General features: G+C 42.8%; 3 protein-coding genes across 5 annotated transcripts; 1 reads left to right on the forward strand and 2 right to left on the reverse strand.

The window, feature by feature from the left end:
* Positions 1–4,961: 4,961 nt before the first annotated feature.
* POLR3B (RNA polymerase III subunit B) lies at positions 4,962–128,743 on the reverse strand. 2 transcript variants are annotated; one of them, XM_070370221.1, is made up of 29 exons: positions 128,524–128,681; positions 124,903–124,935; positions 123,614–123,705; positions 122,658–122,714; positions 122,509–122,573; positions 116,494–116,569; positions 114,566–114,666; positions 113,215–113,306; positions 111,125–111,242; positions 109,531–109,639; positions 102,022–102,144; positions 93,730–93,849; positions 91,341–91,475; positions 80,903–81,064; positions 77,961–78,161; positions 75,682–75,844; positions 74,284–74,437; positions 68,422–68,496; positions 67,771–67,869; positions 60,783–60,910; positions 52,429–52,638; positions 49,654–49,812; positions 48,917–49,034; positions 47,281–47,423; positions 26,113–26,216; positions 25,393–25,559; positions 20,552–20,665; positions 18,998–19,171; positions 4,962–13,559 (listed from the first exon to the last, which is right to left on the reverse strand). In XM_070370221.1, exons 2-29 carry the CDS (start codon positions 124,928–124,930, stop codon positions 13,430–13,432), a joined length of 3,417 nt encoding a protein of 1,138 aa, XP_070226322.1. In that variant the 5' UTR covers positions 124,931–124,935; positions 128,524–128,681; the 3' UTR covers positions 4,962–13,429. The 2 variants fall into 2 exon arrangements, with proteins under 2 accessions (XP_070226322.1, XP_005893746.2); XM_005893684.3 differs by lacking the exon at positions 123,614–123,705 and having other exon boundaries at positions 128,524–128,743.
* An 8,319-nt stretch (positions 128,744–137,062) lies between these two features.
* Positions 137,063–177,880, reverse strand: TCP11L2 (t-complex 11 like 2). 2 transcript variants are annotated; one of them, XM_005893683.2, is made up of 10 exons: positions 177,722–177,878; positions 167,408–167,597; positions 163,975–164,110; positions 158,991–159,111; positions 157,302–157,522; positions 155,090–155,226; positions 148,235–148,422; positions 147,837–148,018; positions 145,006–145,178; positions 137,063–139,420 (listed from the first exon to the last, which is right to left on the reverse strand). In XM_005893683.2, exons 2-10 carry the CDS (start codon positions 167,562–167,564, stop codon positions 139,176–139,178), a joined length of 1,560 nt encoding a protein of 519 aa, XP_005893745.1. In that variant the 5' UTR covers positions 167,565–167,597; positions 177,722–177,878; the 3' UTR covers positions 137,063–139,175. The 2 variants fall into 2 exon arrangements, with proteins under 2 accessions (XP_005893745.1, XP_070226323.1); XM_070370222.1 differs by lacking the exon at positions 167,408–167,597 and having other exon boundaries at positions 177,722–177,880.
* Positions 177,881–211,670: 33,790 nt separating this feature from the next.
* On the forward strand, positions 211,671–220,426 carry CKAP4 (cytoskeleton associated protein 4). Its single transcript, XM_005893698.3, has 2 exons — positions 211,671–212,353; positions 217,952–220,426. Exons 1-2 carry the CDS (start codon positions 211,901–211,903, stop codon positions 219,266–219,268), a joined length of 1,770 nt encoding a protein of 589 aa, XP_005893760.2. The 5' UTR covers positions 211,671–211,900; the 3' UTR covers positions 219,269–220,426.
* The last annotated feature ends 67,932 nt before the right edge of the window (positions 220,427–288,358 follow it).

Genomic DNA, 288,358 nt, shown 5'->3' on the forward strand with positions numbered 1-288,358 from the left:
ATTTGCTGGGAAGCCACATGGTGGGAAAGGCTATCAGTCATTCCAAACACTCCAGCTGAGGCTCCAGACATGTGAGTGAGGCCTTCCTGGACCAGACAGAGCTGGACACAGTCTAGAGATGCCTGCTGACATGGCACGGAGCTGAAGAACCACCTGGCTGAGCCATACACACATTCCTGACCCACAGAATCACCCACAGAGAAATAAACTGTTGCTTTAAGCTGCTGAGTTCTGAGGTGGTTCAAGGTGGCAACAGAAACACTTTCCACAATGAATATCAGAACTACCTATCAGAACCACTTATGACTTGTGAGTTAGGATTTTCTAATTGAGTAAAAAGTAATAGTTGAGAAAAAAAAGAAGACTGATGGAAACCCTCACCTAGGTCTCTAGCCATTCATCATCAAGCTGTATATAAAACCTGGGTAAAAAAAAAAAAAATGCAAGTATCATCTCTTTCACAGATTTAAAGTAGAAATAATTTTAAAATATTGTTTTTATTGTTTACAAAATGTGTTGAAACTCTATGTATTATTTGACGTAAAACTGATGGGATGCATATGTGTAGTCGTTAGCTGATGGATCCCGAGAATTACTGTCTTGGGGATCCTCCCACAAAGGTGGTGTGCATCTGACTATATTTCCAAAGCAGGAGGGGAAGGGGGAAGGAGGCATCTCGGGTATTAGGTGATGAAAGGCAGGCTACAAAGTAGTGTGTAATATCTGATCCCACTGACAGAGACCCATTTATTCTATACACTACCATGGAGAGGTCTCAAGGATACAGTGTTAAATGAAAAAAAAATCAAGTTGGAGACGTATATGTAGTTATTTCTGTTTTTCAAGGAGGAGGATATAGGTATACAGTTAAAAATATATACATAGAAGCGTAACATTTAAGTGGCTACCTAGAGAAGGAAGTTCATAAGGTGGAGAAGACAGGGATAGAAACTAGACTTAATATCAGATCAGATCAGATCAGTCACTCAGTCGTGTCCGACTCTTTGCGACCCCATGAGTCGCAGCACGCCAGGCCTCCCTGTCCATCACCAACTCCCGGAGTTCATTCAGACTCATGTCCATCGAGTCAGTGATGCCATCCAGCCATCTCATCCTCTGTCGTCCCCTTCTCCTCCTGCCCCCAATCCCTCCCAGCATCAGAGTCTTTTCCAGTGAGTGAACTCTTCACGTGAGGTGGCCAAAGTACTGGAGTTTCAGCTTTAGCATCATTCCTTCCAAAGAAATCCCAGGGCTAATCTCCTTCAGAATGGACTGGTTGGATCTCCTTGCAGTCCAAGGGACTCTCAAGAGTCTTCTCCAACACCACAGTTCAAAAGCATCAATTCTTGGGCGCTCAGCCTTCTTCACAGTCCAACTATCACATCCATACATGACCACAGGAAAAACCATAGCCTTGACTAGACGAACCTTTGTTGGCAAAGTAATGTCTCTGCTTTTGAATATGCTATCTAGGTTGGTCATAACTTTCCTTCCAAGGAGTAAGTGTCTTTTAATTTCATGGCTGCAGTCACCATCTGTAGTGATTTTGGAGCCCAGAAAAATAAAGTCTGACACTGTTTCCACTGTTTCCCCATCTATTTCCCATGAAGTGATGGGACTGGATGCCATGATCTTCGTTTTCTGAATGTTGAGCTTTAAGCCAACTTTTTCACTCTCCAATATCAGACTTAAAACAAAATTAAATAAAAGTCTTAAAAACCAAATTCCAATGACTCTAACTTTGCACATTGTCAGTGGAAACCTTGATCCCCAGTGACTTCCAGGTCCACCTTGGCAGCCCGGCCTCTCATCTCGGGTAGGGCCGCTGACTCAGATGCTCATTGATAGGCACCCAGCTCAGTACGCTCCCAGTGAAACATATCATCACCCACTTCCCCCACCACTAGCTTTCTGCCAGCCACTCCTCATCCTGGTGGCTCACTACCCAGTTGCCTTTCCAATCCCCTACTCCTGAGTTTCTTGTTGATTCTGTTCTCCTTCTCTCACCTCCTACAACATCAATTCTACTTCCTTATTCTTTCTACCCATCCTCCTCTTCCTCCTCCTCCTCCTCACCTCCAGTCCCAACCCAAACTATCCTTCCATTGGCCAATGTCCATTCACTCATCAAAAATCACTTCTGGGAGTCTCATCCTCTGGGAAACTTTGTTGGGAGATCCCACTTTGTGATGTCACAGGCTGGCTTCCCCCATCTGATGGAGGAACCCAGTCTCACTAGTGAATTAGCTTCTACAGTAAGCATGGAAGAGGGGACAAAAGTCAAAATTACTCCTGAAGACAACATAGACTCCTCAGCATTGGAACAACTGGCTATTTCTTTGGTTGACCACCTAATAAGACAGCATCTTAAATTCAGGGCCCAGAATGTACCAAAAAAAAAAAAAAAGTCACCTACAATTTTAATTCTAGAAACTCACACCAGAGCAGAGATCCACACAGTGAGGGGCACAGGAGATGACAGGTTATGTTTCCTTTAATCTAGATAAGGGGGAGGCAACAGCAGAGTTGTCTGGCTTGTTTCAATACTACCCTTCCCTCTCTTTTCCAGTGCTGAGCACTGTAGTTGAATTTGCCAAAATTATGTATGTAAAGGGCAGCCTCCCGGCTCCTTGTGTTTTAGCTTCTCTGTGCGTGTGAGTGTGCTAAGTCACTTCAGTCGTGTCTGACTCTTTGCGACTTTATGGACTGTAGCCTGCCAGGCTCCTCTCCAGGCAAGAATACTGGAGTGAGTTGCCAAGCCCTCTTCCAGGGGATCTTCCTGACTCAGGGATCAAACCTGCATCTCCTGCGGCTCCTGTATTACAGGCAGATTCTTTGCTGCTGAGCCACTGGAGAAGCCTGTATCTTCACTGTCTTCCCTCCCAGTTTGAGAATCTAACTCAGGACTGTATTCCCAGGACTTAGGAGAAAGCCCTCCACTTAGAAGAAACAGAGAATGGTGGTTGAATGAACTGATGGTTTAACTTCTTGGACCTCTCCAGGGATGCGGAATTCCACAGACAATGAAACAGCCCATGATGTCATCTGAACAAATGAAGTAGATCCACTGGTTCAAGGTCTCTACTGCCTTCCCAGGATTCTAACTGCAATTAATGCTCTGAAGCAGGGTTCCCAAAGAGGAGCAGGATTGAAAGGCAGAGAGGGCTCCAGATCAGCTGATCAGCAGATAACATCTCTCTGAAGCCTCTCTGGTGGCTGGACCAACCCAATGATAGGCTCTGGCCGTGTTCCAGCCGCTGGTCTGCTTGCCCCTCTTTTCCCTAATCCAGGTTTAACAAGATAAGCATCATTAAGAGAGGCAGAGCAGTTATCCTTTAAGTGAGCAAAGTGACTCTTCACAGAAGGACTGATTTTAATAACCCAGTGCAAGACCCCCTTTAAGGTACAGAGTGATTCTGGCACATCAGTTAAGTGTTACACAAAACAGACGTGAGTGTTCAAAATCAAAGGCGGTTTTCATTCATGTGAAAAGGGATCAGCAAGCTGCAAGAAAACTGGGGTGCGTAAAAGTCCCTGGGGCCTCCGTCCACAGCAGGAAAAGCTCAGAGTAGATTGGACCCAGGGGGAAGCAGCCTGGGCCGCCCATAACTCAGAGATAGAAGGCGGCGATCTCCGCACGCGGCCCCTATTTCATGTGCGGGCTCCTGCCTCTGATCTTTGGGCAGCCGCCTAATTGCCAATGACTGTTTCTGTGGACATGAGGGTCTGTTAAATGTGTAAGGCCTGCATTTTTCCAGGGGAGACTTTTTCCTTTGCACGTAAGCCAAAGATTCTTTCAGACACAAATTCTTTCTTACGCAGGTCATCAGATTCTTGCGTGGGGGACATTAATGTGGAGTTCAATGCACACAGCTGAAAATGAATACATATATATGAATATAAATATATAAAACCTAGTAACTGAGGGTTTCAGGATGCTGGATGGGAAGACCAGCACATTATGGGCATGTCCTGAATTTTTTTCACATGCAAAGATGGCGCTCCTAAGCCAGTATTAGGGTTAGGGTTAAAATACTTGAAGCTGTTTGCTTCCAACAGTGGAAACGGCTTTATTTTCAGTCAACCACACCCTCTGACCCAGTCTCCACTGTAACCAAGGCACATATTTGGGAGTGTCTGAATAGAAGTGAGGGGCAATTTAAACTTACCGCTCCAACCAAGATCAAACCCTTGCCTTATCGGTATTATAGGCTGCTGCGTGAAGGTAACAAATCACACAGCTGAACCAGACTTGATTCAGAAAGAGGAGAGATGTTATTATACAGGAAAGGCAAATAGGTTCCATACAGAAGCCACTTTCAATCAATTATAATGAGAGCTGATATTTATTGAGCACTCATTTATGTGGGTCACATAAACTGAGTATTCTTACCTCATTGATAGCGCAGTTGGTAAAGAATCTACCTGCAATGTAGGAGACCCCGGTTCGATTCCTGGGTCAGGAAGATTCACTGGAGAAGGGATAGGCTATCCATTCCAGTATTCTTGGGCTTCCCTTGTGGCTCAACTATAAAGAATCTGCCTGCAATGTGGGAGATCTGGGTTCGATCCCTGGGTTGGGAAGATCCTCTGGAGAAGGGAAAGGCCTACCTGCTCCAGTATTCTGGCCTGGAGAATGTGACCCCTATATAGTCCATGGGGCCACAAAGAGTCGGACACGATTGAGCCACTTTCACTTCATTTTGCAGATGAGGAAATTGAGGCAAAATAATTTGCCCAAGATCATTCAGCTAGTAGGTGGTGAGCCAGGATTTGAAGGTGGGCAGTGTGAATGCAGCATCCTAGCTCCCAACCATGGTCCTGGCCTACCAACTGGTGGGGGCTGGCGGTCTGAGCTCCGTAGGTCTGAGGCCGAATTCAGGTTTAAGCAGGGTGGACTGCCATGATTAATTAGAGAGCTGCCAAAGGGATGCAGACACAGAAAAGAAGCACATGGGTGGTACTGGCATCCCTGATTTTATTGAAAAGAGAAAGGTCTTACAACATCTGTGCAATCAGAACCATGGCTGTCTCAATCTCTGCAAATGTTCACTCCTAGATTTTTGTAACATCTGACACTGAGGAAGGTAATCAGAGTAACTCTCCTGGTAGGGAGAGCAGGTAATAGATCACAAAGAGCCTCGTGTTTCATTTTCTGGCCTGACGTTGATAAATTTCAGTTTCTGAAAGATTGGAGACCTACATGGGACACGCAAGACCCAGAGTAACAATGAAGGAAAATTTCTAGGAATTCAGAAAGACAGCTGCTGCTGCTGAGATTCCAGAGCCCTCGCCCCAGGACTGTCACCTTCCAGTGCAGGCGGGACTCTGGCTTGCTGGGATGGCCAGGACCCCGTTTACTCCCACAGGACTATTCAAAGGAAGGGCAGTCTTTGGCTTTGGAGTAGATGGGGGGCTAAAGAGTCCCTGCCACATGGCAGGCAGATGCAAAGCTGAGGTTTGCCTGGATAAAAGATGAGAATCAGCACCCATCTTTGACAAAAACAAAAAATAGGCGAAATCTAAAACGTCAGGCTGCGGGCAGATGTGAATAGAAATGTAAATTATAACTAATCTTATTTTTTTTAGTATCTGTAACATTATCAGCAGATACATAAAAGCACATTTTACAATAGGAATGAAACAATTAATGACCAACATGATTGACGTGTTTTATCTGATGTCATTTACGACGGGTACATTGGAGACAAGACAAGGGCTTTGTGGTTCGGGTTAACATTTGTTAGTATAGTCACTCCATTTTCCAGAGGCATATGAGCTGCCCGTCTGAGGGCCAAGCCATACAACTGCGGTCTGAAACTGTTTTCGTCTGCTTTGTCATGTAAACCGCTTTCATCTGCCCTGTCTGGAGACATGCTTGATCATCAAGACTAGGGGGAAGCTACTGGCATCTAGTGGGTAGAAGCCCGAGGTGCTGCTCAATGCCCTCCAGGGCACAGGTCAGCACCGCACCCCCCTCCCCACACACAAAATTATTTGGTTCAAAATGTCAGTAGTGCTGAGGTTGAGAAACTGATCTAGTTTGATGTTTACACATATGGGGAGAGGAAAGCTAACCTCTATTGAATGTTTACCGGGGCGGGGTTGGGGGGCGGAGGGATTTCCTTGGTGGCTCAGGAGGTAAAGAATTTGCCCACGATGCAGGAGACCCAGGTTCGATCCTTGGGTCAGGAAGATCTCCAGGAGAAGGGAATGGTTACCCACTCCAGTATTCTTACCTGGAGAATTCCATGGACAGAGAAGCCTGGCGGGCTATACAGTCCATGGGGTCACAGAAAGTAGTAGGACATGACTAAGTGACTAACCCTTTCACTTTCAGGTGCTGTTCACTTGAATTAACCCATCTCACCCCAAACCTGTGCGGTAGCCACTATTCTCACTCCTGAACCAAGCCCAGGTCGGGTGGAGGAGGCAGGCAGGCAGGTAGATTACTCTATGAGACAGATGGGAAGCGCAGGGCAGGGCGTCACCTCTGCTGGGCTCACACGCATAGTGCAGGAAGGGCAGAGTGTTCTGCTTGCTCTCTCCCTCCTTACTGGTAACACCACTGCCGATGCCTGTTCAGGCAGGAGCTCCAAGGTCACTAGTGGCTCTGGTGTTCCCTCACCCAAGCCTACAGGTTCAGCACCTGGAAAGAATAGGAAAATCACAGCTCCAAAATAGCCCTGCGGGGCCCACAGAAGCTGTGGGGCACCCAGCGCATCTCCGCTGACTTTGAGCTTTGCTTTGGGAGAGATGACACTGTGGTACCCCGGGAGCACCTGGACAGTACACTGAAACGCCCAGCAGGAATAGAGACAGAAACTGGAGTATTCTGGAGAGAAAACAGCCACCTTGGACGTGGGTGTGTCTGTGGGGCTGGCAGGCAGATCTGGACTGAGTGGAAAGAAGCTGCAGGAGAAAGGGGAACCTCAGGGCTGGAGAGTCAGAAACCGGTCAGCACAAGAGACAGCAGCATCCTAGGTTGCTCAAGAGTTGTTTTTTCCTGCATAAATCTGGCCTTTAATGAGTAATTTCCTCTCCATCAGCAGGGGGTGGGGGTGGGGCGCAGGAGGGTGTTGGAAGGGAGGGCTGGAGCCCTGTGGGAGGAGTGGCCCCGCCAATCTGCTTCTTAAGGGGAAGTCACATCACAGGAGAGAGAGTGGGGGGCTAGTTTTCAATGTGTGCCTTCTTTGGCACCCCTAAAAATCCAAAGGCTGGTTCTAAGAGAGGATGGAATCCAAACCTCTTCACACAGCTTGCAACAGTGGGTCTCAACGTTTAGACTGCATTGGAACCACCTAGAGGGCTTTTGGGAGAAGGCAATGGCACCCCACTCCAGTACTCTTGCCTGGAAAATCCCATGGATGGAGGAGCCTGGTGGGCTGCAGTCCATGCGGTCGCTAAGAGTCGGACACGACTGAGCGATTTCACTTTCACTTTTAACTTTCATGCATTGGAGAAGGAAATGGCAACCCACTCCAGTGTTCTTGCCTGGAGAATTCCAGGGACGGGGCAGCCTGGTGGGCTGCCGTCTATGGGGTCACACAGAGTTGGACACGACTGAAGCTACTTCGCAGCAGCAGCAGCAGCAGCGGGCTTTTGTTCATCAATCCATAGACTGCTGTGCATGTGTGCTAAGTCGTTTCAGTCATGTCTGACTCCTTGCAACCCCGTGGACTGTAGTCCGCCAGGCTCCTCTGTCTATGGGATTGTCCAGGCAAGAATACTGGAGTGGATTGCCATGCCCTTCTCCAGGGTATCTCCCTGACCCAGGGATCGAACTCGTGTCTCACATCTCCTGTATCAGCAAGCAGGTTCTTTGTCACTAGCCCCACCTGGGAAGCCCCACAGACCTCTGTGTTACACCCAAATTCCTAACAAGTTCCCAGGTGACATTGATGCCTCTACTGGTCCAGGGACCACACTTTGAGTCAGGCTACCTGCCCCACTCCAAACAGCAGTTATCATTACTTAACCATAAATGGTATTATCATTATTATTATTCCAGTGTCTTCAAAGACAGTGTTAATAGGAGTCCCTATTTAACACGCAGTAAATGTCCTAATCTCCAAACAAACTGTATGAAAAATGCAAATGTAAACGTCACCCCAGCATCTCATACAAAAGATTTTGGATCCATCATCTGTTTTAATTTATTCACACTACTCCTTGCCTTCATTAACATGGATGATCGGGAGTTACCAGACCTAAAATTTATTATGTATGGAATGAGATCTATTACCCGGATTTGAAAAACACTTTAAGTCCTCGGACTTTGGTCTGAGATTTTAGACCTGAATAAAGAATGTGAGTTTCAGGTTGTCCTGAGAATGTCTGCCATGATATCCTGATCACAATAAATTTGATTTGCTGCAACAAATCTCTTAATTGCTTCTGGAGCCCATGTCTGAAATCCAAATTGGTAGCTTGGCTTCGATAACAGAGAGTATATATACTTCTGGATTGCCACCGCTGATTTTCTTCCTCCCGTTTGAAATGGCCTCTTTAAAGGCTTGACAGTAATTTCCCACCAACCTTGGCCCCGTGGGGCTGATGTAGTAAAAGTCCAACTTTTAGTCAGCAAATGAAATAAGCTGTTTTCAAGACACATATGGAGTAAATATGGACGGTAAAGAGGTGCTACTTTTACAGTCACTTTTCTGAACATCCGTCTCACAAAGGAATCACTTACAGGCCTCTGGGAACCTGGCTGCTCTATCCTCAGCCGGGCGAGCTGCGGATGGGCTCAGCCACCAGCCCTCCTGTGCTCCCTCTCATGCGACTCATTACCGCAAATGAAGGTGTTGGCCCCAAACGCTCTGAAGCAGCTGAAAACTATCCTAATATATAGCACCCAATCAAGCCCCTCTCCGCCTTGACTAGACTCTCCGCACATGGAAGTGTTTTGAGATCTGGTTCTGTGGGCTCCCACGCCGACGACAGGCCTCACTTTGATGTCAGCGATAAAATGGTTGTTCCATGGAAGTGTGTTCTTTAATCCCACCACCCTCCTTCCCCCTCATCACCGTGAACCAGGGCAGCTTTCACAAACAGCTTTGGTAGAACCCTCCAGTCTCTGCCCTTGGCCCTGGTTCCTATACTCTTTCTTCCAAAGGAAACCAGGGGCTTACTTTTCCTGACCCTTTCCTGATGAGGCCAGTCCTGGCAGCGGTGCAAGTGAGGAGTCTGAACACTCTCACTGTGTGCCTGTCACGCGCCAGGCACTGTGCTGAGTCATTTAGACATATTATCTCATTTAACCTTGAAAAGGGGCCCTGGCTGTCAGTTTTGTTACTTTTTCCCGTTTTGAAAATGGATAAACTAAAGCAAAGATAACATATGATAGTTGGGGTGACAAAGCCATTGGATGAAGAGGCTGAACAACAGGTTTAGAATCTGTGTTCTTTTTAAAAACTTAACTTGTTGAAGTATAACGTGTATTCAGAAAAGTGAAAAATCCTGTGTATGTAGCTCAGTGTATGTTCATAAACACCCATATAACCAACTTAGGTACAAAAAAAAAAAAAAAAAAATACAGCCAGCACCCTAGAAGCCCCTTGTACTACATAGTCACCAGCCACCCCACTCAGCACAGGAACTGTTATCAAGATTTCTTAGATCATACGTTAGTTTTGCTTATTTTTGAATTTAAATGGAATCAATACAGTGTGTATTCTTTTGTATTTAGCTTTTTTTTTAACCCACTATTACCGCTGTGAGATTATCTGTGATCTGTGTGAGGCTTTTCATCACTATATAGTGTTCCACTTGCAAACATGCTATAACAGATCTATTTCATCATTAGTAGTAGTAGTAGTTGTTGCTCAGTCATGTCTGACTCTTTTTGACCCCATGGGCTGTAGCCCGCCAGGCTCCTCTGTCCCTGGGATTTCGCAGGGCAAGTACACTGGAGTGGGCTGTCATTTCCTTCTATATCACATTGTTAATAGGCAGGGGTTATTTATGTCAGGGCTACTACATCAGTGCTATTAGAAGCATTTCTGCTCCTGCCTACTGATAAGACACACACACACTTCTGATGGGCACACACATCCAGGAACGGGACGGCTGAGCATGTTCAGCTTTAAAAGACACTGCGAGCAGGCCAGCCAGTGCTGTTAGGAGCTGGCAAATGCCTTGATGGGTATGATGGACTGAACTGTGCCTCTCCAAAATTCCTGTGTTGAAGCCCCAACTCCCAATGTGGCTTTATTTGCAGACAGGGCCTTTAAGGAAGTAATTAACGTTAAATGACGTCACAGGTGTTCTTTGAAACAGAGGAGACCCAGAGCTCACTCATTCTCCTCACACACACAGAAGAAAGGCCACGTGAGGACACAGTGAGAGGCAGCTGTCTGCAGCCAGGAAGAAACAAGAGTCCGCACCAGAGACCAAACCTGTCAGCACCTTGATCCTGGACTCTGAATCTCCAGAACTGTGAGAAAATAAATGTCTATTGTGTAACCGCCCAGTCTGCGGCATCCAGAGCCGCCTACTACGAGGGGAAAAGTGGTAGAGAAGCTGGGTTCACCTCAGGAAGCTTGCTTTCTATTTGGGATCTTGGCCTTTCTAGGCCTGTCCTCTTGGCCATACTGAGCCCACAGTTTTGTCTCCCCAGCCCTTGGACTCACCAAAGCTCGGGAAAGGGGTGCAGTCTTGCAGTGGCTTTGGCCTGGCTTTTTAGCCTTTCATCCTTGAGCCAATTTCAGCCTGGCAAAGCCCAGAGGGAAAAAGGCACTTTGAGAGTGGCCTGCAAAAGGTTATTTATCATTCCTGGAAATGGAAATCTAAATGGTCATTTTTTAAAATAAGGAACTTACAAAATAAAGCTGTTGCTGCTGCGGCTGCTAAGTTGCGTCAGTCGTGTCTGACTCTGTGGGACCCCATAGACGGCAGCCCACCAGGCTCCCCCGTCCCTGGGATTCTCCAGGCAAGAACACTGGAGTGGGTTGCCATTTCCTTCTCCAATGCAGGAAAGTGAAAAGTGAAAGTGAAGTCGCTCAGTCGTGTCCGACTCTTTGCAGCTCACCAGGCTCCTCCGTCCATGGGATTTTCCAGGCAAGAGTACTGGAGTGGGGTGCCATTGCCTTCTCCGAAATAAAGCTGTAGTGGAGCTCATATCAATTCTGGGTTCTTTTCATCAAAATATTATTCAGTCAACTAGTTATTCAAATGGCGTATCTGCTGGTTTTTGAAATTACCAACCTGACACAATTTTTTGCTCTAAGGAGGTCTCAGTTTGGAACCCATACTTTCTAGATCTTTGTTAACTTGGAGAACTGGGAACTTCCTAGCCAAATTCCCTTCAGAACTGACTGAACTGTTTTTGAAAAAAGAAGTTTAAGAATTCAAATACTCAGTGGCACTTGAATTAAAAAAAAAACAAAAACCTGTCACATTTAGTGACTGAAAAATAGAATCCTGTGGATGATGCTCAGAGTTGCACAATGTGAATGTACTTAGTGCCCCTGAACTGTACAGTTATTGGTTAAAATAGCACATAAAATATAAATAAATAAATAGCACATAAAATAGTATGTGAATTTCACAATAAAAAAATTTCAAAAAAAAACCCCAGAAAAATAAGAATCCTGGATGCAACCCAAAGTGAGCCCTCCAAACCAGGAACCCTGGTCTCCAGGCCCCTACTGTTCCCCATCAGTGGTGGGGTGCAGGGTGAGTCAGCCAGTTGCAGCTTCAGCTTCTTGGGCTGTTTCGGAAACTTCAGAGCACAGCTAACCCTCAGCACTGCTGGGTTAAGCCTCAGCACTGGTTGACGGGCAGTGTCCCATGACTAGTGGCATCTGGTCTCCCCCACTGGGCTCTGAGCCCCTTGGGGCAGCAGTCGTGTCCTGCCCCTTCTATCCTCAGTACAGGGTCTCACAACGGGAATGTGATGAAGCCCCCGTGCCAGCACTCTGCATGCTGGCAGCTCCTCCCAGGGGTCACTGTCATGGCATGCCTCACGGGGCAGGGCTACGGCATCTTTAGCAGAGTTGATAGTGAGTTGTCATGTAGCAGGAAATAGTCAAAAGTTACCGTACAAAGCTCCTTATACGGCCCACGAAATGCAGGACATACACATCCCATCTAGTAGAGTCATCTTCAGGCACCAACACTCTTGAGAACAACAAAGCCAGATGCAAAGAAGGAACCACCAGCTGAAGCAAGAGATCTGGGTGTGCAAACCCCTCTGCCTTTGTAAATCCTACCCGTCCCTGAAGGGAACAGAGACATGTGGAGACAGCTGGAGAAGGTCTGCTCCCCAGCAGTCCATCCTGAGAAACCTCAGGACCTGAGTGAGACTGTTGAGGTTGGCTTCAAATATCAGTGACTAGCCTGGCTCCCTCTCTCAGAGGTCCCAGCACAGTAGCTTGGTAAAGCCTCTGAACAAGTCTGTGGTAGTTTTACGTGGATACACTCTGTTTCTCAACCTTAATTGACACTGGACCTTGATTCTAGAACACCTATTAATATTCCGTGGCACAAGCTGAATGTGACACGCTGGGGACCTGGCCTTAGACCATTACTCAAAGGTTTTCTGACTTACAAATAATCCCTAACACAAATATTTATCTGGCTTCAGGGCAGAGCAATTAAGAACAACCTATTATAGAATCGGATGAAGAGTGCTGTCCGATTAAAAACCAAATGAACAGCTAAACATCCTGGCAGGAATGGAAGGGATGGAAAACTTAACAAAGCATCCATGGAATTATTTTCAGATACTCAACAAATGTTACTGCATATGATCATGGCGGTTCAGAAGAGTAGCAGTTAGTCCTTAAGACAAGGTGACATCCTTGGTAAACTTGAGAGTACCTTAGGAAGACATTTATTAATAGAATTAAAAAGTTGGGTGTATAAAGACAAGATTCAATTGTTGGGAAAATTTATCCCCTCACTGCACCGGACAAGAAAGACCCTGCTTATCCTCTCAGCTTCCTGCTGTTGTTTTCCTATAGACACAGCTCAGAACAGACTCCCAGACAAAGGAGTCAACCAACTCAAACAGATTCTTCCTGTTTCCTAAGAATCTTGAGTTTTCTTTGACCCTAAACATTATTTTCTTAAGGAGGAAGGTCTTTCTAATGAGTAAATTTCAAGATACCAGGCCATAAATAAAACCTTATCCTTTAGTTCACATCCACTTGTGAATCACATTTGGTACATGGACAAGAGACTTCACTAGAGTCTGTATCATTGGCACCTCTCTCGTGGCATGAGGCTCGTTGATGGAGGTTGCTCAGCCAAGTCTCCCAACGTATAAAAAGCCTCTCCATCAATTATGTGGTTTGTTTTTTTTGAGAGAGAGAACAATTCAAAGGATGTTTGAACACCCCAGAGTACAGGTGGTCCTCATCTCTTCCGCTTTCCACTGCGTTGGACATATCGACCGTTCTTTTTAAATAACCATCCGCCATCCTTACTCGTTGTACTTGGACAGTTTCAGTCTGGGGATGATGTTCATGGACTGCAGCTCCTGGAAGAGCAGCTTGCAGGCGTACGGGATGCGCAGGGAGGACACGTGGCAGGACGACTTGCAGAAGTGGCACCTGAAACCAAGTCAGCTGTGTTAGAGGGACAGCAACTCGGGCGGAGGCAGCGCGAAGGAAGGGAAGATGCGCTCTGCCCATTCCACGACCATCCTATTGAATTCCCTCGTTTCCTAGTCCTCGTGTTCATTCACACTATCAAATAACTATGTATGAAAGTGAAAGTGAGTCACTCAGTGGTGTCTGACTCTCTGTGACCCCATGGACTATAGCCCGCCAGGCTCCTCTATCCATCAAATTCTCTGGGCAAGAATACTAGGGTGGGTTGCCATTTCCTTCTTCAAATATGTATGTGTACACCCGTGGAATAAAAAGAAGCATCCAAGGCAGGAAAAGAAAAAAACAAACCAAATACCACTCCCCCAGTTTTAAAAGCACGTACTTTTAATCAGTTGCATCCACACTTCTAGACCTTTCTCTTTAAAATGCAAAATATCTGCCTATACACTTGTTTTGAATGAGGCCCAGAAATCTGAACTATCTGAAAGTAACTCAGATTTAGTCTTTGTTGTTGAAAGAATTTCAAAACAATTTAGTCCCTATCCCTGTAGTTGAAAAGCTACTACTGCTCTATACAATTCTAGACAAGATGCTCAATTTGCTTTCTGTCACTGAAATGCTTGAAGTGTGATGGGCAAGAGAAGACTTTCATACAGGAAGGTGGTGTCAGTCACATGCTACTTATTTTTCCAGTGCTCTTCAAGCATAGATATTTCCCTTAGTCCTGGAGGCCACTGCGCTCACAATGCACTGATTCCTGTGTGTGTTCATGTATTCCCACTTTATCCTCACAACAGCACCTGCTCCGAGCCAACGTATCTGCTCTTTCAATTAGTTTTCTTTTCTCTTCCTTCAGGAAAAGCCAGTGAACTGAACCTAGATCTTAATCAATGGCTACAACGGAAGAAGGGTCCCAGGAGAGCAGCTGAGTTATTCTCTTAGGTTTCAGACCAGAATAGGACCTCACCCTGTATCTCAAGGGTCTGGGGTACCTGGGACAATAGATTTCCAGTATATATCCTGAAACTTAACAGGTAGAAAACTGGATCCTCCCAGCTAACAGGGTGCAAAATGAATGTAGGAGGGACAGCAACCATGGCTTAGAAGAGTCAGTGCTGACTGGGGGCTGGAGGGAGATTCCTTAGTGATGGAGATTCCTTAGTGATGGGCAGAACAGAGCAGTAAGACAACGTGTGTTAAACATGTAGAGGTGTGTGTCATTTCACTGAGTAAGCACAAAAGTGGCACAAGAATGTTCATGGTCAAACTGGTTATAACGGCATAAAGCTAGAACTCACATGTCCAATAAATTACTGGTTCTGTGATTACAGGACATTTATGCAGAAGAACCCTGTGCAGCCAGATCCAGATTAGTGAAATGTAAAGGTGATCAGGACACAGTGTGGAGTGAAAAAGCAGTCTACTCAACAGTGTGATTACATGGGGGGGTTCTCAGATGGGTTTCAGTAAATGTATGAAGCTTTCAAAATCATCTGTAACCAGATTTTCTGGTGTATATAATTTTCTTTTTATGCTATTATCAGAATCTCAAAGGGGTTCATGATTTAAAGTAAAAAAGGGTACAGACTATTGGGAGAAGGAAATGGCAACCCACTCCAGTGTTCTTGCCTAGAGAATCCCATGGACAGAGGAGACTGGTGGGCTACAGTCCATGAGTTGGACATGACTTAGCAACTAAACCACAGAACAACTGGCAAACAGAAATGTCCCCAAAGGGTCACTAAAATGTTGACAGTGGTCATCTGTGGGTGGCAGGAATTTGTATTGTCACAAACGTGACAATTTTTTCTATATATATGTATTTTTTACAAATGAATATAATAAAAATATTCAGGGGTCATTTTTGCCATCAGTAAAATAAAGCTTTATTAATTTTAGAAAAGCATTAAGGCTGAGAATTTGAACAAGATGGTGGGTGACTATGCAGATATGAACTTTACAAGGAGAGGTGGAGGGAAAAAGGACAAGCCACGATGGACCCATGCCCAGGTCCCCACCAGGGGACCTGCAGAGACCTTAACAAGCACTGTGGAGATCTGATTCCATCAACACTAATAATAGGAACATTATGGATGACTTTTTCCTAAAAGACTACCTAAAGACCTCCTTAATGCATTACAGTTTATGAATTATGTTTTTAAATGTGCCTGGGTTGATCTAATTTATTCAGGAATCATGTTCATGCTTTAACTAAACTGGAGAAATGGATTTAACTGGGGGAATGTCTTGCTGATTCTCCTGACCAGTACATTATCCTGTGACTTCAATCCAAGCTCATCTGTTTAAAGTTTCCATATGTGCTGATTCATAATCCAGAAAGTCCACTAATCTTCTCTATTATTAAATATTTCTCATCATTTAAGATGTTCCAGTGCATACATACATGCATAAATATATACAGATAAAACATACACATATATACAGATAAAACACACATAAATAAAAATATATAATGTTTTACCCTATTTCTGAAAGAGTTCCAAAGGAAGAGACTTGACCCAAACAACAAGAAAAGAAACTGATTTTTTAAGGCGAAGGCAGTGGAAGGAGGCTGTGGCTTCACATGAGGAATGACTGTCCAGTAAAATATCCTCTACGAGCTAATTATCCGAATAGGGATTTTCTTTTCTCGGCAGTTTTCCTCTCTTTTGTGACTTACGCCCTCCGTGTCTTCTGCAGAACAACAGTCTTGCTGTAAACATCCCCATAGCAATGCCTTACTAATGTGCAAATCACTGACAAAAGGCCAGTTTCAAGGTTCTGAACTGCTCTAATTACTCAGCCTCCATTGTGCTGTTCATTAAAGAGCGACTTCCTCCAACAAATGCCCCGTGCTCCCTCCCACACAACCCAGCGCGCCTGATCAGGTAAGGACGGGAAAATGACAGCATCATTAGGCCCCTCTGCTAGGAAGCAGCGCAAGGAGGGTGCCAGACTCCCAGAGTGGGTAAGGATTTTATTTTTTTATGTTGGACACAAGGGTTGAGTGGTCTGTAAGCAGGCTACTCAAAATCAGACCTATGCATATCTATGTCTGTTTAATTACAGTAAAGACCCTTAAACTGTATAACCTGAGTTAGTCCTCTTTCAAGGGATTTCAAATACAATACACATTGAACACATGAGCTTCAAAATCAGGCACTGCCATCAAACAAACGATCAGCAGCAAAGGAGATGAGAATTTAACAGAAGAACGAGGATATCAGCCACAGCTTATGTGAGTTTCCCCGAGTATTCAGCGGAAGACAGGGGAAGGTTTTCAAAGTATGTGAATGAAGCTCATCTACTGCTTCCGTTCTTTTTTGCTCTTTCTCTTCCCTGTCACACACACACTCTCTTTCTTCTTTGAGTGGGAGGCACAGGAGGGAATGTGGGGAGAATGGAGAAGAAAAGGAAACTCTGAAGTCTCATGATCCCTGTTCTTAATAAAATGATTCCTCTGCACCATCTTTTCAAAATAAATTACTTTGAGATCCTTGCGCCAGAGGATGGCTGTCTACGAGCCAGGAGGTAGGCCTTCTCCAGACAGCACATCTGCTGATACCTTGATCTTGAACTTCCCTGCCTCCATATATATGAGAAATACGTGCTTGTAGTTTAAGCTTATAAAAAAAAAATCCTTGCACCAAATTAGAAGACTTAAGCATAGTAAAACTAGTTCCAGGCATCTTGCTATTACACATTTTGTTGGTGTGTTACACAGCCAGAACAATAAAAAGCAAACTCAATATGCATTTCAAAAGACAAACAGACATCTCAGAATTGAAACCCCCCTCATGTCACTGATAAAGCAATGCCCAGGCTTATGCTTAGAATACTGTCGCCTCCTCTCTGCCATCGTGTGAAAGGAACAAAGTGCAAACAGCCACCTCTTGTGTTGGGTTTTTAATATGAAATGATTTCTTCACAGATAAGAAGAAACAGACGACTCCTTCTCAACTATTTTACACCAAAAAAAAAAAAAAATCATTAACTGGCTAAAGGGTTTTGTCGTGTAACTAGCAAGGTATATACACTGTGTTCAAAGAAGTTCACTCATTCCAACTCTTGATTTGCTTTCATTCACCAAGAAACTGGCAGCGACAGATGGCAAAAAGTTGGGGTTCTCTCTGGAAGGAGGCTCTGAAGGGGGACTCAGTGGGGGAAGGGGCTCTGCGAGGGTGGGTGAGGGAGTTGAGGCTATTTCCTGTCCCACAGCATCTGCCTTATACCCTGCTAGACCTCATCTCTGGCAGAAGAGTGAGTAAACACCAGGGAACTGCTGGTTCTCCTGCCTGCAGGGGTATTTCAGGGCTCTGGATCATGACTAACCTAAGGAGAGCAGCTGCTCTTCAGTGGTGGAGTAGAACCAGTATAAGGAGGAAAACAAGCACAAACAAAAAATACGGAGTATCATCTTTTAACTGGCCTGTGTACTGAACTCAACACAGAAATTACAAAGTTTATGAATTATGCAATTTATCTATGGATAATCCTAAGCAATTATATTTGATTTAGCATCAAAAAGGTCCCAGGCTGGAGAAGTAGAGGTGGAGTTAGAATGAGCTAGAAGACAAGCTCCCTGTGAGCAGCCATTCATCTGTCCTATTCACCACTATAACTCTGGGGCCTAGAACAGTGTCTGGCATGTAGCTGATTCTTACTCAACGTTTGTTGAGTGAAAAACCGAGACAGACGTGGTCTCTGACTTCAGGGAATTCACAGGCCAAATGTAAAGCAGAGAGGGTACAGACAAGGTCCAGGCTCTGCCACCAATTTGCTATAAGAGCTGGGGCAACATACCTGGTTCTTTGGGTTTGAGGTTAAACAAGGGCATTTGACACGGTCTTCTATTGAAGGATACTAGTTAAAATATGCTATAATTCTGAATCTGCTAGTATTTACAGATGAATAGTATTATAAAAACAGAGAAGGCGATGGCACCCCACTCTAGTACTCTTGCCTGGAAAATCCCATGGATGGAGGATACTGGTGGGCTGTAGTCCATGGGGTCGCTAAGAGTCGGACACCACTGAGCGACTTCATTTTCACTTTCTTGCATTGGAGAAGGAAATGGCAACTCACTCCAGTGTTCTTGCCTATAGAATCGTGGGGACGGGGGAGCCTGGTGGGCTGCCGTCTATGGGGTCGCACAGAGTCGGACACGACTGATTTAGCAGTAGCAGCAGCAGTGTTATAAAAGGTACTTGAGATAACATTAAAAAGAAGACAAAGTCTCCTTGGGAGTTTAAACTGTAGTGGTCGTAGAGAGCAGAACATCAGGCAGACAAACTAAGCATGTACATACAGAATCCTGAATTCCGGAATGCCTGGATAGGGAAGGCTGCAGAATATGTGGGGAAGATGCAGGGTGAAACACTGAGCTGTGATTTAAGAGGCGAGGGATGCGGTGCGAGAGACATGTGGTATCCACTTACCAGCCGGAGTACCCCAGAAGTCCGCATTGCCCACAGACATCAACCTCAAAGGCGTCACTTGAAATCATTAGTCTCTCTAGTAAAAGCATACTGGCTCCATAACCGATTAAACAGTCACGTTCCATTTCTCCAAGACGCAAACCACCATCGCGAGATCGACCTTCAGTGGGTTGCCTTTGGAACAAGTCAGACAAATGTGTTTGTACTAAACAAAGAGGCAGCATCACATGCTGGCTAAAAGCACAGGCTACAGAGCAGGGCTCACCTGGATTCAAACTGCTTCTATTTTTTAAAATTAATTTCCTATTGGTGTATAGTTGCTTTATAGTGTTGTGTTAGTTTCTGCTGTACAGCAAAGTGAATCAGCTATATATATACCTATATCCACTTGTTTTCGGATTTCCTTCCCAGTTAGGTCACTACAGATCACTGAATAGAGATCCTTGTGTGATACAGTAGGTTCTCATTAGTTATCTATTTTATACAATCCCAATCTCCCAATTCATCCCACCCTCTCCTTCCTTGGTATCCATAAATTTGTTCTCTACATCTATGACTCTGTTTCTGCTTTGTAAATAAGCCCATCTATACCATTTTTCTAGATTCCACATGTAAGTGATATTGTATGGTATTTGTCAAACTGCTTGTAGACAGTGACCAAAAGCATGCTGCTCAGCCTCTCAGTCTCATTTGTAAAAATGCATGTAAGACAATCTAGCCCAAAGAGCCTTCAATGAGAACAGACGTAACCCGAGTGGCTGCTAATATTATTATTAGATGGAAATAATAATTACACAAGCTTCTGTGATATAACAGTTAAGTTAAAATATAATCACATAAAACAGCAGTGTTAGCATTACTATCGCCATCACTATCATCATTATCAGCACTGTATAGTCGTCAAATCAGGGGAGAAAGTCTTTTGAGTATTTTCAAAGATGTCTCAGTTCTCTGTTATTTAAAAATAGAAAAACTAAAAAGAAAAAAAAATAAAAATAAAAATAGAAAAACTAAGCAGAACACACTATGGAAGAAACCTGGGTCCCCAATAGCTACTGCCAGGGCTCCAGAGAGGAGCTTTACTACCAAGATATAAATTAAACATGGGAAGAAGCAGAGAGTTTTCTATAAAACTTGGAATAGATCAGGAATCCCCCGGAAGGATGGAGTTCTGAGCCAGATGGGAGGTTCCCCAGAGACTGGGAAGGTTGTGTGTGTCCCACTCAGGCCGTTCCTTCTTGTGTGAGAACTGGCCCCCTAAATGGACTTCCTGTGGTTTACGTATCTGCTGGGCTTGAGAATACTTTAAAAGGTTAGGGACCCAAGCCCCAACTGGTACAGGATAAATGACTTTGTTAGGAGATTACTGGCAAGACCTTCCATGGGTTTGCTTACCTATGAACTGATTTTCAATTGGTGGCTATTTTCTCACTTTAATCAGACATGTGAATTTTGTTGATGCCTACCTAACACCCTAAATTTTGACATCTGCCTACTGCTACATCCAAGAAATGCAACGTGGACTTGACTACATTATAAATGCTCTTCTCTTACCTGGTAAGGACAGCTCGTGGTCCCCGGGCCCGGGCATGCATCTTATCAAGCACCATATGTTTCAGTTTCTGATAGTACACAGGGCCAAAATAGATGTACGCTTCCAAGGGCTCACTGCAAGAAAGGCCAGAGTTTTAGGTTAAGGAACTAAGTCTGGGCTCACAAGAGACAACCTTTTTTAGGAATCATCACTGGCAGGTCCTAATCTGTTTTTTGAATGAGTTTATGACTGAATGAATGGGCAAGAGAGTGACTTTCAGACTGCAGTAAACAAAATGCTAGAACTGAAAATAGAAAAGTACCACAGATGCAATAAAAGATATACTGTTTGATTATAAATAAAAATTTATGAACACTGTGTGCATGTATCTCTTCAAATTAGGGTTTTTGGTTTTTTGGATATACAACCTGGAATGGAATTCCTGAGTCATATGGTAGTTTTTATTTTTTGCTTTTTCAGAAATCTCCATACTGTTTTCACAGTGGCTGCACCAATTTACATTCCCACCAACAGTGTACAAGGGGTCCCTTTTCTCCACATCCTCTCCAACATTTGTTATTTTTGTTCTTTTTGATGATAGCCATTCTGACAGGTGTGAGGTGGTATCTCATTGTGGTTTTGATCTGCATTTCCGATAACTAGCAATGCTGAATATCTTTTCATGTGCCTGTTGGCCATCTGCATGTCCTCTTTGGAGAAAGTCTATTCAGTTCTTCTATCCAGTTCTTAATTAGGTTGTTTTTTTAATGTTGAGCCATATGAGCTGTTTTTATGTATTGGATATTAACCCCATCCACTTTTCAGTCTTATCATTTGCAAATATCTTCTCCCATGCATTAGATTATCTTTTTGTTTTATTGATGTTTCTTTTGCTGTGCAAAAGCTTTTCAGTTTAATTAGGTCCTATTTGCTTATTTTTGCTTTTGTATCCTTTGCTTTAGGAGATGGATAAAAAAAATATTGCTGCAATTTATGTCAAAGAGTATTCTGCCTATGTTTTTTTCTTGAAGTTTTATAGTATCTAGTCCTGCATTTCAGTCTTTCATCCATTTTAAGTTTGTTTTTGTGTATGGTGTTAGAGTTTGTTCTAATTTCATTCTTTTACATGTAGCTGTCCAGTTTTCCCAGCACCACGTATTGAAAAGACTGTCTTTTCTCCACCGTATATTCTTGCCTCCTTTGTCACAGATTAATTAACCATAGTGTGTGGGCTTATTTCTGGGATTTCTATCCTGTTCCATTGATCTGTTTGTTTTTATGCCAGTACCATCCTGTTTTGATTACTATAGCTTTGTAGTACAGTCTGAAGTTAGGGAGAGTGATTCCTCCAGCTCTACTCTTCTTTCTCAAGATTGTTTTGGCTCTTTGGGGTCTTTTGTGTTTCCATACAACATTTAAAAATTATTTACAATCACCAAGGTATGGAAGCAATCTTAAGTGTCCATCAACAGATGAGTGGATAAAGAAGATGTGGTATATCTATATGATGGAACGCTACTCAGGCATAAAGAAGAATGACATTTTGCCGTTTGCAGCAACATAGGTGAACTTGCAGGGCCTTATGCTAAGTGAAAAAGCCAGAGAAAGTCTAATACCATATGATGTCACTTATATGTGGAATCTAAAAATTATAGCAAATTAGTAAATAAAACAAAAAAGAACCAGACTCATAAATAACGAACTACTGGTTACCAGTGGGGAAAGGGAAGCAAAAGGGGCAGTATAGGGGTAGGAGAAAAAGGGTTATTATGGGATTATATGAAACCATGTGGGAAACTTTTGAAAATCATAAAGCACTATAAAATGAAGAGTCTTTCATTCAATTAAAAAGAATAGTGAAAAAAATGTAAACAGGTTGTGAAAGAGTGTATATAGGACAACCCCTCTTTCACGGTTGCCACCCTTGTCAAGTCACCTTCCTTTCTTGCCTGGACCACTGCAGACAATCCTCTGATCTGTCTCTCTGCTTCTACTCTTATCTCTTAACAATCAATATATTCTTTACACAATAAGCCAGAGTGATTCCTTCTAAAACAGAGCTCACAGCAGGTCATTCTTCTGCTCTAAATTCCCAGTGGTTTCCCATTACATTCAGAATCTGTATCACCCAAACTGTGTATCATGGCCACAAGGTCTAACACAAGCTGGTTCCTGTCCACCTGACTCATTTTCTACTCCCTCTCCCCACCATGCAACTCTACTTGAGCAACACTGGCTTCTTCACTGCTCCTCAAATGTAGCATGCCTGTCTGCTTCAGGGCCTTTGCACTCACTGTCCCCTCTGCCTGAAACATTCTTCACCAGGTACTCATGTGGCTCTGTCAAATATGCCACCTCTTCAGAGAGATGCACCCTGATGGGGTCCTCCTTGCACCCCAGCATCACAGTGCCACGGCACTGTCTCAGCTCTCACCTAGGTTATATTTTGTCCAGAGTATTTGTCACTGTTTGGTATTAAAATATACATTTGGTATTTCCCTGATTATCGCCTCTTTTCCCCAGGAGAAGTAAACTCTGCAGGATAAGCACTTCATCTCTTTGTCACTGTGGTCCCTGCACTAATGACTCTGCCTGGCACACAACTGGTACTTGGTCAACATGTGTCACATGGCTGACTCATGAGCCTTTAGAAAAGGTGTACTAAGAGTTTCAAAAGAGAGTGAATATTTAAATGCTTTGACAGTAGAAAGCTTTTTTCTTCAGTTTGGAGCAAGAGCAGCCAGAAAGATGCCTTTAAAAACATGTTTAACTGCCCCAGAACTTCTTCCTCAAAAGAAAGGAAGCATCTAGTATGTTCCATCTAACTCATGACTTAATCCATAACTCAGTCCAGGGAGGGAGAGACTGTCTTCCCTCTGTTTAAGATGAAGAAATAGGCACAGAGGGCTAAATAAGAGCTGGTGAGTGGTACAGTGACTCAAATTCAGGGCTTTCCCTACTAAGTAAATTTTGGGCCACAGCCTGATGCAAGAGTGGAAAGAGCAAAGAAAACAAAAGACACAGCAGAGAGGACACAAAAGCACCTGCCCCTGCTTGCGTGGTACACATCTTACAGTGCTTTCCGCACCACTAGCAAAGACTTTTGCATCTATCAAGCCATTCTGCTGGCTTAAGTACAGCCAGACTCTTGGAAGACACAGTAGAGTGAAAGGCTCAATGGACAGGGTGTCAGGAGACACTATTCTCACCCTAAGCCTGTCACAAAGTAATTGCATGATCTCTCTATCTCAGTTTTCTTATTTGTACAAGGGGGTCACAATGACCCCCTTTCTTTCCAGCTTTTAATAATAAATGATTCTATTTCTCCACTGTATGGCTCTTCATGGTAGAATTTCTGGAACTCTGTCACCTAATGCCATTCTATCATTAACTGAATAAAGCCATATGCAATTTTTCCTCTTAACTATGCTCAGAAATACGACAAGAGATGAAAGCTGGTGGGTGAATATGTTTGTAAGTCCTGTGTGGAACTTTCAACTAACAAGCTAAAACAGTGTTTCTCAAACTTTGCCACTGAGATGAATGGCTTGGCTGGAGGCACTGGAGAAGGTGGTGTAGACATAGTCTACAGTTTTGTTCACAGGAAGCAGGGCACAACCCATTCAAATCTTCCAGTAAAATTATGTTCAGAAGGTCCGCCAAATTGAGTTACCAGTTCTGCACACCTTCTGGTCAACTACTGCGTTATTTCTGGATGAGAAGCAAAGCGTAAAACGATCAGTTGAGCAATGACAACTTTTCTTTTGAAATGGACCTTAGCTATTTCACTGAATCATTTTTGAAATGGACCACCACTTTTTTCCTGTAATGTGATTTTCTATAATATCTCAACCATGATACACCTAAAGAAATTCACATTATTACAGTCTGGGTAGATCATTTGAGAAAGTAATCTCTATCTTTTAATGTCTAGTAACAAATCTCAATGGTCAGATGCACAGGTCAGGGACCATGTCTATTCTGTTCACTGTTATATACTTAGGTGTTTAACACGCTGTTGGAGAATCAATGTGCAAACATTAGGCCTCAGGCTATCTGTCAGAGCACAAAATACCTGAAATTCATCATAGAAGTACAGAGAAAGGTCAACAGTTAAGAGACTTTGTATTATACACAATTGATGTGTTGTTTAAAAGTTGTGTAGTAATCCTAGTAAATAAGATCTTTTCTACTTTTTAAATGAGAACCTCCTCAGCAAAACAGCATTCCTGAATTTACCAGTTTTTTAATTAAAAAAAATTATTTATTTGTTTATATTTTTGGCTGTGCTGGATCTGTGTTGCTATGTAGGCTTTTCTCTAGTTGCAGCAAGCAGGTAGGGGCTACTCTTTCCTGCAGTGGGCAGGCTTCTCTCATTGCAGAGCACAGGCTTCAGTAACTGCGGCGCGAGGGCTCAGCAGCTGCAGCTTCCAGGACCTAGAGCACAGGCTCAATAGTTGTGGCACGTGGGCTTAGTTGCTCCGAGGCATGTGGGGTCTTCCCCGAGCAGGGATCAAATCTGTGTCTCTTGCATTGGCAGGCAAATTCTTTACCACTGAGCCACCCAGGAAGCCCTAGTTTTCTAAATTCAAACTTGTCTTCTCTCCGGTTCCCCAGTTTAACTGAGATATAATTCACATACAACATCAGGAACAGTATACAGAGTGCTGACGTGAGACACACATGTTGTAAAGTCATGACCACCAGAGCTTAGCTGCCACATCCAGCACCAACCTGGATTTTCTTGTTTCAGATTTCTTTAAAAAGTCCAGCTGTATATTTTAAGGGTTCTTAAGTCTTATCAGACTTTTACTTTAATAAAATCATGCTTTTCCTTTAAGATGTGTAAACACACACTCACCCTGTGATGCCAGATGTAACGTAGTCTTTCCCTAAGTAGTTATAACCGTGGCGGACGAGGTCCTCACACACATCTTTCACTTTACTGCCTCCAAACGCGGTGCCATAGTGGAATCTGCCATCTAACACGCCGGCCTTGCCTGCCAACAGCTCGATTAGCTTTCCCACCTGCGTGATGTGAACAGATTTAAGTAAGCACCTTCCTGTGGTGCAGGAATTCTGTTGGTTTATTTAGCTCTGGCCTTCCTTCCCCACAAAGATTATGAGACTATTACGCTTAGTAACAGTGACAAATTAAGAGCAGCAAATATTTACCCTCTCTTACTGTGACCTAAGTTTATGCCTCCAAAACCCCAATGGGATAGATACTATTATCTCCCTCTGTTAGCACACAAGGAAACTGAAGACCAAGGGGTTAAGCGACTTTGAAGTCCCAAGGCTGGTCAGTGGTGGAGCCAGGCTGACCAATGACAACCACGGAGAGGGAGATGCATTAGGTTTGATATGACGGACTCTTTTGCTGGGGAGTAATTTCGTCACTCAGAAGACTGCCATTGAAGAACAGCCCAGGCCTCTCCACCTCCCCTTGTTAGACCAGCCCACCTGGTCAGGAACCTATTTTTGCTCAACGGCCCTTTCTGAAAATCAGTTTCAGGGTCCCGTCTCTTCCAACTGCCTTGCCCTCTTCCTTAAAAGCAACGTCTCTGAAAAACGGACTGACCGTCATTCGAGATGGGAAGCCATGGGGGTTCATGATGATGTCCGGACAGATGCCAGAGTCACAGAATGGCATGTCTTCCTGAGGGACGATCAAGCCGCAGACACCTGGGGGAGAGAAGATTTCGGGCCGCGTACAGCCAGTCGGCAGGAAGGAAGAGCACAGAACTGAACCGGGATCTCCTCATTGCCATTTCTATCTCTGGTGCTCTCAAACCTTCTCCGTGGTCTCTATCAGGAGTTAACAAAAGCAATTTCTAACTGCCCTGCTAGACAAATGGTTCGAAACAACTGTCCCGGCGGGAAGGCCCTGCAGCCTGCGGACTGGCCTGCTGGCACAACACACAGCGTGCCGTCGGCTACCGGCCCAGCCTCTCCAGCCACGGAGAGGGGAGAGCAGTCCTGGCCCCGTCAGGAGCCCTGAAGCTGCAGGTCAGCAGCGGCCTCGCTCTGCGTCACCAGCTCCTGATGTGCCGTACCCAGGTCCCAGGAATGCGAGTTCTCTGACCACCAAACACAGAGAGCTGACTGAGCGAGGGGTGTGTTTAAATTGTGGTTTTAAAACCTGGGACAAGGAGTACTTGTGCGTGGCCGATGTGCTGACGGGTCTACCCACTGGCTGCTGAGCCCTTGGCTTGCGGGGCCGGTTTCTGCCCCGGCTCCCCTGGCTTTCCCTAAGCTGCCCTAAGGAATTGTAATTCCTATAGTTGACAGCGCATCAGAAAAGGGACCTCAGATTGAAGTGTGAAGTTAAACAAGAAAATTAAATGCCAAATTATTCTTGGAAGAAAAGGCTAGAGTTAGACATGAAATTCTAAGCATGAAAACAAAATCCCACCAACTCTCTGCACTCTACTGATAGTCTCTTAAATTGGTTGTACTTTATTAATCCCTAAATATTATTCTAATCTGTAGAGTTAAAAATCTAACTTATAAAATCTTACCACTTAAATAATTTTAAATTCCTCTGACTTCTTTGTTGATAGGAGGAATACAAGAGTACAATTTAGACTGCTAACCACAATCTACAAAATTCAGAATTAGAAAGCTAGTGTACAATGGCATTGGGGCAAGAAAAAGTGCTTTAATATTTCAAAATATGAAATTTATTTTCCTTTGTACACAAAGCTATCAACCATCTGCATCTATTAAAAAGAAACTGTCCTCAAAGAAACGTTTCTTTCCTCAGTTTGGTTTCTACATAATTACTCAAACTATTTCAAAAGAGATTTTTTTTGGGTGACATGTTATAAACACCAAGACCTGAAATCTAAAGAAAAAGAGCACCATTTATCTATTTGACATCAGTTATCAATATTCAGATTTCCAGTCACTGCCAACAATAATGGTAATTAGGTTTATGAAGCTGAATTCTAGAGCATGTAGGTACTTTACTTGGCTTTTTGGTTGAAACTGTATTGTTTATCATAAAGAACATATGCTTTCCTACATCAAGCATAGAAACAGTCAGTTCACTTGACTGCAAATTCAGCTACAGTGTGTTAGAATTTAAATCAAGCAGAGTCTGTGACTCTCTTTTCTTCTCTCCAAAAATCCATCTTGTCTACACTGAAATTATCCGACAAAACACTGGGGCTACTGGGAAATCTACTCTGAAAGAGATCAAATTGTAAATCTAGGTGCAACCGACAACAACATTGTTTAGCAGTGAACAAAATGTTAAAAACAGCAATTCCTGCAGAGGCCAGTCCCAGGATGTGCTTGGGTGAGAATGTCACTTTGGCTGGTGAGGAGGTGAAGGGCTCGGCTACATCCCTTAAAAACAAAACCGAAGAAAAGCTTCAGCACCCCCTTCCACAGCAGTTCACAGGGGGATGCTGGCGTCGGCTCTAGGGGAAGCTGCCTCTTCGCCTGGTAGGAGAAGGTGGGAGTGAGGAGCAGGAGGTGCAGGAACCCCAGGCGGAAGCTGGACACACTCAGATTGGTGGAGGGTAAAGAAATACATGATTTGCATTCTGTATTCCCAGTCTTAGTGGACACGTTTCATCAAGCAAATTTAACTTCATTTTGTGATTAAAATGAAAGCAGTGCTCCCTCCCCTGAAATCTGAATCTCCAACAACTCTGCTTGAGATCTGATTAATATTTGGTAGAGAGCTTCCTTTCTTGGGAAGTTATTTTCTTACCAGCCCTTTTCTGACATTGCAATTTAAAAAAGTATTGGTTATGTAAGTCACTTACAGATTTTTTTTTTTTTTCATTCCGTAATAGGAACTGCTGGGGCCACATCTGAATCAAGGGCACCTGTAAGCCAAAAATTAAATCTTCGCTAACTTAAAATTACTTTAGGCTCTGAAAACCCTTTTATATGCCAAGATGGTTCCCATAGCAGACAGGCCTGTGTTGTTTGTTTTGTGTGAAAGTGAATGATAAAAGATCCATGAAATCGACACAGAAAGCCAGAACAGCAGAAAGAACTGAGGGCTCTCCATCATTGCGGCTTCTACCCTCTGCTGACTTGTGGAACAATGCGCGCTACACATCCAACTGCAGATCCAACACAGCTGTGCATTTCATTAGATGAAGAGCACTAGTGACACAAGTAAATAATTAACTTATTCTGGTCCGCTGACTGTGCTTATGAGACCAGTCATAGCTGACAGATTTTAATACGAGTTAACACAAAGAAACCATAATGAGCTTAGGAGTTAAAACAAAATATTTAGACAGGATTTGATGATCTCGAATCTCAAATGAGACAGATGATTTTTTTAAACTTTGTATTTTACTGAATTCATTAGGCGGTGGGGGAGAGAGTTCTCGATCTTAGAACCAGACTTTTCTTTCTTTTTTTTTTTTTTTAAAGGTATTTCTGTTTCAGAATTATTCAAATCTTTAATCAAAGCAGAAAGGTTTTTTTTTTTTTTCCTCTTATTTTTCAAATGAAAAATTAAAACTTTGGCTTCTCCAGGAACAGAGGCATAAAAATCTCCTCCGATATTTACAACTCTTTAAAGTTACTCTCCTTTAATACTAGTTTAAAAATGTAAATGATATGCAGTACGCTTCAGTGTGTTAACACTCTCCTGGATCCTTGAAAAGAGGATGGACTACAAATAAACCATATCTAATGGAAGCTGTTGTGAAACAATTACTGATTCATACCTTAAATGCTTACGCAGCATTTCAGATTTTAAAATAAAATTTCATCCCCTGGCTCATGCTGGTGTCTCAACCCCATTGTTTATAGCACAACTGCCTGGCAGTGAAATACAAATACACTAGTTTAACAGGCCTGGAACACTTAACACACTCACAGGGGCCAAGTGGGAATTAGACCACAGATGACACTACAGAACTTTTAACAGATGGAAACAGACAAGAGGGAGAAACTGGAACACAGAAAGTTAGAGCAGAAAAAGTCTACAGATACCCAGTCAATAAAATATTATTCCATCACCATCCATCTTAACATCAAGTTGTAAAGGTGAAGAACTTAGGGAGTCTCAAGAAGCTACAAGTCCGACTGCCAAGCCACACGGCAAAGGCAAGTGTGGGGACCCGCTGTCACGGCTCTCTATGTCACGGTCCAGATAGTGGAGGCTCTTACACCAATTTGTTATTTCTATTTCTGTGCCTTGCAGAACACCACATAAATCATTTTAAGAACAGGTTTACCCAGCAAAATTCCAGTTAATCTGACAAATCACTCTTAGAAAGTATTTCTAATTATAAACAGCAACTGAGTTGTTCAAAAGTCATTTGTAGATTAAAAAAAAAAAAAAAACTAGTCTTAATGTAATGGATCCATTTCAATCCAAACGGGGGTGGTGGCAGGGGGGAAAGAAAAGGTAAGAAAGTAAGAAAAAAGATATGGAAAAAATACTAAAGCATTACATTACCACACAGAGACAGAAAAGCAAGTAACAGCTGGCTAAAGACAAAAACTGAAATAACATCTTTAAGTTGCTATTTTTGGTGTGACTTTAACGTGCTGAGAACCAACTAGCAAAGGGTTTTTCTCTTGTTGACAGCCTGGTCTCCCCTTAAGATCATATTCTGCTTCACTTTTTAATTTTTAAAAATTTTATGCAGCAAGTCTACCTTCTAAATATAAATACTTTCGGATTAAATTTACCACTTTCAGGTTGCTACATATTTTTACTCTTTCTTTTCTGAGAAAAAAAGAGAGAATCATTTTCCTCTATTAACAGGCTGTGTGACAAGTGCTGTGATAGAGGTGGGAATATGAAGAGGTTTAAGACTTGGGTCCACTTCAGAGCTGCCCCGAGCAGAGTAGCCCAACTGAATGCTGACCATGAAAATACCTGGACCGGCTCAGCTCACCGCATTCTAATGCTCTAAGTGATGCAGAGCCGATCCTGCTGAAATAACACCGATCAGAGTCTACACTGCCAACTTTTACTCTCTGTGGGTACTGGTTAGACAAGGCTATTTATTCTGCACAGTTTCATACTCTGAGCACTAAGCGAAGGTGAAATGATGCTGCCATGCTTCTCTATTGGTCACAGTGCAGGAAGAGGCTTGGTGTTCGGGGAAGGTGTGATCACTGCCAAGCCCAGTATTAATGAGGTTCAGACATGGGGGCAGGGGGAGTGCCATCTATAAAAGGCTCATCACCCCTTGGACGCTGAGACCTGCGGAGGGCGGGGCATCGAGGAAGCAGGAGATCTTACTTTATCTCTGTGCTATTCAACCGATATTGTTACCTGGGGGGTAAAGCACCGCGTTCCAGGCAGCCTTAGTTGTTTGGTCTTTGGAATGGGAATAATTAGCATCTATCTCAGGAGGAAATTGTATTACAAAAACAGATGAGCTAATGTCTGAGAGGTACTTTCAGGTCCTCAGAGAAAGGCGGCAGCTAAACACAAGGAATTATTATTATATAAGAAACCTAATTACTCTCAGCAGGAAGCAAACTAGCAAGGCAAAGAAGACCAACTTAATGAATGGATGGAAGGGGCAGATGCAGTGGCACTAACTGTGGCTTAAGAGGCTGAAAGGCAGCTCCCTCCACTGGGCCGTGCAGATCATTTCACGCGATCAGGACGGTGTCTCGTAATAACTTAGGACTTCACAGGACCTGGGCTGCGGATTTCCAGGGCAGAGTAGCTTACTGCTGATGAATATGGTGCTAAATGGGGCCGAAGAAGCAGCAGGAATGCTTTCAAGTTCGAACTGTTCGTGTTCAATAAGAAGTGTTTCTACTTTGAACAAACTCATCTCGATAAGCCTTTACATATTCAGAAATGTAAATCTCTAAGTCGAAATGGGAAGGCTAACACAGGTGGTTACTCCTTTCTTCCTCTCCCCCTTTCCAGTTATTGAATTAACCTTCTTTTATTCTCCACACCACCACCTTAAATAATCCTGAGGGGGAGGGGAGGAGAAAAAAAAAACTGTTGAATCATATTAGCTTTGTTCTGTTGTTGAATCGCTTCCAGATCTATCACATCACTTGCCATATCCCGGTTGACATAATTTTAATTCGGCTCTTCCTTACATGTTAACAGATAAATAATGCATAAGAAAACTTGATTAGCTTTCTTATTAAAACATCACTCTCAATGAGAGGAGGCGCTAGAAGACAATACAGTTTTTACACAGCTTTCCCATGAGCAGTTGAATGGTTTGATGTGATAAATTTGCATAGTCTGAAGCACACAAAGGGCTGATTAATTGAAACCCTTACAATGCTTCTGGAAGCAGCTATTGTAAAACAATAACCATAGGAACTTTACAAAATACACATGGCTGAATGTGTTGAGAGCTTAATAAAATGTGTTGAGGCTACACTATTTGGAAACAGAATTGGAGATTTTTATTCTGGGCCATAAAACACTAAAAACCCTAATTTCAAAGCTTTACTTGGATATTTACTAAAAGGTCAGAGGGTTACTGGCTAGCTACCGAAGACCAAAATTTGTTCTTCAAAAAGCAAATTAAATAAAATCTTCCTGAGGTGTCTATGTGGACAAAAATCACCTTGATTTCAAAGGTTAAAGAGTTGCCAGGATTTCTTTTTGGAAGGAAACTCTGAAGGACTGTCTGGTGTCATATACCTTATCTTGGGGCTCACGCTGTTAACTCCATCAGCCCCCTTCTCCCCTCCCACTGGAGTCTTTCATTCAAAAGGATCAAGCAAAGTAGGGAGCCAAAGACATCCAGACTTTGAAGCTTCAGACTAGCAGAGAGGATTTTAGACGGTTTCAAGTGTTACATGAGTACAAGGTATTATTATTATTACTCTAAGTCAAAGCCTTTTCATTCTCTCACTTTTAGAAAACATAAGATAGAAAACTGAAATGACAAGTGAAGGTCTGGAAAAAGCAAAGCTTCGCCCAGCCTTGCTTAACAAACTTTTTCTCTTGGATTTTTTGCCACAAGCAAATTTAAAATTTTTTACTTTCCACTGCCTCTTCATGCTTACTGTATACAGATTCTTTAATGTGTTGGGAAATCAGGGGAGACTTTCTTTTCTTCTAATAGACATTCAGTTAAAATCTAATAAATTAATTTAGCAGGTTGCTGAATAATTTTTATTAATGCAAAATGGAGGCAAGGGACCTTATCATGGAACTTTTGTTGAACAAGAGAGAGTCAAAGATGAATCTTCCAAACAATGTTATCCATAAAGGTGTAATCCCTATGAACCAAAGATAGATAAGCTGAATCAGCCTGTAGAAAAAAACTGCACTTTGATAAGACTGTATTTCTATTTTAAAACAAAGGTTGACTTCACTCCACTTAAACTGGCTGTTTGAGGATTTAGGGGGCGATGCTGAGGAGGGTATGCCATTATCTCAGATTTGCAGTTATTAAAAAGCTTCTGTTTGCCAGGACAAACACTCTTGCTCAAATACAGTTTTTCCTCTCCTTTGGAATACTGTTTGGTGTTGCTGCCGATTCTGTGATCTCCAGGACCTTTGTTGGAGGTGCTAATCCTTTTTCACATGAGAGACTGAGAAATGTTCTCTGAGAGAAGTGATATATTGCTTTTTTCCCCTACATCAAAGGAGTCCACTTTTTCCTCCCTCATTGTGAATGGCAGCAAAAGTCAGAGGAAATCTGGAAATATAATAATTTGGTTTCCTGAGGACTGAAATGAAATTTAACTTGGGAATTCCTTAGGCTGACAGGTAATTTTTGTTAAAGGATTAAACAATAAAACAAGCAAACAAAAACCCAACTGAGCAGGAAATCTGCTCACCCTTCTAATAAATGCACTGACCATCACAGAAAGCAAGGCTCAAGATACAAATGTGTGCCCTTGATGAACCTTGTTCATATAGAACCTATGCCAAAGTTCAAGAGGCTTATACACATTATTTTGACTTTAATAAAAACTCTAGTTCCAAACATGACTCCAACCAGCACTCTATGTGAATGCCCCTTCCTATCTTTGTGTGCTGTGCTTAGTCGCTCAGTCATGTCCAACTCACTGTGACCCTATGGACTGAAGCTCGCCAGGCTCCTCTGTCCATGGGGATTCTCCAGACAAGAATACCAGAGTGGGTTGCCATGCCCTCCCAGGGCATCTTCCCAACCCAGGGATCGGACCCAGGTCTCCCGCATTGCAGGCAGATCCTTTACCATCTGAGCCACCAGGAAGCCCCTTCCTGTCTTTAACTCTTATCTATAAATTTGATCAAGGAAGAATGTGAAGAGAAAACACGAAGAACATTCCAGACCCATGTCTGCTCTACTTTCCCCTGTGGAGCATCATTATGCATCTATTATACAGGTCATAGCTTCACTATGAAGTACCCGGATGTTGAGAACACTTGGGAAAGGAGATCAAGACTTTGGGGTCCTAATATTTTCCCACCACCACCAGAATTTAAAATTAAAGTAAGCTTTCCTTCCTTCATAAACAAACATACAACAAATTCATAACTTTGCTGTACAGGTTATTACTAACTCATCTCACCTTCCCCAATAGTTTGCATATTACTAAAAGGATGAACTGTTCTAGAGATCTCTGACCAAGGGCCAGTTCCTTTGAGGGGGAGCTCATTCACTAAGCATTTACTGATGAGATGCACAATGAACCTCACAAAGACCCAGAGGATGATGTACTTCATTAAAAGTCTTTGCATTTCTCATTGGAAAACTCTATTGGAATTCCCTTATCTAAAAAGTGTGTTGTGTATTTTAGGGGGAGAATAGATACATGTATATGTATGGCCCAGTCCCTTTGCTGTCCACCTGACACTATTACAGCTTTGTTAGTCAGCTATAATCCAATACAAAGTAAAAAGTTTAAAAAGTAAACAAAAAGAGTGTTGTGAGTGAATCCTGGCTGCTTCGCGTTAATTCCCTCTTCTTTATGGAATCCTTTCTCTCTCCTCCACGCTTGGCTCTCTCTGCTTGGTCCTCCTCTGTTGTCCAGGTCACAGGAAGTGCTGCTGCTGACTGGGTCTGCCACATTTTAAACAGCTACTGATCAAATACTTTCACTTCTCCAGCCGGCCTTCTCTGTCCAATCAATTGCATTCAAGCTTTGCTTATCACAGAGCACTTATGTTGAACCCAGCTAGTTAGAACTGATTTTTCTGTCCCAGTTCACCCACGTACTGTGGCCTCTTCGACCTTCTTCTTGAGTTTTTATAACACAGAGCTTGTAACTACCACTGTTTAGCTACCTCTTTAGCTGTGTTTCTTTTAGCTACTAATTATCCCACCACCTTTGAAGTGATCAGGCTGGAGCAGGATAGACACTCATGTTCTGTAAAACTAAATTTTCAAGTCTGTTAGAGAGGATATTTTCAGAGGCATTAGGTACAGAAATGCCATCTACACAGTGTGTGCATACAAAAAAGACTTCCTAATTCCTAATAACAACTTTGTCAAGGTAAACTTTCACCAAAAGACAAAAACGAGGCCATCTGCAGGGCCACATTGCTTTTTAAACACCAAGACTAACAAATTTAATGCTCTAAATGGAGGGGGTGAGAGAGGTGGGCATAAAGATGACCTATGTCAAAACAATCTTTACTTTTTCTCATAGAGAACACACTTGTGTCAGCTTGCAGGAGAGGCTACCAAAAAAAAACTTCCAAAAAAATTCTACATTTCAAGAGTAAAAGCTTAGTTCAACTAAGAGTTCTCTTACGCTGGTGTGCATCTAGACCAATACAGAAAGAAATCATTGTAGGAGACACCACATCACAACACTATGAAATTTTGGTCGGCTCACTTCATGACAGCCACAACAGCATAATGGACATTGTGGACTATTCTCCATTTCATTCACAGTTTATTCTCTCAGGCCTCATCCAGCTCCTCTCTGGGCCCCACGCTGAGGGCTGCGTGGCTTGCAAGGCTCCACGCAGATGCCACCAGCTGTGCCCACTGCACATGAACATTCAAGTCAGCTCCCTCCAGCCCTGTCCAGGTCACTGCCCTCAAGGGCCCTCCTGGCTCTAACCACCACATCGAGCCAGACAAACCAGGAGAGTGGACAAAGGAGAGGACAAAGAGAGTGAACAAAGCAAACAAAAAATCTTCTTTGTCTTCTACATAGGCTGACTCTTGACAGATTTAGAAATTTTAACCAAACACTGTCTTCTGGCCAGGCTACTGGGCCAATGAGTTTTACAATGAGTTGATTTTAGAAAGACAGGAATACCTGGTAACATAGCTCTGTGTCAGAAGTATATCTTAATATGGGGGATCGTCAGGCATTTTGGGAATGAGGTATGTGAGGATAGTATTTCCTTTGGACTGGTGGCTGAGGAGTGCTATGTAAAGCTGCTTGTCCAGGATGAAAGGGAATTTTGCATCTCCTCAAGGAAATACTAGAATTAATAAATAGGTAATATTAAATATAATATTAAGAAAAACTAGAATTTTGTCTCAGGAAAAGGCTGCGTCTTCTTCAAGGGAAAATTCCAGGGAATATAGCAACCTTGGCTTCCCAGGTGTGGTGGTGGCGGTGGCGGTTTAGTGGCTCAGTTGTGTCAGACCCTGTGACCTCACACACGGTGGCCGACCGACCAGGCTCTTCTCTCCATGGGATTTCCCAGGCAAGAATAACGGAGTGGGTTGCCATTTCCTTCTCCAGGGGATCTTCCTGTCCCGGGGATTGAACTCAGAGCTCCTGCATCGCAGGCAGATTCTTTACCACTGTGCCACCTGGGAAGCTGAGGCTTCCCCCGTAGGTCAGCAAGTAAAAGACTGAGCACACACATACACGGCAACCTTGGGGACAGAGTCGTAATGGGATACCAAGAGAGGACACCTTACCTGGTACAGAATGGGCAATGCACTTGGAATCAGAAATCTGGATCTCAACTGACTCTGCCAGCACTAAGCTGTAGGAGGCAGGCCACTCACGACTCTGACCCTCAATTTCCTGATCTGGATAGTAGGAACAATGATCCCAACTAGAACTGTAAAGGTTAAAGGATGGAATATAGATGAAAATGCTCATAAACTATTAATCACAAAAGGTAAGACACTGAAAGTTTGCATGCAGGTGACTCCCAAATTTTATCTCTAGTACCAACCTCCCCCCAGAGCACCAGACTCTATCCAAGTGCCTACTCAACCTTTTCACTTGGGAGTCTAATGTGCTTCTCAGACCAGAGAACCAAATTCAACTCCTGCTGCTGCTAAGTTGCTTCAGTCGTGTTCGACTCTGTAGGACCCCATGGACGGCAGCCTACCAGGCTCCTCTGTCCACGGGGTTTTCCAGACAAGAGTACTGGAGTGGGGTGCCACTGCCTTCTCCGAACTCAACTCCTGCCCCGGCCTAACTCCAAAAAACTGTTCCTTCCCGGTCCTCCCTTTCTTGATAGACCGCCTTGCCAGCGGCTCAGGCCACAGACCTCACCCTCAGTTCCTGTCTTTTCCATCTCCAGCATCTCAGCCATCAGCAAGTCCTGCTGGCTCTAATTCCAGAGCACACCCAGAATGCATCACTTCTCTCCTGTTCTCCACTACTGCCCTTGTTCAAGTCACCGTCCCCTCCTGCCTGGACCACTGCCACCACCTCTGGGCTTCTCTGCCTGCTCCCCTCCAATCTACTCTCCATGGGGAACCCAGGTTGATTTCTTAAAACGGTAATTCCATCTTGTCACTCCTTTGCTTACAGTCGCTACCCAACAGGCCTGCTGGTTCCCAGGATATTAGAATGAAGTCCAAATCCCTTTCTTTTGCCCACATGACCCTGTACGCTGTGCCCCATCCTTTTTCTCTCACTGTCTCAAACTGTGTTCCTGCTCAGGCACATGTCTGGCCAGACTGCCCTTGTGTGTCTTCTCTGATTGTACCAAGCTCACTCATGCCTCAGGGCTGGTGAACTTAACTCTCCCAGACCCTTGCGTCCCTGGCTTCTTTTCATCCTCCAGGTCTCAGTTCAAGTCCGCTTTCTCCAAGAGGCCGACCTTAACCATCAACTACAGGGCAGCCCTCTCTTCCTGAAAACCAGTCACTTTTGCATTAGTCTTCCTGTGTCACACTGATCACTACCTTATTCTGTTTGTATTTTTGTTTACTTTTTTTCTGTTTTCTTCCCCAAGAAAACATAAATCCCAGGAAAGCAGAGACTCTGTCAGTATTTACCACTGTTATTTCTAATATTGAGAACCGGGCCTGGTACATAGTGAGAGCTTGAGAAATGGATCGATTAATAATATAAGCACTTGAGATGATCCTCCATTATATCAAGTTCAATGAGACACAAAGTTGCTTTGTGATTGGTGCCATCCTTTACCAGGCTTAAAACCAGTCACTATGGCCTCCTGACTCTTCTTGGCTCTATTCCTGTAGGTCAACAGGTTTTCACTCTTTACTGCTGCTCCCCATTTTTTCTTTCACAGGAAAAACAAAATCTTCATCACAGCCCTCCAAGTCCAAACCACACCTAGCCTGTCTCCCTTTCCTGCCCAGCCTGCGACAGCAGACCTTCCAGCGGTCACCTCTCCTGACTGTGGCCATGGACCAGGCACTGCCTGTTTCACACACATCATTCTGTTTAATCCTGGTAACAACTCCTAGGAAACCGTCTCTATTTCAAAGGGATAAAACTGGTCACTTGGCACTCAGGACCTTTATCTCTTTACTATACTTTTTCTCAACCTGAAGGCTTTCTTTAAATGCTGAACAGAGGTAACCTCGAAAAAAAGGGGAAAGTGTGCATTCAGTAAGCCCACAGGGCAGGGCAGGGGTACTGGGTGTACATTACAGGCAAGTGCACTCAGGTTCCATATAAGAGAACCGTAGCCTCAGAAAGCTGCAAGAGGCTCCCTTCACAGGTCACAGGCAAAGAGGAACAGCATCTGTAAAATGTAATCTAAAAGAAATTCTTATTCTAGGGAAGATAGATTTGGACCAGACTTCTTAAAAAGTGTTTTCAAATGCTGAGTTTTATCCCTATCTACAACAACCTCACAACTTCCCTATCACGAATGGTCTTCACCATTTAGTTTAGTATGAACTGTATGCAATCCATTGTATTCATCTTTTTGCCAATTACTCAGGAACACTAGCCAAGGGCTGAGTTTCCTTGCTACCTCTCAAAGAGCCAACATGATTTTGAGCCCACGGCAGGGATTTAAATATGACCAAATAGATTTCTCTGGGCTGTCAAGGCAGATTTTTATTGAAGCTCAGGGTGCATCTCCGGGTGGGTATGTGCATTTAGCTATTTTGGTTGAAAAGCTTTAGCAGGCTTCTGTGGTCAGTTAGGGAGAGGGCAATGGCACCCCACTCCAGTACTTTTGCCTAGAAAATCCCATGCACGGAGGAGCCTGGTAGGCTGAAGTCCATGGGGTCGCTAGAGTCGGAAACAACTGAGCGACTTCACTTTCACTTTTCACTTTCATGCATTGGGAAAGGAAATGGCAATCCACTCCAGTGTTCTTGCCTGGAGAATCCCAGAGACGGGGAAGCCTGGTGGGCTGCCGTCCCTTGGGTCACACAGAGTCGGACACGACTGAAGCGACTTAGCAGCAGCAGTGGTCAGTTAGGGCTGGGGAGCTATGAGTCCAGGGTGATGAAAACCCTGGTACCAGTCTGGATAAAAATAGGACATTTCATTTCTGATATTTACTGGGACAAATAAGTTACATTAATTTGGGGAGGGAAGATTTTGGCTTGTTATATTTGTATGTTTGTGATACTTTATTTAATAAACTATTCCACAGACACATTGAACAGATACTGTATAATATGTAAAGTGCTGTGCAGGATGCTGGGTGGGGGTAGTTAAATTAGTAGGGCATGTTTTCCATCCTCAATAAATCTAAAATATACTTAAGTTAGCCCAACAAAGGGTTCTGATGTTTAACAATATATACAAGTGGTTTAACAAAACCATGATTATTTTTGAATCTTTATGATTTTACTATAAATGAAAAAACTTGAAAAAATAGGTTTCTGCCATTGTTGTGTCTCTGGTTTCAGAAGGGGGACATTCACAGAAAGGATAAACATGTCAGACTTTAGTTATAATAATGATCCAGGAAAAAGATATGCTATTCTCAGATAAGAGTTGCCAAACTGTGATGAATACCTTTCTGATAATCATTAGCATTTATGTCATAATTCTGATTATATGAACTTTAAACCTTTTTTAAGTTAGTTTTCAATCTCAGAAATGCTTACATCAGACAACAAAAACAAGGTACCTTGGAGGCAAGGCTCTGATTAGCAGATAAAAGGTGTTCTAAAAACTCTTCTCACCTTTTACTAAAATAACTTTAATTTCAGTTCTATATGCTGCAGTGAAAAAAATTCACACACTTAGCATTCTTGTGTTGAACATTCTTAAATAATAGACACGTGGATTTCCAGGAAACAGGGAAGAAGAAACATGTCTATCTCTACTCCTTCTCTGAACCTCACTAACAAGACAGTTGACAAAATTAAGGTATAAGCCTATAAGGAAAAAGAATGGGCAAGAGAGAACTATACAATTTTGAAAGCTGATGAACAGAGGAAAGAACACTAAGTGACTTAAGAGAAGGAGAAAATTACACCTGAAAAAGGTTTTCATTCCAATCCCAAAGAAAGGCAATGCCAAAGAATGGTCAAACTACCGCACAATTGCACTCATCTCACACGCTAGCAAAGTAATGCTCAAAATTTTTGAAGCCAGGCTTCAACCAGTATGTGAACAGTGAACTTCCAGATGTTCAAGCTGGGTTCAGAAAAGGCAGAGGAACCAGAGATCAAGTTGCCAACATCTGTTGGATCATAGAAAAAGCAAGAGGGCTCCCAAAACACATTTTCTTCTGTTTTATTGACTATGCCAAAGCCTTTGACTGTGTGGATCACAACAAACTGTGGAAAATTCTTAAAGAGATGGGAATACTAGACCACCTTACTTGCCTCCTGAGAAATCTATATACAAGTCAAGAAGCAACAATTAGAGCCGGACATGGAACAAGGAACTGGTTCCAAATTGGGAAAGTAGTCCATCAAGGCTATATATTGTCACCCTGCTTATTTAACTTCTATGCAAAGTACATCATGCGAAATGCTGGGCTGGATGAAGCACAAGCTGGAATTAAGATTGCCAGGAGAAATATCAATAACCTCAGATATGCAGATGACATTCCCCTTATGGCAGAAAGTAAAGAGGAACTGAACAGCCTCTTGATGAAAGTGAAAGAGGAGAGTGAAAAAGCTGGCTTAAAATTCAACATTACAAAAACTAAGATCATGGCATCTGGTCCCATCACTTCATAGCAAATAGATGGGGAAACAACAAGAGACTTTATTTTGGGGGACTCCAACATCGCTGCTGATGGTGACTGCAGCCATGAAATTAAAAGACACTTACTCCTTGGAAGAAAAGTTATGACCAACCTAGACAGCATATTAAAAAGCAGAGACATTACTTTGCTGACAAAGGTCTGTCTAGTCAAAGCTATGGTTTTTTCCAGTAGTCATGTATAGATGTGAGAGTTGGACCTTAAAGAAAGCTGAATGCTGAAGAATTGATGCTTTTGAACTGTGATGTTGGAGAAGACTCTTGAGAGTCCCTTGGACTGCAAGGAGATCCAACCAGTCCATCCTAAAGGAAGTCAGTCCTGAATATTCATTGGAAGGACTGATGCTGAAGCTGAAACTCCAATACTTTGGCCACCTGATGTGAAGAACTGACTCATTGGAAAAGACCCTGATGCTGGGAAAGACTGAAGGAGGGAGAAGAAGGGGACGACAGAGGACTAGATGGTTGGATAGCATCACTGACTTGATGGACATGAGTTTGAGCAAATTCTGGGAGTTGGTGATGGACAGGCCTGGCATGCTATAGTCCATGGGGTTGCAAAGAGTTGGACACAACTGAATGACTGACCTGAACTGAACCTGCACGGAGGCACAAGGAAGGGAACTGCCTCAGACCTCTCCACCGCTCCCGGGAAGGCTCAGGAAACAGACAAAAAGTGCTGTGAAAACAGGGTGAGGGGTGGGCCTAAGGGCAGTAGTACTGACTCATAGGCTCCCTGTCCACCGGCAACCCCGGCGGGCTCTGTATTTAAAATGCACCTCACTCATTGCAACCCCATGGACTGTACCTGCCAGGCTCCTCTGTCCACAGAATTCTCCAGGCAAGAATACTGGAATGGGTCGCCATTTCCTCCTCCAGGGTTCGAACCAGGGATAGAATATGGCAGGAAGATTCTTTACTGTCTAAGCAGTAAGCCCAGCGAAGCCCACCACTTCCCCCACTCACCACCAACTCTCACCTGGGCTGTTACAACTGCCTTTGAACTGGAATCGGGGCTCCCTCACTTGCCCCATACAGCCTGTTTTCATGGGGGCCAAAGGAAGTCCCATCGTATTTCTCGTTTGCTCAGACCCCTCGGGTGGCATCTCTCTCCCTCAGGGTAAAGCTGAAGTTCACAGAGTGACCAGGGAGGCCTCATCTCTGACTGCCTCCGCTCCAGCCCGCACTGGCTCCTGGCTGGGCCTCCACACACCAGGCTGAGCGCAGCCTCAGACCTCCCTTTTTTGGAAGAGGGTTTGCGCCCTTCCTTCTCTCAGGACTATACTCAGTCATCTTCTCAGTAAGGCACTGCTCCTCAACCACTTTACTTACAATGTCATGAATAATCACTCCCCCTTGGCCTGCTTCCTGTTTTGCTCCCCTATCTCTTAGTTTTTTTCATCTCAGCACTTAGCATTATCTCTCTTGCCCACAGGAATGTAAGCTCCAAATGGGCTGGGATCTTGTCTGTTCTGTTCACTGCGTATCAGCAGGACATGGAATAGTACCGGACACTTAAGAGATACATAACTAAGTCTTTGTAGAAATATATGTCTGTATAAGAAATCATCAGAACCTGAGTTTTTATTTTCTACCCTATACAGCCAAGAAACTACCTTCTACCCCCAAAAACCTACCCAAGAAAATGAACCAGAATGACCCATGACCCGGTGTGGGGTGTTGACACAGCAGAGGGTGGGGTAAGGATACAGAGGAATGAAATGAAAGCCTGTGCACTGGGCTCACAGCCTGCTGCCCCCGTCTGGCTTCCAGAAGGTCAGCTGACAGATAAACCTTAAGCACTGCTCCTACCCACATTTCCAACTGCAACCTGAAATTGAACCGAATGGCACTCGCAAGAAATACGATTCACTGCTTGATCACCTACAATGACTTCCACCAGTCAACAGGTTCTATCCCTGGGACACAGACTTGACAACCATTCTTTAGGGTTCCAGGAGGCACTGCACATTAAAGAAAAGCTTCCAACAACAACCAGACTCTAAAACACACACGAGGAAAAGAAAGCTCTCAAGAAACAGAGATTACATTAGAAACAGAAAAAAACCCAAAAAAGAAAACAAAACCAAAAAAGTAAAGCTAAAAACTAAAAGAAAAGTTAAAATATATAAATACATATCTGTTATTATAAAATGAAGAGTACAAATTTAAAATTATAATTGGAAATCAAAAATATAAATAGGTTAAAAGGATCTTGAAAATAAAACTGATCCAATCTCCTAGAAATAAAAATAAGAGAAAAGAATGGAGAGCAGGGAGAGAAAAGATAACAAAGCTAGAATATCAGTCTGGAAGAAATCTAACTAACAGGAAAACCAGAAAGGGCATGGGGAAAATGATGAAAAGGAAATTACCAACAACAAATATATGAAAACGTCCAAGAATTGAAGGAACTTGAACTTCCAGAATAAGAGGGTGTCTGATGTTCAAGGACAAGAAATGAGAAAAGAGTCTATGGAATTTCAGAATTCAAGAAAAGAAAACAGTAAAAGCTTCCAGGGGTGGGCAAAGAGGGAAGGATGGAAGGAGGAAAAGAGAGAGAAAAAGAGCGCACTGACAAAGATCTGAAGAATGATGTTGCAATTCATATAAGTAAGATGGAATCTGGACAATAATGTAGCGATGGGATCAAAATCCTTAGGGAGAGCAATTTTTAAATCTAGAATTCTTTACTCAACCAAACTATATTTCAAGTATGAGGATAGAATATGTTCAGACATACACGAGCTCAAAAAAATGTACTTTACATGCACACTTTCTCAGCAACTTAATAGATGGACTATCCCACTACAGGGGTGGGAGGTGGGGTAGAGAGAGCAGTGACGGGAGAGCCAAGAAACAAGGGCTCAAAGCAGGCTGTCATAAATGATTACCATTCAGCAGGCTTAGAGTGCAGTGCATGGGCTGGGTTGCCCCTAAAATTCATATTACTGATGTTGAAGTTCTGGCCTCTAGAGCTGAGAGACAATAACTTTTCTTGTTTAGGTCACCTAAGTCTGTGGCATTTTATTTTAGCAGTCCAAGCAAACCAATACAGAGTGCTTCCCAACCTTTCTAAGAATGGGCACGCAAGATGAGCTGTAATGGTCTTGGCTTCCCCAGGCTCCGGCCTGCACTCCTCAGAGTTCCAAGGATTAACCTCTCAGTTTGCCTATTACAATTCTTAACACTTTCCTGGGAAGGTCTGGCTCAGAGAAGAACCATCATGGCTTGGAGGAGGACGAGTGGGGACACTATACAAGAAACCATCTGGGGAAAAAATGGTTCTAACAGACCACCGATCATGTGGAAAATTGTGCTGAGAGGCTATTGATGGTATAGAAGAATGGTAATAAAAATAAGGAAAATTAAGCAAAATTCTTAAATGAGATACAGATTAACTTCTGAAAAAATAAAGTTATATAACCAAAGAAATGTACTCAACAATCACTTGGTTTGGAAGCAAATATTTATGGCACCAGATAATGCAATATAATTAAATAACTTAAAATTATGATAAATCTATGCAGGGAATGGAAGTTGGGAATAGGAAATGGAGGTAGCCAAGTGTAGGTCCTCCTACCTATCACAAGGCGAGATCAGCAAGCAATGTCTGCTGGTGAATCCGTCTGCAAATGGATGAATGAACACAGAGCTGCTTAAGAATATTATTTAGAAATACTAAGATGAAATTGAGGTGAAACTGCTTCAGGAAGCAGAATAAGAAGAAAGGAAAGGAAAGAAAACTATGTTTTTTACAAGGCACTCTTTTTTGGTACCATTTGACCTTTTTAAGCCATGTGCATTTATTATTTAATAAAAATTATTTAAATAAAAATTATGTGAATGGTCCTTTTACTCTGATAAAGCTTACATTATCTATTTTTTGTTTGTTTGCTGTTCCCCCCCAATCTTTTCAATAAATCTAATGAAGTTGTAAGAGAAGAGAATATCAAGGGAATCTAGGCTAATCAGAAGGTTTTACCCTTGGATTAAAAGCCATCTGGAAAAAGAAAACTAGCAAGATAAACTCCTCACTACAAGTGAAAGGTCATCTGGACCCAGGAGGACTTCTTTCAGTTTCGTATAGAGATATTCTAGTCAAAGCTCCCTAAGACTGAAGAGATCTCTAAACTCTGCTGCGTTTCAGATCACTGCAAGTTGGAAACCACTTCTGTCAATGAACACTATCTGTAGTTTATTGACAGTTTGAAAAAATGCGAGAGCACAGACTTGATGACATTTTACCTCGAGGTCTGTATTCACAGGTACTTACTAACCAAGCATGGTTTTCATTCAGAAGTACTGCTTTGTTTCTACTGTAACATACACACACTCATATACAATGTACAGATTAAAATCTGGGTAAAAATCAATCCATCAAGAGCGGGGAACCTGTTCCTTTTCATATTCCCTGTACTTTCAATTCATTCATATATTCAACTGTTATCAATTATCTACTAAATATCTACTCTGAGAAAAGCTCTTATGAGAATCTAAGGACATAGTCCCTGTCCTCAAGCTTAGTGAAATGCAAACACAGTGGATAAGTACTGAAATGTACACCAGCCTTCAACTCTTTACACAGTAACTTTGATGGAACAAAGCACAAGGATTTGGGCTTCAACTGTGCACACTGATTCAGAATAGAGATGTCCTCTTATGGTGTGCATGCTTGTAAAACTTTTAGTGCCAACCAACATTTTATAAGAGGAGTATCAAGCTTTGCTCTTGTCCAGGAAATAGGTCAAGTAAAATAGATGCTGTTAACGAGGCTATGGTTACCCCAGAAAGACTTCGGAGTATATCTCAGAAAGTGTCAAGACCAATGGAGAAGGAGAAACAATCTCAATATAGAGAATCTGACTTTCACTGGTAAGCAATAGAAAATAATAGAACCTCAAGATCGGTTTTAAACTCAAAAGTTAAGACTTAGCATCTTACGGAACTGTATGAAGTAGAGGTATCAAATTCACAGTTACAGATGGAACCAATTCTGTTTCATAAAATATTGATAGGCTGAAATAATCTTGTGTCTGTTAACTGAACTAAAAAATGCTTCCAATGAAATAGCACCTTAGTCTGAAAAAGTTCCACTGATGGAATGACAACTAAGGCTGGATTCATTTGACCAAACACATTATAATATGTGATATACTTGCCTGGCAAAGCAATAGTCAGAATCATCAAGAATTTAATGTATAATTATCTTCAAACCAGTCAATTAAAAACAAGAAGATGGGATGGGGTAGGAGATGGGAGAGGGGTTCAGGAGAGAAGGAATAGAACAAACAACAAAAACAGGAAGATACCACACCAGCAATTTATAAGCACAAGTGAGATTCAAAGTTGAAGACTGAATGAGTAATAGCCAGTATTAATGATCACAGCTTTCACTTCTTGAGCACTTACTATGTGTCAGGCACAACCCTAACTGCTTAACAGTCAGGATAGCAAACAGGTTAGTTACAGAGCATGGACTCTGGAGCTAGGCTGCTAGGGCCTAAAAACCAGCTCTGCCACCAACTGGGGATGTGGCAACCTTCTAACCTCTCTGTGCCTTGACTTTCTCACCTATAAAGTGCAGATTGACCTCCCTCCTGGGACTGTGGAAGAAACAGATGAGCAATGTGCCAGGCACACTGAGTGCTACCCAAGTGTTAGCTGCTGTTGTTCTGAATACTACTGCATGGCAGACAGCTAAAACTCAAACACCAGGACAAACTTAAACTCTAGGTATATATTGACTAAAAGAGACTCTGTTGCTAAGTTAATCAGTAGTGACACAGTACCACATGTTCCTTGAAGATAAAAACAAAACAAAACCAACAATGAATGAAAACCCAGCACTGACCATCAGCAGAAATAGGCTTGCCAATGGGATCTGATGGAGAAGGAGCCTCGAGGAGAAGGGTCACTGTGAGGTAGACAAAGCACTGCACTGGAGGCGGGGAAGACCACGGTTCTAACATCCGCTCAGCACCGAGCTGGGCACCTGTGACCGGCTGCTCACCGAGCAGGGCCTGAACTTCCTTTTGTGTTAAACAAAGGGGCAGATGACTCTGAGGTACCTTTTGGTGCTTACATCCTGATACTATGACCCAATAGAACATACAGCATTTTAAATAAACACCTTTCGTAAAAAATAGGTATTACTATTTATTTCTGAACAGCCACTTGTACTTTAGTAGGTACGTCATCTAGAACGTATTTATAATTTTGGGCTGAGCAGTTGCAGAATGAAATACATAGTATAGAGAAGCAACACTATGGTATACTGTCAGATGCTATTAAAATATAAACAGGTTAATCTTGGAAATAAAACAAGAATACTTTTGATAACATGGTTAATACTTTTTGTAACATACTGAATTTTTCTAACGGAGAATTATAAAGTAGTTCTTATATAATGTGGTTAATAAATACTACAGTTTTATTAAAAAAAAAGCTGAGAAACGATACAACTTACCTTTTTGCCCATGACGACTGCTGAATTTGTCTCCAATCTCTGGACGCCTTGTCTGTCTCAGCAGCATTTTGATCAGAAAAGCATCTTCGGCATTTGAAGATATCATCACTTTTTCAATATACGAGTCTGTTGCCCCTTTGTAGCTAATATTAAGAGAAAGTCACTATAGCAGAGCTTTCAAGCCGCCCTTGGTGAACCTATTCTTCCAGGCATATTTCATGTAATACCTATCACAGAATATTCTGACATTCTCATTTCAGGTTCTGAAAAATGACTCTCCTCTTTCAAGAATAAATTAAAATGTGACAATTTCCCTTGGACAGTCCTAGTTTAAAGTGGTTAAACATTTATTATGAGGCAGGCACAATACAATTTAATCATTACCATACATGGTATTCACATACTGTTATTCCTTTATAGGAAATAAGAACTGAGGAAAACTTAGGAAGGTTAAGAACTTGCCCAGGACACATGACTCATACAAAGCAGACCTGGGATTTAAGCTGAAGCCTGTTACTCAACTCCATATTTTTAAATATTACTTTAATCTACTCAGCTTTTCCATTGGGAACTTTTTCACACACTTCATATCATCTGTCCTTCATTCAACAAACATTATTCAGAGTCTACTTGTGTCAGATCCTTACAGGCTCTGTACATACAGAGATTAAGAAGACATAGTTCCTGCCCCAAAGAAACTCACAACCAATGAAGGAAGAGAGAAAGGGAGATACAAGAAAGTTTTCTGGCATGGCGAGAGGGGTAATGAGAAAGGCCTGAGGAGGTGACAGTCAGTCCTGCCAGTGGTTGGTGGCAGGGAGAGGCAAGCTATCAAGGACTGCTTCCTGGAGGAGGAGACCCTAGAGTGGAGACGTGACCAGAGAGAAGGAAATTCCAGGCAGAGGGAGCAGCATGAGTAAATGCACAGAAGTCACATGGAATGTCCGGAGAATAAGAGACAATTTACTAGAAATACGGGGGCTGGTGTGCCAAAGGGTGAGACTAAAGACATGTGCCAAGAGTCATGGATGGCTGTGTATTTATTATATTATCATTTCGTTCAGCCTTTATCCTGCAGGCGACATTGTCATTAGCAGTTTTACTCAATCTACTCAAGTTTTATTCTATTTACTCAAGAGAGTAGCAGATGAATAATTGAGGATAAAAAATAAATCACTCTAGCAGTAACAGAGCCTGAGACGTGTGGGGAGGTGCACGACTGGAGGCAGATGAGCAGGTACCAGGAACGATGAGTCCAGCAGGAGAAGCGGGCCAAACTCAGATAGCCACGCCTGTTACTGGGAAGTGAGAGAACCTCTGAGGAGACAGAACTGACAGCACTGACCGAATTAATGCAAGCAGCAGGTCACGCAAAGGAGTCAGGTGTATGCTGTAGGTGATTGGCTGGATGGCGGCACTACTCACTGAGAAACGGACCCAGAGGAAGCATGTCTGAGGCTGGGGTAGGTGAGGGGAGGATGACGGTTTGGGTCTGGGTTTGGGGACCCCGTTGTCCAAGAGTGGGTATGGAGCTGACATTGGGCAGATGTCTCTCTGGGAGTCACCAGCCAAAGGAGCTAACTTCTAATTTCCTCCATCCCTTCTTTTTAAAAATCTTTCATGTAACAGGACGTACGTGATGGGCACATCTTTGTACTGCGGCTGCTGGGGCACGTTACTTCCTTCCAGGGGAATCTGAGTCACTGTGGGCATGGACTTGTTTACAAGCACTTGCTTGTTTTCTACTTTCTCACCTGAGAGAGAGAGAAGAGCATTAGACAAGTCAGTATCATCCGTGTGGAGGGCAAAGGTTATTGGAGAATAAAACCCCATGATTAGACCTGGTGCATGAAGTTCAGACGTGGAGGTAACAAAAACAGTCCACATGGCTGGAATCAGAGTTCAACAGGGCTTGTGTGAAATTCTGCAAGCCCATCTGAAAATACCACATAGATTAAGATCACAGCACGTATAAAATTAAGACGCTGCTTTAGGGGACCACATGAATGATAGAAAATCCATCCACTTTAAAATATCTCCTAGGGTATCAGAATAGGTTTGGGCCATGTCACAGTGATTTCAGCTAGTAATGAGTCCCCACCAACTTAACTTGGACAATGAGAAAATATAAGCATTTCTTTGATTTTCCTGCTGTCCTCACCTTCGCTTTGCACCTTTTTGCGGTAAGCACAGACACCAGCTACTACACTGCTGTCACTGCACTTGTTTTCCCTGCCATAGCACCTAGGGTGATATGGTTTTATAGGTTGTTATTTTTTTTCTGCCCTGTATACCAAACATTCAGACATACTGCTGAATACTTACCATAATTTAAAAGCATATACATTAAAAAAATGATTTTAAGGCTTTTACCTGGAGAACAAATACCATCTGCATCTAAAATCTCATGTCGCCAGATGGGTTTCCTTGTAGCAGCATCCAGCATGGGCCCCATCACTTTATCAAAAGTCTGATTGGTATATCGTTTCAAGGTGCATTTAGCATTTTTATATACAAGGCAACGCCCAAAACCTAAAATGAAACCAAAGTGGGTTCAGAACCACCAGCAATATGAAACTATGAAGTCACAGATTTGTGTTATTCAACAAGCCACCCCACTCTACCTCCCTTCCCCTCCGAAGTGTCTGTCACTCAGTCGTGTCTAACTCGGTGATTCCATCGACTGTAGCCCACCAGGCTCCTCTGTCCATGGAACTCACCAGGCAAGAATACTAGAGTGGGTTGCCATTCCCTTCTCCAGGGGATCTTCCTGACCCAGGGATCAAACCCAGGTCTCCTGTGTTGCAGGCAGATTCTTTACCGTCTGAGCCACCTGGGAAGCCCACAGAAACACACTCCACGTTTGCTCTACATTTAGATTATGAGAGCAGCCAAGCCAAATAACAATCTGATGACTTGAAGAACTGGCTCAAGATCTCTACCATATAAGCATATAAACACTGGAATCTCTACAATCATTTTCCAGCACAGAATATACCTTGTCAGGTTGGAGGAAGGTGAGAAAAACCTAAGAATATCACTATGATTCTTTAAGAGTGCAGAGCCATAGCATGTGAAAATTGGAAAGGGTCTTAGAGATCACCTGGCTTAATCCCTCTATCTTACAGGGGCCACGAGTGAGGGGCAGAAAAATTAAGTGGCCAAGGGCACTCAGCAACATGGTGGCTGAGTTGAGACAGAGCAAGTTCACTGATTAGCCCTCATTCTTCTCACATATCATTTTGTTGCAAAACGTTTGCTACTCTTCTCTGGAAAGTTTTCTTTTAGCTGATTTTACCATTTAGAGGAAGTCTCAAACAAGCAAACAAAAACATTAATTTTTCTCCAGAGAAAAGAGAGAATAAAAAGAAGCAATCAAATGATATTAATGGGGGAGACAGTTCACCTTTGCCTTGAAGATTAGAGATTACTTTGATTACATTTTTATATTACATTTATCTAGTGGAGGAGGGAAAAGTGCTGGTACCAATTAACAACTTAAACATTAAGAAAAGTAAGCAAAATGAATAGAAAAAGCCTTTAGATGGAGCAAACTCAACCACTGAAAGCCACAGAAGGATTTGTCAGTTGCTCAAAAGAGCTGCCAGTCCTTCCACACTAAGTAACATTTCCTAAGATGCTATGGCTGAATTTCTTTCTTCTTCCCCTTTTGGCCAAGCTGTTATTTTAAATGGGATTCTCCCTCTGATCTCCCCAGGATATACTGAGCCATGTCAGAGTTCACTTAAATAGGAAAATGTCTCCAGATTAAATGCCAGCTATTACTGAAGAAATAAATGCAAGGCTGTAAAATCCTTTGCTTATGATTCTCCACCCAAAGCAGAACTCTTTCAAGAAATCTAAGAATTTGAGTTCAGGAAATTAATCAGGGAAGAGTGGATTTCTAAATAAAATCTCAGTGCTCTAATGTCATTTTTTAAATAGGAAGGTGACCACAGGATGAAACAACACATTTCTACATCTGGACAGTAGATGAAGACATCTGTGTGTCTCTGATAACAGTCTTCGTTGTTATGGCTCCTGGTAAATTGTGTATGGCCATAATAAACTCGCCTCAGAGAGCAAGCTGCTTTGAAAACCTTACATGATCTTGAAATTTCGTACAATGGCCATTAAGTGCAACATGCTGGAGTGCAGTGTGAATCTGAACTGCATGGAATCAGAAGCGTTTTCTTCTAAGTATAAATGGACATTTTATTTACAGGTGGGAGCTTAAAAGCAAGCAGACAGTAAACTCAGATCATTAAATTGTGTTGCGGAGTTTCTGACAGATATCACAAAGTCTTCAGATTTCCACATAAACGTTACCAGTTAATCAGAAAGGAAAACATCTAGCTTTAAAGCATGGCTGTTGTCATTTGGAGGAAAAAAAGAGGCATAAATTAAGTGCAGCCAACATTAACGCCAAAGACACATGTCTAGGAGTACTATTATGGCTGCCTAGCAACTGCAAAGAGTGAAGGCAGGGCGGGTCTGCCAGGGAGAAAGGAGAGAAATGGATGATGAAGACAGAAGTCACCCCGCAGATCAGGTGGTGGCTAACAAGCCCCCAGGTGGGGACGTGCAAAAGTAAGCCATCAAAACACTGGCAAAGAAAAAGGTAAAATGACGAATCAGGGTTTGTGCATGTATACTTTTATCATTTTGCTAACAAAAAGGTATAGCATTATGGAGCTGAGATATACAATAAAAAAAGAAAATAGTCGTTTACACACAACTATTGCCATTGCCCTTTCAACAGGTTTGTAATTAAATATACAACTTGATGTTTTTAAACAAAACAAAACAAAAAAAAAGGTATTTCATTTATTGTAATTCCTGCTAGGAAATAATCAAATTCTTACATTTCAATTTTTGTTTTCTGTTGAACTGTCTCAAGTCACCAATAAATTAAATAACAAAGAAAGAAAAAGGTTCCTTAGTAACAATTATTAATATCTCTATATAATATTCATTTAAAAAATGTCAACACCATACATAACCACTTCCTGGTTGTAGATTATAGAAATCAAATCACTTGAAACTGACATTAACATTCTGACGTCAAGTGACTTTCACATTGATCACACTTGTATCTGAATCTGCACAAAGGTACCTTTGGTGCTTGTGCTTTGAAAATTCACTTACCTCTGTCCAAGGAAGCCTTGTTTAAAACAAGAGCATCTTCGATATCATAGCCACTATAACTCATCACGGCAACTGTCGCATTCTGTCCGGCTGGCAGTTTCTCAAATTCTATCAACTCAATAGTCTTTGTTTTAACCATGGGTTTTTGTGGATATGCTAGGAGATACATGAGAGTATCAATTCTATTCCTCTGGTTGTATCCAATGGTACCTTCATTGGTATTGGAGAAAACAAAATGCAACATTCTATTAGATCAAATAATTAAGCAGCAATGAATATAGAGAGAAACATTCACTTTAATAATTAAAATGAAGAAAATCTTCAAATATTTAAAGAGCAATACCTCATAGTGATTAATGACTTTCAAAAACAATTTTTCTTAGTTATGTCAAAAATCCTACAAAGAAGAAAAACCATACTCAAGGTATACTAATCTGAATAATTTCAACTTTTGGATTTATAAAATTGATTCCATTTGGAGAGCTTTTGTCTCTGCTGGTTAATCATACACGTCAGTCAACAATCCTGCATTTGGTTCTACTATGTTCCAGGCCTATTTACAGCTGCAATTAGAAAATACCGCACAGTGCTGACGGCAGAAAGCTTGGACAACAAGACAAATAAGAAACCAGCAATTCCAAATGTTCAACATGAAAAAATAAAAAGGAGGAAAAAATAACTATTCACTTATTAAGCAGTTAATAAACACCTACTTAGGGCCCAGCGCTGGAGATAAAATGGGGAAAGGCAGGGTCCTTTCCCCTAAGGAATCCAGGGCCCTGTCCAGTCAGGGATGGGCTTTTCTCTCCTTAGCAATCAGCCTTTCCACCTGATTGGACCTTGGAAGAGTATCACTGTCAACTGAAAGTGAAGTTAGAATGTGACCTACCCTTCTCCTTTTTCCCCATTGGGTGCATTAAAGTTCAAAGATCGATTCAACAAAAAGGCTTTCGGTCTCCGGGGCTTGTGAACACACAATTGCTCCTACTCAGAGACCTTAAAACTGGGAAATCCACGTTTGCCCTACTGTTGAGCTTGAGTGCAGGTTTCTGGACCTCTTTAACTTTTCCCAAGTATCTCTTCTTTTCCCTGCAGCGGCACGTCTGCAATACCCACACACCTCTAAGCTGCTGACATGTCATTTAATGGAGTTAAGCTTTAATGTGAGCAGATATAACACTCAATTATTTGTTTCCTTTTCCTTTTTCTCTTACTCATCTCATTAAATCAATGGTGATTTCAATATAGAGATGGAAACAACCTATTCAGGCAGCAAAAATGATATAGTACTCCTTGATGGTTGGGCTTTAATGAAATCCGTAGGACACTAAAGAAACAAGTGCCTAGTACATTGCTAGGCTTATTACCAATGCTCAATAAATGTCAAGTAAATGAAATGGAAGAATTTCAATATACTTTTTATGAAGGTACATATTTGTGCTTAAATCTCTAGAAAATTTATCAAGATTCAGCTGAAAACCAATAGCTAAACTAAACTGCATGAACTTTTTCTCAAGTTCACAGTAAAAATCCCCAATTACTGTTATTTTAGTGCCAACTAATAGACTGGGCAGGATACCTGATAATAGATCACTTATGGCCTTACAAATAAAATTGCTGCTGCTCAGACTACAGTAAAATTCATGATAGTAAGTTCATCCTTTTACATGAAATCAATTCAAATTTATGTTGAGATTTCAGCTTCAACTGTATACTTTACCCACCAGAGACAACGGTTCAGGCAAAGTCCCACCAGGCTGCCAAACGTGCCCTCTGAGACCTGAGCCGAGTGTTACCATGCAGCAGAGACGCAGAGCCAGCTGCACTTGTAAACAAGGGTGACAGAGATGGCATCCTGCTATAAACCTGTGCTACTCGGCCCAGAGCGTAACTCTGGGGCATCGCAACCCACTGTGGAACGGAGGAACAGCTAAACGGTTTAGCAAAAGTTTGGGGCTTATGATCTCATCAGAAAATGTTCCTTAAAGACTTTTGAAAGAACTTGTAGGCCGATTCATGTATACACATCTCTAGCAGCACTGGCGATGGGTGCGTAGATTAAAATATGATTTATAAACTATGACTTCTATGTTCTAAAATTCTCAAATGCCACCACACCCCATAATTTTTATACAAATTATGAATGACTGCCTAGCTATTTTTATCAATAAGTAAGTTTTTTGGAGAAAATGTCATGTAGAAATTATAACATTAACCCAGGGTGAAGCATATGCTCAAACTAGGACAGCTCTATCAGTATTTCCAGCTTCCTTAAGAAGGGCACTGCATGTACATAATAACTAATAGAATATCTATAAGCTGAATTCTCCTTCTACTGGCCCATTTTGCTATAAAAACAGTCTCCAATGAATTTATTTGCTCACTACCCAGGACATAATCTTTCTTACAAAGTCTTATTTTCTTGATCAAAACTTTCTTAAGGAGTCACAAATTGGCATAACATGGTATGTATATGTAGGTTAAAAACAGTGAAAACGTTTTTTAAGACAAAAGGAAAAAAAGTAAGGATGAACACAACTTAGAAAAGGTATATTGAGAAAAATAAAGTTGTATATATTTAACTAATTTTTCCATCTTCCTTCACCCAAGCTCTTTTTATTTAATTGTATATATTATGGAATTACAATAAATTTCACCCATTTAAAGTGTACAAGGTGATGAGTTCTGACAGATACATGAATCTGTGAAACCACTACCACAATTAAGATCCAGAACATTTCCAATACTTACAGATGATCCTGTCCCTGGCCTCAGGCAACCAAGGATCTGTTTATCAGTACAGTTTCAGTTTGCATTTTCTATAATTTTATATATAAATGGAATCATATAGTAAATGTACTCCTGAGTTGCTTCTTTCATTTAGCATGATTCTGAGATGCATCCACATGTCTGTGTGTAACAGAATTCATTCTTTTTTATTGCTGAGTACTATTCCAATATACATTTTGTCTATCCATTCACCTGCTGATGGACAGTTGAGATGTTTCCAGTTTTGGGCTACTGTGAATAAAGTTGCTATGAACATTGATGCACACATCTTTGTTACTCATTTCTCTTGGATAAATACACAGGACTGGAGTTTCTGTGTTGTTTGCTGAGAGTATGGTTAACTTTATAGAATAATTTTAGCATTTTCCAAAGTGATTTTACTGTTTTACATTTTCACCAGCAGTGTGTGAGCATTTTGGCTGCTTCACAAATGTCAAATCTTTTTCATCTGCTTCGTTCTAATGAGTGTGCAGTCACATCTTACAGAAATTTACATTTACCTGATGACTAATAACGTTGAACATATTTTCATGAGTGTATTGGTTATTCCTGTTACTCTTTGTGAAATGTCTTGAGTTTTCCCCTGGCCCCCATCTTCTGAGTTGTCTTATTACCCAAGAGTTCTTTGTATGTATTCTGGACACAAATCCTCTATCAGATATACTGAAAATACTTCCTTCCATTCTGTGGCTTAATGTTGTCTTTCATATATATATATATATATATATATTTTTTTTTTTTTTGGTCACATCTAGTAGCATGCATAATCTTCATTCCCAACCAGGGACTGAACCCATGTTCCCTGCAGTGGAAGTGCTAAGTCTTAACCACAGGACCACCAGGGAAGTCCCTGTCTTTCATATTCTTAACAACATCCTTCAAAGAGAAGAAGTATAACTTGAGAAAATCCAATTTACTAAAATTTTCATTTTTTATAGTTTGTCCTTTTTGTGTTCTAAGAACTCTTACATCATTGGAGGTCACAAAGATTTTTGCTTAAGTTTCCTTCTATAAGTTTTACAGTTTCAGCTCTTACATTTAGGGGTGTGATTCATTTTGTATTAACTTTTTGTATGGTATGAGGTAGGAGCTGACATTCATGTTTTTCTATATAGATACTCAGATATTTTATTTTGTTGAAAAGATTTTCCTTTCCTCTGAATTACCCTGATATAGTCATTGAAAATCAATTGCTCATAAAAGTGTGACTCTGTTTCTGGATTCTGTTCCACTGATCTACATGCCTACCCTTATGCCAACATCATGCTGTCTTCCTTACTATGGCTTTATTGTAAGTCTAAGCACTGGGTTGTAAAGTCCTCCAATGTAGTTCTTCATTTCAAAAACTTTTAAAAATCTGCATCTGATTTCTTAACAATTTTAATGTGCTCAAAGATTCATTCATTGTTGAGACATTTATTAAGTAGCTACTAAGCTGGTACTCGGCTAGGCCCCAGAGATGCAGTGATAAATAGCAGACGTAGTCCCTGTCCTCAAGGGAGTTTATAATTTACAGTCTACCTTCATCATGATCCATGGTGAACCAGAAAAGTGAGGAAAGAAGTTAGTTTCAGCTGAGAAAAATTTTAGTAAGTTTTACAAAGATCACTATATAGAAGACATAAAGTAATCTCTTAAGAGTTACTCAACCAAACTGGAATTCAATTTCCTTGTCAGAAACAAAGAGGTATGTATTATATCTGACAGGACTATTATTATTAATATGTTAAATGAAGAAATGTACATAAATCAGTTGGATATTCAATGAGTGGCAACATTCATTATGACTAATATTAACAATACTAGCAGTAAAAATACATACTCATCATCCTGCAAGACTGCCCACTCTACCTCCAACTCTAACCCTACATACGGAACTGTACCTCATTATAAACATTCTAGTCTCAGAACTGTCACACAAGCTTACACCTACAATAGCTACAATGAGTATGTCTTTTTTAACCAACGGAATTCTAAAAGAGAATTACCATGGATAATTTGGTCAAGACATCTTTTCACTTTGTATCCCCAAATGGATTAAAAAAAATTGTCTTAAAAAAAAATTCAAACAGAAAACGAGAGAAGAAGAGATGTAGAATGAAGCCACATTTTATGAGTTTTTATGTGTACATTATGTGTTCCTAGTATTTTTAAATCCTCCAGCCTATTTCTAGTACATGCCATCCTACTGTAAAGTGGGGGATATAAGAGAAGGAACTACCCTCTTAGGAACAGACTCAGTCAAAAACAAAAACAAAAACAGAAGCTGCATTAACGCCGAACTTTAAAAAAGTCCAAGCAGTTTAGAGCTGAAGGAGGAAGGGGCGGTGAGAAGCAGCGGGGGCTGGAGGAGGGATGTGATGCATATTCATTAATTGAGCTGACAGTGACCAAAAGGTCCTTTTAAATGGGAGAAAGGCTTCTACTAGAGGCGTGCCAACTAATAAAATGGGCAGGATATGAAAGCGTGACTCATGTGAACTTGGCGTCGGGTGCCGGGGGGAGCAGACAACGCGGCCCCCTCAGACAGCCTTCACTTGCAGCACTGGGTGACCTGAAGACCCTGCCACCTCCACGCACGCCGACCTGACTTCGCGCTCTGAACCACGTCACAACAGAGCCACAGGCACGGCAGGGAGGCCTCCCAGTAGCTCAGTAACACGCTGTGTGGAGCCCTGAACTTCACGAATAATTTAAAGAGCCTTAGATTTAAGAAACACCCTCTGCTGGTGTTTTAGGCTGCATTCAAGTCAGCCCTGTCTTATATACAAGGTAAGGCTCTCAAGTCTCTGTGGTCTGTGCTGTCTTGGTCTCCTTCTTAGTGACAGAATATGACTTTTATTTTCTCACTGTTGAATGGGAGGGGTTAGTGGTAAATGGCATATAGTCAATTTCCAGGTTGGTTAGAGTATTTAGTGAATTAATTCTGGGATAATGTCTTTCACTTTCCACATGGACTAACAGATGAAGAGCAACTAAAATATTCTGTTATAAAATCCACACAGACACTGGGAGGATATATAAGGAATCACAAAAAGTGACTGTATAATTTTTCATCCGAAAAAAAAAAAAAGAAAATCCACACAGAATTTCTGAACTGTATACAGTGTTAAGCAGTGGCTGATACCTAAAATGGGATAGTTTTATTTTAGTTACTAGCTGTCAAGACAGCATGGAATTAAAATGACTTGAGAAGTCCAACTCAGAGAGCTGGGTTTGCTTCAGAACTGGGTCTCTGCTCTGGTCTCCCTCTGCTGCCCTCTCTCCTTTTGCCAGTTTTCCTATAGACCTCGCTCAATACTTCTGCAGCTATTTCAGTGCCCACAGAGCAAGGTGGCCTTCTCGTGTGCCAACTTTAAATATTACTTTTATCTCATGGCTTTTCTTTCCAGTCAGGTGTTTTATAATAACAAACAGTAACAAAGGCTTTTTTTTTTAAATTATTATTACTTAAGATATTCAGCGGCTTTTGTCTTCCTAGCGTCAGCAGTCACGTCAGAGGATTGTATCCAAGGAGCTAAATGTGCAGGACCCAGGGTCAGAGCAGCTGAATACACCAACCTCAGAAAACACAGACAATGAATTGCAAATGACACTCAAAACAAAACGAAAAAAAAAACCTTCACACAGAAAACTACAAAAGAACTCTACAGACACTGAATTGGCTTTCTGTACACACTGATCCTGCTTAACTGTGTGTGGTAACTGGCCAAACGTTTTAGGTACTCAGGGCTACAAAATAAAGGCTTTTTTTTTTCTTTTTTGGTAGGAAGAGAAGTTACAAAAATAAAAATATTATTTCGTTTGAGTCGCTTATTTACAAAAACAAAAAGATTTGCCAAGTGGTGAGAGATACAGCCCTTTCTGTTTCAATCTTCAAACACACTAAAGAGTGGCATTCGCGATGAAGTGATTAGTCTTCCGTTAATTCTGCTGAAGGTTCTACACAAAAGGTGTATTGTTTCAGCTGGGATTCACATCATGAAACAAAATGGTTTGGTAAACCCAATAGAAGTGATAGCCCTTTCAGGACACACAGGATTCAGTACTGTATATTTCAACTTGTTAGCAAGTCAGAAGCACAAGCGAGAACTCAGCCTACACTGCTGCGGAGGATGAATGGGAAACGCTAAATTGATGAGCCGCTGTTTAGATTTTCCCACTGGGAATTATTCTCAACTGTCCAGGCATTACATCATTCAGGTAAATGGTAGCAGGACAACATGCTTCTTATTTCTTTGTGGCCAACCAAAGGGCAATATAAAAACTCGAAAAGACATGCATACTCTTTATCCATAGCAGAAACAGAATTCCTTAATTGTCAAGCTAATTATCAGTAACTGAGAGGCTAACTGCATTCCAGTTGTTACCCAAAGGCAAAGCAAAAACCTTTTACGGTTTCTTTATGAACCTCCTTGTAGCATACTTTAAATCAGAGATGACAAGTCATATTGATGTCATAGACATGGATGAAAAAAAATTTATTAAACTTATTAGGATTTAAATGAGTTTTAAAAAATATTAAAAAAAAAAAAAAAGGCTTATAAGCAAAACTTTTTTTTTTTTTTTTTTTTTTTTTGCCAGTATCCTCTGTATTCTCTTCAAGACAAAAATCCAAACTCCTACACATAGGGCATCTCTCCAGCATGCCTCTCTGCCCATACTATATAGCAAACACGATACAGAACAGCTGAATCAAAGTATGTACCAAGACTTCCCCACGCACTCATACCTGTGAGAAATACTCAAGAGTCCTCAAGACTCAGTTCAGTTCTAGTCTCCAGAAACAATCCACTCTCTAACCTTAGGTGTTCTTTCTGCTCCTACTCCCTTAGATGCTAGCTATCAGTCTACCACAGCGTTTATCAGAATATATCCAATTCCTGGTATATTTATTGTTCTCTCTTACTAGACTGTGAACTCATTGAGGGCAGAACTCTGTCATCTCTGTATTTTCAGGTTCCAGTACTCCTGTCTGGTTTATTGTTGATGTTCAATAAATGTTATGGATGATAAATAATCAATGAATGAATGAAAGGAAAGAAAAGTAAAAAGAAACACAAATTCAGGAAACCATGTGACACATACTGAATGTTTCAGGAGCTACAGGAGCAACTGTGTGGATATAACGGGCTCAGTGACGGTCATCCAGACAATAACTAAGTACATTCTAATCAATACTATAGCTCTTTATCCCTATTGCTTTCCACTCTCCTCTTTCTACCTCGAGTTTTCACTGCTCTTTCTTCCAGCTCTCCTGGTTAATAACTTACATTGATATAGGGCTTTTCTCTTTATATTTACTACCTTGTTATTCTGTGATAGTTATTATGTATCCTTTTGTTTGGCCAAGGGAACAAGTTCAGAGAGGTTTTCTCCATTTTTGTTTAGGCATTAGACATGACTTGCAAGCGCTGCAGAATTCCACAGCCTCCTGGGTTTGGTAACACTCATGTGTGTCAGCAACATCTGACTCGGCCAAACATGCAATACTAGTGAAACACGAGTAAAGGTATAAGTATTCATCCAAGTATTTAGAACCAAGTTCAAGAAGGAATTCTTACCCATGGCTTGTTTCCCCATGGCACACTGATACGTGTTTCTTGGGGACTGGTTGTGATGAGGGTACGGGATCAGGCCAGCACAGACTCCGAGAAGAGTGAAAGGTTCAATCTCCAGGTGGGTGGTATCTCTATCAAGTTAATTAAGAAGCAGATGTCTCAGGTTCCAAGTACAAAATAATATCTCTTTAAGGGTATAAAAAATATTACTATCCAGGCCCCAGAGGGATCTAGACAATAAAATTTAAGTTTACATAAATATATTTTAAAATCTATATATAAAACATATATAATGAATTTATATAATAATAAAACCTCAATAAAATTTGATGCTAGTAAAGCTGATAGGAAAAAACCCATACATAAATAAAATCTAATAAAGCAAATTATTTTTTTCAGTGAAACTAAAACATGCAACTTTATTATATGAAGCAATACAAGAGAAGGGAGACAATATAGAATGCCTATATAAAAAATAAAACATTATTACATACTAATAATAACTAACACTTTTTAAGAAATGACTATATTAAGCACATAGAAATGCGGTATCAAAAATATCTACATGGCACAACATTGTACATCAACTATACTTCACTTGCAAAAGAAATGGCAACCCATTCTGGAATTCTTGCCTGGAGAATTCCATGGACAGAGGAGCCTGGTGGGCTACAGTCCATAGCGTCACAAAGAGTCGGACACAACTGAGCAACTGACACACATACTTCAATAAGTTTTTTTAAAAATTAAAAAAAAATATATCTACGTGGATGAGTAGCCTGGTTTCTCCCACTTTTCTAACTTATATCAATGAAAAAAGTTGTATTATCATCTTAGAGAGAGGAATATGTCCCCTTTAAGAACAATTACTAAGACGTGAAGTGAAAAGTTAAAGTGTTAGTTACTCAGTAGTCTACGAGTCTTTGCGGCCCCATGGACTGTACCCCCAGCAGGCTCCTCTGACCATGGAATTATCTAGGCAAGAATACTGGAGTGGGCTGCCATGCCCTTCTCCAGGGGATCTTCCTGACTCAGGGATTGAACCTGGGTCTCCTGCACTGCTGGCAGATTCTTCACCATCTGAGCCACCAGGGGATCAATACTGTAACCACTAGCTAAACATGGCTGTTGAGCACTTGAAAGGTTCAAATAGTGTAGCTGAGAAGCTGAATTTTTAATCAGTTATTTTAAATCTTTTAGTTATGCTTGTAATCACTTAAATGTATTAATTTACCTTTTCAATTGTAAATCTTTTGAAATCAGATCAAGTATTTCCAATGAAAATTTAGCCTCCAAATTGTGATATGGATAACTATACACCAGATAAGACTTAGTAGGAAAAAAATGTAAAATATCTCAATATTTTTATAATGATTACATGTTGATATAATCTTTCAGATACACTGGGTTAAATAAAATTATTAAAATTAATTTCATCTGTTTCTGTTTTACTTCTTTAATGCGGCTATGAGAAAACTTAAAAGTTATATGGTGACTTGCATTATATTTTTACTAGACAGCTCAGTTCTAGATACTGGCCACAAAGTAAGACTTTGTCTAGTAAGTGTCAGAATCTTGATTACTTTCATAATATAATTTTGCATAAAGCTCAGTTTTGGTTAAATGATAAGGCAACTGAGATACTGCAATGGGAAAGGGCAGCTAGACTGTTTTTAGGTCTTGATGAAACATCTCACATCCAGGACCTGTGGTCTCCAATGACCCTCTGTCCTTTCCTTGAGTGTTTCTGAAGCACAACCTTAATTGTAATTTCAATAGTTTACAGTACTTCTGAAGAGAAGTGATTTCCAAGATAACCCAACACATCATGGAGAATTAGTTGCAATGTACATGGCAAGGATCTCCCACTTATCCAGTTATCCATCTATTTATTTTTCAAAAAATGTGTACTGAATTTTGTCCCTCGTTTGGTTAGAGAGCATGCTTTCCATGCAGTCTTTGGTTTTGAAGAATACAGTTCTGACCTCACAACCTCGCAGAACCCCAATCCTCTCAGACACTTTAGGTCTTTGTCAGCAGAAAGGAAAATGGCTCTAGGTTTTGTTTTCTTTCTTTTTGTTTTTTTGATAGAAAAACAGCTTATAGAAACATTTTATAACCAAGAATGAAACAGTTTGTTAAAAGGTACTGTTCTGTTTATATTTAATATGATGGCCAATTTGACCAATCCAAAAAACTTTACTTTTTCTGATGGAAAAATTGGGATAAGCTGAAAATGAAGAAGGTAAAGATCTGAGTTTCCTCTTTTTTCATGACAAGAACATATAGAAGATTATATGAAAGTCCAAACATTCAGTCTGGATTTGAATTTTACAAAACAGAAAGGAATTTTATAGGATTGGCCAAAAATTTACTCGGGTTTTTGTGTAACACCTTATCATTCAATATTATTCAAAATTATAACCACTCTAAGCTTCTATCCTAAAGAGGAAACAGGAGATTTACTGTTCACTGTGCATAAGGGCATTAAATTTAGCTCAAATTAAGAATAACTGACCCGTTGCTTGCAATAGTGAAAAAATTAGAAATAGCCTCAGAGATCAGATCAGATCAGTCGCTCAGTCGTGTCCGACTCTTTGCGACCCCATGAATCGCAGCACGCCAGGCCTCCCTGTCCAGAAATAGCCTAAATTGTCATCAATAGTGGAGCAAATTAAATAAGGTACTTATGTACAGACAACATAATCAAAAGCAATTAAAATATTTATATGTATAAATATATACACATACATTCATGTGGAAAAATATCCAGGATGATAATGTTAATAATGTTGAGTTAAAAAATCAAGATGCTGAAAATAATTGTAACCATGTATGTATGTTTGCATTTACCTAAAAAAAATCTAGAAGAGTACATATTAAACCATTAGCACTGGCTACTTCTGGAGGGTGGAGTTTGGTGGGATGGGGAATTACTTTACACACTTCTACATTTTAATAAATATCCTAAGTATGAATTTACACTACTTTTTTTCTTATTTTTAAAGTAAAATTAATTTTATGTATGGGATAACTTGGTGTTGGGTGATACTGATAATCATTTTCCTTTGCAGAGGGAGATTTGTGACACTGAACAGGAGACAGTGATCAAGACCATCCCCAAGAAAAAGAAACGCAAAAGGCAAAATGGTTCTGAGGAGGCCTTACAAACAGCTATGAAAAGAAGAGAAGTCAAAGGCAAAGGAGAAAAGAAAAGATTTGAATGCAGAGTTCCAAAGAATAGCAAGGAGAGATAAGAAAGCCCTCCTCTGGGATCAACGAAAAGAAATAAAGGAAAATAACAGAATAGGAAAGACTAGAGATCTCTTCAAGAAATTAGAGACACCAAGGGAACTTTTCATGCAAAGATGGGCACAATAAAGGACAGAAATGGTATGGACAGAACAGAAGCAGAAGATATTAAGCAGAGGTGGCAAGAATACACAGAAGAACTATACAAAAAAGATCTTCAAGACCCAGGTAATCACGATGGTGTGATCACTCTCCTAGAGCCAGACATCCTGGAATGCAAAGTCAAATGAGCCTTAGGAAGCATCACTATGAACAAAGCTAGTGGAGGTGATGGAATTCCAGTTGAGCTATTTCAAATCCTAAGAGATGATACTGTGAAAGTGCTACACTCAATATGCCAGCAAATTTGGAAAGCTCAGCAGTGGCCACAGGACTGGAAAAGGTCAGTTTTCATTCCAATCCCAAAGAAAGGCAATGCCAAAGAATGCTCAAACTACCACACAATTGCACTCATCTCACACGCTAGTAAAGTACTGCTCAAAATTCTCCAAGCCAGGATTCAACAGTATGTGAACCATGAACTTCTAGATGTTCAAGCTGGATTTAGAAAAGGCAGAGGAACCAGAGATCAAATTGTCAATATCCGTTGGATCACTGAAAAAGCAAGAGACTTCCAGAAAAACATCTATTTCTGTTTTATTGACTACACCAAAGCCTTTGACTGTGTGGATCACAATCAACTGTTGGAAAATTCTTCAAGAGACAGGAATACCAGACCACCTGATCTACCTGCCTCCTAAGAAATCTGTATGCAAGTCAAGAAGCAACAGTTAGAACTAGACAGGGAACAACAGACTGGTTCCATATCGGGAAAGGAGTATGTCAAGGCTGTATACTGTCACCCTGCTTATTTAACTTATATGCAGAGTATATCATGAAAAATGCTGGGCTGGATAAAGCACAAGCTGGAATCAAGATTGAAATATCAATAACCTCACATATGTAAATGACACCACACTTTTGGTAGAAAGCAAAGAACTAAAGAGTCTCTTGATGAAAGTGAAAGAGAAGAGTGAAAAAGTTGGCCTAAAACTCAACATTCAGAAAACTAACATCATGGCATCTGGTCCCATCACTTCAAGGCAAACAGATGGGGAAACAGTGACAGACTTTATTTTTTTCAGCTCCAAAATCACTGCAGATGGTGAGAGCAGCTATGAAATTAAAAGACACTTGCTCCTTGGAAGAAAAGTTATGACCAACCTAGATAGTTTATTAAAAAGCAGAGACATTACTTTGCCGAAAAAGGTCCATCTAGTCAAAGCTATGGTTTTTCTAGTAGTCATGTATGGATGTGAGAGTTGGACTATAAAGAAAGCTGAGTGCTGAAGAACTGATGCTTTTGAACTGTGGTGTTAGAGAAGACTCTTAAGAGTCCTTTGGACTGCAGGGAGATCCAATCAGTCCATGCTAAAGGAAATCATCCTAAAGGAATATCTATTCCAATTAAATGTTCCAACTGATGCTGAAGCTGAAACTCTAATACTTTGGCCACCTGATGTGAAGAACTGACTCATTTGAAAAGACCCTGATGCTGGGAAATATTGAAGGTGGAAGGAGAAAGGGGACGACAGATGATCAGATGGTTGGATGGCATCACCAACTCAATGGACACGAGTTTGAGTAAACTCCAGGAGTTTGTGATGGACAGGGAGGCCTGGCATGCTGCAGTCCACGGGGTCGCAAAGAGTTGGACACGACTAAGCGACTGAATTGAACTGAACTTGTAGCAGTAAACAAAACAGACAAAATCCCTGCCTTCATGAAGCTTCTACTGGAGGGAGATAGACAACACACAGATGCATCAATAAAATGCACATTTTACAGATTTTAAGATTTAAGCACTAGAAAAATAAAGTCGTGAACAGGGGTGGACTGAGGAAGGGTTTCTACTTTAAATAGGGTGGTCAGGAAAACTCGCTGAGAAGGTGGTGCCTGAGTGAAGACCTGGAGAATGTGAAGCAGTGAGCCAGGCATGTAGTTGAGAGCATTCCAGGCAGAGGGCTTGGGGCAGGAACATGAAGACGAGGCCAGCGTGGTCAGAGCAGATCGAGGGAGGAGATGACACAGCGGCACAGGTTCAGTGTAGTAACGTGAAGGCCTCTGCAAGGACTGCAGAGGGACAGGGGAAGCCACTGGGAGGTGGTGGTGGGTTTGGGGGTGGGGGAAGGGGTTGAGAAGAGCAGTCACGAGAGCATTCTGATCCTTGAAGAACAGACTATGTAAGAACAGGTGCAAACCTAGTCAGATGCCTTTTGCAACGGTCCAGACAAGCAATGGCAGTGGCCTCCCATAGGGCAATATGTGAAGGAGAGCTCAAATTCTGAGTATACTTGGAAAGCCCACATAGTGTGTTAAGTGATTAGATGTGGGTGCAGGGCAGAAGAGGAGGCAAAGCTGAAACTGAGGTTTTGGGCTTGAGTAACCATGATGGAGGCTTCCCTGGCAGCTCAGGGGTAAAGAACCTGCCTGCCCATGGAGGAGACATGGGTTTGATCTCTGGGTTAGGAAGACTCCCCTGGAAGAGGAAATGGCAACCCACTCCAGTATTCTTGCCTGGAAAATCTCATGGACAGAGGAGCCTGGTGGGATACAGTCTGTGGGATCGTAAGAGTCAGACATGGCTTAGTGACTAAACCACCTCCACCATATAACAGTTCTCCTTTACACTCAATCTTGAAATGAGGGGTATAAAAATTGTACTTTGAGAAAGCCATATATTTAAGAATGAAAAACTGACTGAAAAGCATTATTTACTAAATTATAGTAAGACAAAAATAAAATGGTACATTTCATCTGGCAGCAGAAAGCAGAAAAGCACTTTTCTGATTGAAGACATAAATAGTTATCAGCTGGCAATATTAACCATTTAACAACATAACTGCAAAAATTCTCATTTTAGGTAAGTAGTACCTTGATGGTTTAGTTTCTAAGTCACATCCAACTCTTGCAACCCCAAGGACTGTAGCTTGCCAGGCTCCTCTGTCCATGGGATTTTCTCAGGCAAGAATACTGGAGTGGATTGCCACTTCCTTCTCCAGGGGATCTTCCCGACCCAGGGATCAAACCCTGGTCTTCTGTATTGAAGGCGGATTCTTTACCTACTAAGCTATCAGGAAAGCCCAAAGTGGTACCTTAGCCACAAGCATCTGACAGCAAGTGACATAAATGTCTTTTAATATATTTCAAATGGAACACAGATATTTCTAAAAATATCACTGTTCTAGAAGAAACACTGTGGACACATTAACATTTCATGTCAATATTATACTTAAGTTTAGAGATATCTTTACAGCAAAACAACATAGGGAATTTCTGCAATGACAACAGGAATTCAGATATCCACTGACAAAATCAACCCTTAGAGATATACACACCATTACATGGCGTGATTCGTTAGTTCAATTTTTGTCAGTAATCGAAGTCAGAGAAGCAATTCCTTTTAAGAAATACACACTATGTGTAAAATGAAATGGAAGGATAATTAAATCTAAAGATTATTTGTTAGCAGTTCTGTGATACTCTTGGGATAAGCAATGGATTATGCTTCATTATAAAACAGAATACTCCTAACAGTTCCTACTAAGAATACACAACAGAACTGAAGATGAAATGTAAAAAGGAGGCTGTGTCTAACATCAGAACAGGTTTAATTATGGCTGTTATGGATCCTACTTACTTATTAATTGTATGTTCATAGAGTGCGATGTTACAGTCATTTTCTTCATTCACATCTAAGTATTCAACCAGACTCTCATGTAAGAAATCTTCAAAATTCCTGAGAAAATATTGGTGAAATGGACACTTAAAAAGCATGTTACTGCCATATTTTATATGCAATAATGGAAGATATGTGCTTTCATTTAGCCTCAAAGCATTCTTCTCTCCCAAAAAGAATACACTGGGATACTTGAAACATATTATTCTTAGACCACAGTTATCACAAATCACCAAAATATTAGAAAAATCTGTGATTCTTGTTAATCTGGTCCCGCTTTTAAAAATACCTTCTGTGATTTAAAAAGTCCTATATGATGAGAGACCCAGTATCTACATCAACATAACTTTCTCCTACTACTTCATCTGTGCTGATTTACACCAACATTCTATAACCTGCATTATCTAAACTGATAAACATTTTTACTATGTCCAAGCAAGCTCACACAGAGAAAAGGTTTTTAACAGGTTGTTATATTTGGTAGAGAGGAATTAAGAGACTAAAACTGAAAATATGCTTTTCGTAAAAGCTCAGCTCAAACACCATTACTTCCGTTTAGATCCCATAAATGAGTCTTAAGGAGACTGAGAAGTTTTGCTTTTGGCTACTTACCTGTACCCCTGAGCCAGCTCTTCCATATGCTTATTTGTGACTGCAGGTTTCTGTTTCTTTACAATTATATAGGGTCTGGAAGAGAAAAGAACAGCTTTACAGCAATAGTTCAACAGAAGAATAAAACCAATAAATTCACTACAGTGAAGTGAGGGAAGCTATAGACATGCTTCTGGGTTGTCTGAGGACACCAGGTATTTTTTACAAGTGTGAGAGCACAGGGGCCTATTTTCTCTTACATATACACCAGCCCATGCACAAGCACGTGTTCACACACACAGTTACTTCGTCCAGGTATCTTTGGAAGTATTTGGTTTTGAATGAGAAAGCATTTGAATGAGAAAGCAATGTGAAATAATACCTGATAAAGTCTAGCAAAAAAAAAAAAACAACTTTAATACCTTAAATATCATATGTTTTTGTAAATGCAGCCATCATACCAAAAATGTCTTCTGATTTCATGCTGGGAATATGGAGAAGTCAGCAGTCAGAGAGAACAGTCACTGAGAAAAACAGTGGCGTTTTTAGTGAAGGTCTGATGACCGCCAGCTGTCTAGAGTGCTTTTGCTTCAGGATAAACAGGATCACGGGACGACACTAGCAGGGTACTTAAAGCTACGTACAACCAAAGAGTGGGTATGAGCTGAAGAGAACAAAGCTTTCTCACTTTGTGATTTTTAGTGATATCATGGGTTTAAGTAAGGCAGAGAGGCTCGGTCCACACGTTCTGATAGATTAACCCGTAACTGCAGTGGGAACCTGCCTTCGAGGGCTCCGCTTCCGCGAGGAAATACCGACACAAAGCACGGCGCGTGGCTTGATCGTCAAGGGCTGTTGCTATTTGGACAAGCGGTTCCTGCAGAGGAGCCAGTGGCCGGCACGCACGTGTGCACCCCACCCTCAGGTCCACGCGCCCTTCGGGACTAACGAGCACCTGGAGACAGTTAAGGGGAGGAGTTGCACGATTACAAAAGGGGGAAACAAGGTGCTGAAGATGACTGGATGCTACCTTGAAGTCCTGGCTGCTCCTCTCATCAGGGAAGCAGGAACCCCACGCTTCCCCAGGTGGGGCTGCAGTTTAGCTCAGGACAAGCGACTGAGAAGCGGTGACAGAGCAGGGATAGGCGAGGGCAGGGACTGCACTAAGCCACCTCAGTTATCTTTCACTTTATTCCAAAAATTCTACTAACTCTTCTTGCCAAATCTATGTTGGGTCATTATAAAATCACTTCTAAAAAAAGAACTAGTTTTCTTTTTAGGCTATGCCATATTATATTGGATGTAGTAAAACACCTTAAAAAAAGAGTAATCGAGAAAATGTCAGTGTTTTCTCCACCCTTAACTGGACCATGTTAGTGGCTATAAGTACCCCGTGTTTGCCTAGCACCCTACAAGGCACTTACCACACCTTGTATCAATCCTAGGAAGGCATTGTTATTTACATCTTTACTGATGAGAAAAATCAAGGCCCAGAGACATAAGTAATAAACTCAAGAGTCACATGAGTCAATAAGTGGAACATCAGGATTCAAACATGGGTATAAGCTTCAATTAGGCCTTTTTGATTGCAGAGAATAGGAACCAATGCAGGCTAATTTAAGCAAAGATGGAATTTACTAAAAACTAAGTAGAAGAAAATTTTAAGGAATTTACTAAAAGGCTCAAAACTTACTAGAAAAATAAGAATGAAATAAAAAGGTACAAGGCTCAGCTTCAGAAAGAAAAGGAGCCAGAACAGTCCCAAAGATCCAGAAAGGCAGGGGGAGTGGGCAGTCTCCTGCATGCACTGCTGCCAAGATGAATCTGTTCTGACCACGTCTTGCTCTCAGTTATTCTCCTTGGGATTCAAGCTCTCCAAAGAGAGTCTGACTGTCCTGGCTTGGGTCATATGCCTGATCTTTGGCTGAGCAAGAGACAGCACCTGACTGACCAACCTAAGAAGACTGCCAGTGGGGAAGGGCAATCCTAAGGAAAACAAGGAGAGCGACTAGAAGGAGAAAGGGAGGCTGGACAGACATAGGCAAAGGCAGTCCAGGTTCCCAGCTGTCAGACTTGGCAGCTCCTGCCACCTCCCCAACCATTGCGAGCTCAGCGACTTGCGCCCTCACACCATCTGAGGCCCTCAAGGAGAGACTCCGGTGAACTGAGTGAAGGCCTGGGAAACAAGGTGACATCCTCAGCCGAGGTCCCTGCATACCCCCAAAGCACCAGACACCATGTCATACTGGTCTCTGTGGCCCTGTCTCTGACACAGCTGAACGAAACAGGCCCTAAACATCTTCCAAGTGATTACAAGGCACCTGCTCTTCTAAGGCTCTAACGTGGTGTCATCTCTTTGTGCTACCACGTTTTCTTTCTTGCCATTCCTGAGCCTTTTTCCTTTAAAGCAACAGTACTCAACCCCCACCTCTTTGTTTCCCCAAAGGACTTGGGCTTTTGTTTATTCTACTTAGGTTTATTTTTAGTTTATTTATTTGGCTGCACTGGGTCCTAAGTTGCAGCATGCAGGATCTAGTCCCTGACCAGGAATCAAACCCAGGCCCCCTGCATTGGGAGCTCAGAGTCTTAGCCACTGGACCACCAGGGAAGTCTGTTCAGTTCAGTTCAGTCGCTCAGTCGTGTCCGACTCTTTGCGACCCCATGAATTGCAGTACTCCAGGCCTCCCTGTCCATCACCAACTCCCAGAGTTCACCCAGACTCACGTCCATCGAGTCAGTGATGCCATCCAGCCATCTCATCCTCCGTCGTCCCCTTCTCCTCCTGCCCCCAATCCCTCCCAGCATCAGAGTCTTTTCTAATGAGTCAACTCTTCGCATGAGGTGGCCAAAGTACTGGAGTTTCAGCTTTAGCATCATTCCTTCCAAAGAACACCCAGGGCTGATCTCCTTCAGAATGGACTGGTTGGATCTCCTGGCAGTCCAAGGGACCCTCAAGAGTCTTCTCCAACACCACAGTTCAAAAGCATCAATTCTTCGGCACTCAGCTTTCTTCACAGTCCTACTCTCACATCCATACATGACCACAGGAAAAACCATAGCCTTGACTAGACGAACCTTTGTGGGCAAAGTAATGTCTCTGCTTTTGAATATGCTATCTAGGTTGGTCATAACTTTCCTTCCAAGGAATAAGTGTCTTTTAATTTCAAGGCTGCAGTCACCATCTGCAGTGATTTTGGAGCCCAAATAAAGTCTGACACTGTTTGCACTGTTTCCCCATCTATTTCCCATGAAGTGACGGGACCGGATGCCGTGATCTTCGTTTTCTGAATGTTGAGCTTTAAGCCAACTTTTTCACTCTCCACTTTCACTCTCAAGAGGCTTTTTAGTTCCTCTTCACTTTCTGCCATAAGGGTGGTGTCATCTGCATATCTGAGGTTATTGATATTTCTCCCGGCAATCTTGATTCTAGCTGACTTTTCTTCAAGTCCAGCGTTTCTCATGATGTACTCTGCATATAAGTTAAATAAGCAGGGTGACAATATACAGCCTTGACGTACTCCTTTTCCTATTTGGAACCAGTCTGTTGTTCCACGTCCAGTTCTAACTGTTGCTTCCTGACCTGCACACAAATTTCTCAAGAGGCAGATCAGGTGGTCTGGTATTCCCATCTCTTGAAGAATTTTCCACAGTTGATTGTGATCCACACAGTCAAAAGCTTTGGCATAGTCAATAAAGCAGAAATAGATGTTTTTCTGGAACTATCTAGCCTTTTTGATGATCCAGCGGATGTTGGCAATTTGATCTCTGGTTCCTCTGCCTTTTCTAAAACCAGTTTGAACATCTGGAAGTTCACGGTTCACATATTGCTGAAGCCTGGCTTGGAGAATTTTGAGCATTACTTTACTAGCGTGTGAGATGAGTCCAACTGTGTGGTAGTTTGAGCATTCTTTGGTATTGCCTTTCTTTAGGATTGGAATGAAAACTGACCTTTTCCAGTCCTGTGGCCACTGCTGAGCTTTCCAAATTTACTGGCATATTGAGTGCAGCACTTTCACAGCATCATCTTTCAGGATTTGAAATAGCTCCACTGGAATTCCATCACCTCCCCTAGCTTTGTTCGTAGTGATGCTTTCTAAGGCCCACTTGACTTCACATTCCAGGATGTTGGCTCTAGGTCAGTGATCACACCATCGTGATTATCTGGGTCATGAAGATCTTTTTTGTATAGTTCTTCTGTGTTTCTTGCCACCTCTTCTTGATATCTTCTGCTTCTGTTAGCTCCATACCATTTCTGTCCTTTATTGAGCCCATCTTTGCAGGAAATGTTCCCTTGGTATCTTTAATCTTGAAGAGATCTCTAGCCTTTCCCATTCTGTTGTTTTCTTCTTTCTTTGCATTGATCGCTGAAGAAGGCTTTCTTATCTCTTCTTTCTATTCTTTGGAACTCTGCATTCAGATGCTTATATCTTTCCTTTTCTCCTTTGCTTTTCGCTTCTCTTCTTTCCACAGCTATTTGTAAGGCCTCCCCAGACAGCCATTTTGCTTTTTTGCATTTCTTTTCCATGGGGATGGTCTTGATCCCTGTCTCCTGTACAACATCACGAACCTCATAGTTCATCAGGCATTCTATCTATCAGATCTAGGCCCTTAAATCTATTTCTCACTTCCACTGTATAATCATAAGGGATTTGATTTAGGTCATACCTGAATGGTCCAGTGGTTTTCCCTACTTTCTTCAATTTAAGTCTGAATTTGGCAATAAGGACTTCAGCATCCTTTAAAGCTCAGATCAGAGCACCAGAATAGAGTGGGTAAAATCAGGATTACTGGAGTAAAATGAATTCTAAGAACTTTCCAGTAAAAAACAGTCTCCACCACCATCTGGCTTTGGGTAATTTAGTCTCACCAAATTCCAGTACCTCATTTGTTAAATGAAAATAATAATCCAACCTCATAGGGTTGAATGTGGTTAAAGCCTTACAAACAGAGCAGAAGGCAATGGCACCCCACTCCAGTACTCTTGCCTGGAAAAGCCCATGGACGGAGGAGCCTGGTGGGCTGCAGTCCATGGGGTCGCACAGAGTCGGACACGACTGAGTGACTTCACTTTCACTTTTCACTTTCATACACTGGAGAAGGAAATGGCAACCCACTCCAGTGTTCTTGCCTGGAGAATCCCAGGGATGGGGGAGCCTGGTGGGCTGCTGTCTATGGGGTCGCACAGAGTCGGACACAACTGAAGCGACTTAGCAGTAGCAGCATAATGGCTAGCACTTACTACTCACATCAGTTCAGTTCAGTCGCTCAGTCGTGTCCAACTCTTTGCGACCCCATGAATCGCAGCACACCAGGCCTCCCTGTCCATCACCAACTCCCGGCGTTCACCCAAACTCATGTCCATCGAGTCAGTGATGCCATCCAGCCACCTCATCCTCTGTCGTCCCCTTCTCCTGCCCCCAATCCCTCCCAGCATCAGGGTCTTTTCCAATGAGTCAACTCTTCGCATGAGGTGGCCAAAGTATTGGAGTCTCAGCTTCAGCATCAGTCCTTCCAATGAACACCCAGGACTGATCTCCTTTAGGATGGACTGGTTGGATCTTGCAGTCCAAGGGACTCTCAAGAGTCTTCTCTAACACCACAGTTCAAAAGCATCAATTCTTTGGCGCTCAGCTCTCTTCACAGTTGGTTGTTATTACTAATGATTTCTGCCTTTCCCAGCAGACTGAGTTCTCTGAGGGCAGAGATTGACTCCCATTAATCTCTGAATCCCCAGTAGCCAATATGCATATTCATGAAGTGTTTGCTAACTGAATTAAATTTATCTTAACAATGAAAAAGGTTAAAGCAACTTTTAAAATAAAAACAAGTCCATTTCCTTCAAAAGTAAATAAAGAGATCTTAACTATTTCCAGCCACACCTACCTGCACAGCCTTCCTCCATCAGAGGAAATATAGACACATCGATCTGTCAGATTTGTTGAGATGGAAACAAACTCATTGATATAGCCTGCTCTTCGCATCAGTCGAAATGTATTCACCAGCTTCTTGTGATCTCGAATGACACCCAGGATGTTACCTAAACAGAAATAAGAATGTTCAAGATTGAAATAAAAAATACATCGAATGGACTTAAAATATCTACTCAATAAAAACAATAACCAGCAGTGAGCAGTCATTTGGAAATACTGTTACTAAGGCTGCAGCCAGTCCACAAGGCTGGAGAAAGCAACAGAGTGGAGGGGTTGAGGGGTCAAGGGCAGTCCAGGGGACTCAAAACCAGAGCTGGCCCTACCACATGCTGAGTGCCTATCGCTGGTGAAGTCAGTCTGTCTCCTTATCTGTCAGCACTGTGCAGGGCCATGAACTTGGGCTCCAGAGCCCTGGAGTTGAACCCTGGCTCTATCATTCCACTGTGTTCATGTGAGGATTAAATGAGCTGATCTCCTGTAAAGTACTTAGAACTGGACACAGCACTGAGTAATTGCTATCATGAAGCTGCTATTGTTGTCATTATCTGAGAGATGAAGAGAACAGACTTGGGCTCCCAGGGTGAGTGGGAGGATTCAGGGAGGTACTGGGTGAATGTGGCGGATAAGGTCACATTCAGTGTGAGCTGCCAGAATTCACTGACCAGGCAGGCAGTGAACGGCCCCGTTTCCTTCCTACCAGCGTAACAGTAAATGGTGAAGCCCTCCCAGAGCAGGAAGGAGGGGGAGAAAATGTGGGGCTTGAGGTGAGGACGAGCACGTGCAGCACCCCAGGCAGGGGACAGACACCCAGGCCACCAAGCCACACCTGCTGCAGCGTCTCTGGGGGACCCTGAGGGGATGGGGAGGGTGTGAGACAGCAGCACATGGAGATGGAGCGGAAGGAAAGGGACCCTCCTGCAGAGCCTGCTGACACTCACTCACTCAGTGGCTGAAGACAAGTCATCTCACTCTAAGGGCTGACCTGATTATTTCTGCAGAACACCTCACATATTTAACTTGAACTTAAGAATATCATGTTGAACCTCGTTCCACTGAGGATACACTGGCAGCTGCCACAGGGTCTCTGCACCTTTACCTTTAGCTCTGACAGCCAAATCATCTCAGAACCTGGGTGACCCAGTCAATGGAAGAAGTGTTTGTTACCATTTTTTCTACCTTTCAGTTAAGGCCAACCTGGATCCAGAACTAAGGTATATTTAGGGAGTAGAGCTCAGTGGCAGAGAATTTGACTGCAGAATTAAAAGTATATTTGTGCTTTAAATACATAGTCAATTCCTTCCCCTTCCCCCACAGATTGTTTAGGATCAACATGTCTCCCCAACAGACTCACCATTGAGGAAGACGAGAAACACATTTGGGTAAGAGAGCTCTTCCCCACACAATAAGTTCACATCTTCTACTCCCAAGTTACTGGCTAATTTGACAATGGGTCCATCTTCCATGTCAGTCGTGATGTGTGTCATAAGGGCCAAGTTTTTAACCAAACCACATGCCTAAAAAACAAAAGATAGTCATGTCTAAGAATGAACACGAACAACACAAAATATGGTCTGTGTCTGAATATAGCTCACCACTCTGCTGGCAACAAGGCACAGAAGTGCAGCCTCACAGGGAACACTTCGGAGGTTCATACAAAGCCTGAAGGAGGCACCTACCCTTTATTTCAGAGGAACTGATACTAAAGTCACAAGCAAGGATATAAATATAGATTTAGCCACAGAAATGCTCAGTACTATTTGAACTGGAAATGATGATCGCATTATAAATGTCCCCTCCCCAAAGAAACTGATTTACCTAAATTTTTATTTCCCAACAATAGTATATCATAGTCATTTAGATGATGTTGTGTAAAAAGAGTAAAGAAAAACACTGATAATTGTGAACACATGAACATAAAACTTCTGGCCTGAAATAAGAGTGAGTCTGCAAAATAACTGGCCAGTACTCTATAAGCTTCTTGGTCTCAAAAAATAAAGAAAGGCTGAACAAACTGCTCCAGATTAAGAGACTAAGGAAACTTGACAACTGAAAGTGCAATCTTGGGATCAGAAAAAACAGGACGATTGGCAAAATCTGAATAAGGTCTAGAGACTACAATACTGTTACCAATGCTAATTTCATGAGGTTGATAAATATAATTACATACTATAGTTACATAAGACATCACATTTAGGGAATCTAGGTGAACGATCATGGAAACTCTCTGCACTACTTTTGGAATTTTTTTGGTATATCTAAAATTATTCCAAAGTAAAAAGGAGATGAAAAAACATTCTTTTAAACTTCTACACAACCCATGAAAAAAATTTAAAGCAAACATAAAGAAGGACTTAATACAAGAAATTAAGAAAAAAAAAAGCCACTTGAGACACATGTGATATTTAAAGATTACATCTTTAATTCTTAAAAACCATCTTTTGTAGTGATACACAAAACAGTTTCTTTATGAGATTAGCTGAAGCAAGCTCTGGGGAACTTGGTGTCCCAAAGCTCAAGATGTATACACTAGGCAAATTTGACAAGCAGCACAATTTTAGCATGACTTTCCATATGGTTTAAAATAAATTAGGAGAAAAATGATAATTTCTAAAAATTATAACCCTGTATAGACTTCTATTTTTCACCTCTCCCAAGTCATAACAAATTCCTATACTTCGAAACATACATCTTTTACTTGTCCTAATTAAGTAATTTATTCATTCAGCATATATTTATGGGACCTCTACTCAGAATGAGGCTCTGGACTGAGGAGCCTGGGATACAATGGTGAACCTAACATGGTTCCTTCCACCAGACGTTTACAAGTTAGAAGGAATAAGATCAAGTGAAACCAATGATAGCTAACACAAAGGAGAAAGAGCCATGACACAGGAAGTAGCTGGTGTCTTGATGTAAACCAATTTAAACTCCTTGGTTTAGTGTTTAGGTAACTGCTTACATTTCCTATATAAGTAAGCAGGAATCCACTTTAAGTCTTGGACTGTATGCTTCTGGATGGCTGCAGCTATGACTTTGATGTCCTCTAAGAAGAGTCAAGGAAAATAAGGAGTTGTTTAAAAAGAGCTCCTCGTGAGCAAAGGTGATGAGTCTCCCAATTTTCCTTCCTATTCTTATCCCTTATTCACTGAGTGGTTTGACTCTTGGGATAAAATAAAACAAGCAAGAAAATTTGGCCCATATGTCTCTTTAGGTGAGAAAAGAAAGTAAAAGTGTTACTCAGTCGTGTCTGAGTCTTTTGCAACCCCTGGACTGTACCCTGCCAGGCTTCTCTGTCCATGGAATTCTCCAGGCAAGAATACTACAGTGGGTGGCCATACCCTTCTCCAGGACACCGTACCAACCCAAGGATTGAACCCAGGTCTCCCGTGTTGCAGGCGGATTCTTTACCTCTGGGCCACCAGGGAATCCCCTCTTTAGGTGAGCTATTAATAGTAAATCAAAGGCTTCTGGAGGTACTGTTTGGGAATGACACTGATGTTCTCACAGGCTGCATCAACACTTCTCTGACAGATAAATGGCTGACCCCAGAGAGGATACAGCCTGGGGGGAACGGGACAGGAGCAGAACAGCCATTACCTCTGACACAGTGGAGACCCTCAGGGACCTTACCTCTCCTTCAGGAGTGTCTGAAGGGCACAGCATGCCCCACTGCGATGGCTGGAGGGATCGAGGACCACTCACTTTTCTTGTTTTCTCGAACTGGGAAGAGATTCTCGTCATCATCCCCAGTGCGGATATATATGACAAGCGAGACAGCACCTGAGTCACACCCTGGCGATCCATTTTAAATCTCTTTAGAGACCAATTGCCCTGAAGAGAGAGGAGAGACATGAGACTACCCCAGACCGCTCGTGCTGCCTGACACCCTGAAGTCATTCTGAGAGGCTCTGCACAGGAACTGCTTATTTGTGAAATTAGAGTCATGATATATATTCAGAAATCAAAAATCACAATTAAAATCTAGCCAAGTTACTCACTGGGGTTTTATAGGAATTTAAGGAATATTACCTATATCTAGCAACCAACCTCAGAATGTTTCAATGGATTGACATTATCACATCAGAGCAGGTATTTCCTAAAGAACTAATTACATTCTGAACAAGCCAGTTCAACCAGAGATTTTCACTGGAAGCAATAAGCTAACTAATAGAATACTACCAATTTGTACACATATTTAAGGTAAAATGAGCCTGAAGCTCAAAGAGATAATTTCATGTTGGAATGTGCCGTTATCTGGATGCCTTCCAAAATTAGTTTTAATTAGAGAAAAATATAGCAAGAGAAAAAAAAAGACTCTAATAGCAGTTATCAGGGAAAATGAATAAGTATAGGCTTCTTAATCAAGGATAAAAATTACACATATTCACATTAATAAATATATCTTCTGTGGTTATCATGTCAATCTTAAAATAGATTTATATGAAATCTTAAGCCTTAAATTTACTTTACTTCAAATGCATTAGAAGTACTGAAATACATTAAATATATTATTTTACAGAAGCATTAATTGTACACATTAAATATTCTCAAGGATAATTTAAAGATCAAGGTTAGGAATCAAATTTTCAACTCATGGTAACATGAATTAACAGAAAACAGTATGCAAAGAAAAAACAAAGTAGAAAATAAAATGTCAAAAAATGATTGATTCAATATTTCTGATTCAAAAGGGAAAAAACTTAAACCTGCTAAATAGTGGTTCTTCGTTTTCCTTTTGATAATCTAATGAAAGCTATGACTGTTCTCTTGAGAAAAATGCACACAGGACCACAAATACAAATTTTTAATTCAATTTCAGGGGCGGATTCCCAGATACCAGATTAAAATCCTTCCCAGTAGAAAAATTCATCTGTCTGAATTTAAATATGTGACTTCAGAGGAGCTCCTCACAAACTAAAGTTTAATCACTATTACAGTGAAGATCTATCACTTCAAAAACTTGAGTTTTGATAGAGTGGAAAAAAGCTAAAACCTAGGAAGAAACAATGCATTACAAAGCAGAGAAACAGAGCAAACACGTTTATCTCACAAGTTAACTCCTCATACTGCTCAGTTAACTCCTTGTATGCTTTGAATGAGAATGAACCTAGTGAACTGACTTATGACCAAGAAGAGCAAGGAAGATACACAAACGTTCAGCAGAGAACTAAGCAGCTGCTGGCAAATAAGAAGTAGATGGGGATGAAGTCAAGACATTCAGCAAGATAATTTGTTCCAATATTCTTTTTTTTAAAAAGGGAGAGAGGAGAAACAAAGGGCTAAAACTGCTCCTCTGAGAAAATTTATTTGTTGAAAATATTCTACATATGACAACACTCACAATTTTTAAGATTTTTTTATGTGGACCACCTTTAAGGCTTTATTGAATTTGTTACAATATTGCTTCTGTTCTATATTTTTTGTTTTTTGGCTACTAGACATGTGGGATCTTAGGTCCCTGACCAGGAGTTGAACTCAGACCCTCTGTCCTGGAAGGTGAAGTCTCAACAATGGAACCCATCTTTTTCCAGTTGCCTACAGATTGGTGTTCACCCACAACAAGGCCCACTACTGATTCTCCTAATAAGCAGTCTGCTCCCAGAGTTAATAAGGTGTCATTGGGGGGCAATACAACTACTCAAAACAGCTATTCTGACCTGAAAATAAAGCGTCAGAAAGCAAGGAAAAGTCACTCTAACAAAGTGTGTTTGAGTGCTCTTTGGAGGCTTCTTTTCAAATATCCAGGAATCTACTTCCAGACAAGTTTGGGCCTCATGACTGTGACGGGCCCAGAGAGGCACAGAGGCCAGGCCGCCTCCAGTCTGGATGGAGCTGTCACAGTGGGGGCTGCTCACACAGACCTGCTGCACATTTCTCAAGTCAGACAGGGCGGCAAGTCAGCTGCTGATATACTCTTCTTTTGTTGGGACCAAATCCCATCCATAAAACTAATTTTATGTCTGGCATACAAAACGTGAACCAGACTTTATCAGATAGACCTATAGATGTTACGCTTTAAGAAAGGGAGCAAAAACCTATCTGATAACCCCTGATGAACAGCCAGAGGCCCTGAATACACAGCAGCTGCTGAGGCCTGAATTCACTGCTCACATGAGAACAGCTGAGAGCCCTTTGAGGACTATGAACCCACAGTGCAATGAAACGTTTTACAATGTTTCGGACAAAAGTTGTCATTAGTAAACCTACTTGCAATATGTCAGCTTTATTACAGAAAAAATGGGGTAAAGTATCCATTGAAAGAATGGTTATTAATGGTTAAACTGAAAGATTTTTTCCTTTATGGAAGAGTGTATCTATTTCCTTATTGCCTCAGTAAATTGTAACAGGAACTATAATTTGGCAATACAGTCATATAGCAGCAAAATTTCTACTGATTTCAACTGCAGATATTTCAAAGAAGAAAATTTGTGACTTGTAGCATCCTCAAATAAATATACATGTATATTATAAATTTTTTTTTCCCCACCTAGATTCTCAAAATACTTTAAATTTCCCACTGAACAGATGTACAAATAAGTTACAAAACTCTGCCCGAGGGATCAAAGACTTACAGTTGAAATGGCATTCACCATGCCATTGGTAATCTGGTCCTGACGCATGTGTTTCACGACATCAAACTGGGCTGCTCTTTGTTTAGGAATCACCTGATCTGCAATCTTCTTCATTTCAGAATTAAATTTTTTGAACAAATCTTCAAAAAGAAGAGATAAAAGCTAAAGAAAAAAAAAAGTATATGGTAAACTTTCAAAATGCATCACTAGCTTATTTACTAAATTTTAGGTCTTTATTAAACTTTGTTTAAAAAAACTGATGGAAAAACTGCTTAAAACTGGGGAAAACACATTTTAAATGTACTTATATATGTACTTATCACTATGCTTGGTGTTGAAAATACAAGCGAAGATGATGACATAATCCCTGCATTCAAAGACATTAGACCAGCCACTCCCAGACTAAGTTTCCACTGACCTAATTTTTAACTTCACAAATAAAGACTATTAAAACCCATAAAAGATCAGGGGAGAAGAATTAATATTAAAAATTCTGCCAGCACCAAGGATGGGTGCCATTTGAACCTTCCTGCATCACTGGTAAAAATGGAACTGGTGTAACTACTAACAACCAGTTTGTAGTTTCTGCCCATCCCTAGGCCCCAAAGTTCCTCTCATAAGGACATCCTCTATAGCCATGGTTCTCAAACTTTAACCTGCATGTAATCACATTGAGGGATTATTAAAACACAAATTGCTGGCCACACCCCTCTGGTATCTGCTTCCATAAGTCTATGGTAGAATCCAAGAATTTTCATTTCTAACAAGTTCTAGGAATGCCACTGTTGCTGGTGGGGGAAGGGTACCCCTGAGAATCACTACCCTACAGAAATGTCTTTATGTGCATCACAGTACATATACAAGATGTTCAAAGCAGCACTATTTGTGTCAGTTAAAAACTGGATACCATAAAAACACTATTTAGTCAGACAAATTGTAGTATATTCATATAACAGAATACTACAGGGCATTGAAAATGGACAAAAAAATTACTGGCCACAAAATCAAGGCTAAATCTTTTTTTTTTTTTTTTTTTACAGCTAAATCTTAAAAATATAATATCGAGTGAAAGAAGCCAGATCCAAAAGAATATATATAATGTGACTCTATATAGGGTTCAAAACCCAGCACAATAATCAGCTATATTGTTTAGGAAGGATAACTAGCAGGCAAAATGAAAAGGAAAGACACAAACACCATAAAAATCAGGTTGGAGATTACACCTTGGAGGGGAAGGGGAAAGCTTAAGAAAGATTTTACAAGTTCTGCTTCCACCTAGAATGCAGAAAGCCACAAGACAACATCCTTCCCACCCTGATAACCTTTTTTAAAAAAGATGAATCTACAAAATCATAAAACTTCTTGACTCTAACCAAGAGGTAAGTTGTAAGGCAACCAGGGGGACTAAACTGCAAAGGCGTCAAGCCTCTCTAAGGAGAGATGGGACACGTGACAGAGCAGGAGTGTGCCGTAAAAGAGGACATCAGCTAAAATGTTCAGGACTGCTACAATGCCAAACGTGAGTTATCCCGAAAGCTTAGAATTCTTCCTCGCTCCAGACACGACAGGATCCATACTTGCAAGTTCATTCCACGAATGCTCAGGAAAGACTGGAAAGAGAAAGAAGACCTGAGAACGACCCCTTTGTTGCAACAAGCAACAAAACTCTATCTACTTCCCTGGACTTCCTCTTACATGAGAAGAAACCCTTAAGTCACTGGAGAAAAGGCAGGAAACCCTTCTGCCGAGGATCCCAGGCAAAGGTAACTCACACTGAGAGAGGCATAGAAGCAAAACCAAAAAAGGTCGTTTTTTCAAAGACAGACAGACACACACAGAATACATACTGAAAAAAAGGAATTTAAGAGACATCAACTGAATGCAGTATGTGAAACATGTTTGGATTCTATTTGAATAATCCTACTTTAAACAACAATATAAAGAAATCAGGGAAATCTGAATATATAATATTCAAATTTGATGAGTGATGATATTGATGCTTAATGACATTAAGCAATTTATTCTTTAAAAATTTTATGTGTGAAAATGATGTTATGATTTTTAAAAATTATATCTTTTAGAGACACATTTTTAAGTACTTACACAATGTGATTTGATTATTTGAAATGCTAAAATGATTTGATGGTTTGGATTTGTTTAAACAACTGAATTTGTGGAATGGGGGGAGTAGGAAAAGAGTTGAAGAGGACATAGATAAAACGAGATTAACTTCTATTGATGATAGCCAAAGATGTGTGATTAAAACATGGAAGCTAATTTTTATATAGGTTTGAGGTTTTTCTTATTAATATTTATATTACAAATATCTACCAAAATAAACCCCTAACATACTAAGGAGTAAGTCTAACAAAAGAGGTGCAAAGCTTTCATGGAGAAAATTACAAATCTTTATTGAAAGACATCAAAGAAAACCTAAACGAAGAAAATATTCATGGATGAGAAGACTATTTTAAGATTACTAGTTTTCCCCAAATTGATTTACAATTCCAGTGCAACTAATCAAAATCCCTAGGTTTTTAATGAAAATGGAGGCTAACTCTAAAATTAATATGGAAAAGCTAAGACTCTAGAGCAGACAGACAATCCTGAAAAAGAAGGCAAGTGAACTGATTAATGTATAGATAAACTTACCAATCAACAGAACAAAAAGTCCAGAAATATAACAACACGTATATTAAAATTCGTTATATGGTAAAGACATTTTATTTTAGCATTTAGCATTTTAGATCTGTAAGGAAATGAAAGACTACAAATAAATGATGCTAGGGAAATCAGTTATTCATTTCATGGATGCTTGGGGCTGGTGCACTGGGACGACCCAGAGGGATGGTATGGGAAGGGAACAGGAAGGAGGGTTCAGGATGGGGAACACATGTATGCCTGCAGCGGATTCATTTTGATATATGGCAGAACCAATACAATATTGTAAAGTTTAAAAATAAAATAAAATTTAAAAATAAAAAAAAATTAAAAAACAAAACAAAACAAAAAAAAACAAATGAAACTCCTTTCCTTACTTCACTCTACACACAAAAATCCATTCCAGATAGACTAAAGAACAAATAACAAAGGCATAAGTTTGAAGTATAAGAAGTACAACTGAAAAGAAGAAAGGACTGACAAAATTGAATGCAATTAAAATTACAAACTTCTATAATTAAAAGATCCCATAATAGTAAAAAAAAATACAAACTGGAAGAAGATACCAGCAACACATGTAACTCATAAAAAACTGGATCCAAAGTACACCCATATAATCTTAAAATTAAGGAAAATACAAACAACCCAAAAGATATTTAAGAAAAAAGTAGAAATGATCAATAAGTACATGAAACATAAAGACTCAACTTCATTAGCAATGAAGGAAATGCAAATTAAGCCCACAAGGAGATAGCACTTTGCATCCACTGCTGCTGCTACTGCTAAGTCGCTTCAGTCATGTCCGACTCTGTGCGACCCCAGAGACGGCAGCCCACCAGGCTCCCCCGTCCCTGGGATTCTCCAGGCAAGAACACTGGAGTGGGTTGCCATTTCCTTCTCCAATGCATGAAAGTGAAAAGTGAAAGTGAAGTTGCTCAGTTGTGTCCAACTCTTAGCAACCCCATGGACTGCAGCCCACCAGGCTCCTCCGTCCATGGGATTTTCCAGGCAAGAGTACTGGAGTGGGGTGCCATTGCCTTCTCCATTGCACCCACTAGACAAAACTAAAATTTTTCAACTTTCACACTAAGTCACGGGATAGAGACCATCAGGTCTTACATACAATGCAATGTACAAATACTTGGGAAACTAGTTTGACACTCTTCAGTTAAGCTGAAGGTTTAACTCGATTCCATGACTGGACAATCCTATTTGCAGAAACTCTTTCATAGAGAAAATATGAATAAGAAGGTTAATTTTTTAAAAAAAGAAAAGTCATACAATAGCCTTGATAAGTAGGATGGATAAAGGGTTATTTATCATTTGTATCATACCTTTACACATTGAATGTGAAGGTGAAATGCAGTGACATGAAACAATATAGATGAATCTTTAAAGCAATGTTAAGTGAAGAAAAAAGTTGCAAAAGAATGTATATGATATGAATCTATTCTTATAAAACTCAAACATACAAAAATAATACTGAGCTCTTAGACTGGAAGAATCAATACTGTTAACAACCATACTACCCAAGGCAAACTATAGATGCAGTGCAATCCCTACCAAATTACGAATGGCAATTTTCAGAGACCCAGAACCAGTAATTTTAAAACTTGTATGGAAACAAGATCCCAAATAGCCAAAACAATCCTAAGGGAACTTCCCTGGTGGTCCAGTGGTTAAGAATTCACCTGAGAATGCAGGGGGCATGGGCTCAATCCCTGGTCCAGAAGATCCCACATGCTGAGGAGCAACCAAGCCCTCATATCTAGACTCCATACTCCACAAGAGAAACCACCATGATGAGAAGCCCATGCACTGCAAGTGGAGAGCAGCCCTACTCACCACAACTAGAGAAAGACTGTGTGCAGCAGAGAGACCCAGTGCAGCCAAAAATAAAAATTTTAAAGAAATCTTTATTTAAAAAATATGGGGCTTCCATTGTAGCTCAGTCAGTAAAGAAGCTGCCTGCAATGGAAGAGACCTGGGTTCAATTCCTGGGTCAGGAAGATCCCAATGAGAAGGAAATGGCAACCTACTCTAGTATTCTTGCCTGGAGAATCCCACGGACAGAGGAACCTGGCAGGCTACAGTCCATGGGGTCACAACAGTCAGACACAACTTAGCAACTAAATCATCACATTTAAAGAGAGAAACTTTTGAACTGTTTTAATAAAAAACAATGTTGAGAAAGAACACAGCTGAAGGGATCAGACGCCCTGAATTCAGACTATACTACAAAGCTACAATAATCAAAACAGTATGGCACTAGCATAAAAAACAGAGATCATTGGAATAGAACAGAAAGCCCAGAAATAAACCCACACGCTTATGGCCAATTAATTTATGACAAAGGAAGCAAGAATACACAATAGGGGAACTTCCCTGGCAGTCCAGTGGTTATGCTTCCAGACTTCCAGTGCAAGGGGTGTGGGTTTGATCCCTGGTGGGTGCACTAAGATCCCACATGTCACGCAGTGCAGCCAAACATATTTAAGAACACACAGTGGAGAAAAAACAGTCTTTTCAATACGTTGTGTTGGGAAAACAGGACAGGTGCATGTAAAAGAATGAAATTAAAACATTCTACACATAAGTGATATCATACGATAGTTGTTTTCTCTGTCCGACTTACTTCACTCAGTATGATACACGTGGAATCTAAAATAATGGTACAAATGAACCTGTTTACAAAATAGAAATACAGTCACAGATGCAGAAAACAAACTTAAGGTTACCAAAAAGGAAAGGGTGGGGAGAGGATAAATTAGGAGCTACGATGAACAGATACAGACTCAATATATAAAACAGATAAACAACAAGGACCTGCTGTATAGCACAGGGAATTACATGCAGTATCTTGTAATAACCTAAAATGGAAAAATAATCTGAGAAGGAATATAAATATAGTATACTCTCACACACACACACATATATAACTGAATCACTTTGCTGTACATCTTAAACACAAGACTAAATAAACTATACTGCAATAAAAAAAAGCAAAACACACTGTAATAAATATTTTAAAATTTTTAAATAAATGATACAATAAAAAAGAAAACAATAAGTACACAAATTCAGGGTAGTAGGAGAAAGAAAAGGACAGAGTACGGAAGAAATATATAAGTAAATGAAATGGCAATTAGTGGTCAATTATTAAGAATTACTTAAACTGATAGTGGATTCGAGGTGATTTAATTTGTCACCTTCATAACTTACATATATGTGACATTTTTACTTTTACTGTTTATGTTAAAAATTAGAAAATAAATGACATTAAACCATGTTAACCATGGAAAACAAATCAGTGGGATGGGGAACGGAAAGTCATGAAAATAGACTAGAATGGTTCTGTTTCAGAATTGATGGGAGTAGCTCCTATGAGACTCATTTGTTGATAAAAATTATAAACTCTGGACAAAATATTAAAACTATTTGACAGCACTGCAGAGTAAATGCAGACAGAAACTGGAGGAAACTTGACAGTTATCAAAAGTGCATTTCCATTTTGAAGGCTTTTCAACTAAGGGTAGAAGACATTAGCAAAAAGGGTCCAGGTGACATTAGAAGCTAAAACTCAGAGAAAGACCCACAGTCTTACTGGATAGAAGGATCAGAGGGAGAAGATACCAGCCACCACAGTAGCTGGAAAGTGAGGGGAAAGTCACAGAAAGGAGATAACCACAAATAAAATTTACATCCTCAAATCCACTACCCACTTAATCTTGGGAGAAAATCTCAAGATAATGTAGATAAATTTTGCCCAAATCTCTGCTTGCTATGTCTCCTACTGCCCCAATTCAGGCAAGGGCTGTGACTGCTTTTTCTCCAATAAAGTTAGTGAAGATGTGACTTTTAAGACGAACTCATTAAGGTCACGCAGATTCTCCTGTGCATGGGAAACCACTTGAGTCCTGAGCCACTCTGATGTCACAGTGCTGCCATGGTCAAGACGGAGCTGAGCCCAGCCTTCCAGGCATCCCGGCACCTCCAGCACAACACTACCAACTGAGCTCCATGTGATACAGAAGAGTTACACAGCTGGATCTTGCCTGAATTCCTGACCCACAAAATCGTGAGATATAACAAAATGGTGGCTGTCTTAAGCCACTTAAGACAGTGGTGGTTGTCTTAAGTTTTGAGATAGATACCATACAATGCAGCAACAGACAAAACCAGAACACCACTTATAGACAGTTCACAAAACTAAGTAAGTGGCTTATGACCAAAAAATAATAGGCATACTTCTTCAATAATCAAATATAAAATTACAACTACTTAAATTCCCCTGAAAAATCAATTACATTTGTTTTTTATTCCTTTATAGAGGAATAAAACAGTTGGATATATATGTAATTTAAGCTACCTAGCACAATAATGTAGTATCGGAGGACATTATATATGCACTCCTTACATAATTCAGGAATTCTGAAGTTCAGGAAAATCTTATAAGCTAAAGATTTTCCAAATTCCACACTATATTCTTGAATGTTTACAACCCACAGGTAGTTTTTTGATTCATAATTTAGAAGACATGAAAGCCAATGAGTCGTCTCTTCCAGCCACTGTGGAAGAAAGCATTTCCTAGGTAGAACGTGAGTTTATACTCTTCTCCCTTAAGATAAAAGACACATCCTTCCACTTTTCTACAAAATCAACTTTGCAGATGGGAAAGCCAGGGTCCTTGATTTACCATGTCAGAAGTGTTCTAAAAAGAAAACTTCCTCCTCTGAGAGCTTAATCTTTTCTTCCACTCAGACCCAGCAGTTTCCTTCATGAAAAAGAATATGGGAATGGAAGCAGGTGCAGGGGAAGAGAGGGATGGACAAGCCCATTTCAGCAACTTCCTGTGGAAACTGGCAAAGGGACTTGAATAAGTATCCTGAACAGAAGCAAATGCCCTTAACCTTTAACCACAAAAGCTCAGCTCTGTTTTAATTAGTCCCTTACACTTAAGACTTTTGTGTCTCAAATTGCAACAAAGTTTTTTTGGGGATCCTAGATGAATTTGTTGTAGCCCCCTGATTCAAGTACAAGGAAATGCTCCAGTACTAAACAAGTAAAGAGTAAGAGCACACTCAACAAAACTACGGCCTCATTAATAAATTTCTCCACCCTTCAAATTTCTTCATAAGAGAAATAATGTGCTCCAGTTCACAGAGCAGTAAGAAGCTACAAGGCCTATTCCCACAATAAGCCACACTATTTAGGTCAAGAGTAAAATGATGAAAAGGGATGGAATGCTGGTGATATTATAATATTCAATACCTCTCACTGTTGGCATGAGGCCTTTCAGCCTGCCTAAGACAGGAGCACTAAAGAGCAAATTATATTTAAGAAAAAATGCTGACAGCTCATCAATTGATTTTCAATGAAAATGCTAAAAAAAAAAATTAATAAAGAAGTTAAGCTGCTGAAATACAGTTTCACCAATTAGCTTAATGTCAGAGAATTCTAATTAGGCGTCTTGAGATTGCTATTTAGTGTTTAAGCCTTCAGAGTGCCAAATTCTCCTTTTCACACAAACTGGTTGCAAAATTAAAGACATTAGGCAGCCTTAATTACATTATCAGAACAGCTGGGATTAGGCAATCTCTGAAGTCAAGACGGCATTCTTTTGTCACCGGGTGGAAATCCCTGGCTTTCCAGGGTGCCGGATTTTGGTGCCATTCCATATCTCACCCATACAAAGCAAGCTGCATTAGAAACAAAAAAATCTGCAGACAAAGAATAGAGTAATGCTCGGCAAATAATGAACACATTACCGAAAGAGAAAAGGTAGGTGCAAAGATTAAGCCTGAAACCGGTAGGTTTTGCTAACACCTCTATTGGCGGCCAGCCGGCCAGCCCTCTGGTGGCAGTGAGACTGAGGGAAGGCTCTGTGAACCTGCCTGGCCAGTGGATACAGCTCTGTTATCTAAAGCTGAAGCACATTCATACTCCCTCATCCCATGGGGTGTGAAATTAGCAGCTATTGTTTTTACACATTTTTGCCAACACAATGCCTTTTATGTTCTTACACTGTTTATAAAGCAATGTTTTCTTGCACATGGGAACCCTCTTTTTAATTCTAATTTTTTAAGCAACAGGGTAGTCTTTTCCTCTCCCCTCTCAACTCCATTCCTTAGTCCTCCAAACAACCAACATTTTTTTTAAAGGACTAGTTGAACATCAAGATTTCTTTTCCAATTATAAAGATCTGTAAAAATTTGGGATTGTTGGCAGCAGGGATACACACAATCAACCCCCTAAACTGCGGTCAATCTGAAGGTGGCCAAGAGCCCACCTGTTAGCCTTAGCCATTGACCAAACAACTTCCCAAGTATGCCAGGTGTTAATTTTTTTCTCAGAAAAAACTGATACAATTATAATTCCAGTTTTTTACATTTTAGACGTGGTAATTAATACCTGCTGTTATGATCCCAGCCACCATCACTCATCTGGAATACTGCCACAGTCTCCTAACCGGACTTTCTTGACAGGTTCATCTCCAAATAAGATCTTTTAAACTGAAATTGATGGTGTCACTTCCCTGATTATAACTCTCTTGTGATTCTCTACTGCAGGAGCAATTAAATCCAAACCCCTTCCCATGGCGTATGGTGCTAGTTCTCCAATGTCCTCTCTCACCACCCCCACACCTCACACTCCAGAAACACTGGTCCTCTTCCAGTTCCTCCAATAAGGCCACTGCCTGAAGACATATGTTGCTCGTGCAGGTCTCTTAACAGAATGCAGTTCCAGAGATTGTGTGAGACTGGATTCTCCTCTCAAGTCTCAGCTGGAATGTCTGAGGGCTCAGCTTAAAATATATATCACTTTTTCAAAGAGATATTTAATTAACTGACTGATTTAATCAAGAGATTGATTCTAAGATGACTGAGTTGTTGGAATGAGACCAGGATTCTAAAACAGCTGTTAAGGTTCAAGGATGTAAATGAAAACATGGTTGTGATGAATAAACAAATAAGAAATCTCAGTAGAGAAACAGAAGCTAAAAGTACCAGAATGAAATTTCTAGAACTGAAAACACAACATCTTAAGTAAAAAATTAATTGGATCAGTGTAGTAAGCATGTTACAGACAACATAAGAAAAATTAGGGAACTTGAAAATAGATCAATAGAAATTATCCAACCTGAAGAAGAGCGCTAAACTGGGGGGAAAAAAAAATTAACAGAGCCTCACTATCAAAGGGTCAAACAAGATAAATTGGAGTTAGAAGGACAAGAGAGAATAATATAAAAAAGATATTTGAAGAAATAGGTTCCAAAAATGTCTCAAAGTTAGTTAGACATAAATTTACAGTCTGAAGAATTTAGTAAACTCTAAGTAGGACACTAACAGAGACCACCACATCAAGGCACTTCTTTTAAGCCCCAAGATAGAAAAGGGACCTTTGTCTGTCTTATTTTTCCTCTATACCCAGCTTGTATAACTATGCCTGGCACATGGGAGAAGTTTAATAGACATCTGTTAACTGAATAAATGATACTACTTAATATCATACATCACTTTCTACATTAAACACGAGAGTAAATAAACATCTCAAAAAAGATACAATATAGGTAACACTACTAACATATTTAAAGAGCTAAGAGTTTTCATAGTTCAAGAAATTCTTAAGTCTAAGAGATAGTAAGTCACGTATGAATGTTTATATTCCAATATACAAACCTATATTCCATTCAACTGTTTCTTCCTCCTATCTAAAATGAATAGTAAATTAACTTTTATTGAGGAAAATAAGATTTGACATAAAATAGTTAAATCACCTGTCCTGCCAACTCCAACCTCTTGTTACCATAATAATCTCTGTCATCAACTTTATTATCTCCTTGGGCCAGAATTACTCTTCTCACCATCACTGCAGTATAGATACATTTGGCTCGGAAATTGAATTCTTTAACCTGTAATTCAGAAATTAGAGAAAAATGTTTAAGACTCTACACATTAAAATTTAAGGTGCCTCAAGAAAATAACCAATGCTATAATATTTAACTAAGAAAAAAATGAATTGTTACGATTCTCCTTATCCAAAAAATTCAACCAGTCTATAAACTTTCTAAAAGCTGAGATGATGACTTTCCATCTTTGTACTCAGTACTTGTGGCAGTTTTTCTTCAAAGATGACCACCATCAACTCCTTCCCTCCCTATATGTTTCACGCCATTCCTTCATGAAGAGGTGGAGTTAATCACCATCTTTGGGTTGGCTTGTAAACTAGCAGCTTCCACTTCTTTCCTTTTAAGAGTCCTGAAGCACCAAATAAGAAGTCTAGGATACTCTGCTGGGGAGAAAAGGGCCACTTGGAAAGGCAGTGAGGAGTCAGAGATGTGACTGACGACACATCTTTGATGTTCAGCCCAGTCAAGCCTTTGGGTGACTCCACCCTCAGCTGCTATCTGTCTGCAACTTCATAAGACTCATGTCAAGAACCTCCTTCCTGGGACCTCCCTGGTGGTCCAGCGGTTAAGAATCCTCCTTCTAATGCAGGGGACACAGGTTCTGTCTCTGGTTGGAGAACTAAGATCCCATATGACATGATGCAGTTGAGCCTGTGAGCTCCAACGACTAGGCCCATGTGCTCTAGAGCTATGTGCCACAACTAAGACCTGATGCCGCTAAATAAGTATTAAAAAAAAAAAGAACCTCCTTCCCCATCACTGAGCCCCTTCAGACCTGAGAATCCTGAGAGAGAGCAATGAACAGTTATCTCAAGCTACTAAGTTTTGGAAATATTTGCTGTGCAGCGATAAATAACAGGAATGGTACTAAAACACTGTCAGAACTCAGCAAGCATCTATGGAATAAATGAACAGATTGATAAGTAAATTGCTGCAAATATTCTTTTCAATTTTCTCTTGTACAACTGAAATCTACATAAATGAATCTGGCCCAATCAGTAAGTTAAATCAAAACTGGCGAAATCATTGCACTGGTTTATTTGGAGAGACAAAAATCTTAGATAAGTAGGTAAATTCTTTCTCTACATTCCAAACAATGAATACTGAGAGTAGTCTAAGTTTCTGTCAGTTCTAAGGAATATTTTATAGGCTTGTTTATAAAGAATTCATATTATAAAATTTGTTTTACTTTCCTAATTCTCTGAATCAGATCAAGGGCACACACAGATTGCAGCAAAAGGGCAAAATCATAGACCCACATTATTTGGCTAACAAGGTGTTTCAAACTAAGAAAGCTGTATCTTCATGTGTTTAGGTGGTCACTGTTCACTTCTACTGTTCCCTCAGCTTTTCATTATTCATCATCAGCCCCTGAAGGTAGAGTGTGCAATTCTTAAATTAGATCATTTGTGAATAATACACATGCTAAAAGTCAACATAAACCAGACTACCAGATAAGTCTGACTAACAATTTTATAACTTAGAAAGAGTACATATGTATTAAGTGAGAGTAGGGGAAGAATGACTTGCCAATATGGCTGAACTCTGTTTAATAGTAAGTTAATAAAAATAAATATTAAGCATTGGTTCAAGAGTCAGAAGATGGGATTCTAGCTCTCTCTCTCTGACCACTAACCAGCTGGGTGACAAGAAAAATCATCCAGCTTTTCTGGACCTGAGCATCTGCCTTCTAAGTGAAGGAGATTGGACAATGTGAGCTCAAGGTCTAAAAGATAAGCCCATCTAATATTTTAATAAGTATCTATGGCAGTGATGGTAACATAACAGTGAGAATGTACATAATCCCACAGAAACATACACATAAAAAGAGTAAATTTTATTTTTTTGTATGTTTTACCACAATTTTTCAAAAAGTTACACATATAGGCAAGGCACTGTAAGCTTGTTTTTAACTTATTTAAAAATATCTAAAACACCATCTCTGACCTTCAGAGATGAAATCTAGCAGCATTGCTAATATATATTTGAATATCAAAGAAAAAACTAAAATTTTGGATTGAAAGAAGAATCAAGACAATAAACATGATCAGATGATGACATAATATAGCAACATTCTCTAAGTATAAATAAACTGTTGATAATGGAAGATTATTTCCTGGCAGTCCATCAGAGAGTCCTCTTTAGGCTTCTCTCTTTTCTTATGGAACTAGACTTTAATTAATGTAAACTTGTACTCAAACAGAAGTTCATGGATACCACAGTGATCAGTATTCACAATTGCAAAGGGTTTACTCACTGGTACGTGGGTCAGAATGGTAGAAGCCAGGAGCTCTCTTGCTTCTTCTATTTTGGTTTTCTTTGGGCCACCTCCCCACATCCTTTGCCTTCTGACTTTGTTCCCTATATATTTTAATGCCTATTAAAAAACAGAATATATTACAATAATGTTTGAATGACATCAGAGAGAATTTATTAAGTAGCTACCCATACATAACACTATAAGCAAAAAAGACAAGGACCTTTATAAAGAAAACTGAATTGGTCCTAGTTTAAAAAAAACAAAAATTTGTCATAAACCAAGGCAATGGCACCCCACTCCAGTACTCTTGCCTAGAGAGTCCCATGGATGGAGGAGACTGGTGGGCTGTAGTCCATGGGGTCCCTAGGAGTCGGACACGACTGAGCAACTTCACTTTCACTTTTCACTTTCATGCACTGGAGAAGGAAATGGCAACCCACTCCAGTGTTCTTGCCTGGAGAATCCCAGGGACGGGGGAGCCTGGTGGGCTGCCGTCTCTGGGGTCACACAGAGTCGGACACGACTGAAGCGACTTAGCAGTAGCAGCAGCAATGACAAAATAGTTCCCTTTTTATAATTCGTTTTTTTACTATAAAATTGATACAGGACAATTACAGGAAGTTTAGAAAATACAAAGGAGATAAGTAGTTTGGCCATCAATCCTCCACCCAAAGAGAATCCTGTCGACAGTTAACACTTTGGGTGAGTATTATTTTGGGGGAAGGGAGAGTACTTTCTCTCCTCAAAAAGGAATCACACCATGTATGACTTCTACCCTGAAATCTACAAAGCATTGCTGTGAGAAGACAAAAGCTAAATAAACTGAGGGTTATGCCATTTTCATTGACTAGAACATTTAATATAGTTAAAGATGGCTTGCTATTAAAATTCTCTCCAGATTGACCAAAAGATGTTTTATTGTTAATTAAACAATTAAAGATGATTTTTATTGTTAATTATACTCCTGACGGGTTTGTTAAAAAACATAAATTGATTGGATTTCAAAATTTCTATGGAAAAGCAGAAGACCTAGAATAGCTGAAAACAGTGTTGAAACAGTCAGAAGATTTACATGATTTCAACTATAAAGGAAGACAGTAAGCACACAAAAATTAGTCAACCTTATTAGTCATCTGGAAAATGCATGATTAAAATCGCAATGAAATACCACCAAAACAAACTGGAACAGCTAAAGTTACAAAGACTAACAACACTGAATGCTGGTGAGGACATGAAGCAACCAGAACTCTCAGGCATGGCTGGGGGGACTGCAAAATGGTACCGTCACATCTGGCAGTTCTGACTTGATAAAAGTTACATACACAACTGATTATTTTTTTAATTTTTTATTTTGGGTTGGGGTTTAGCCAATTAACACTGTTGTGATAGTTTTAGGTGAGGAGTAAACGGACTCAGCCATACATATACACGTAGCCATTCTCCCCCAAACTCCCCTCCCAATCAGACTGCCACGTAATATTAAGCAGAGTTCCACATATTATACAGTAGGACCTTGCTGGTTATCCATTTCAAATGGATATGTACATGTACATGTACATGTCAGTCCCAAACTCCCTAACTATCTCTTACCCGATCCTTCTCCCCATCAGCAACTGTAAGTTTGTTCTCTGAGTCTGTGAGTCTTTGTTTTGTAAGTTCACGCGTATCATTCATTCCTTTTTAGATTCCACATAGAGGGATGCCATACGATATTTCTCCTTCTCTGTCTGACTTACTTCAGTCAGTATGACAATCTCTAGGTCCATCCATATTGCTGCAAATGGCATTATTTCGTTCTTTCTAATGGCTGAGTACTATTCCACACAACTGCATTTTGATCCAGCGATTCTATTCTTAGGTATTTATCCACGAGAAATGCCAAACTGTCTAGGCAGAGACTTAGACAGGAATGCTTATGGCAGTTTTATTCATAACAGCCAAAGAGTGAAACAAACCAAATGTCCATCAACAGGAAAAGATAACAAACTGTGGTATATTCATACAATGGAACACTACTCCACAACTAAAAGGAATGAAGAACATGGATACACAACATAACGGGGAAACACTTGATGAATCTAAGTCAATACGTTCAACAAAAGAAGCTGACAAAACAAGAAGTATACACTGCATAAGTCCTTATTTAAAGTTCTAGAATAGGCAAAACTAATCTATGGTGAAAAAAATAGGAAAAGTGGGGAAAAACGGAGGTGAAAACTGATTAGAAGAGGCATGAGGGACTTTTCAGGGGTCATGGAAATATTCTGTATCTTATAAAAAGTATACAATTAAGACTTGTATATTATGTGTATATACACTTTACCTAAAAAGTGAAATGTTAAAAACTAATCATATGACTGATTTGTGTTGCTGCTCAGCAGGAACCAACACAACACTGTAAAGCAATTTTCCCCCCAAATTAAAATAAATTTAAAAAACGTAACCAAGTAATAGGTGAGGCAGAGACAGAGCTTTAGATGAAACAAGAATAGCAAAGTTTTTCTGTTTTTAATGTTTATTTATTGAGCTCCACCGGGTCTTAGTTACAGTACACGGAATCTTCCATCTTTGTTGTGACATGCAGGATCAAGTTTCCTGAAGAGGGATTAAACCCAGGTCTCCTGCACTGGGAGCATGGAGTCGTAGCCACTGGACCACCAGGGAAGTCCCTGGCAAAGTGTTTTTCATGTTGAAGCTGGGTGACAGGAACATGGGGGCTCACAATACAATTCTGTATACTTTTTATATTTTGAAATTTTTCCATAAAAAAAGTTTGAAAAGATCATGTGGTTCTTATTATTTTGTGAGAGGAATAAGTGCATTAAAAAAATACCAAAACACTGGTTTCCATTTAGTCATAAGAAAGGACTGGTATCCCTGATTCTTTATCCTGGAATTCCTGCTGCCAGTTTCCTGCCTGGGAAAATTTTTTTCCATGCTTCAAAGCCTAGATCAGGTACCACTTCCTCTTCGAAGCCTTTCCTAACGTGCTTCTTTCTCTCTGCTCTTTAATCCCTTACATATGCAGAACTGGGTACTTCCATCTGTGCTCCCGTCACACTGTATTCTGTCTACTTACCTGTATGTCCCGCTTACATTTTGTCATTGTTTTTTTAATTCCTGACAAAATAGTCCCTGAAACTGACTGGAACATCTCTGTTAAGACTGGAGATCAAATCTAGAACCTTCCTGGTTTAAAAAAAAACAAGGCTAGCAGAGGGTAAAACAAACTAAGACCTTTAAAACACAAGCTGCAGTAACAAAGCAAGAAGTAGTAACTGAGTAATTGATTGAAGCAAGTCAGCAGATGGTGGGGAACAAGGAATAGACAGGCGCTTCAGTTTTCCCTAAACTTAGCTGTCTTTATTAAATTTTGGTTTTTCAATTCCCTTGGGAAAGAGGCTAAAGATTCTTCACTTCCCTGAGGAAGAAACAGGAATACAGGGGCGCCTTCTGATGCAGCAGAAAGTCACTTTTCCCTAGAGTAGCTGATAAAGTTGCCAGGGCTGCACAGTGTCAGGGCTGCGTTAAGAGCCCAGTTGGCTTTAAAAACAAGCCAAGATGCTACCCCTGGTGTATCCTCTCCTTCCAAAAAGGTAGTAACTGATTTCTTCTCCATTTTTCAGAGCCCCTGGCAATGATAATGTAAAACATCTGTGACAAATGTAGCAGCAAAAGGGCTTTATGAGCAGAATAAATAGAGGAGTCACTAAAAAGGGAGGCATTAAAACAAAACAAAACAAAACATATATTTTAAACAATCTACTGAAGTGCCATGTCAAAAGTTCTATTATGTAAGATAATACATTTTTATTTAGAATAACATAAAATATTTGTGTTGCCCTAACTGCTAAAGCTGAAACTCCAGTACTTTGGCCACCTCATGCAAAGAGTTGACTCATTGGAAAAGACTCTGATGCTGGGAGGGATTGGGGGCAGGAGAAGGGGACGACAGAGGATGAGATGGCTGGATGGCATCACTGACTCGATGGATGTGAGTCTGAGTGAACTCCGGGAGTTGGTGATGGACAGGGAGGCCTGGCGTGCTGCGATTCATGGGGTCGCAAAGAGTCGGACACAACTGAGCGACTGATCTCATCTGATCTGAACTCATATGTTCAAGTCATCAACCATTTTGGACTACCTGTGCCTCTGTAACCTTTTGTCAGTTGCAAATAATTAATATTTGCTTTAATCCAGCACACAGAGAACAAGCCATCTCAAACTTCTACTTCCTGTTTGTCTCATGTGAGTTACGTTTGTCTTTCTTAGCTAATCACATATTCTCATCTTTTAAAAGAACTTCTCCAGTTCACTTTAGTAACTTTTAGCTAGCCAATATTTTCTGTCAGTATCTATTTAAGAGGAATAAATGAATGATCTTCCAACCCACTGTTTAACTCCTGCTCAAACAGCTTAACAATGATAGAGTTACCTGACCAGCAATGATGATGCTTCCAATAATATGAATACTGGATCTCGCTGAATTATTCTTCCAGACATTACACAGCTTTAAAGCATTGAGTGTATCTCCCTAAATGTAGCCAATTCCTAAGTATTTAACATTTTCTCTTCACATAATTACAATGTAATTTCAGTTTATAATGAAGATGCATGTTCACCAACAGTTCACTTTCAGTGAAGACCAAAAATAGAACAGGGCAAAGGCTAACAGAGTTTTGCCAGGAGAACGCACTGGTCATAGCAAACACCCTCTTCCCAACAACACAAGAGAAGACTCTACACATAGATATCACCAGACGGTCAACACTGAAATCAGACTGATTATATTCTTTGCAGCCAAAGATGCAGAAGCTCTATACAGTCAGCAAAAACAAGACTGGGAGCTGACTGTGACTCAGATCATGAAATGTTTATTGCCAAATTCAGACTTAAATTGAAGAAAGTAGGGAAAACCACTAGACTATTCAGGTATGACCTAAATCAAATCCCTTACAACTACACAATGGAAATGACAAATAGATTCAAGGGATTAGATCTGATAGAGTGCCTGAAAAACTATAGGTGGAGGTTCATGACACTGTACAGGAAACAGGGACCAAGACCATCCCCAAGAAAAAGAAATGCAAAAAGACAAAATAGTTCTCTGAGGAGGCCTTACAAACAGCTATGAAAAGAGAAGTAAACGGCAAAGGAGAAAAGGAAAGATATACCCATTTGAATGCAGAGTTCCCAGAATAGCAAAGAGAGATAAGAGAGCCTTCCTCAATACAAAGAAATAGAGAAATAGAGGAAAACAACAGAATGGGGAAGACTAGAGATCTCCTTAAGAAAATTAGAGATACCAAGGGAACTTTTCATGCAAAGATGGCACAATGACGGACAGAAATGGTATGGACCTAACAGAAACAGAAGATACAAGAAGAGGTGGCAAGAATACACAGAAGAACTATACAAAAAAGATCTTCGTGACCCAGTGAAAAATCACCATGGTGTGCTCACTCACCTAGAGCCAGACATCGTGGAATGTGAAGTCAAGTGGACCTTAGGAAGCATTACTAGGAACAAAGCTAGTGGAGGTGATGGAATTACAGTTGAGCTACTTCAAATCCTAAAAGATGATACTGTGAAAGTGCTGCACTCAATATGCCAGCAAATTTGGAAAACTCAGCAGTGGCTCCAGGACTGGAAAAGGTCAGTTTTCATTTCAATCCCAAAGAAAGGCAATGCCAAAGAATGCTCAAACTACTGCACAACTGCACTCATCTCACATGCTAGCAAAGTAATGCTCCAAGTTCTCCAAGCCAGGCTTCAACAGTACGTGAACCGTGAACTTCTAGATGTTCAAGCTGGATTTATAAAAGGCAGAGGAACCAGAGATCAAATTGCCAACATTCACTGGATCATCGAAAAAGCAAGAGAGTTCCAGAAAACCATCTATTTCTGCTTTATTGACTATGCCAAAGCCTTTCACTGTGTGCATCACAATAAACTGTGGAAAATTCTGAAAGAGATGGGAATACTTGACCACCTGACTTGCTTCCTAAGAAATCTATGCAGGTCAAGAAGCAACAGTTAGAACTGAACATGGAACAACAGACTGGTTCCAAATAGGGAAAAGAGTACATCAAGGCTGTATACTGTCACCCTGCTTATTTAACTTATATGCAGAGTACATCATGAGAAACACTGGGCTGGAAGAAGCACAAGCTGGAATCAAGATTGCCAGGAGAAATATCAATAACCTCAGATATGCAGATGATAACACCCTTATGGCAGAAAGTGAAAAAGAACTAAAGAGCTTCTTGATGAAAGTCAAAGAGGAAAGTGAAAAAGTTGGCTTAAAATTCAACATTCAGAAAACTAAGATTATGGCATCTGGTCCCATCACTTCATGGCAAATAGATGGGGAAACAGTGACAGACTTTATTTTGGGGGGCTCCAAAATCACTGCAGATGGTGACTGCAGCCATGAAATTAAAAGACACTTGCTCCTTGGAAGAAAAATTATGACAAACCTAGATAGCTTATTAAAAAGCAGAGACATTGCCAACCAAGGTACATCTAGTCAAAGCTATGGTTTTTCCAATAGTCACGTACGGATGTGAAAGTTGGACTATAAAGAAAGCTGAGCGCCAAAGAACTGATGCTTTTGAACTGTGGTGTTGGAGAAGACTCTTGAGAATCCATCGGACAGCAAGGAGATCCAACCAGTCCATCCTAAAGGAAATCGGTCCTGAATATTCATTGGAAGGACTGATGCTGAAGCTGAAACTCCAATACTTTGGCCATCTGATGTGAGGAACTGACTCATCTGAGAAGACCCTGATGCTGGGAAAGATTGAAGGTGGGAGAAGGGGATGACAGAGGATGAGATGACTGGATGGCATCACTGACTCAATGGACACGAGTTTGAATAAACTCCAGAAATTGGTGATGGGACAGGGAGGCCTGGTGTGCTGTAGTCCATGGGGTCACAAAGAGTCAGATACGACTGAGTGACTGAACTGAACTGAAATCGAAACAACTTCTCCTGATGCTGCCTGCCTGATAACTAGAGTTGACTGGTTAATTAACTACAGAAAAAGAAGAAGGCAGTGGTAAGAATAATCCTTACTATTTTCTGCTTTGGAATTTATATGTATTTACATATGACAATCAATCTTCCTAAATGTTTGGTTCAGTCTATGAAAATATCAAGACTCATTTCATTTTTCAGAACACATACTAACAGATATAAGGAAAATGCTATCTCTATAAACATCCTGGGTGACAAGAAAAAAGCAGCATGGAATTTATACCTTATGTAAGCAACCTAACAGAATAGACAATGTACACGTGGATAAATAAGAAATGCCCATTGTGCTTCTCTATAGTAGGGAAATCCTACCTACCAGCATGGCCATGAGGAAGGTCACTACTGATTTATGCTTAGCAAAGCACCTTACAAACATGTAACTAAAAATCCTGAGTATGGCCATGAGGGCTACCTGTCACATGGGAAGGGAAGTCTAATTATTTTGATTATGTTTAGGATATATAAAGGGGCTTCCAAAGTGGCTCATTTGTAAAGAATTCACCTGCCAAGAAGGAGATGTTGGTTCGATCCCTGGTTCAGGAAGATCCCCTGGAGAAGGAAATGGCAACCCACTCTAGGATTCTTGCCTGGGAAATCCCACTGACAGAGGAGCCTGGAGGCTACAGTTCATGGTGTTGTAGAGTCGGACAGGACTTAGTGACTAAACAACAATAAAGCACATATACAGTTCCCTGTCTTCATCTTTGGTCCTAAAATCCACAGGTTCCAGCTGGAAGTGCCTAAGACAGGTCAATGAAGGCTCTGCAGTGGCAAACGTGTTCTGAGCCTGGGTCTTTCTTGCTGGAAACATTGAAAATTCAGCAAAAGAGATAGAGACCACATACAACTGGATGCTGAAAGCAACTTGAGGCAGGGAATAAAAAAGAATATTAAAGAGAAAGACATTAAAAAAAAAAAGCTTTCTACACTAGAGGTGCTGTAGTTTAAAAAATTGTGTCACCAGGCAAATACAAAAAAAAAAATACTTGCTATTTATTACATTAGAACAAAAGCTTCTTGGTCCCTCTGCTTCTAAACTGGACACCAAAGCCGATAATTTGTCTAGGCAGACTCCTCCAATCCCTCAAATAATGAGCCAAAGAAGTTCCTTGACCACTACTCCCATCTCCCCAACATCCACCCCAAATCTCTACCCCCAAAAGTCACTGCATCTGATGCTTTAGCGACGAGCAGCATTAAATCTTCAATTAATTCCCTTTCATAGTGAAGGACAACGTGAAAAGACACACCTGCATCTGTGTGAAAATCTGAGCTTTCTGGCACTCTTCCAGACTGGGCCCAAACGCAGCCATCACGTGCTCCTCTGTTCCGATCATCTGCACAATTTCCTGGTCACTCTCAACACCCATGGCCTAGGAAGGGAAGAAAAGATAGAAAGAGTGTGGGCTTTGTGTTAACTCACTGACATTTGCTTATGCTAATTTGGCATTGTTTGTGAGTATTACTTCTAAGCAAAAGCTAGCTCTTTTCTCAGAAACGGTGCCATCTGGCATTGGCAGTCACAGCCCAAGCTGCAGAAGAACCTGAAACAGAAATTTTGATGAGGAAGAGGAAAAACAAACATTCTCAAGCACTTTCTGCATGTGTACTATCTTCTACAATTTATAAGTATCCAAGGAAGTACGACGGTAGAGTGGAGACCCTGGTCACAATTACAAAGGCAAACTGAAAAAAGAGAAAACAGAACAAAACAAAAGGCAAAGAGCAGCAAATCAGAAAATATGCCTGGCTGAAAATAAACAGAACCCTCAAAAAGTTTTGCCACAAGACAAAATTTTCTGAGAACTGTCAAATCATGCACCTTTAGGCTCAAAGAATTTTTCCTAGAGGATGTTTTACCTCACTATTCTAGAGATATCAAGCTCTACTTTATGTAGGTTTTTAATGAGATTTTTATAAAACCAAGAACACCCTTAGGTTTAAAAAACCCATTTATCTTTAAGTGTTTCAAGGTGGCAGCCAGCAACGCAAGTCTTTGTAGATTCCATATGGTCATCCTAAGGCTCACTCCTTCACACATTTGCCTGGCATTCTGCCACATCAAGAAATAGAGCATAATCTCACTAAACCTATCCTGGCAGAAAAGTACTCCACTTCTAAGAAGTTAGGGGAAAAGTTACATTTGTATTCAAATTCTTCCTTTACCTACGCAGAGAAAAGAGAACCAGGGGTACTCGTCTATTAAACTTTGACGATCTAGTTCTTAGCTCTTCTCCACACACGAGACAGGGAAAATCAAATTCTGAGTCTGATGCAGAACACGGACAGCATCACGCTGGGCACAATGGAAGGGGCACCTCTTCAAAGTTGACAGAGAATGTCAACACGCCTGACAACCACTAGTGCACATCACCTCCTCCACCTGCGTTTCTTCATTTCTGTCATGACAGGGCAAACCAGGTCCCTTCCAGCTCCACATTCCACCACTCTACATTTGAATTTTAATAGTCTGTATCATACAAATTCAATTTGGATATCTTAGGATCATATGTAAGCTTACTGAAAGTTTCGAAGCTTGCTAGGACAGTTGCTGTTGTTCAGTAGCTCAGCTGTAGTTCAGCCGACTCTTTGCGACCCCATGGACTGCAACACACCAAGCTTCCCTGTCCTTCACTATCTACCAGAGTTTGCTCAAACTCAGTCGTGATGCCATCCAACCATCTCATCCTCTGTCGTCCCCTTCTCCTCCCACCTTCAATCTTTCCCAGCATCAGAGTCTTTTCCAATGAGTCAGCTCTTTGCATCAGGTGGCCGAAGTATTGAAGCTTCAGCTTCAGCATCAGTCCTTCCAATGAATATTCAGGACTGATTTCCTTTAGGATTGACTGGTTTGATCTCCTTGCAGTTCAACAGACTCTCAAGTGTCTTCTCCAGCACCACAATTTGAAAGCATCAATTCTTTGGTGCTCAGCCTTCTTTATGGTCCAACTCTCACATCCATACACGACTACTGGAAAAATCATAGCTTGGACCATACAGACCTTTGTCAGCAAAGTAATGTCTCTGCTTTTTAATATGCTGTCTAGGTTTGTCATAGTTTTTCTTCCAAGGAGCAAATGTCTTAATTTTGTGGCTGCAGTCACCATCCACAGTGATTATGGAGCCCAAGAAAAGAAAATCTGTCACTGTTTCCACTTCTTCCCCATCTATTTGCCATGAAGTGATGGGACTGGATGCCATGATCTTAGTTTTTTGAATGCTGAGTTTTAAGCCAGCTTTTTTACTCTCCTCTTTCACTCTCATCAAGATGCACCTCTGCTTAGGTGTGGGCTAAACTTAATGACTCACTTCTATAGATAAAAGGTAGGAACCACGGTATGACTCTGGAGTCTTGCTGGCTCCTCTGGGGACCAGTGGCCATGTCATGGAGATACTCCAGCTCCCATGGAAGGAAGGGCCAACAGTGAGGAACCAGGTCTCTTACCCTGAGGGTCAGCCACCTCCAGCTCCAATCCATTCTTCAGATGACTGAGGCCTTAGCTGACATGAATGAAAGGTTTTCACGGCTTCGACTCATGAAAGACCCTGAGCCAGGACTACTCAGTCTAGCAGGGCCCAAACCCCTGACCAACAGAGACTCTGTTGTGATTTGTTACTCAGCACAGATAACTAATAAACCAACTTTGGGAGTTAAATCCACTAAACTTAATATTTTAAGCATACAACTTGTTTTGAAAAATTTTTTTGTTTCATGAACAAAATGAAGAAGTTTTCAGGATACAAATCTTTTTTTTATATGTTAATTTTCACGTCAGTTTTCATGTCTTTTTTATCTCTGATACAATGCATTTATTCAAATGGACACTAGACAGCAACTCTAAACACGACACAAATTCATTAAAACACAGTCTTCCTGGGACTTCCCTAGTGGTCCAGTGGTTAAGAATCCACCTTTCAATGCAGGGGACAAGGGTTTGGTCCCTGGTCAGGGAACTAAGATCCCACATGCAGTGGAGCTACTAAGGCTCCATGAACTAGAGAAGCCTGTGTGCCTCCATGAAGACCTAGCACAGTCAAAAAAAGAAAAACACACAAACGTTTAGTCTTTCATGGATTAAAGAAGAGCAATCCTAAAAAATTATCAGCTCTAATTTAAAAAAAAGAACAACCCTAGATTATCCTTTAACCAAACACAGAGCTGCATTTACTCTGATGGTGATGGCATCTATCTAGTACCATCTATCCCTTGTGGTCTGCCAAGGAGCCACTCAGAAATAACAGACGACAGTTCTTCTCTGTGAAAAGCCAGTTAGAATGTAAGTTAATTTTTACCTGTCAATCTCTCAAAATAATGGGTTTCAATGGAACTAACATATTTTTACAAAAACAACACTAAGGCAATAGTTTGCAGTCATCTTTCTCTAAAATCTCGAACATAAAACTTTGTAACTAAGGAGTCTCACTTCTCAGGGAAAGCCCCAACACTAAAGAAAACAAACAAACAAAAAAAACCACTAAAGGAGATAAGATCTGTGTAGAACAGGTGCCAAACCAAGGAGGCAAAACAATACAGCAGGAAAAGACCTCGCTGAAACAAACAGAATCCTAGAGCTGAAACGGCAGATGCATTCTGGGTCAGCCCCCTTTCGTTCGGCAAGACAACACCTAAACCACATGAAGGTCCGTATGTCACCTTAATACTTTTTAGCTCAGTAATCTCCAAGCAAAAAAAGACAGTGTTCTTGATTGTCTCTTTTGGTGTTTAATAATAACGAAAGAGTCTTCCCTTGAAGCTGCCACTTCAAGTTGCCCTGATGCTGATCTAAGGAGCAAGTCTTTAATTGCACAAAACTCTCGAGCGGCCTAACATGAATCTAAACAGACTGCTTAGGCCTTCCAAATATTTTTCCGCTATGAAACAAAGATATGCCAGAGATACGTCACACAGTAAATGACACCCTATATGCAGAAGAATGATCTGTGCCAAAGCTTAGCTCTAAAAGCCCTAAACTCTTCCTATATCAGATCACTGAAACACGGGGTGATAACTCAGTCAGGTCGTCATCAATAACGCTCCAGCTCCAAAGACGGAAGTGACTTTATGACTATTTAGCCTTCAGAAGTCACAGCTACAAATAAATGACATACTGCTATGGAAACGACAGCAAAATGCCCAACCATTTTGCTCTACAGACATAATTTAGACATCTGAAAACCAGCTTTATATGGAACTCCGTACTCCAGATATCTGAAATCATTTCACCTAACGAATAAGTCAAAAGTGAAGGCTATTTAATAACCGCATGAAAAAATAGCAGAGATAATACATTCCCACGGAAGGTCACCCAGTCTGGCAATCAGCAAAAAGAACAAAAATAAGGGGACGTGCTCTTTAAAAAGTGGCAGGAAGTCTTCTCCTTGGATATCCACTCAGTGTGACTAAAAGTGTGATTTTTAGAGACAGAAAGAAGAATACTAATAAGCAAAAGAGAATGATACACAAGCTAATGGTGATACGTTGCAACATATTATGTGAAGAAGGGAAAAGGGTTAAGTTCTTAAAATATCTAACATTCAGAAGCCAGAGATTTTTCTTTAGACAGAAGTCAACCTATCATTACCAGAAGCAGTCCATGCAGATAACAAAAGAACTGCATTCACTCACTTGAACTCTAATTTTTTTCTCTTTAAAGACCAAAAATTTCAAAATTATGCAATGCCCAGCCCCCTTGATATCTGTCCTCTTTTTCCATAAAAATCTTCAGGCTGCAGATGCCGTCACAGCACAATTGCTGAATACTGAGGGGTACAAAAAATAAAAGTGGGGAAGATTCATGGGCAGGAGAACCTTTGTTGTAATTCAAGTCCATAAATAAGGCTGATCTAGGTCTTAAAAGCTTTATCCGTCATATTCAGACTCAGCATGGAGTCTGGAAACCCTGCTGCTTCTGTCACTTTTAGCCAATTGTTGGCTACAATCAACAACCATCAAGTCCTAATGACTGTCAAGGTCTGTGTTAGGGCCACACAACACAAAAAGAGAAATGATGTGATTTCTCTGGTAGCCTACTTTATTTTCCCGGGCTTCTGACGTTAAATGTGTAAAGAAGACTCACTAAAAAGAAATAGCATTGTCTTTCTATGCAGTCTACTTTGCAAAAAATATATTATCTCATTTGCTCTTCAAAGAAACTTCCCCCGCCCCCCTACTTAGGTAAAATGCTCACTTTAGATGAGTTATCCAAGACTCAGGAAGACTGGGAAATCTATCCAAGGCCACACAGACTAGTAAGTGAAGAGACTGGAAATCAACCTGGATCTGCCTGATGGTAAGACATCCAATATTCATTCTATGCTGCCTCCCAAATGGGAAGGTCTTAACTGTGGTTAATAAGCAAGTTCATTAAAGCAACTCTATAGTGAGAGACCCAAAAAAAGTGACTATGTGTGACCAATGTATTCATTTGACCTAAAAATTTTCAAATATTTATTTTAGTTAGTATACACAGCTGATTAAAATGTAATGAATACATTTAGGGGGAAAATTAAACAACGTGTAAGTGTTTTAAAAAATATATAATCCCACTCCCAGGAATTAAGTCTTACAAAATAATCAGCAATACACACAAACATGTATATATAAAGATGCCCAGCACTGTGCATAAGAGTGAAAATTTAGGGAAAAAAGACACCTACATGTCCCACTATAGGAATTTGCTTAAATAGATATTATATACATGAATTCCATAGAATACCTAGTAAAAATAATGATGTGGATTTTATTTATAGATGAGGAAAGTTACTCAAAATTCATTGCTAACTGAAAAAAGTAAAATAAAATCAATGTGTATATTTCAAAAGCAAAGGAAAAAAGGTCTTAAAAAACTTTATCCAACGTTGTTACACTTTTTAGTGACTTTCTCAATTCAATGTAAGGACTATTTTACAATCAGAAACGGAGAAGCTGGAAATCTCAACTACTGGCTGCATAAAAATGCACATTATTAAGTTACAGCCCCATTCTAGAAAGGATTTAAGTCAGCTATGAATATGTATACATTTACAACATAATATTAAATTTGACAGAAAAAACTGTCTTATCAAACTTTTGTCACCTGCTGCTGCTAAGTCGCTTCAGTCGTGTCCGACTCTGTGCGACCCCACAGACAGCAGCCCACCAGGGTCCGCCATTCCTGGGATCCTCCAGGCAAGAACACTGGAGTGGGTTGCCATTTCCTTCTCCAATACATGCAAGTGAAAAGTGAAAGTGAAGTCGCCTAGTATTTAGAAGTGTTCTGGTTTTAATGCATGCATGTGTCTAATGACCCATTTTCCATATGAGTGACATAACAGTATCTGCATTATAATTAATTTATAATTTCTGGTCTAGGGAAAGCAGTCCTACACATCTTTATAAAGCTCTGAAATTGCCCATAAAAGTCCTTCTCGTGCATGGTAACATACTGCCCTCTGCTGGAGATGTAATTTCACATAGGTAAAATTTATCCACTAAACCTCACTCTGTACACAAGATACTGCGTTGGGCAATGTGGGATTCCCTTCAAGTAAAGACAGAATTACTTTGTCTTTTACAAAAATTATAATTACAAATAACATAAACTTCAAAGAAAGGCAATAAGAAGTAAATTTAAAAATTCACAGCGGACATGAGTTTGAGCAAGCTCCAGGAGATGGTGCCGGACAGGGAAGCCTGCCGTGCTGCATCCATAGGGTTGCAGAGTTGGACACAATTGAGTGACTGAACAGTAAATACCACTTAAACATTATTTCTACAGGAAAATGTCTTTTGGGTTCTAAGTCAACAATTCACAAAGAAGATTTTAAAAATCAGATTTAGCTTAAAGATTCATTATCTATGAAAAAATTCACAGGGATCCCAAAGTCCATAAAAAAGAACAAAAGACTCAGATCATCCTCTGTGACCTAGAAAATTACACTTCTAGAAACTTAGCCTGCAGATATCCTTGCCCTGTATAAAATATTACAGCAGCTTTGAAATAGCAAGAGCTGTGTGTCCACTGATGAGACAATAGTTAAATAAATTACGGTACACCTATAAATGGAACCATTAAAAAAAAAAACAGTAACTGTATATGAACTAATAAAACTCTATCTTCAAGATGTAAGTTACAAAAAAGAAAACAAGCTAAGTGCAAAATAGGGTGCAGTTTATGTAAGTGCAAGTGAAAGAAAGTGAAATCGCTCACTCGTGTCCAACTCTTTGTAACCCCGTGGAACTGTAGCCTACCAGGCTCCTCTGTCCATGGGATTTTCCAGGCAAGAGTACTGGAGTGGGTTGCCATTTCCTTCTCCAATGTAAGTGAAAAACAAAACATAAAAGAAACCTACAACATACTCAGGTGCTGTACACGCACAGACTAGCTCTAGAGGGACGCACCAGAAACCAGTGTTGCTGGGCAGGACAACCACGTTTTTAGGTCCAGGTGGGGGAGAAGCCTACTCATCACTATTCACCCTTTTGTATCTTTGGAATTCCTTATGGTGTTTCCATTTTAAAGAATAGATCACTACTTTTAAAAATACCTGAACCCCAGCCTCACTAGCTTTCAATTTATATTACACGCCTGACAATTTCTCTATGTCACAAATCTTTACATTCCTAGAACTCCTTGTGCTCAATTTTCTACCTATATATGAAAATAAACCATAAAAAATTTATAATTTTCAGAAGATATTTGCAGGCTCAATTTTTCTAACCTATATATAAAAGTATAAAATAATTCTTTATAATTTTCAAACGATACTTGCAGACTCACCTTAAATATGATGACAATGGGTATATCTTCTGACAAAGTATTATGTCTCAAATAAAACCGTCCTTGTTTCACAGCCATATTGGTTCTGCTTTTTTTCTCATGAGTAGAGCTGTAAGAAAACACAGTTGGTTAAACTACATCCCACCTAGTTTCAAACTAGTAACATGCAAAAGCAATAACTACCAATCAGTAAGATTCCAGTGATCAGCAACGATCAGTAAGGTCCTTCTAAACAGGTACCTTTTAAAGACACACAAGTCCTCTCCAGCCTCTTCTGCCACTTCCACAAACACTTTAGAACACTAGAATTGTTTCTTTAGCTGTGAGATTATGACAGAAGTTCTGTGGGTGAATAAGCAACAATCACCAATTCATTTTAACCTCCTTCACTTTGATTCTACCTGAACTGCTTTGTTCTAATATGGGATATATTTCTGATCAATTTTATATGTTTGAAAAGAAAAACTTTAAAATGAGCCTACCCCACAATGGGAAAACCACAAGGAAATGAATGAACACCATGAATTTTTAAAATAAGAATCCAATAAAACATCCTACAGTTTTGGTATACAGTGAAGCCAAAAGAAACTAAGGAATCTCCTATTCATAGCTCAGTTAGCTGAAACTTTCCTGATGGATCTAAAAATATTTCCCAGCTTTCATCCACCACAATAATAACACACACTGATCACCTATTACATACTGTGCACTGTTATTCACTCTATGAACATTAGCTCTAATCTCCTACATACTAACACTTATTTTGCAGTGTTGTCCCTAAATCATGTATGAAAGAAACCAAGGCTTAGAGAAGTTAAATATTGTAACTTCGCCCCCAAGTGCCTCATGGCTAGTAAACAACTGTGGGATTCAAATCCTGATTGCCCTGGCTTCAAAAGCTGCATACAACAGGAAGATGTGGGTTGCAGAATTATTACATCTTGATCCAAATGCTGGCTTCCTCTACTGGTCAATGTCACGCTGCGAGCAAGGCCTGTTACTCACCTAAAAATAACAGCACTTATGTTGGAGGGCAGAGGTGACAAATATATATAACGCACCTAATACACGCTCTGGCTCCTACTAACTGCTCAACAAATGCGCACTACTGTTAGCTGCCTCTTCACCAGAAAGAAAAATTCAGAAACTCTAAGCTGAGCAGTTCATTATAAGTCATCAGAAGAGAAAGTCTATTCCATACTGACATCTTAACCATGCCACGTATTTTTTATTCCCAGAACTGTTTGTTAACTTTTTTTAAAAGTTCCTTTAATGCTTTAATGTTCCTTTAATGTGTATAAGTCACTCAGTGTCCAACTCTTTGCGACCCTATGGACTGGAGCCAAGTTGAACTTGGATAAAATAACTAATGGCCTTTTGAACAATGTCTCACACTTTTCATCACCAAAAATTTTAAATCAGTACTCTCTGACACAGATGTACACAATCAACTGAATGCTAAATAGTTTAGTTTAAATATCACACTCCCTGTTATAGAAGAGAAATAAGGGGCTACTTCTGTATTCAGTGATCGCCATCTGACACCAATGGGATGATCAATATTTCGTAAGAACACCAACTCTGCCATCCATACCTGGTAACTGAAGCACCCACAGTCCCTTTTCTGTCGGCCTCCACAATGATCCTGTTCTTAGACAGTTGCTCTTGGATAAGAATAACTTTTTCTACTCCTTTAACGATGAAGTAGCCCCCTGCCAGAGGGAAACAAGAAAAGCATCACCAGCCATTCTTCCAACAGCATGACTGAGCAATGGCAGCGAGCTCCTAGTCTTTCTATTGGGTTGGCCAAAAGGTTAATTTGTATTTTTCTATAACATCTTACAGGAAAATCCAAATGAACTTATCAGCCAACTCAACACCATGACCTTATGGTGCTGAGAGATAGTAGTCCAGTCGTGTCTGACTCTTTGCGACCCCATGGACTGTAGCCTGTCAGGCTCCTCTGTCCATGGAATTCTCCAGACAAGAATACTGGAGTAGGCTGCCATTTCCTTAATTTAAAGGGGTTTGTCAATATTGTTATACAAATTGTTAACAGTCTTAGCACATGATTTAAACAAATGAGCCACAAGATAAATTTCTGGAGGACAAGGAATGCATCTTATTGGTCTATGGATCATCAGGACTTGACATATGAGAAGTGAATGAAAAAAAAAGCCAAATAAATTAGTCTTCAGATTTTATAAGCATAGAAATAACTGACAATCTTCAATATAAATTAAAATTCGCTCAAGTTTTCTAACAAATCATTGACAATGGCAGATTAAGATCAGGTTTCCAAAATATATTCTATACTTGACAAAACTCATAAAACATTGTTAAGCTTTTCTGCACACAATTCAGAATGGGATAAAGTGAGACTGTTTTACCTTCAGAATATAAGCAAAAACAAGGCAATATATTTGACTTATGGAACATCTTATTACTGCTCTAGTAAAGCCACATTCTGTGTTATCCTCTTTCCAAAACCTTCTCAGATTCTACATAAGTCGCTCAGTCGTGTCCGACTTTTTGTGACCCCATGGTCTATACAGTCCATGGAATTCTCCAGGCCAGAATATTGGAGTGGGTAGTCTTTCCCTTCTCCAGAGGATCTTCCCAACCCAGAGATCGAACCCAGGTCTCCTGCATTGCAGGCAGATTCTTTACCAGCTGAGCCACATGGGAAGCCCAAGAATACTGGAGTGGGTGGCCTACCCCCTCCCCAGTGAATCTTCCCAACCCAGGAATTGAACCAGGGTCTCCTGCATTGCAGGCAGATTCTTTACCAACTGAGCTATCAGGGATGCAATATATGCAACTATAAAGGAACTAGATTAACCATGAACTAAATCAAAGTGAAACATGAATTAAGGAATTAAAAGAACATTCTGTAAACTGCTAAGCACGAAGCTTAAAAAAAAACTGCCTAGAAATAAGTATGAAAATATAACTTAAAAAAATTTAAACAGACTCATTTTTTGCCCAGATATGGCATTCAAAACAGCCGGAAGTGAGCTACTTGTGTCTTTTCAGATGAGACAGACAAAAAACTTAGTGAGATTATTCTTGAATTTTTAAGCATACCAAAAAACACGATCGAGCAAAGAGACAGCCTGATAAACCATAGCAATAAACCAGAACATCCTGGGTGTTCATTGGAAGGACTGATGTTGAAGCTGAAACTCCAATATTTTGGCCACCTGATGCAAAGAGCTGGCTCATTTGAAAAGATCCTGATGTTGGGAAAGATTGAGAACAGGAGGAGAAGGGGACGACAGAGGATGAGATGGTTAGATGACATCACGGACTCAATTGACATGAGTTTGGGTGAACTCCAGGAGTTGGTGATGGACAGGGAGGCCTGGCATGCTGCGGTTCATGGGATCACAAAGAGTCGGACACGACTGAGCGACTGAACTGAACTGAACTGAAGTATTAAAGTTTTGAGCCTGAAATAAAAGAGGAAACAACATACCTTTAAAAATACAGACCAACAGAATAAAGTTGGAACCAAACTGCTGTATGTTTTGCATACAAAATTTTATCCTAATTCACTAAAAGAAGAAAAGCTGATCTTGTTTCTGAGAAAAAAATGCTAAATCAACAGCAAGAGTAAAACAAAAGCAAAAACAACAACAACAAAAAAAGAAGTGGAGGGGAAATCTAAGAAATCACACCTACCTGGATCTAAAGGACATTCATTTAGTTTAGCAAATTCTGCTGGTGTTTTTCCTGTAAGAACACAGTTTGAACTACGTAGCATTATGGGCATTCTGTTTAAAATAAAACAAAAAGAAAATATCATATTCAAATGGTCACTGGAAAAAAGGCTGAACAGAACACAAGCTGGCCAGTGCACACACCATTGAGGGGTCTGCATTCCTGTCAGACATGTGAGGAAAGGCAGAGGGATGGTATTGTGGGAGAGAGCTGAGCGAAACGAAGTTATGTCCTCAGGTACACTGTTTTTCTGGTACAGATACCAAAAACCCAAATCCATGGTTCCCTCCAACTTTGCAGACAAGCCTGAGTGACAGTCAACAAATGGCAGCAAGTCTTCATTCGTGGAAAACAAAGTGACTTGCCTTAGTCACGTAGAAATAGCACTATGAATCAAAGTGTAAGGAACCAGAGACTCTCAGAACTAACCAGGCAATTGGAAAAAAGAACTAAGATTTAACTGGACACAAGTATGGTCCATTTATAAGAGAGAACTTCTTCTCTTTTAACACTGATAAACAGTTGTGCTAAAACAAAGATTAATATTTTTTTTAATATCCCTATTTCTTTTTCTAAGTGAAGAATGAGGAGAATGTAGCCAAGTGAGCAACGTCTTAAGTATCTTCTATTTACCTGATAGAGGTACCAGCACAGCACATGACAGTAACATGTAGCTGGTGCATATTTGATGAACAAATGGATGTTTATTGAGCTCTTGGCTTAATAATAAACAAATGCATGTTTATTAAGTTCTTTTGAGGCAAGGGGCAACACTTGAGTGACAATTATTTGTGTCATGTTTAAAGTCCAACATCATTAGTAAACACACAATATTGTGGATCTGGCCCATTTCTACAGGAGAGTCAATACATTTCCCTAATTAGGAAAAGCAGACAGCAAAAATGCCAGCTGGTGCTATCATTTCCAAACTTGTCCTGGGCAAATAACTTCTCCCCTATATACTGCTATGAACATTCATTCTTCCAAGAAAACTCAAAATATGCAAAAATCCACCAAGAAGACTGGCCCAGGAGAGTTGAAGGAAATGCTATCTTACCTCGTGCTTCCCTAACAGCCTGCAGTTATAGGAGGAAATGGAAGCAGTTTCCTTAACTTCACAATTGAAACACAACAACGTGATGAACACTGCTCCACGTGTTTTACATACACTGACTCATCAGACCCATAAAGCAACCCGGTGAAGGAGGCTCCATTCCCCCACATTTCAGATGAGAGAACGGGGCAAGGCGTGTGTCAGCACTGCTCGGGGGTCACCTCACAGGGCCGCGATGCAGGCCGCGTCAGGCCTCACCTGCCAATGGGTAAGGCATTACGGATGATCCTCTGGCTGCCTCGGGTGTACTCGATATCCACTGTGATGGGAGCGGAGTACGTCATGTCCCGCAATCGGCACTGGAAGAGAATCACACAATCACTGCTCCTCCTCTGGGGAAAGAATGGGTCCCAACAGCCTCGAAGAGCCAATCTCAAGCAGAATAAGGTCCATGCTGGACTCTGACCCCTCCACGGTACCCAGCTGCCCCCATGCTGCCTTAAGGGAACTGGGAGTTATGACCTTACCTTCTCCATGAGGGGACAATGCCACCCACGGATCTAGACATTGCCACAGCAACCCTGCCCCTGCCAGCCCAGAAATGGGACAATAAATCCTGGACTGAGTCTCTACTCCCTGACCTGATGTTATCACCAGTCTCCTTCCACATCTCTGAAGCCGTTAGATCCTTCTTTGCAAACTGGGACCTTGGAAAGTCATCAATGTGGCTGGCCTACTCAAAACAGTTAACAACCAGTTCAGAGACTGAACACACACACATAACTGAAGTGTGTACAAACACAAACTAAAAAAATTAAACTGTATCTCCTTGTCTTCTTCAAATAAACTAAACTGTATCACAAAATTCCTTTGCAAGTGGCATGTCAGAGCACAAATCACTCAACACGTCATTCTAACAGCTTCTGAGTCACTTGCAGAAATTTTGGAATTGATGGTGCAAGCTTTACTTTTACATGGCCATGACTCACTAAGTGATGCCCTCGCCTGGGCCGTGATCGGACACAGGAAACACACCAGCATCTTCCGAAGACTTCTCTATTATATTGAAGGTCATCAGATGGCTTGTGGTCTCAAAAAGAGAATTCCTCTGAACACCAGTCATATAATTCATGATGCTGAATCCTCTCTTGGGCTTTTACTAAACCAAAGACAGATATAAACTTTTTTCTAGCCTAATTGTACCTAGGGTTTTAAAATAGTCACTTCAGTTGTGTCCAATACTTCACGACCCCAGGGACTGTAGCCCACCAGGTTCCTCTATCCATGAAATTCTCCATGCAAGAACACTGGAGTGGGTTGCCATTTCCTTCTCCAGGGGATCTTCCCAACCCAGAGATGGAAACCCAGGTCTCCCACATTGTAGGCAGATTCTCTACCATCTGAGCTACCAGTGAAGCCCTATTATTGACCAGTAAGCATTGCTTACACCATTTATTTAATTAGATCAAGCCTTCTTCAGGCCTGACAGAAAGTAGGCTGGCATGATGGTTAGTGTGGACTCTGGACTGTGTTCAAATCCTGGCTCTACCAATTAAGTTTTAAATAAACTTTCTGTATCTCAGTCATGTGAGTAACTTTAATTCCTAAAAGTATGAATATGTATTTTAGAATGGTGCTGGTACAGAGTACTATATAAATATTATCTTGTTTTCTTTTTTAATAAATCTAAGGTAATACCCATGATAGGCAGATATTCTTGGTATTAACAATCCCTTCAAATGGGAATGAAACTGGACAGGACCCCAAAACGACCTCAGGGACCCTTCTGTCCCCCTCGGATGCTCTCTGCTATCAATAGGAATAGAGTTGTATGGCAGAGCCTGCAGTACCTGCACCCCAAGTCTTACTGTGGGCCCCACGACTGCCCACCCACCTGGCTCTCCCACGCTCTCCATCTCTCCAAGAGTCAAAATCCCTCCAAGAAATCTTTGCGTCCTCTTTCTCTAACTGCAGTAACACCCATGAGTTTTCTTCAATGTCAGGAGGAATTATCATGACAGCTGCAGCCTCAGCCTTCTTGAACTACTTTGAACTCTTTGTCTTCTCCCTTTTCGGAGAATATATTTTTCCCCTATCTTTAAATCATTTTTTAAGAATATATTTTAAGGGCACTGACTCTTCCGATTAAGCCAAACAAATCCAATTAAATTATGGTTGGTAATTACCTCATGAGGGGACACTGGTCTAGTTACGTTGAAGCTTTCTTCAACATCAGGGAGCCCGACATAGATATTAAGATATCTGAAAGGCAAGTTATTCCAGAATCAATTATACTTCTTCAAAGAACATATAAACAATCAAGCTATTTTCCTTCCAAATATGAGATTACACTTTTGACAAATGTTTATCTTGCAGAGGATGGCAAACTAAAAAATTACAATTGGAGATCCTGAAGTCATAGAACACATGGTTTACAAAGGAGAGGAAATACCATCAAGCTGACTTTTTTTTTTTACAAAAAAAAGGTAAATCTCTACAAAAATACTGAAATTATCGCTTCCTAAAATGATACTTAAGGAAAAAAGCAAATGCAAGAGTATCTACAGTTTGCTACCATTCTTATAAGAAAGACAACATACAAATATTAGGAAATTTTATTCTCACAGAGTCATGATTCTGAAACTACTTTCTGTATATCCTAGGACTGAATAAACAATAAGTATAGCTCTGTATACTGAGACTTCAGTACCCAAATCTTGGTGTCTAAAACACTACTCTCCAGAAGAGGAGACTAAGGATGCTTGGAGAAATGACTGATTCCAGGCTGGAACAAGGAAATACTACATGAACCACATCTCATGGTAACAGAAAGTAAAGGAGTGCTCAAAACAGGCGCATGTTAAAAGGTCAACTCGATGGAAGCTTCCTATGGTCAAATCTGGGATTATTTGAGAAATAAAATAATGACAGTACTGGATTATGATGCAAATAATAAAATAACTATCTATGAGTTCATATTGATATAAATAAAATTATAATAGAATAGGAAAGACTAGAGATCTCCTCAACAAAATTAGAGATACCAAGGGAACACTTCAGGCAAAGATGGGCTCGATAAAGGACAGAAATGGTATGGACCTAACAGAAGCAGAAGATATTAAGAAGAGATGGCAAGAATATACAGAAGAACTGTACAAAAAGGATCTTCATGACCCAGATAATCACGATGCTGTGATCACTCACCTAGAGTCAAACATCCAGGAATGCTAAGTCAAGAGAACCTTAGGAAGTATCATTGTGAACAAAGCTAGTGGAGGTGATGGAATTCCAGTTGAGCTATTTCAAATCCTAAAAGATGATGCTGTGAAAGTGCTGCACTCAATATGCCAGCACATTTGGAAAACTCAGCAGTGGCAACAGGACTGGAAAAGGTTAGCTTTCATTCCAATCCCAAAGAAAGGCAATGCCAAAGAATGCTCAAACTACTGCACAATTGCACTCATCTCACACGCTAGTAAAGTAATGCTCAAAATTCTCCAAGCCAGGCTTCAGCAATACATGAACTGTGAATTTCCAGATGTTCAAGCTGAGAACATCCCTCTGAGAAAAGGCAGAGGAACCAGAGATCAAATTGCCAACATCCGCTGGATCATGGAAAAAGCAAGAGAGTTCCAGCAAAATGTCTACGTCTGCTTTATTGATTATGCCAAAGCCTTTGACTATGTGGATCATAATAAACTAGAAAATTCTGAAAGAGATGGGAATACCAGACCACCTGACCTGCCTCTGGAGAAACCTGTATGCAGGTCAGGAAGCAAGAGTTAGAACTGGACATGGAACAACAGACTGGTTCCAAAAAGGAAAAGGAGTACATCAAGGCTGTATATTGTCACCCTGTTTATTTAACTTCTATGCAGAATACATCATGAGAAACGCTGGGCTGAATGAAGCACAACCTGTAATCAAGATTTCCAGGAGAAATATCAATAACCTCAGATATGCAGATAACACCACACTTATGGCAGAAAGTGAAGAAGAACTAAAGAGCCTCTTGATGAAAGTCAAAGAGGAGAGTGAAAAAGCTGGCTTAAAACAACATTCAGAAAACTAAAATCATGGCAGCTGGTCCCATCAATTCAGTTCAGTTCAGTCGCTCGGTCGTGTCCAACTCTGCAACCCCATGAATCACAGCACGCCAGGCCTCCCTGTCCATCACCAACTCCCGGAGTTCACTCAAACTCATGTCCATTGAGTCGGTGATGCCATCCAGCCATCTCATCCTCTGTCGTTCCCTTCTCCTCCTACCCCAATCCCTCCCAGCATCAGGGTCTCTTCCAATGAGTCAGCTCTTCGCATGAGGTGGCCAAAGTATTGGAGTTTCAGCTTTAGCATCATTCCTTCCAAAGAAATCCCAGGGCTGATCTCCTTCAGAATGGACTGGTTGGATCTCCTTGCAGTCCAAGGGACTCTCAAGAGTCTTCTCCAACACCACAGCTCAAAACCATCAATTCTTCGGCGCTCAGCCTTCTTCACAGTCCAACTCTCACATCCATATATGACCACTGGAAAAACCAGTCTTGACTACACGGACCTTTGTTGGCAAAGTAATGTCTTTGCTTTTTAATATGCTATCTAGGTTGGTCATAACTTTGCTTCCAAGGAGTAAGCGTCTTTTAATTTCATGGCTGCAATCACCATCCGCAGTAATTTTGGAGCCCAAAAAAATAAAGTCTGACACTGTTTCCACTCTTTCCCCATCTATTTCCCATGAAGTGATGGGACCAGATGCCATGATCTTCGTTTTCTGAATGTTGAGCTTTAAGCCAACTTTTTCACTCTCCTCTTTCAGTTTCGTCAAGAGGCTCTTCAGTTCCTCTTCACTTTCTGCCCTAAGGGTGGTGTCATCTGCATATCTGAGGTTATTATTTCTCCCGGAAATCTTGATTCCAGCTATGCTTCTTCCAGCCGAGCGTTTCTCATGATGTACTCTGCATAGAAGTTAAATAAACAGGGTGACAATATACAGCCTTGATGTACTCCTTTTCCTTTTTGGAACCAGTCTGTTGTTCCATGTCCAGTTCTAACTCTTGCTTCCTGACCTGCATACAGGTTTCTCCAGAGGCAGGTCAGGTGGTCTGGTATTCCCATCTCTTTCAGAATTTTCTAGTTTATTATGATCCACACTGTCAAAGGCTTTGGCATAGTCAATAAAGCAGATGTAGACGTTTTGCTGGAACTCTCTTGCTTTTTCCATGATCCAGCAGATGTTGGCAATTTGATCTCTGGTTCCTCAGCCTTTTCTAAAACCAGCTTGAACATCTGGAGGTTCACGGTTCATGTATTGCTGAAGCCTGGCTTGGAGAATTTTGAGCATAACTTTACTAGCGTGTGAGATGAGTGCAATTGTGCAGTAGTTTGAGCATTCTTTGGCATTGCCTTTCTTTGGGATTGGAATGAAAGCTGACCTTTTCCAGTCCTGTTGCCACTGCTGAGTTTTCCAAATGTGCTGGCATATTGAGTGCAGCACTTTCACAGCATCATCTTTTAGGATTTGAAATAGCTCAACTGGAATTCCATCACCTCCACTAGCTTTGTTCCTAGTGATGCTTTCTAAGGCCCACTTGACTTCACATTCCAGGATATCTGGCTCTAGGTGAGTGATCCTGCACAGCATCGTGATTATCTGGGTCATGAAGATCCTTTCTGTACAGTTCTGTGTATTCTTGCCATCTCTTCTTAATATCTTCTGCTTCTGTTAGGTCCATACCATTTCTGTCCTTTATCAAGCCCATCTTTGCCTGAAGTGTTCCCTTAGTACCTCTAATTTTCATGAAGAGTTCTCTAGTCTTTCCCATTCTGTTGTTTTCCTTTATTTCTTTGCATTAATCGCTGAGGAAGGCTTTCTTACCTCTCCTCGCTATTCTTTGGAACTCTGCATTCAGATGCTTATATCTTTCCTTTTCTCCTTTGCTTTTCGCTTCTCTTCTTTTCACAGCTATTTGTAAGGCCTCCCAGACAGCCATTTTGCTTTTTTGCATTTCTTTTCCATGGGGATGGTCTTGATCCCTGTCTCCTGTACAATGTCATAAACTTCCGTCCATAGTTCATCAGGCACTCTATCTATCAGGTCTAGTCCCTTAAATCCATTTCTCACTTCCACTGTATAATCATAAGGGTCATACCTGAATGGTCTAGTGGTTTTCCCTACTTTCTTCAATTTAAGTCTGAATTTGACAATAAGGAGTTCATGATCTGAGCCACAGTCAGCTCCCGGTCTTGTTTTTGCTGACTGTATAGAGCTTCTCCAACTTTGGCTGCAAAGAATATAATCAATCTGATTTTGGTGTTGACCATCTGGTGATGTCCATGTGTAGAGTCTTCTCTTGTGTTGTTGGAAGACAGTGTTTGCTATGACCAGTGCGTTCTCTTGGCAAAACTCTATTAGCCTTTGCCCTGCTTCATTCCATACTCCAAGGCCAAATTTGCCTGTTACTCCAGGTGTTTCTTGACTTCCTACTTTTGCATTCCAGTCCCCTATAATGTAAAGGACAACTTTTTTGGGTGTTAGTTCTAAAAGGTCTGGTCCCATCACTTAATGACAAATAGATGGGAGAGCAATGGAACCAGTGACAGATTTTATCTTTTTGGGCTTCAAAATCACTGCAGATGGGGACTACAGCCATAAAATTAAAAGACGCTTGCTCCTTGGAAGAAAAGTTATAACCAACCTAGACAGCTTATTAAAAAGCAGAGACATTACTTTGCCAACAAAGGCCTGTCTAGTCAAAGCTATGGTTTCTCCAGTAGTCATGTGGTGTTGGAGAAGACTCTTGAGAGTCCCTTGGAGTGCAAGGAGGTTCAACCAGTCCATTCTAAAGGAAATCAGGTCCTGACTATACACTAGAAGGACTGATGCTGAAGCTGAAACTCCAATACTTTGGCCACCTGATGTGAAGAACTGACTCATTTGAAAAGACCCTGATGCTAGGAAAGATTGAAGGCGGGAGGAGAAGGGGACAGTAGAGGATGAGATGGTTAGATGGCCTCACTGACTCAATGGACAACAGTTTGAGTAAACTCCGGGAGCTGGTGATGGACAGGGAGGCCTGGCGTGCTGCAGTCCATGGGGTTGCAAAGAGTCAGACATGACAGCGACTGAACTGAACTAAACTGAAGTGAATAGAAAGAAACTGAGGGGAAGAAAAAAGCTCTTCTCACAGTAGAAATCTTACATTAATGTAAAAGGAATGACAGAAAAATATACTGGCCACTAGATAAACACCAAAGTAATTACTTTTTTTTTTAATTTAATTTTATTTTTTAACAAAGTAATTACTTTTAAAGGTAAAAATCACCAATGCATGCTAAAGTAGTGGGTAACATGGTATGACAAATAAGACACTTGCAGTCTCAAAGGATCACCCTGTAAGACCGCGACTGATTACTAAAGGAAAGACAGTAACTTTACTGTGGAGAAACCTGGAAGATCCACCTTAACCAAATGAACAAAGTTAAAATCACCAAGAATAAAACAGACTGACACCTATACCACCTGATATGGTGCAGTGAGAGCAACACAAAGCATCACTTCTGAGGCCAAAAAGGCATAAACCAATGTAGCCATGAGCAAAACACACACACACCCAAATTGAGGACCTTTCACAACACAACTGACCAGAATCCTTCAAAAGTGTCAAGGTCAAAAACATGTCAAGGTCACGTGAAAGACCAAGACTAAGAGAACTTGAGGAACTGCCACAGGTTGGAGAAGACAAAGGAGACCTATGCCACCTGGACCTAATGCAGGTCCTGGATTGAATCCTGGACCAGATAAAGGACATTTGTGGGAAACCTAAGATTAGTTCACAGTATAGTATCAGTGCTGAATTCCCAGTGTGGCTAATTGTGCTATGACTACATAAGATGTTAACATCAGCATAAATTGGGTGAAGGGTAACATGGGAACTCTGTCTTATTTTTGTAATTCTTTAAGTCTAAAATTGTTTTTAAGAAAGGCTTAAACCTAAGTTTCAGTAACTTTTCACTCATAACTACTTGTTATCATTAGCTTACCAATTAAAAATTGAACATTTGATAATTATCTTCCTATTCAAAACAAAAAAGGAGAATTAAAAGAATTTTGATAGCAACTACAATCACCATTAAAAAAAAAGTCAGATAAACACACAAAAATGTTAAACATGATCAAAATAGCAAACTAAGAGTAGTCGGTTCCTTACTTTAAGTACCACATGGGGTCAGCATCACTAGTAACCTTTTCATTGGCTTTCATTATTTTCTTTATCTGCAATGGAAAGAGTAACATGAGGAAAGACTCTAGCTTCCAGTTCATTCGTAATCATATCCTTTCCCAAGATCCGATGCTTACCTCTACATTAATGAAATAGTTAAAGGAATCTATATGCTGTTTCACAAGACCTTTCACCTAAATGAATAAAAAATAAAAGCAGGTTAGCAACAAAATAGCAGATTACACGAGATTACCTGATCTATAAATTTTTCCCAAAACCAAAGTGACCACAAAAAGTCCATAAATTTTACTTAGCAAAACTTTTCTATTTTCATGTCCTCATTCCATTTCTCCTCCATCTTACTAGAACACCCTCAAACTTTCCTCCCTGAAAAACAACCTGATGTTTAGAATTCAAGATATATACCTAATGACTCCCGAGGCAAGAAAAAAAAAAAATCCAAGAAAAAAATATAGCAATCAAGCATCATCTCTCCAACCCTCAAACAATGCCTCTTTTCTTTTTTTCTTGCTCCTATGTAAGCGATTTTATGATTTCCCCGTATCTGGTTTTTCATATCACTTTTAGAAGAATGAGGGGGAAAAATAAGAATCTCTATTAAGGAAACCAAAAATAAATGCATTTAAAATTGAAAGCAAGGTGAATCCTAGGGATCTATGAACAGATCAGCTCCAGTGACTGCCTTTCATCTCAAAAGTCAGTACAGCTACACAGACAGTGCTGTGTGCTGCTATGAAGAACCCTGAAATGCTAAACACAGACTCCAAAGTCTTAAGATTGAAAAGGACTGTAACGTGTTCAACTTTTTACATTAATGTTCAAACACAATTAGTTCAACACTTTTAAAATACACCCAACAGAAAGCATCACAGGGCCTCTGCTTCAATTACACCTCTTTTGAGGGATCTCACTGGCTTACTAAGCAGCTATCCCATTTTGAAATAGTCCAGATTGTCGGGGGGAAAATTCACTCTTATAATGATCTGTAGTCTAACACTCCGCAGTTCCCCGGCTATGGGCTTAATGTCTTTTCTGGAGAAAATGTCTTCTCCACCACAGTCCATTTAGTTACCGTATCTCTTTTACGTCCTCTCTCCCAGGCTGAAGAGGCTCTTCCACTATTTCTCACAGACATGCTTTCCAGACTCTTCAGCAGCTCATGGACTGTAAAAACGGGTAAGAAATCTGGCCTTGACAATTCCCAACCTTATATGCCAGCATGCTCCCTTCTGCCAATAATACAGAACTAAGATGGAAAAAACTTGACTCATTTTTCAACCCTCTATTCTTTCACTGAGCATAATGCTTCAAGATTCATCCACATTGTATTGGCACTTTCTACTGCCAAAAACATTGCATTGTATGGATATATCATATTTCATTTAGCCATCCATCAGTTGGTATTCGAGTTGTTTCTATTTTTGGCTATTATAAATAATGCTGCTATGAACATCTGTGTACAAGGTTTTGCATGGACATATGTTTTTGTTCCTCTTGAGTAAATGCCTAGGAGTAGAATTGCAGGATCATACAGTAACTATATGTTCAACCATCTGATGAACTGCCAGGCTGTTTTCCAAAGCGGCTGCATCTCCATCAGTAGAGTGTGAGGCTTCCAATTGCTCCGCATCCCCATCAACACTTGTTATTGTCTTTCTTTCTTGACTATAGCCATCCTACTGGGTGTCAAGTGGTCTCTCATTGTGGAACCTGCTACTATTTAGCATAAGCTCTTTAAAACTGAAATTCAATAATAGGAACCTTATAATCTGTACTTCCTTTGTCCGAACCACTCATCCACTCCAGCCAAGCAGACTGGACTCTGTTTTCAACAGACCCTGTGGATCCTCCTCTAGAGGACCTTTATTAAGCCATGCTCCCCGCATCCTACCTTTCAGGTTAGGTAATTCCTTTCCTCTTGTTGTTGTTGTTTAGTTGCTAAGTCGTGTCTGACTCTTTTGCAACCCCATGGACTGCACTCTGCCAGGCCACTGAGCCAACTGGGAAGTCCTCCTCTCCTCTGAGGATGTGGTTTATGTCTCACCTCCTTTAGGAGGCCCTTTCTGACCACCTGTGGCATCAATCTTCTGCCAGCAGCACTTTGGTTTGTACCCTTTGGTTTGTATTATTCCTATGCCAAGTGAAAACATAAACTACTTCCTACCTCTAAAATTAGATTACAATCCCCTACCTAGTACTTTATGGACAGGGTTACTGCCTTATAATTTCTCATATTTCTAAAACTTAGAAAAGTGCACAGTTGTACAAAGTCAAAAAATGTTGGTGATAAAAATTTAATTTTAAAAAGGCTTATTTCTTGATTCTTGATTGGAAAAATAACTGTTATTAGATATTAATTACCTTTAAAAATGCTGGAAGCAGCCGCCATTTTTCCTGTGAATCAGAACAATAAAAGTATCAGAACTCTGTGTCAGTGATCACATATTTTCATGAGGTTATTTTAATGTACCAAAAGTGACTGACTTTATCACAGTAAGCAAAAGAAAGTAAGTGGAAACAAAAAGAACAATTTTTACATTGCAACCTTTTTATGGAAATCGTATATGTACTGTACATGTACATGCAAACATATACATACACACAAGCATATATAAACCACAGATTTCTTAAACAGAATATACTTTAATCTCTTTTTGATGACTCAAGATTCCAAGCACTTTTCATCTTTATTTTATTCTCATGACTCTTCCTGAGTAAGCAGGGTTTGCCAGTTTGAGAAAGGCGAAGTATTAGTAAGTTTCAGAGAGTTTGGTTTAAACCCAAAGGGAGTTCTTTCTCCCTCCTATTTTTTTCTCAACTGGCGCCTGGCCAGAGCCCAGGCTGAAGAAAGATATCACCTGGTGTTCACCTATTTAAACAGATGCAAACTGCCACGTTCAACTCTAAGGCCTGCTCTTCACACCTTCCTGGGGTTGTAAACAGCCTACCATGACACAACTCTTCATGAATGGTATCTGATCTGTTCATGGGAAATCTGACAAATGGTTAGAACTGGGTCTAAAGTAAGAAAACACAGTTTCTGAGTAAGAGCCCAAGGATCATGTAAGACCTTGTAAGAAACTGTAAAATTTTTTGACTTTGGGCAACGGAGAAGTGCTAGAAGGTTTTGAGCAAAATAGTGACAAGATGATGTGATCCATTTTAACTGGATCACTCCAGCTGCTGGGGTGAGAAAAGACAAGGTTAGAAGCAGAGGGATCATTTAGGAGTTCCCTGCAATACTCTAGGCTGATAACAATACAGGAAGTGAGAAACTGTCGCCTAGGAAAACACGATGTGAAGTCAGAGTCAACAGGACTTGACAGTAGATGAGATGCAGGAATCTGAGAAAGACGAATTGAGACTGACACCTTAGTGCTGCCATTTCTGGAGACGAGGAGGCAGGGATGCTGCCGGGGAAGCAGGTTTAGTGTGAAGGGGCGACCAGGAGTTTGGCTGGGGGCGTGTTAAGTTTGAGATATCCATTAGACATGCAGTTGGAGATGCCAAATAGACAACAAAGGAGTCTGGAACTTGGGAAGAGTGGCCTGGAGATCTAAGTCAGGGAAAGTCAGCAGACAGACGGCAGTGGAAGTCATGAAACAGGTAAGACCACCTACGGAGTGTAGATGGAGAGGAGCTCCACAAAGTGAGATCAGAAACACTCCAACACTTGGAGCAGCAGAAAGCACACTGAGCAAAGGAGATCGAGGAGTGGCCAGAGAGGGAGGTAGGCCATCTGGAAAATGGAAAAACATTTTTTAAGAAAAGGTAAGTGGGGGCAGGTGTAAATAGAAAATCTCTATACCTTCCTCTCAATTTTGCTCTGAACCTAAAACTACTCTTTAAAAAAAAGTCATCTTTTAAAAAAAAATTTTTTTTTACTTGAAGGACAATTGCTTTTACAGAATTTTATTGGTTTCTACCAAACATCAACACACACACACACAAAAGAAATGAGTCTGGCAAAACTAATCTATGATGACAGAAATCAAATGGTGGTGTAGGGCTTAGACTGAAAAGGGCACTTTCTACAATGATGAAAATGTTCTATATCCTGTATGGGGTGGTAGTTATTTGGGTATACATACCCGTAAAAACTAACGTAAATGAACACGAAGTAAGTACTTCTGCATTTTACTGGATGTAAATCTACAAAGAACGAACGACAGACCAGAACGGACTACATGAGGAGAGTAGAAAGAGCTTGAGGAGTTGGAGTGGAGAGGGGGCAAGTGAGGAGAAACAAGCTAGAGTGGCCAGATTGAGAAAAGTCTTAACAATATGGTAAAGACTAGATTTTTTTTTGCCCTGAGAGCAATGGGCAGATTCAAGAATTTTAACCAATGGAGCAATGTGAACATATCTGCATGTTTAAACTGATGGCCCTGGTGACAGAGCAGAGAATAGACTGGAATGGGACAAGTAAGAAGCCAAGGAAGTAAGAGATGACAGTGGCTGACTTGGAGAACAGTGGGAATGTCAGAATTGAGTACATTTTGTAGTTGGGGCCCTTAAGATGGGATGGTGGACTGGATGCAGAGGGTCAGGAAGAGGAACTCTTATTTTTAAATATGTTTAACGGAAATATGTTACTGGTCCCTTCATGGCTTTGCAAATTCAGAGAAGAAACAGAAATCCTGCAGCTCTCTGGAGAAGCAGTTCAGTCAACAGTTAAAGTCAGGAGCTCTGGAGTCTGACTGCTGAAATCCAAAATCCCCAACAGTCACTTAATGGCCTTCTCACACTGGGTTAGTTACTTAACTTCTCTGGGTCTTAAAAATCTTCATTGGCAAAATGGGGCAAAAATACTACTTGCTTCAGAAGATTAAATAACATAATGCTCATTAGGTTTGAACAGAGCTGGCGCATAATAAGTGCTCAGTAAATGCTGGCTTTTAAATAGCAGTTCAAGAGTTAAAAATTCAAACCAACTATACTCCAATATAAAATAAACAAACAAAAGAAGTTAAAAATCCAGTATTGCCTGATGAAAATCACCATGTACGAAGGCACTCAGAATCTAATAGACTGACTGTAATTCCTCAGAATGTAATTTGCAGAATGATTATAAAGAAATTGATTCATTGATCTTGTTAGTCATTCTCCTGTTTAACCTGTCAATAGCATCCAAGGCCTCCTTCAAATGTCTAACAAAACCTTTCATAACCAGGACCTTTATCTGTCACCTTTAATCTCTCCTCTACTTTTTCACACTCTGATACTACTGGATTTATTTTTATTTCTCAAAAATATCAGATGGCCTTGCCTCCAGGTTTCAAGTGTCTTCTTCCCGCTACGTCAATCTCTCCCTTGACTATTTCTCCATGTCCCCAACCGATGCCAACTAAAATTCTGAGCCCCAGAGAAGTTATATGTACCTTTCCAGAAAATAAAATTATATCAACAGCTGAACTTCATCAGGCAGCTCAGAGTAGGACAGTTATCCTTAACTTCTCAGAAGCTGATGAAAGCTACAGGGGTACTCCCCGAGAAAACACTTAAAATTTGGAGTAAATTTTCTGGGCACTTAAAATACTCTTGCAATCCCAACTTGAGTTCCCGGCGAAAAGGAGAAATTACTAGCCTGGGATTCAGAAGATTTGGTTTTAACACCACAGCCAGCGGTGGGAGCCTAAGCTCCCTGGACCTTGCTTTATAAGAAAGCAAGCAATACGTCCCCCAAGGTGGGTAAGAGTCAGTCCTCCCCTGACAACACACGTACACTAGAATGGGTTCAACCCCGGAGCCGTGGGCGGGGCTGCTAGGCCAGCGTGGCGCCTGCCAGCTCCCCCAGCTCAACCACTGCACGTGGGTCCAGCAGCCGGCTAGGGAGTGAACCCGCTGAGCCCTGAGCCAGCGCTGAGTCCTGAGCATGCGCGGAAGACGCGGCCCGCCCCTCTCCACGGCCAGGACTCTCGGGGCAACGCCTCTCGGGGACGCATCACGGCCCCTTCCGCTCACCATTTGCCCTGCACTCACCTCTACAGTTGGGATCGGCGCAGCCAGCTGCTCCGGGGTCAGGTTCCCAAACTCTTCCGCAAGCAGGTCCATGCTACTCACGATGAAACAGGCACTAAGCAGAATACTCACGTGCGCCTCCCTTGCGTCAAGGTATCCGCTGTACCGGTGGAGAGCGCTGCGTGGTGTCTTAAAGGGTTCGCCGCACAACTTAATAGGAGGAAGAAAGGTTCCGCCTGCTGTCGGTCGGAACCTGCGGTTGAACCCGGATGTGGCTGAGGTGGAGCCGGGAAACTGCGCCCTCTAGTGTCCATCGGAAGTCTCGCGTGGGTAATCTGAAATCCAGGCAGGTTGTTCCTGCGATCTCAGTCAGTCCGACTCTTTAGGACCCCGTGAACTGTAGCCCGCCAGACTCCATTATCCTAGCAAGAATACTAGAAAGTGTTACTTGCTCAGTCGTGTCGACTCTTTGTGACCCTATGGACCGTAGCCCGCAAGGCTCTTCTGTCCATGGGATTTCCTAGGCTCCAGAGGATCTTCCCGGTCTCCGGCATTACAGGCAGATTCTTTACAGTCTGAGCCACCAGGGAAGCCCCAAGAATACTAGAGTAGGTTGCCATTTACTCTCCCAGGGGATCTTCCTGACCCAGGGGTGGAACCCTTGTCCCTTGCTTCTCTTGCACTGACAATTTTTTTTTTTTTAAACACTGTACTGCCTGGGAAGCCCCCAGTTATCCCATAATTGAGGCCAAAAAGCATATTGTTTTAAAAATATTTCACAGAAAAGGGTAAAAGGAGAATTTGCACGACTTGAGCCACGGAAGCATCAGTTCAGTTCAGTTCAGTCGCTCAGTCGTGTCCGACTCTGCGACCCCATGAATTGCAGCACACCAGGCCTCCCTGTCCATCACCCTGTCCAACTCCTGGAGTTCACTCAAACTCACGTCCATAGAGTCGGTGATGCCATCCAGCCATCTCATCCTCTGTTGTCCCCTTCTCCTCCTGCCCCCAATCCCTCCCAGCAGCAGAGTCTTTTCCAATGAGTCAACTCTTCGCATGAGGTGGCCAAAGTACTGGAGTTTCAGCTTTAGCATCATTCCTTCCAAAGAACACCCAGGACTGATCTCCTTTAGAATGGACTGGTTGATCTCCTTGCACAGGAATCATTTAATTTAGCCCCAAACTACACGTATAGTATGAAAAAGTAGGAAATATACCAAATACCTAGTAGGAGGGGATTGGTTTAAAACCTTAAGGTACGTGTGTGGTGGACTACTATACAACCATTAAAACAACCACAAAATGAGGAGGAATTAACTTTACCTAGAGAGTAGAGCATAACAGGACAGCAATAAAGATAGTTATATTCTGAAAGGACTAGGCAGAAGATCCAGGAGTAAACGTCAGCAGAAATTTAGTATGAAAAGATGACATTTTAAATCAGTTGGAAAGATGCTTTTCCAAAAAATGATGTTGGAGCTGCTGATTAGCTGTTTTGAGAGAAAAAAAAAAAAAAATATATATATATATATATATAAATCCTATAAGGATTACATATTTAAACGTTAACAACCTTAGAAGGAAATATAAAGTGAACAAATGCATGACGTTAAATGGTGACTGCCTTCAAGCATGGCAACACAGAAATCATAAAGGAGAATATTCATAGATTGAATCGTAAAATTCTACCCATAGTTTTAGGATTCCATGAAAAATTTTAAATTTTCTGAACAGATGATTAAAAATCTCCATGAATAGGTTTTAAGACACACAAGTTGGCAGGTGAGAAAGGATTGATATTCCTCATTTAAAATGAACTTACATGAATCAATAGGGGAAAAAATCCCACTTGGGGGGAAAAAGGCAAAAGAGAATCAACAGTTGTTTAGTATGTACAAAGTTTCAGTTCAGGAAGATGCAAAAGTCTGGAAATGGATAATGGTCATAGTTTCACATTTGAAATGTGAGTGTACATAAGACCACTGAACTGTGCACTTGAAATGGTAAATTTTAGTATATTTTGCCATAGTAAATTACGAAAATTTATAAATATTCATTTGCCATTCTGAATGTCTAACCCTTGTGGTGATAGTGGTAAAGAATTAGCCTGCCAATGCAGGAGACACCGGTTCAATCCCTGGGTCAGGGAGATCCCCTGAAGGAGGGCACAGCAACCCACTCTAGTACTCTTGCCTGGAGAATCCCATGGACAGAGGAGCCTGGTGGGCTGTGGTTCATAGGGTTGCAAAGAGTCGAAGACGACTACAGCAACTTGGCATGCACGCACGCAACACTAGCACTGGGTTAGTCTGATTGTTTGTTGTTGTTGTTTTGTTTTTTGTTAAAATAAGCATAGTTTTCCGATTTGGTAGGTTTGGGCTGGGGCCTGCAAATTTGCATTTCTAATAAGCTCCCAGGGATGATGCTGATGCTGCTGGCCCAGTGATCACAGTTGAGAATCACTCTGTAATGTAACATGAGATTTATCACTCGATCCCATGGCCTGTTGATGTGTTTACCTCTCCTTCTGACAGGGAACACCTGGAACAGGGACTGTCTTGTTTGTCTTCCTCTTTTCAGGTTCTAACTCATTGTTTGTTCCTAAGTAAAGTTGTGTTGAATAAAAGATTTGGGGGGAAAAAACATGCATTGAGTGATAAGTTCAATTTTTCATGTCATGCTTTTTAAAATTCTGATTTTTTTAAAGTGTCTCTGGAGGAGGATCTGGTAGCAGTGGTCCCAGAGTCCTACGGGAGCCACTGGCTGACACTAAGTGGTGTCCACCCTGTTTACACCTACCTGGTCCCTGAGATAGAGGCATTTGCATCCTGGGGTCAAATCCATTGTCTTTCTGATCGCCTAAGGCAAGGGTTCCCAACCTCCAGGATCTAATGCCTGATGATCTGAGGTATAGCTGATGTAATAACAATAGAAATAAAATGCACAATAAATGTAATGCACTTGAAACATCATGAAACCACCCCCTGCCCCAGTCCATGGAAAAATTGTTTTCCACAAAACTGGTCCCTGGTGCCAAAAAGTCTGGGGACTGCTGCCCTAAGGGGCTGGAGTTTTTAATTCCAAAGGCCAGAAACAGTCTCCTGGTTTCTGCTTTCTGCTGTCCTTTTCCTGAAATATTGGTACAAAAAAGACTTGGTGGTTTGAATAGAGGGCTGGGCAATTAGGGAAAGGAAATCACAGAAAAACGGTTGACATCTTGGAATACTATCCCATCACCTAGGTATGAAGTGTTGTGGTCCCCAGATGGGAAAGTGACCAATGGGAGGAGAACCATGAGCATCAGTTAAAGAAGAGCAAGGGAAAGGGGAAAGCAGAGGTGTCAGAGCTGAGCCCTGGAATGTTAGGGAGTGTTTCTGTTGACTGTTTACTCTTTGCCAGGCATTGGAATAACCACTTTTTGTACATTCTCTGATTTAATAATCAAGGGGGAGAAGTATGATAAGCCCCATTTTGCCAAGTGAGGAGACTTAGGCTCATAAGTTTTGAGAAATTTGCCAAGCATGGTTGGAATTTAAATCCACACTTACCTGACCCCAGAGCCCATGTTTTAAACCACTCTATTGTGACACCGGCTGAATGGATTGGGTAGAAGACATCAAGCAGAGAAAGACAGCTTGAGCAAAATGACATGGGGGCTCTAGAGTACATAATCCTATCAATACGTGTGGCGGCTGAGTGTAGTTCTCCCACAGGGCTTGTTGAGGGACGTGGCTATAGATAACACTAGAAATTGTCATTTATGCCATGTTAAAGAAATTAGAACTTATTTTGAGAGGCTTCAACTTGAAGACACTAGAAAACTAAAGAAAAAGATGACCCTCTCTCCTTGAAAACCTTGGTGCATTCAGACTGGGGGAAAAAAAAGTGATCCTGATTTCTATATTTGAATAAATTTACAGCAGAACTAGAGAAAGCCCAGAACAATGTTGGAGAAGGAATAGGGGTTCTTCAATCTGAAAAGGCAAGGGCAAAGGGGATCCTGGAAGTCTACTGTTTCACAACCAGCAAGGTAAAGAGAAGCTGGGACAGAAGTCTCTACTGTAATCAGAGAACATTTTGCATTTTGAGCAAGACTGGATGGTCCAAAACCTATAGTTACCTGCCAGGCCCATAGGTCTTTATCTGAAAAGCCTTGCTCTGTGTCATGTTACGTCGTCATCCTGTCAAAACCAACAGGGCCAGCAACCAGCTAAAGGCAGCCACCTAAGGCAGGGGGCAGGGAGGGGGCACGGAGCTCCTAATGAGACCCCCCTACCGAAGGCAAGAGAGTCGGGGAAGGGTATCCATAGTGACTAGTGGCAAATAGACCCACTCATTTTCTCTCTTCTGGGAGGTTTTCAATGAAGACCAAAAGGGAAGGACAACAGGAAACAGAGGCAGAGAAGTAAACAGCATTTGGTAGCATTACAACAGTGAACCATGACTGGATGACCTAAGGCAACCAATAGAGCGAGTAGTTAACACGTTCCAGGGTTAGACTCTTTGGCTTCAAGTTGATTATCAGCTCTGTGACCTTAACCTCTCTGTGTCTCTTCTTGCACAAATGGAAATAATGATAGAACCTGCCTTGTAGTGGGTTGTGCAGTTATATGAGACCATTTATATAAAATGCTTAGTCCATGTGGTAAGTAATTATTTTGCTAAATTCTGAAAGAAAAAAATTATATTCAGCTTCTCTATCATGCCTGCAGGTGTAACTGCTGGCAGATTCCCAGCTTTCCTTTCTTCTTCAAGCCTTGCGATCAATCCCTAGGTCCCTTTCCCTCGAAAGCTGAACAAGGCTAACATACCAAGCTTAGACATAAAAAAAGAAAGTTTCACTGGAAAAGTAGAGAACAAGAGGGCACAAGTTGCTGGTACAAATGTACTTTCTAAAAGGTTAGATTAAATCATGGAGGATAAAGTCATACCTGATTTACTAAACGAAACTGGAACATGTTGGGTTGTGTCACTATCCTTTGAAGTCGACATCAAGGACAATAACTGCAGTTTCTACTACCCTTGAGTTTCTCTGCCAATGACAATATTGGGCTTAATGAACCATGGTTGTGATGACAGTTGACAATTTTTGGTCTTATGTACTTAAGTACTCCATCACCACATCTCACAATACTAAAACCTCTTGAAGCTTGAAAGAGATTTAGGACTAATAAATTAGCTTTTGTAATGTATTCTGGCCACATTATGCTTAAGTTTGTAGACAATTTCAAATACATCTCATTTGACTCTCACTGGCACCCCACTCCAGTACTCTTGCCTGGAGAGTCCCATGGACGGAGGAGCCTGGTAGGCTGCAGTCCCTGGGGTCGCTAAGAGTCGAACACGACTGAGCGACTTCACTTTCCCTTTTCACTTTCCTGCATTGGAGAAGGAAATGGCAACCCACTCCAGTGTTCTTGCCTGGAGAATCCCAGGGATGGGGGAGCCTGGTGGGCTGCCGTCTATGGGGTCACACAGAGTCGGACACGACTGAAGTGACTTAGCAGCAGCAGCAGGGCTCTGTGAGGGCTTCCCTGGTGGCTCAGAGATTAAAGCATCTGCCTGGAATGTGGGAGACCCAGGTTCGATCCCTGGGTCAGGAAGATCCCCTGGAGAAGGAAATGGCAGCCCACTCCAGTACTCTTGCCTGGAGAATCCCATGGAGGGAGGAGCCTGGTAGGCTACAGTCCATGGGGTGGCAAAGAGTAGGACATGACTGAGAGACTTCACTTTCACTTTCAGGGCTCTGTGAGGCAGGCAGGTACGGTAGGAAATCGATGTTCAGGGCGAGACTAGAAGGCTGACTTGAGGTCATAATAGCTGTGAAAAATAAGTGAATTCAAACTCAAGTCTCTTGACTCTCAGTCCTGTGCTACTTTTGTAACAAGTGGGAGCTGTTGGTACTTAACATCCCCAGAGGTAGAACAGATTGAATTTTAGTTTTAAGGAGGATTCAAGTGAAAAAATATATGTTGCACAAAATGTGGCAGGCCCCACACTTTGCCAATCAGCCACAGAATTCTTTACTGCTTATCCTGGATTTGGCTTCAAAATCCTCTCAACTCAGTGCTCTGGGGAGCTAATACTAAAAGATCAGAGCAGACACATGACTTTAAACTTATTTTCATAGACAAGAGGATTCATAGAGCTTATTCGAAACTGGCATAGAAACTGAGGTAGAAACTGTAATGATTATCAATACCCAATACCCATGTCCACCTCTTTTCTCCTGGGCACATTTTCCTGACTTGCTTGCACTTGGAGCCAGATGATTTTGAGTTCTGGCCAACGCACTATGAATAGAAATGGGCAATCCATTTATTTCTCCTGTCTTCTGAGTGATTCAGGAGATGCTGAAAGTTTTGAGGACTGCTAAGTTATAAGATGGATGGAAGTTGGGTTTCTGAGTAGCTGGATTAAGGCCCTTGATACATACACCAACCTTCCCTAAACTTGGAACTACAATTTGAGCAATAAGGCTATGCTGAGGCCATGGTGACTTGAGAGCTTTTTGTTCAGCAGTTCATCAATGCACACCAGTAAAGGCTGATTTCACTGACTATGCCCTTCCTGGAATCATCTTACAGTGTCATTCTTAGAGGCAATACTGGATGGGGGGAGGGGGTCTCACACATTTCTCCCATTCGAGTTCAAAAGACCTCATAAACGTAAAGGATAGTGGGTTTGTTTTTCTCTTTCTGCTCCTCAGGACACCTTTCCTATTTGAAAGAAATCACTAGTTGGGTGACCTTGGTGGGAATATGGGAGTCTAAGTGTCAGCCACTATCTCATTCCATCCCATGAAATTAGAGCATTGCCCTTGACAGAGATTCGTCCCACTGAATGTTGATATCTGGGACTTTAAATCTTGAGCAAATGAGGCAAAGCAGCAAGGACAGTTGAGAAATCAGTCTCTGAATCCTGCGTGGCTAAGGCCCTGCCCTTGCATTGCCTTGGTTCCTACCTATTTGCCAAGCTTAATTCCCCAAACAAAATAGATTCTGTGAAGTATGTAAATCTCTCCAATAAACTCTCTTTCTGCCTGTTCGCTAGAGTCCATTTCTACTGCTTGTGCCATGTGTTCAGGTGTGAGGGCGTGTACACATACACACACAACACATAATATTCTAGCACCAATGGCAAGTGTGCTTTGCCACGACAGTCTTTCCAAAACATAATTGTTTGCAACTTTCAAAGGATTCCCTGATTCTTTACCTCTTTCAGAACAAACCCCACACATATGAACATGACATCCCAAGCCTTTTCCCTTGCTTGTTTCTCCTCTCGTCACTTCCCCTCTTCTGGAGGCTGTTCCCTGGGCTCACCATTTCTCCACATGACTGTGCCTCCTGTGCCTTTTGCTTTCTTGGTCTCTTGACAAGTTCCTGCCTATCATTCATGTTTTAGCTCAAGGGTGATCCATGAAAGAGTCCAGTGATTTTTCCTCTAGTACTATGTGTCAGTTCAGTTCAGTTGCTCAGTCATATCCGACTCTTTGCAACCCCATGGACTGCAGCACGCCAGGCTTCCCTGTCCATCACCAACTCCCGGAGCTTGCTCAAACTCATGTCCATTGAGTTGGTGATGCCATCCAACCATCTCATCCTCTATTGTCCACTTCTCCTCCTGCCTTCAATCTTGCCCAGCATCAGGGTCTTTTTTTTTTTTTTTTCAGGGTCTTTTCTAAGGAGTTAGTTCTTCTTCACATCAGGTGCTCAAAGTATTGGAGTTTCAGCTTCAGCATCAGTCCTTCCAATGAATATTCAGGACTGATTTCCTTTAGGATGGACTGGTTTGATCTCCTTGCATTCCAAGGGACTCTCGGGAGTCTTCTCCAACACCACAGTTCAACAGCATCAATTCTTTAGCACTCAGCTTTTTTTATAGTCCAATTCTCACATCCATACATGACTACTGGAAAAACCACAGCTTTGACTAGACAGACCTTTGTTGGCAAAATAATGTCTCTGCTTTGTAATATGCTGTTTAGGTTGGTCATAGCTTTTCTTCCAAAGAGCAGGCGTCTTTTAATTTCATGGCTGCAGTCACCATCTGCAGTGATTTTGGAGCCCCCCAAAAGTAAAGTCTGTCACTGTTTCCATTGTTTCCCCATCTATTTGCTATGAAGTGATGGGACGGATGCCATGATCCTAGTTTTTTGAATATTGCGTTTTAAGCCAACTTTTTCACTCTCCTCTTTCATTTTCATCAAGAAGCTCTTTAGTTCTTCTTTGCTTTCTGTACTATGTGTACTTGTTTTAAAAGCATAGCCCGAATTACACTTTATTGCTATTGTTCACAAGTTTGTCCTTCTTACTAAGTTACAAACTTCTCAGGACAGTGTCTGTCTAGTTATCTGTGTATTAAATACCTAGGATACTTCTTGACACATAGTAGATGCTCAATAGCTATTTGTTGACTAAATGAATGAATGAACACGATTGATGTCTGTGAGGCTTTGACATTAAGTAGAAGATTCCTTCTAGAACCACTGCAATAAAGACTGTGCAATATTCCAGCCCTGAGCTACCCAAAGGTGGTTTAGAAAACAGAGACACCATCTATTTTGAAATAACTTTTAATGTTTTAAAATGTAACTAGTGCGCACAATACATGTTTTAGCAGTAGAAGAATGAAAATGTGTGTATGGTGTTTAGGAAAATTGACATTACAAAACATGACCATCTCAAACGTAGAAGTAAACATTTAAGTAAAAACCAAATAAACAACATGCTAAGGGACAGGATTTAAAAATCCTAATAAATGTACTTGCTTACATCCAGACTTGGGACATTGAGATTTACTTTGCCACTTAAAAAAAAAAATGCAGAATGCCCTTCATTTTAAAATGCATTAAAGTTTGCAGATTGTTTTCCTGCTGGCAACTATAGTATAATCAAGTATATAAGAATACCAGGCAGATTCCAATCTGTTAGTAAAAAAGTATACCACCTGGTCTTCTAGTTAAATGTACAGCTCACTGGGAAAGTGACCAAAAGTCACGCTACACACTACCTTTCAGACCCTCTGGCTATCCAGGCCCCAAAGTGAGCAGTTGAAAACAACTTCAACTTAAGAGAAAATGCAAACAAAAATCTACAGCACCTTATGATCTCTAAGCACAGGAAACAGGCAGAATGGACATACAGGAGGAGGGAAAAAATGGGTAAGACCAATGATATGCTCTTCAGTAAATTCCACTTCTACATAGCTGCTCAATGGACAGAATGGTGATTTATGTATTGGTCACTGGGAGAAAAAAGCTGATGTTCAACATTTCCTCAATTTGGCAGATCCCTCCAAAAGATCAGAGATAAGTTATCCACACAATAATTTCCCAGGCCTTCATCAAATCACTAGGTAGCACCATAATGGTAGAGGTCATGGTGAGGAAGAGGAGGCAAGGAAAAACGAAGCATTAATCTTTTTCTTCCTACTTGCTCTTCTCCACCAGACGGCTAAGGTTCAAGGAGTCCTCAGAAAATCAAACCATCCAAAATGCATTTTATGCAAATAAAGCATTTGCGGTAGTGCTTCCCTCAACACTTCAGAAGCATGTAATCTGAAGACAAGCAGATTTCTCTAGGATCCCGACAAGCAGTGCCAGCGTGGCAAAGTTTAATGCACTAGAGTGGCAAATGATGATGGTACTGAGAAGAGCTTCTTGGTCACAGTGGGGTAAGAATCAAATCCACAGAGAAGGCATTTGCTAGCATGTTATATGCTTAAAGAAGAAAAAGAATCCAAAGTTCATCTGTTTCTTTTTCAGAAGTGAATTTCACTGAGAATGCGGTCTCATTTTATCAACTTTTTCTTACAAGTAAATTCAAGTTACCAATTCAAACCACTCCTGCCTTATGTAAAAATATTAAAATCTTATATAAACCTTACCAATGGCCTGAGAAATGCAAGGACATTCACAAAGAGATGTGTGCAAAAAGTGTTTCTCTCAGAGAGCAGCATAAGTTGCAAGAAGAATCCACCCTCTAGAATGAGATTTTAGAAGGGGTTTGTTTCTATTTCCATTAAATCATCAAGGGAGGTTTTATCTAAAATTTGTATGTAGCATAAAAATGTATTTAATACATTTAAATTCTAAACAAATACTGACCATCGGTATCACCAGATGTGATTAGGTATATTTGTAGAATTTGAGGACTTACTATGTAAGTTTCTATTACATATGAATAAAATTTAATTTGTACATTTTAAATACAATTATCCTTACTTCACATCATTTATTTAGAACATCAGTCCCCTTGGTTATGATCACAACTTTCAACCCTTTAAGAAGCTGTACCAAAGTTAAAAAAAAAAAAATCATTAGATTTGATAGTAACAGGTGAGGAAATACAACTCCTTAAGGGTTGAATGAATAAGCCATATATAAATGCTTAAGAAAACATTTACAAGTATTATATAGGTAATAGAATTAAATACAAATTGCTTTCTGTTTGTTAAAAAGTCTCTTTAGGACTCAAAAATGGTGCACATGTAGGGACATTGTGATGTGCGTGTCTCTGCAACGCTGACATTACTGGGTTACACAACTTCGGGCTAACACTGTGCCTCGCACAGGATCGAGAATGTGCCCCTCTGTAATGCCGCTGGTGGAAACAGACTGGGTACCTAAGTGCTGGGCTTCCAATCTCTTTTCCAATGTCATTTCCTCTTTAGTTAGTAGATGAAGAAGCTTCTGCCTTCCCTGTGGCTTCCTCACCGAACAGCAGCTTTCGGAGTATATTTGCATAAAATGGTCCGTACACTTGTTTGTTGAGATTCACGATGTTTGCGTATTGCAAGCCCAGCGACTCCAGCTCTTGCTGAACGACAGCAAGGCCTCCTGGCACGGGGGGCATGCATCTTGGAGGGCTTGGCAGACAAAGCAGGCTTTTCATGTATAGCTGGATTCGTTTATCTGGGGGAAAAGAAGATATGTTTATCTGTCCTATTATTAAAGCATGTACTTTTTAAACATGAGAATAGTAATTGTGGTAGATGGATTGCAACAACATCCTCAATTCTTTACCCCTTCCCTATACTCATGCCCTTTCCAAGGTAGCCTGGCAGTTCTTCCCATCAGGGCTGGAGTCTGGGTGCCCAGGCCTTGGATCAGGGATGGCCTTCTGACCTGCTTTGGCCCATACAGAATGTGGCTGGAGTGATGGTGTGTATGTTTCATGCTCAAGAGGCATGGTTTGAATCTGCCCTTTCAGCCTACCACCACCATGTAAACAAGCCTGGGCCAGATGAGAGCCCATATCAAGGGAAGCCCAGCTATTCCATCTTAGGCCATCCTAGACCAACCAGTAGCCAACCAAATCCCAAACACTTGAGATAGCCCAGGCGAGACCAGCAGAGCTAACTACCCATGCGGCTGCTTACCATAAATGCATGCATTGAGTCCAGCAAGACCAAATGAACTGCCTAGTTGCCCCACAGACTGGTGAGCAATGACAGATGGAGTCTTAGGGAAATCTGTTACGCAGTAATAGCTAACTAATAAAACATGCACAGCACTTTCAGGGTGGAGTGGGGAATCTTTTATAAAAATTCAAATGTCCATAATTTTAGTTATATATCCTAAAGCTGAGTATGTAAACTGGGACTGCTAGTTTAGCCCAGATAGTGTTTTTCTAAAAAAACAGTAGCTATTTAAAATGAGGGGCTTTCACATAGAAAATCAAATTTTTTGTTCTTCTTGAAAAATCTACAGATCTGGCAAACTTGGGAGCCCAAACTGCCACATGGCAAAGGTGAGCATACATCTGGGTTTTCTCAGGACAGCTGAAGTTGACACTCGCTGTCTTGGTCTTAATAAAAAGAACACTTTCAACAGTGTCCCGGGTTAGAAAATAAATTATATGATCACCCCTCATGTGGGCAAGAATCTGGAGGCATTGAAGAAGGACCACCCCAACTGGCACTGCCACCTTCTCCACTCTTCCTGCTTCGGGGCATCTGCATTTGAGAAGACTTCACAAATACATGCAAATGCTTAAAAAAGGGAAGCTGAGGTGTCCTGGACAAATGGCACTGGACAAGCCAGACCTGGTCCAGCGCAGGCTGCTCCGAGGACATTCTCTGGCTCTGGAAACAGAAATCTCACAAGAACATTTACTAAGGAAAATGAGTGAGTGAGTGAAGTTGCTCAGTCCTGCCTGACTCTTTGCGACACCACAGACTGTAATCCACCAGGCTCCTCTGTCCATGGGGTTTTCCAGGCAAGAATACTGGAGTGGATTGCCATTTAAATACACTCATCTAATACAGACAGCTGTAATATTACTGAAATTCTTATATCCAAACACGTCTACCCCAAATCATACATTTCAGCCAGATCTGACCTAGAACTCAAAGTGCCCAGTGTTCCATGTCCATATCTTAGCCCAGACTATTTCCTGTTACTAGAATGCCCTTCCATCTCACTTCATCTCTGCCAAAGTCGAGAGCACCCATGCTGATATTAAAGTCACCTCCTTTCTGTGGCTTTCCTTACCATCTGTTATACTCTCACCCCTTATTATTGTTACTTGAGAACTTCTCTCTCTCACTTCTCAGATAGTAGGCATTCTGAGGGTGAGGGCTACTTTTTTGGCCTTTATTTTCCTGGTTTGGTAGGCAGCAGGTATGTCATAAATGTTGACTGTAGTGAAGTGAGAATGGAACGAAAAAGGTCTATGAAGATAAACCTCAAACTGAAAACACAAGGAGCCAGAGAGGAATGGGGGCTGAATAAGACCTGAGCCTTATCCATAATTTTTCAACAAGAGGAAATTATTCATGAAGGGATCACTTGTACAGTTGAAAATTACTTTTTAAAAATGTAGGTGGCTATTAGCATGCAAACAATTTCCACAGCAGGTAATCCATAGATCATTTTTATCGTATACATTTGAAAAAATTGGTTTGAAAGAAAACTTGCTTTCTAATTATCTTTTTTAAAGGCGAAGAACATAGTGGGAGTCGTGATTTTATGGTAAATAAATAGCACATCAACTGAGAACAGAAGAAGGCAGACTGTGGGTACCATGAACAACAGAGGAGGAAAGCTAGGGCTAAGCTGGAGCCCTTCTTCTGTCCCAGGGATCCCTCTAAGGTCTAATGTATTCTAGCTCCTCTGTGGGCAGAGAATTCAGAGCAAATGGTCCACTAAACTCCCTGTTAGGCTGGCTGCTCAACTCTCATGAGCCCAGGTCTATTTTTGTCACAGTTATGGTCCGGATACTTTTCTGTGAGACTGTTTAAAGAATGCAGGTCTTTCAAAACTGTTATTATGCTGACAAGTAGTTCTGTCTCTTCTGTGGACGAGTCAGTTTTTAGGCCAAGACTAAAGTGATGGAAGTGTCTGTCCATTTAGGAGCAGCCAAACCCAACCCCTGCCAAAGACATGTCCTTGGCTTCCAGAGCCTAGGGAGAGACGCTCAAGTGAGTCATGCAAGTTGCTAGGCAACAATACTTTGAACAAGGTTACAAAATACTTTCAATTTGCAAAAGAACAGGAAACTTGGAATAGGGAGGGCTGGGTGGAAAAAAGTGGCTTGACTGGATTTTAAGAGGCCTCCTCAGGCTGGGGCATCTCCTGGCCCCCAGCTTCCCCCTCTCTCTCTGGCGCTGCCAGTAGTTCCCTGATCTAAAGCAAGGGCACAGAGAACACCTGAGGCTCTGGCCAGCCTGTCAATGGGCAGCAGGGCTCCAGCTCTGACTGGAGTCACAACAGAGCAGGTGAGAATGTGAGTCAGACAGGAAGACTCCCTACCCTGAGACCCGCTGGTTATATGGCCTCAGGTGAGAGATACTTGACTGCTCCAGTTCTCCATGCATTCATTCATCCACTCCACTGCCGACTTAAAAAAAAATGCACAATGTGAGAGTTGCAAATTGAGTTCTATTTGGGGCAAAATGAGGACTGCAGCCTGGGAGACAGCACCTCAGATAGCTCTGAGAGACAGCACCTGAGATAGCTCTGAGAGACTGTTCCAGAGTCATAGGGGAAAGGGACAGTATATATGTGATTTTGGTGAAGGGGGAATGCTGCTGCTGCTGCTGTTAAGTCGCTTTAGTTGTGTCCGACTCTGTGCGACCCCATAGACAGCAGCCCACCAGGCTCCCCGATCCCTGGGATTTTCCAGGCAAGAGTACTAGAGTGGGGTGCCATTGCCTTCTCCAATGCATGAAAGTGAAAAGTGAAAGTGAAGTCGCTCAGTCGTGTCCGACTCTTAGGGACCCCATGGACTACAGCCTACCAGGCTCCTCCATTCACGGGATTTTCCAGGCAAGAGTACTAGAGTGGGGTGCCATTGCCTTCTCGGAAGGGGGAATACATGCAATCAAAAACATATTTTACAAAAGGTTTCTGCTAGTTTCAGTGAAGCTTCTGCTAGTCACAAGAAACAGTCATCACTATGAAGGATTTTAGTGTTTTTCCAAATATAAGGAGATACGTGAATTGGGCTCATAAAATCAGCTCCAGAGAATATCTAACTACGTGAAGACCTATCCTGCCAGTTTTCCCCTGAGCACAGAGTGCCTCTTTTCTATTCTCCATCCTGAACTCCTTTCAGGGGGTGTTGGAGGAGAGCAGCTGCAGCAGCACATGATTTAATCCTTAGAGAGGTAGATGGCAAGTGCCAATCTGTGATTGACACCTCAGATATCTATTAAAGGTCATCTCTGGGCCCCGCCCTCCATGGTCTGGGGAAATTGCGATGAGCAAAGATGCATCCCATCCTCCTCACGAGACCTGTGCACTAGCGAGGGTCTCCTGGTATGAGGCAGAGATGGCTGACAGCCTGCCCCTCCTCCTCCGAGAAGCACCATGGCCCACGTGCTGGCTGTACAACCGGAGGTGACAGGCTGTGACGTGCTTGTCAGCAGTGAAGGTCATGCAGGCAGGGCTCGGCCACAGGCAGCTGAGGTTATGCTGTGTGTGTTACTGTCCTCACTGCCACCCCTCGAAGCCCACGTGCTGCACACCAGAGCTCTTACGTGGCCTGGGTGGATTAGATCACCAGCATCCCATGTCCCCAGGGATAAGGTTGAAAGACACCCTTTAAGAATCTCAGCTAAATAATAACCAGTGTTTGTGTTCCTAGAGAAGTCAGTGCGGTGCTTTGAAAACTTGCAGATTCCTCCTGGAATGTTTGGATATTCAAATTCCACACTCTTTCCTCCATCTGGTCCTCTCCCACTGCAGCTGACACTTGCTTTGTCTCCCACATCACCCTTGTCCCCTTCTTATGGCCACAGCACCCTGATTCTGTCTGGGGGAAACAACTGCTTCCCTAGTTTCAGATCAGGTGTTCAGGTAAAGCTGACTCACCTTGGCTCCAGGAACTGAACACATGTCTTGGGGTTAAGTTTCTTCCACTCTGGCCACCAAAAATGGGTTGTGACCACCAAGTGGAGCTAATGGGATTCAATTCTGGGGTTATAGTTTGAGCTAAGAGGGGAGGGAAACTGACTTTTTTTTTTTTTTGGCTTGATTTAAATATTGAAACATGCAGGCTGGAGTGGAAGTCATCTTGTTATGCTGGGAAGAGACTATTTTAGAGACAGCCATCCCAGAGGAAGGCAGCGCTGAGGGACCACAAGTGGGAAACAGTGCCAAGACATCATCTGAACTCTGATCAAGCTGTACCAGCAGCCAACCCCCCAACTGCTCTTTTCTGTGATATGAGCAAGTACAGTCCCTTCCTACTTAAGCCACTTTGTTGTTTAGTCACTAAGCCATGTCTGACCCTTTGCAACCCCATGGACTGTAGCCCGTCAGGATCATCTGTCCATGGGATTTCCCAGGCAAGAATACTGGAGTGGATTTCCTTCTCCAGGGAATCTCCCAGAACCAGGGATCAAACCCAGGTCTCCTGCTTGGCAGGCAGATTCTTTACCACTGAGCCACTTGGGAAGCCACTTTAGAGTTTTAAATTATCTATCACAGGTAACAGAAAAAAGTCCTGATACATTCTCCATTTCCCCAACTCACCAACACAATTTGATCCTGAGATATTCATTTTCTTAGCAATCAAGTAGGAAAAAAAAAATCCCCCACTATGCCTCTCAGTTCTATGGCCCTTTTAAATTTTAGTCTTTCTAAGCCTGACCAAGCAAGGGGCCTCAGCTCACACAGGTTAGCTTCTATCAGAGCATGGGTCTACTTTCTGTGAACATACTGCCATCTGGTTTGGATTGCTGTATTGATCTAGGAATTTAAAATGATGGCAGCATGATGTTATTTTCTTCATAAAACTCTATCAGCTGGGTAGTAAGGTAGAAGACCCTGAAACATCCCCCCACTCCACTACATATACACACATAAGCAGCAGTGAGTCCCAAAGCTTTGAAAATATTAATGCTTTCTTCATGTTTTCAATATTTATTCACCAAGAGAAGCAGGTAATCTGTTTAAGACTAAAATTTGACTGATACTTAACATTAGCCAAAGCCAGCATGGTAAAGTATATTGACATCGAAGCAGAAACCAATAAAAATATACAGACTCACCAATTAAAGACCAGATAGGATTGTCTTCTTCTTCGATGCTTGATAATTGGCCTACAAGGTTAGCTTGAACCTCAGCATTTAAAGTTGGTAAACCTCTCTCCATTAGGGTCTTGTTAACCTCAACACAAATCTGAATGCCAATAGAATTCAGAACTTCCTTCAAGTTAAAGGTCCTACAAAATATGAAACAATAATTCCACCAGGGACAGCTTTTATTCATCAGGTTTTTGTTTGTTTAAAAAATATACCAGCTTGTTTCAAATGTATACCAATTTTATCTTATATAGACAAAAATTATCTCTATTAGAATGAGCTTAGAAAATAGGAAACTCCTCCCAACCACCAACCTTTATATGCATCAGACTTTTAAATGCTTAAAACCACCAGTTCTGTAGGAAATACAAAAAGCACAGACAGAAAAATGTGGTCCCTAAAAATAAATCTGCAACCCCATTTTCAGGCAGGGCTATCAGAAAAGGATAGAAAATATTTGTTTAATTTGCAAAATAAACCCTCTGGCCTGAGTGGATTCAGTCATAGATTTTGTTTTTAATGTGCTTAGAAAATAAGATAGAATCAATTCATTTATCCATGCCTGTGCAGGAAACCTTTAACACCAACCAAGAACAAGAAATAAAGATATTCAGAGGCCAACACCATAAAGACAAATTACCTAAACCTCTTGACCTATCATGATGAAAGATAAGAGACTCTTTCCCACTGTTACTTTCAAGTAGCTGATCAATAATTCCAAATATATACAGTCTGGAAAGATGTAAAAAGTAGTTAGTGGTGGTGATTTAATAGGTAATGAAAAAGGTATAATAGGAAGCAGCATTTGCTGTGTCCACACTATTGTAAATGATATTGAAAATTGCATCTCGCTATTCAGAAAGGATCTTTAAGACAACTTTGTGCAAAATGGATTAAAGGATAAGAGAAGGGGGGATGGTGGTGAGAGGAATTAGACAAAACAACAAAACAATCAGATAGGCAGAACAACTATAAAGAAGATGACTTAACAACTAAATAGTTATTAAGAGCTAACATTTATCAAGCACTTACCATGTGCCACACACCTGCACTAAATGCTACACACAAGTCATCTTCAGTTCAGTTCAGTCGCGTCCGACTCTTTCAACCCCATGAACGGTAGGTAGCACACCAGGCCTCCCTGTCCATCACCAACTCCCGGAGTTTACCCAAACTTATGTCCATCGAGTCAGTGATGCCATCCAGCCATCTCATCCTCTGTCGTCCCCTTCTCCTCCTGCCCCCAATTCCTCTCAGCATCAGGGTCATCAAATGGTACATTACAAATGTCATCTTAAGTTGCCATAACTCTAAGGTAGTATCTTTATATCTCTTCTTACAAGTGAGGCCGTGAGACTCAGAGTGACTCAGGATCTTATTCAATGGTACATTACAAGTCAGCAGCACAGCTAGGATTTAAACCCTGGTTTGTCTAATCCAAAAGCCTGTCCTTTTAGTAAGCATTTTGCCATGTGCTTCATATGAATACTTAGGCAGTACTGGAGGGCTTCCCAGGTGGCTCAGTAGTAAAGAATCTGCCTGCCAATACAAGATACACAGAGATGCGGGTTCAGTCCCTGGTTAGGAAGATCTTCTGGAGTAGAAAATGGCAACCTACCCCAGTAATCTTGCCTGGAGAATTCAATGGACAGAGGAGCCTGTTGAGCTATAGTCCATGGGGTTGCAAAGAGTTGGACACGACTGAGCAGCTAACACTAAGCAGTATTTGGGGACTCACTAAAGGCTTTATAACTTAGAATTCCCAGAAAATAATGGTTAACCAGTGTGGGGAAATGCTAAGAGCAGGTTTCTGCAAAATCAGAGCAGGTTTCTTTTCCTTACAGGTCTTGGGTCCTGGAATGTGAAAGAAAAGAGCCTGGCAGGTTAGCACCAGGATCAGTAGAAAGGGCAGGGACTTGACAGTCAGGCTTGGGCTCGGGCTTTGGCTTGGCCTTTTCTTGGTGTACAGCCCAAGGCAAATCCTATTCTCTCTGAGCTTTAGGTCAAAATGAGAACTCTGGATTGCCGGAACCACTTGGGCTAGTTTGGCTTTTAAGATTCTAGGATTTTATCAAGTCACGCATGTGCTCTCTGAATAATAAGCAGGAAGATGGGATGTTGGATGTATTAGGTGTAAAATCCCTGAAAACACCTGAGAGGACAGTCAGCAAGAGAAGCTGACACATAGGAGACCCATGGAAACACCCGGTCATTGGCCAGGATTAGAAATTTTCTGACTTGGACAGGATTCCCAATAATACAAAATTGAAATGAGATTCTAGTACTCAATGATGGTTTGATACTGAGAAATGAATGTGGCAAAGACAAAACTTTCACTGACTTGTAAAATATCTCTGAAGGACAGAGATGTCAGTACTTCTGTAGGCTTCACAGAGGCTGGATCTGTGAGGCTGGTAAACATTTCGTTGCAGAAAAATGATAGTCAGAACAACTGAATCAGAAAGCCTCTCTGAGAGACCCTGAGCATGATGAATTTCTAGGTATTGTTTGTTTTTTCCACAACACTGTCAAAGGAGAGCTTGTACACACATCCGTCCTAAGTGGAAACACTACACTCACCCTGGCACCTGTTATGGAAAAGACCTCTCCCTACCAACGAGGGACATCTAAGCCTTCAGGGATACGAAAAGAAACTCTAGGAAAAGAAGGCATGAGCTAAGCTTCTCTAAAGCACGGTCCTAAATACCACATCCAGATTTTCCAAGGTTATTCATGTTCTCTGAAACACATGCAGAGCTGGAATACAAGGGAGAGCACATAAAAACGCTGGAACTCACTCTTTGTTCATGCCTTCAAGTAGAACAGCTGAAATCCTTTTTAGTCTGACTGCAAGCTCAGGTAGGCCTTCTGTAAGAGCACCCACCATGTTATTGGTGATCAGGGCCAAGCAGGCAATCATTTTCAGTTGATTCAGCTTTTCTGTCAGTTCCTGAAGACGTGCTCCATCTGTCATGAGTGTCTAGCATATTTAAGGTTTAAAAATAGAAAGGGAAGCTCAGTACCATGAACCTGTAAAATCAGCAGTGTTACATCCAAACCCCCATTTTTCATCTGATTCCAGTTAAGGTCATTAAACCACATGCAACACAGACAGACCAGCTGATACACTGTTTGAACTTAAGAATTAGAATATTGAAAACTTGAGGGAGGCCAAAGGGAAAAAAAACTCACTCACCTCTGGTAATTCTTTTTTCTGATAATCCCACTGTAACAGTTTCAAGTAACTATTATTTAGCACCCACGTAGGGCTCAGGCTTGGCTTGGAGTTGTTTTCGGCTCCAGGGGTTAAAGTAGCCTCAGAAAGAGAAAGTAACTCTTCATGGACAGATTCCTTTATCCACTCTGTAGTTTGATTAAGAGCACCTGCGAGGGAAAAGGCCACACACTTGTCCTAGGGCTGACAGACTCCTTCATTTGTGCATTCCACACATGATGAACGGTAAGACGGCCACGACCCTCCAGGAGCTACGGTCCAGATGGGCAGACAGTCATGTGAGCTCGCGATTACAGCAGAAGACAGTGAGTACTAGAAGGCGCAGTAGGGTGGAGGGAGGAGAGGCTGTCTATGGCAGAGTCTAAGAGGAAGAACTCCGTAAGTGACACAAGGTGGATAGAGGAAAGATCTGTCACTCCAGGCTAAGAGAACAGGCCACACAAAGAGACGGAATAATGGGAAAGCATGGCAATTTGGATGCTACAAGCAAATCTGTACTGCTGGTCCATAAAGAAGCGGGGAAGGGAGGGGAGAGTTGCTGCAGATAGCATCAGACGGACAGACAGGCCAGCTTACACATGACCTTGAGTCTTGTGCAGAGAAGTTATCTAGATTAAAAGCAGTGGTGATTAAACATTTTGGGTTCCAGACCCCTTGGAGTGTCTGATCAGAGCTATGCCTTTCCCAACATGCTGGTATGAACACTTTTTTTTTACTTCAGACCCAGTTCTAAGGTTTACGCCTAGAAACAAATTGTTCTTTAGACTACATTTCTTATTAAAAGTATGCATTTGGTAGAATTTATAAGGTGTCGATTGCTTTAAAATGCAGACTGAACACAGGTGCAGATTAAAAAAAAAAAACCCAGAGAATGAAATAAAGAATAGTCACCCTGAAATTCTTCATCAGACCCAGCCCTTAAACAGGGGTAATTTATGAGCAGCTCCATTTGCTATACCACCCCCAGAATTTCACAACTTTACTTCTCTTCAGTTGGCAAATGTTGTTCTTGGTTTTCCCAGTTTTGTTTATAAAGAAGTAAAAGACTTGCAGTCTTTAAAAGACATCCAACAGAGAGAAAGAGTGGAAACATCACGGGTATAATTACAATGTGGTGGTAATAAGCATTTATATACTACAAGTGTAATCATTTACAACTGACACATTTAAAAGCCCATTTAGTTATCTCAAACAAAAGCAACAGTGTAGCACAGAGGTTCTCAATCCTGGCTGATGGTAGAATCACCTTGGGAACTTAAAAAAGATTTTGGGTGTCGGCTCTTGGAGATTTTGATTTAATCAGCCTGAGATGGGCTCAGGCATCTGTGTTTAAACGCTTCAGGTGACCCTTATATGTAACCAGGTGTGAGTACAATTGGTAAAGCAGAAAGAGCAAGAGTTTAGAGGGAAACAAGGATTTTCTCTAAGGGATCTGCTAAGATTTCAGGGGCTTCCCAGGTGGCTCAGCGGTAAAGAAAATCCACCTGCCAATGCAGGAGCAGCAGGAGACATGGGTTCCATCTCTGAATCGAGAAGATCCCCTGGAGGAAGAAATGGCAACCTACTCTAGGATTCTTGCTGGCATAATCCCATGGACAGAGGAGTCTTGTGGGCCCCAGTCCAGGGGTCCCAAAGAGTTGGACACAGCTAAGCACACATGCACGCTGCTGAGATTTCACTCCCATAAGCAAGAATATCGACTGCTCTGAGTGGCTCCAAGAGCAAGGTCAACCCTAAGAGGCATTGGTACTTGATTTTTCATATGAAAAAAAAGCCTCTCCATTAATTTCTTCAAAGGCAACTGAGCACCACTATACACTAGGTACTGTACCTTGCTTTGGAAACTAATCAAACATTTTCCCAGTGGTACTTGTCACTTAGTAGGTTCTCAAAAAGCTTCTGCTCTCTATATCACCTGGCAGGTTTCCTTTTTAATTCACTATCTCTGGAGTTAACCTTGGGCTTAAGGACTGACTCAAATAGTCTCCTTCAGATTGGCAAATTGATTTAGTCCCTGACACCTGAGATATCTTTCCCTTTTCCTGATACACACAGTGCATGCAAATCAAACTAAAAGATATAAGGTGTTTTCTGCAAACTTTCAGAAAGCAAGAGGAGGGAACACTTCCTACTGTACTTATTAGGCCAGCTCTGTGTGTGTGAGCGTGTGTTCAGATGCTCAGTCATGTCCAACTCTTTTGAAATTCCAGAATATTGAAAATAGGGGCTATTTAAAGGTTTGGACAATGCCAGGGACTCCCATTCATGTATTCTACACCATTCTCCTGGTTTACTGAATGATGCCTGTTCAGAATTGCAAAGACCGAGAGCTAGCCTGGCCCCTATTTTCAATATTCCGGAAAATATTCACACAAAATATTCCACTTTTCAGTTAGAAGAATGTAGTCTGCTTATCCGTGACATCCACTCTTTTATGCCTGGCTACACCTCACCTTTCCTTTTGTTGGTACTGATTTTGAGAAATCATTTCCTTCACTCCATGCTTTTTGCAGATGTTAATTAGAGGCCCCATGACCAGGACCAGGCAACCTCCCTACCCAGGGGTTGGCCTGGCTGAGTCGTACACCCCTTAGACTCTTTCCTGGGACTCTGAATGATGATTACAGCGTTCAAGGATGGTCCATGTTGAAGTGCACATTAACCACCTGAGGACGCAGCTGGGAATTCCCCTTGTTTTTTCCTCTCCAGATTCCTGATGCCCTCCTGATTTCTGGCCTTGCGCAGACTCAGGAAGTTTTAGCTTTTCTGTGAACTGCCCTCTCCTTCCATTCACTTCCTTTTCTGCTAAATCAGCCAGTGAGTTTCTGATGCTTCTGATATAACTCAGCTGATACAACACAAAATTGAAAAATCCAAAGAGAAGAATGAAGGCAGCAGCTTGGTTTACTCCTGGCTTGGCCAGGGGAGACTTGGTTTCCAGTCCCAGCTTTGCTATTTCTTGGCTGCATGGCTCTGTCTTTGGGCAGGTTGCTGCTGAGCATCAGCTTGCTCAACTCTAAAATGTTGCATAAATATTTCCCGAATGCCTTGGGTGCCAGGCAAAGATAATCATAATGAAATTTCATTTATTTTTTGAAAAATATTTATGTCCCATGAGGATTTCTGAATCACATGAAATGAAGTTCCTGAGAACATTTTATCAGATATAAGAGATGATCTAAATAAATAAAACCTCTTCTTTCTGAGTATCTGAAAAATTACTTGTGGCCTGGGGGTTATGTGCCATTCTTTCCACAGATAATTTAGTTGTTGGATCTAATGTGGTTATTTTGCTGACATTTAAGACACATACCCAATCACTGCGTAAGCCTTTCTTGGGTGTATTTTAAATAGGGAGATGACAAAAAATCTCTCTGTTGGCAAAATAGAATCTTTTGGGGAGTCAACTAGGAAACCCAGAGTACTTCTAAATATTGATTTTCCAAATAATTATCTTATAAAAATCATGTACACACAAAAATCCAACACTTTTGTACTTCTGTGCAGTACTGTAAGACTCTTATTTTGATAGCAGGGCACAGTGGCCGACTTTTGGCAGCGTGACTTGAGGATATAATTAACAGCTGACATACACTCTGCTTCCTGGACTCCTGATTTCTCTGGGAACATATTTAGAGCTGGGCAATAATGACCTATTTGCACAGCTGGATTCATTCTATTCTTAAATCTCTGGAAATATCCAAGTCAATGTGAAAGGTACGAGTGAAATACAAGTGACTAAGTCTGGATTTCAAGGAGAGAAACAAATCATTTGAGATGAACAAAACTGTAGTTCAACCCTATATTAAGGGATTTATTCAAGATTACAGGCCCATCTTGACTCAAGACATGGAGACATTTGTACACATGTATATGAACACACAGGGACACAAATGAAACCAACCAGTGAGTCTCAGGAAAATGCTGCTAAGAACATGGTTATCATATTAATAATTTAGGTTTCAGATCCAGGGTTGATGTAGGTTTCTATTTCCCATAATCCCTCTCTGGCTTTGAAACCAAAACAATGTAACCCTAAAGTCAAGAGAATTTTTGTTGCAGAAGGCTCCTTAGACATCATCTAGTCATATCTGCCACTCAATGCTAGAACTTTCTCTGCAAATACCCTCAAGATAGTTGGTATACTGTTTGAAGAGAGTCAGTTTTGCATAGTGGTTGAATGCGTATGCTTTGGGGCAGAGACATGGCTGAGTTATCCAGGCTCTTCCACCCACTAGCAATCTCTTACTTTAACCTCAATTTCTTCCTTTATAAACAGTGGGTGATAACAGTCTCATAGGGTGATTTGTGAAGCATGAATAAGCTAATAAATGTAAGGTGTTTGGCACATAATAAGGTCTTGGCACACAATAAGTATGCAAACAAAATGTTAGCTAGCATGGGCTACTATGAGTGACAGGAAGTCCATTCTGAAGTTAAAAGAGCAGCTGGAGCTGCTGGTCTAGGAAGGTCTAGAGCTGGTCTAGGAAGGTCTAAATTGGCTGTTGGCTACTTCCCTCCCATGGGTCCTAGTCTGCCCTTCAGAACTTAACTAAAGCCCTGAATCACTAACCACAGGGCAGGCAGTGCTCATGGCCCACCTGAGCCAGGCACTATGGGCCCAGCTTCACTGACTGTTCCTCATGTCACCCTCAATGGCCCCTGCCCTCTTCCCTGGACAGGCTCCAGCCTGCTGGAATCCCTTTAAAGGAGGCATGTGTTTGGCTCTGTATTCATAAGGCTATCATATTGACTGTCCTGACAGAAGAGCACAGTCCACAAGGGGAAGGTAGCATGGGGGGAATGACCTAACCCAGACTTAGACTGTGGTTGCAACTGAAGCCCAGAGGCTGCTGTCAAGGGTTTGCTAATAAGGGAACCAGTGAGCTAGCCTCTTGCCAGCTGCCCAACATCTGGCATCTCAATTTCCTCACCTGTGGAATGAAGGGAATAACAGCACCTCCCCCACTAAGGAATTGTGAGGATACAGTGAGGTCATACTTTCTCCTCTCTCTGCTTCTGGTCTGGATTTAATGTCCACTAGTCCACTGAAACTGCTCCCATCACAGTTACCGAGGAGCCTCATACGGTCTCATACCACAATAAAGCCTTGGTCTTCATCTTTCTTGACCACTTAGCACTTGTCACAGCTGATCCCTGAACACATTCTTCACTTGTTTTGCAGGACACCACCCTCTCCTGTCTTTCTTCCCCTCTCTGGCTACACAGTCTCTGTTGTTGGATCTTTCTTCTCTTCTTAAGCTCTAGATGTGCAAGAGTCCCAGGTCAGGCCCACTCAATATCTACACTCACTGTCTAAGTAATTTCACCCAGGGTGACCCTGGGATAAGAGCATGGAGTGGACAGGAGTGTGGAGTCAGACTTCTTGGGTGAGTCCCAGCTCTACAACTCTCAAGTTGTATTATGGTGGCAAGTTATTGAGCCTCTCTCTGTCTCAGTTTCCTCATCCATAAATAGGGAGTAATTTCCTAAAATTTTTATAAAGATTAAATCAGTTAAAACAGGTAAAGTGTTTAGAATATGGTAAGCATGTGTCAGCTACTATCCAGTTCCTTGGCTTTAGATGTACACTCCCAGTGCTCACCATTCCCCCAAACTCCAATCTCATTCCTAAATCCCTCCTGGTATCTACATATTGATGTCAAACAAGATCTCAAAGTTCACAGGTCCAAAACTGAACTCTGACTTCATCTCGTCTCCCACCCTCCTTTCCTGGGTCTCTCCCATCTTAGTAATAGGCATCACTATTCATCGAGTTGCTTAGAGTCATCTTCCACTCTCGTTTTTCCCTCATCCAACTTGCAGCAAATCTTGTTACTCCATTTTCAAAATACAACCAGAACCTGATCTCTTCTCACTATCTTCTACCACCACCATTTGGACCATCCACCATCTGTGATACCACCTAATTGGTGTCCCTGTTTTCCTTCTTGCTCCCATATGATTTATTCTCTACCCAGGAGCCAGAGTATGTTTTAAAAATAAAAAGCAAAAATAAATAAATAAATAAATAAAAATAAAAAGTAGATGCTGCTTCCCTCTTCAAGCTCTCCGATGACTCCCCATCACATTTGGACTGAAATCCAAATTCCTCTTATTTCCTAACAAGGCTCTATAGGACCTTCCTCGGTCTACTTCTTGGCCTCAACTGTAACCACTCTTTCCTGCCTGCTCTACTCCAGCCACACTGTCTGCCTTGTGTTTGCGCAAAACACAAGCAAGTTTCCACTGCAAGGCCTTTGTACTTGCAGCTCTCTCTGGCTGGAATGTTCTTCCCTCACATCTTCACACGGCCCTTCCTCATTCCTTTGCAAACTCTGCTCAAATGTTACTTCTCTGAGAGGCCTCTCAGTCCACCTCACCTAAAAAAATCACCTCTTACCCTCACTCCTTCCCCATTACTGTCTGTTTCTTTATCCTACTTTTATTCATAGCACTAAATAACACATCCGACCATATATGCTTGTTTTTTTGTCATGCCTACTCGGCCATCTCCTTGGGAGCTGCAACTTTATTTTTTGTTCACTGTCATATCTACAGCACCCAAGATGTATCTGGGACACAGCAGGTGGTTAATAAATGTTTCTTTCTTTTTTTTTAATGCGTAAAGAGTAGTGCTTAGCACAGTTCCTGGGGTCAAAGTTAACAGCTGTAAGTTTGTGATATTAACCTTAGAAGTCAAAAAAATGTTGAACAGAAATGCCAAAAGCCTTTAGTACTACTATTTAAGATATCAAAAACCAAAATGCCATATTTCACCCCATTTCACTATATATCCACACATATTTTACTTACTTGGAGTTTCTTCTAAAATTTCTTGGAACTTGGTTCTCTCATAATCTACCAACTGACGCTGAAGATGTGGTCTGAGACTCCGAATTGTAAAATTCACCATGTCCATTTTCATGAGGTCCAGGACATGAAATATTTGTCTAAAAATTTCAGAGTTAAAATAGTTAGGTGATCAAGAAAATCATCTGAAATTCATTAACTATTATTTATTTTACAGACTGGAAAAGATAAACATCTCCGAAATGGTTTTGAAATTCCAATCACTTTGACAAGGACACTTTTCATAAAAGGCATTACACATGCATTCCAAATGTATTCTTCCAGAGATCTCAAGAGTATTTGCTTTAGCAAATATACTTCCAACTGATTCATTACATTCAGCCATAGACTGACAGACACTAAGAAGTATAAACAATGAGTCTTAACAATGAGACAAAAAAAGATTCAAGAAGGAATTTTCATTTGAAAGTCCCTGAAATTTTAAGGAGTCTGAATATAGTATACCCTGTATCTATTCCTAAGGAAATAAGAAAAAAAGAAAAAGAAAAGGACAGGGCAGTGAAGCGCCGGGGAAAACACTGCATTTCAGAGTTGGGCAGCCCTGTGTTCAATCAGAGCTTTACAACTGACCAGCTCTGTGGCCAGGAACAAGTTACTCAATCTCTCTGAGCCTCAGTTTCCTCACCTGTGAAAGAAAGGGACAAGATCAACCTTGGAGAAATGTTGTGAAGAGTCAATGAGATAGCGTATTAGAAATGCAGGGACGGTACCAACCACTAGGTGCTCAATATATGAGCAAGATGAACACCACAGATGTGATTATCACACATGGGTAATAAGATCATTCAAAGCAAGGATTCCACAGCTGAAGAATCTCAACCTGCCAAAGCTGAACACAACTCTTAAGGATATTTACAACCCATTTTACAGATGAAGAAAGTGTGACTTGAGAAATTGTCAACTTTCCCAAAGTTAGAAAATAAGGAACTTGCTATATGCAAACCAGTTTCCTCCCCTTCCCTTTCCAATACTATTACATGAAATTTAATTCTCTATGTGGCTGTATTCACACACACACACACACACACACACACACACACACAAAGGAGGGAGAAGAATTTGCCTCAATGGCAAAAAGTACTGTAGACTCCTCTTTCCTCTGGGATCACAGCTAGAGTCCTTATGATCTTACTGTATACATCACTTCCTTAGGGAAGCTGCAGCAGAGTTAGCTAACCAACCACCAAAGGTCCATTTCCCTTTCTACAGTGTGGATGTGTGGCTGGGAAATGTGATTTCACACAGCAATCACATTGCCTAGAACCACTTCAATCTACGTGGGGCCACAGGACTAGGCATAGTCAGTGGAATATGTCACTTCTGGGCTGAGGTGGTTAAACATTTAATATGCCTTCCTCAGGGCTTCCCAGGTGGCTCAGTGGGTTCAATCCTTGGGTTGGGAAGATCACCTAGAGAAGGGAATGGCTACCCACTCCAGTAATCTTGCCTGGAAAATCCCATGGACAAAAGAGCCTGGTGGGCTACAGTTCATGGGGTCACACTGAGCGACTAAGCAGCAGCAGCATGCCTTCCTCGTGATCTCTTCCCCATTCACCAGCTGAGTGTAAAGGACTCCAAAGACCTGGGTGGAGCCAAGGAGAGAAGGAGACTGGATCCCTGTATGGTGCTTGAAAGGCTGCCTGACCAAGAATCCCTGACTCAGACTGTGGTGTGAGTGAGAAACAAACTTTTAGTATTTAAATCACTAAGAATTCAAGGTTTACATGTCAAAGCAGCCCCAATACCCTACCTAATCAAGGCTTCCTGTATCCTTGCCGAGATTAGGTGCCTCTGCTGGGGGCCCTATTAATCCTCTCTATTTCCCCTCCCACAGCGCTTTATCACAACTGTAATTCCTTGTTCAGGGTTGTCTCCCCATTAAATTGTAAACTCCCTGGGGTCAGAGATCATATCTGCCCCTTTCATCACTGCATCTCTAGGGCCCAGCACTGCCAACTAACACCCTCATTTGCTCATTCTATGTGAAAGTTCCACGCACACAATAAATGATTGACCCCTTGCTTAGTCAGTTTTTTCCCTAGGGTTAAGGGTTCCTTTGGGAGACCAGTTACTATTCTGTGCCCCTCAATTCCCACATTTCCCTTCTGAATGCACTCAAAGGTACCTTAAGAAAATGCAAGCAGCCAGCACTAACCTCAGCACCTCCACGATGTTGCTGGTCGCCTTCAGCTCTCGGATGTCGTCGTCTCGCACGGGGGCGCACAGCTTTCCCATGGTACTGATGACGTAGTTGGCCAGGCCTTGGATGTCAACAGCACTGTGCTCAGCCTGCTGCCTAATGAGGTCTGTGTCTAAAACTTCACAAATCTGGTTGCGAAGCCTGTTGCCACCAGGAGTCAGGAAAGAGAGGAGAATCTGCACAGGGAGAATGAACAACATCATTACATGAAGAAAGGCTGTCATTTTTTAAATTTCAGTGTCTAGATGAATACTGCCCTCAGTATTTGAATGCCCTGGATATCATGGAAGTTTGCCCCGACTTGGTGGTGGATCAGAGAAGCATGACAGGGTCCTGTCCTAAAAAGAAAGCTCTATCTTCTGAATGAAAGCCTTCCCCTCCCTCCTGTGGGAAGTTACTAACACCATCATAATGAAAATAACTGGTAGGGAAGCAATAGTATTGAAAGAATTTTAAAAAGTTTACAGAGAAATCATGCAAAGAAAGAAAAAGTTGCAGATCAGGGATCCAAAAGAACCTTTTAAAGAAGGGCAAATAGTAACACCCCCAAGGGCCCCATTAGTATAATACAGTATATTTATATGTGAAATATATATTATGGGCTTCCCAGATGGCACTAGCGGTGAAGAACCCTCCTGACAATGCAGGGAATGTAAGAGACAGGGATTTGACCCTGAGTTGGAAAGATCCCTAGAGGGAGGCATGGCAACCCACTTCTGCATTCTTGCCTGGATAATCTCGTGGACAGAGGAGCCTGGTGGACTACAGTCCATAAGGTTGTAAAGAGTAGGACACAACTAAAGCAACTTAGCATGCATGCACACACATTATATATTATGCGAGCAACCTATTCACGACACAGCAGACACTGTACTTATACACACAGCATGTGGGTAGGAGCATGATCTCTGAGCAGGAGTGCCTCAGTTCAAATACCTTCTGCCCCTCAAAGCTGTGTGACCTTGGATGAGTCAGGGAACTCAGTTTCTTTATATAAAATAGTAACAGGCATAACTACCTCATAGCATTATGGTAAGGAATAAATGAATACTCTAGTGCTTAGCACAGAGCAAGTGTCTTGTGAAATGTTAGCTATGACTGTCATTTGATTTAATTCTTGCAACTACTCAGGAGACTCTGGCTTCCCTTGTGTCTCAGATGGTGAAGACTCTGCCTGCAAGGCAAGAAACCTGAGTTCGATCCCTGGGTTGGGAAGATCCCCTGGAGAAGGGAAAGGCTATCCACTCCAGTATTCTGGCCTAGAAAATTCCACGGGCTGTATAGTTCATGGGGTCGCAAAGAGTCCGACACGACTGAGCGACTTTCACTTTACTCGCTCAGGAGACTGAGACTTAGGAGAAAGCAGAAGCAGATCACTAAAGCTGACCTATCTAACCTGGGCTCTGTGCTCTGAAGTACCACAGCCGCCGCCGTACCAGCTAAGCACGGGCCTGTGTTCCTGTCGTGGGCCTGTTTCCCCGTCTCCATCCTCCTCTCAGAGATGCAGGCAAAAACTCTTTCAGTGATTGAACTGGCTCAGTGTTTCAAAAGAAGCCTCCAATACTCTTTAGAGAGCAGAAAAACAGCCTCTGGGGTGGGGTGGAGTCAGAGGATTACTAACGAATACAGACAACATCAACTTGCCTCTCTGATTTCTTCAAACAGTTTGATGGCGTGTTCATACTCGGGAGGCTCAGCATTCAGTTCTGATTCCAAGACATCCCAGAAGGCCTGATGGACAATGTGCCTCACTCGACCAGCCAAGCTATGGGAATGAAATGAATCACTTTTTTTTTTACATAAGCACTATTTTTCCTAATTATAAAAGAAATATGCACATTGTAGAAATCTTAGGAAATGCAGAAAAACAGAGAATAAAAACTGCTCATAATTCTATTATTAATCTTTTGACATATTTGACATATTTCAATGAATGGTCTTAACACAATTTTTTTAGTAGTGGTCTGTACAATAGTATATACTTATTTCATTGAATATTCTGTCTTAAGTGTCTCCCCTAAATTTTTTTTTAATTTAAATTTTTTTATTTTAATTGGAGGCTAATTACTTTACAATATTGTATTGGTTTTGCCACACATCAACATGAATCCACCACGAATGTACACGTGTTCCCCATCCTGAACCCCCTTCCCACCTCCCTCCCCGTACCATCCCTCTGGGTCATCCCAGTGCACCAGCCCCAAGCATCCTATATCCTGCATCGAACCTGGACTGGCGATTAGTATGAAAACATTTTTAAAATATGACAATAATATTTAAATAGTGACCACCACATCCTTTGCTGGGTTTTAGCTCCTCCCACTTCTGCTCAGTTATTTTTTGCAGCTTTCCTTAAGTTCATCATGAGCCCATATTGGCTGAGCAGACATAATTATCCCCTAAATTTTTTAAGTGCTTCCTTCCTATAGCTTTCAACAAGTTCATAAAATTCTGTCCTAGGACTTCCCTGGTGGCACAGTGGATAAGAATCTGCCTGTCAAGGCAGCAGACACAGGTTTGATCCCTGGTCTGGGAAGATTCCACATGCCATGGAGCAACTAAGCCTGGAGCCACAACTATTGACCTTGTGTGCCACAACTACTGAAGCCTGCATCTAGAGCTTATGCTCCACAATGAGAAGCCCACGCACGGCAACTAGAGAATGCCCATGTAAAAGCAACACCTGGTGCAGCCAAAAACAAAAATAAATAAAATTCTGTCCTAAGGAGATACCTTATTTCACCCATCCACCTTTTTTTTTTTTTTTTTTAATACTTTGGCCCCACTGCACAGTATGTGGGATGTTAATTCCCAGACCAGGAATCAAACCTGTGACTCCTGCATTGGCAGCAGAATCTCAACCACCAGACCACCAGGGAAGTTCCCGCAGCTAGTCTTCTACACAGGTCTTCAGACCTGGTCTAGGTTTTTAGGATGAGGTGCCCAAGTTGTTCTTTCCTTAATAGCGGATGTTTCGTGGCATGGAACAGAACAGATTGGCCCCAAGGAGACATGCATTTGAATGCCTGCCAGCTCCAGCTTAGATGTCCCATTTAAAGTTGGCCAGACCACACTGCTGAAATAGGAGCCTTCCTAGGAAAGCTTCACAATAGAATAGGTGGCCACCTTGCTTTATCCTGTCAATGTCAATGCCCCAAAATAGGTGCACGTTAAAATACACATCCCTACTGAACTCCTATACCATTTTGAAACTGCTTTTAGAAAAGCACATATTTCCCTGAACTGTAATCACTTCAAGTTTCTACCCCTCACGGGGCTATGCACCTCTCTCAGACAGAGGCCACTTCTTCTAGGTACCTGCGACCATGCCTAGCGTAGTGCTTGGTATTTACTGAAGGTTTACTGAATGCATGGTGAATGAATTGATAATTTGACAGTTAAGCATGTCACTTAAATTTTCTTTTTAAAGCTCAAATAGCTAAAATATACAATAATGTTAGATATAAAAACTAGCTTTCTGAGAAGCGTGACTTAAAACTGTTTTTGTAACTGCAAATACTATACTCTACTGAGCCACTTTAAATGTTAAAACTTAGTCTAGTTGCCTGAGTAGATTTATTCAACATAAATGCCATTCCCAATGTCTGAAACGCTGTCAAGCAATTAAAGAACAATTAGAAAGGCAAACATTGCAGGAATGGATGTTTGCTCTTGACTTTACAAGCCTCAGGTACTTGGCTTGAATGGACCAAGCAGGAATGAGCTAACACAACTTTATAGCCCCTTGAAGGATGTCAGAGTTTACGTTTTCCAAACTTCTTAGATTTCTAATTTTGGGTGGGTAGTGATGAGCTCAATCAAATCATTTATAAGCATTCCTACCCAGTATCAGAAATCTGACTTATTTTACCAAGGGTTTCTCCCTAAGAAAATACTTGGTAAAATATGAGAGTCAGCCATTTTTTAAACAGTAAAGGAGACAGTGCTTTGAGAGCAATTGCCTGTCTCCTCATTTATCACAAGTAATAAAGGATGATGCTTTGATGAAAAAAAAAAATAGTATCAACTTGGCCACTGTGGAGAGTCATCTGAAAAATCAACAGCTAATGCTATGCTATTTCACTTTTAAACAAAGGTAATGTGTCCTGATCCTGTGTGCTGTTTCTCTTGCTCACATTTTCTAGCCATGGCAGAAAATGAAGAGAAGGGGAATTCCTATCTCCCACAGTATCAAAATACCCATGTGCAAGGCACTTACATGCCCAGGAGCATGCATTCAGAGTGAGTATTGTAGAGAACGTGAGGCTCAGATACAGTCTCAGCAGAGCCAGGATTCAAACCCTAAGGTCTGTCTGATTCTAAAGGGCCCTCATTCAGTCTGTATTTGCAACTTATGAATTTAAAGCAAATATTCCCAATTTGTCTTTTGCTGCACTTCATAAATCATACTCATTTTAAATTTAAAAATTCATTTTTATTAGTCAATAAATGTTTATTCAAAATTCAATATGTGGTAGGCCCTGTTTCAGGCACTGGGGTGTTTCAAAAAGAATCTGCTCTCAAAAAGCTTATATGTTGGCAGAGACAGAAAGACAAAAAACACATCGACTGTGAGTAAGACAATTTCAGAGCCATGAGGAAGGCAGAGGAAGACCATGTGGTCCACAGTGATGAAGAGGGTGCCCATTTGATGGGGCAGTAGAAGAAAGCTTCTCTAAGACAGTGAGTGACCTTAGAGCCAAGACACGAATGGGGAAAAGAAAGCAGCTGGTAAAGACCTATGGGAAACACATTAAAAAAGAAGGAAGACGGAAAAAATCCTCGGGATAGGATCAAGCTGGTATGCCGCAGGATCAGCAAAGAAGCCAGTGTGGCTGAAGTAAGCAGAAAGGAAGGAATAAGAGGCATGGTTGGTGAAGGAGGGCCTTGCTAGTCATACTATAGAGTTGGAATATTTATTCTAAGTGTGATAGAACCACTGAAGGGTTTTAAGCAGAACCACGATTTAATCTGATTTACCCTCTAGAAAGATCACTGTGGCTGACTGTGTATGTGGAGGATGGACTTCCAGGAGCTAAGGATGAAGACTGGGAAATCAGCAAGGGTAGAAAGAATCCAGGTCAGAGATGATGGTGACTTGGCCTGGGGGTAGAGCAGCAGAGCTGGTAAAAAGGATCGTAGTGAAATGCGGTCACCATAGAAAACCAAACAGATACACCTACTTTGGCCAGTAATCTTAAAAAGTATTCATGATTATTATGAACAACATCCCCAGGAGGAGAACTATGACCCATATTTTTAAACAGGAAAATTACTATATTTACTCTTTTCCTGCTTTAAAACAAAAACTTGCTGAATGGAATCAAATATTATATGTTGTCTTCACTGATGGAGAGAATGCCTCCTGATTTATAAATGGCACTGTGAGCTTTCAGATTCAGTGTGGTTATCCATGGGCCTATTTTGCCTCTAAAGCTTATTTGCCTGCAGTCATGGCTGCAAGCCTTTTCTTCTCTTTGTCCCAGGGACTTGTGAACCACCAAAACTGGAAAGACTGAGGTGGGGTATAAGGACATGGCTCTAACTAGAGATCCCTTGGGCATGACGTTAACCAGGGGTACCTATGCTGTCGTGATTCCTACCTCCAGAGGCTTCTAGATAGACTCATCACTCTGGCAGCTCAGCTGCATTCATTTGTCTTTTACAACCTGAATATCAGTTTTTAATAAGTCAGGCTGAAAATATTTCTTGAGCATGTACTATGTGTCAGGCACTCTGCTGGGCAATAAGAACAGAGCAAACAATATAGACATAGTTTCTCCATTAACAGGGCTTTGGGTCCAGTGGAAAAGACAGACATCGAGCCTAAAATTATAAGACACCTTAACAATTATAAGACACCTTAACAGAGGGAGAGGGGGCTACAGGAGTCTTTAGAAGGTAATTTCATGTAATCTAGTGGGCTCAGGAATGTCAGGAAAAGCTTCGCTCAGGAAGTGACATATAAACTGAATTCTAAAACTCTGTGAGTGACATATACCCTAAAAGAATGGTTTTAAAAACAAATAAAAGACCTTGTTAGAGAACTAAATATAGTAAGTCCCCTATATATGAATGAGTTCCATTCTGAGAGCACATCCATAAGTCTGATTTGTTCGCATGGCAGCCTGCTCCAGTATTCTTGCCTGGAGAATCCCATGGACAGAGGAGCCTGGTGGGCTATAGTCCATGAGACTGCAAAGAGTCAGACATGACTGAAGCGACTTAGCATGCCTGCACCAACAAAGTTAGACTAGGTACCCAACTCACACAATTGGCTATAGTGTACTAGAGTACTATATTGTAATAGTTTTATAATACTTTGCACACAAGTAACACACAAAAAACAAGCACACACAAAAAAGAAAACATTTTTAATCTTACAGTATTGTACCTTTAAAAGTACAGTAGCACAGTCCAACAGCTGGCATACAGGGGCACATTCGTATCTTTGAAAGTCTGCAACTTGAAGGTTCACATGTAGGGGCTTACTGTACTGTTAACTCCCAGTAGACATTATACGAGACTGTCTAGGAATCAGTGTGAATATTTGGGTTTGCAGAACACACACATACACACACACAGAGTCTGCAGCACAGTTCATGCACAACAGATGCCTCCAGGTTACCTGCTCTCGGGGAGGGCATCCTGTTTCAGTTGAAAGTTCTCATTTACAGCTATCTCGTGAGCAAGAGTCATGTTTGACAAGTTCCTTGCTGCAGCCATCACTTCATCAAATGTCACAACCCTGGGAGGGCTCGTTGCTGAAAAGAAAACAAAAACCAGTTAATGCTATGGAAGAGGAGTTGCCAACTAGTGACACGTTCTGATGCACACAAGATTTAAGCTACTCCAGAGTATTATTTTCAAGGTTTTACAAGTAAGAAGAATGAATACTAAAGCGGGTAGATTTCCATGCTTGATACTTACGGCTTCAAAAATTTTTAAATTCCTTTGATAGCTTCAGTTACTGTATTGATAATAAACTGTCAAATGTTTCTTAGAAATTTTTTATTAATATAGGCTATTACAAGTTACTTTTAAAAATTAAATCACTTCATTTTTCAGCACATACTACTATCTGCATCTATTACATGTACTCTACAGGAAATTGATGACTACTTTTTATACTGTAATTCATAACATTAATTTAAACATTAATTTAATATGAACTAACTGATTTTTTAAAACTATAATATCTAAAAGTATATGCAATATAGCACAATTCTAAGTTTTGCTAATTGGTGGTTACCATTTGACCTCACTGAAGCATAACTTAACCTGCTCGAAGGACTGTCCTGAAGTGATTAAACAAGATAATTTAAGTAAGGAACATGGCAAAAATTCCATAAACGCAGATAATTAAAATAAACCTGATAAGTTGATCATCTACTTCTCAGTAGGAAATAGGGAGTAAAGAATTATTTCAGTTATTTGAAAAAGATTATTCAAAAATTACTCTAGTAAGTCATGTCTTTTTGAAATTATTCCTGGAACTCTCAGCTTCTGTTAATTAAAAACCATTGCCTTAAATAATGCTGACTGCCACCAATGCTTTGCTATCTAAAATAATTTCAGAAATAAGAAGCAGACAAGGAGACGGTGGAGAAGAGGGAGATGGAGGAGGAAGAAGAGGAGGAGGAATGAATGGAAGGAATGGTGGTACACAATTAGTAAAATCCTTTTTCAGGACGCTCAGGTGCCTTGCTGGAGACGTCAACCCCGTATATAGTATAAAGAATGAGAAAAAGCACTGAAAGCTGGGTGGCTGCTAACAAATTCTTTTGCCAATTCTCTTCCCCATTAACATTCTCCTTGAAAATGTCTGTACCCTTTAGTCCAGGAATCTAATTATATACAAAGGAATTCCTCGAAAGGCTTTATGCACTGCAATGTTCATAATGCACTATTTGTAAAGCAAAAAAAGAAAAGGAAATGAACTAAATACCCAATGATAAACAGAAGTTAAATAAACTGATGGTACATTCACTTGATAAAGTAAGTCCATGGGGTTGCTGAGGGTTGGACACGACTGAGCGACTTCACTTTCACTTTTCACTTTCCTGCATTGGAGAAGGAAATGGCAACCCACTCCAGTGTTCTTGCCTGGAGAATCCCAGGGACGGGAGAGCCTGGTGGGCTGCTGTCTATGGGGTCGCACAGAGCCGGACATGAATGAAGTGACTTAGCAGCTTAGCAATCATAAAAATGTTTAAAAATACATTATCATGAGTAAATGTTTTAGTTATAATAGTAAGCAAAAAGAGTACATGTGCACATGTATGTCTATGTGAAGAATGAAAATACAACAAAACACTGTCACAGCTGTCATCTTTGAGTGACATTGCTGCTGCTGCTGCTAAGTCCCGTCAGTCGTGTCCGACTCTGTGCGACCCCAGAGATGGCAGCCCACCAGGCTCCCCCATCCCCGGGATTCTCCAGGCAAGAACACTGGAGTGGGTTGCCATTTCCTTCTCTGATGCATGAAAGTGAAAAGTGAAAACGAAGTCGCGCGGTCGTGTCCGACTCTTCGCGACCCCATGGACTGCAGCCTACCAGGGCAATATTTTCTTTTCTATCTACTTTTCCATGTTTTAAAAAATGAGAATGTACTAACTTAAATACAGATGAACAAGCTTTTTCCAAAGGGGGCATTTGATCATATTAAATGTTAGTTGCGTCTCTCTGCATTTGCACTGACAACTTAAGAGGTTATATTTCCTATATAAAATGTCAATTAAAAAGCTAAAAAAATAAATAAATAAAAGACAAATACACTGCTTTGCACATCTCTAGCGTCCACACACAAAAAAGGAAAAAGACGTCTCCATGGCCATCTTTTAACTCTCACATCCCTAGTGTAGTAATTCTCCTCATGGGCACCCCTTTTCTGGGGTGATTTGCACAACAGTTTTTGAAATCAGCAGGAAACCCATTAGATTATTTCACTTCCTGCCTGACCCTTGAATTGGGGCAAGTTTCCTTCCATGTAAATCAGAAAGGACTGATTTGAATTCTTCCTTGAATGTGACTCAAAAAAATATCTTGGGGAGTAGTTTTCCACCAAGTAAGAGAGAAGACAGGGTGGGGTTGGAAGACCTGATTTATAGTCAAACCAAAGATCAGAGACAGTGACGAAAATAAAAACAGACAGACTGTAAACTTCAGTTCAGTTCAGTTGCTTAGTCCTATCTGACTCTGAGACCCTATGGCCTCATAGGGAAGCATGCCAGGCTTCCCTGTCCATCATCAACTCCCAGAGCTTACTCAAACTCATGTCCATTGAGTCAGTGATGCCATCCAACCATCTCATCCTCTGTCATCCCCTTCTCCTGCTGCCTTCAATCTTGCCCAGCATCAGGGTCTTTTCCAATGAGTCTCTTCTTCACATTAGATGGCCAAAGTATTGGAGTTTCAGTTTCAGCATCAGCCCTTCCAATGAATATACAGGACTGATTTCCTTTAGGATTGACTGGTTTGATATCCTTGCAGTTCAAGGGACTCTCAAGAGTCTTCTCCAACACCACAGTTCAAAATCATCAATTCTTTGGTGCTCAGCTTTCTTTATGGTCCAACTCTCACATCCATACATGACTACTGAAAAAACCATAGCTTTCACTAGATGGACCTTTGTTGGCAAAGTAATGTCTCTGCTTTTTAATATTCAGTGGCTATTTATTGCTGAGAGTGTGTACAAGACAGCTGGGATGCCCTTCCAGTGACATTCCAGTATGTCTAGAAAGGAAGGGAAGTCAGGACTTTGCTCTCACTCAAACATGCATCTAGAGACTTCCCTGGTGGTCCAGTGGGTAAGACTCCATGCTCCCAATGCAGGGGGCCTGGGTTCAATCCCAGGCCAGGTCAGGGAACTAGATCCCACATGCCACAACTAAGAGTGCACATGCTGCAACTAAAAATAGGGCCTGCAGGCTGCAACTGAGACCTGGCCAAGCCAGATAAATAAATAAATATTTTTTAAAATATTGATTAAAAGAAAAAACAAACATGTGTGTCTAGAACCATGCACAGTACCCCCCAGGCTGTGCTCCCTGTCGGCTTACAGGCAGGAGAGCTGGATTTGCTGGAGGAGTCACTTGTGAAGCTCTGCCTGGAGCACTCATAGTCACTGAGAGAAGCCATGCTCTCAGAAAACCGGGAAGAGTCGGAATCACTTGGCTGGTCCTCGCTCACACACTGCTTCTCACCATTGAAGGGCATTTTGTGTCGCGGGAGTGTGGGTAGAGACAGCACCTGCACAGACAAACAGACCCTGCGTCAGCCTTCCGCGGTGCTTCCACCAGTGATGCCCGTGCCTCTCCCAGCATAGACAGCCACGTCCTCTGTGTCACAGCCCTGGAAAGGCCCCCAGCAGATGACCTTCTTCCTCCTGTGGCACCCAGGCCAGCCTGTCACTAGGCCTGCAAGACTGCCTTCAGAAAGGGACTTCAGAGGCACAGGTATGAGCTCCCACGGGACACACTCAGTGTGAACATGGAGCAGCTCCCAGCAAGAACAGATCCAAGAACAGATCCTTAAACAGAGCACATACCCTCTCCTCTGAGGGCTGCTGAAGCGTGGGAGGGTAAGGGGTAAGTGTTAAGAGTGTGGGGCTCCAGGTTAGAAGCTGGTTCTGTCTTTTGCCAGGTGACCTTGGAGAAGTCACTCAACTTCTTCCCTCCAGAGTAAAGCTGGGCTGAAAAACTTACCTCATGGGGTTGCTTGAAGATGAAACAGGATTCATCTTATTAAAGTGCTTAGCACAGCATTCACATGTTAGCTATTACTATTCCTCTGTCTTTGTTTTACATAAAATATTTTTGAAATCAGTCTCTTTAGTTGTCGTGAGTCTCCTGGAGAAAGAGGAGCTACTAAGTAACAGCTCTGGCTGGCAAGTCTATAGGTTTTCCTCATCCAGTTTGTGGCAGTGTGGCCACAAACTGCCACACTATACAGCATAAGGCCCAATCTTTGGTTTGTACTTGATAATTTACCAAGTACTCACAGCCACCCAATGAACAAGCAGGCACAAAGATGCTGGTTCACAGGCTGGGGGAGAACAGGCTCTGGGAGACTTGCTGTGCCACAAAGCCAGTCCCTGGACTCCACATCCAGGGCTGTTTCTGGGACCTCAGATTGCTTTCCAGGGCAGGGCAGGGCAGTGGGCCCAGTCACTCCCTGGAAAGGAGACCTGGGGTATGCAGGATGCTCAGGCCAGAACCCAGGATCCTCAGCCACGCCTGTGAAGGAGCTGGCCCTGATACATGAGTGTGTGCTAGTTGACACTGAGGGGAAACCCAGGCGCGAGGAGAAAGGCACCTCAAATCCTGAATAGATAGTAATGACAGTAAGAGTTCATCGAGTGTCTTTAAACCTGAACCAGCAATGAGGTTCTCTGAGGTTTTAAAACTGTCGGAACATGAAACCACAACTACCCATAGAATGCCTGGAAATGCCTGAAGTTCCTTCAGTCAGTCAGTTCAGTCACTCAGTCGTGTCTGACTCTTTGTTACCCCATGAATCCCAGCATGCCAGGCCTCCCTGTCCATCACCAACTCCCAGAGTTTACTCAAACTCATGTCCATTGAGTCGGTGATGCCATCCAGCCATCTCATCCTCTGTCGTCCCCTTCTCCTCCTGCCCCCAATCCCACCCAGCATCAGGGTCTTTTCCAATGAGTCAACTCTTCGCATGAGGTGGCCAAAGTACTGGAGTTTCAGCTTTAGCATCATTCCTTCCAATGAACACCCAGGACTGATCTCCTTTAGAATGGACTGGTTGGATCTCCTTGCAGTCCATGGGACTCTCAAGAGTCTTCCCCAACATCACAGTTCAAAAGCATCAATTCTTTGGCGCTCAGCTTTCTTCACAGTCCAACTCTCACATCACACGACCACTGAAAAAACCATAGCCTTCACTAGACGGACCTTTGTTGGCAAAGTAATGTCTCTGCTTTTTAATATGCTATCTAGGTTGGTCATAACTTTCCTTCCAAGGAGTAAGCGTCTTTTAACTTCATGGCTGCAATCACCATCTGCAGTGATTTTGGAGCCCCCAAAAATAAAGTCTGACACTGCTTCCACTCTTTCCCCATCTATTTTCCATGAAGTGATGAGACCAGATGCCATGATCTTTGTTTTCTGAATGTTGAGCTTTAAGCCAACTTTTTCACTTTCACTTTCATCAAGAGGCTTTTTAGTTCCTCTTTACTTTGTGCCATAAGGGTGGTATCATCTGCATATCTGAGGTTATTGATATTTCTCCCAGCAATCTTGATTCCAGCTTGTGCTTCTTCCAGCCCAGCATTTCTCATGATGTACTCTGCATAGAAGTTAAATAGGCAGGGTGACAATATACAGCCTTGACGTACTCCTTTTCCTATTTGGAACCAGTCTGTTGTTCCATGTCCAGTTCTAACTGTTGCTTCCTGATCTGCATACAGGTTTCTCAAGAAGCAGGTCAGGTGGTCTGGTATTCCCATCTCTTTCAGAATTTTCCACAGTTTATTGTGATCCACACAGTCAAAGGCTTTGGCATAGTCAATAAAGCAGAAATAGATGTTTTTCTGGAACTCTCTTGCTTTTTCGATGATCCAGCGGATATTGGCAATTTGATCTCTGGTTCCTCTGCCTTTTCTAAAACCAGTTTGAACATCTGGAAGTTCACGGTTCACATATTGCTGAAGCCTGGCTTGGAGAATTTTGAGCATTACTTTACTAGTGTGTGAGATAAGTGCAATTGTGTGGTAGTTTGAGCATTCTTTGGCATTGCCTTTCTTTGGAATTGGAGTGAAAACTGACCTTTTCCAGTCCTGGAGCCACTGCTGAGTTTTCCAAATGTGCTGGCATATTGAGTGCAGCACTTTCACAGCATCATCTTTCAGAATTTGAAATAGCTCAACTGGAATTCCATCACCTCCACTAGCTTTGTTCGTAGTGATGCTTTCTAAGGCCCACTTGACTTCACATTCCAGGATGTCTGGCTCTAGGTGAGTGATCACACCATCGTGATTACCTGGGTCATGAAGATCTTTTTTGTATAGTTCTTCTATGTATTCTTGCCACCTCTTCTTAATATCTTCTGCTTCTGTTAGGTCCATACCATTTCTGTCTTTTATCGAATGGTCCCTTTCAAATGTATTAAGCGCCTACTGTGCACCAGCCCAGGGAAAAGTAACAGTGAACAAAATATGCAAGGCCATCCTCTCGTGGCTCTAAAGTCCAGTTACCTAAAGCTGTGTGTCAGATGCTGGAGGACAAGGAAGGGGACACCAAGGCACTGCTGAGGAAGCACCAGAAAGGAGAGGCAGGCTGGGGACCAAGTAGAGGGATTGAGCCTTTGCTGAGAGAAACAGGGCTATTTTTTTTATCCTTTGGGTGATGACAGAAATGGATGGGCCTAAGAGGGACTTACTGAAGGTCAGAAGTCAAGGGCACTTGCCCTTGGCCTCACGCAAGCAGTCTCTACAGTCGTGCCACTTGTAGAAATGCACCCTTGCTCAGCCCTCCACTTTTGCAAACAGAAAATCACCAACTCAGAGGCTGCCTCTGCAGACTGATGGGGAAGGAGTGGGTGGTGCTGGAGCTGCCAGGAAGCTTCCCCATAGAGACACTACTCCCAGAGTCCCAAAACCAAACATCTTGGACACAGGGTACGAAAGGTCTGACCCCTGGCATTCTCAGTGGTGGGCTTACCTACTTTACCCCAGGCAAACTAGCCTTGCACTTTAACTCCCATCTGATAGAAGGACGTGTGGGTGTGGCTGGGGCTAGAGGAAGAAGAAAATGGTCCACTCTAATCTTTTCAATTCCACCAATCCCCAAGTCCCAAAATGCAGTGCTTGCCCTTCCCTCTGGCTTTCTCTCTTTGCCACTATTTTACTTCTCATGGGTGGCATTTCTCGAAAATGCTGGTTTTCAAGGAAAGGAAACCAGGTAAGCCCTCCCTCTACGCCCGGCCAGAGCTAAGGGCATTCTTCTGTGTCCACCTGCAGCACATCTCCGGTATCTGCCCAATAGTACTTAGACTCTGATAGCTATTTTCCTCCCCTGGCTACTTCTGACTCCCCTTACTAAGGCAGGAACTGTCTCGCCCACCATCAGTGTCAAGTGTGTGTGACAAGCATTCATTCGGTGTCAGCTGAATCGGAATCCCCGAATCCCATCTGGTACAATTGCAACCAGAACATTTGCAAACTGATATTCCACATTTACAGACCTGCTGCTGCACAGGTTAAGGCCTGGAACAAAGAACCTACCACCTCTACCTGCCTCATGAGGCTTAGGACTCAATATTCCCTGGTCCTGTCATACTCTTAAACTAGAATACCTTAAGCTCTGCTTCCACTTTATTATTTCTTTCATTCATTCAACTGTGACAACTGTGCCATGATGCTCTGAGATCATTTCTCTTCACTTTGGCTATTTTTCTAGGTAAAAGTGAATAAAAGCTTTTCATCCATTGGAATTTATGAACTAGGTTAATAGCTAAAACTGTCCATTTCATTTTTATACTCCAGCTGAATGGCACACCTCATAGGTTTCTTAATTGTGTTTAACGAGGCAGCTAAGTACAAAGATTTTTAAAAAATGAAAAGCTCCAGGTTGGGAGGTAGAAGTGCCAGGTGTGAGGCCTGACTCTGCTGTTGATTTGCTGCATGACTTCACCCACAATGCATCTGCTCTCTTCACCTCATTTTTCTGAGGGGGTTGGACCAGCTATCAGGTGCCTTTTATGAGGAACTGCTAAAATGCTATATAAACCCAGAGTTCTGTGAAGCATCACATCACTAGAAGTTCTGAGAAATCAAATGTTTCATGGCAGACATGCTCAATAACATGCAACTATGCTTTCTTCCAGGCTCCCCAGCTGGATCAGTGGGTAAAGAATCTGCCTGCAATGCAGGAGACGCAGGAACCAAACGTTCAATCCCTGGGTTGGGAAGATATCCTAGAGGAGGGAACGGCAACCCACTCCAGTATTCTTGCCTGGAAAATCCCATGAACAGAGGAGCCTGGTGGGCTACAGTCCACAGGGTGGCAAAAAGTTGGACACAACTGAAGTGATTGAGCATAGCACATACACAGCTTGCTTTCTTCCAACAATTCACTGGAAGTAGAGTTTCTGGCATAGGGGATGTAAATAAAATGTAAAAGGGTCAAAATGTTCAGAAATCCTGTTTAATTGGTAGAAGCCTCTACAAGACAACTGGGTTTTCATGGATCTGAGCAGAAACTTCTTTGAGGCCAAAAGAAATGGCCTGCATTCTCAAATTAATAATACCTAACTCATAGGGTTGGTGAGAGATTTCATTCAGGCAGTGTATATTGGAACAATGTCTGATACAGAGTAAACAGGATACAGATGTTTGCTGTTGTTAGTATTATTTGCTTCGGTAGTTGTTATTATCATCATTTTAGGCATTAGAAACTCTGGAGGGAAGAACAGTTTCATTCCATGGTGATAAAAGCATGTTCTCCTACAGATAACAAAGACTGGGAGTTGACCTAGGGCAGAACTCTTGCATTTGTTTGAAATACAAAAATCAAAAGCAAATGGCGCATCATGGTATAATCTTCTGCAAGTTCCTTCATACTTGCTCTTACCTTTCTTGGTCTCAGGTGTCCACATAGGTCACCTGGGGACAAAGCTACTTGACTCAAAAGCATTAAGGGTAAGTAGACTGCCTTTAAAGCTGTTTTGGATTCTCTCTTAGAATAGTGACAACAAAAGCAGGTTGTTTCTTTAAGAAATGTAATGCTTCTAATACCGACAAACTAGATCTACTTAACCTTCATGAGTGCAACTCACAAACTAACTGGACAACTTTCCGGAAGCACCACGTCTCATCCCACATGGGAGGATTTACTCAATGGCCAAAGGTAAGGTCAATGTGAAGAGAGGAGGTAACACCAAAACAAAGCCTCCAGCACTATGGTGTATCACTATTCAAAGAGAATAATCACATTTTTCATTGTACTGTTCCACATTTTATAATAATAAAGGCAGTATAATCATTCCTTCCAAGGTCAATGACTGGGAGGCATGAGGCACTTAAATATTTATTGGGGAATGAATAGCTATATGACCACTGGCATTTTAGAGAAGAGGGAACAAGTTACAGAGACCTGAAGGGGCTCATCCTGCATTTCACCACATATAAGGGGGAAATCAATTTTTAATTTGCTAGTGATCCTCAGGCTGCGTCCAGATAACTGACTTTACTTTCTTATTTTCTTTCTGCAGCAAAATCTACCTGCAAATGATCCTGCACCGGTTCAGAACTGCAAAGATCCACCAGTCGCCATGCACATGTCACCAAGGCAGTTAGGACACTGGCTCTGGAGCCAGGAGGACTGGATTCTTTATCTCAACTAGTGAGACTTATAGACTGGAGACAGGGAACTTACCCTTGATGAATTGGGGACAGCAGTATTATCAACCTTATAGAATTGTTGTAATTGAAATAGTCTATGTATTTAAACTCCTACTAAGTGCTTGACAGATATGAAATATTATTTTATTCTTATTAGAAATTATGAATTTTTAAAACACGTCAGTGTCATAAAAAACAAAGAAAGGTTGAGGATAATGAAAGGAGACTTGACAACTGAGGGCAGTAGATGATCCCAGACTGTATCCTGTACCAAATTAAAAAATGCTATAACAAACATTATTGCATCAGTTGACAACACAGTTACAGTACTTGAATCTACTGTCTGTATTATAATGTCAAATTTACTGAAGTTGATAAGTATGCTGTGATTATGCATTGAGGAATAAAGCCCTATGATATATGCAACTTTCTCTCCAATGATTCAAATGAGAGAAAAAGAGAAAACAATGAAGCCTATGGAACAAAATGCTAATAGGTGAATATGAGTAAAAGGTAGACAATAGGGAGTAGTTCTTTGTACTGTTCTTGCAACTTTTTCTGTAAGTTTGAAATGACTGCAAAGTAAAAGGTTAGAAGAAGAAGTACTGTACTAAAAGTTCAAGTCTCATTCAGAACAGTCCAGTCTCCCATAGTTTTATTTATTTTAAATAATAAATAGTTTTATTTATCCCATAGATCCCGTAGATCTTGATTGTTCCCACTGCTATGTTAGCTTAGATAGCACTCTATTATAAAGTCTCTTCTAGACAGTCAAACTTTCCCAATGTCCTTTTTGAACAGTGCCTAGTGAATAAAACAAGAAATTGTCCAGAACCCTTCAGAAAAGGCAAAAGAAATCCCTTTTAAGTGTTCTTCTCCAGGTGGGTCCCCTTTTCCTACAAGGTCTCTTGGCAGTGGTTTATAATCCTTCTGTGATTTGGCCTTTGTCCACTTTATTCTGTTACCATTCTCCCCCTAATTCTTCGTATTCTGAACATAATGGCTTTCTTTGGGTCACTCTGACATGCCAAACTTCCTTCTTTGGAGCACTTGTACCTGCTATTCCCTTCCAGTGGGATGTTCTTTTCCCTGATCTCTGTGTGGTTGGAGCCTTGTTGTCATTCAGACTTGAAAGCAAATGTTACAACTTCAAAGTGACCTTCCTTGAGTTTCCTACTCATTCCATTTATTAGTCATTTTAGAGCTTAGATGCTGCCTGGGATAGAGCAAGAGCTCAGTGAGAATCACTGATCAACAAATTAAGTCACACTATTCACAAGACAACTTGGGTTACCTTTCTACTCTGTCTCAGTCACATTGTTTATATTCCCATTATGTGGTCATGGAAAGATAGTCGTCTACAAATCTGTCTCCCCACTAAATGTTAAACTCCTTTCAGGAAGAAGCTATGTCTTCTTCCTCCAATTTCCAGTGCCTATTTCAACCCATTTCCAAAGCACCAATAATTCAAATTAGCAAAGACTCACAGTCCCAGCGCTTAAGGAAACTTGCACATTGTAACTTTCCACCCTCCTAATGCTAAACTGGTAGCAAAAAATAACAATTGGAGGTAACAGTTATTGAGTACTTACTATGACTCAGCCCCTATAATAAGTGCTTAAAATGTTTTATCTTCTTGAATCTTCATTATAACCTTGTTAGCAAAAGAATCATCATTATTCTCTTTTTAGAGGGAAGAACCTGAGGCTCAGAGAGGTTAAATAATTTGCTCTAGGGTTCACAGCAGTGGCAGAGGCACAACTCTAATCCAGGCAGTGGATCCCTAAAGCTTGTGCTCTTTACCACTCTAGGATGCCTACAGAAAATGCGGAGAACTGTTCATTCTTTCCACTCCCATGCTGCTGAACTGATCTATCCATCACCACATGGAGCCTTGCACATGTGATAACCAGCTGACTTTCCCCCCAGGGTGTCTGCTCAAGTGCCATACCACGAAGGGCATCACTGAAAGAGTTCATTGACCAAAATTATTCTCACCTACCGCACTACAGTGACTGAAAATCCTCCATCAGGGAGCCTTTCTTTATGAACTGCAAAATCCCTCTGTAAAACTCAAATATTATCAAAGGGGTTAATTGCTTATAGCTAGCATGAGTCAGAAGCATTTTGAAGTGAATTACTCAGATTATCCAGCAGGGCCCTGAGGAATGGAACCCAGCCAATTAAGGTTAAGTCATGAAAAAGAGAAAATTTCAAGAAACATCTAGCAGGTATCATCCTTCAAGACCCAATCAAGGTCAGGTGCAAGGACAAGCATTCATATATCTGTCGTAAAGGGTAGGGAGTCACAGGAGTCAGGTTGGACTTTGAAGAAAACCCTGCAGATGATATGGGAAATCTTCATCTTCTGCAAAGTGCTGCTTTAGAACCACTCCTAAACAATTAGCAGTGCTAAAGAGTTATCCACACGCAGCAAAGCAAAAACCATAGAGCAGAGAGGTAGATGCCTGTTTCATTCAGCTACAGAATACTGGTCTTCATCAAATTAGAGCCAACAAAGGGCTAGATAAAGGCCAACAAAGCCAATCATTGTTTTAAAAAAGCAAATGTTCATGCCACCCATAACATTACAGCATCAGGGAAAGATTTCTAGGCACTGTGCACACTTGAAAACACTTCTCCCACCTCTGGTGGACCTGTTTTAGTACCTGTTTCCTCCTTTGGGCCCTCAACCCTCCACAAAAGGGCACTGAAGCTGCTTCATACACGACTGGGTATCTTCAGCCCTGGGTTACTTTAAGTCAGGCAACCTCCAGGGGCTGCCAGGATGATAGATGAAATCCCCGGAGGCAAGAGGAAAAGGCAGGCTGGGCACCCCTAAAGTGGGAACCACTGCCATAGCCTCATTAAATTTGGCAGGTTGGACAGAGCAAAGTTTTTGACTGGGCTGGAGACCATGGGACCACGGGGATCTTGGGGCCCAAGGGGCCCACTGGGGACAAAGACAGCTTCTCTAGTTTCTTCAACGTCAAAGTAACAGGATAACCATCCAAGATGATGTTTCCCAAGACTTAGTCGCTTGACGACCTCTCTTCACGTCTGTTTCCACATCTCAATCCTCACCTGTGCTCTAGCAAACACTTCTCTTTATCTGGACGAGATTTTTGTATTTAAATAGATTTGCTTTGAAAGGAAACTTTCTATCACTGTGAAATCGCTCGGTTTAACAGAACAGTTTTCCTTAACACTAATGAAAACACTTAACCATGTTCGTCCACGTGCCACCCCAAACCATCGCTGTGACCTGGAGTGGCACCATCCAAAGTAGCAGCCTTGGGAAGCACAAACCACCCCGGAGGGCCTCAGGGGTTCGAACCCGGGCTTGACCCGCATGTCCCGCCTCCTCCGGGTAACTGAGGGTACCATCTCGGGAACGCATCTGCACAACCCTCGCCCACGTCCCGTGGGCGCCCCTCCCCTTCAGCAGCACGTTTCCTGTCAAAACAAACCCTTGGGGGAGGGGACAGCGGAGGCCGAGGCGAGTACCGAGGAAACCCCGGCAACAAACCCCAAACACACGATCGGAGCCCCTCCTGGGCCTGACCGCGGCTCGGTTCACCCACAGCCGGGCCAGCGGTCGCGGGCTACAAGGTGCCCCCTCCCGGAGCCCGGATGGTGGGAAGCCGCTCGTGGCGCCGTCGCTGGCAAGGGCCCAGCGGGAGGTAAACAGAGGCCAAGCAGCCACGACCCCGGCCCCTCCAGGGCCCGAAGCCCGCGGCCGCCCCAACACCCGCCGCGGCCACTCGGTGCCCTCGCCCCGCTCCCACGCGGGACGGCGGTTCGAGGTCAAACAAGGAATATGGGGAGGGGGGTGGGGAAGCGAGAAGCCGGGCTCTACCGCCCCTGGCCGCGGGTCCCAGGACGCAGCTCCGAGATGAAGTGGGGGAGGCCGACGGGCAGCTACTGTGGTGACGCGTCCCCCTCTGCCAATCTGGCCCGTCACCTCAGAGCCCGCGACCCCTTCCCCGGGGATGGTACACACCGGCTCCGGCACGAAGACAGGCGGAGGAGAAAGACGACTGAAGGATTCCTCGTCAGGGGTCTTTGAGTGTTCCCTCGCCCAGGACCACACAAACACCTTGGAAACTCACAAGTCCAATAACCCTCAGCCTCCCCGACCCCCCCCACGCGGTATTTAAAGGGCCAGGAGGGACTCTAGAGAGGCAGCCACGGAGTGGCCACCACGTAAGCGGAGAGCGGGGGGAAAACCGCATCAAGGAGAGGGGTAAACCTAGGGCACTTCAGCTTTGATGTCAGAGTTCTGACAGATCTGACCCTTATAGAAAGCATCAGCCTCAACTTCGAATGAAAGAGAGCCAGGAGAGCTTGGATTGGGGGTATTTTGGATGCCAGAGGGAACGGTTCCCCGCCGTGGGCTGCGAGTGGTGCAGTCCGTGTACTGCTAGGGGCGGGGAGAGGAGTGTTTACGGAACTGGGGCAGCCGTGCCTCCCAAGCGCCTGGTGTTGGAGGCGGGGCCTGTTGGGGCTCTGGGGGCGGGGCCAGTCGGGGCGCTGGGGAACTGAGCGGAGCCGGGATTCTGGGGGCGGGGCGGAGCCGCCCGCGGACAGTCCCGTGAAGCCCTGGATTGACCCCACTGGTCTACAGGGCCCCACACCATCGTGAGCAATGCAGCAAGCTGCCTGGCTGCAGGTGGAACTTTTACGACCCAAACACCCCTCATCTAGACCAGGCGATCCAAATTAAGTTCCCACTATCACACGGTCTACACGGAGACAATCTAACCCTCTACTGGGCAAGTGCATTCCCACGCACGTCAGCAACCAAATTGTCACCTATGTTTGTGTCTGCACCTCCACAGAAACAGGAATCCAGATTTGCATATGACTGGACAGGACGATTAGCTCCTGGGAGTCACACCCACCCACGCTCTCTGAAGACGTAAACTTCGTATGCGAGCAAAAGATAAAGCATCTAACTTCCCCTAGGGTTCTTGGCAACACCTATCTCCGAGAAAAGTTTCAGAAGTTTCGACAGTGGTTAATGTAAATAAGCAGTCCCAGAGGAGCTCTGTGCGGTCAGGCCTACAGTTCTGCTCTGTTGTGGGTGTGCTTCCGAGTCTACACCCTTCCCCCAGCTGCACACAGGAAAACTGCATCTTCTGCCAGGTGTAAATTGGGGGTTATTTGAGAGATAGTTTCATGCAAGAATGTAAGTGACTTGTATAGCCTCAAGTACTTCTATTTAGTGCTGAAATCATGTCTGGTTTGGTGGAGGGAAAATTGGTTCTATTAGTAGGAGAAAAAAAAACAGGCAACATTTTAAAGGAGGATGGAGGGGGTGGGGTGCAAAAAATAAATAAATAAAGGAGGATGGACCTAGATGGAATCATTCAGTGTTAAAAAATGGCCCTATCTTGGGTTCAAACCTTCCCTCTGACATTTACTACTATGATATCTTGGTCAGTGAGAAAATATTATCTAACTGGGCTATTGTGAAGATGGAATGAGATAAAGCATGTGAAATGCTTAGGGTTGTACACAGTAAGCACTCAATCAGTGCTAGATGCTGAAACTATTTGGCAAACCACTCTGAACAACCTTAGCTGGTGATCTGAATAAATTTGTATTGTGTCTCCTAATGCCACTCTTTCCTCTCTTCTAAAATACACAACTTGGTACAAATCAAGAGATTAAAGAGAAAATGCTGTTGCCACCCTGGTAATTTCCTATGAACCTAGCTTATGCCGTTTGTTGGAATCAGAAGTCAGGTTGACAGAAGCCTCTAATTTCAATTCTTGCCAAATAACCACCACCACACAACTGCCATCACCACCCTAGAGACTCCACAACAGAAAGAGTAACTAAAAATATCCCCCAAACTTCTGGACACTGTGACAATGACACATGGCAGCTTTGCTTTCTTTGTTAGCTTTGCAGGAGCTTGTTAAGTATTGTTTTGCCATATTACATAATGTGAAGCAGGTAAGCATGAGTCAAGAGAGTTGTTCAATCTACCTGGGTCACCAGCCGCCTGATCCTGGGCATGGCATGTATTTTAAAGCTCAAATATATGATTCTCAAAGCCACAAGGAAGCAATTTTTGTCAAAACAGATGAGTCAAGTTTCAGCATCTGCTGGGGTGAGAACTTTGAGACATAAAAGGTAGGGTAGCATCAGAGACCCATGCCAGAGAGAAAAATCTCCTGGAAAAATAATCTTCTATTACATCAACATTAAATAACTTGCTACCTGGAAACCTCTTGGTCAGTGAACCTCTTGGTCAGGAAACGTCCTGACCAATTGCCCTTAGACTGGCTTGTATATAAAAGCACTTTGGAGAAATATAGTCCTGTAAAATATTAGGCAGCTTCCTTAAAATAAAACAGAGAGCCTTGTATCATATTCTTACCCAAAGAGTCCAGGCAGTCATAAAATAAAATCCTCCTTGCACAGATTAGTTCATGACCTTCCGAAAAAGAAAAAAAAATCTGAAAAGGCAACCTCTTTAGTAAGTAAAACAATTAGCTGTTTATGTGAAGAAGACATATTATCATACTTAATTTTTTTAACTTTTCTTTTTTGAAGCACTTCGAGAACTCATGGTAATGCAGTTTGCTTTCCCTGTAAATTACACAATAGATTGAATTTGATATTGCCTTTGGCAGATGACTCAGGGCAGATCGACATTTTTACTCGGCAAAAAAATTTAAAGACTTCTTTTGACACATCTTAAATCTGAGTTTTAAGTTACAGTGAATCCTTGAATAAATCAGAAGATCCAAAAATGTAATTTTAATGTGGATTTCCAACCTCTTAGCAGCTTAACGTTTATAGTGGGGTTGCATCGTGTGCTGATCTCAGTTCAGTTCAGTCACTCAGTCATGTCCAACTCTGCAACCCCATGGGCTGCAGCACACAAAGCTTTCCTGTCCATCACCAACTCCAGGAAGCTACTTAAACTCATGTCCATCGCGTAGGTGAGGCCATCCAACCATCTCATCCTCTGTCTTCCCCTTCTCCTGCCTTAAATCTTTCCCAGCAACAACGTAATGCAAATTCAACCTGACATCAATGAGATGTGGAGTAGGGAGCACAAAAGCATGGTTGAAACCCCAGCAGTGATGTTAACCCCTTCTTCTCTTTATGAGAGTTGTGAGGCTTCGCTTCCTGAATTGATGTCAGTTTCCAAGTTTCTCATTACTGGTCCAAGCTCCTTATCCAAGGCTAGCTTCTTGGGCATGCAGTGGCTCATGACCCGATGCTTAGAGGAGCCTCATACTTAATTTAAAGCTCTGCTGCTGCCTACTTGAAATCCTCACTCATTTTTGAACAAGGAGCTCTGCATTTTCATTTTGCATGGGACCTTGAAAATGGTGTCACTGGTCCTGACTTCACCATATAGAATATGAGTCTAATGTTTGAAGGTACTTATCTTCCCTTTTAATCCATCCCCAAATACTAGTCAATTATTTTATCTAATGCTCAAGGGAAGAAACATTTATCTGTTTCCAGGAATTCCTGTTGCCCAGTAGTTAGGACTCGTTTTCACTCCCTGGCCAGATCATATTGATTCTGTTGTTGGTGTTTTGGGTTTTTCTGGTTGCACCAAGTGGTTTGTGGGAACCTAGTTCCCTAACCAGAGACCAAACCCGGGTCCCCTGCAGTGGAAGCCCAGAGTCCTAACCACTGGACTTCCAGGGATTCCCTGGGCCCAAGTTGGACACTAGATTAGGGAACTAAGATCCCACAAACCACAAGCGTGGCCAAAAACAAACAAACCAACCCCATAAATCAGTTTCAATTCTGGAGACAAAACAAAACAAAACTAGATGTTTCCTAGGTCTTATGGTCCATTTGAGGAATTTTCAAGGATAACTTTGACTTTACATGATTTTTACCTTATGGTCTCTCTTTAGAACCTAACCCCTCACATAATATATGACTTCAGTGTAAACAGAAAACGTTATTGAATGGAATTCCATCTCTTTTTCTCTCACTTGTCCATCTTAAGGTACTAAGAAGGACTAAAAATCGATAAAGTGGGGAAAAAAGCAATAGAAAGTAGAAGGGAGGGAAATAATTTGGCTAAAATATGAATTAGATGATCAATCACTGCATGTTCAAAATTTAACCACAACTTTTTGACAGATTTTGTCATTATTTATTCTTTTGGTCTTGAATATAAGGCAGACTTAGATCATTGGTTTTGAGAGTGAATCAAAATATCAATTCTTTTTTAAAAATAATTAATTTATTTATTTTAATTAGAGGTAATTACAATATTGTGATGGTTTTTGCCATACCTCAATATGAATCAACCATAGGCATACAAAATGTTGATTCTTGGTCAAGTTTCCAAAACACCAAAACCAGTTTTTCCCCTGACTCCACGGAACTGAGTTGGTGTAAAATTGGAGATTATTTCTCATTCCAATTGCCTCTACCATCATACATAGCATACTAAAAAGAAAACCAGCCTTAATACTCTCCTTTACCCTCTTCCATGAGTCCTTTCCACTTACCTGGGAAACACAGTCCTCTCCTGGAAAACAAAAAAGACTGTGAGGGCCAACAGAGAAGAAGACTCTGGGCAGGAAGTGGGAGGGGCCAAAGGGAGCTGAAGCTCAAAGGAGTATCTGTGAGAGGTCAAAGAGGTGATGGCTCAGAGCTCAGCCAAGACAGACCTGCTCTTCTACTCCACCTCCAGGCCAGCAGGCAGCTGTTTTCTAAATGTCTTCCAGTCCTGTTCAACCATGGATGAAGATTTACGGAGAAACTAACACAACATTGTAAAAAAATTTTTTAATATATTTAAATAAAAAATAGAAAAATAATCAATTGAAGCACCCAGTGGAGTGGGAATACCAGACCACCTGACCTGCCTCTTGAGAAACCTATATGCAGGTCAGGAAGCAACAGTTAGAACTGGATATGGAACAACAGACTGGTTCCAAATAGGAAAAGGAGTACGTCAAGGCTGTATATTGTCACCCTGCTTATTTAACTTCTATGCAGAGTACATCATGAGAAATGCTGGGCTGGAAGAAGCACAAGCTGGAATCAAGATTGCTGGGAGAAATATCAATAACCTCAGATATGCGGATGACACCACCCTTATGGCAGAAAATGAAGAGGAACTGAAAAGCCTCTTGATGAAAGTGAAAGAGGAGAGTGAAAAGTTGCCTTAAAGCTCAACATTCAGAAAACAAAGATCATGGCATCTGGTCCCATCACTTCATGGAAAATAGATGGGGAAAGAGTGGAAGCAGTGTCAGATTTTATTTTTGGGGACTCCAAAATCACTGCAGATGGTGATTTCAGCCATGAAATTAAAAGATGCTTACTCCTTGGAAGGAAAGTTATGACCAACCTAGATAGCATATTCAAAAGCAGAGTCATTACTTTGCCAACAAAGGTCCATCTGGTGAAGGCTATGGTTTTTCCAGTGGTCATGTATGGATGTGAGAGTTGGACTGTGAAGAAGGCTGAGCGCCGAAGACTTGATGCTTTTGAACTGTGGTGTTGGAGAAGACTCTTGAGAGTCCCTTGGACTGCAAGGAGATCCAACCAGTCCATTCTAAAGGAGATCAGCCCTGGGTGTTCTTTGGAAGGACTGATGCTAAAGCTGAAACTCCAGTACTTTGGCCACCTCATGCAAAGACTTGACTCATTGGAAAAGACTCTGATGCTGGGAGGGATTGGGGGCAGGAGGAGAAGGGGACGACGGAGGATGAGATGGCTGGATGGCATCACTGAGTCAATGGACGTGAGTCTGAGTGAACTCCGGGAGTTGGTGATGGACAGGGAGGCCTGGCGTGCTGGGATTCGTGGGGTCGCAAAGAGTCTGACACTACTGAGTGACTGAACTGAACTGAATGGAGTGGGGAAAGGGCTTCTAAAATAGCAGGGGACTTCCCTGGCAGTCCAGTGGTTAAGACTTCACCTTCTAATGCAGGGAGTGTTAGTTCAATCCCTGGTTGGGGAGCTAAAATTCCCACTTGCCTCATGGCCAAAAAACTAAAATGTAAAACAGAAGCAATGCTTGTAACAAATTCAAATTCAAAATTGGTTGTAACAAATTCAAATTCAAAAAAGGTCCATGTCAAAAAAAAATCTTTAAAAATTAAAAAAAAATAAAGGCAAAACCCAGAAGACATAAAGGAAAAGATTAAGAAACATGGCTCTTCAGATAGTGTTCAACATAAAAGCATGAATTATAGAACAGTCACTGTGTTGTGATACCATTTACACTTGATTGAGAGCTGTCAGTAGAAGGCCCCTATAAGTATTTTGTATATATGAAATGCATAGAAATGAGATGAAAAGTTAGCCTCTCAACTGTTTAGGAAGCAAGTTTGGAGATGTTTCTCATTTATTCTACATGCATACAAATGGCTTTTTTTTTTTTAAACAATGAGAATGTATTCATTCATACATTATTAATGTAATTTCACACACCTCACAGTGATACTGCTCTTATCATTGAATGTCCTATCTTATTGATGGAGGGCTATTAACACCACACAGTAATCTTCCCATCTCCTTTGTATTCATATTCTTTAAAGTCATGATAAGAAAAGGAGTTTTTTATGTAAACTATGAAAAGCAATAGATTTGCAAAAGGCCCTTCAGTAAGGTATGTCAAAATTATTTATGCTGTGGGGGTGGAATAATAATATTTATTTCTCAAGTTGTTTCCTTCAGGCCCAATTCTTAGACAGTCAAACTGCAAGGAGTTCATTTTGGCTTTAAAAGATGTTTGCCCCACCAACAACCGCTTAAGGGTTTCTTCCCTTTGATAATAAAGCAAAGTGATATGGAACTTAAATAATTGGATTATTTGTAAGGATAAAAATTTGAGAGTCCTGAACATTTAAGTGTCGGTACAAAAGCTCTTACCCAAGTTCCAGGGGGTTCTAATGGAAAGTATTGTAGGGTTTATGACTGAGCAAAAAGATATTCAGTGACTCACTGAACTGGTCAAGAATAGAAACCAAAACTCATTTCATGGCTTCTCTACACACACACACACACACACGCAGAGTCACATGCAAGGTATTGCCTATTGGCATAATTATCTAACTTCCATAACATGTCAACAAGCATACCAGCACTGTATCAACTAAGTGCCCAAAGTATTTATAATCACAGTCCATTATTCTGGAAGGTTGCTTGGACCAGGTACTGGGGTGGCTGGCTGTGCCTTCCAGATTGCGAAAAGAACAAAATGGTGCCAACTCTCCTAAAATATGAAGCTGTCTATGTGTCTCTCATATGTATATATGAAGCAGTCAGAGAAAGAACAATAAAAATGTAAATTCTGCTACAAGAAGAAGAGCAGCAAAGTGTTTCTGGTTGATTCTCTGATAGAGATTGTTCATGTTACAAGTGTGTGATGGAGTGTCTCTTGCCATGTCTGTAAACAAGAATGTCACAGCCATCCGTGATTCCAGCCCTCCAAATGTGAGGGCCCCCAAAAGGGAGAACAATGGGATGGGGGTAGGGGAGATGTGAAAATGCAGGATACTGGCCCCAGCTGAATGCATATGAAAGGAATGAGTTCAGTGAGCCCAGGCGCTTGCATCTTCCCATACTTAGAGAGCGCTAAATTCCTAAACTTGAGATATTTGGTTTTCTTAATTAACAATAATCTTCGATGTTCAGACTATCTGCCTGGTTTGTTGCAAACTTCTGTATAACCTGACTCCATCCCCTGCCTCCTCAGAGCAGTTTCTCAGGGCTACTTGAAATGCTGCCTCCCAGGCTTGAAGTCCTAAAAATCTCCCACCCAAGAAAACAACTCTCAACTTTCAGGGTTTTAAGTAGATACAAGTATACCTCTAAGTACATAATCAGCAAATCCTAGAAATCTGAGTAAAACATAATCATGGTCAAAAGAATTTCAATGCTCAAGCTGACTTTGCTATTTAAAAGAAGACTATTGTGATAAAGTATAAATTTAAAAAATGATTTCCAAGTGTACGTAGATCAAAGCTTTCAAAGAGCAAATTAGTTCAGGTACAAACTAGCTCTTTATTAAGAACAAATGCATTCTGCTGAAAAGGGGGAATGCCTTGGATTCGCACATACCAGAAGGCTCATCTGTACCACTTATTATATCTTATCTGTCATGGCAGTCCGAACATGGGTTGGAAAAGAATTTCCAGACACAAAGTATTGCAGAAAAGAGTGAGTTAATTAAGAACAAAGAGCAGAGATAATATGGGCACAGCAAGCACACTGGGCCAATACCTCCTGATAGGCCAGGGAGAGTTGGTTAGTAGCCAATCTGGGGGCCTTGCTGGTGCCTCAGTGGGAAAGAATCCATCTGCCAATGCAGGAGACACAGGTTTCATCCCTGGGTTGGGAAGATCCCCTGGAGGAGGAAATGGCAACCCACTCCAGTATTCTTACCTCAATGGGGTTGCAAAAGAGTCGGACGTGACAGAGCGACTAAACAACAACAAGGCATCTGGAGGGGGAGAAATTAGAGGAAATTAAATTACCATAAAAGAGAGTGGGCTTATTAAAATAACTCTAGGTTGGAATCCCAGCCTTACTACCTACTAGCTATGTCATTTTAGGCAAGCAGCTTAAACTGCTTGTCCCTCTTGTTCTCATCCTTCCCATAATTCTTCCACAGGTACCCTCGTATGCTCCTATGGCTTCCCTGACTATTCAGACATTGTGTCTCCCCTGGACTCTCTAAGTTTAACTCTTTCTACGTCTGAATGGATGAGGAGCCACCAGTCACAAAACTTATTTTGACCCCCTCATTTGTAAGGAGTCTGACATCTCTCTTGGGGACATGGAAGTAGTTGTCTGTCACTTTCTTGGGGATGCAGATGAAACTGATGCCATGGCTGTCTCATTAACTATCCTATTAAATCTGTTCCTCGCACTGGAACCCATGCAGCTAAGGGCTGCTTCACTTGTCATGGCTGTCTCTCCAGTGCTGGGTGTAGTGTCTGGCGCATTATTCCCCTCCTCATAAGTATTTTTTGAATGAATGAACTGCCCTAAGGCTGAGTCCAGGAGTGAGTTAGTGTGTTAGCTGCAAGAAGGGAGTCAGTGTTCTGGGTAAGAGGACAGCATGACAAAAGGCACAGAGGGGAGAAATCAGATTGTGTGCAGACTTAAAGAGCAAGGCAGGGACTTCCCTGGTGGTCCAGTGGCCAAGATTCCTTGCTCCCAAGGCAGGGGACACAAGTTTGATCCCTGGTTAGGGAACTAAACAGGGGCTTCCCTGGTGACACAAATGGTAAAGAATCCACCTGCAGTGCACGAGATGTGGGTTCGATGCCTGGGTCAGGAAGATCCCCTGGAGTAGGAAATGGCAACCCACTCCAGTATTCTTGCCTGAAGAATCCCATGGACAGAGGAACCTGGCGGGCTACAGTGCATGGGGTCGAAAAGAGTCGGACACAACTGAGCAACTAACACTTTCACTTTTTCACTTTAGGGAACTAGATCCCACATACCACAACTAAGAGTTCTCATGCAGCAACTAAAGATCCTGCTTATGGCAACTGAGATCCAGCACAGCCAAAAAAAAAAAAAAAAAAAGAGCAAATGGCTACATTCTACATTATTTAGTTGTTTTCTCTTTGTTTAAGACTCACCAATCTACTTTTTTTAATTGTATAGAAAAAGGGAGGAAAAAAAAAGATGTTAGGAAAAAATGCAAAGGAGGTGGAAGCAGATCTGCGTACGTAAAAAACCAGCCAAGAAGCAAGTGTGGCTGGACTGTGGTGGAGGAGTGGAGCAGGATGGGAGGTTGGAAGTCACCCAGGGCCAGCTCACAGGGAGCCTGGAAGTGATAAACAGTGATTGAAGAAAAGGGACAGGATGTGATATATGTTTTTAAGAATCACCCTGGCTGCGTGAGGATAACTGCCCAGCAGTGCAAGAGTTTGGAGATTGTAGTAGTGATTCAGGCTGGAGATGATGCTGCTTGTCCTAGGACTGTGCTGGTAGCCTGGTCCTCTGTACAGATCATATCAGTGAATAGCAGTTGGTTATGCTCATTTGGAATCCTGACCTGCGGGTTCCCTTTGAGGTGCAGTTTTCTTAATTCCATGTCTGACAGAGAGGAGGAGATTACCTGGGGTGGAAATAATTGAATGGTGCATGAGTAAGAACATAATGTCATCAAAGGCCCTCAGGAAAATCCCCAAATGGAATCTGAGACTGTGGCATCTCCTTGTAATTAATTTTTCCTTGTCAAAGGAACAGATGGAGCTAGGATACCAACTATTGCTCTTAAGGAAGGCACGCCAAGGCGTGCCTTGGTTTAGTTCGGATGCTTTTGGCTTCGAGGAGCAGAAATCCAATTCAAAGAGCCTTGAACAGCAGGGAAATCACCTCCCATAGCAGTGATAGTCTGTTTGCTTGTACATTTTGATACATGTATCTTTATAGACAGAATCCTCTGATTTGCTTGACTCTTTTTGCCCTAACATCTTCTGGAATACTACAAAGCGTAAAGAACCCGTCTGCCAATTCAGGAGAGGTAAGAGACAAGGGTTTGATCCCTGGGTCAGGAAGATTCCCCTGGAGGAGGGCACAGCAATGCACTCCAGTATTCTTGCCTGGAGAATCCCATGAACAGAGGATCCTGGCAGGCTACAGTCCATGGGGTCGCAGAGTCGGACACAATTGAGTGACTTAGCCTGCACACACATGTGTATTAGTACTGTTTTTCTTCCTCTGTCAGAATGAAGCTCCATGAGGGCAGGGATCATTGTTTTATTCACTTATGTATTCTAAGTGCCTATATTGGTGCCTCAAACACTGAGTGAATGAATGAATGGATGAAATATCTTCCTTTGGATCCCAGTTCAGTTCAGCCGCTCAGTCCTGTCCACCTCTTTGAGACCCCATGGACTGCTGAGGAAAAAAGAAGAGTCATAAGGATTTCACAATTTATCCCTTGGGAAAAAAGTCAAGAAACTCTCCATTTGCTGAAATAGTTTCCTTGTAGCCTCCAAAAGGATAAGACTGTAAACTGCAAAGCAAATCCCACTGCAGAGAGGAGGGGACTCTTTGGTAGGGCTGTGAAGGCTAAATAGGAGTTTACCAGGCAAATGTGGAATAGGAGAGGGCAGAATGACACTCTGGGGAGGGCAAATAACAGATACAAAAATGTGGATGTAGGAAGCAGCACTGTGTGTTTAGAGAATTATAATTGGTCGTGTATTTTTGGAGTACAAAGTGCCAGGATGGGAGTTACCAAAACTGAGGCTAGACAGTTGGGCAAAGGCCAGAGTATTAATACCTTGTGTGTTCCAGTAAGGAGTTCTGGGTTTATATTAGGTGATGAGTTTTCATCCCGAGAGTGAGAGGATAAGATTTATGTTTAGAAAGATCACTCTGGCATCCAGGGACAAAACGGATTTGAGAATAGCCAACTTAGGTCAACAAGACCCACTCACACTGGAAAAATAATAAAGCTTTGGCGATTTCCCACACTGTCCACCAGGTGGAGTAAGTAAGCCAGAACAGCTTGGTTGCTGGCTGGGTGCATGGAGAAAGAACAGGAGAAAGCACCAGCAAGGGGCTGTTTTCATGGACAGGAAGCTTCTAAGTCAGGTGCCCATGACTCAGAAGAGAATTGTAGTGATTTGAAAAAATTATCCAGCAAAAACTGAAAGTCTCTTAAAAGTCCTCAAATACAGGACACGTTACATATCACAAAACATTCACACACTGGATTACCAGTAAGCTATTGAGAGGAACAAGGTAGAATTTTGTGTACCGGCAATAAAAGACTCCAAGTGAGAAAACCAAGTTGAGTGTATAATGTGATCCGAAGTTGTAGTGTATAATGTGATTGTGCAAATGTCTACAAAGATGATTGTAAAATTGGTATCAGAGGTAAGTTCAAGAGCAGGTTTTGGGCTTACTGTGTATATGTGTATGCTTGTGTGTGTATGTGTGTGTACGGAAGGAACTGGCAACCCACCCCAGTTCTCTTGCCTGGAGAATCCCAGGGATGGCAGAGCCTGGTGGGCTGCCGTCTATGGGGTTGCACAGAGTTGGACACGAAGCAACACAGCAGCAATAGTTCTAGGAGGTATAATTGGCATACAGTAAGCTGCACATATTTAAATGTGCCATTTAATGTTTTACACGTGTAAGCCCCTATAAAGCCATCATTGCAATCCCAACAGGGAACATATCCATCACCCTCAAAAGTTTCTACACGCCCCTTCCCAATACCTGTTTCCCATCCTTCCCTGCCCTACCTCCCATCTCCAGGAAACCACTGAGTTGCTTTTTGTCAGTAAGGGGTTGCATTTTCTAAAATTTTACATAAATGGTATCAAATAATGTATCTTATTTTTGGTCTTGCTTCTTTCATTCAGTGACATTAATTTAAGATTCATCTGTACTGTTAAGTGTATCAGTAATTAGTTCCTTTTTATTGCTAGATAGCATTTTGTTGTATAGATGTACCACAGCTTGCTTATACATTCATCTGATTGACACTTGGAGTGTTAATAGTTTAGGGATATTACAAATGAAGCTCCCCGAGCATTCACATACCACTCTTTGTAGTTACACGTGCTTTCATTTCTCTTGTGTAAATACCTAGGAGAGGAATAGCTAGATTATGTGTTCAGATCAGATCAGATCAGCCACTCAGTCATGTACGACTCTTTGCGACCCCATGAATCGCAGCACGCCAGGCATCCCTGTCCATCACCAACTCCCGGAGTTCACTCAGACTCATGTCCATCGAGTCAGCCATCTCATCCTCTGTCGTCCCCTTCTCCTCCTGCCCCCAATCCCTCCCAGCATCACAGTCTTTTCCAATGAGTCAACTCTTCGCATGAGGTGGCCAAAGTACTGGAGTTTCAGCTTTAGCATCATTCCTTCCAAAGAAATCCCAGGGCTGATCTCCTTTAGAATGGACTGGTTGGATCTCCTTGCTGTCCAAGGGACTCTCAAGAGTATTCTCCAACACCACAGTTCAAAAGCATCAAGTCTTCGGCGCTCAGCCTTCTTCACAGTCCAACTCTCACATCCATACATGACCACTGGAAAAACCATAGCCTTGACTAGACGAACCTTTGTTGGCAAAGTAATGTCTCTGCTTTTCAATATGCTGTCTAGATTGGTCATAACTTTCCTTCCAAGGAGTAAGCGTCTTTTAATGTCATGGCTGCAGTCACCATCTGCAGTGACTTTGGAGCCCAGAAAAATAAAGTCTGACACTGTTTCCACTGTTTCCCCATCTATTTGCCATGAAGTGATGGGACCGGATGCCATGATCTTCGTTTTCTGAATGTTGAGCTTTAAGCCAACTTTTCACTCTCCACTTTCACCTTCATCAAGAGGCTTTTTAGTTCCTCTTTACTTTGTGCCATAAGGGTGGTATCATCTGCATATCTGAGGTTATTGATATTTCTCCCGGCAGTCTTGATTCCAGCTTGAGTTTCTTCCAGTCCAGCGTTTCTCATGATGTACTCTGCATAGAAGTTAAATAAACAGGGTGACAATATACAGCCTTGACGTACTCCTTTTCCTATTTGGGACCAGTCTGTTGTTCCGTGTCCAGTTCTAACTGTTGCTTCCTGACTTGCATACAAATTTCTCAAGAGGCAGGTCAGGTGGTCTGGTATTCCCATGTCTTTCAGAATTTTCCACAGTTTATTGTGATCCACACAGTCAAAGGCTTTGGCATAGTCAATAAAGCAGAAATAGATGTTTTTCTGGAACTCTCTTGCATTTTCGATGATCCAGCGGATGTTGGCAATTTGATCTCTGGTTCCTCTGTCTTTTCTAAAACCAGCTTGAACATCAGGAAGTTCACAGTTCACATATTGCTGAAGCCTGGCTTGAAGAATTTTAAGCATTACTTTACTAGCGTGTGAGATGAGTGCAATTGTGTGGTAGTTCGAGCATTCTTTGGCATTGCCTTTCTTTGGGATTGGAATGAAAACTGACCTTTTCCAGGCCTGTGGCCACTGCTGAGTTTTCCAAATGTGCTGGCATATTGAGTGCAGCACTTTCACAGCATCATCTTTCAGGATTTGAAATAGCTCCACTGGAATTCTATCACCTCCACTAGCTTTGTTCGTAGTGATGCTTTCTAAGGCCCACTTGACTTCACATTCCAGGATGTCTGGCTCTAGGTCAGTGATCACACCATCGTGATTATCTGGGTTGTGAAGATCTTTTTTGTACAGTTCTTCTGTGTATTCTTGCCACCTCTTCTTAATATCTTCTGATTCTGTTAGGTCCATATCATTTCTGTCCTTTATCGAGCCCATCTTTGCATGAAATGTTCCTTTGGTATCTCTGATTTTCTTGAAAAGATCTCTAGTCTTTCCCATTCTGTTGTTTTCCTCTATTTCTTTGCACTGATCACTGAAGAAGGCTTTCTTATCTCTTCTTGCTATTCTTTGGAACTCTGCATTCAGATGTTTATATCTTTCCTTTTCTCTTTTGCTTTTCACTTCTCTTCTTTCCACAGCTATTTGTAAGGCCTCCCCAGACAGCCATTTTGCTTTTTTGCATTTCTTTTCCATGGGGATGGTCTTGATCCCTGTCTCCTGTACAATGTCACGAACCTCATTCCATAGCTCATCAGGCACTCTATCTATCAGATCTAGGCCCTTAAATCTAGGTGTATGTTTAACCTTAGAAACTGCAAAATTGGTTTTCAAAGTGGTTGTTTCATTTTACATCACAACAGCCCTGTATGAATGTTCCAGTTTCTCTGTATCTTTGCCAGTATCTGGCATGATTGGACTTTTTAGCTTTTCGAATGGGTGGTTTAAATTTTCATTTATGCTTAACAATGTGCGTTTTTCATACACATATTTGCCATCAGTAGATCTCCTTTGGTGAAGTATCCATTCAGTTTTTTGTGGGCTATTGACATTTCTATTTCACTTTATATTTCATAAAATTAAAAATTTTTACAATGACCACATATCTCTTTTATAATAAAACTAAATCTCAATCCAGAATACGGTAATAATTGCAATCTGAACTTCAAACTTAATAGTAGAATATGGTGATAGTGAAGGCAAATCCTGATTGTATCTTTAAATAAAATATTTGGTTTCCAATTTCAAATTACTAGAAATTACCTCAAAACTGATATTTTTTTTCTTTCTTTTTTTTTTTTTCTTCAAATTGGAGGCTAATTGTTTTACAATATTGTGCTGGTTTCTGCCACACATCAACATGAATCAGTCACAGGTACAGATATGTCCCTTCCCTCCTGAACCCCTCATCCATCTCCCACCCCATCCCACCCCTCCAGGTTTTTACAGAACACTGGGTTGAGCTCCCTGTGTCACATAGCAAATTCCCACTTGCCATCTGTTTTACATATGGTAATGTATATGTTTCCATGTTACTCTCTCCATTCATCCCACCCTCTCCTTCCCCTACTGTGTCCACAAGTCTTCTCTATGCCTGCGTCTCCATGGCTGCCCTGCAAATCAATTCATCAGTACTATCTTTCTAGGTACTGTACGCATGTGTTAATACACAATATTTGTATATTTGTTAATATTTGTTAATACACAATATTGTGTATTCTCTTTCTGACTTACTTCACTTTGTGTAATAGGCTCTAGGTTCATCCATCTCATTAGGACTGACTCCAATGCGTTTTTTTACACATATATATATGTGAAAGTGAAAGTGGCTCAGTTGTGTCCAACTCTGCGACCTCATGGAATTCTCCAGGCCAGAATACTGGAGTGGGTAGCCTTTCCCTTCTCCAGGGGATCTTCCCAACCCAGGGATTCAACCCAGGTCTCTGGCATTGCAGGCAGATTCTTTTACCAGCTGAGCCACAAGGGAAGCCCAAGAATCCTGGCGTGGGTAGCCTATCCCTTTTCTAGGGGATCTTCCTCAGCTAGGAATCGAACCAGGGTCATATAGCTGAGTAATATTCCATTGTATATACGTACCACAGTTTCTGTATCCATTCTGTTGATGGACATCTAGGTTAAAACCAGTATTTGTATTTCACTAGATTATTGCTTTTGAGAGATCCCACGAGTTTATAACTATGGTGTTGGAGAAGATTCTTGAGAGTTCTTTGGACTGCAAGGATATCAAACCAGTCAATCCTAAAGGAAATCAGTCCTGAATATTCATTGAAAGGACTGATGATGAAGCTGAAACTCCAATACTTTGGTCACCTGATACAAAGAACTGACTCATTGGAAAAGACACTGATGCTGGGCAAAATTGAAGGCAGGAGGAGAAGGGGATGACAGAGGATGAGGTGGTTGGATGGCATCACTGATGGGATGGACATGAGTTTGAGTAAACTCCAGGAGTTGGTGGTGGTCAGGGAAGCCTGGCATGCTGTAGTCCTTGGGGTCGCAGAGTTGGACACGACTGAGTGACTGAACTGAACTAACTGAACTGAGTTTAGACTCAAGTGAACCTGGCTTCAAACTCTAGCTCTCCTATTTATCAGCTGTGTGATTTGGGCCAAATTCTCAGAGCTTCAGTTTCCTTTTTTCTTTTAAAAATTCTGACATATCCTTTACCTCATAGGCTGGTTTGGGGGGATTGAATTTGATATTATGTTATATCTAGCACAATAACTAGCATGAAACCTGTTCCACAAACATTAGAACTTCTGTGACAAGCAGTTTGAATGTCTTGGCCACCAGTGGCTCCATGCTCAAAATTCAAGCTAGGACTAAATAAAGCACAGTCACAGTGTTTTGTAAAGGAGCTGTTGAAACCTGTGTCGAGATAGGCAACATCCTTTGTGATAACAGAGATCAGCCCTCCCTCACCCGCATTTGTTTGGAAAGAATCTGACAAAAGAGCTCTGGTTTGTACTTGGTTTTGAAAGCAGGGTGAAAGCACACACACAGAGGAAATAGGAAACTTAGGTTGAAAATGGACTTTATTGAGTATTTTAGCAGATGTTGACTTCCTTGGAGAGCCCTCAATATCTTCTGTTGCTCAACCCACCAAATAGTCTTGTAGACAGACGTTCACGTTTCCCTGCAGGGCGGAGCAGTGCTAGAGCAGACCTAATGTTCTTCATGTCAGGGTGATTGTCAAGTTCATGTTATTGAGGTTAATGTCCATCATAAATGCTGTACATTGTGTAATGCAATAGAAAGAACCTTGGCAGCCACAGTCAAAGAGAAGGGTTTAGAAGGGAAATATGAGCAACACAAGCTGAACACGTGACTAGAGAAAGGAACTCAGAACTGAGGACTCCTGTGGGTCTCACCCTTGAATCTCTAAGGGGCCCCAATCTACAGGCTGCTCCATCCTTAAAGTCCCAGGACACTTTGCCTCAATGTCTGTTATTAGCACCTTTGTTATTAGGATTACTATATTTGTTATAATCCCCCTGGTATGGGGATTGGTGGTGGTAGTGGCTTCATTGCTAAGTCACGTCCAACTCCTGTGATCCCATGCACTGTATGTACCCCGCCAGGCTCCCTGTCCATGGAATTTCCCAGTCAAGAATACTGGAGTGGGTTGTCATGTCGTTCTCTATGGGATCTTCCCGACCCAGGGATAGAACCTGCGTCTCCTACACTGCAGGCAGATTCTTTACCAGTGAGCCACCAGGGAAGCTTAGTATGGGAATTACTTGTTCAGTAAGCTGTGAAGCCTAAGGAACTTAATGACAAATCTCTTAAGAATTGTCTCTTGTGCATTTTTCTAGTTTTGTATATCTCCAGCATCTGGCACAAAGCATGGTCTCAATTCTGTTTACATAGTCAAGAGTAATGGGAGAAGTATAAAAAGTTTGCTATCCACTAATACAACGGCCTTGTAAGAAGAGTGGATTCAACTTTGATAAAAGGTCATTTTGTTCAGCTGGGCACCTGGAAGGGTCAGGAGCTGAGTTTGGAGGTTGGGGCTTGAATGTACTCTACACACTGGAGAGAAGGGTTTGGGGTTGGTTGTGAGGTAAGGGCAGGGCAGGAAAGCAAATGAAAGTGGTAGGCAGTTAGGGGGAGACAGGATCCAGTAAGATACTCATAGAGCAAAGCAGCCAATAAATAATACATTTCCAGGGCCTGTGAGCAGAGTGTTGTGTTGTGTTCTGTTTTGTTTTCACAGGAATGTTAACTATTACTATTGAAGTTGCTTGAGTTCAGCTGTGGAAAGCTCTCCAATACCTTTCATAAAGTCTATACATGTTCAGATCACCTGGTAGAGCAGGTTTTCTGTAGAAACCAAGGAAGGAGCTGAGTTTCCATCTGGGTCAGGGACAGAAAGGTGAGACCATTTCCTGAATAAACTAGTTCAGTGGAGTCAGGAGCTGGAGGCAGAAATCGCCTTAAGAAAGTAATCTTAAGAAAGAGAGCTCCCAGGGAATTTGCAGAAATCTTGGGTAAGGCTTTTAAACTTCTCTTAGGACATGAATTTGGGAGCATCTGGCTCATTTTATCTTACGGTGCAGAGAGATTGCAGCCGACATCTAGGATGCACAAGGAAGGAGAGGATGAAAAGCAGGAAAGAGTAAGAGAAGAAGAAAAGATAGGCAGCTATGTAAGAGTCAAAGAAGCGAGTGGACATCAGTCCCAGAGTTAAGGACATGGGACAGGCACAGAAATTTTCACGAGAGAGGTAAGCCTGGAACTAGCCTTGAAACCTGGATCTACTGCTTAAAAGAAGCTTATTTCATATATATAAAATATATCTATTTATTTATTTTCTTCTCTTATTGGGGAGGGTGGGGTACACTCTGGGCTTTGGTTCTGAAGTCAAACAGGCCAAGCTCTAAATCCTGGCTATCAGCTGTGTGACTCTGGGCAAGTTACTTAAGCTCTCTGAGCCTCAGTTTGTAAACTGGAGACACTACAAGTACCTACCTCATAGGCTTGCTGGGAGATTTAAATAAATTAACCTATGAAAGTACTTAGCATAGGGCCTGGCACAAGATAAATATTCAGGAATACTTCATATATAATATCCATTTTTAAGTATGTTTATTGAATGCAATTTGGAAAATACATGGGAAAGCAGAACTGAAAACCATCACTAGTTCCACCACCCAAAGGAGAAAACCACAGTTAAGATTTGAGAGTACACCGTTCCGGTTTTCAGTTATTACTTAGTTTAGTTTGCCTTTTTTTCTTTTTGTAGTGCTGGTCATTCTAAATATAATTTTTATTTAGTTAACTGAAGAATTTTTTCCCATCTTATTATAATCTCTTCAAAACATTTTAAATGACTGTATTGTAGTTTTAAATTGATGTATTATAATTCACCTAATCATTTTCCTATTGTTAGATATTTGTGTGGATTCCAGATTTTCCCCCTATTCAAAATAGTTCATTAATAAACAAATCTGGGCATAAACCATTTCCTTTATTTTATACTGTTTCTTTAGAAGTGATTCCTTAAAATGAAATTCCTGCTGTAGAAGGTACAAATAGTTTTAATGCTCCTACTTGTCAAGAGACTTCTGAGGGTATCTGGAGGCGGGCCCCTATTTCCTGATTCTTCCTTTATAGTCCTCTTTCTCGTCTCTTTTCCAAAAGCAGAAGGAAAAGGAGGGAAGTGATTAACCAGATACCCAGGCACTCCCTGGGTCATCTGTGCCAGTGGGCAGAATCACCAGGCAGAAAGAAGTCTGGCGGTGGACACAGTTTCTCTTTTTGCTGCCAATCTGTTGAATACAGTCTCAGAGACCAGGCGACCCAGAGCACGAACTCCCAAAGGATGGCTGGGAATTTCCTTTGCTCTCAAAACTCTCCTGTGGCAAGCGGGCCTGAGACCCTCCTTGCTGGGCTCAGAGGCCAACACAAAGATTTCTTGTGATCTCTTTCTCCGTGGCTCCATCTCACCCAGCACTGATGGATGGGCATTGAATCTCCCTTCCTCGCAAAGGGCTGACCTGATATTCAGGTCAGGGGAGAGGACTGCCCCTTAGGTGTCTGGCAGTGACCTTGCTGAACAGTTTTATGAGTCAGAATTCTGCTTTGAGGTGCAGCGACTAAAGCCCAGGTAAAAATAAAACTCCCCCTTGGGGTTTTCCCTCCTTTGGGGACCCCTTGGGGAGATTTCTTCTGTTGTAAAGGGAGGATAATAAAAGTTTCAGGTGGGATTCAGCATCTCTGGCTGCATTGCAGGAAGTTCTCTGGGTTGCTAGAGAAATCCAGCCTGAGCAGCTTTCAGACAATGGTGCGCTAGTAAATGTTTAACTACTGGCTCTTTTGGGGGGGAAAAAAAAATCAGCCCTGATTTGCAGTGTTTGCAGATTTGCACGGGCTGAAAATGCCCCTGTGGCTGTAGAGTTAATACTTCTATCCCAGCTGATTTCAAGTTTTAACTCTTTAACAACTCATTCATAAAATTTCTAATAATTTAATAGGCTCTTACAAGTCAGAGGAGCCCACTCTTGTGTAAACTAAGGAAGAGGGTTGATTGGCTCATGTCATTGACACATAGGGAGGGCAGGGACACAGAAAATGACCTCAGGAATGATGGGAACTGGGGAATCTAGTGCCAATCAGATCCTTTCTGCAAACAAGCCTTTTTTTTTTTTGCCTAGTACAGACATACTCTCTGCATGCTTCAACAGACATGACTGCTGGCAGCTTCCAGAGTCACATCTTTACTGAATCACAACCAGAGAAAAGGAATGGCTTATCTTCCAGCCAGCGCTGGTTTGAAATTCCCAGCAAAGGGCTAAGCAGCCTTTCATTGTGTCCTTCCCTCATGGCTCAGAAGGTAAGTGCACTGCCTGAGCATCATGGGTGTGTCAGAAAGGGGGATGGAGGGATGCTGGTCAGATATAACCCATGATTCCTGTAACAGTGACCATCTCAATAGCATCAGAACCTGTCCCAATGGACTCCAAAGTGGGCGAATCAATGATAGCATGAAGGAGCCTGCCTTGGCATTATATGCCATGGTTAAAAAAAACCCAAAAAACTCAGCTAATTTTATAGACAAAATAATAACCCATTGGCATTTTAAATACTTGTATTTCTTATATCACAGGTGAGGTTAGCAATAGGCTCCTACATATTGAACAATTGCATTTCTTCTTTTGTGAATTATTTTCATGTCATTTCTCACTTATCTCCTGAGGTTTTAAGTTTTTTTTACTTTAAATGTCTTCATTTAACAAGTATTTACTGATCTGTATGTAGACTTAGGAAATACAATAGCAAACAAGATAGTGTTCTGGTCTTCAGAGCACTTACCTATTTGCACGACCTTTTTAGATAATAATATACTAACATTTGCTTGCCATATTGACAACAAATATTTTCCTATATTTTTTAATTTTTTAATATAGTACTTTTATATTTTATGTAGTTAAATCTGATCCACTTTCCCCTTTTAATAAAATCTTTTTCTCCCATGTTTAAACTCCATTTCCTCACCAAAATTTTTAAGATATGATTCACATTATTTTCTACGTGTCTAAAGTTGAAACTTTTGTATTTAATGACTAATTTCATTTGTAACTTGTCACAGTGTGTGGGTGAGCTGAACACCAAAATAGGTCACTTTTTCCAAACATTTAACACTAATTCTTCTTTACTGATTTCTAAAAGGGACAGAACTGTGATTAATGGAGAGGTGAGGTAGGGGATATTGAAGGACAGTTGGAATTGTTCAGTTTAGGGAACTCGTATGGGAAATGTTGAGGAAGGGGGGAATATATAAGGCATTAATGGGGAGGGTTGTTTGGAATGATGGTTCCATATATTGTAGTGATACCTAACCAGGGATGGACATACCTATTGACTAGAGATTTAAAGAAGTACTCATGCCTGGGCCCTACCATTAGCAGGGGTTTTTGTTGCGGTTGATGATTTTTTTTTTTTAAGAAACAAAGAAATGGAGACATTAAAAAAAATAATTTTTACTAACCTTCAACAGGTCAGCTTCTTTCTTCTCTACTGTGTTAATTCAAAACACATTGCCCAAAGATTTTGCCCCATGATACAACCAATACAGCAAACCATGAAAATTCTAACCCTACTCTACTTTATAGTGACAAACTTGATTGGACCATCCATATCGCTACCATAAACCCTTGAACTGCCATGTTTAATATTCCAACTCTCAAGTATTTGCGAGCAATACTGAGAGTTTCTGAATCTAGCTCTTTGTATCGAAATCTTGAATCTTGCATGTTGCAATGCTGTACTTGGGAAATAAGTTGATGCAGTTGGAAATGAATAGTTTTTTTTGCCCTGCACGTGGAGAAAATCAATTCTTCTGCCTCATAACCACATCTTGATACATGTCTGCACATTTGGAGTAAATCTCCCTTCAAATAGTAAATGTTTTCTCTTGACTATCGAGGGATAACTTGAAGAGTGCCTAAGTCTACTCAATACTTGGGCTTCCCTGGTGGCTCACCTGGTAAAGAATCCACCTGCAATGTGGGAGACGTGGGTTCAATCCCTGGGTTGGGAAGGTTCCTTGGAGAAGGGAACGGCTACCTACACCAGTATTCTGGCTTGGAGAATTCCATGGACTATATATCCATGGGGTCGCAAAGAGTCAGACACGACCGAGTGACTTTCAAAAATAATAGTATTAGTCTACTCTAGATGCGACAACAGAATACCATAATCTGAGAATGTCTTATAAACAGAAATTTTTCACAGTTTTGGAAGCTAAGAAGTCCAAGATTAATGTGCTGACCATTAGCAGTTTACACAGTGGGTCAGGGTTCATTTATCTTTAAAAAAACTCCCCCATCCTGGGAAAGATTGAGGGCAGGAAAAGAAGAGGGCAACAGAGGATGAGATGGTTGGATGGCATCTGACTCAATGGACATGAGTTTGAGCAAACTCAAGGAGACAGTGAAGGACAGGGAAACCTGGCGTGCTTCAGTCCATGGGGCTGCAAAGAGTCGGATGTGACTCAGCGACTGAACAACAACAGGCATTGATGATGAAGAAAATTGTGAAGAATAAAGCTTGTTCGCTAACTAGGGAGCAGATTGAGAGAGTTGTCAATGCCAAGCTGAATGCAGTCGCAGGCCCAGGAAGCCTCTGGGGGAAGAGTAGAAAGAACATGGTGGACTTTGGATTCCAGCCGATGTAGGTTTCAATCCTATTTTTGCCACTTGCAGACAGACTGCTATCTGGGCAGATCACTGGTCTGCACAGAGTCTTATTTTCCGGCCCTAAGCAGACTTAATAACATTTACCTAATAGGGTTGTAATGATTCAATGGGAAATTAAGTATAAAATGCCTGGTTCAGCACCTGACACATTAATTCTCCCTTCTTCCTCTTGAATGAATCTTTGGCCCACACAGGGCTGCTTCGGGATAAATTGATGTAAGGCGTTTCCAGAGAAAACATGCAAATACGTGTCAGGGTGAGAAACAGAAAGGTCCAGGTTGCCCTTTAAGCCCAGAAATTCCAGAAACCTTCAAAGAGCCTGTACCTTTTAGGAGAGGAACCTTTCTTCCTTAGAGAAATGGAGAGATGTTTTGAACTTCACCAAGGCCTTGCCTTCATAAACTAGGCAAAGACAAAATCTGGCTCCACTAGAGGCCACCTCTACTCAGCAGCACAGATAATCCCAGCCCCTGGGCAGTTTAGCCTGTAAACCAAGGACAGCTGTTGTGAAAACAACACAGGCATAGTCATTTTATTTAAAAAAAAAAAAAAATCCTAATACAAGTCTGTTGATAGTGCAAAGAATCTCCTTTCTCAAGGATGGAAAATGCCCTTCCTTCTCAGAAGATCCACCTGCCTTAACTTCATTTCATTGATATTCATTTGGTGACTTGACAAATATTTATTGATATCATTTCTGTTTGACAACTACTTTGGAACTGGCCTCTACATAGGGCTCATTTACAACTAGTTTTCCATGCCTCCCTGCATTTCAAATCGACACCAAATATTTACCTTGGGATTGGGTGCTAATCAGTATTCCTTGGAGGTCGTTCATCCAAAAGGCCATGGGGACTGGTGGAAAGAAGAGGGGTCTGGAATCAGACACACATGGCTCAAACCTTGCCTCTCTCTTTAGGGATGAGCTGTGTGACTTTAGGCCAATCTCTAAAACACTCTGAGATCCAGCCTTATTTTTCTCTAAAATGAGACTGACTTTCTTACTCTAAAGCCAGTGCTCTCCTCCTGGAAGAACAGCATTTTCTTGGGTGAAGTGGAGGAAAGAGCTCATTCATTCTAGAAGACAGGAACTTGTGTGGTACCAGAGAGGAGAGAGAAAGAGCCCAGCTGCCTACAAGGTGGGTGTGTTTGGGAACAAGGAGAGATAACATTGGGACAGCAGAAGATGGGCCCTTCTGCCCCCTGGTCACAGCCTACTTTAGGACAGGTGGCTGGGAAGTCCCTATTGATGGAGGGGCTTTGGGCTACAGGGGGATGAATGCTCTAAGATTGATATTATAACTGAATTGCAAGCTTCCTATGAGTAGAGTTCTCATCTGCATCACCTTCATTGGATGTCAGAGAAACAGACCAAGAGAGGGCTTATTGAAGCAAGAGCGGCTTAAATTAGATAGCAATACTGACTTCCTCACTATGAGAAAAGTACAAGATTATCCTAGCTCACCAAGGAGTCTCTTTCCTGAGTGACTTGGAATCTCCCGGCTGGCGGAGACTCAGAGGAGTTTGTTCATTCATTAGTGATTCTCAAGCTCTTCTACATCACTGGACAAGCCTACCAAATCACCGTGAGGTTCATTGTGTTTGAAAGTTTCATGGTAAGCTCCTGGTTTCCTCACTCTGATCTACTCCACTCCCAGCAGAAAACTTTTCAGAGGCTAATTCAGAGTTGTAGACAGCAGGTTGCTAGCTCTGGCTGCTGGGTTCCAGGTGATGTCCCAAAGCCAATGGGGATGCTGGGCTCTGAGCCCAGACACTAGCTGTTTGTTCCTAGAAAATAAGGGGCTGAGACTGACCAGAAGTCACAGAGTTTGAACTGTAGACTCCCTTGTCTATCTTTCTAAAGGTTGAGGAGTTCAACCCAAGTGATACAATATTGCATTTACATACAATTCTGGTAGCACTTTAAGACTTAAGAATTTTCAGAGCATAAGGCCAACTGTAAGGAAACAAGTCTCCAATGCAGCTAAACTTCAAGGAATAACCAGGTGTTAATGGTTAGGGACATAGTGGGATTCAGTTCACTGACCTCTTACTAGGTGCTGCGTCTTGGGTTGGGTACTGGGTGGAGGTAGGAAGAGACCCAACATAAGATTGGTGATGACAGTGATAATAAACATGTGCAAAGAGTTGACCGTACCCCAGGCATTGGGTTCATTTGTTCATTTATTCATAAACAGTAGGGGCTCCATAAATATTTGTTGAATGAACTATTCACTTACCCCAGTTACCCTGGCCTCTTCTCTGTTCCTCAGATGCACCCCAGGGCCTTTGCATCGCTCTTTTCTCTATCTGGAAGGCTCTTCTTTTAGATGTTTGCATGGCTGATCCCCTCAATTCCTTCATATCTTGACTCCAATGTCACCTTCTCAGTGAGGTCTCCCTGACCACCTAAGCTAAAATTGCAGCCACCGTCTCAATCCCAGGGCCACCCTGGTCCTTTTCCCTCACTTTGCTCTTTGCCCTTAGCACTATCCAGCATGCTGTTTGTTGTCGTTTAGTCGCTCAGTTATGTCTGACTCTGCCACCCCATGGACTGAAGCATGCCAGGCTCCCCTGTCCTTCACCATCTCCCGGACCTTGCTCAAACTCATGTCCATTGAGTCGGTGATGCCATCCAACCATTCTTCCTCTGTCTTCCCCTTCTCCTCCTGCCTTCAATCTTTCCCCGCATCAGGGCCTTTTCTAGTGTGTTATTGCCTGGTCTCCCTGCTGGCATAAGAGCTCCATGAGCGCAGGGACTTTGGGCAGCTTTGTTCACTGCTCTTGCTCCCACGCCTAGGTCAGATGCTCAAATCTGCCCAATGCATGAATCAAATGAAGTGCTTTCTTAGTATCAATTATCCACCCAACAGTAAGTACTAAGGATAGTGCAATGAACGAGGCAGACAACAGTTTTTGCCCTCTAAAGCATGTGTGCGTGCCAAGTCGCTTCAGTCATGTCCGACTCCTTGTGACCCTGTGGACCATAGCCTGCCAGGCTTCTCTATCTATGGGATTCTGCAGGCAAGAATACTGGAGTGGCCCTCTAAAGCAGAGGTCCCCAACCTCTTGGATCTAATGCCTACTGATCTGAGGTGGAGCTGATGTAATAATAATAATAAAGTGCACAATACATGTAATGTGCTTGAACCATCCTGAAACCATCCCCACCCCCAGGTCTGTGAAAAAAACTCTTCCACGAAATTGGTCCCTGGTGCCAAAAAGGTCGGGGATCACTGCTCCAGAAGATCATGGCCTGGTGGGGATAAGACATCACACTAATTACACAATAAAATCTCCATCCTGCTGAAATATGGCACAGTGGGTGCTTTACTGATATTATTTCACTGAAATCTCACCACAACCTTAGGTTGTTGTACTGTAAGTCACAGTTTATGGATGCTATTTTAGTTTTTATTTTCTAGCTGAAAATACACAGATAGGCTCTGAATTATAGAATGGCTGTATTTATCTGCTGCTGCTGCTAAGTCACTTCAGTCATGTCCAACTCTGTGTGACCCCATAGATGGCAGCCCACCAGGCTCCCCCGTCCCTGGGATTCTCCAGGCAAGAACACTGGAGTGGGTTGCCATTTCCTTCTCCAATGAATGAAAGTGAAAAGTGAAAGTGAAGTCGCTCAATCGTGTCTGACTCTTAGCGACCCTATGGACTGCAGCCTACCAGGCTCCTCCGTCCATGGGATTTTCCAGGCAAGAGTACTGGAGTGGGGTGCCACTGCCTTCTCCCTGGATTTATCTAGTTGGCATATATTAATGATAATCACTTATGTGTTCTCTTGTTTAGTTGCTAAATTGTGTCTGAGTCTTTTGTGACCCCATGGATTGTAGCCCGCCAGGCTTTTCTGTCCATGGGCTTTCTCAGGCAAGAAGACTTGAGTGGTTGCCATTTCCTTCTATGGGGGATCTTCCCAACCCAGGGATCAAACCTGTGTCTCCTGCATTGGCAGGTGAACTTTAGCATTTGAGCCACCAGGGAAGCCCTGTCTATGTGTAACTTAGTAAAAAATGGCCTTTTTTCATACTCATTACTTCCCATGAATCCTGTGATGTATTTGTCCTGCTCTGTAAACGAGGACTAGAGAAGTTAAAGAACTTGCTGGAGGGACACTAACAGATAGCATCAAACTCAGTCTGTATCCTCACCACTCTTCCTCATTCTGAACAACCCAAATGATGGAGGGGCTAATTGGGGTCTGGGATAGTCTGGGGCTAGATTTTGCTAGTGAAGGAGGCAGTTGGGACTTCCAGGCTGAAGGGCTGGGGAGAAGACCTTGAATAGAGAATGAAAGCTTGAAGGTGGCTGTAAGTCGGGGAGAGGAAGGCTTAGTAGAATCCTAGGTGAGTGAGGAGGCATAGTTCTCAAACTCCCATCCCACGACACACTCTTGGTTATTGTGGTTTGACTCTAACAAGGAGATATGGGAGATTCTTGAGCCAGGGGCAGGATGAAAATGGTCTCTGAAGAATAGTTTTTGCAGCTACCTCTCCATCCCATTCACTGAAAAATACATCTTGTCTACACATCTCTTCAGCTTTTTTGGTTAAATTAGCAAATTATCTAAATCTATTATAAGACATTGCATTTCCACATTTCCACCTCTAAGCTTTCAAAACTTTCTTTCCTAACACCCCCCTCCACTAAGAGTAGGTACCCTGAAAGGGGAATGCTGAGAATCAGAGGTCTAGCATTCTCAGTGACAGACTGTCATATCCAGCCAGTAAGCAACCCATCGTGGACTGAGTGCCTCCTACAATCCAGGCAAACTGCCTGGGACTAAGGCTGAGAAAAGGAACAGATGACAGTCTCTGCCCTGAAAGCCTCAGCGTGAATGACAGTAAGCAAACAGGCAATTATAGCACATCACACACAGTAAGTGCTATGACCCATCTGGGAGCTGGGACAGCACCAGGGAGGGACATCTTCTCCAGGTTGGGGGTGGGGCAGGAAAAGGAAGCTGAGTACCTAAGAGAATAGGGCAACTCTAGGAAAGCTTAGCCTGGCTAAACAGAGGGTAAGAAGAGATTTGAGGAAGAAAGAAAGCTGGAGAGAGAGAAAAGTAGGGGCCAGATTATGAAGGATTTGTAATGTCATGCTAAGGTACTGGTTCTCAGAATTCTTTTTTTCCTACAACACTCCTGAGGGATGAAAAGTAGGTCCATCAGCAGCATGGTTAGAGGGAACAGTTGTGGAGGTAAATCGCCTGTGATGGGTTGAAATACAGCCCTCCCTTGCCCTTCCCAGTTTGAGATTCATGGTGCTTATTAAGAGTCTAGATTTCTTCAGAAGTCTGACTAGCCTTGGATCAATTACCTCATCCTGCTAAGCTTTGTCTTCTTATTGGTCTACACATTCATGTGCTGGTTGAGGGTATGAGCTCAGGATCAATTGCCTGGTCTTTAGCCCAAACGACACCCACCATTCTCAAGCTATGTCACCTAGTATAAGAGCTGTTCACCCTCTTCAGCAAACTGGATCAGTACCACCGTGGTGCCTACATCAAAGGCTCAGTGAGCATGAAAGGAGGTAAAACATGTGAAGCTCCTGGCACGGTGCCTGGGGTGAGTGAGCAGTAAATGTCAGCTAACAGAATACTGCAGCTCCTCTGAGCCTCCCAGTGTTAGCAACCATGCTGTCTTTGTCATGCCCATTCCCATCATCCTTACCACCATCATCATCAACACCTTCATCATCTCCATCCTCCTGATGCTGAAGTTCTAGGAGGTCATTTCTCATTGGGTTCCTCCCCACCACTGTCCTTCCTTTCATAAGACACTGTGGTTATCTTATGAAAGAGAAGGCCCTACATAGATAAATTTTAAATAATGAGAGATTCATCATATTCACTGAGTTCCTGTTATGTGTCAGACATCGTCTTGAGTACTGAGGATATGAGCATGAGCTAAATGAAGTTCCCAATCATGGCATTTACTAATGAGAAGAGACATACAGCAATGATTCAATAAGCATATATATAGTATATCAGAGAAAAATAAACCGGGGAAAGAGGGACAGACAGTGTCTCAGGTTGGGCAGTTGTTATTTTATATCAGATGATCAAGGAAGAGCTGGCCTAGAGGTGACATTTGAATTGAGGAAGGGAAGGCCACCACCTGGTGGATACCTGGGGCTGAAGTTTGGTGGGCACAGGGGACAAAATTACAAAGGCCCACAAAATAGGAAGATACTTGGCATATTGAGGAGCAATAGGAGGCCAGTGTGGCTGGATGGCAGTAATGAGGGGGCAATTAAGAAGGGATGAGAGGGAGTAGGGGCCAGGACAAAGGGACCCTTGGAGGTCATTGTAAAAACTGCCTTTGGCTCCGACTGTGTTGAAAAGTCATCGCAGGGTTTTGGAAAGAGGTGTGAGAAGGTCTGATTTGTATTTTGAGGGGCTGCTCTGGCTTTTGTATTGAAAAAAAAAAAAAACCACAGGGAAGCAGCAAGTGCTTAAGCAAGGAGTCCAGTAGGAGGGTATTTCAATAACCCAAGTGAATGTTGGGTGGTGACTTGGAGCCACGGGATAATGGTGCAGGTCACAAGAAGTCAGAGATGCTAGATAAAATTTGCTAATATATTGCACTGGGTGTGGGGAGATGGGTGAGAGAAGGAGAGGAGTCAAGGATGATTCCTGAGCAACTGGACGGATGTTACTGACGTGCTGGGATGAGGAAGACCACGAGTGGACGAGATCAAGTGAGTATTCATATTGCCTCTGTGAGGTAGGGATTATGGTTTTCTTCCATAAAAACTAGGACTCAGTGAAGTGAAGCCTCATATGGTGCTGGGAGTTCCAAGAAATAATTCCCCTGTTGCATGGAGCTCAGGCTTTGGAGCTGGGGAGCTCCTGGGACCAGGGACCACTGAGACTAACAGACACCCTGTTTGTGGGGCATTGAGCCTCATGCCTTGGCCTCTTGTCAACTTGGAATAGAGAAGAAGCAATCAAAGTAATAGGGGCTTTCTATTTAGCTATTCTAACTGAAATGCAGAAAACCAAAGGGCTGAAGGCTTACAGAGCTCTAGGTAGTTGAAGATCCTTGTAGTTCAGGGTGTTCAGAAGCATCTTTGCACAAGCTGGGGGAAAGGAAGAGATGGCTTTAGCTCCTCCTCTTTTCTACCTACATTCCTGACCATCGAACATACTTTATGGAAAGTGAAATGGAAAAGGCTAAGAAGAAATCAGGAGGAGACAGGAAACTTCCTCTAAATGCTTGTTGTGTTGACAAAGAAAACAGGATAAAAGAATGGAAATCCCCAAGAACCGCTGGAGTCTTCCTGTCCCAGAAGGTGTGCTTCCACGACTACTTACCAACCTCCTCCTCTGGGTGTAGCTGAACACCACGGTGGAACCACAATCCAGAGGGAAACAGTGCTGCTCTTTCAAGTTAAACCCATCAGAGCCTGTGGTCTATAGGCCACAAATGGTGCTGGGAGCTCCAAGAAATAATGATGAAAGAAAAATGTTGAAATCTAGACATAGAAGTTCTGTGTGCAGCTAGACTTTCAGTGACTCTACCTACTCTTTATTCACTGAGTCCTGCCATGGGCCCAGGATCATACAGTCTCTCTCCTTTAACCCTCACAACAACCAGGTGAAGCAGTTTTTATTACCTCTGAAGACACAGAGGTTCAGAGAGTTCACATTCCCCCATCAGTCATGGAGCTGAATTTGAACTTGAGTTAGTCTACTCCAGAGCCCATGTCTTAACCATTATACTTCACTACCTCCCAAAAGGAAAAGGGTGAGAGGTACACACTAATAACAGTCCCATCTCCCATCCCTTCATTCTCCCAGGGCTCGGTGGAGGCAGAACGTTCAGAAATCTGTCATTTTTAAAGCAGGTCTATGTGTTGAATCAACTTTAAAAAATTTTTAAATGTAATTATTTCTCATGATAATCCGACTACTGGGAATTCCCTGGTGGTCCAGTGGCTAAGGCTCTAAGTTCCCAGTTCAGGGTGCCTGGGATTCAACCCCTGTTCAGGAAACTAGACCCCACGTGCTACGACTAAGTGTTAGCAATTAAAGATCCCTCGTGCTGCAACTAAGACCTGGCACAGTAAAATAAATTAAAAAAATAAAAATAAAAAAAAGAAATACAATTGATTGAAAAAAATCAGATGACTATTTTCTATAAGAAATAGATTAATAATAAGAAAGGCCTTTAGAGATACAGAAATGGTGACCTTGAAATCCAGAGAAGTATACTTCTCAAGGTCACAGAGTTTGGTGTGCTTGGCTGAGCCCCCAAAGCCACTTTGCAAATTATCATGACCTCTGCCCTAACAGGGATGATTGCTTGAAGGAGGATGGTTACTTTTTTGTGCACTAGAAATTTGAAACACAATCTGCGGAAGTTTTTAAACAAGGTTCTTCTAGCATCTTCTGATATTAGTCTTCTGCTTTCGTATGCCATCTCCTTTCTCCCCTCCTAGGTCAGAGTCATAGGCCTTGTTGAGCAGGGAGTTTTCTATCAGAGCTCCTAGTGTTTAGGTGGAGTGGGGACTGCTCTCTGTCTGGGGCAAATGATTGTATTTCTAGTCCAGAACCTGGTTTAATCTACTTTGGCCTCCCACACTAATAGCAACTCTTGTGCCAGCCTGGCCAGCTTCTGCGAACCTCTGCAACCTGGACCCACTCCATCCAGCTCATCTCTCTTTCCTAATTGCAGCTCACACCCTTAATGTCAGACAGGTGCCCGGGGTTCACCCCCATTTCCGCCACAGAAATATCCTCCCTACTCTCCTCCTATGCAAATCTATTTTTCAAGGCTTTGTTCAAGAACTTTCCACCTCAGAAGACTTCCCCAGGTGCAGCCTAATGGTTTGCTTTCCAAGTTTGTTTTCCATTTGTAAGTCTGGATGACACAATTTAGCCTTCAAAATGTTTCTGCACATTTCTCCAAGTGGAATGCAGGCCCTTTGAGGGCCGGGACATAGGTTCATTCATTCACTAGAGATTTTTAAAAGTATCTTATAAAGTGAGATTCATAGAGACATAGGCAATGGTTGCTTCCTATCCTCAAAGAGAGGAGACTCTAGTACTTTGCAGATATTGATCTGGTATATAGCAGACCCTCAACAAAGGTTTGCTATGTTGAACTAACGTACACAATGCTTTGCAATTGTCTTCTGTGTCTAAGTCGCATGAGAGGTATCATGTGGTTTACAAGTAAGGTTTCATGAAAGAGAGTATTTGAACTAGGCCTTAAGGATAGGGAGTGTTTTTTTAAAGAAGGAATTGAGAGACGTTTCCAGGGAAAAGAAACAGGGTTGCTAACTCACAGGCACACACAGACAGACACCAAGATTAGGGGGAAAGGAGCTTGTAAAGTGGAGCTCAGTACATGTCCCAGTATTAACTGGCCTTATTGAGTGTGAACAAACTGCTTAATTTCTCCACGGCCCAAGATCCCCTGAGGAAGGAAATGGCAACCCACTCCAGTATTCTTGTCTGGGAAACCTCATGGACAGAGGAGCCTGGTGGGCTACAGTACACCGGGTCGCAAAGTGTCAGACTGCGATTTAGGGACTAAACAACAATATTAAGCCGCACAGGCTCCGGAAGAAGCAGATCAAGGTTCAGATTACGGTTATGGGAGATCTTGGGACAATCACTTGGGGTGGGGCTCAAGCTCAGTTTGTCTCCCATTAAGCAGGGAAAATAATTTCTATATTAGAAGATATCAGTGAGGTTTGGTAGAACATATATGTAAGTTGCGGAGCACAGGGCCTGGCATTAGTTTATTTCCTTCCACCAAAGTAGGCATGGAAGCCCTGATCTGCCGTCCTCTCATTGCGGCCGCTGCCGGTTGCCAGCGCGTAGCACAGAGCCTGTCCTTAGTGGGGGCAGCGGACACAGTGCGGGGCGGGGGAGGCAAAGAGAAAATGGAGTTGAACGGGCTTCAGAAAAAAGTCAACAGTGTCGACAGCGAATTGGCTGGGCTAAGTGGGCTGCTCATGACTCTTCCCTTGAACAGTCTTCACGCAGCCCGTCAATATTTGCAAACTTTTCCGAAACATGCCTTTGGGGCCAACTGGTTTTCAGAAAGCCCTTTCTGCCTAGTCTTCAAACCCCAGGAAAGAAAAAAGGTCCAACCCCAGGAAAGAAAAAAGGTCCAACCCCCGGAGGCGTGGAGGGTGGGATCGGGGAAGAGTGAGGGGAGTTGGGGGTTTCCCCAGCTCCCCGGAAAAAGGAATGGGGGTCTCTTCTTGCCCCTTTACTCCCACTCCCAGGAGCACGGCTCCTGGGGCGCCCCCCTTCATTTCCTCTCTTCGCAAGGGTCCAGAAGGGAGCGGGGCTCGCGCTGAGTCCTCAACACTAGATTTTGCCCGGCTCCTCCACTTCTGACCCGCCCGGCCGCCTTTCCCCGGGGCACCCGGGGCCCCAGCTCAGTCGCCAGTCCGGGTCCCAGTTGACCCAGCCCTCTGCCCCCTCCCTGTGGCCACCTCAGCAGCCGGTTCCCGCCTCCTTAGACCCGGCCCGGCCGCTCCCCACCTCGCCCCCTACAGCCGCCTGCCCTGACCTCCATTGACCCGGCTGGGATACCATCGTCGCCCCCCGCTCCCACCATGCCCCAGTAGACCCCGCTCGGCCACAACCCTCCCCTCCGCCGAACCCCCAACCCCTGGACCTTTTTGCTGGGCCGCCCCTTTTCCTCGGCCACCCTCATCCCACCCCGGCTCCCGTAGACCCGGCTGGGCCACCGCCTTCCCCTAGATCCCCTCGCCCTATCCCAGCCTCCGTAGACCCCGCGGGGCCGCCCCCCGCTCGGCCCTCCCTCTTTGGGGTCGTGGCGGCAAGGGGAGGGGCCGCCCGCCGGCCCCAGCGTGCGTGGCAGGCGCTCCGGGCTCGGCTCTGCCGGCCTCCCTTCCCGGGAGGCGGGGTCGGCGCCGCGGCGGCGGCGGCGGAGGCAGGCCCCCTCCTCCTTCCTCCCTCGCCCGGCCTCCTTCCTTGCCCGCCCGCCCGCTCTCGCTCTCTCTCTCTCGGCCGCTCCGACGCCAACAGCGCCCGCGTGCTGCTCGCCCAGCCCCGGGGGAGCCCGAGGAAGTTTCCCCGGCCGCGCGCCCCACTCGCTCGCCTCGCAGCCTGCGGCCTCAGCCGCCGCCGCGCCCGACATGCCCTCGGCCAAACAAAGGGGCTCCAAGGGCGGCCACGGCGCCGCGAGCCCCTCGGAGAAGGGCGCCCACCCGTCGGGCGGCGCGGATGACGTGGCGAAGAAGCCGCCGCCGGCGCCGCAGCAGCACCCGCCGCCGCCCGCGCCGCACCCGCAGCAGCAGCACCCGCCGCAGCATCCGCAGAACCAGGCGCACGGCAAGGGCGGCCACCGCGGCGGCAAGTCCTCCTCCTCCGCCGCCGCTGCTGCCGCCTCGTCCTCCGCGTCCTGCTCGCGCAGGCTCGGCCGGGTGCTTAACTTTCTCTTCTACCTCGCCCTGGTGGCGGCGGCCGCCTTCTCGGGCTGGTGTGTCCACCACGTCCTGGAGGAGGTCCAGCACGTCCGGCGCAGCCACCAGGACTTCTCCCGGCAGCGGGAGGAGCTGGGTCAGGGCTTGCAGGGCGTCGAGCAGAAGGTGGGTACCCAGGCCCCCAACCTCCGTGCTCCCGGCGGCGGCGGCTCCCGCACACACAGCCAGGCCCCCTCGTGCCCTCCCGGCGGGGGCCCTCGCCGGCCCAGGCCGGGTGTCCTCCGCCAGCGGCTCGGGATCCCCTCGCCCCGGCCCTTTGGCTCCGAGGCAGCCCCCAGACCCTCTTTGTTAATGGCCGCTGAGGAATCGGCCCGAGGGATGGACCGCTTCGAGGATGTTCGGACCGCCTGGGAGGGTGGGCCAAGGGCCTGTCATAGGACATTAGCGGTGACCTGTAAGGAAGCCGGCATGCTCTGGGGAGCTCATTCTTTTTGGATTAGGAACCGCTGAATGGGCAGAGTTGTCTGGAGAGGAGCTTGGAAGGGAAACCAGCGCATCCCTGGAAGCCTCGGGCAAGGCCGCACCTCTGCTCTCCCCGTGGGAGACATCTGAGCCAGATTTTAATAGACCCGGAGCCCGGGGATAGAGAAGCTAGTGATGTTACTCGTTTGTATAGTTCTGATGAAATATTTCATCTCGTTAGGCCCCCTGCGCTTTATTAGACTAGTGTACCTAAGTGGGCCTTGGAAGTATGATAGCATATTTCAGCCTTAGAGGAGAGGAACGGCCAAAGATACTAGGTCACACTGGTGAATAATACAGAGGTACATTTATATGGTGTTTAGAGGGCTTACTCACTTATTATCTAATCCTCATAGCAACCTTGGGAGGGAGGGAAGGAGAGAGGACTGGCAGTTTTGACTCTGTTTTCCAGACCAGAAAATTGAGATTTAGAGCTTAATTGACAAAGACCGCAACTGGTGAGTGGCAGGTTGCATGACAGCCTTGAGGCCACTGGGGCCTGTTTCAGGTTCCAATGGACCCACCTTTCAACAGAAAGCTGCTTAGGGTCTACCTTTTCTGATTTTTCTTTTTACACCAAGTGCAGCTCCTTCAGCCTCATTCCCCCTCCTCCGTCCTCCACTCATGTCATTGCTCAATGAAACTTGGTTGCATGATTGAAACAAAAAATCCCGCCACCTCTTCTGAGCCCGGAACTGCTGCCTCCTTTTCCCAGCATGCTGCCGGCCCTGCCAAGTTTCTATTGACTGTGTAGAATATGCGGGACTAGGAATTTCCTCTTAAGACTGGTGGAGCAACTGGAGTGAGTCATTTTGCTCCATGCTGCAGGCCAAGGGAGGTGACTTTTTGAAGGGAATTAAGTAGGCAGCGCTGCTTTGCCTATCTGGAATGTCAAATCATTCTTAAAAAATAGACATACTGCTGAAGTATCATCAGTAGGCTCTTTGTTTCCTCTCTTGATCCACCCACTTACCAATCAATCATAATATTTGGTGAAGTCTGATAGTCGCATGGCTCCTGGTAGGCCCTGTGGAGGGTATGAAGGTGCAAAGGACAAATCCTATTTGTGAAGCAGCCCACAGGCAGGTTTTGGTTGAGGGTGACTGCTGTGTGAGTTCAGAAGAGAGAGAAGGTGGAGTTTGCCCAGGCCTGTGACCCGGTGGCCAGCGTGGTACCAGTCTAGATCTATATGGTGGTGGATAACTGTTGAGAGATGGCATGAGGAACACACAGGCTTGTTTGGCAGACTCTACATGGCCATCCTGCCTGCAGCAGAGTAAAATTTAGGAGGCTGTAAGAGGGGAGGCTAAAGATGAGGCCCAGATGGTGGAGGTCTTGAGTTGAGGCAGGAGAAAGAAATTGAGGTTTATTCTTTCTGCTTCCTCCCTGTCCCCTCCCTTATTCTTCCATCTGGTTCCCACTCTTGCTCCATCTCAGCTTTGTACAGATTCCCTTTCCTTTTGGGTACTCAGTTCTCCCATCTCCATAGTAAGGGGAGGACTCTTTCCAGGTTTTCAAGAATCCACCTGGCTATAAACCATTGAAATTATGACCTTTCTTTTTTAGTAGTGTAGAGGCTCATATTTAATGCCTCATGTTTGTTGTGCATTCATCTGACTCTCACGGTGCTAACAGGTACTGATAAGTACTGATATGATCCCCTTTTCACAGACCGGGAAGGTGAACACCAGGAGGCTGAGTAACTGTACATGGTTACACAACCAGCAGTGCTAGGATTCAAAGTGCAGTGAACTCCTAGAACACGGTTCACCACTTACCTATTCATTTTGCCATCTTTCCCATGCCTTGCTTAGTACCTAGTAGGTGCTCAATTAATGTCCATTTCATTGACTTGGAACATTTGCCACATAGGATCTTCCATTGCATGTGGTCACTTCTCTCTGGATCTCCAGGGTGGCCAGTAGATTTTACTTTGCCTTAAGGAGTGAGTAGTGATGGATGGTCCTCTGACAAACTAAGTTTGAGCACCTTATTCCTCTGAGGATGAGGGTTTGGTTCTTCTCAGAGACATATTCTTACTGTATTATTATTATTCATAATTAGTCTTCGCTGTGGGCCAGGTGTTCCCAGTTACCCTCTGAGACATGAGCACCGCTGCACAGATAGGCCAGCTGAGTCTGGAGCAGTTGTGTTGCTCATTCAGGGTCATGTGCAGACCCTCGGTGGTGGAGCTGGGGTTGGAATCAGAGCAGTGTGACTTTGAAGCATGCTATTCCACTGCCCTTTGGGGTGCCCACCTGATCTCGTTCTCAGATGCTCTCAGATGTTCTCAGACCTGGGCATGGCCCCAGTCTGCTGAATGGGCTGAGAGGCTGGCCTGTTCTTATCCTGAAGATTCAGCAGGCACAATTAGGCGCAGGGCTTCAGAAACCCTGATTCTGCTCTAGGCCCTCTGAAGGGCTTGGGTTGCCTTGGCAGATCCAGGGTGGCATACAGTGATTTTAGAAGTTGGCTTAAGGCCGGTGGGGTCAGTTGAATGAGACTAAGAGCTGTCTGTGGGCGAGTGAGTTCTCTGGTCATATTTCTTTGTTCTCTCATCTTGCTCTGGGCTAGGAGTCATGGCTTGAGGCTGAGCAGCATTTCTAGGCACTCAGTGCACTTTAAACATGCTTCTGCCCGGGTGTATCACTGGAGGCCAAGAGTGCAGTTTCTAAACTCAGACATTCTTGGCTTCTGATGCTCAGCTCTACCACTTCCCAGGCTCCTGCTTTGTAAAATGGGGATCAATAGGTGCTTCCATGAGATTATTATGAGGGTGGATTGAGATGATGTCTCTTAAATTTGCATAATTATTTACATCAAGTTCCTGTTGAATATCAACCACCGCTAACTAGTCTCTTACCCCGCCTCTACTGTGAACTCCTTGAGGGCAGGGATCCTGTCTTAGTGTCACTCTGCTCGGGCATCTTGTCCACCACTTAGTGGGCATCCCACATATGCTGGGGAAACAGATAAAATCACTGCATATTGATTATAACGGGGTCTTTGCATGTGAAGATGAACAGCTCAGAAGATGAACAGCACCAACATAGGGAGACACTGTCTGTGCTCTTTTCATTGGTTTCATCTGTCATTTCTGATCTAGGTCCCTTCCTAGCCGTCTGTAAAGAGCCAGTCCAGGTTAGGAGTGACAGACGGGTTGGGGAAATGGACCAGCCTGGGCTTCTTCAGGCCTTGCTCTGTAAATTCATTCATTCTTTGATTCATTCAGAAAACACTGATGAACACCTACCATGTTTCAGGTACTGTGCCTACCTGTTGACACCCCTGTTCTGAAATCTGTGCTTAGAACAGGCAGATTCTGTGACTGAATAACCTAGTTTCAGAGGAGAGCTGTCTCTGGTACCTTCTCAAGGTGTCCTTTATGACTCAGGTTATATTTGGTTGAGCAGGCAAATTGTCTAGTATTCTGGAGTCCCTGAGAACCTTATTCTAATCTGCTTTAAAATCACAGACTGGTAGAAGCAATAAAGGACTTTAGAAACCGATTTGTTAATAGATGAAGAACTTGGGACTTGGAATTTGAGTGTGACTTCCTTGTGCTCACAGAGCTGGTTATTGGTGGGACTGGAACTAGAGCCCAGGGTACTATTCCTAGTCCTGTAGTGTTTGCCCTTTGTCACTGGGCCAGGGGTGGGCGCTGAGCTACTCCAGAAAGATGCAATGATAATGAAGGTGACAGTTACTGTTTACAGGTTGCATGGTGATAAAGAATCTACTTGCTAATGCAGGAGACACAACAGATGCAGATTTGATCCCTGGGTCAGGAAGATCCCCTGGAGGAGGAAATGGCAACCCGCCCTAGTATTCTTGCCTGGAAATTCCCATGGACAGAGGAGCTTTGAGGGCTATAGTCCATGGGGTCGCAAAGAGTCTGAGCGACTGGGCACAGCTATGTGTTATGCCCAATTTAAGCACTTTATATATATTAACTCACTTTATTCTCACAAAACAAGCTAATGAATTAGATACTATCTTTGTTTCCATCCTGTGGCTGAGGAAACCAAGGCATAGATATGCTAAATTACTTCCCCGTGATCACAAAGCTAGAAAGTGTCCAAGCTAGGATTTGAGCATAGGTGGTCCCATTCTAAAACCCATGCTATTTTTTTTTAAAGCCCTTCATTATGGAAATGTTCAAGCATTAAGAAAAGAAGAGATCAATATAGTGAACCCTACTTTCAATAATCATCAGTTTTTTCTATTTTATTTAATCCATTCACCACCCCTTCCTCCTTTCATTTTGTCCTGCTCAGTTCTGCTCAGCAGTTCTGACTGTTTTGGCAGGCCATTAATCATCATACTCTCAGCCTCTCAGGACATTAAACCTGCTCCCTGGAGTGGTTCCCAGGTCAGACCCTGTTCAGGGTAGAATTTATTTAGAATGAATGTATAGTGGCAGTCAGTATCATAATGTGTTCACAAGCCAGAAAATGCTAAGGGCCACTGGTCCACTGATCACATTTTCAGTTAAGGATGTGATTTGTTCAGGGCCAAAGAGCTAGAACTACCAAGCAGAGATCTGAACCTGGTCTCCTGCCTTCCTGCCCAGTGTCTCCCATGTGCCTCAGCTTTGTTTCTGTGAAAACTTGGGACCTTTCAGTTGCAAGAGCTAAAAATTCAGCTAAAATTGCCCTAAAGAAAGATGGAGGGAGGGATAAAGATAATTTATTGGCTCAAACTTACTAGTTCCAGAGTAGATGCCTTCAGTATGGCTGTCTCCAGGGGTTTAAATTGTATCTTCAGAACTTGATCTTGCCCTCCCTGAGTTCTGCTTCCTTCTGTGCTGGCTTGATCTGTAGGCAGGCATTGATCATGTGCTGGTCTGAGCTGTTCCAGACTTCCCTCATCCTATAGCTAGCAATTCCAGTAGAAAGAGCTTTCTATTCCCAGTAGTTTTAAGAGAAGTTATGCAATTGACTTGCTGGCCTGGCTTAGGCCACATGCCCATCCCCTAATCACTGTAGTTCCAGGCCAGGGTGGGGAAGTGGGTGGATGGAAAGCATTGATTGGTCAGGCCTAGAGGGCTTGTAGTGGAGCCTTTGGGTTGGTCCCCCAAACCATATGGGCTGTGTGTAAGGATGGTTCCCCAAAGGAGAATTATGGTGCTGTTCTGTTGGAGGAGGGACCTTTAAGCTGGGCAGATCAAAAAAAATATAGCTGAATTGCATAAAACCCTTCAGCAGTTCTCTGTGGTTAACATCTGTATTTTGGTTATAGGTGCAGTCTCTGCAAGCCACATTCGGTACTTTTGAGTCCCTCGTGAGAAGCTCCCAACATAAACATGATCTCACAGAGAAAGCTGTGAAGCAGGGGGAGAGCGAGATCAACCGCATCAGTGAAGTTCTACAAAAACTCCAGAATGAGATCCTCAAAGACCTCTCTGATGGGATCCACGTGGTCAAGGATGCCCGGGAGCGCGACTTCACCTCCCTGGAGAACACAGTGGAGGAAAGGCTGACGGAGCTCACCAAGTCCATCAATGACAACATCGCCATCTTCACGGATGTCCAGAAGAGGAGCCAGAAGGAAATCAACGACGTGAAGGCCAAGGTCGCCTCTCTGGAAGACTCGGAGGGATACAAGCAGGATCTGAAAGCCTTGAAGGAAGTGGTTAAGGAAATACAAACCTCTGTGAAGTCCAAAGAGAAGGACATGGAGGCCCTGAGAAGCGCCATCCAGACCATGGAGTCGGATGTCTACACAGAGGTCAAAGAACTGGTGAGCCTCAAACAGGAGCAGCAGAGGTTCAAGGAGGCGGCCGATTCGGAACATCACACCCTTCAGGCGCTCACGGAGAAGATCCTCCGGGCTGAGGAGTCTGCCGCCCATCTCCCCGAGGAGATCAGGAGACTCGAGGAGGAGCTCGGCCAGCTCAAGGCCGCAGCCCTCCGGCCAGAAGAAGACGGGGCCTTCAGACCCTCCGAGGCCTTTGAAACGCTCCAAAAGGAGAGCCAAGGCTTGGACTCGCGGCTGCAGAGCGTGGAAGACGGGGTGCAGGCGGCGCGGGCAGCCTCAGCGCGCCAGGGCGAGAGCCTGGAGGCGCTGCGCGCTCAGAGCGAAGAACAGGCGCGGCGCCTGGCGGAGCTGCAGGAGCGCGTGGCCGGCCTGGGCCCCGACGCTGACGCCGAGGGCGGCCTGGCAGGCACGGTGCGTGGCCTTGGCGAGGCCCAGCTCTCACTGGCCGGTGACGTGGACGAGCTGAAGCGCCGCGTGGCCGAGCTCCCCGGCGCTGTGGAGGCTCTGCAGAAGGTGCAGGAGCAGGTCCACACGCTGCTGGGCCGCGAGGCCACCGCCGTGCCCCACCAGGACCTGCTGGACAGACTCTCCTCTCTCGACAACCTCAGAGCCTCTGTGGGCCAGGTGGAGTCGGACTTAAAAATGCTTAGGACTGCTGTGGACAGTTTGGTCGCGTACTCGGTGAAGATCGAGACCAACGAGAACAACTTGGAGTCCGCCAAGGGTTTGCTAGAGGACCTGAGGAATGACCTGGATAGGTTGTTTGTGAAAGTGGAAAAGATTCATGAGAAAGTCTAAATGGATTGCGTGTGCAGGGCACGGATGGCCAGTGCAGTTTTTCATGACCAAAAAAAAAAAAAAAAAAAAAATGGCCCCTCCTCAACTCTCCCCCCACAGCCAGGTCCCTCCACGACCCGCACTACCAGGACCTCCCGGGCCTTCCATGGTTTTGTGCCCGGTTAACTTATTTATGATGGTTACCGCGCACCAAGGGTTGTGCAAAAGTCTTCTGCTTCAGCTTTGGGGCTGGGGGCCGGTTTCCTGAAGGCACGGTTTCTGTGCCTCAGAGGCACCTTCTAGAAGGGATGTCTCTTCCTAGTGTCAGGGAAGAACCGTAGTGGCTGCAGTTGAGGATTAACAGAAGCAGATTAACCTCAAAAATCCTGCCTGGCTGGCAGATTTCAAGCAAAATGTGGGGGTAGGAGGTACCTTTCTTTTTAATTGTCTTTAAGGAAAATTCATTTTATTTTTATCTTTTTTTTAGTACTTCTGGCCGAGGTTTTCATGAGATGTCACTCACTTCTTGTCTTCCACTTCAAACTGGTTACAGCTCATTAAGGTCAGCTCTGAATTGAGAGGGGGACAAGCCCTCGGTTTTTAGTTGCATCAGCTGCTTGATGGTCGCCTCTGTGGGGAAAGGTGTCTTTTCCATTCCTGAACCATTTCACGATCTCAGTGGTAACTATGCAAAGAATTCAGCCGGTTCTGAATGTGAAGACACAACCCCCCACAGAGTCCCCTGTGGCTGACCCGTGTCACCTCTTGATAAGGCCCCAAATAGTGCGTTCAGAATAAGGGTTTAGAATCCCTGAGAGTCCTTGGATTCCTTCAGGAAATGTATTACGAGAGCTGCTCATAAAGGCATAGACTGCCTCCCCAGGGAATGGAGGCCACCATCTCTCTTTTATCACAATGTTCTTGAAGAGGTTTGCTGTCAGCAGACCCCATCCATCAGTGAGGACCGTGTGCATTTTCTGTAGCCATTTGCTGTTCCCCTTCCCCCTTTGAGCTGTACTGTTCTTTAATGGCTGTCTTGCCCTTTAAAAAAGAAAAAAGAAAAAAAGAAAAAAAAAAGGAAAAAGAAAAAAAAGGTTTGTTTAGTTTACTGTGAAATGAACTGTATGGCTTATTTACAGTATTTTTAATTCTTAATAAAACACTTGAGCTTTGTTATGACTTTTCCAGAGTGGTGGTTTTCTGAGAATTTGGTAACTTTTAATGATGTATTAATGTGCAGTATTCAGAATTAGAAAGATGGGTAATTTTCAATTGTAAACTTTTTTTTTTTTTAATTTTTCAATCAAGATGTCCTCCCTGTTAGGCCTGGGCACCTAGTTCTGATTTGACTATTAGCAGTTTTCTTTATAGGTCATTGCTTGACCCCAGTGCTTAACTATAGCAGAGGGTTACAACCCTGGCTTTCTGTTAGATTCTTGGAGCCTTAAAAAATACCTGGGGACCCTCTCCATAGATTTTGGATTCAGTGGGTACAGAGGGCTGGCACTAGCATTTTAAAGGCCTCCTAGCTGAGGGACTTCCTGGTGGTCCAGTGGCTAAGATTCTCTACTCCCAGTGCAGGGGACTCAGGTTCGATCCCTGGTCAGGGAGTTAGATCCCACATGTCACAGTTAAAAGAGCTTGAAGGCCACAGCTAAGACCTGGTGCAGCCAAATAAGGAAAAATAAATGTTTAAAAAAAAAAATCAGTAAAGTTTCCCTAGCTGATTCTAATGTGCAGCCAGGTTTGAGAACCAGTGTGTTGATTCATCTGTGTGACCTTTGGCCCCTGTGCAAACCTAGGAATGTTGACTTCTCAGGTTGCCATACACCTACCACTCTATAACAAAGGATACTGTTCATTGAATTGAGTACTTGTCTGCCAGTGCCAGGTGCTTAGCACTTCATAGGCCTCTGTTTATTCCTTCTAATATTCCCCGGAGGTAGGCAGTATCATTCCCCGTTTTATAAAGGAACAACAGGCTTGTAAATAAGCACAACGTACAGTCATTAGCTAGGAGAGGGCAGGGCTGAGGTTTGAACCCAGTCCCTGCTCTTAACTGTAACAGCATCCTCCACCTTCCACCAGCACAAGGGCAGGCCTTCATTGACCTGGGCAACACCTCCTGTCTGTTGGTTCAGAGACTGCATGAGCTCTTTTCTCTCCCAAAGGGAGAGAGGGCACAGGGGAGACCAAGACCTGAGTGCATACGGACCTTCAAGCTTCCACTCTGACTGGAGGGCCTCTCATCTCTGAACTTCTCTGTTGGTCATTCTGCATCCTGGGGTCAGCATCCCTAAGCCTTCACAACTCTTATTTTTCCCAAAGCAGTTTGCGCATCAAGATGGGCCCTTTATTAGTGTTAGCTATCATATCTGTATTTTTATTTTAAAGTCAAAGAGTTGATATGTATGTTTTAACAACTCATTTTGCCCTCTTTGGGGGAGGGTGCTGAGCAGGATAAACCCCCATGTTTGGAGCAAATTAAATTCTGATTCTCAGGTCAGTTGGTTGCATCAGGCATATTCTTGCTCTTTTACCTTCATTTCTGCAGTCCTTAATCTCCGACTGTGGAGTAGTTTAATATATTCTCATTTAATATTCATAGTTGAAAACATCTACTAGGGTCAGAGAAGTAATCAGATATAAATTCAAGTGGTAAAGATAAAAGGAATGCATTATGAGATCTTACCCCAAATAATCACAATTCAGTCTTCCTCGTGACTCTGCTCACTTATTCATTCAGTGGACATTTGTTGAGCCCATAGCCAAACATTTTGCCAAATATCAGTGAATTCAAGATGGACCTGACAAGATCCTTGTCTTTCAAGGACCTATAGCTGAGTGGAATGGGAGTGACAGTCCTGAAAGCTGGTAGATAGCATAAGGAATCACAGGTGCTATAGCCAGGTCTAATGCAGTACAGAAGAGAGAGTGGCAAGTTCTGCGAGAGTTGGGCTAGGGTGGTTAGAATAGATTCGCAGAGGCCTGCGGGAAATCAATTGGAATGTGTCCGTGAATAATGGGAACACTCAGGAAACATGAGGCTGCCCCGCCCTTTGAACAGGGGATAGGCACAAGTTACTGAAGGCCTTGATTAAAGTGGATGATTCAGGGACTTCCCTGGTGGTCCGGTAGCTAGGACTCCATACTCCCAGTGCAGGGTGCCCGGGTTTGATCCCTGATTAGGGAACTAGATTCCACATGCCACAACTAAAAAGATCCTGAATGCCATAATGAAGATCAAAGATCTTACATGCCACAGTTAAGACCCAGTGCAGCCAAATAAATAAGAATAAATACTAAAAAACAAAACTGGATGACCTGGCACCAGGATAATCGACTGCAGTGAAATTCCCCAGGCAAGACTGGCAGCGTGCTGGTAAGGAAAGTGCTACCGTGTCGCATGGCACTTAGGATGGTGATGATACCTAACAGGATGACTGTGAGGGCTGCAGGGGGCCATGGGTGGAGAGGGTTTAGGTTAACACAACATCTGGCTATAGCAAGAACTCCAGGGCTCATGTGCAGCCACACCAGAGGGTGAAAGATTGAAATACTTCTGTGCTGCTTGGTAAACACCTGCAGCCCCGAGTGCCTTCTTTTGGGACCACTAACCTTCCTGCAGTCCAGCAACTGGCTAAAATATGGATGTACTGGAACCTCTAGGACAGTGCTTCAGCCTCATGGCCAGCATTAATTCTGATGACTGCACACCCATGCTTTGACAGTGGTTAAATATTTAGAAATCACCCTATGTTTTCCACAAGAGCCTGTGGAAAAGACCCTGGAAAAGACTCTGATGCTGGGAACGATTGAGGTCAGGAGGAGAAGGGGCGTCTAGAGGATGAGATGGTTGGATGGCATCACCAACTCAATGGACAAGCATTTGAGCAAACTCTGGGAGATCGTGAAGGACAGGGAAGCCTGGCAGGCTGCAGTTCATGGGGTCATAAAGAGTCAGACATGACTGAGCAACAAGAAAATGTTTTCTTCAAAGCATGATTCTGAGCTATGGATCTAAATATTCAGTAATATCTGGACACACTGCACCCCTCCCCACCCCCATCCCCCTGACATCTCACAGGGTTCAAAACTAAAGTCATTGTTTTTCCCTGGAATCAGGGTAACCACTGCTCCCTCATTGCTTGAACTAGAAGCTCGAGTCCCTCCTGTCTTCCCACCTCTCCCTTTTCCTGTCCTTCCACATCATCTTGGATAGAAACCTGGACACAGCCACTCCATCCCACATCCCCCAGCCTTTACTCCATCACTGGATGGTCCCTGAATTCCAGCAGCAACCCCTGACTGCACCCTCTGCCTATTAATACAGAAACCTGGTTCATGCACTCACTATTCACTCACTACTTGGAGAGCACTGCTTTTTGTGGAACAAAGAGATGACAAGGAACAAGACATGTGGTTCCTGCCTTCATGAGGTTTACAGTCCAGCTCTGGGGAGGCAGTAAACGTGGAAAGAAACAGAGCTAAATGTACAAACTGCAGTCCGTATCTTGAGGGATATGAACAGCTCCTAGTTGGCCTCTTTGTCCCCAGCATGGTTCCCATTCAGGGAATCCCCAGTGGGTAACTGGTGTGATGTTCCTCAAAAGCTTTGAGAAAGAGAATGTCTCAAAAGTCAGCCTGTGTCCTTTCCCCCACTTAATCCTTCAGTGTCTCCCCTTCGGCTTCAGAAGAATATCCCAGTTAAAAACCTGTGCTCTTACAGACACAACAGGTCAAATATTGTATGATTCCATGTATATGAAATATCCAGAATAAATCTACAGCGACTGAAGGCAAGTTGGTGGTTGTGGGGGCAGAGGGAGGGGGAAGGAGTTGTGGAGAGCATCTGCTTAGCAGGCACCAGGTTTCTTTTGGGGTGATGAAAATGATACCATAATAGTGGTGGTTGTTACACAACGCTGTGGTCATACTAAACTCCATTGAATGATTCACTTTAAAATGTTTAACTTTGTTATGTGAATTTTATCTCAATCAAAAAAATGGAAAAAAAAATGGAAAAAATAAAAATAGAGGAAAAATCCTGTGCTCTGAATTACTCTAGAACTGATTTCTTCACTGAAAAATACCCAGTACTTCTTGAGTTTACTTTTTATTGAAGTATAACACGTGGGCTTTAAGGCATACACATCAGAAGTACACAGCTGAGTGAATTTCTACGTGACACACCACGTGCTAACCACCAGATCAAGAGAGACGTTTCCAGTACCTCACAAGCTTCCTATGCCCCACGGTCATGTCAGTTCCCAAGGTAACCACTCTTCTGACCACCATCACCATAGATTAGTCCATTCTTGACTTTTATATAGATTGAATCATACCACATAAGACCTGGAATTCCTTTTAAAAAAACTACATTGAGATATAATTCACACAGTACAAAATTTATTAAAATATACAATTGCTCTTAGTATATTTACAGAAGGCTGAAGACATTCTTATTCGCTAAATCTTGCCCCTGTCACATACTTAAAAAAAAAGGCGCATAGTAGGTGTTCAATAAACAGTATCTGTTTGCGGTCATAAGGTTTTTTGAACTGGACAAACAATGTTAGGGTCTCCATTTTGCTAGTCAACAACTCTGAGAGGACAAAGAAGTGTGAAGAGTGGTAGAAACCACTCCCCTCTCAGGCTGGGTCCAGAGGCGAGGAGGTGAAAACCACAGAGGTAGGGGCTTTGACTGCCTGTCCTCCTCCTCAGGCTGCATCTGGTCAGGACTGGATTCCACAGGCCGCCATTTATTATCAACAGGGCAGAACTGTATTCATTCTGGGAGACAAGATGAAGGCTGAGGGCCCCTTTTCTTGAGAGATTCCCACACATGTATGAAGGATCACATGTAGTACGGCATGCAGTGGTAGAGGGTTGCACACAGGAGGGGCCGACGAGGCCCTGGACCTCTGTTGTTGCCTGCCCAGCATCAGTCCTCCCGTGTTTGGCAACAGCTCTTCTGTTTTTATTCACAGAATCACCCCTTCCCATTCCCAGTCCACTGCCATTTGATGAGACCGACCGTGATAAACACATGACCCAGGATTGGCCAGTGAGAAATCCCATTCTCCTGGTTTGATTTGTTCGAGATGAACAAGCCGACTGAAAAGATACACAAAGAAATACTGCTAGTGTAGACCCCAAGGACTACACTAAAAAGATACACAAAGATCTTCCTGACCCAGGAATCAATTCGGGGTCTCCTGCATTGCAGGCAGATTCTTTACTATCTGAGCCACCAGGGAAGCCCTACACAACATGAGAGTTAAATGTTATCTGGGGCAAAATGAGGACTGTAGCCCAGAGACAGCACCTCAGATGGATAGCTCCGAGAGACTGCTCCAAAGAGGCAATGGGGGAAGGTCAGTATATAAGACTTTGGTGAAAGGGGAGCTTAATGCAATCAAGTGCTTATTTTATAAACGATTTTCTCCTAGTTATGAGGAACTGATGTCACCACGAAGAGATTTGGTGATTTTCTAGATATGAAGAGATGAAAGGATTAGATCATGAAATCAACTCCTGAAAATATCTATCTAAAGACCTGTTCTACCAGTTTTCCTCGAGCACAGAGTGCCTCACCTTCCACCCTGAATTCCCCTCAGAGGGTGTTGAAGGTTGGCAGCTGCGGCAGCACAGGGTTCAATCTCCACAGAGGCCGATGGCAAATGCCCTTGTTGTTGTTCAGTCACTGGCAAATGCTCTTGGCAAGTGTCAGTTTGTAGTTGACAAATACATGTCCCAATCTCACCCATTGCTGCTGGGACTTTCTAGAAAGGGGTGCCCTTTGTCCACTGGCTGGATATAAGCCCACAGCAGCTAGGGGCCATCTTATGTGGAGAGATCACTGAGAATGAAGCTGGCATAGAGGAAAGCAAATCCAAGGGATGGCAGTAACTGGTTCCTTATGACATAGAATGAGAACCTGGATCCAGCTGTGCCCTAAAGCTCCAGAAGCCACGTTCTTTACTACATGGAATCGTACACCATTATGCCAACTTTTGGCTCCCCTGGTGGCCAGTGGTAAAGTATCTGCCTGCAGTACAGGAGACTTGTGTTCAATCCCTAGGTCAGGATGATCCCCTGGAGAAGGAAATGGTAACCCATTCCAGTATTCTTGACTGAAGACTCCCATGGGTAGAGGAGCCTGGTGGGCTACAGTCCATGGGGTCACAAAGAGTCTGATGCAAGTTAGTGACTAAGCAATGACAACATGCCAACTTTCACATGGACACAAAGTGACGTGGAGCCATGCAAATGATAAGCATAATAGTACTGCTTATAACTAAAAAGACTGTTGCTGTTCAGTCACTAAGTCATGACTGACACTTTTGTGACCTTCATGGATTGACTGTGCCAGGCTCCTCTGTCCATGGGGTTTCCCTGGTAAGAGTATTAGAGTGGGTTGCCATTTCCTTCTCCAAGGGATCTTCCTGACCCAGGGATCGAACCTACTTCTCCTTCTTTGGTAGCTGGATTCTTTACCACTGAGCTGCTAGGGAGGGAAACCCTGTAAAAGACTGTCAGTTCAGTCACTCAGTGGTGTCTGACTCTTTGAGACCCCATGGACTGCAGCACGCCAAGCTTCCCTGTCCATCACCAACTCCCGGAGCTTACTCAAACTCATGTCCATCAAGTCGGTGATGCCATCCAATCATCTCATCCTCTGTCATCCCCTTCTCCTCCTGCCTTCAGTCTTGCCCAGCATCAGGGTCTTTTCCAGTGAGTCTGTTCTTAGCATCAGGTGGCCAAAGAATTGAAGTTTCAGCTTCAGCATTAATCCTTCCAATGAATATTCAGGACTGATTTCCTTCAGGATGGACTGGTTGGATCTCCTGGCAGTCCAAGGGACTCTCAAGAGTCTTCTTCAACACCACAGTTCAAAACCATCAATTCTTTGGTGCTCAGCTTTCTTTATAGTCCAGCTCTCACATCCATACATGACTACTGGAAAAACCATAGCTTTAACTATATGGACCTTTGCTGGCAAAATAATGTCTCTGATTTTAATATGCTGTCTAGGTTGGTCATAGCTTTTCTTCCAAGGAGCAAGTGTCTTTTAATTTCATGGCTGCAGTAACCTTCTGCAGTGATTTTGAAGCCCAAGAAAATAAAGTCTCTCAGTGTTTCCATTGTTTCCCCGTCTATTTGCCATGAAGTGATGGGACCGGATGCCATGATCTTAGCTTTCTGAATGTTGAGTTTTAAGCCAACCTTTTCACTCTCCTCTTTCACTTTCATCAAGAGGCTCTTTAGTTCTTCTTCACTTTCTGGCATAAGGGCGGTGTCATCTGCATATCTGAGGTTATTGATATTCTCCCCAGCAATCTTGACTTCAGCTTGTGCTTCATCCAGCCCAGCATTTCTCATGATGTACTCTGCATATAAGTTAAATAAGAAAAACAAGCAAATAAGTAAAAGACTGTAAATACCTAAGAAGTCTGGTAACCTAATCAATGACTACTTTATCCCTTGTTCAATCAATGTACTCCAAAACAAAAATAAAAATGAATAAATCAGAAGCTGTGTATCAATGTGAATGGATCTCTTAACTAAATGCTGAGTGGGAAAAAAAAGAAAAGAAAATACACAGTATGAGAACTTGTATATAAAATTAAGAAAGCATACAAAGTAATACTGTATATTATAGTACAAGGGTCAAAAAGTAGCTAGGACACTGACTATCCAAATTCAGATTGGTTTCTTAGGTTAAGTGGGGATTACCTGGGTATTCATTATATTGTTCTTAATATCTTTTTCTTCTCTTAACAATTTATTATGAAAATTTAAACAAAAAATGGAAAGAATTGTCCAGTGAACACTCATACATTTACCACTGATATACTACAATGAATATTTTACCATCACATGTATTTCCCACACATGTGTGTGTGCTAAGTCATCTCAGTTGTGTCCGACTCTTTGTGACCCCATGGACTGTAGCCTACCAGGCTCCTCTGTCCATGAGATTCTCCAGGCAAGAATACTAGAGTGGGTTGCCATGCCTCCTCTAGGGGATCTTTCCAACCTAGGGATTGAACCTGCGTATCTTACGTCTCCTGCATTGGCAAGTGGGTTCTTTACTAGAGCCACCTGAGAAGCCCCATTTCCCCATACTTATATACATATTTTGGCTGCTCCACATGGCTTACAGGATCTCAGTTCCCTGACTAGGGATTGAATCTAGACCAAGGCAGTGAAAGCCTAGAATGCTAACCACTTGGCCCCCAAGAAGCTCTCAGTCTCTCAATATTCTTGATAACTTTTTGTATGTCAGAAATGTTTTGCAATGAAAATTTTTTAAAAAGGGGGAATAAACACCAAGGAAAACATTCACACTTTTAAGAAATTGAATTATAACTAACAGAAAACACTATATTAGTTTCGGGTGTTACAACACAGCGATTTGATATTTTTATACATTATGAAATGATTACCACAAGAAGTCTAATAACCATCTGTCACTGTCCAAAGTTGTTACAATGTTGTTGACTATATTCTGTATGCTATATGGGCTTCCCAGGTGGCATTAGTGGTAAAGAACTTGCCTGCCAATGCAGGAGACGCAAGAGACGCGGGTTCAATCCCTGGGTCAGGAAGATTCCCTGGAGTAGGGAATGGCAGCCTACTCCAATATTCTTGCTTAGAAAATTCCATGGACAGTGGAGCCTGGTGAGTTATAGTCCATGGGGTCTTGAAGAGTGGGACACAACTGAGCTTGCACACACACACACACACACACAATGTTGTGCATTACATTCCCATGACTTATTTATTTAATAATTGAAAGTTTGTATCTCTTATTCCCGTTTACCTATTTCATCTCTTCCCTCCATCCCCTGTCACTCTGGTAACTACCAGTTTGTTCTCTGCATCTATGACTCTGTTTTGTTTTGTTTGTTTTGCTTTCTAGATTCCACAACTAAGTGAGATCATAGGGTATTTGTCTTTCTCTGTCTGACTTATTTCACTTAGCGTAATGGCTTCCAGGTCCATCCACACTTGTCTTGCCTCCAGCGGCAAGATTTCATTCCTTTTTTATGGTTGAGCAATATTTCATTGAATATACATGCCGCATCTTCTTTATCCATTTATCTATTGATAGGTTGCTTCCATATCTTGGCCACTGAAAATAATGCTGCAATAAACATACGCGTGCACATATCTTTTCAACTTAATGTTTTTGTTTTCCTTGGGTAAATACCAAGAAGTGGAGCTGCCGGATCACCTGGTAGCTCTATTTATTTTATTTTATTTTTTGAGGAACCTCAATACTATTTTTCATTGAGGCTGCACCACATTATATTTCCACCCACAGTGGAAGGGCTCCCCTTTTCTCCACATTTCTGCCACTTGTTGTTTCTTGTCTTTTTGATGATAGCCATTCTGACTATCAGAATGATGTGAGAGTGTAAGATAGGAAAACAAACGATCATCTCCGTATATTTCATGAGGAGCTATATTTAAAGATAATTAATTGCTTTTCATGATAGTCAAGCTAAATAGCTACATGGCAGGCCTTGGAGAGCTCAGGCTAAAAAGTATTCCCAATCTCCCTTATTTTACAGACTGAGGGCAGGGGTACTGAGACTCAGGGAGAGGTACTTGCTCCCCAAGTTCAGAAACTAATTGTTAAGGAGACAGAGCTAGTTTCTTCTCTTCTCTCTATTTGTTTGGGCTCCACCCTAGGCCTAGGCAAATTTCTGAAATGTCCAGAGACAAGCAAAGCTGAGTCCCTGCAAGCAGGAACTGCATTCTGGCAGGAAGGGGTGTGGCCCCTAGGCTGGTGCTCAGCATATTGGTCCTGAGCAGCCAGGAGCAATACCTGTTGGGCAATGGGCTGTGGCGAAACCTCAGCCTGTCTGTGTGTAAATACCTGATGGTGTTGAAATGCCTGTTATTAATCGGGTGTAGCTGCCCATGTTCAGGTGCTTTTGTTGTTATTGTTTAGTCACTGTCGTGTCCAGCTCTTTGAGACTCCATGCACTGTAGCCCAGGCTTCCCCAGTGGCTCAGCGGTAAAAAAAAAATAATCCGCTTGCAAAGCTGAAGCCACAGGAGACATGGATTTGATCCTTGGGTCAGGAAGACCCCCCCGTAGGATGACATGCCAGTCCACTCCAGTATTCTTGCCTGGAGAATCCTGTGGACAGAGGAGCCTGGCAGGCTACCGTCCCTATGGTTGCAAAGAGTCAGACATGACTGAAGTCACTGAGCTCACTCGCTCAGACTACAGACCGTCAGGCTTCTCTGCCCATAGAAGTCTTCCCAGGTAAGAAGACTGGAATGGGTAGCCATTTCCTTCTCTAGGAGATCTTCCCAGACCAGGGATCAAACCTGCATCTTCAACATTGACAGGCAGATTCTTTACCACTGAACCATCAGTTAAGATGCTTACTGTCCTACAGAGTCACTCTTAGAAACTCAGGAATGTAGGTCTACATTGCTCATGCACTGGATTGTCCTGGTTTATTCTCCTTGGGAGGTTCCCAGTTGAAGTTTTATTTTTTTGGCCATGCCAAATCTTAGTTCCTCCACCAGGGATCAAACTCATGCCTCCTGTGGTGGAAATGTGGAGTCCTTACCACTGGACTGCCAGGGAATTCTCCCCAGCTGAAATTTTAAGGACTGGAGGCAGGGAGGAAAAGGACCTAGGGATTAGAAAGTTGGTGTTAGTGCCATCTGCTGGCCTGTTTTTCTTTGGATAATTCATCTTCTCTCTCTGGGCTCCTGTCTGCCCTCCTGTCTGTAAAGTGAGGAGGGTGATAAAATGATCTCCAAGTTCTCTTCCAGCTCCAACTTCCCTTGACTTCATCATCTTGCATGATTCTTTGGGAGCATCTTGTGGGTAGGAGGAGAGCTGAGGGAAAAAGAACTTGAGCGTGGACAAATCCCTGAAGGGCAGATATGACTTCTGTGTTAACCAAGGCTGTATTCCTAGCTCTCATTTGTGTCTGGCATACAGTAGGTGCTCAAATACTTTCTTACCAAGGTGGAGCTAGTGATTTGTTAGTTTTGCTGTTGGCGGTAGCTGCTAGACTAGGCTGACATATTGGGTAACTTCATCCGAAGTCTGTTTTCTTTAGAAGACTCCCTGATGCGCAAATCTAAAGTAGCTCACTCTCTTGAACTTTTTCAGCGGAGGTGTAACCCCCAATCTGTGGGGCTGATGGCTGTAAGAACGAGAGGTGCCACTTGAAGTGAGAATTTAGCGCCATCTAGTGTCTGAATTTCAGCTTCAGCGTTGAAGCTGAAACTCCAATACTTTGGCCACCTGGTGCGAAGAACTGACTCGTAGGAAAAGACCCAGATGCTGGGAAAGATTGAAGACAGGAGGAGAAGGGGAAGACAGAGGATAAGATGGTTGGATGGCATCACCGACTCGATGGACATGAGTTTGAGTAAGTTCTGGGAGTTAGTGATGGACAGGAAGGCCTGGCGTGCTGCAGTCCATGGGGTCGCAAAGAGTCAGACATGACAGAACGACTGAACAGACCGAGTGTCTGAATTGGGGATCACAGGAATGATTTCTTTATTTTTCTAGGTATCCTGTTTCATAAAGGAGAGATAAATCCAGTTGTGCCAATTAAAATATACCAAGAAAACCCACTATTTAAAAGACTCCTGAATATATTTACATGTGACATGAAGGTTATTGTAATATGTATACTCTCCCCCTACTTAGAGCCCTCTGAAAACTTAGATAACAATAAAGCGTTTTGTTAACAGGAGTCTTTTGTTAGTAGAAGCTTAGAAAGTCCTTAAGGCTCTATCCTTCCCACATCCAGCTAGTTCAGAAGGGCAGGTACTGACCCTTAAAGCAGCTCAGTCTAGAGCTGACTGCTTAGTTGTTAACATAAGTATCTGAGTTTTATGTCATGCATTAATTAAAACACATTTCTTATCTCACTCAATCCTGGTGATTATCCTAGGGAGTAAGAATGACTGTCTTTGACTAGTTGATCATTCACTGCAGTTGAGAGTTTCATTAATTTGCCTATACAGTAATTGTTGGCGAGAGGATTCAGACTCACATTGGTCTGTCTCGAACAACTGTTTTCTGGGTACTAAAGATCATATTCTTTTTGCCAAAAGGATACAATTTACATCCCATAATATCCATAATTTTCTTGGGCTCCAAAATCATTGCAGACAGAAACTGCAGCCATGAAATTAAAAGACACTTGCTCCTTGGAGGGAAAGCTATGACAATCCTAGACAGTGTATTAAAAAGCAGAGACAACACTTTGCCAACAAAGACCCGTATAGTCAAAGATATGGTTTTTCCAGTAGTCCTGTACAGTTGTGAGAGTTGGACCATAAAGAAGGCAGAGCGCCGAAGAAATGATGCTTTCGAACTGTAGTGCCTGAGAAGACACCTGAGAGTCCGTTGGACAGCAAGGAGATCAAACCAGTCAATCCTAAAGGAAATCAACCCTGAATATTCACTGGAAGGATGGATACTGAAGCAGAAGCTCCAATACTTTGGCCACCTGACACGAAGAGCCGACTCATGGAAAAGACCCTGATGCTGGGAAAGATTGAGGGCAGGAGGAGAAGGGGACGACAGAGGATGAGATGGTTAGATAGCATCACTGACTCAATGGATATGAATCTGAGCAAACACCTGGATATAGTGAGGGACAGGCGAGCCTGGTGTGTTGCAGTCCAGAGGGTCACAAAGAGTCGGACGTGACTTTGCAACTGAAAAACAACAACAATGTCCAAGGATACAACTGTACATACTTGTACGGTGTATATAATACTGATGGTTAGAAATTGGGTTCTGGAGCCAGATTACCTGAGTTTAGATCCTTTGGATATAGAGAAAGATACTGATGGGCTCCAAGCCTCCATTTCCCATTGTAAATGGGGATGATGCTAAGAATACTTACTTCACAGGGTTGTGTGAACCTTAACAGAATCATTACATCTCAGGTGCTGAGAACAGTGCCCTTTACACAAAAAGGTGCTCCGTAAATATTACTTCAAAACTGACTGTAAGGCAGGGAGTTGAAAATATCAGTTCAGTTCAGTTCAGTTGCTCAGTCTTGTCCAACTCTTTGCAACCCCATGGGCTATAGCATGTCAAGTCTCCCTGTCCATCACCAACTCCTGGAGTTTACTCAAACTCATGTCCATTGAGTTGGTGGTGCCATCCAACCATCTCATCCTCTGTCATCCTCTTCTCCTCCTGCCTCAATCTTTCCTAGCATCAGGGTCTTTTCAAATGAGTCAGCTCTTCGTATTAGGTGGCCAATGTAGTGGAGTTTCAGCTTCAACATCAGTCCTTCCAATGAACATTCAGGACTGATTTCCTTTAGGATGGACTGGTTGGATCTCCTGGCAGTCCAAGGGACTCTCAAGAGTGTTCTCCAACACCACAGTTCAAGAAGCATCAATTCTTTGGTGCTCAGCTTTCTTTATAGTCCAACTGTCACATCCATACATGACTACTGAAAAAACCATAGCCTTGACTAGATGGACCTTTGTTGGCAAAGTAACATCTCTGCTTTTCAATATGCTGTCTAGGTTGGTCATAAATTTCCCTCTAAGGAGCAAGCGTCTTTTAATTTCATGGCTGCAATCACCATCTGCAGTGATTTTGGAGCCCAAGAAAATAAAGTCTCTCACTGTTTCCACTGTTTCTCCATCTATTTGCCATGAAGTGATGGGACCGGATGCCATGATCTTAGTTTTCTGAATGTTGAGCTTTAAGCCAACTTTTTCACTCTCCTCTTTCACTTTCATCAAGATGCTCTTTAGTTCTACTTCACTTTCTGCCATAAGGGTGGTATCATCTGAAAATATAAGTCTTATGAAATGAACTGACTTGTAGTTGGACAGCAAAATGCACATTGAGAATTTTGAGTCTGAGCATCTCCAGGTGGCCCTGTGTACTAAGACCCTTGAAAGTCCCATCATTCACTCACATCTGCTTCTATATCCATTTAGGACCCTTGTTTGGCTCTCAAAGGTATTTGGGATTTTGATCCTTGCTGTGTATGAGATGAAGTAATGGAAGGAAACTGTCACCCTCAGAAATGGAAACTTTGGACTCTTTGTAAATCTCTTTTAAGGTCTGCAACCTCATGTTGGAGATCTTTAGGTTCTCTTGTCATGCAGTATGGTTTCTCCTGCCAAGAAAAAGGGCTCTGCTAGCCAAGAACTAGGCCCAGCTCTAGCTTTACCTTCCTTACCTCTTTCCACAGATGTCTACTTTTCTCCTGTCCCTCCCAGGGAGGAACCAACTCCCAGAGGTCAGAAGGGGTGCTAGAAAAAGTGAGTGAGATTCGTAAGAGAAACACCACCTAGAATCCCAGGGACTCCTAGAATCCCTGGAGTCACTCTGCAGAGAAAGTCTGTTCTGTGAGGTGTCAAAGCAAGAGTCTTGAAAAACTACACGCAGACCAAAAGGGCAATTTCCCTCCACTGCCAGAAGGGGGCAGTGTAGTGCAGAGCCCCGAGAGGAGATAACCCTCGGCACCTCCTGGAGCCGAGGGTTCTAGTTCAGACTCTGCTTGGCAGTAGCAGTGATCTGCACAATAAGCTTGGCCCCATTTTCCCTGATGTTCAGCTTTAAGGTTCTGCTGTTCTATTAGGAGACAATGGGATGAACTAGCCAAGAACTCCAAGTTGGCTTATGTAAGTAAGAAACCGGAAATGGGGGAGGGGGAATGGGGGAGGGGTGATAATGGGCTGGTGGTGTGCACAGCTGAGAAGTTTCTTTTGTGGGGGATTCAAAACCTCTCTATGGGGCTTCCCAGTAAAGAATCCACCTGCCAGTGCAGGAGACCCAAGAGACAAGGGTTTGATCCCTCAGTTGGGAAGATCCCCTGGAGAAGGAAGTGGCAACTCACTCCTGTATTCTCACCTGGAAATTCCATGGGCAGTGGAGCCTGTGTGTCTGCAGTCTATGGGGCCCCAAAGAGTCGGACATGACTGAGCAACTGAGCATGCATGAAAACCTCTCTACTGAATGCAACAGGTGGAAAAAGCCTTAAAACTGCTCTTTTAGGATCACATGCTTAGGTTGGGCGGCCCTGTCAAACCACCCCAAGGAGTCTGGAATGGAGCATCATACCCTGCTCCTGTCCTTGTTGGTGCCAAAGCTTAATCCCCAAAAAAAACATTTACAGTTACAAACAGCACTCACTGGTGGTTTGCCCATCTCTGCATTGTGTAATAGCCAGAGCCTATTTTTTTCTTGATGGAAATTCCTTCCAGAAATAATGGCTGATGTACAGCCTGCAGTGGCCTCAGGGTGCCCCTTGGCAGAGGTTAAAAAGTGAAGTCAGTAGGCAAAACCCTTTCTGGCTCAGCAGCTCCATGCAGTTGCCTTGGTTGCTAGGATTTAGAAGCCCCATGAGAGGCCTGGGAGACCCTGATGATTTGGGGCAGGGACTTTTTCCATTGAAGTCATTTGATTGGTGCCCTCAGAAGTCAGAGACAATGAAGTTGTATCTTAAGACAGCACCAAGGGAGAGCTTGTCATTAGAAGCCTGTGTGCATGCTAAGTTGCTACAGTCATGTCTGACTCTTTGTGATCCTATGGATTGTAGCCTGCCAAGCTCCTCTGTTCATGGGATTGTCCTGGCAAGAATACTGGAGTGGGTTGCCATTTCCTTCTCGAGAGGATCTTCTCCAGAGGATCAAACCCGCGTCTCTTATATTTTCTGCATTAGCGGGTGGATTCTTTACTACTAGCTCCACCTGTTATGCATCTCTGCTGCTGCTGCTGCTGCTGCTAAGTCACTTCAGTTGTGTCCAACTCTGTGCAACCCCATAGACGGCAGCCCACCAGGCTCCGCCGTCCCTGGGATTCTCCAGGCAAGAACATTGGAGTGGGTTGCCATTTCCTTCTCCAATGCATGAAAGTGAAAAGTGAAAGTGAAGTCGCTCAGCCGTGTCCGACTCTTCATGACCCCATGGACTGCAGCCCACCAGGCTCCTCCGTCCATGGGATTTTCCAGGCAAGAGTACTGGAGTAGGTTCCATTGCCTTCTCCGTTATGCATCTCTATTGGTCTCTAATTCTGCCAGACTCACTAAAAAGCCAGCTGCAAAAGTGTAAACTCTGGGCAGGGTGCCTTGTTCAGAAGCCTCTTACCAAGCTTCCCATCTCCCAGCCTGTTCCTACATCCATTGGCTGTGGACCTCTTGCTTCACTTCCTGTTATTACCCTTGCATTTCTTGGAGGAGGCAGGATAGCCTAGGGGCTAGGAGGAACACAGGCTCTGGACCTCAGCTGTCTGGGTGTGTGACTCAGGGCAAGTTCCTTAACTCCTCATTGTCTTGGCTCCTCACCTGTAAAATGGGGGTGATTTTAATAGTACCTGCCTCACAGAGTATGTGTGAGGATGAAAGTACTTAGCACTTACACTATGAGGATGAAAGCACTTAGCACCTATACTACTAGTACTTAGTATAGGTAGGCACTTGGTAAAGATTTATTGAATATATACATTCAGGTCTACATTGCAGAGACTTGTGGATGCAGAGGAAAAAATCCCGGAAGAAAACGTATTTAAAAATCACTGTCTCTACTTGAGGTGGATAGAGGGACTGGATTTGCCCACCTGTCTGAAACAACTAGATACTAATACACAATAAGCTTACTAAATGTTTGCTGTCATTATTGTTTTCACGCTTCAAATCCCTGCTCACAACAAGTGTGTGAAGCCTGTTATAACTATCAGCCTCATGTTACTGCCAAGGAAATTGAGGCTCAGAGAGGTTCCATGACTTGACCGAGGTCACTTAGCTAGTCAGTCAGGGGAAGAATCAAGAGCTGAACATTCTAGAAGCTGTGTTCTGGACCATGCTATCATGTCTGGGCATGCAGCCACATGTTTGGTTAAATCTGCTTAATGAATGACCCCAGCCACCTGGAATGAGACCGTCTCCATCCTCCCCCTTCCTCTCTTTTATCTTCAGCCTCTTCCTCCTTGGGTCTGCCCAGGCAAGTCTTGAACACGTTCCTGTCTCTCCTATTCAGAAAGAAAAGAACAGAAAAGAAAACCTCCGGTGCTTATCCTGCCTCTTGCCTTCACCCACAGGCCACCTTCTCGGAGTCACCTGTGCTTGTCTCCTTAACTTCTCTCAGTCCAGCGATCTGAATTCCCCTCTGTGTGGTCACATGGTTCCTGTGGAAGTCACCAGTGGTTTCCTAGATCTTCCTGTTCTCATTTCCCTTGATCTGTGTTCACTAGAAGTGCCTGCTCCCTTCCTTGCTGTCCACGTTACCTCACACTTCTGGTTTTCTTCTTACTTTCTTGGCCACCCCCTCCTGGGATATGTGCCATCTTAATCAGACCTAAGGGCTTGATCATGGGCAATCCTTTCTCCTTGCTCTATCTTCTCTTCCTGGGTGATGACCTCTGTTCCTGGGCTTAACATACCACCTCCATAGGCTGAGGACACGAGAGTTTCATCTCCAGCCTTGAACTCTCTCCTGAGTTCTGAGCCAGCTCTGGGTAAGGGCACGCTTGGTGTTTTAAGACCTCGCAGCAGACTGTCTTTGGAACCCAGTTTCTATTTGGGGAGATGAGACAAGCTGTTCTCTCTTCTGGTTCTCAGCCATTCACAAACTCTCAGCCCAGAGCTTGGAATCTTTGAGGTGCAGAGATCATCAGAGGTCATTTACACTTTTGCTGAAGAAACTGATCATCCAGGGTTGAGATAGCAAGCATCCAGGGGTGACAGTGCCCCTGGCAGCATCCGTGATGTGCCGTTTTTACATGAACTTTGCTTCCCTCTTGTCTGAATGTTTCCAGTGACTGGGTCTCTAGCCTTTCAGATGCACCAGTGAGCCAACTGTCTCTCCAACCCAGGGAAGAGATTGCAGCCAAGATCCATGAAAGGTTCAAGCTTACTGAATTCGTTGTGCCCCAAACGATCTACTCCTTTGAAACTCTCTCCTCCTCCAGTGAGCCGTAACAGAGTAAAGGTTTCTTCAGCTCCCTCGTTTCTCATGTCAGAAACATGAATCTTATACTTCCCGTCTTCCCCACTCTCTCATCCAGTCACCAGATCTCCCTGATACGTCTTTCTAAACATTTCTCGAGAACGTTTCCTGCTCCCCACTGCCACGACTAAGGTCCAAATCTGAAAAATAGTGCATATATCCCAGTATTTGTGGTTTATCTCTCTTCCCTTCTTCCCATCCTTCCTTACTTGCATGATGGTTTCTCTTTCCCACTCGTTGTCCTTCTCCACCCACTTCCACCAGCACACCCTCTCTTCTCCTCATACAAGACTCTCTTTTTTCTTTATCATCACTATTTCTCAGTCTGTAGTGTTTAAGCACATGGTCTTAAAAAGTGCCTGGCTGGGGCTTCCTGGTAGTCCAGTGGTTAAGAATACACCATGCAATGCACTAGTTCGATCCTTGGTCCAGGAAGATCCTACATGGCACAGGGCAACTAAGCCCATGCGCCACAACTACTGAGCCTGGGAGCCCCAACTAATGAAGACACATGCCCTAGAGCCCATGCTCCGCAACAAGAGAAACCTCTGCAGTGAGAAGCCTGCACACTGCCATTGGAGAGTAGACCCCCTCGCTGCACCACAACTAGAGCAAAAGTCCGCGAAGCAATGAAGACCCAGCACAGCTGCAAAAGGAAAATTTTCTTTTAAAAAGTGCCTGGCTGACTCGAGGGCTCCCTTGTGAGACTGTTTCCTATTAAGGCCAGGACGCCCCCAGCCCAGCCCCAGCCCCCAGCTCTCATTTCTGTCCTGCCCACCTACTCTGCCCGGTCCCTCTCTCTCCATCAGCCTCAGCTCTGGCTAAGTGCAAGGAGGGCTCCCTTTAGCAGGTGTGCCCCTGGTGACCCGCCTGGCTGCTAAAAACATGGCTCTTACTGCCAGGCGAGAGCTCTCCGCGTGGCAGAATGTTTATGGAACTTATCCTCAGAAAGATCTGATCTGGCACCTGGCAGTTTTAAACCACCAGGAGGGATCCCCAAAAACAACTTTTTTTTTTTTTTTTCACTTTCTCCAAGGAGCATTCTCAAAAGCAAAGGCAAATGACATTGTTTATGGAGAAAAAAGAAAACCACACGAAACCACCACCAACACTGGGTAATTATAGAGGGTGAGCGAGGCTCTGTCAGCGATGGTGAAAGAAGGCTGTCTTTTTTTTTTTTTTCCTTTAGTACTTTTCACGTTGGAGGCAAAAGAGCCACGCTCTGCTACATTCCTGTGGATGGTCCCATCTTTTACCAGGATGGATCTGGTCAGGGCAAAATCTTTTGGTTCTGAGTAAGGGTGGAACGCATAATACGTGTTTTTTGGGAAGATCATAAATTCCTTGGCCCTGTCTGGGCTCTGGGGCTCTGGGGAGTGGTGATTCTGAAGCTCCTGGTTCAGTTTCTGCACCATCTGGCTCTGGTCTGATGGAGGTTCAGTGACCCTTGGCTTCTGGGTAATAAAGCTCAGTGTTTATACTTCTCCCCTCTGCGAGAGCTTCAGCTACCTGCTGACCTGCCAGGTCACGTATCTTAGATGTTAGCAGTGGAGAGTTAGGGATGGGAAAGCAGGCAGGCAGGGACACTTTTAGAGAACATGCACAGAGGGGCTTTATATTGCTTCCCCACAGCTGCTCTAATGAATGATGGCAAACGTAGTGCCTGAAAACAATACCGGTGTCTTCTTTCAAGGCGCTGGAAATTGGAGTGTGAAATTGGTTTCCCTGGGTTGCAATCAAGGTATCAGCAGGACTGTGTCCCTTCTGGAGGAGCCTCTGTTTCCTCGCCATTTCCAGCTCATAGAAGCTCATGGCCCTGCCATCTGTCTTCAAAGCCAACAATGTAGCATCTTCGAATGTATGTAGCATCATTCTGACACCCTGCTTCATCACAGCCTCTCTGACTCTTTTAAGGACTCCTGTAATTACATTGGATTCACTGAGATGATCCAGTAAACTCCCCATCTCAAGATCTTGAACCTGATCACCTCTGCAAAGTCCTTTTTGCCACACTGGGTAGCACATTCACAGGCCTCAGGGATCAAGATGTGGGGATCTTTGGGGGGACCATTATTCTGTCACAGGCCTCTCAGAAAAGCAGTTGCCTTAAGTCATGTGGAGAGACCCAGAGGACAGAGGGGACTCGCTTTGAGTCAGAGAACCTGTCATTGACTGAGATGTGACTCAAATCCTAGTTAGGACTCCGGTCTTACCACAGTATTCTGATTTTAAGAGTGAACTTTTGAGGGTAGATGGGGAATCCTTGCCATGCAGATCTTAGCCTTCTTAAAGAGGAAGCAATGAGACAGTTCAGATGGCGTTGGAAGGATTGGTTAAAAAATTATATGTTGGGTATCACTTTGTGCAACGATTATGGTAAATGATGAAAGGCCCAGCTTCACAAAATCATTTGCAAAGCCCCATGCAGTAGGGATAACTATTAGCTCCACACTACAGTGAAGAAGACCGAGGCGTGGGGGACTTTAAATATATTCAAGAAAGCAGTGAAGCTAGGATGCGCTATCAGGTCTGCTGACTTCAAAACCCATGTTCTTAGGACTCCCCTTGGGTGGTCTAGTAGCTAAGACTCCATTCTCCCAACGCAAGGGGCTAGGGTTTGATCCCTGGGCAGGGAGCTAGATACCACACGTCACAACAAAGGATCCCACTTGCCACAATTAAGACCAGGAACAACTAAATAAATAAATATTGAAAAAAAAGTTCAAAAATGGTCCTCCTGTACTCGCTGCCTTTCCTCCGTCTTCTGCTTGGCATTTATCACCTATACATATTGTGCTACTGTACTGGTCTCTCCCACTGGAATGTAAGCTTCCTAAAGAGAGGGGGCATTTTCAGTTTCTTTTTTTGGTTCAGGATTTCACTGCTGTGTGATCAGCTTCTGGCATTCAGTAGGCATGCATGCACGCGTATTAAATAAATGAATATGTGGAGCTGGATGTTATTATTCAAAATATGTCATTATTAGAAAGTAAAGGCGTGGTCCACTTGGGATGGATGTTTGTTATAAATTATCAGTACAGTCTCATGGGGGCATTTGGCCGAATATCAGCCTTGACTGGGATGCTAAATGCAGCATCTGAGAATGTTACACTGAGAATCATATGCTTTAGCAGTGTATCAGGCACGTGCTGTGAATAGGCACTGCAAGGGCTAACGTCTTGTCCCTGTAATTAGCTGAAGGAAGGGGAACTCACACCTGCCGAGTGTTTCATCTGGTGCCAGTCCTGGGCTGGGCCTATTATTCTGTTTAACTTTATGGTCTCTGTTGTTTTATTTCAATATAATCCCGAATTGCACACCCCAACATTCCTTTTCCTCTGGGCCTCCTCTTTCCTCTCTCTGCGCCCCCTTAGCAGTGCACCTGGCAGGTAAGAAGGTGCTCCTGGGGCCCCCATGGTTGATTAAAACCCGCTTAGGAGAAGTGGGCTGTTACATGGGTCTGGCTGAGAGCAGCGCCTCTGGCAAAACCAGGAGAGGCAACACCAAGAGGGCTGAATGGGCCCCCTTTTCTCTCTGTCTTCACACCTCATCCTTCCCTGTCACACGTGACACCTAGAAGGTTTGGTGCTGAAGCTGCCTGGCTGATCCACAGGTTCATACATACTGGCCTAGGGTGCTTATTCTTTCAACTCACTATTATTATTGATTTATTGAAGTAGTGGCTTGAGAATGCTAAGTCTGTCCCTTGTGAACATTGGCTTGCTTCAAGGCCAGGCCTCTGAGTCTGGCTTGGAAAGGAACTTGAGCATGAACTTCATAGACTATGTGCTCAGTTCTTCCTGGACCTGCTCACAAGACTCCCCAGTGTATGAAGGGGTAAGTCCAAGAACTTGGTGGGGCTTGGGTTTTGTTTTAGAAAAGACCCTGATGCTGGGGAGATTGAGGGCAGGAGGAGAAGGGGATGACAGAGGACGAGATGGTTGGATGGCATCACCGACTCAATGGACATGAGTTTGAGCAAGCTCCGGGAGTTGGTGATGGACAGGGAGGCCTGGTGTGCTGCAGTCCATGGGGTCACAAAGAGTCAGACACGACTGAGAGACTGAACAACAACAAGGCTTTTAAAAATCACTGTTGAATTCCCTGTTGGTTCAGTGGTCAGGGCTTGGCGCTTTCACTGCATGTGTGTTAGTCACTCAGTCATGTCTGACTCTTTACAACCCCATGGACTGTAGCCCACAAGGCTCATCTGTGCATGGAATTCTCTAGACAGAATACTGGAGTGGGTAGCCATTCCCTTGTCCAGGGGATCTTCCCGACCCAGGGATCAAACCAGGGTCTCCTGAATTGCAGGCAGATTCTTTACTGTCTGAGCCATAAGGGCCCAGATTTAATTCCTGGTCAAGGAACTAAGGCTCTGCAAACTGTGCAGCGTTGTCAGAAAAAAAAAGAAGGTGCTGGAGGTGATGGCCGTAGAAAAGAATAGAGGCTTCAGAATCAAAAGCTGTGGCAGCTCTTATCTGGGGGGTGGATTTTATTTCTGTGTTCCTAGCCCGCCATCACAGGGCATCACAGCTAAAAATGAAATTATTTAGTCAATCAAATCAACACATGGCATCTTCCATTTGTCCAGGCACCAGACCTGGAACTGGGTATAGCAGTGCACAAATAGAGATGATGTATTTTTCCTGTCATTCACTTAATGATTATTTACTCAGTGTACACTGAGGGCCAGACCCTGGGCTGGGTGCAAGGAAAGCAGAGATTGATTAATACACAATCTTTACCTTGTAACCTAGTAGTTAAGAACATGAGCTGGGGGCTTCAAATCCCAGACCTGTCTCCTTGTAGCTAGTTGACCTTGGGCACATTGATTCAAATTGGTATTTTAGTTTCCATGTCTGTACAATAGGAATAATAATAGTCCCCATCATATAGGGTTGCTGTTATTAAATGACCTAAATGTTAGGGCTTTGGAATAGTATCCAGTAAGTGTTCAGTAAATACCTATTATTAATAATAATTCTGTTGTTAATCTAACCAGGGAGACAGATAGGCCAATCTCACAATGTGAGACAGTCTATAATGAAGGGTTATGGAAACATGGTGGTGATGGTGTAGTCGCTAAGTCATGTTTGACTCTTTTGAGACCCCATGGATTGTAGCCAGCCAGTCTTCTCTGTCCAGAGGATTCTCCAGGCAAGAATACTAGAGTGAGTTGCCATTTCCTTTTCCAGGGGATCTTTCTGACCCAGGGATTGAACCAGTACCTCCTGCCTTGTAGGTGGATTCTTTACCACTGAGCCTCCAGGGAAGACTTATGGAAATATAGAGAACAATAAATTCTGATGGATCAAGAAAGTTTCATGTGAAAGGGGATTTTCAAGGGCAGGAGTCAGGGTAGGAGGGACAGAGGAAGAACCTTCAGCAAAGGGAACAATGTGAGCAAAGACACAAATGTTTGGGAACTCAGGATGTGTCTAAGAAGACCAAGATTTGGAATCATAGGAGGTGAGGCTGGGCCAATTTTGTGGAAATAATGTGCATGCTGGAGCCAGGCAGACCTGAGTTTGAATCCTGATTCTGCCACTTCCTGCCTGGATGCTTTCTGTTAAGTAATTGAAACTTTTAGGGCCCCTGCAAAAGGGTAATGCTTTTGCCTGTCATACAGCCCATGAGAGAAAAAAGGTGTCACTGAATTGCCCCAAAGAATCACTGTCTATTCTTTCCCCCTTATATTTTGTGAAACTACAGACCAGTTTAGAGTTCTCCTCCATGATTTCCAAATAACTGCCCCCAGAACAAGCCTGTGTTCACAGCTTCCTTGCAGCCAAGCGGAGATGTTGGCTGCATTCTACTTTTCTTTCTGGCTCTTGTTGGATTGTCTGTTTCTGTTTGCGCTGCTGTATTAAATGCCACTGGGGACTCTTTTTTAAAAAAATTATTAATTTATTTGGCTGCCTCAGGTCTTAGTTGTGGCGTACGGGGTTTTCTATTGCAGCACTCGGACTCCAGTTGTGTCACATGGGCTCAGGAGTTGCAGCATCTGTGCTTAGTTCCCCAACAAGGGATCGAACCCTCATTCCCTGCATTGCAAGCCAGATTTTTAACCACTGGACCACCAGGCAAGTCCCCACTGTGGACTTTCAGTCTTGCAGTTATGTCAGTAAACAGCTCCTTTGTGTAGATGCTAAGTTGCTTCAATCGTGTCTGACTCTTTGCAACCCTGTGGACTGTAGCCCGCCAGTCTCCTCTGTCCATGGGATTCTTCAGGCAAGGATACTGAAGTGGATTGCCACGCCCTCCTCCAAGGGATCTTCCCAACCCAGAGATCAAACCTGCATCTCTTACGTCTTCTGCACTGGCATGTGGGCTCTTTACCACTAGCGCCACGTAGCCCCCTTGTTTCCGGGGCTCAGGCATGAGTCAGAGACAGTGTGGGGATAGGACCTCATGCTCAGAATCAACCTTCACCCCCGCATAACACTGGCCTGTTGCCCTGGACCCTCTCTGCTGTGCTTTCACTGTCTTCCGTTATTCTTAAGCTGTGTGTGTGTGTATGTCTGTGAATGCATACATTCACATGCACCCACTCCCCAACCCATCTGGGTGGTTTGGGAAAAGCCCATAAATCCCTTTTCAGTATCAAAGCTAAAGTATTAGATGCAGCTAATGTTATTGTGGTTAGCTGCTTACACTCTAAATGAAAAATATATTTCAGTTCTAGGTTAGTAAAAATAAAGATGCATTTTTTTTTTTCCTTCTCCAAATTTTTGTACTCCCTGACTTCTATTTAGGCACTTTGGGATATGTGGTCCCCAGATGTCCCAGATATATCTTATGCTGCATGATAAGCTAGCTCAAAACTTAGTGGCTTAAAGCAACACTTTTATTCTGCTGTTCCACGTGGTGTGAACTAGAATCATGGCATTTGCCTGCTGACTGTTCTGATCAGGAGGCTCCAAGAACCTAAGAAGTTCTCGTCCTCTTCGATGGTTAGACCAAAAATTGGCATGGTGTCACTTTCACTGTATTCTATTTGTCAAAACAGTCACAGGCCAACTCAGATTTAGGGGAGGTGAAATAGGATCCGCCTCTTGATGGGTGAAGTGTCAAAGAATTTATGGTCATCTTTCACCTGTCACACCAGGTTAAAAATCTTTGATCCCTAAAGTGGCCTATTTCCTAGGGTGCTCCCTGGTCCCTCATGCAAATCAATTTCTGGCAGGCTAGTCCCATCAATCTGCTGAGTAAGACACACATGTCAACACAGTAGGTTGAACATGACTTATATGCCTTGGCTGCAACTCCCTCAGGTTCCTCAGATCAGATCAGTCACTCAGTCGTGTCCGACTCTTTGTGACCCCATGAATCACAGCACGTGAGGCCTCCCTGTCCATCACCAACTCCCGGAGTTCACTGAGACTCACGTCCATCGAGTCAGTGATGCCATCCAGCGATCTCATCCTCTGTCGTTCCCTTCTCCTCTTGCCCCAATCCCTCCCAGCATCAGAGTCTTTTCCAATGAGTCAACTCTTCGCATGAGGTGGCCAAAGTACTGGAGTTTCAGCTTTAGCATCAGTCCTTCCAAAGAAATCCCAGGGCTGATCTCCTTCAGAATGGACTGGTTGGATCTCCTTGCAGTCCAAGGGACTCTCAAGAGTCTTCTCCAACACCACAGTTCAAAAGCATCAAGTCTTCGGTGCTCAGCCTTCTTCACACTCCAACATTCACATCCATACATGACCACAGGAAAAACCATAGCCTTGACTACATGGACCTTTGTTGGCAAAGTAATGTCTCTGCTTTTGAATATGCTATCTAGGTTGGTCATAACTTTCCTTCCAAGAAGGAAACGTCTTTTAATTTCATGGCTGCAGTCACCATCTGTAGTGATTTTGGAGCCCAGAAAAATAAAGTCTGACACTGTTTCCATTGTTTCCCCATCTATTTGCCATGAAGTGATGGGACCGGATGCCATGATCTTTGTTTTCTGAATGTTGAGCTTTAAGCCAACTTTTTCACTCTCCATTTTCACTTTCATCAAGAGGCTTTTGAGTTCCTCTTCACTTTCTGCCATATGGGTGGTATCATCTGCATATCTGAGGTTATTGATATTTCTCCTGGCAATCTTGATTCCAGCGTTTCTCATGATGTACTCTGCATGTAAGTTAAATAAACAGGGTGACAATATACAGCCTTGATGAACTCCTTTTCCTATTTGGAACCAGTCTGTTGTTCCATGTCCAGTTCTAACTGTTGCTTCCTGACCTGCATACAAATTTCTCAAGAGGCAGGTCAGGTGGTCTGGTATTCCCATCTCTTTCAGAATTTTCCACAGTTTATTGGGATCCACAGTCAAAGGCTTTGGCATAGTCAATAAAGCAGAAATAGTTGTTTTTCTGGAACTCTCTTGCTTTTTCCATGATCCAGCGGATATTGGCAATTTGATCTCTGGTTCCTCTGCCTTTTCTAAATTCAGCTTGAACATCAGGAAGTTCACTGTTTACATATTGTTGAAGCCTGGCTTGGAGAATTTTAAGCATTACTTTACTAGCGTGTGAGATGAGTGCAATTGTGCGGTAGTTTGAGCATTCTTTGGCATTGCCTTTCTTTGGGATTGGAATGAAAACTGACCTTTTCAAGTCCTGTGGCCACTGCTGAATTTTCCAAATTTGCTGGCATATTGAGTGCAGCACTTTCACAGCATCATCTTTCAGGATTTGAAATAGCTCCACTGGAATTCCATCACCTCCACTAGCTTTGTTCATAGTGATGCTTTCTAAGGCCCACTTGACTTCACATTCCAGGATGTCTGGCTCTAGGTCAGTGATCACACCATTGTGATTATCTGGGTTGTGAAGATCTTTTTTGTACAGTTCTTCTGTGTATTCTTGCCATCTCTTCTTAATATCTTCTGCTTCTGTTAGGTCCATACCATTTCTGTCCTTTATCGAGCCCATCTTTGCATGAAATGTTCCTTTGGTATCTCTGATTTTCTTGAAGAGATCCCTAGTCTTTCCCATTCTGTTGTTTTCCTCTATTTCTTTGCACTGATCTCTGAAGAAGGCTTTCTTATCTCTTCTTGCTATTCTTTGGAACTCTGCATTCAGATGTTTATATCTTTCCTTTTCTCCTTTGCTTTTTGCTTCTCTTCTTTTCACAGCTATTTGTAAGGCCTCCCCAGACAGCCATTTTGCTTTTTTGCATTTCTTTTCCATGCGGATGGTCTTGATCCCTGTCTCCTGTACAATGTCACGAACCTCATCCCATAGTTCATCAGGCCCTCTATCTATCAGATCTAGGCCCTTAAATCTATTTCTCACTTCCACTGTATAACCATAAGGGATTTGATTTAGGTCATACCTGAATGGTCTAGTGGTTTTCCCTACTTTCTTCAATTTCAGTCTGAATTTGGCAATAACGAGTTCATGGTCTGAGCCACAGTCAGCTCCTGGTCTTGTTTTTGCTGACTGTATAGAGCTTCTCCATCTTTGGCTGCAAAGAATATAATCAATCTGATTTCGGTGTTGACCATCTGGTGATGTCCATGTACAGAGTCTTCTCTTGTGTTGTTGGAAGAGGGTGTTTGTTATGACCAGTGCATTTTCTTGGCAAAACTCTATTAGCCTTTATCCTGCTTCATTCCGTATTCCAAGGCCAAATTTGCCTGTTACTGCAGGTGTTTCTTGACTTCCTACTTTTGCATTCCAGTCCCCTATAATGAAAAGGACATCTTTTTTGGGTGTTAGTTCTAAAAGGTCTTATAGGTCTTCATAGAACCGTTCAACTTCTGCTTCTTCGGCGTTACTGGTTGGGGCATAGACTTGGATTACTGTGATATTGAATGGTTTGCCTTGGAAACGAACAGAGATCATTCTGTTGTTTTTGAGATTGCATCCAAGTACTGCATTTCGGACTCTTTTGTTGACCATGATGGCCACTCCATTTCTTCTGAGGAATTCCTGCCTGCAGTAGTACATATAATGGTCATCTGAGTTAAATTCACCCATTCCAGTCCATTTCAGTTCGCTGATTCCTAGAATGTCGACATTCACTCTTGCCATCTCTTGTTTGACCACTTCCAATTTGCCTTGATTCATGGACCTGACATTCCAGGTTCCTATGCAATATTGCTCTTTACAGCATCAGACCTTGCTTCTATCACCAGTCACATCCACCACAGCTGGGTATTGTTTTTGCTTTGGCTCCATCCCTTCATTCTTTCTGGAGTTATTTCTCCACTGATCTCCAGTAGCATATTGGACACCTACTGACCTGGGGAGTTTCTCTTTCAGTATCCTATCATTTTGCCTTTTCATACTGTTCATGGGGTTCTCAAGGCAAGAATACTGAAGTGGTTTGCCATTCACTTCTCCAGCGGACCACATTCTGTCAGATCTCTCCACCATGACCCGCCCGTCTTGGGTTGCCCCACGGGTATGGCTTAGTTTCACTGAGTTAGACAAGGCTGTGGTCCTCATGTGATTAGATTGACTAGTTTTCTGTGAGTATGGTTTCAGCGTGTTTGCCCTCTGATGTCCTCTTCAACACCTACCGTCTTACTTGGGTTTCTCTTACCTTAGGCATGGGGTATCTCTTCACGGCTTCTCCAGCAAAGCGCAGCCATTGCTCCTTACCTTGGACAAGGGGTATTTCCTCACTGCCGCCCTTCCTGACCTTCAATGTGGGATAGCTCCTCTAGGCCCTCCTGTGCCCTCACGTTCCTGCTGCTGCTGCTAAGTTGCTTCAGTCGTGTCCGACTCTGTGCGACCCCATAGATGGCAGCCCATTAGGCTCCCCCGTCCCTGGGATTCTCCAGGCAAGAACACTGGAGTGGGTTGCCATTTCCTTCTCCAATGCATGAAAGTGAAAAGTGGAAGTGAAGTCGCTCAGTCGTATCCAACTCCCAGCGACCCCATGGACTACAGCCCACCAGGCTCCTCCGTCCATGGGATTTTCTAGGCAAAAGTACTGGAGTGGGGTGCCATTGCCTTCTCCGCCTCACGTTCCTAGGACTGTGCAAAGATCGGATGTGATAATACATGTCAAGTCCTTTGTATAGTAACTCATGGTCAGATAATGTCAACTCCATTTCCATTCCTGCTCTTTTTTAAAAAAGACTATTTTATTTTTGGTTTCACTGGGTCTTCATTGCTGCTCATGGGCGTTCTCTAGCTGTGGTGAGTGGGGGCTACTCTTTGTTGCAGTGCACAGGCTTCTCCTTGGAGTGGTTTCTCTTGTTGTGGAGCACAAACCCTAGAGCAAGGGCTTCAGCAGTTGTGGTACATGGGCTTAGTTGCCCCATGGCATGCGGGATCTTCCTGGACCAGGGGTTGAACCCGTGTCCCCTGCATGGGCATGCAGAGTCTTATCCACTGTACCACCAGAGAAGTCCTCCATTCCCTTTCTGTTTTCACAGAATAATAGCGAACATTCTTAGAATTCAGAAGGAAGAGATCATTTCATGTGGGCATCAGGAAAACTTCTGCAAGTCTTAACAATAATAACTAATATTTATTTGGTGCCTTCTTTGTGTCAGATCCTGTGCTAAGTGCCTTACTGGCTCATTTCATTTCGTTGAATCTTCTCTGAGTCTCTGAAGCAAGTATTCTTGTTTCCTCATTTTTCAGATGAGGAAACTGGCATTCAGAGACATTAAATAACTTGTCCAAGATCACACAGTATCTTGGACTTATCTCTAATCAGTGATCGAGATAAGATTTGAAGGCAGGCTCATGCTTTTAGCCATCATAATATATTAGTTATCTATTGCTATGTCACAAATTACCGCAAAATGTATCAGCTTAAAACAACAATGAACATTTATTATCTCACACAGTTTCTGTAAGTAAGGAACTCAAGAGTTATTCATCTTGGGTGCTAAAGGTCCTCGTGAGGTTAAAAATCAAAGTGTCAGCTGGGGCTGCAGTTGTCTGAAGGCTTACTTGAAGCTGGAGGAGCCAGTTCTCAGATGGCTGTGCACATGGTTGGGAAGTCAACCCTGGCTCTTGGCAGGAGGCCTCAGTTCCTCGCTAGGTGGATCTCTCCAGAAGGCTGGCTGAGCATTCTCTCAACATGGCAGCTGACTTTCTCCTGAGGAGATGTTCAAAGAGAGATCAAGGCAGAAATTGCAGTTGAAAAAATAAATGACCTAGCCTCAAGTCACACACCATTTCCACAATATTCTTTTGGTAACATAGGTCAGTCCTAGTCAGTGTGAATGAAAACTGCACAAAGGTGTGAATAACAGAAGATGGAGGTCACTGGGGACTATCCTGGAGGCTGGCTACTACAATGTGCTCTTCAACATACAGGAAGTACTTGACAAGGTATTTCACATCTTTGGAATGGTATTGATGAAATGTTAGGTTTTTGAGTTGGACCTGGAAGGCTGGACAGTATATTAATAGTTAGAAAAGATAGAAAGTAGGAGCTAATCATTTCTCTTTGCCTCTTCACTCCTAATTGTCATCATCGTTGTTGACTGACATGGTCATTGTCATCATCCTTATGACCACGATCTATACTACCTTCATAAGTATTTACAATTTATGATTTTAAAGATACGGACAGAAGTCTACACGTGTATAAAGCTATATATATATACTGTATAATGCAAAGCAGCAGTTATTTTGATGGAGTGAGAAGGGTGAATCCTGAGCTATAGCAAAGACCTGCTTGTTTGCTCCCTGGAAAGCCTGTCTCTCTTGAAGCCTAGAAGAGGAGGGACTTGGTACTTTAGCTGAGGGCTGTGAGGGAAAAATCTTAGTAAACTAAAGTGGGCTGGCTCCAAATGCCCTTGCTGTATGTTGTCTTGGCACCCTAAGTCTGTAATTTCTCATATAACAGGTTGTTAAATTTGACTTTTTGGTGTTTTGGGAAAGTCCCTAAGGTTGAGACCATCTGTGTAGTACATGCTAAGGGATTGTGAAATCAGTTTTTATTAAAAAAGATTCTTAGTACATCACCCACATGAGTTAAGACACTTGGAGGACAAACAATGAGGTGGTAGTGGGGATAAATCTGGAGAGACTGGATAATGAGTAGTCAGAGTGGGGAAAAGGAGGGTGAATGGTTCTCTCTCCTTCCTCCACACCAAATGAGGAGAATCATTTCAGAGAATCACTTGGAAAAATCCCTGGCATTGAAGGGACTTAGTGCACAACTATGCTGGGAGGTCTGACTTTCTCCTCTGACTTTCTACCTTGATGAGAAAGAGGTATAAGGACCGTACTGGTATAAACAGTTCTCCCAATGGCAGTGGGAGCCTGGGTATAGTCCTGAGAAGGAGGAGCCAGACTTGAGTTATGCTGAGAGGGTCTCTAGCCAAGAGATCCCTTGTGACTCCAATAGAGAGTCCAGGTGACTGGAAGTGAGGGATTGAGAGGTCAGCTGGGGAAGGCATGGCCCATATCAGGGAGTTAGAGGAGGCCAGGAGGAAAAACAAGTGTTTACACATATGCATTAATGAGGACATTTGACCAAGACAGATGACCCTGGCTCCTTAAGATCTTCTCATCTTCCTTACCTCTCTCACCCCTCCTTCCTGCCAAAAAAAGCAGTGGGTGTAAGAGAAGGGCATGCATGTGTCCATGCTCAGTTGCTCAGTCGTGTCTAACTCTTTGTGACCCCATGAACTGTAGCCCACTGGGCTCCTCTGTCCATGGGATTTCCCAGGCGAGAATACTGGAGTAGATTGCCATTTCCTCCCCCAGGGGATCTTTCCCACCCAGGTATCGAACCCAAGTCTCTTGCATCTCCTGCATTGGCAGGTGGATTCTTTTACCACTGTGCTACCTGGGAAGCCCAAGAACCCAGCAAAGGAGCTCAGACATTCCCTTTCCCTGCTGAATCTTCCCAGCCTGAGTTGGTCCCAAGATGAGGCTCGGGGAGAACTCTTTAACTGGATGAAAGATTGGAAATTTGCCATTAGACTAAATGGGACTTTATAAATTACCTGAAATGTGAAGTTATTCTTTAATACCTAAGGGTGGCCAGAATAAATACAGGATCAATTGACGGCACCTAAGATTTCCAAGGAATCGGAAGATGAAGTAGGTTTGTGGAGGCAGTGATGAGAAAACTGAATTGCTTTTGACTGATTTCAGTTCATTCAGGAAGCTGGTTATATTTCGAAAGATGATTCTTTTCGGCTGCATTTTCAGCTCTAGGGGGGTAAGAGTGCATGTTAATCTTATTCACTGGGAATTCCTAGCAGCAAGGATTGTGTGTAGCTCACTGCAAGTATTCAGCAAAATTTTGTGTAGTTGTTCTGAGTTGAGTTGAAGGGTTTGGACTAGAGATGGGTGAATGTGATGCATATCTGTTGATTCAGTGGGAGAGAAAGATCCCTCATTTAGGATGCTGTGAGGAATGTATGATGTGATTGCAGGAGCGCCATATTGCAAGCCCTGGGTTCTAGGCTTGGCTCTGCTGCCAACAGGCTGATTACCTTGGGCATGATACTAGAACTCTCTGGGCTTCAGTTTTCTGGTCTGGAAAGTGAAGAGGTTAGTTGGATTGGCAAGTGGATTCCAAACAAGGCTGTATATGAGAATCAATTGGGGGTCCTCTGTAAACACAGATTCCTGGACCCACTCCTGTCCCTTTTCCAATTGAGGTTGGTGGTATCTAGAACAGGGTCCCTAGATAATTCTGATGTACCAGGCAGCTTAGGAACCCACTGGCCAAGATGACTGCTAAAGTCTGTTCATGAGTCTAAATTGCTTTCTTTATCTGAAAAATGGGAATATTCTTAGTATTTGCCCCATAAGGTTGGTGTGAGGATTAAATGAAATAACACATGGGAGGAGTTGAGAGCAGCTTCTGGCACATGTGACCTACTCAGTAAATAATATCTCATGAACTATAAAAATAGAGTTTTGCCAGCAGAGTAGAACTGTCAACTTTAAAATTGGTTTTAAGCCTATAAGTACAATGCCAAATCTTTTCTTGTTTTCCTTTTATTTTCTTACACATTTCCAGCCTGGGCCATGCCCTTTCTCTCTCATATGTTTGTCATTATTTTCTCTTTAAAATGTTTTCTTATCCCATCCACCCACAACCCACGCTTGTTTCTTCTCACACTGAAATTATGGACATTGCTCACTCATTTTCCAGTTCTCAGGGCAAGCTTCCACAAGTACCTCCACTCTGGTGTCCCTGAAATGTGATGTCTTAGAAAGTCCCTGGCATGCAAGGCAAGTTTTCTGTAAGTTGCAGAGTGAGTCGAACAAGAATGGAGGACAGTGGGTAACTCCATGTTCAAATTCATGGTCAAATCCTGATGGATGGAGGAGCTGCTGTTGTCCTGGTGAATGTTGATCTTGGTCAGGCTCGCCTTCCTGGCTGGTTTTCATTGCATCCTGATTTGGCTCAAGCCAAACATTTTGTGCTGGGCCAGCAGTTGTGAAATCCACAGCATATCCAGTGGTATTGTGTGTCTATTTTTAGATGTCATGTCCTCAGGGCCACAGAGAATGGGGGTTCTGTGGTATTTTGCTGCTTCTCTTGGGCCTTGCTGCCAGGGAGCTGATCTGATTTTTCACTTACCATCAGTAATTGACTGCAGAACCATCTTTGTGTTTCTCCAGAACCATCTCAGACTTTCTTCCTGCACCCTCCCATGATGGAGCTGCCTGGTTTCCTGGATGGAAATTAATTCTGGCCTAAGGCACTGCTCCCATACAGTTTTCTATAGCTGCAGAGGATAATCCCAAACTCAGTATACCCTAAGTCCTTGCAAGTCCCTGATTTTGATGAGCTGTTAAGGAAGGGGATGATTAGAATCGGAGAGAGTGGGGTTGGGTAGACCTATTCCAAGGTTTGTCAAAACCAGTGCAAGGCAAGTGGTGGGGAAGGTGGTTCTCACCCACCCTCTCTGTTATCACCCTTTGACAGATCATCATTGTAACACTTAGCCAATCAAGCTGTTAGTTGCTGGGGAATTTGTCTGCATTTGCTAGTAGCTTATAGACTGCTGTGGCTCAGGCATTTAGTGGGATCTCAGACACTATCTGTTGAGGGAATTTGGAATACATTACATGAGGAGTGGGTCTCATCTATCATTTATTTCCAATTTCACACAGGATTTAGGAGACGGTAGGGACTTTATCCTATCTGTGAATGAATACCAGCATCTATGGCTTTGGATTTGGCCAGATGTGTTTTTGAAAGCTGGCTCCATATCTTTGTGGCCAAAATTGATCTGTTTTCTTTCTGAGCCTCACTTCCTCATCTGCATAATGGAGATAATAGTATTCATCACACAAAGCTTATATTGAGGGTTGGATGAGCTAGGGTATCAGTTGATGAAAAAATTCAGTCAAGAGAGACCCTCAGAACTGATGGTGACTCTGGGGGGAATTAAAATAGAGACATCAGAGCTGGAGGTGAGATGGTAGGAAGAGCCAAAGATATGGTGAAGGCCAGTGAAGAGTATAGAATGTAGCCATTTCCCTCAGCTGGTAATCATTACTGTTTGCCTAGTCCACCCTCTCTTTTTGGATCAGAGACTTAGATGTCCAGGCAAGGAGACTGGAAGGTTCCTGACAGGCTTCCATATACAACCCAGGGTCCCCAGGGCCCCCTCCCTCCCCGATTCCACTGAGGCAGTCTCTGCTGGAAGCATTTCTGTAACAGGATGCAAGTCACTGGGTCCAGTGGAATTCAGGACAATGGGAGGCTGAACACAAACCCAAATGCTCTGCCCAGATCTGGAAGATCACTCCTGGTGGCATCAAGGTAAATGGATTTTTCAGACTGTGACTTCTCTAAAATTCTCAATGTCTATAGTCAGTTTATATAGTTTGTGTTTGAAATATGTTATATGGAATATTTGGCTGTTTGAAAGTCTAAGAGAGTAGTACCACGGGATGACCCATCTTCTCTTATATTCTGTGTATCCTCAGGGCTGCTACAAAAAGGGGGTAGGAAGGACAGAACAACGTGTCACTTCAGAAATATTTTTTAAAATTCCTAATTACCTGGGAAAGCACATGTAATAAAGTTACACATATGTCAAATCTATCAGTGTCTGACACCTTCTAGATATTCAAGAGCCATTACTTTATCTTCTCCTCTAGGATTAAAAGATGGTAAAAAGAAAAATCAAGTCATAATAAGAGGAAGAAGCCCCAAACCCCTAGTTCTAAATCTAAATCTGTTTTTTTAAATGTTGCAGAATTATACTTTCTTAGACATTTGATCACCTCAAACCTGTTCTCTGTTCTCACTAAATGCCTGGAAGAAACCATCTCAGATCATGATTCTGGAGAATTTCCTTTTGTCCTGACAATTATCCAGCAACCAGTGCAGGGAAGCACACTGTGTGGGTGAGAGGACTGCGGACATCTCTCCTCACCTACCGAGGTGGAACTTCAGGGGAGTGGCTGGGGTACAGGGAAGAGCTCTGGACTGGGAGCCAGGAGACCTGGGTTCTCACCCTCACACTGCCACTGATGACCCACATGACTGTGAGCAGGCTACTTTAATCCAGGACTCAGTTTCTCCCTCTGTCAAATGAACTGCTTGAATCAAATTGTCTCCAAAGTCTTGACAGTGAGTCCTGTTACTGTTCTAATCAGTCACTGCCTTTCTTATAAGTGAATTAGACATAGGTGCCCATTGCCACATAGATTTCGGTGCTTCCAGTGATGTCAGCTTGGCCATAAACCTGCTTTGGCAGATGGAATGTGGGCAAACATGACAGGGTCGCTCACTGAACAGAAGTTTTAAGAGCCATGGTATGGTTCGGTTGCTGCTCTCTTACTCTCGGCCATGAGACTAAGAGGAGCTGCTCCCCAGCCTGGATCCTAGAACTCAGAAGACATCTGGAGTGGAGCCACAGAGCCGCAATCCACCTGCAACCAACAAGCAATGTGAGTGAGAAGTGAATCTTGGTTGCTGTAGGCCCTCAGAAGCTTGCGGCTGTCTGTGATGGCAGCCTTATTTAGGGAAAGTGGGCTTGTATGGTCTCTGCTGCTACTGCTGCTAAGTCACTTCAGTCGTGTCCGACTCTGTGCGACCCCACAGATGGCAGCCCACCAGGCTTCCCCGTCCCTGGGATTCTCCAGGTAAGAACACTGGAGTGGGTTGCCATTTCCTTCTCCAATGCATGAAAGTGAAACGTGAAAGGGAAGTCGCTCAGTCGTGTCCGACTCTTCGCGACCCCATGGACTATACAGCCCACCTGGCTCCTCCGTCCATGGGATTTTCCAGACAGGAGTACTGGAGTAGGGTGCCATTGCCTTCTCCATGTATGGTCTCTAGCTTTGACATTCTGGGTCTTCCTGCCTCCAAAGCAGGAGCCTCTTGGGCATTCCCCTCCACACAGAAGGCATGCCCATTCTAAAACCAGATCATCTGATTGTGTCCATTAGGGCTCTTCTGGTTGCAAGTTTCAGAAAACTCAACTCAACAAGCAGAAGATAAAAAAAAAAAAGAGAGTTTAATAGTTTATTTAACTGAAAACTCCAGGATAAATTTGGCCCAACTTTACCCAGAGGTGTAGTATTATCATTAGGATGCCGTTTCTCTCCACCTCTTGGCTCTACTTTTCTGCTTTCTCATTTTTGCATAATCCTCAGGGAAGATAGCTGTTTTAACCATCTTCTCTAGGCTAATCCAGTCTAGCTTAAAAGTGACACTCTTTTACCAATAGTGCTTGCGCAAATCCTAAGAGTCACTCTGATTGGACCAACTTGGGCGAATATTCCTGAAACAATTCCTGGAAAGTCAGAAAGATAGAGTTACTGTGACAGGCTTACTTCTAAATCGATCACTGTATGACTTGGGGGATTTTGTGCTCTGATTGACCGGGTTTGGGTCACATGCTATTGACCCAAGAGCTGTAGAAAGGTGGTTCTCCTAAAGGCAACTGAGCTACTATTGCCAGGAGAAAGGGAATATCTGTTGGAAGAAAAATCAGTAAATGAGCATTATCCTCTCTTTGTCACTTGCATGACAGTGAGGAAAAAACTTAAACCATCCCCCTTCCCCATAATTTTCAGAACCAAATCCCAACTCTTTATTTTTTTATTTTTAATTTTTTTTACTGGTGGATAATTGCTTTACAATATTGTGTTGGTTTCTGCCATACATCAACATGAATCAGCCACAGACATACACATGTATATATACGTACATATATATAGAGAGGGGAAAAATCCCAACTCTTTGATCTGGGCCTCATTCACTTTGCTGACCTCACCTTCCTCCCCACTTCCAGTAAATCCCCCTCTTGGCCAGGTTAACTTTCTCAGAAATCAGCAGAGGACTATGGACATCTCTCCTTACTCACCAAGGTGGAAATTTAGGGGTGTGGCTGGGGTGCAGGGAAGAGCACCTTGAAGCAAAACGAAGATATGTCAAAATAGAGTTAGGAAAATTGTTTAAAAAACATTTTTTTTGGTTAATTAACACTTTCAACACATGCATGAAAAGTTCAATGGGGATATAATCTCACTAGATGACTAGGAAGAGAAGCCTGAATTTTGGGCCCTCTGTGAAGAAGAGTTTCAAGGTGAATAGGCTTACAGCTACACACAGCCTCTGAACCCTGTCAGCTCTCCCCAGCCTAAGAGGCCCTGAGCAGCCTCACCAAACAGCTCTCTCTCTCTCTTTAGTCGCTAAATTGTGTCTGACTCTTGCGATCCCATGGACTGTAGCCTGCCAGGCTCCTTTGTCCATGGAATTCTCCAGGCAATGATACTGGAATGGGTTGCTGTTTCCTTTTCCAGGGGATCTTCCCAACCCAGGAGTTGAACCTGGGACTTCTGCACTGCAGGCAGATTCTTTACCAACTGAGCTACACCAAACAGCTATGGTGCCTGGAAAGCAACTGATTTCCCAAATGCTCTTCCCTAGCCTCAAATGCCTTTTCCCTGCCCCTTTCCTTTGCCTGCTTTAATTCACACCCTTTGAATGTAAACAACTTGCCTTTTAAAGACCACACCTGAATCTTACAGTCCAGGGGCCATTAATCTTTTAACGCCTTGGAGCTCATTGGAAAAAAAATGAATTTGTGACATAGTAACCTATGTGCTTCTTCTTAATGCATTAGATAACAAGATCCAGAAGCAAGTCTAGTATTTACCATGGTTTTGGTGTCATGATGCACATACATGCTCTTTCAAAGTTTTTGTCACAAATGAAATGTGATATGAGAGTATCTGTGATTATAATTTGTGCCAAAGTCGTGAGTACCACTATGCCACTGTGGTTTGTTGCCTACACTCCTAGGAGAAGGAGCTTTCTCATTTCAGTTACAGGTTGGTAAAAATTAAGATAACACTTTTCTTTTTTTTTTATGCCCAAGTTCAGGGATCTCTAAAGTCAGTCTACAGACTGTAAGTTAATAATTCTGCCCTAGTCCAATTTAGATGGCCCTGACCTAAGATCTGGAAGCATTTTGTCTATGTCTCTGTATCATATATCTTATCTTCTGCTTTCAAAGCTGAACGCTCAGCCAGCCTATAACCTGCCCTCCCTTCATCTACTTATAGGAGCAGTGAGGGCAATGGGGGAAGATGGAAAGGAGGTTGGACCTCTGCTGGCAGCCCTCAGCCTCAGCTTCAGTCTCCAGCTCCCAGTGCCAGCTCAAACTGGAATACTTCACCCAATAAAATACCCTCCTTTCTTAGAGAGAAAATCTAGTGTTTCTAAATTGCTGTTTGCTGAGCTGACCCTGATGCTGGGAAAGATTGAAGGCAGGAAAAGAAGGGGACAACAGAGGATGAGATGGTTGGATGGAATCACCGACTTAATGGACATGAGTTTGAGTAAACTCTGGGAGTTGGTGATGGACAGGGAGGCCTGGCGTGCTGCAGTCCATGGGGTCACAAAGAGTCAGACATGACTGAGCAAGTGAAATGAACTGAACTGAGCTTGACCCTTGGAAGTCCAGTACTGGAAGAAGTGCTAGAAGCCTTTCTAAAGAGTTTCTACACTTTCCTGGTATTTGTAAAGTCTTCCCTAAGGAGACCAATGACCACCTTTCCTCCCTGATCAGGGGAGTAGATGGGGAAGGGGGCAGTTAATAAGATGCTCAAGCCAGTCAGTGTGTGTGCTTAGTGGCTCAGTTGTGTCTGACTCTTTGCAATCCCATTAACTGTTGCCCTCCAGGCTCCTCTGTCCATGGAATTTTCCAGGCAAGAATACTGGAGTGGGTTGCCATTTCCTCCTCCAGGAAGCCAGTCAGAGTTTTCTTTATTCTCTTTGTTACAAATGTTTTACCATCTACAGCAAGTGCTTAATTGGGTCTCTTGCTTAGTCTGAAGGAATGGTAATCACTGACTAGTTGACTGTAAGTTACCTGAGCATGGAAACCAGGTTCTGTGTCCCAGTTTCTAGTATGCATTAGACATTCAATATTTTTGGAAGAAGAACTTCTATGAAAAAGCAATAGTCAATGAAGGTTAAGGTGTCAAGAATGAAAACCTAAAATACCTGATTCTTGCTCAGTCCTAAGGCTTTCATTCAAACATTTTTCTTCATCAAACCAGTCTTTCTTTATTATCCTCTCTTGCTCTCCCACCTAATCCCATGTCCAATTAAGTGGTTTCGCTTTATAACCTTGCACCAGGAAATGACATGAAGCATAGACCTCCCAAATGAACACTCGCTTCCTATATTTTTGGGGTGAAAGGACTGACAGATTCTGGGCAGAGGCTGAGAATACTTCATTTAACAACTGATTAGTGACGAGAATACTGATTTTCATATATTTTCTTTCTTACCACTGAAAGGTGAACAAATAAAAGTAAAAGGGCTGTGAAGCTTGTGCATGCTTTTATCATTGGGCTCCTTTGCTCAGGTCTGAGGGCCTCCAGTGCAGTCGTGTAGCCATTTGGATCAGATTTAATTTGGTGACTCTTTTCATGTGCCACTTGTATTCTAGGCAATCTATTGGTTTTTCCTGAAACCACCTGGCTCACCAGGTGATGTGGCTTTTGTTATAGACTTTGGTTTATGGAGGTTTGGGGAGTTGCAGATCGTGAGGTAGACCAGAAGTCCTAGAAGGTGGTTGGTTTGTCACACAAAATATCAAAAAATGGGAAATAAGAGGTCTACTTTTAAAAATTAGGGTATTTAATTACTTTACTGAATTTCCAACTTTTTTTTTTTTTTTTTTTAATTGGAAGGCCTGGTAATACTGAGTTCACTGTCTCATGTTCTAACACTTGGCTGGTATTGAGTCATAGCTGCTGTTACTGGTGCCTACAGTTACCCCCTGCCTTCTATGTTTCTTCAGGCTTCCTATTACTTTCAGGTTATAGACCAACATTCTTTCCATGGCCCACCAGGCCTGCATAGACTGACTCCTGCCTGCCTCCCTGTCCTCATCTTATGCCAGAAATAATAAAAGCAGTCTTACATATAGGGCTAAATATGTTCTGGACTCTGGACAGTCTCAAGAAAATCCTGGGAAGGAGATACTTTTATTGTCTTCATATTATGGGTGAGGAAGTGAGGCACAGAGAAGCCAAGTAACTTATCCAAAAGCACACAGCTAGGAAGAATCATAGTCGGGATGCAAACCAGCCAGTCAGCCCCTTAGAGACTCCACTCCTAACCACTCCATTCTTTCTCTTTGCATTCCAGTCACATAGGTCCCTCCCACCACAGGCTTTTTCCATGGGTGTTGTTACCCTACCTACCAGGCTTTCCTGTCCTTCCCCAGCTTTCCTTACCCCTGGATTTTTCCTCACTCTTCAGCTTTAGTTCAAGTGCGTCTTCCTATGGGAAGCCACTTGGTGTCTGAACCTCCAGAACTCATTGTTTTGGTTTCTTTCCTCTTGAGCAATGCTTTCCAGTAGAAGTTTCTATGATGATGGGCATGCTCTGTATTTGTGCTGAGCAGTAGAGTAGACACTAATCCCATTGGTTGCTGGGCACTTGGCTGGTGTGACTGAAGAACTGAATTATTGACTATGTTTAATTTTAATTGAAAGTTGAATAAAAATCACCACTTGGGGCAAGTGGCTACCATCTTGGACTGCACAGCTTTGGAGTTTTTGCCTCATGTAGGAATTATACTCTCACCCCTTCTGGTCTGATCTGTGCGTGTCAGTCACAGACCGTAAGCTTGATGAGGGCGGACATGACTTCTTTTGCTTCACATTGTATCCCTGACCCTGTAGTCAGTGTCTGGCACATTCCAGACAATGCCTGAATAACACACTTTATAGCTTTTGTCTCTGCTAGAGAAGAATGTGCTAGAGAGGGGCAGTCTGAACCTCACCCCAGGCAAAAGGTGTCTTTGCATCAGTGTGGACACTGGAAATAAAGCTGTATATGAACCCAGGATCCAAATATGAGCTCTTTGAAAATGTAAAGTCTCATTTTTCCATTAGGAAAATGGAGATGGTAATAATTGCTGTCTCAGAGGATTGTGAGGCATAAATGAATAACTGCTGATAATAATAGTTAAGATTTCTGATGAGTTTATTTCATGTCTTCTGAGAGTTTTCTATGTATCATTTCACTCGGTCCTTTCAGGGAGCTGGGGCATGGAAGAGCTGGGTGACATGGGGGCTTGTGGGTGGCACAGTGGTGCAGCCTTGTGTGAGCTCACCTGTTCCCTCCCCAGCACCATCTCCTAATCATCATGTAAAAAGCGCCAGCTCTTGTTGAAAATCCTAGCATGTTTAACTGTTGTCCGTTTCCACACTCCCATCTTTGTCTCCTCCTCCCCTCCCCCGGACCCCACCAGCTTCTCCCTGGTCCAGCTGCAACAGTGAAACCCCCCTGCTGGTTTCTGGGGCCAGCTCTGGGTAGCCACTGCCTTTGTGGGGTCCAGGTGGCTGAGCCCACCTCACAATAGCTGCAGAGGCCCTGGAGCCTGGGGACAGGCAGGGTGCCAGGTGTTAGTAAATGGGCTGGCGGCCCAGCCAGTCTCTCTGCTGACCCTGCTGCTGCCCCCGACTTTGTGCGGCTCCATTGGCCACTGTGAGCATTGTCTAACTGTGAGAGGTCAGCCTCTCTATCCTCAGGCGGGGTGCTTTCCATTTAGCCTTGTTGGAGACTCCTTTTTGAAGGATTCAGACTGGGAGGCTGAGAAGGGGGTGGAAGGCAGAGTTGGAGGGAGAGGGGAGGAAGGAGGAAAGAAGGGGAGAAGGGAATGAGCTTTGTGGGTAAGAGGTCAGCTTGGTCCTGAAACCAGGGCATTTTGGACTTTGAAGAGACCCTGATGTTGGGAAAGTTTGAAGACTAAAGGAGAAGAGGGTGGCAGAAGATGAGATGGTTGGATAGCATTGAGTCAATGGACATGAATTTGAGCAAACTCTAGGAAATAATGAAGGACAGGGAAGCTGGCACGCTGCAGTCCCTGGGATCTCAAAGTCAGACATGACTTGGTGACTGAACAATGACAACCTCTTAGGCAATGCTTTGCAACAAGGCTAATGCAAATGAAACTAACACTTATCAAGAACTTGCAATGGGCTGGGCATTGTTCTGATCACCCTTCAAAGCCTTTATTCTCTGATTTAATCCCATTTGACAGAGGAAAGAACTGAGGAACAGAGAGGTTAAGTAACTTGCTCAAGGTCATACAGTAAGTGATAGAGCCAGGATTCCTAGCTGGACTGCAGAACCTAAGTCTTTATGAAATCATAAACCCAGATTATCTCATGTGCAGGTTGGGAGACCCAAAGATTAGTCATTGGGTCCACCCTATTCCTTGTACACCTGGGACTTCAGAAATCTAGAGAGGAGGCATCTTGAGGATTTGCTCAAGGTCATACCTGTGACTGGAGATGGAGCTGGGTAAGAACTCAGTCCCTGACTCTACTTTAGACACATATTAGAAAAAGATCAGGATTTAACTATGCTAAAATAATCAGAATACCACCTCCCTGGTGACTTCAAATAGAGATTTCAATGACATATTTCTGGAAGCAGGTATAATGAGATGCTCTGTGAAAGATGGGACTGGAGGTGGGTGAAGCCTGGGTGGTGTCTGTGGAGAGTCACTGTGCATACTTGCTTACCAAAGGCAAACTCTCTCCATCGCTTGGTTGTGGAGTTTTGTCTGATTCATTGGACCCTTGGACCTTAGAGAGAAGGACTAGCTGCAGCTCAGGTTGGGAAGAAAGGGGTAGAAATCAGATAGAATTGGGAGGATGTATGGTACAGGGGGAAAGCCACGGACTTCAGAGTTGGGCAGACTTGGGTACAGATGCTTCCTACATGGTAGCCTGTGTAATGTCGGGAAAATCCTTAGAAACTATTGCTTCCAATGGACAACAACAGTTCTCAGGTCTGTGTGAGCCCAGACGAGTCACTGAAATGCCTAACACATAACAGTCACCTTGACCAGGGATAGCTATTTATACTCTTAAGATAGTTAACCAACAGTTCCTAAAGTGTACTGTTCCTAACAGTTCCTAAAGTGCAGGGTTTTTTTTTTTTTTTTAATTAAGAGGTATTACTTGACAAAAGTTTCTATAGCCAAATAAGTTAGACAATACAAGATATGCAGATTTCTTTCTATAGAACTTCTCAATGCCTTTAGTTGAATTCTTCTCCAACTCTGTCTCTAGTCCTATTTCTTAGGATTCTCAATTCTGATTTTTGAAAAAAAAAAGAGACATGGCTTTCCTATTCATTTATTTTTTTAATAGCTTTTAGGAAGAATTTATTTATTTTTGTTCACCTTTGTGGAATATTTTTCTTTAGTTTTAATTGGAGGATAATTTCCTTACAATATTGTTTTGGCTTCTGCCATACGTCATTGTGAGTTAGCCATAAGTACCCATATGTCCCCTTCCGCCTGAACCCCTTCCAACTCCTACCTCATCCCACCCCTCTAGGTTATCACAGAGCTCCAGGTACCCATACAGCAGCTATCTGTTTTACACAAAGTAGTGTATATATATCAATGCTACGCTCTCAATTCGTCCCACTCTGTCCTTCCCCTGCTGTGTCCAAAGTCTGTTCTCTATGCCTGCATCTCTATTCCTGCCCTGCAAATAGGTTCATCAGTATCATTTTTCTAAATTCCATATATATGTGCTAATACATGAAATTTCTAATTCTCCTTCTGACATACTTCACTCTGTGTAACAGGCTCTAAGTTCATCCACCTCATAGAACTAAGTTAAATGCATTCCATTTATTTATTTTTGATAACTATTTCCCCTTTGGGCCCTCTATGTCTTAAAGTACCTTGAATCTTTTGTGGTACTCTGAGTGTTAATTAGTAAGGTCTACTGAGCTAAGGAGGGCTTCCCTGGTGGCTCAGAGGTAAAAATGTCTGCCTGCAATGCGGGAGACCCGGGTTGGATCCCTGGGTTGGGAAGATCCCCTGAAGAAGGCAATGGCAACCCACTCCAGTACTCTTGCCTGGAGAATCCCATGGAGGGAGGAGCCTGGTGGGTTACAGTCCACGGGGTCACAAAGAGTCGGACACGACTGAGCGGCTTCACTTCACTGAGCTAAAGGGCTGGTTGATATGTGTGTCATGCTAGGTGCCTTGGGGGACAAAACCAGCCTTTATGAGTGAGGGCTGACTATGTGTTGGTTACTTGATATACATAATCTTATGTATGTTTCACAAAAGTCCTGTGTCATTTCATTATCCCCATTTTATAGGCTTGGAAACAGACTCAGAGAGCTCCAATACTCAAGGCAATCTGTATAGTTTATACAGCTATACTTCAGGCTGATTCCAGAGTCTGCATGCCTGGAGTGGTGGTATAAGCACAGACTTTAAGGATGTCAGGAAATTAAAAGTAACCGAATAGAGAAATGAGAAGCTTCTTGGGCAAGGAAAGGTAGAGAAGCCCCAGAGCGGGAGTGAGTTTGCTGGGTCACACGCTTTTCTCTGCTGAGTGCTGGGGCTGGGGAGATAATTGAATAAATAAAGAGCAGGGTCAAGTTTCCTGAAGGTTGACAAGCCAATAAGATGACAGTCCTCATCTAGTTTAGGGGATGGAAAATGGGGTAATTGAAAGAAATTGGCTATTTTTGTCGCCTTGGGCTGAGCCTTGGACCTTTCATGTGTTCAGTTTGGATTGATGGTGATTTTCCTGCCCTATTCTAGTCTCTTTTTTCCCTCTAATTTCTGAAAGATGGTCTTGGAGCCAGTTTCTGAGAGACAATGTTTTCATTTTACATGGGGTTGCTTCAATAACTTAATATTACTTATTGTCATTTGCAATAATCCCTTGAATATTGGAAATAAGATCTTTAGGGGGCATAAAAGCTTGCCTTCTTTCCCATTTGGGACTAATGATTCTTCTTCTTAGAAGAATGAAATGGAACTTGGGAGAATTAAGCCTAGAGAGGAAAAATGGAAAGTGGGCTAGAAGCCAAAGCATTTGGGGTACAGTTCTAGCAGAAATGGGCTCATATGGTGAAGAATCTGCCTGCAGTCCCTGGGTTGTGAAGAGTCCCTGGAGGAGGGCATGACAATCCACTCTAGTATTCTTGCCTGGAGAATTGCCATGGACAGAGAAGCCTGTCAGGCTATAGTCCATGAAGTCAGTCAGAGTTAGGACTAGAGGCACCACTTAGCTGTGTGACCCTGAGAAAGTCCTTTTACTTCTCTGGGTGTCCATTTTCTCATTTGTCAAAGAGAGGGTTGAACCAGGTCATCTACTCTAATATTTCACAACTTACTGTGTGGGCATGGGATGGATAAATACACAGTACAAGCTCAGGACTGCTGGTAAGATCAGACTTGGGGTGCTGGGTCTGGTGAGGTGGGGTGCTGGGGGTTTGGGTCTTTGGGGAGGCAAGGTTTCCTTCATGACATCAACCTCAGAGCATTAGAGGTGCTCCCCCAACTCTGGATGCTATGCCACATCTTGCAAAGACCATGTGGCATAGTGCTAACAAGGTTTGAATCTCAGCCTGGCCACTTTACTAGCTGAGTGATCTGGCCAAATCCAAATGGCATCACCATAATTTTAAAAAATATCCCAGAGTTTGGGATATACAGATCGGCCTGGAAATAACTGGTGCCAATCAACTCTTGTAGTGCTTTTCCACCTATAAAATGGTTTTCAATCAGTTATTTTCTGAGCACATGAAACTGAAATAATACAACTTACAGACTCATAGGGGCTTCCCTGATGGCTCAGTGGTAAAGAACCTGCCTGCAATGCATGAGACGTGGGTTCGATCCATGGGTTGGGAAAATCCCCTGGTGAAGGGCATGGCAACCCACTCCAGTATTCTCGCCTGGAGAATCCCACGGACAGAGGAACCTGCTGGGCTACAGTCCATCGATTGCAAAGAGTCAGACATGAATGAACGACTTAGCACATAGGCTTTTTATTGATAGTAGGTCAGTGCAGCCTTTGCCTACTCTTCCCAGCTCTCATCTCATTCCAGTTACCTCTGGGCCTGGGATCATCTCAACTAGTCTCTTGTCTCTCTTCCTTTACCTAGGAACACCTCCCTGTGAGCCCATAGGGAAGGAAGTGGGCCTTGAGGTATAATCTACAGAGAACTGAATTCTCCATACCCCCTAAACCAAATCCTCGGCTGGCCTCCCTTGGTGCCCAATACCTTCATCACGATGGGGACTTCTCTGGCCCAGAAGCAAGAGACCCAGACTTACTTCTAGCAGGTGCAGTTTGTCTCCACCCTAGAAGATTCCAGAAGGGAACCTCTCTGAATCCAGGCTCCTCTGCCTGTGGGAGCCAATACGTCCTTCCTCCCTACCCCCCCACAAAGTTGAGAGAAACCCAAGAGGGTGTGCAAAGCACTCTACACCACCAGCCCATATGGGGTTAATTGAACCTGATGGGATTTGGCTGTGGAATCCCTTCACCTGCTCAGGCACTCAGGTCCAGCTGACTCTCACCCTGTAGAACTCTTCCCCAGCATGGTCAGATCTCCTGTTTGGTTTTTTTTTTTTTTTTTAAAGATAAGTTCAAACATCTGGATTTAAAAGCACAAAATAATCTCCCAAGTTTAAAATGTTAGCAAACTCTTATTTTTCTTTCAAGACCCATTCCAGTGATCACTTCTTCTGGGGAGTCATTCATTCCCCCTGTCTCCTCTGAGTACCCCCCATGCTTTCTGCTTCTCTCCATCATCATCGGGTCTTATCACTTTGTGTAATCTCTCACGGGATGCATACTTGTCCAGATTTGACCCTGAGTTATTTAAGGGTGACCACCTGGCTTGACTCACTTTCCTCAGGCCCCGCACAGAGAGACACTCAACAGACAACAGACTTTTAGAACGAATCAATGAATCAATGATCGATGAAGAGCTAAAGCAGGCAGGTGTTATGTTATGATTCAGAGCTTGCCAACTCAAGGACCAGGCAAGGGAAAAAAAATCCTTGAAGCTGGCTGCCCTTAAGACCACAGGCGCTTGGCTGTTTGTAACATGAACCATCTACTTTCTGTCCTATTACATGGGTTAAGCAAGTGTTAATTGCTCAGTCACTCCTGGATCTTTGTGACCCCGTGGGCTGTAGCCCACCAGGCTCCTCTGTCCATGGGATTCTCTGGGTAAGAATACTGGAGTGGGTAGCCGTTCCCTTCTCCAGGAGATCTTCCCAACTCAGGGATCAAACCTGTGTCTCTTGCATTGCAGGCAGATTCTTTATTGTCTGAGCAACTAGGGAAGCCTTGGGCAAACTGCCCCACAAAACACCTGGGCCTGCTACTCATATCCTGGCACATCCCTATGTGCAGAGGGATTATATATCATGCTCTGTATAAAACAGCTACACTCAGGTGCAAAGAGAAAAAGAAACAGGATACAAATGATATCAATTGTGAGAGTAGCCAGGATACTAGTGAAGTTCTTGCCATTAAAAAATGTATTATGGTTTCAATGAAAAATTTGTTTAGTTGGAAATAATTTTGATAGTGAAACATGAAGAAAGGTACAAAGAATATTATTACTAGATATCCATGTAGCTACCACTTTGAATTGCTGTTGATATTTTATCTTCTTTCCCTCAAATATTTTTATATGAATGAAATTTTAAAATAAAAGTGGAAATTCTCTTTCCCCTTCTTTCTTGGTCCACATCCTCAGCCTCCTTCCTCTCCCCACCTTACCTCCTCACACACCACAGGCATTGACATCTCTTGTTTGATGGGTCTTTTTGGACTTAGCAATGTTGTTTAGAACAATAAATACAAATAAGAGAACAAAATCATTTCCCCTTTCTTTGTGTGCATGTGCGCTAAGTTGCTTCAGTCGTGTCTGGTTCTTTGTGACCATATGGGTTGTAGACTGCCAGGCTCTCTGTCTATGGGATTCTCCAGGCAAGAACAGTGGAGTGGGTTGCCTGCTCCAGTTTCTCGTTCTTTACCCAATCCCTATTGTTTTAGATACCAGGATGAGAGGCATGGGCTTCCCAGGTGGCGCTAGTGGTAAAGAACCAATGCCAATGCAGAAGACTAAGACATGTGGATTCAGTCCACTTCTGGGTCTGGAGGACCCAGACCCAGGCTGGAGGAGGGCGTGGCAACCCACTCCAGTGTATTCTTGCCTGGAGAATCCCATGGACAGGTCCACAGGGTCGCAAAGAGTCAGACACGGCTGAAGTGACTTAGCACGCATGCCCACATGAGAGGCTAACTTCAGTTTTGGAAACTAGAATATTTTAGTAGGCATCACTAGGAAGAGTGTGGTCCTAGGAGATGCTGTTTAGGGCAGTGTGATATGTTCAATGGGATTAAATGTGCCCAGTGCAGCCAGAGAAAAGACATGATGTTCAGTTTACCACATCATGGGTACTTTAAATATGTAACCACATTCAACCTTTCCAGAAGCCTATGAGGAGAGTATTTCATCCCCATTTTATAGAGGAAACTGAGGCTTATGGAAATGACAAGATAGCCCAGGGCACTCCACGAACAATCACAGTGGGATTTGAACCTAGGTCTGTCTGACTTCAGCATGCCTGCCTGTAGATGCCAACTGAGCGACATGGGCTGTGAACAGATTCAGGTTTAATGGCTAAGGTTCTTGTTCTCATTAAATAGAACTTCCACTGGGTGCTCTGTTTTCTTTCACTCACTCAGAATTTTTCTGAAACTTTCTCTCCTTAGGGCAACATTTTCCATCGCAAAAAGGTGATTTGTTTTGGAAAAACTGGGGTAAAAACAGCTCTATATTTCTTGCTTTCCAGAGAATGGAAAAACACATGCTATTTGGTTGTGTTGTTAATAGCTACTTTGAGAAACAACATGCAGACATTCACATAAATTATTTCTTCTTTGTTAATCATGCCAAATGCCATCCACAGCATTTCCAAAGAACAGCTGGGAACGTGAGTTAAGAAATTGAGTAATTTCTTAACATATTTACTTTCCTTATGAAATCTATATCCTCTACTTTAGGAAGACAAATGTGTTTGGGATTTCTCAACCTGGAGTTATTGCACATTTTCCGAGGACCAACAGACTTCCAGGTGCTCTTGGGGGACATTCAAGTCTATGTGGCATCTTCAATTTAACAATCTCATAAAATAGGGAAAGATATAGAAAAACAGATGAATGAATAAATGGCTAGTATTTTGCAATTAGAAAAGCGTGTCACATGTAGTATTTCATCCATAATCCTGGAGGGTAGGGGAGGAGATGTTGTTATTCCCATTTTACAGAAGAATCAGATGGGATAAAAAAAAAAATTAAAAAAAAAAAAAAAGAATCAGATGGGATGCTCAGAGGTTGAATGGCTGGATTAGGTCATGTGGTTGGTGAGGGATAGGACTACCCCTTCACCCAAGGTCTCTGGACTCCAGGAACTATGTTCATTCCCCAGAGAGACAGAGTGATGGGGTTTGAATTTTGACTCTGATGCTTATCAGATGTGTGCTCTAAACTTCATGTCTTCAACTGTAGGAGGAAGAACTAGGATGCCTATAACCAGAAGCACGGGAGAAGAATCAGTGAGCTAAGGAAAGACTTGAAAAAGGATGTCTTAGATCAGGCTCACCAAGTAGTCTAAGCAAAAGGTGGGATCAATGGGAGCATCCTAACCCTAACTTTATTTGTAGTCTCATTGTTGTTGTTGGTTAGTTGCTCAGACTCTTTTGTGGCCCCGGGGACTCAGCCCGACAGGCTCCTCTGTCCATGGGATTTTCTGGGCATGATTACTGGAGTGGGTTGCTATTTCCTCCTCCAGGGGATCTTCCTGACCCAGGGACTGAACCCACATCTCTGCATCCCTTGCATTGCAGGCAGATTCTTTACCACTGAGCCCCTGTGGAGGACTAGTCTCACTGTTTAGTAATTAATTTTTACCTGGGCACATGGCTGCCCAGAATAAAGACTTCATTTCCCAGCATTCCTTGCAACAGATATGACCATGTGATCAGGTTATGACTAATGGGATGTGACAGGAAGTGAGGGAGGCGGTCTCCCTGCCTTCTGTTTTTGTCCTTTCTACTGGCTGGAATGCAGACATGGTGGTAAACCATTTTGGACCATGTAGATGAAGGCAACATCTCCATATTAGTTTTCTGGAGCTGCTGTAACAAAGTACGACAAACTAAGCAGCTTAAAAAACAGAAATTTATTGTTTTCTGGCCTTGTTCTGGAGGCTAGAAGTACAAAATCAAGGTGTCAGCAGAAGTTAGTTTCTCCTGAGGGGTGTGAGAGAGGGTCGGTTTTGTGCTTGTGGCTCAGCTTCTGATGGTTTGCTGGCAATCTTTGGATTTTCCTTGGCTTGGGGATGCATCACCCCAGTCTTTGCCTTTGTGGCATTTTCCCTGTGTGCATTTATGTGTCAAAATCTCTCCTTTTTATAAGGACACCAGTCATATTGAATTAGGGGCCACCCTACTCTGGGATGAGCTCATCCAAGCTTAATGAACTACATCTGCAATGACCCTAGTTTTCCAAATAAAGTCATATTCTGAGGCACTGGGGGTGAGGACTTCCATGTATAAATCTTAGAGGGGACACAATTCAACCCATAATCACTTCATAGTGGATGCTGTGCTGTGATTACCTTTTAGGACTGAAGGATTTGTACCGACAGCTGCTGGCCCCCAGCTCTCAACCCTTGCTGAGATGTGCCCTCGGCTGAACCCTGTTTTCTGTTCCAAGGTCACATGTCTTCCCTGGGGCAGACAGGATCCAGTGACCAATCTTTGTGTGTGGTATAAAGTCTTGGTCTCAGGACCTCAAATCGGACAACCCTGAAAAGCCATTGCAGTTGCAGGGCACCCCAAGGGGTTGGCTGAGGCTGTGACTGCCTCAGAGCCCACGCCTCCCTCTGCTCAATCCAGTCTGTATACTTTTCCATAGATGTCCACCCTGTATGCTGGTCTTCAATCCCGAGTCTGTTTCCTGGGGAGCTCAAACAGCAACAAACCCTAAAGGATCCAAGGCAGAGAAGATCCTGTGTCTGACCTCTAGGGAGTTGCCCTAATCAGCCTCTATTGTTTACTGTAATATAAATATAAAAATATAGAATGAAAGAATATACACAGAAAAATTAAATATAGAAAAAAAGAAATTACCCCTACATTTAAGCCTGTACTATTTGCTGCATCTTACACTGCAGTGAACAGCTAACTCATTGGAAAAGACGCTGATGCTGGGAAAGATTGAAGGCAGAAGGAGAAGAGGGTGACGGAGGATGAGAAGGGTGGATGGCATCACCGATTCAATGGAAATGAACTTGGGCAAACTCCAGGAGATGGTGAGGGATGGGGGAGCCTGGTGTGCTGCAGTTCATTGGGGTCATGAAGAGTTGGACATGACTTGGTGACTGAACAACAGCAACACACTGCATTGGGGGCTTCCCAGGTGGATCAGTGGTAAAGAACCCAACTGCCCATGCAAGAGACGCAGGAGACGTGGGTTCACTCCCTGGGTCGGGAAGACCCCCCTGGAGAAGGGAAAGGCTACCCACTCCAGTATTCTGGCCTGGAGAATCCCATAAACAGAGGAACTTCGCGGGCTATAGTCCATGGGGTCACAAAGAGTAGGACACGACTGAGTGAGCACGCATGCACGATCTACAGCAGAACCTGTGTCCTAGCACTTGTTGAGGTGTAGGGGGTGGTTTGAGCAGAACAGGTGATTGTATCTAATGAGCTCTGACGATCTCTCTAGCCTAGAATTTCTAGGAATCCCAGATTCTGTGAACACAGTATAGTGGACAGTGGTCTCCAGATTTGTGCATCATGCTGGAAATTAAAAAAACTGCTTGTTTGGAGGTGACATCCAAGACCTCTAATGTCTCTGTGGTGGAGTCTGGATGGCTGTGATACTGCTAGCTGGGCAGCCATCTGAAGATGGCATTTGGGATGCACTGGTGTGGGGGAACTCACTGAGCTTTACTTAGGGGATTTGGTTCAAACTCTGAGTATCTCTCTTGCCAGCTCTGTTATTTTTCCGGGCTTCAGTTTCTCCGTCTCTGACACAGGACTGAGTTATTTGTAAGTCCTTTGCTCTGCCTACTTTAGAAAGTTGCACAAGGCCAAATTAAGCCCAGATGAAGGGCTTTGAAAGGTCAGTAGCGCTGTCTAAGTACACAAGGTGCGATGATTGTGATTGGTATTGACATTAAAAGGCTGTTTTTGGTCACAGGTTGTGCAAACCAATGCTTGACAGATGCTGTTCCCCTAGTGCTCCCAGGAGTCTTGTTACTGGAAGATTTTCCACGGAATGCAGTTCTCCTTCAAGTTTTGTTTTGAAACCAGAGAGCCAGTGAGGAGCCTTGGTTGATCCTGGATGTGGGCTGAGCAGCTCAACTAGCCGAGCTTGGGGCAGGTCCTTTATCTGGGTCTGGACCTTTGTGGAACCTGGGAAGAGATGCGGTCCCTAATCCAGCTTGCCATGGTTGATTAAATGTGAAAATTGCAGTTTCCAGACATCTCTGGACTGAGTTGAGCCAGACCCTCTGCCTTTGTCTTCATTTTTTTGTTTTTTAAATTGAAGTCTAGTTGATTTACAATATTGTGTTAGTTTCAGGTGTACATGTGGTGATTCAGTTATATATGTATGTGTGTGTGTGTGTGTGTGTGTTTGTGGTGGTGGTTTAGTTGCTAAATTGTGTCCGACTCTTTGCCATCCCATGGACTGTAGCCTGCCAGGCTCTTCTGTCCACGGGATCTCCCAGGGAAGAATACTGGAGTGGGTTGCCATTTCCTTCTACAGGGGATCTTCCCCACCCAGGGATCAAACCCAGGTCTCCTGCAATGCAGGGGGATTCTTTACTGACTGAGCCACCAGGGAAGCCCATATATATATATATAGGCTTCTTTTTTTTTTAGATATTTTATTTCTCAGTTCTTTTTAAAAGTCTGTATATTTATTTATGGCTGTACTGGGTCTTTGTTGCTGCAAGCAAGCTTTATCAAGTTGAGGTGAGCGGGGGCGACTCTTCATTGTGGTGCACGGGCTTCTATTTGCGAAGCAACGGCTCTGGGCATGCAGACTTCAGCACACTGGCTCAGTAGCTGTGGCTCTTGGCCTCCAGATGTAGGGAGGCAGGAGGGGGAGGGAGGGAAAGGAGAGGAAGATCTTAGCACACTGAGGCTGCCGAGGACCTTAAGGCCATGTAGTCTACCCTCTCCCAGTCATGACTACAAGGTTCAGAGAGGTTTATCTTGTCAAGGTCACATAGCAAGTTTGGAGATAGCTGGGCGCAGAACACTGGATTTTCAACTTCTTGGCCTGGGGCTGTTTGCCACCCACAGAGATTGTTGACTGCTGCTTCCTGGAAGCCTCCACAGAGCTGGGGAGTGGGGTGGAGCCTAGACTCATTTGCTTGGACCTGCTTTCCTGTCTCAATAGCTGGTTCCTCCCTTTGGTGTTGCTAGATCCTGGTTAGATTAGCTTCTCAGAAGCAGCCATGGGCAGTGACCCGGCTGGTGGCCCTACTTTGAAATGTAGTAGAAACTTGATTATGGTCTCGAACAAGGGCCCTGTGACACCTTCATTTTCTCAAGAGACCCACCACTGCCTGAAACTGCTCCCTTAAAGGCCCTCCTTGGGGGCTGCCTTGCTAAGATTCCTCTATTTAAAATGTAAATAACCCTGGGAGCAGCAGCACTTTCCCATCTGACCTGCTTTTGTTGCCAGAGCCAGAGCTGCTCTGATCTCCAACAGGTCCTGAAAGAGAATCGAACTGGGCGCTGTGAGGGGGTGGAGGTGGGGAGAAGATGGAAGTGACAACGAGGTGTGGGAAACTCCCTTCTCTTACTGAACAGCTCTGGTGAGGGCTGGTGGGCTCTGGGGGCCCAGCCCCTGCCTGGGTGAGGGGCATTGGCCCTTCTTGCCCAGGGGTCTTGACCTGACTCCTAGACTGCCTGGGAAGCCTGGGGTGTCCTCACAAATGAGCCCACCTTTGACTCCCCTCACAGACAGAGAGCAAGGGATTTTGGGGGTGGGCTCCACACCTCACGTGGGGACTACAGGGGGACAAAGGCCCAGCTAGAGGGCTAGCTGATACTTCTGGCCACTTTGGGGGAAAAGAAGGGCTCTTAATGGGTTGGGCTCAGAGCTCTGTGATGGTCAGGAGAGGGCTTGAGGGGGGAGTCTTTGCAAATGCAGCTGAGGTACCTCTCTTCCTAAGGTGATTTCAGGGAAAAATCAGAAGAAGCCAGGTGCTCAAATATATCCATGCGCCCCCTCATCCCGCCCCCTGCCCTCACTGGCTCTGCCTACTCACCAATGGATCAGCATTTCTTTCAAAAAGAAAGACCATTAAGAAACTTGTCATGAATATCATAGAAAATCAAAAACATCTATAATCCTGTTGCCTATAGACAATAGACTATAGCCCACCAGGCTCTTTTGTCCATGGGGTTTCCCAGGCAAGAATACTGAAGTAAGTTGCCATTTCCTTCTCCAAGGGATCTTTCCATTCCAGGGATTGGACCTGCATCTCCTGCATTGACAGGTGGATTCTTTGCCATTGAGCCACCAAGAAAACCCAACCATCAGGTATATATGTCTCTAAATTCTTCTAGGAGAAAATTGTAGGTGGTATGAAGTATCAGCTAAGTTCAGGCTTTGAAACTGCATGACTTGGGTTGAGTGCTGGCTGGACCATTTATGAGCAGTCAGAGTTTGAACTGGTTATCTCAGTGTTCTGAGGCTCAGTCTCTGCATCTCTCAATGGCACCAGGTTGGGAGGATGAGTGAATATGTGTAAAGTGCTTAGAGCTCTACCTGGCACAGAGTAGTTACCAGTTAGTTTGTAGCTATGCCAATAACCCATTGTATTAGAACTAGTGAATAGCTGGGCAACACTTCCTCATGCAAGGAAATAAAAAAGAACCAGTCATCAGATCATCAGGGTGGGGTGGGGCTGGGGTTGGCTTGCCCTTTTTCCAGTAGTCTCAGCCCATGTGAGATTCAGCTTTCACAGTCAGGGCCTCTAGAGGGTCTTTCTGGGTACTTCTATTCCAGTTCAAGCCTTTGAAAATGAAAATCCTCTGGGGGAAGGAGCTATTTTCACTGAGGTGCTAAGAGTTTATGAGATCTGGGCAGGAAGAGAGGAGACATTCAGTGGCTCAGAGAGGAAAGGAGGGAAAGAGGAAGGGGAAGAAGAAAAAGAGGCAAAAAGTGCTGCAAAAGGCAGGAAGGAACACAGGAGATGGCAAGACCAGCCCTTCTGGACCAGACTGCACTGGGTCCCCCCAGCCCCTGACCTGGCTGCTGTCCCACAGGTCTCCCCTGCCTGAGATAAGGCAGGGCCTTGAAAGCCCTCTCTGCCCCTTCTTAGGTAGCAAATAATGAAAGAAGCCTCAGTTTCCTCACTTGCAAAATAGGAACAATAACCATTTGCTTGTCCTGAGGTTAAGTGCAATGTTATAATGCATCTGTGGAGCTTGCTAGAATGCCTGGCACAAAACAGGAAGGCAGCATATGCTCGTGAAAAAGAAAGCCAAAGGATCTCAATAGACACGTCTCCAAAGAAGACGTGTGTGCACTTGTTTGCTAAGTCGCTTCAGTTGTGTCTGACTCTGCGGTGCTACAGACTGTAGCCCACCAGGCTCCTCTGTCCGTGGGATTTTCCAGGCAAGAATACTGGAGTGGGTTGCCATGCCCTTCTCCAGAGGATCTTCAAACCCAGGGATTGAACCTGCACCTCTTGTGTCTCCTGCATTGGCAGGTGGGTTCTTTACCACTAGAGCCACCTGGGAAGCCCAAAGAAGACATATAGATGGGCAATCAGGGTAATCAGCACATGAGAAGGTGCTCAGCATCATTAATCATTAGGTAAATGCAAATAAAAATCACAATGAAACAGCATCTCATATCCATTAGAATGGCCATTATTACTATTTGTGACTGCACTGTGTGGCTTGTGGGATCCTAGTTCCCTGACAGGGATTGAGCCTGTGCTCCCTGGAGTGAGAGTGCAGAGTCCTAAACACTGGACCACCAGGGAATTCCCTAGGATGCATATTATTTTTTTAAAAAAAGACTCAGAAAATAATGAACATTGGTGAGGATACGGAGAAAATAGAATCCTCGTGCCCTGATGCTGGGAATGTAAGATGGTGCAGCCATTGTGGAAAACAGTATGGTGGAACCTCAAGAAGTTAACTACAGAATAGCCATTTGACTCAACAATTCCATCTCTGGGTACACACCCAGAAGAAATGAAAGCAGGGACGTGAAGAGATACTTGGATATGCATGCTCACAGTAGCCTTGTTCAAAGAAGCCGAAAGGTAGAAGCAGCCAAGTGTCCATGGATGGATGAAGGGATAAACAAAATGTGGTGTAGACATAGGATAGAACATTGTTCAGTCTCAAAAAAAAAAAAAAAATTCTGATGAAAGCTATAATACAGATGCACCTGTAAGCATTATGCTAAGTAAAATAGCCAGTCACAAAAGGACAAATATTGTTTGATTCCACTTTTATGAGGTGCCTTGAGTAGTCAAAAGCACAGAGACAAAGAGTAGAATGGTGATGGCTGGAGGGAGTGTGGAAGGGGAATCAGTATTTAATGGGTGCAGAGTTTCAGGCTGGGAAGAAGAAGAAGATGCAGAGACAGATGGTGGCAACGGCTGGACAACAGTGTGAATGTACTTAATACCACTGAACTGTATGCTTAGAAGTGATGAAAATGGTAAATTTGATGCTATGCATATTTTTGCACAAAAAGGAGCAAAACCAAACCAAACCAAGGAAGTTATACTAGCAATGTTATTATTAATAATAATTACTGTTATATTTATGAAAGTGGATCCTGTTTATTTTCTTAACTCTGTCTTTCCTAGCCCAGCACAGTTCCAGGCTCTACAATAAAGAAAGCTTCAAGCAAAACAAACCTTGGAACTTTAACTAAAGGAACAAAACCCATTGGTAGTTATAAGATCATCTTCTACTTTTGGTCTTCCTTCCCCATTTCCTTCTTTGGGAAGTCAGGTCCTGGGTCTTTACCCCATTTTATTTCCAGAACCTAGCTCAGTGCCTACTTACTAGAATTTTTTTCAGTGAAAAAATGATAAAGACTATTCCCAGGAAACTTGCCTCTGCTCTCCCACTTATACTCCTAGAAATGCAACTTGAGGCTCCTGACGTGGGTTGTATAAACTCAGCAGAGCAATTAAGAAGCTAATAAAGGGACTTCCCTGGTGGGCCAGTGCTTCCAATGCAGGGGGTGCAGGTTCGATCTCCAGTTGGGGAACTAAGGTACCATATGCCGTGCAGTGGGGAGGCACCTCCACTCCACAAAAAGCTAATAGAGGGATCAGAGCTGTCTCAGTTTATTGTGATAGAACCAGAGAGGAGAAAAGTGAAAGCTTTGGGGACAGAGGAGCCAAGACTTGGTGAGAGAACAACAAGATTTCATCCCTTTCCAGAAATGCTGAGTCCTTAATCACTAACCAGAAAAACAGACATGTTTTGAATCCTTTCCAGGATTCAAGTTCACTTCCAAAGGAACTGGCTTCATTCCCTCAAGAGGAATAAGAGGCTTTCCTGGCACTTTGTTTTATTCATTGAACATTCCTTTGAAATGTTCTAATTTGGGGGATACACAGTAGCCATTCCTTGGTAGAGCAAGATTTATCTCAGGGTTTGAGAACCAGTAGATGAAAACCCTTGGAACTGGAATGAAAGCTCTGTTTGATTGTCTGGCTTATTTTCACAGAGTATTTGGAACCACTGTGGTCCTTTCTCATCTCACAGGCCATGTGTTTGGAGTGAGAGGAAAAAAGGAAGAGGCAGAACTGGGGTCTCTGACCCAGTTGACAAGGGAAGAAGATGAGTGCTTATTGCCTCTTTGTCCTTAAGAGAGTCTGGACATGGTTACTGCAACTTTCACTACCATTCTGTGCACACCAGAGTTATCAGTTACATTAGTTAGCTTGTGCTGTGTAACAAAAGACTCTAAACCTTAGTAGCTTAAAACAACAGCCATTTATTTAGCTCATGAGACTAGGTGTGACTCCCTGCTTCTCTTATCTGGGCCAGATGTGACTTACAACACTAGGTTCACGCATCTGTGGTCAGCTGCAGGATGGCTTGGGGGCTGGCTGGTCTTGGGTGGCCTCGGCTGTGCTGGCTCATCTCTGCTTCATGTGACCTCCCATCCTCCAACAGGGTGACCCAGTCCGGGCTTGTTCCAGTGGCAGTTGTCCAAGACCTCAAGAGAGAGAGTAGAAGTGGACAAGGTCCCTTGAGGTTCAGGCTTGGAACTGACCGAATGTCACTTCCACTGCATTTTATTGGTCAGAGTGAGTCACAAAGTCAGCCCAGATTCAAGGAATGGGCAAATTGATTCAAGGAGGGGAATGATGGCAGGCTGGTTTTGGAAACAATCTATCATTCTAACTTTACAAGTTTGCTATCATCTGGGACATCATGTGAATGGGAGAAATAATGAAACAGCACTTAACACAGCGCTTGCCATTAGTCATGCTCATGAAATGTTGGATAAATAAATAGAAGCAATTTATTAGGCAGAGAAGATAAAAGTAAGAATAAGATGCTGTCCTTGTCCTCAAGAATCGCAGAGCCAAAAGGGAAGACAGATGCCTAAACAGATCATTCTGATACAGCGTGGTCAGGGTGGCGTTTAGCAGTGTGGATGGAGTATTGCAGACACCAATAAGAGATGGGCTCTCCTCATCCAGCCTGGGAGTGGGGGTGGGGTGTAGAGAAGTCAGAGGCAGTAAAATATAGTGGTTAAGGCCATGGTTTCCAGCCATCTTGCCCAAAGTGAAACCCGGCTCTGAATTGGGGTGTGATCTTGGGCAAGTCACTTGACCTCTCTGTACCTCTGTTCCCTCATCTTTAACATGCAGATGTTAAAAGCAGTACTTACCTCATAATGTTTGCATGAGTATTAAACGGGTATTTGAAAAGTACTTATAACAGTGACTATATAATAAGCATTATGTGAGTGTTAGCTATTGTTATCAATTTTTTTTTATAATGAGTAGGTGTTAGCCATAGGAGAGCTTGGGAGAGGTCAGAGCATTCTATATGTTAGGGGATTGGTATAACCCTATTGCATTCTCCTCCCCTCTAGATGTGAACCAACTGAGAAAAGAACACAGGAATCAGGCAGAGGAGAGAATCAGTTGTATACTGCTGAAGGTGGACTAGCGATCTCAGCTTGGCTTTGAGGATGATGTGGTCTTCCTTCTCCTTACTACAAAGCTGGCATACAGTTAGTGTTCAGCAGGTTATTATATGGGATTCCAAACCTTGAAGTTAACTACTGGATTCTTTTGGCTCTAACTGAATCTTGAATCTAATGGAGATCAGCTTTCTGAGAAATTTTCTTACTTGCCCCCCAACTTCCTTTCTCCTTCCCTGCCTCCTTTCTCAGAACCTAAATATGCCTGGCTATTACTTTCAGCCTTCTTTGTAGATAAACATAACTATGTGACCAAGTTCTGGTGGAGGGAGTAGGCTGGAAAGTATTTTCATCTTTCATAAAAGGAGAGAAAGACACATGAAGGGCTCACCCCACCCCAGCCTTTCTTACTTTGAAAGCAATAGTATGAGAATGTGATGTCTGGAACTATAGCAGCCATCTGTGACCATGAGGCAACAACCCAAAGTTACAGAAAAGCCAATAAACTAAGAACGGTTCAGAAGAATAGAAACAGCCTGTGTCCTTGATGTCTTTTTGAACTGCTGAGCCATCTCTGGAAGAATGTACCTCCAGGCTTTTTGTCATGTAAGATAATAATATGTCTTCACTGTTTGTCACTTTTACTTCGTTGTTTTGTTCCTTGCTGTTAAAAGCATTTTTATATAAACCTTCTCACGACAGGAGAAAGGTACATTCTCACTAAGGCTGTTCAAAAGAATGTGCTACACACTAAAAAGCTCTTCCCAAAAAGTGTCCAGCAAGGGTTCTTCCCCCACCCCATGGTGAGTACTCTGAAATGGACACCATTTACTTTGGATTTGTGTGTCTTAATGTATTTTTAAATCCAGTCTCATTTCTTTATAGTTACACACGTGGGCTTTAGCTTAGCTTAGTTCAATATTTACTTAGGACCATTGTACCAAGCACAGTAATAGCACTGGTGATACACAAAGAAAAAGAGACCCAGACTCTGCCCAGTCTAGAGGGGAGAACAAACGGATAAACAGTTTCAAAAAAAGGAAATTTCAATGATGATATGAAAGTTCAAAGGAGGGGAACCAACCACATGGTTGGGGAAGATGATGGAGGTAGTGAATCAAATCAGAAAAGAGAGTATTTATTGAACACTTACTATGGGGTGTATGAAAAATTAAAAAAGTGAAAGTGTTAGTTCCTCATTCATGTTAGACTCCTTGCAACCCCATGGACTGGAGCCTGCCAGGCTCCTCTGTCCATGGAATTCTCCAGGCAAGAATACTGGAGTGGGTAGCCATTCCCTTCCCCAGGGGATCTTCCTGACCTGGGAATTGAACCTGGATCTCCTGCATTGCAGGCAGATTCTTTACCATCTGATTCACCAGGGAGTATACAGGGTATATGAATGTATGACTTGTATCTCGAATTCCTAGTTCTGGAAACCTACATCAGCTCATGAGAACTCCCTTCCTTCCTCACCTTTGTGGCATCATCGTAGTAAGACAGATTAATTTACACCTCCATAAATGACAGAGAGATGAGGGGGTAGTATAGCCAGCCTGGGCACTAAGAACATACCTAGGATCACTGTATTAGGGGTTGCTTATTTGCATATAGCCAATCAGAGCAACAGTGTGAACAGCAACACTCCAGTGAAACCAATCACAGAAAAGGAGCCGGGAACTATGCGCTTTCAGGGCTGGATGGCATCTGTTGACATTGTAGGGCCCACGCTGTATACCTCTACATGTCCCTTTCTCACTGGCCTAAGTAACCCTTGAAAGTCTTTAGCCAGAGGCTCTCTTGATGAAAGTGAAAGAGGAGAGTGAAAAAGTTGGCTTAAAGCTCAACATTCAGAAAACTAAGATCATGGCATCCGGTCCCATCACTTCATGGCAAATAGATGGGGAAACAGTGGAAACAGTGTCAGACTAATTTTTTGGGCTCCAAAATCACTGCAGATGGTGATTGCAGCAATGAAATTAAAAGACACTTACTCCTTGGAAGGAAAGTTATGACCAACCTAGATAATATATTGAAAAGCAGAAATATTACTTTGCCAACAAAGGTCCGTCTAGTCAAGGCTATGGTTTTTCCAGTGGTCATGTATGCATGTGAGAGTTGGACTGTGAAGAAAGCTGAGCACTGAAGAATTGATGCTTTTGAACTGTGGTGTTGGAGAAGACTCTTGAGAGTCCCTTGGACTGCAAGGAGATCCAACCGGTCCATCCTAAAGGAGATCAGTCCTGGGTGTTCTTTGGAAGGACTGATGCTGAAGCTGAAACTCCAATACTTTGCCCTTCATGTGAAGAGTTGACTCATTGGAAAAGACCCTGATGCTTGGAGGGATTGGAGGCAGGAGGAGAAGGGGACGACAGAGGATGAGATGGCTGGATGGCATCACCGACTCAATGGACATGAGTTTGAGTAAACTCTGGGCTTTGGTGATGGACAGGGAGGCCTGGCATGCTGCGATTCATGGGGTCGCAAAGAGTCAGACACGACTGAGCGACTGAACTGAACTGAACTGGATCATGCTCTGATGAGAACTTTGGGACTGGATATAACCACAGTGATGGCTGAGACGATTGCTGAGGCAAGAGAGAGAATACTCATTCCTACAGGTGAGCGATTCCTACAGGTACCTTCCTGAACATTAGGGTACTGATAAAGCCTTTTATCTCAAAGGAGTAGATGTGATTGCATTAATGCAAAGGTTTAGTCTAGACAGTTTAGGTAATTTTCTATTGGGAGACTTTTTAGTGTTAAATAATCCTCTTTGTGTGTATAATCTGAAAGATGTCCTCAGATGGGCTTTTACATATGGCAGAGTCAGTGCAATGAACAAAGCCCAGCTCGATGTAGCCTGAAACCCCTGTAGCTCTGACAGGGTGCTTGTAAACAGGGACTATGTCAGGTACTCCTAGAATAACATGGATGCAGTTTGCAGGATCAACTATCTTTGCAACTCTGTTGTCTATATGTTTCACTCAAGAGGCCAGGATCATAATCGAGGTTGTACTCTTTACAAATCCAGGAAAATACCCTTAGAGGACAAGCTCACCTCTGGCCAACACTGTCACATGGGACTTATTTGCAAAAGTGATGGCAAGTTCTCTTTCACTCGCACTGACACTTCTTAAGCTCATCTGGCTATGCTTGAAATTCAGTAATCAGAGTTTCATCCTTTTGGCTAAAGTCGAACAGGCAATCTGTGCTTTGTTAAGTACATTTCTTGGAGAGTGAATTGTTACATTTATGAGTCGCAAAAGTGATGTTCTCATATTCCTGCCTCTCACTGGATGCTCCTAAGCAGCCCAGTATGATGTTTGACGACTATACTTGTTTAATTGATGAGGAAACAGAGGCCCAACAGAAGCCAAAATCTAAACCCTTAGCTTGAATTTCATATTTCTATGGGGGATGGGGATTCTTGGGTCTTAACATTGCTCATGTGAAGATCGGACACCATAATACAATAGCTGAGACTTCCCTGGCAGTCCAGTTGTTAAGACAGTGCTTCCATTGCAGGGGGCCTGGATTCAATCCCTGATCAGGGGATGAAGATCACATGCCATGCCAAAAGTAAATTAAAGAAAATAAAGGAAGTGTTATCATTAGTTAAAAAAAAACTATGCAATAGCACAGCTCTCGTGGATGTCATCAGGAGGACCAAATGAAGCATGCTGCTCTTTTGCTTGTTAGTTCTTTTCTTAAAAATATTTTTATTTATTCATTTTTGGCTGGGCTGGGTCTTTGTTATCGCGCAGGCTTTTCTCTAGTTGCAGTATGTGGACTTATCACGGTGGCTTCTCTCATCGCAGCACACGGGCTCTAGGGTGCTCAGGCTTCAGTAGTTGTGGCACGTGGGCTAAAAATAGTTGCAGTTCCCAGTTCTAGAGCACAGGCTCAATAGTTGGGATGCATGGGCTTAGTTGCCCCTCAGCGTGTGTGATCTTCGAGGATCAGGGATCAAACCAATGCCTCCTGCAGTGGCAGGCAGGTTCTTTATCACTGAGCCACCAGGGAAGCCCCTGCTTGTTGGTGCTTCATTCACATTTAGCAGGTGGTTCTCAGTAGTTCTGATCTGAGGGGCAGAGGGTTACCAAGATGCATGAGGAGAAACAGCTGCTGCAACAGTCAAAAATAACATCTCCCTTTAATCGAGCCCTCATTATGCACCAGATGGAAAACACAGTTCAATATGGTTGTGCTGCTGACAAGAAAGCCCGTTGGTAACACGTGAAAGCCAGGGGTGAGAGCCAGAGTGCGAGTCTACTAGGTGGAAATACTCCCAAGGACATACGAACTTCCCTAAAAGCCCTTCCAGCTTAATGAAGGTGTGGAGGGTCTGGTCAGCGCCCTTTTCAGAGAACATCGAGGTAGCTTGATGTTTGAAAGAGCAGGAGGTCAAGCTGGAGCCAGGTCGGGTTCTTCGTCCTATCCTGTTTGTGGCTCACTATACTCTAATCTGGAGACTGAGAGCTACATACAGTCCATTTCTTTAGCAAAAGCACATCAAGACCCTGTAATGAACAACATAGAAAGTGTTTCACAAGTGACTTTCACAAACATGCCCCCTCTTTTTTCATTTTGACAATGTCCCTGTGATGGAATATTATTTCCCATTTTATAGGTCACATGTGGCAGACCTGGTCCTCTAACTCCATCTTCTACTCTCCATCACATCACTTCTCCCTGGATTCCTCAAGTTCTTTGAGTCCCTGTCCTAGGAGCTGGTCAATGTATTTTTCTCTGCCAGGCAATGTGTATTTTAGGCTTTGATGATTATCTGGTCTCTGTTGAAATGACTCAGTTCTGTTCTTATAGCTCAAAAACAGCCACAGATGTACATAAATAAATGGGCATGGCTGTGCTCCAAGAAATCTTTATGTATAGCATTGAAATTTGAATTTCATGTAATTTGCAGATATCATAAAGTGTTGTTCTTATTTGATTTTTCCAACCACGTAATCATGTGAAAATCAGTCTCAGCTTGTGTGGGGCACAAAAAAAGGTGGTGAGGGCCCCTGCTCTATCTTACTTGTAAAACTGGGGAGTGTGCATACCTCTCTCTTAGATTTTTATGGATTAAATTTGATCAGACAGGGGATACACGTTCACAGAGGACATCATTGCTCTTCTGTCCCACTGTCACAGCATGGGCTTCCCTCAGCTTCCGTTCCTTGGTGGCTCAGACCACCTGCAATGCAGGAGACCTGGGTTCGATCCCTGGGTTGGGAAGATCCCCGGAGGGGGGGATGGCAACCCACTCCAGTATTTTTGCCTAGAGAATCCCCATAGATAGAGGAGCCTGGTGGGGTACAGTCCATGGGGTCGCAAAGAATCGGACACGACTGAGTGACTGAGCACAAAGAGTGAAGAGCTGGCCACTTGCAGCCCTGGCAGTCTGTAAATTCCTGCCAAATTCTTGAGAAAAAGCTTTGACTTCCTGCCTTTTCCTGGGCCTGAGGACATCCACGCCTCCTGGATCGCCCCTGAAACTCTCCACTCTGCTTCCATTTTAGTTTTTTTTTTTTTTTTTTTTCCTTTTCCCTCTCGGTCCTGGTCATTAGTTAATCTGTGCCTTGGTTTGCCCTGAAGTGAACTAAATTTCTTCTGCCTGTTTCATAGAGATTTTTGTGGGCAGAGACTCGGCCACTTGGTGGTGCTATGGTAAAATGTTTCTACTCATAATGCCACCTGAAGTTCCTTCCAGAGAACTTCAGGTTTCAGGGTAGGGACATCAGAATTGGCATTTCTTGGGGGGAGGCAGGGAAAGAGGTGTGGTTCATACCTGGGCCTGTGTTTTCTGCTTTTGTCCACATTCTGTTAATTTGGGTATTCAGGGCTCTGGATTCTGAGGTTTCAGGAATCCCAAGTCAGATATATGCTTTGGAGGGACCAGGGGAAGACATCTGGGGAGACTCCCAATTCATCTGGTTCTTGGTTGGTTCCCAGATCCCTGCCCCACCCCCACTTCTGTCTTGTTTAGGGAGGGAATCAGTCTCTCTCCTCCCCAAACAAAACATCAATTCTCTTTGGAGCCATTCAAATGGACCTTATCTTTCAGCGAGCTGACTTTTTGTGACTTTTATAGAACTGCTATTTGTGAGATGTGATGTTGCTTGGATACTAGCTGCGGTGGGGCCAAATATACCTGAGTTTGAGCCCCTGGTTCCCCATTTATGAGCTGTGAGAACTTAGATAAGGCACTCAGTCTCTTAACACATCCAGTGAAATGTGGGAAAAATCAAAATCTCTAATCCCAAGTAAAATATCATTATGAGAATGAAAAGAAGCCAGTCGTGTCAAGGCGTTTGGTAGATTGTCAAGCAAGCCCATGGGAGATATTAGAAACTTCCTGAGGGCAGAGGACTCTGTTAGATGACTCTTGATCCCCAGTCCTGCCACAAGGACTGCCTCTTATAGACGCTCAAGGAACATTTGTTGCGTGAATAAATGAAAAAACACAGAGATGCAGAGATTGAGAAGAGAGGGGGAGACTGGCAAGATGCCTGGTAAATTAAGGGTTTCAAAAGATGAGGCTGCAGAGGGAGCTGAAGCGGCAGATCCTCAAGAGGAAGTTGGGGCACGTGCTGCAGGTGCTGGGAAGGCAGCTAACACGTCCCTCAGCAGCTGGCTGCCTGGGCAGCTTGGCTCCAGTTGGGCCCAGTTGCCAGGCCACAGGCCATCTAAGGCCCAGGGGACCGCGCTAGAGCAGGTGGGCCAGGAACTTCTGCTGTCACAGGCCGGTTGGTGCCACGCCCGGAATGCCCTTCTCCAGCCTGCGTTCAGTGCCTAAGTCCCTGGTGACCATAAACATAATGGACACAGGGCCTGGCACTGAGCTGCCCTGGGTCTTGGCAGGGCAGGGCTGAGGGACCCGTATCCCAGGGTTAGAAATACAAATAAAAACAAGACAGGTAAATACAGGCAATTATGTAGGCTATCTAGATCCCAAGGCTGTTTTTCCCTGACCTAGGTTTTCTTTTGTTTGTTTGTTTGGGATAAAATTACTTGGGAAATTGTAATTGCTTTACAAGGTTGTTATAGCTGATGAAATAAACTGAATAAAATTATTAATTTAACAGTCAGATAGAAGCTCCCTTTTTGTCAGTGCTTATCACAAATAGGTACCATGCTGAACACTTCATAGACATCATCTTATTTAGTCCTATAACATAAGTATTAACCCATAGGATCACATTGTACAATAAATATAAAGTATATTTATTTAAATATATTTATTTATATATATATTTAATAAATATAAAGTATATTTATCACTATAAAGTGTTACTATGATATCCATTTTACAGATGAGGGAACTGAGGTTTAATCTTTACTTACTTATTGGGTTCATAGAGCTAGCAGATGAAAGAGCTGGAACTCAAATTTTTTATCCATCCATTCATTCATTTCACAAAGAATTATTGAGCATTTATTATATACCAGGTCCTGGGGATTCATGAGCAAGTAATATAGATAAAAATCTCTGCTTTGTCCAGACAAACACAACAAATAAGTGAATTGTATAATATTATATGCTTCCCAGGTGGCACTAGTGTTTTTTTTTTTAATTTAATTTTATTTTTAAACTTTACATAATTGTATTAGTTTTGCCAAATATCAAAATGAATCCACCACAGGTATACATGTGTTCCCCATCCTGAACCCTCCTCCCTCCTCCCTCCCCATACCATCCCTCTGGGTCGTCCCAGTGCACTAGCCCCAGGCATCCAGTATCGTGCATTGAACCTGGACTGGCATCTCGTTTCATACATGATATTTTACATGTTTCAATGCCTTTCTCCCAAATCTTCCCACCCTCTCCCTCTCCCACAGAGTCCATAAGACTGTTCCATACATCAGTGTCTCTTTTGCTGTCTCGTACACAGGGTTATTGTTATCATCTTTCTAAATTCCATATATATGCGTTAGTATACTGTAATGGTGTTTTTCCTTCTGGCTTACTTCACTCTGTATAATAGGCTCCAGTTTCATTCACCTCATTAGAACTGATTCAAATGAATTCTTTTTAATGGCTGAGTAATACTCCACTGTGTATATGTACCACAGCTTTCTTATCCATTCATCTGCTGATGGACATCTAGGTTGCTTCCATGTCCTGGCTATTATAAACAGTGCTGCGATGAACATTGGGGTACACATGTCTCTTTCCCTTCTGGTTTCCTCAGTGTGTATGCCCAGCAGTGGGATTGCTGGATCATAAGGCAGTTCTATTTCCAGTTTTTTAAGGAATCTCCACACTGTTCTCCATAGTGGCTGTACTAGTTTGCATTCCCACCAACAGTGTAAGAGGGTTCCCTTTCCTCCACACCCTCTCCAGCATTTATTATTTGTAGACTTTTGGATCGCAGCCATTCTGACTGGTGTGAAATGGTACCTCATAGTGGTTTTGATTTGCATTTCTCTGATAATGAGTGATGTTGAGCATCTTTTCATGTGTTTGTTAGCCATCTGTATGTCTTCTTTGGAGAAATGTCTATTTAGTTCTTTGGCCCATTTTTTGATTGGGTCATTTATTTTTCTGGAGTTGAGCTGTAGGAGTTGCTTGTATATTTTTGAGATTAGTTGTTTGTCAGTTGCTTCATTTGCTATTATTTTCTCCCATTCTGAAGGCTGTCTTTTCACCTTGCTGATAGTTTCCTTTGATG

The sequence above is a fragment of the Bos mutus genome, chromosome 5 (assembly GCF_027580195.1).
Source record: "Bos mutus isolate GX-2022 chromosome 5, NWIPB_WYAK_1.1, whole genome shotgun sequence".
NCBI classification, from domain to species: Eukaryota; Metazoa; Chordata; class Mammalia; order Artiodactyla; family Bovidae; genus Bos; species Bos mutus.

Bases quoted from the DNA above. Each gene is read 5' to 3' on its own strand.
- CKAP4 (XM_005893698.3), top strand. From the start codon at position 211,901: ATGCCCTCGGCCAAACAAAGGGGCTCCAAGGGCGGCCACGGCGCCGCG. The intron at 212,354-217,951 runs GTGGGTACCCAG...TTTTGGTTATAG, and splicing joins TGCAGGGCGTCGAGCAGAAG to GTGCAGTCTCTGCAAGCCAC.
- POLR3B (XM_070370221.1), bottom strand. From the start codon at position 124,930: ATGGCGGCTGCTTCCAGCATTTTTAAAG. The intron at 122,574-122,657 runs GTAAGCATCGGA...TTTCCATTGCAG, and splicing joins ACTATTTCATTAATGTAGAG to ATAAAGAAAATAATGAAAGC. The intron at 111,243-113,214 runs GTAGGTGTGATT...TCCCTCTGGCAG, and splicing joins TGAATGTCCTTTAGATCCAG to GGGGCTACTTCATCGTTAAA.
- TCP11L2 (XM_005893683.2), bottom strand. From the start codon at position 167,564: ATGCCCTTCAATGGTGAGAAGCAGTGTGTGAGCGAGGACCAGCCAAGT. The intron at 155,227-157,301 runs GTTAGTGCTGGC...TGAAATTTTTAG, and splicing joins AACATCGTGGAGGTGCTGAG to ACAAATATTTCATGTCCTGG. The intron at 148,019-148,234 runs GTGAGTGAGTTT...TAAATATGCTAG, and splicing joins AGAAAAAAGAATTACCAGAG to ACACTCATGACAGATGGAGC.